This window comes from Trichogramma pretiosum, unplaced genomic scaffold (assembly GCF_000599845.2).
Source record: "Trichogramma pretiosum strain Unisexual culture from Peru unplaced genomic scaffold, Tpre_2.0 scaffold56, whole genome shotgun sequence".
Taxonomy (NCBI): domain Eukaryota; kingdom Metazoa; phylum Arthropoda; class Insecta; order Hymenoptera; family Trichogrammatidae; genus Trichogramma; species Trichogramma pretiosum.
The window spans coordinates 995,920-1,263,585 of record NW_019641680.1 but is presented as its reverse complement, the minus strand read 5'-3'; the positions used below and the strand labels follow the sequence as shown (position 1 = coordinate 1,263,585).

Sequence of the window (267,666 nt, the reverse complement as noted above, 5' to 3'; positions counted from 1 at the left end):
TATATATATATATATATATATATATATATATATATGTACGCCCGCGTACACGTTAATATGGAAATTGACTTTGAAGCTTTGGACTTGGGCGCGCGCGTTACACATACAGTAAATGTCTATGTGTGTATAATACGAGGCCTCGGGACAATGTTCGTTACTCGCTCGCCCCGATGGCGACGACGTATTACGTATATTATACGTACAGACATCCAACTAGTCTTCGCTGGAGCTTGAATAAATTAAACTTTCTCTCTCTCTGTCTCTCTCGACAATCGTGTGTGTGTCTCTCTCTGAGCTTTAAACGAGTGGTTAAATCGAAACGATTACCGCGCGGAGCAGCGCGTACGGGTGTCCCGAGATCCCTCCCGTATATATACACAAAGAACGTGTGTAATAAGTGGATACGTACTTCGTGGCACGTCGTGACGAGCTAAAAAGCTCGAAGGGAACCTTGACCGTATATATATAATATATGCGTGTAGAAAACCAGCCGCTAATGCGGGGGAGATCAAGCGCTTTGTGTATCGTATAAAGCTCGCAGCTTTGTACTTACTTTTATACGACGGGAACAGCTGTCGGATTCACCCGTGTATGTATGTATTATATATCTCCCCGCGGGGGGAACTGGATTTCAAGGATCGCAGAGCTTTTTCCGTCTACTTTTAACTGGAAGAGCTTTTTTAGTGGTCCTTCGTACGCACACACACTTCTATATGTAACAAAAGCACTGAAAACCGTTTGGACTATAGTATGGAACTATATTTTGTATTTACACTGCACTCGCTTGCGTTTATGTATGCATAGTTAGAAAAACACCGCGATACCATAAATAGCAGTAGCTCTCGTGAGAATCGCTAATTTGCGGGTTGAGAAGCAGCCACTTACTGCTCTCTCTAGTAACGCTTCGTATACTTCGTCATATGCTTCGTGTGTGTGTGTGTGTGTCAACGAGAGCTATATATGTAATAAAATTCATACGTACTCTCTCGTACACTTTCTCACTCACTCGCTCGCTCACTCACTCACTCGGTGTGAGCTGTGTATGCGTTATCTCGGTGACATTTGCACATTATCTTTTTCTTTGTCCATTAATAAACGTCGATACGCGACGCTGCACGTATATACATGTATTTATTATTTGCATGGCAACATCTTACACGGCACGTCGTCGACTGTCGTTACTATATATAATATATCATAGATCATATTATATGCGAACGAGACGATCAATCACACCAGGCGCAGCAGCAGCAGCAACGGCTTATATGATATATCACGCGTGAGAACTAATAACGTGATCATTTTATATCTGCGACGTTGTTGTTGTTGTTGTTGTTGTTTTTTCTTCATCTCGTCATTCTTATACGAGGGGACAGCTCCCCCGAAAAGTAAAGCCGTGTATAAACGCGAGGCTTTCAGCTGGATCCTTTCGCGCAGTTACGATCCATCATCATCGTCATCGCTCGTGCGGTAATATAAACCCATGAAAATCGGAAAATTGAGAGCAGCTACGTTGGTATATTACCACGCGGTTGGCTCCTTGTCGTTTCGACGTTACACTCCGTGCTCTTCGAGTTCCTTCTCTCTCGTCCAAACTGTTATCGCGATCTATATAATAACGCCCGAGGACATGTACGAAGTCGTGTCGAATTCGACAGTTGTTGCAGCGCGCACGCGAGAGAGAGAGCTTGCGGAATTTGAAATTCAAAATACGTGCGATTTCGCGCGTGAAGGAATCAGCGCTGCGTTCATTAAAAAGAGAGAAAAAGAAATAATAATAAATATTCGCGAGATGTATACGATGTACACACGCGGTATAATCGTTTCTCGTTTGACCTGGATGCGGAGGTGTATTAAAGCTCTCTCTCGCGAGCGCTGGAGCGCGTACGCAGAGACAATCGATATATACATATATATACCCATCTCCCCACGTGCATGATTTAACTGGGCGTGAGAACAATTTGGAAGAGTATCAAAACCACAGCAGCGGCAGCAGCGGTGGCGGTATATACATAGCAGTACAGCGGTGGTGGTGGTGCAAACGCTGCTGCAACAGTGTCATAACGCTGCTGTATATAGCGGCAACAACAGCAGCTAAAATAAAAGAGGGCGCAAAAATTGAAACATCCGGAAATATTGGAGTCTGCTGCGGGCTGCAAGTCGTCGAATATATATATACGGCGGCAGCCTCGAGTGTATTTGATAGTAATGAACACATCGAAGCGAATCGAATGTCTCGTTCGGATAGAAACAAGAGAATACAATATAGAGAGAGAGAGAGAGAGCAATGTTGTACATATCGGCGCGCGAATTTTTTTTTTTTGTCTCACCACTCGTGCAGCAGCAGCAGCACTACCATACGCTGCCGAATAGAGAGCACCAACTGCTGCTGCTGCTGCTGCTTTCTCTCTTTCGCGCACTCAAGTTTATATACACTGCTACTAGCGAGACATAGAGAGAGAGTCTCTCTGGCCAAGTGCCAAAATGTTTTCTCTCTCTCTCTCGCCTATTCACTCCCTGTATCGGAAGAGAGAAACGAGCGAAAAACAATGGGGTACAGCAGCAGCAGCAGGCGAGTCCGGATGAGGCTCTATAGTGTATAGCCACTGGAAAAAGTTGTAATAAGCCGGCTCGAGCTTGCGCCACACGGCTCGAGCTGTATATATATATGGGTCAAAATAATACTTTTTTACAAAACCGTGCGCACGTATGTCACCGATCTTGACGCGCTTTTGGTATGTTATAGTACATGGTAAAAAGGTCCCAAAAAAAAATTTTTAGACCCCCTCCCCCCTCCTACCCCCCACTTCCGGTATAAACGTCCATTTTCGATCTATATTTTTTCTGAGGACATGAAGCAAGTAAAAAATCTGAAAAAATTCATAAAAATACTTTTCCACAATCCAAACAACCTTGAATTTTTTCAGATTTTTTGAGTGCTTCAGGCCTTCAGATAAAATCATTGAAAATTTCAAAAATCGAGATACGGCGGTATGAGCCGATGTAGTACTCGGAAATTTTTTCAGTTATTTTTCGCATTAAAAAACATAACCTCAATTTTTTTCAGATTTTTTCAGATTACCTAACGCACCTTTTGAAGCCAAAAACCGATTTTTTTGACGAAAATAATTTTTTTAGGACAGTACGGAGCCTCGAAAAATCTGAAAAAAATTTTTTCTTGTTTTTTTCATCAAAATACGTAATCTCAAATTTTTTCAGATTTTTTAATTGAAGGCGATAGCTTCTAGGGCCGAAAAATGCTATTTTTAACAAAAAATGGTTCCTAGAACCCGATGGTTCCGGTGAAAAAATTTGAAAATATTTTTTTTGAATTCCTTGTCAAATTTTAATAAATTTTGACCGTTTCAAAAGTTCGATTGAAGCTTCCTAGCTCATTTTAGAGCATCAAACGAGTTTTATCATTCCTTAATGTCTTCAGAAACGTCTTCAGATATTTTGCACTAATCTTTGTCCTGCTCTAAAATGAGCTAGGAAGCTTCAATCGAACTTTTGAAACGGTCAAAATTTATTAAAATTTGACAAGGAATTCAAAAAAAATATTTTCAAATTTTTTCACCGGAACCATCGGGTTCTAGGAACCATTTTTTGTTAAAAATAGCATTTTTCGGCCCTAGAAGCTATCGCCTTCAATTAAAAAATCTGAAAAAATTTGAGATTACGTATTTTGATGAAAAAAACAAGAAAAAATTTTTTTCAGATTTTTCGAGGCTCCGTACTGTCCTAAAAAAATTATTTTCGTCAAAAAAATCGGTTTTTGGCTTCAAAAGGTGCGTTAGGTAATCTGAAAAAATCTGAAAAAAATTGAGGTTATGTTTTTTAATGCGAAAAATAACTGAAAAAATTTCCGAGTACTACATCGGCTCATACCGCCGTATCTCGATTTTTGAAATTTTCAATGATTTTATCTGAAGGCCTGAAGCACTCAAAAAATCTGAAAAAATTCAAGGTTGTTTGGATTGTGGAAAAGTATTTTTATGAATTTTTTCAGATTTTTTACTTGCTTCATGTCCTCAGAAAAAATATAGATCGAAAATGGACGTTTATACCGGAAGTGGGGGGTAGGAGGGGGGAGGGGGTCTAAAAATTTTTTTTTGGGACCTTTTTACCATGTACTATAACATACCAAAAGCGCGTCAAGATCGGTGACATACGTGCGCACGGTTTTGTAAAAAAGTATTATTTTGACCCATATATATATATATATAAGCCGAGTATAGAGAGGTGCACGTTAGAAGCCCGGGGACGAGCCAAAAGACAAGGAGAGAGAGACGCGGGTGGCAGACGCGTGTCTTATTCCTTGTTGCTTACTGCGCGTAGAGTGGTAGTAGATATAGGAGATATATATATAGCATAAAGCGCGCGCGTGGCCGAGCAAGTTTGCAGCAAAGAGAGAGAGAGACAGAGAGAGAGAAGCTCGTCCGAACTTCGAGCGGAGCCAGCAGCAGGATGTTGATAGGAATTTCATGGAGCTTTTCGTCTGGATACTCGCGTCGACACATCTATCGCGAGGAGCTTTATGTACGTGGGCGGTTGCGTCCGACAAGTGAATTAGTGGCACGAGGGGGATGGTGGTAGTGGTGATGGTGGCAATCGATCGAGCTCTCCATCGTCGTTGCTTCTCGAGCTTTTAATATATTTCGGGCGAGCTTGCAGCCCTAGCCCATACCGAACACACACGCACGCACACGATTTCTCTATTATTGCATGGGGCGGGCGATTGTCGTGTGTAATGACTCGACGTATATACTCGCGATGATCATTATCGGTTAATGCTGCTGCAGGTGCGTGAAAATTATTCAAGCCGATTTCTCACGCATGGTCGCGTGCGCGCAGTACGCGAGAGATTTTCATCGCTTCCTACATACATATATTACGTTAAATTATGTTGACCGCGCGCTGGCAGACAGCTGCAGTGAGGGTGCCTCGTGACGCGCCGTGGAATTTTCATTGTCCAATTTTATTGCCGCGCACATATTATAGAGCTTTAGGTATAAGAGGGACGTTTGTGCGGCGGGGCGACGTTGTATATATCGCCACTGTTGGTCGTAAGCGTCACTTTAACGTGTATGATTTTTATAAATATTTAAATGGAATGTAAATAACGTCACTTTAAAGTCATATACATATTGTCTAGATTGACTTCACTTAATCTTTAAACTTCGCCTTTTCTCTTGTGATTTTCAAGAATTCGAGCTCGCGCCCTCTAGCGGTAAGTTAGGTACTATTTAATGTTGTACAGTAAAGCGTATTTATTAGGATGATTCAAAATAAAATAATAGTGTTTAATTCCGCCTAACTTTTAATTATTCGCATAAAGTAAGAACGGCAGCTCCTGGAATTCTCAGCTCTTAATATTAATGCTGAAACGCCACTCAACAATAAAATACGATAAAAAAACGTGGGAAAATGTTAAATCATAAAAATGCACTCGAACTTTTGTAAACCATAGTAATTCATCGTCTACACTGGTGACCATGATTTCTACAAAACTGTACATAGCATATCAACGATATTCAGTCGATATACAGTAATTTCAAGTCCGTATATAAGGTCTATATAAATTTATCTATTAGATTTTTATTCTCAGCGTTTTTCACTGTGTTTTTTTTCATAACGACCGGTGATATGAGTATCGTAAAATTTATACGCGGCAATTGCCGCGCGAAATTGCGTTCCATTATTATATATGCACGCCGCGCCGAAGCCGATAATTGCCCGATTGTTTGTCTAGTTTGTGCGCGCGTGTACACATATAACGATCAATCGCACCCGACGACGACGGCTTGTCCAGAGTAAGTGGAGCGCGTATGTGAGCACGTGATATGTTACACTCTGCGGCCTGTATACTGTGCATCGTACACAGAATTTCTATAGACTCGATGCGAGAGATAAGACGAGCTGGACCGCTATACGTATGACCGATTCACGATTATTATAGGGGCCTGTACTACACGTGCCTAGGAAAATTGTATAATAGTATCGCCATAATTACCATGCTCAGAAAACAATTGTAATATCAAACGTACGCTTAACTAACGAAAGAAATAGTCGTTGAGTTGCAACCGTCTTTGTATCTATACGTGCTTTTTTACGCTGTGCATGAATTCGTAGGTTTAGAGAGTTTAAATCCAGTCAAGTAGGGGCTACACCTATTACTTTTTATGTAATATAAACAATTTGCGATTTTCTCATTGATAAACACAAGATCATTTGAAGTAAAATATCTGAAAATTGTGTATTCCGCAGAGGTAAAAAGAATCGTCATTTCGCTCAGTGCGTCACTCGTGTGTACTTTGCAAACTAATAATGTCTGTGAGTCTTTGTCTGTCTCTCTCTCTCTCACACACTGTGCGTGTCCGCGCAGGTTCAGCTCGGCTGTCGATGGGTCATGCCGTGTTTGTGCGTGATCTTCAAGTCCACAGTACACGTTACGACGCCGCAGAGCGAACAACGAAGAAAAATCGCATCGACCGCAGCTAAGTCATTCAAAAGTAAAAAGTATTTCATATTGTGATCGACTGTGTGTGTTGTGTTAAAAATGGCTCGACTCGACCAAGACAAATTAGTCATAATGAAGAACCTACGAGAAAGGCTCAACGACGATATCACAAACGAGCGGCGCCAACTTCTCGATCGACTCAACGACTTGTTCAGGGAATGGAAGGGTCATCGAATTCCGAATCTCCGAGGCATTTTTCGGCCGCGCGAAATAGATCGGCTGCTCGCGGAGGACATAAATCGGAAAACGATCAGCTCCTATTACGACTACCAACGAAGGTCGTTCGTCGACGTCGTGACGAACGACGGCTTGTACAAAGACGAGCCCGAGCTCGACGAGGCCACGGGCGGCAAGCCACTGCTGCGTCGCACCACCGCACTGCTTCGCGTAGCCAGAGGCGGCCGCGTCGACAAGGATACCTGGGTCCGTCGCCTCTTCGAGATATACGGCCGATTCGACGTGAATTACGTCGACGAGTCTGGCTTCACGCATTTCCACGCCGCCTGCCAGTCCGGTTGCGACGAGGTGGTAGCGAAATTTCTCGAGCTCGGACAGGATCCCAATTGCCTCGTGGCGAAAACGGGCTGCACACCGCTACACTTGGCTCTGGCCACAGGACGCAGCACGAAGGTGGTCCGGCTGCTGCTGCGAGCCGGTGCCGATCCACGCTTGGCCAATGCAGATGGACGGACGGCTCTGCACGTGCTTTGCAATAGATACCACGAGGACAAGAGCTTGCCGCAGCTATTCTTCAGAATCACCGAAGAAAAGCAACTGCGGTTACAGATCGACGCTCGGGATAACTCGGATAATACACCGTTGCACCTGGCCGTGGACAAAGCCGGTATCGAGGTGGTCGAGTTGTTGCTGAGACGGGGCGCCAATCCAAATTTGGCCAACGAGGACGGATTGACTCCTTTGCACGTTATATGCAAGAGTGGCCACGATTGCCACGAATGGGTGGAGTCGCTCTTCCACCTCTGTGACGTCGAGCATCGTCCGGTGCGGGTCGATGCCCGAGACAATTCAGGTAACACACCGTTGCACTTGATTCTGAGCACGTCCCGTGACCAGTTCAAGACGATGAAGATGCTGCTGAGAAACGGCGCCAGTCCAAATTTGGCCAACGCCGAAGGATCGACTCCTCTGCACTTGATTTGCAAGAATTGCCACGAAGTCCATAAATGGATGAAATCGTTCTTCGAGATCTGCGAGGAAAAGAATCAGCCGGTGCAGGTAGACGCGAAGGACAATGTGGGCCGGACGACGCTGCAATGGGCCGTAGCGAGCCTCTTGCCAGACGTGGTGGATCTACTCTTCGATCGTGGCGCCGATGCGTTCAGCTTCGTTTTCCCCGACGAGAGTCACTTTATGGAGATATTAAAATCGCGTCGACGCTTTGGACTCGAATTGGAACTAGCGTCCGGTGTTCTGGTCGTCGTCGAGCGCCTCGAGAAAAGAGGATACCAACTTGACCGAAGCGACGCCCTGACGATCATCAAATTATTCGGCAAGTACGAATTGTTCAGCAAGTTGGCAGCTCTCGATCAATGTTTGTACATGGTAGAATATTACAGTGAGGATGAGGAGCGTGAGGATTACTCAAAAATGATCTTTATCAAGCCGCATCTGTCGCTCTTCGACTTCATTCGGTTGCCATACGATGAGGCTGCAAAATTATTGACGTTATCGGACTGCTTCGAGTTCGCGTGTTCCCAAGAATTAGTGAGGAATTTCTGCACGGAGTCATACAAGGATTTCTTTCCGTATCTGTGCGAGATCATGTGCAGACGATTTTTACGACGATGGGCCCCGATTCTCTGCTGCGAAATGATCATCGACGACTCATTCACGAACCGAGACTTGTATAACGTTTGTTTGGCGGCTGAAGGTCAAAGTCGTTAGGACCTCGAGAAAAGGAAACAATCAGATGAAACCGAATGTGAAATGAAAATATCTAAGAGGGCTTGAAAAGCTCCATTAATACTACGGCGGATTTAATGGCGAAGATTAATATGATTCTTCTTTATTTTTGTTATCAAAATTTTTGACAAAAGAAAAAACTTAATGATAAGCTTGTGCGACGAAAATAAGCAGAATCGCAGAATTTCCATACTATTGGAATAAATAAGTTTAATAAAATAAGTTCATTATATTGCTTAACTTTCGATATTCTTACGTTTTTATTTTATTTCCAATTTTTTTTTATGTACAAAAGTAAATATTTACGATCCTAAATAATTTAAAGCAATCCCCAATAAAGAAAAGTAAAAACTCGTTGATATAAATTTATCGGATTCAATTTTTTCTTACCATATATTTATTTTGATTTATTCCTTCTGTTTTTTATGATACTAACTTTCTTTCATTCCACAACAAACAATTAACGCCGGGAAATTATTCCGATCTAAATTTTCTCAATTTTATGTAATCTACGTAATATTACGAACGATAAAATGTTGCTCGTCGCGCGTGCAACTCTCCCCCCGGGGATATACATTTTTTATTTCGACGAATGCGTGCGCTCGCGCGAGCGTGTATATGATCCGAAAGCACCGTACATACATCCTTGCCACGCGAGCCGCTGCTTATGGCCTTTAGAATATGTATATAATATATATACGTCTCGCTTTATTTATTCCTTTTGTCCGTTTCTTTGATCGTCGCTCTTTCACCCGACAAAAGTCGTCGTCGTCGTCGCCGTTAGACGTCGTCGACGTCGAGTGAAAAAGTTGGCCCCGCTACGTATACCTATATATACTATAACGTCGAGGCTGAAATTCCGTAGCTCCGTCGGTCGGTGTGTGTGTGTGTGTGTGTGCTTGCGCTGCTGCTTGTGCAGTGACGGGCCAAAGCGACGAGCTTCTTTGTCGGTGCAAGAGGGGGGGTTAGGGAAAAGCCAGTCGCGCGTGTATAATATCGAGCTTTGCTCAGCTACATACAGCGAGGCACACACACACACACGAGCTATACAGACGTCGTTGACGGCGGCGGCCCTGTGTACAACTATAACATATGCGCTACACAGAGAGAGCGAGCGAGCGAGCGAAGAAAACCCGTTGCCATGCAAATACATCTGTATACCCAGAGAGCTATACATCTGCGTCGTCGTCGTCGTCGTACGCAGTCAGCTCGTAAGTCGTATCGCGGATGCATGTGCGTATTATATATAGCAGCGACCGCCGCCGCACGGCGCAACATTGTATGCTCGCGAACGCGCGGATGGATATGTGTAGCGCGCATAAAATGTGCAACTCGCTAGCGCATGCATACGACGACGACAGCTACATGTATGTGCATTCGCGGAAATTTCGATAGCAGCATTTCTCTCTCTCGGTTCTCGGGGAACTGACACTCGATCGGCGTTTCCGTTTTGGCGGCACACGAGCCCGCGCGCGCGCGTCATCCATATATATATAATATGACTGCGCCGTTGGAGTGTGCACTGCAGTGTGCACTGCACCGGGTCTATACGCGGGCTGTTCGCGCGCGGCAATCTCCGTTTGCCGACTACTACTACTACTACTACTATACGCGTGGGCGTTTATGGACCGAGAACACACACACACACCATCATGCAATGTGCGCGCCTGTATACGCGTTTAATATGCCTTTTCCGAAACGGGAGCTCGCACAGCGCCCGATTGAAGTTTCCTATATATACCGTATATCGTATGGCTTGGCTTTTTTTTTTGGCTGGTATATAATAATACTGCCACTCGCGAGCTCGAAATTTTAATCACATATACGTACGTACGCTCGAGCTGTATTCGATATAAAGGGTGCGTATAGAGTAGATTCCCAGGGCATATTGCATTCTGCTGAAAGTACGCGAACGGAGAGAAACAATTAATAACTCCGAATGTAATGGAAGCCTTAGAAAAACAGTTACGCGCGATATATGGAGAACGTCGAGTTACAGATGCTTTTTCTACCCGCGTATATATAATAATAATTTCGCCTCGCAGCAGTTAGCTAGCGATATAGCTAGTCTTTGTTTCCGTGCGTGCGTGCAGCCACGCGTGCACCTGCATCATCATCGTGCGCGCACACACATATACACGTAAAACGCGGGCGGACTTCAACTCGAGCTGCGCTATATATACACGAACTTTAACTCTCGCGAGCTTGCGACGGCCAAATTTTGAGGATAGCAAAGCTATACAGGTATATAATATCGTCGTCCTGTGCCGTATGCACCACGTAGTAGTAGTGTGTACGCACGATCTCGGTTTATAGCGCGCGCGATGTAGCAGTAGTGGTAGTAGTAACGCAGCAAAGCACGTCGATCTCTCTCTCTCTCTCTCTCTCTCTCTCTCTCTCTCTCTCTCTGCGTGTGCATTCGGAGCGAGCAGCAGGTATTATAGCTCGGCCGCGCCGCGTCGAGCTTTCACCGTGTATAAATACGTGGCGCGGGCTCGCGAAACTTTACTCGTTATACCCGCGCGCGTGCTGTGTACAGCCCTTACCCCCCTGCTGAATACGACGACGTGAAATTCTCCAAGCCGTTTTGCGCGAAAACGAAATACAGTAGCAGCAGCAGCTGCTGCTGCTGTTGCTGTTGCTCTCGTTATCGCGTTTGCTTTGCACACACACATACACATATGCCGAAATACATAAATGTACCCTAACATCAACGCGTATATGTAGACACGAGCGAGAGTCGAGATTGCTTGGACTTTGATACGATGCCGTGTATACATATACCTACGTCGTGAATGCGAAGATGTAGATGATGCTGCTGCAGCTGACCTATAAACCCCCGTCGCTTTAGCCGAGAGTCCTGCGAGCTTCGGATTCGAGCGACTGTGACTATACATGTCGCTCGCTTATCCGTTTGAGCTCCGCTATACGTATATATAGGTATGTATGTAAACAGGCGCCCGTATAACTCGATAGCTAAAATATGAGGGACAATGCGCGATGTTTGTGTTCTGCACTCGACACAATTGTCAACCGTTGCGTACTATATAATATGTTTGATCTCTCTCGTATACAGCGAGTCGAGCTTGCGCGAGCTTTTTCACATTACACACCAGAAATAAAACCGACGCTTCGGATCGCGTCCCTGTTTGCCAGAAGAAAAGAAGAAGAAGAAGAAATTAAGCAGTGTAGCATTACGAGCAGCTAGCTATATATACGTACCCTCGAAAGGATGTAGAACGAAGCCAGCGCGATATATATAGTACATATATATATATATACGCGCGTACATGCGATCGTGCGCTCGAGAGCACGGAAGATAAGAGAGAGAGAGAGAGAGAGAGAGAGAGCTCGTAATGCTTTGCACGATATGTCGTCCTCGCGTAGAGCGCAGCTGTATATATACGAGGTCAGCGAGGATACGGATCAACGGATTTATGCGCTCCTCGTAGAAACTCTCCATGTGCCGCTGCTGCTGGTATATGCACACAAAGATATTTACGTGTCCGTGCGCGTTGCAAGCTCGAATCGACGCCCGCAATCGACGCCGCTCGAGGGCTTTTTCGAGAGAGTCCGAGATGCGATTTCCATATTGTACTTGCTGCACTGCTTCCAACTCTTTGTCCTACAGCAGCAGCAGCAAAACGCATCGCAGTCCGAGTGTGTGTAACGCGTATACATAATAGAAACCACGCGAGAGCTACATGTATATAGGTCGGGTAGGTTAGCAAAGGGAGATGCGCTTTTAATGCACCAAGGAACAAACGGGATCGATATCGATGTGTGTTATACTGCGGCGTAGTATAGCTGCGGTTCGCGCGGTGAAATTGATGCGAGGAGTACTTTGAGCGATCGACTCACTTTGCTTGATGAATTACATTTCGACATTTTTTTTGCCATGAGCTCGGATTTACATTTTTATATAATTTTGCTTTTAAAGTTTTATGCTTGGAATTTTACGACGCGATCGGGCGCGCTGCTGGAGAGCTAAACTCCTCGATACATTATATATGAAAAAAAAAAAAAAAAAACTGAAATTTAACTCTGCATGTGTGCGGTTGTATACGTTACTAGCGACGAAATGCGGTGAATTAACAATTTTTATGAGTTACGATTTACGGCGCTTCTTAACCCGTCTATCTATATATATAAAGCGAAGATGGTGTCTGTTTGTCCTTTATGATCTCAAAAACTATTTGTCCAATCGGCTTGAAATTTTTACCACGTATTCATTGTACCACTGCGCAGGTTTCTATCATTTTAAAACCATTATTTGCTTATTTATTTTTGAGTTCAGAATTTTTTTCGTATTTTACCACTTTGCGCGCTCGCTCGCCCCTTGCCCGGTTAATGGTTATAAAAAAAAACCGAAAGCAGTTGTTTTTTTTACACGCGGTGAATCGGAATACATTGTATTTGATGTGTACATGTGTTATTATCGCTATTCGAGTTTTACAAGTGTGTGGACTCAACTTATACATTTCCTACTACGCACTTCACGTGGCCTGTTTAAGATCTTTTAAGCAGTCGAATTTGTTGAAAAAATTGAACGTGGGCGAAGCCACGACGGGGTCGCTAGTATTATATAGGGTAAACAGTGTGTGTACGTATACGACGCATAAAAATGACAGATTCAGAAAAAAAAATCAAACGACCATAAAAAAAAATGTAAAGGAGACAGAAGTTTCGTCTCTGCGAGTATATATCCCGCGAACGGCTACCCTTGATGTATTTTGCGATTTATTCGCGTAACGACATAAATTTCAACTCGTTTCGAGGTAATCTATCTTTTTAACCAAAGTTAAAGCTGTTTACCCGAGCTAAACGTTTTTTTTTTTTAATACACAGTATACAGCTGTACATGAAAAGTCCGCGGGTTTAATTTTACTTTGAAAATCGCAAACGAATAATAATACGAAGCTCTCTCGCGAAAAAAAGTAACTTTTTTTTTTTTTTAAAGCATTAAAACCCGAGACCGAAAAAGCCGATAAACACCGCGAGCGAGTAGTTTGACCGTGTAAGCAGCAGCAGCGGCATAAAACTCTTACATCGCGCTTTTTTCGACCCGCGCACTAATTTGAAAACTTTTATTATACATGCGCCGCCGCCGCCGCCGCCGTGGGTTCGAGAAAACGTTGATGAATGTTGATGAACAATTGCGCGCGGTTAAAAACTGAAAGACAGCTGCAGTAGCAGCTCTCGAGCAACAATCGAGAGGCGAAAAGATAAGATTAAAACTTTTTTTTCTGCTACTGCTGCTACTACTGTTTGTGTGTGTGTGCATTGTATAGCCGACCTCGTTTAATCGCGACCGACTATATATATAATAACGATACTTTTTTGTTTTCTAATGTACATAATAGAGGTATACGCTTATTGAAAAAACGTTTCGTTTTATCTTCATGCATTTTCTTCTTCTTTTTTTTACGCTCGTTTAAGATACGGATCGCGCATCGGACGATTTTAATCCCGACGCGAGAACGCGCATTATACCTATCACGAGCGAATCGATACATCGCGTATATTATATAAAATTTTAAACTTCTACGAACAAGTATATGTACGAGCTTTAATAGATTAAAGCAGCGATTGGCGCAGGAATTCAAGCGCTTATACGTATACGATACTCGCGGTATTATATATTTTAAATATTCTCATCATAATTTTCATGCGCGGAACACGGTGTGTGTATATTTTTCGGGATCGTTAAAAGGAAATCGATACTTATTCAATTTTACGGCGATAAAACGCCGCTGGTTCACCTGACTTCTGCCGCGAATTTTTTTTTTTTTGCTCTCTCTCTCTCTTTCTTTTTTTTTTTGTCGAACGAGTGTACCATAATCGTACGCGCTCGAGAGTTTTTTTTTTGTTATTAAAATATAATTACACCGAAGCCTTTGGCTCTCCGCTGGGTTATAAAAAATACTTCGACGACGAAGTTTTCGTGATACAAATGTGTACACACATGCACACGAAAGCGAGCAGTCGCGAGCTCATTAATTTTCCATCTCTATAAGCTCGCAAAAAATATGCGAAACACATTATATTATATATACGCGAAAGCGACGTTATGCACAATCGCGAAAGGAAACGAAGCGAAATGGCGTATATCCGAAACGCGTCAGCGTCAGAAATTTTGCTCTCTCTCACTCCGCCTCCTCCTCCCCCCGAAAAACAAACGTCGCGTTCAATTTTCATATTGCATGTGAGCGAAACGCTTATAATACTGTCGCGCGAGCGCTGTGCTTTTAATAAATTTTAACGTGCACGCGAGTCACGCAGTCACCCCCCATGTGCTGTCGGCTCGTGCCTTTTTGCGCGATATACGCATTATACCTTTCCGAGTGTACCGTATATGCTATAATGGTTTTTGCAAAAAAAAAAAAATGCACAAAAATAAAATAACGCTGAAGTTGACACGTCGGAGAGAGAGAGAGAATACTCGACTCGCTCGCGTCAAACACGCTGCTTGACAATTGGTTTGTTTATCTTTTGCCGAGAGACATATACACGCTCGTCGTCGCGTGCATCAAGGCGAGAGGGGAAAAAAGAACGAGAGAGCTTATTCAGCGACTCGTTGCGATTTAATTTCGAGCTCACTAGCCAAGTAGAACAATCGCTCCGTGGATTAGAATAATGTTGACGCTATTCTGCGATCTAGCTTCGAGTCCAGAGACGCGCGATCGTAATCGTTTTTTTTTGTTGCTTTTCTCTTTTTTTCTGCTTTCTTTTGTTAAATTACGCTCTAGCTCGCCGATATACGCGCGAAAGCATCGCTACAAAGTCGAGCTTTTATTTATTTATCTTTCGAAAGTTGATAATTTGCTTCTAACGCGTTTCTGATACTTCGGTCGCGCCGAAAGGCGAGTAATTTCGCAGTCCTAACTTGGACGCGCGATAGCAGCGAGCGCCCTGCGCGACGTCTCCCTAAACTCGAACAAAGTCGGAAATGGAAATGTAGACTCTTGGTGGAGAGCAATTTAAAGTGAATTATGACCAGTGCGAGACAGCTCCAAGAGTCCGGAGCTCAAGTGAGAGAGAGAGAGAGATAATCTTTTCTTAATCTGTCCGAGGAAGGAAAAATAGACGCTCGAGCCACGCTATCTCTCTCTCTCTCTCGCCTAGATATATATATATAATATGAAAAAGTAAAAACAATGGACTTTTCAATCGAACGGCACTTATGCTCCATGCCAAGATAGCGAGAGAGAGAGAGAGAGAGCTGAGATAGAAGGTAATTTCTGCTCTGTAGTATATAGCTTCGTTTTTGTCGAGACAATGGGATCCGATATATAGACAGCGTTGAATCGATGCCAGTCTATCGTGAACTTGAAATAAGAACTCGAATTACCTCGATGGCAGCATATTGCGGAACGACGACGACGACGGTGGGCCAATGGAACGAGCAAAAAAAAAACAGGAAGGAAGAAGAAAGCAAAAATAAAAGAAAGGAAGAAGAAGTGACGCGCGGCCTAGACCACTGTGTGTGTGTGAAAGTCATCAACAATGAAAACCAAAAATGCGACTTTCAGTCCAGAAACCACTTCGGCGAATGCACGAAATTCATGGAAAAAAAAAGACGACGACCGTATCGCCGGTGTAGGTCCACTGTAACGTAAGGACGAATTTCATGGAAAAAGACTCTAGCTATACCGCTACTGCAAAGGGCAACAATGGATTTTTCTACCTCGTCAAAGAAGCAGAAAGATGGAAAATATGAAAAAAAAAAAGAGAGAGAAGGAAAAAGTATAAACATCGAGAGCCGCTCGCGCGCGATGTCTCTTTCACGTGTGCGCGGCGCAGTCTAGAGATTAGTTATTTTGGCAATGGATAAAAAGAGAGCTGCTGCTGCTCGTCGACGTTGTCGTTGGCCATATAGAAAAGAAAAAATGTCGAGATATTACGCGGTGATGTTGCTGGTGGTGGTTGGTGGTTGGTGGCGTGTGCCACCAGAACAGCAGCTCCGGAGAGTCTGGCGAAAAAAAAAAAAAAAAAGATGGAGTCTGGAAATCCGGTTCTCATATACAGCTTATACACACATACCTACACTACTGTCGATACTCAATGACCTGCACGATATTTTTGTTTGTTTGTTTTTTTTTTCGATGCAATCCTCTCTCGCTCGCTTCGCAGTCAGTCAAGTCTGGTGGAAATAGCTCGACAACCGTTCCGAGTGGGATTGCAAAAAAATTTATATATATCGCGACAATTACCGCGGGGACCATTATTTTTCGTATTTTAATTGAGATTTCGAGCGAGATCGCATGCAGCGCAACACATCCGATCGCGCGCACACGCCTCGCGTTTCCATTAAAGCGATAAGAAATGGAATAGAGAGAGAGAGAGAGAAAAGTCAATGGGCCGTCGACTGAATAAATATTTCTCTACGCGCCCTGGGTGTGCAAAAAAAAAGGGCGTATATATATAAAAATCATTACTCGCGAGTATTTCGTATAATGATTTTCGCTCCTCGGAAAAGCGCTCTCGAATGTTTTCGGTATTGCAGTAGCAGCAGCAGTAGTAACAGAACCTAACGATAATGCTATATGGCGCGAGCTCGATCGACCCAATTGATATATACACACACACACACACACTCGAGCTCTTTGTTCGAGCTCGTATATATGAAGTATTTTAAAGACGATGGATGCGTAAACTGCGCGAAACGATAATCGCGCCGGTAATTTTTATTTTTTCGCGCGCAAAAAAAAATGCGCGTTATAAATTGCACAGCTTTTAGAGATGTTACTTGGCGCGCGATGTAATCGCCGGCCGCTCGCCGCGGCTCCTTTAAGAGTTCCACGCGGCCGCAGCGCTGCAGACCTTGCAATAAACACAATCATTCATATGTGCTGCCGCAGAGAATACCGAGAATCTCGAGATATACATACATTGTTCGCATGCCGCTGCAATAAAAGCGAGTACGATGTGCAGTGTATCGGCGATCTAGCGCTTGGTTTTTAGTTTTTCTTAGCAATTCGCAATATAGTTCGGTATACGAAACGCACACACGCGTGTAAGGGTATATAATAGCTCGAAAGAGATTTTGTTTAGACGAGCGATGCTTTTAGTCTTTTGGCGCGCTTAGAGTTTGCTGCTGCTGCTGCTGCTTTAGCTTCCTCTTTTCAATGGAGCAAATAGCCGCTGCTGCTCACCTGCACGCGGATGAAAAACTATACACGCATATATACAGGCACGGGATGATAATTACAGCTGGCGTTGCGGCCGTAACCCGCGTAGCACAGCGGCATAAAAGGAGCTTTTTCCCTGCAGAGCTCTATACGCTCTCTCCCCGCGGTATAATAATCCAAAGCGTTGCCCGTACTAACAGCTCGAGCGTCGGAAGCTCTTTAAAAGCTTTTCTCTCGTGCGCGTTTAAACGAATGATTATTGTACACCGGGATAGAGAGAAAAAAAATAAATAAATGCGCTCCGCGCGGCCCGAGGAATATATACAAGAGTGTTTATCCTGCTGCATAGGGTCAGTGAAAAAACTTTGGCCGGGCGCGCGCCACTACTATACTTGCAACGCGAAATCATTCCCCAGCCAACGCCGTGCGAATATATACAGCAGTCGTGAAGAAAGAAAGGGGGAAAAATGCGATAATGCAGTCGTATACGTATATATACAAGTGCAATTGACAGTTTCGATTCGCCGCAATATCGCCGCGATACAAACACAATAATAATAACAATAACAATAATATAATATTTGCAATCTTTCCCCCGCGCGCTCGTCAAACAATGCACTCGCGCGCGCTCGAATTGCGTTATACACACCGCTGCTACACAACCGATAACGCGTGATTTTTTGACTATTATATGTGTATATAAACACGCAAATAGAGGCTGCGCGAGAAATGTTTCCATGCGTGTCGGCGGCTGCTGGCTCATAGCCACACGCACGATGTGTTGCACCCGCGCGTTATCAGCAGCTCTCATACACACACACAGACACAAACGGCAGGCTCGAGTTTTACGCTCGCTGCAGCAGAGAGCTATATCCGCCTTTTGATATTAAAGCAAATAAAAGCACAGCAGCAGCAGAGAGATGATGCGGGTGCTTTCGATCTCTCTCTCTCTCTCTCTCTCTCTCTCTCTCTCTCGGTATATGTATGCACGCGACTAGTGTATGTTATGTTATACGTATATAGTGTCGAGAGAGAGAGAGAGAGAGCTCCAAAGAGATATACTGCAGAGATCGCGAATCTATATCGCAGGCCATAATAACGTGTAAACGCCTCGTTTATATTTCATATACATCCTCTCGTCAACTTGCCGCTTATATACTGCCATGACTATATCGAACGCTCTGTAATAATAACGTAACAACGGTAGCTGAGCTGCGTATATTATATATAAGAATGGAGCGCTGAAATGTTTGTTTTTTCGATCCTTGAGTCGTGAGAAACTACTATAGGAGCAGCGGCGGCTGCTGCTTTTTATGGAAAATTTCGTAGAGTTAGCAGCAGCAGCAGGCAGCCTTGAGATGGAAAACGATGCTCGATTATTATTGCCACTTTGTTATGCGTTCGCACTGCTATCCAACTATTACTTTTATATGAATATATATATATGCCAACACTACTGGCCTGGCCTGCGCGACGTGAGCTAGAGGATAGATCCCCGTCTCTCTCCCTCTCTCTCACTTTATCAGCCTCCCGGTAGCAGCAATAAGTTGAAGAATTGCTAAAACTTGGCGCTGGGTCGTCGCTGCTGCTACTGCTGCTGCATATAACGGCGAAGTTTGCGCTATGCATAAAGTCGAGCTACTACGAGAGATATATACGCGCGCGCCTCGTGGATGGAGGAACTTTGGGAGCCTCGAATGAATACTTTTCGTGCCCCGCGCGCGCGCGTCTTTCCTTAGGATTTCATAATGAGTTGCAGGCAGGCAGGCCGAGGCAGGCTGAGGCACAGAGACTCGGATCCATGCTGCAGCAGCGACGGCAGGCGAGCGAGCGAAGAGAATAAAAAACTTGGATAAAAAGTCTACTCTTCTCTCTAGCTGTGCAATAGGGAGGAAAGTTCGGGGCTACTCGAGCGCGAGCGAGTATACGTGTGTATGCATATAGTGCTGGTGTGCTATACAGTGCTAAATGTAAGCCTCGCGTATACTCATCTCTGCTGCAGTAGCTGCAGTTCTGCTGCTCTTTCTCTCTCTGTGCAAGTATTTATGTACGGTATATATGGAGTTGTATAGTTGGACGAGAGAGAGAGAGAGAGAGAGAGAGATAGTTTCAAGACAAACAATAACTCGCTCGACGTTGCCTACGATTATTATTATTATTATTAAGGGAGATGAAAATGGAAAAGGTACTTTAATTATCTGGCGATCGAGAATGAATTTGGATTTCGACCCGTTGTTTGGACGAAAGGGCAACGCAAGACGTTGGAGGACGCGACGAAGAACGTCGCACGCTGCTCGGGTCCGGCTTATAATATATATGGGTCAAAATAATACTTTCTTACAAAACCGTGCGCACGTATGTCACCGATCTTGACGCGCTTTTGGTATGTTATAGTACATGGTAAAAAGGTCCCAAAAAAAAATTTTTAGACCCCCTCCCCCCTCCTACCCCCCACTTCCGGTATAAACGTCCATTTTCGATCTATATTTTTTCTGAGGACATGAAGCAAGTAAAAAATCTGAAAAAATTCATAAAAATACTTTTCCACAATCCAAACAACCTTGAATTTTTTCAGATTTTTTGAGTGCTTCAGGCCTTCAGATAAAATCATTGAAAATTTCAAAAATCGAGATACGGCGGTATGAGCCGATGTAGTACTCGGAAATTTTTTCAGTTATTTTTCGCATTAAAAAACATAACCTCAATTTTTTTCAGATTTTTTCAGATTACCTAACGCACCTTTTGAAGCCAAAAACCGATTTTTTTGACGAAAATAATTTTTTTAGGACAGTACGGAGCCTCGAAAAATCTGAAAAAAATTTTTTCTTGTTTTTTTCATCAAAATACGTAATCTCAAATTTTTTCAGATTTTTTAATTGAAGGCGATAGCTTCTAGGGCCGAAAAATGCTATTTTTAACAAAAAATGGTTCCTAGAACCCGATGGTTCCGGTGAAAAAATTTGAAAATATTTTTTTTGAATTCCTTGTCAAATTTTAATAAATTTTGACCGTTTCAAAAGTTCGATTGAAGCTTCCTAGCTCATTTTAGAGCAGGACAAAGATTAGTGCAAAATATCTGAAGACGTTTCTGAAGACATTAAGGAATGATAAAACTCGTTTGATGCTCTAAAATGAGCTAGGAAGCTTCAATCGAACTTTTGAAACGGTCAAAATTTATTAAAATTTGACAAGGAATTCAAAAAAAATATTTTCAAATTTTTTCACCGGAACCATCGGGTTCTAGGAACCATTTTTTGTTAAAAATAGCATTTTTCGGCCCTAGAAGCTATCGCCTTCAATTAAAAAATCTGAAAAAATTTGAGATTACGTATTTTGATGAAAAAAACAAGAAAAAATTTTTTTCAGATTTTTCGAGGCTCCGTACTGTCCTAAAAAAATTATTTTCGTCAAAAAAATCGGTTTTTGGCTTCAAAAGGTGCGTTAGGTAATCTGAAAAAATCTGAAAAAAATTGAGGTTATGTTTTTTAATGCGAAAAATAACTGAAAAAATTTCCGAGTACTACATCGGCTCATACCGCCGTATCTCGATTTTTGAAATTTTCAATAATTTTTTCTGAAGGCCTGAAGCACTCAAAAAATCTGAAAAAATTCAAGGTTGTTTGGATTGTGGAAAAGTATTTTTATGAATTTTTTCAGATTTTTTACTTGCTTCATGTCCTCAGAAAAAATATAGATCGAAAATGGACGTTTATACCGGAAGTGGGGGGTAGGAGGGGGGAGGGGGTCTAAAAATTTTTTTTTGGGACCTTTTTACCATGTACTATAACATACCAAAAGCGCGTCAAGATCGGTGACATACGTGCGCACGGTTTTGTAAAAAAGTATTATTTTGACCCATATATAATACGTGGAGAGCTCTAGTCTCGAGAGCAGCGAATAAACTCTCGGGGCTCTCTCTCTCTCTCTCTCTCTCTGACGCAGTTTACATAGCCGTATTATATATATATAACAACGTTCGCTGACGGTGGAGAGCGAGAGAGAGAGAGAGACGAGCTGCGAGCGCAACGCACCAACGTCGACGCACATCGCAGAGAGCTCCCTGCTACAGAGCGAGAGAGCGAGAAGAAAATCGATGAAAAGCACACACACGCGTATATAGAAGCCGCCGCTTGCCATCGTTGCAGCGCGTATATAATAGAACTTGCAGTACGCGCGATCCAAAAGAGATGAGAGAGCTCCGTCGTACTGCTGCGGGCTTGAAAAACGCGCGCGTATGGCATTTAAGCTGGCAGCTATTTGGAGCTGCTGCAATTGTGTATCTATGCAGCACGAGAGAGCCATTGGCCCTTGCTTATAAAGCCACTGCTGATGCTGCGGGTCGCGTATAGTAAGCAGCTGTAATAAACACGGAGCTTAACGACAATAGAAAAAAAAAAAAAGAACAAGTAAAGAGGTTTCCCTTCGAGAACGAAATAAAAGGACTTGAGAAAAAAAAAGGACATTCTCGTCGTAGTAGTAGCGTTGGGTCCGTCGGTGCTGCAGTTACGATCCCCCACGGCACGCGGACACACGCGCGACTCGAGCCGGGAATCTCGAGAAAGCACACGAGATGTTTGCAAGAGCCATATGAGTGCGTGTGTATTTTTGCTCCCCGTATACGCGCGTACTTATACGCACAGGATCGCAGAGGACTCGCGGATATTGCACGCACATACGCGATATACGAGAGCTACTATATGCACTGTATGCGAAATAGGGAATCAGCTGAACGTTATAAGCAGTGTGCGTCAAAGCACAGCGCACGCGATTCGCAAGGGGTCACCAATATGGTATAAATATCACGTATAGGAGAATGGTTGAGAAAAATAGAGAAAGATGAAAAAAAAAACTTACCCTGTTGCGCGAGAGCTGCTACTCTGAGATACTTCTACTCGCTCGACGCGCGCACAATATAATATCCTTTTGCCCCTGAGCTTATTATTAAAATACGACAGCGACGACGCGCGTGCTTTTATTTATATTTATCCGTCAAACGACTCGTGTACAATACTCGTCGCAATTTTTGGAGTCGGCGCGAGTTCTGGACCACGCAACGGATTTTACAGTACGGAGAGCTACACAATGCACATGTATAGTACTTGATGCGACGCGTACGTACTCCTGACTGACGAGAGTCCAATGTGTGCGATGTGCGATGGCTACTACTGTACGCGAGAAGAGCGAGAGCGTATGACGCCAATTCTCCTTTTCTCTCTTTCTCTCTCTCTCTCACTCACTCACATGTACATAAAAGAGACGACTTGTTCGTTCTTCGGTATTATTATATTCTGCAGTGGTGGATATAAACATACACACATACGCGATTCAGAGCGGCGGCCAAGTATATAGAGAAGCGAGAAAGATAGAGACAGAGAGAAAGAAAGAAGTGCGTTATATATTATGCTGTGCTGTGTTGCTGTGTTGTGCTCTCTGGACGAGAACTAGCTATATATATACGAGCGAGTATAGCGAGGGAGAGTGCGAGCGAGAGAGAGGAAGACGAATATTATTATTAGTAAGAGAGGGAGACACGGTGGTCTCGCTTCACGCGCTCTTCACGGACTGATCGCATCGGGCTGCTGCTACGCTCGCAGGCTGTGTAAGGCTGGCTGGCTGCTGCTGCTTTTGCAGACTGCGCGCGATCCAGCCATACACATGCACAGCACACCATCGACACAAACGTATATCCCATGTGTGTGTGTGTGTGTGTATGTGTGTAGAGTACCTATATAGGTATATCAAGTAGCAGAGAGAGAGCTGCGCGGGCGGCGGGTTGAAGCGCGGGGGGCTGTACTCTCGGATGCTGCGTTTCGCGCACACTATAACACATCTCCCTCTCTGCCTGTATATACATATATATACAGTCGTACATTTCCACGCTTGCATCCGGCGAGATGTGCTTACATACGATGCTAGGTAATTCCGTCGAAAAAAAGTCGCAAGAGTTGACCGATACAACGCGGCTAATGTCGACCGCAAAAAAAAAAACATTAAATAGCCCGAGCTGCAGGAAGATGAAGAAGAAAGAAGAGATTGAAAGAATGGAAAAAGGAGCTTTTTGACGCGAAGGTGTGGAAATGTTTCGTGTGAAGCGTAGCTTTTAATTTGAACGACGATCGAGCTTTCTTATCGAACGAAAATTAAGACGCAAAATAAGTTTGAGTGTATTCAAAACACGAAATATTCTTCTTTTTTATTTTCAAGCAAAGCTCGTAGCTGAAAATAAGTACGCTATTAAGATGTAGAAAAAAGCTCTTGAAATCGGTGGATTTTCTGCAAGCTCTCACGCTCTCTCGTGGGAAGAATTTCTCCTGCTCTTCCTCCTATGTATCTCCGTATCTTTTGTCGGGCCCGCGTTTGTATGTGTGTGTGTGTGCTTGCAGCCGCCGCCGCCGCCACAGCAGCAGCAGTTTTCGCCACTTTAAGTGCGCACGAGAGCGGCATATATCATGGATAATAGCTGCGTAAGTCACTGCAGTAAATAGGCATATGAGAGATGGAGAATACAAAGCTCCGCTGCACTGCGCCGCGCTCCGTTATTTCGAGGAACTGCTGCGCTGTCGCTGCTGCACCAACGGATAAAAGAGATGCGATGTATAATTTTACCGACGCGTTTTCGAGCTTTACGTACCGCAGGCAGTGCGCCTCTGTCATTATTTTATGGGAGCCTAGATGCAAGGCTCCAACTTTCGACGCCCGTAGCAGCAGCTCTAATTCTCCGTTTCCCCCGTGACGTACGCCGAAGTATAGTAGTAAGACCCAAAAACTCGCGGAAGTTGTAACCAGTCTCCGTAAGCCGGCTGAGCTTGCATTTACAAATAGCAGCTTATGATTTCAGCACCCGCAGAGCATGGCCATTTTAACAACAACAATAACAACAACTGAGCTTGCGCTGCAAGCTCCTATGCAGTGTTTCAAGAACGTGCAAATAATGCATCGAGTTATGCTTTCAAAATTTTGTTTTTTTTTATACCTTTCCAAGTGAATACCGTAACTCAATAATATTGAAAGTTTTTGCATTGGATTATCGTGGAAAATTGCTCGGCGCGAGCTGGTGAGCTGAAATCGGCCAACTCCAGCGAAATTCTCAAAAATAAACTGAAATACCGATGGTAATTTCTGCACGTACGCGCGCACACGCGTATATATACAGAATTCACTCAAATAGCCGCAAAACGTTCATCCTCGTTAGACATACTAAAATGTTACATAGCTGACCGCATTTTGTCAAAATTTTTCCCGATACCGAAATACCAACGATGCTTTCGTGCATCGTACGAATGATGCTCACTTGGCACGTGTCTAGTTCAACGAAATTACCTTGAATATTTAGATTATTTCAATACGGTACCGATGTACGTTAATATCGCGTGAAAAGCTCTCTATATTATCAATCAATTTAATTTCCTATGTGTGGACGAAAAAAAAAATACAATACAAGTTTTATTATTAGCAAAATATGCTTTAATGCTAAAAGGACAACATAAAAAAAAATCATCATTTACATAAATTTTCGAAATAAATATAATAAATATATATACAAATCAATATAGCCATTAAATAGTTGAAAATACAATAGTACGCAACTAAATGAACTAATTTTAGAAAAATAATTTTGTATCTTCATTGGATTTTTTAATACTTGAAGGTTATCATTTCGTAAACTAACAAATTAATAAAAACTAAATACTTATACTTTTCTCGCAGCGATATTTCATTTTTTGTTTAAAAATTCAAAATAAGAATAATAATGATTTCATGCAATAAATATAGCCTCGAAAATCAGAAGAAATTATCATATCAAAAACTATTTTTAAGATATATGCCACCTACAGTTGTTAGCTAGGCCACAAGTATGGTACTCATGTTCTCGAATTATAATCAAATATAATCCAATTAAGTACTAACACTTGTTCGCGTCTCCCGTTTTGTGTCTTTCATTTTTAACATAAAGAGTCGTCAAACAGATTTGATCCTTTGCACACAAGCTCGCAGCCAATAAAATCGAACGTACACCAATGATTCACCATTCATGAGTAGAAATATGTAAATATTGAAAATACCAGTTTTTTAAGATTGCATTCAAAAATAAATATTTATTTCAAAATTAATGCTTACGAGCCATACCTAAAACCTAACACAATTACTACTCTATACACTGCTTGTTGTATTTAGATTTTCAACATCTTTTCATTACATATATGTATTTCATGGTACTGTATTCTTTATTTTGTGTACAAAATCATTCATAATGTTCATAATTTTATAACGAATTTAATTTTTTCACATTTAGTACATTCCATCCGATGGCCTGTTAAATTTACATTTCCAAACGAAGTTTTATTTGCACTTACGTTAATATTTTTACAATACTTTTATTAGCTTTAACTCTTCACTGTAAAACAAAAAGAAATCCAAACGCACACATTTATATACACGCATGTATTTGTCATATGCATTTACATTGACATATACATAAACATGCATACATATGTACAACATACTTATGAGTATGATAGTTGTGTGCGCGCAAGTTAAGAATCCAACAATTTTCGCGTATTATGGATCGATCGCATAACTCATACATTCTCAGTTCGCTTTTTGATATTTTCCCAAAAACTGGGAAATCAAATTTTTCTTTTTCCAATTCTCGTTAATGAAAAAATTATTTGTACATTTATTTATAATTATATGTATAGTAATAGCAATTCTCGTTTGTTTTAATATCCTATAACATATTTATACACCAACATTTGTTTTTCGCTTCAGTTAAGAAATTTTTTTTTCAGTGCCTTAGTTGTTAATATCACATTCACACTGTCATAAAATGTTTGAGTTTTCAACTACTTTATACTATAACTTTATTTTTTCAGAAACTTATTCTTTAGCAGATTCTAGAAGAAGTCCCTCAAATGCATTGTCCATGCATTGTTTGAGTTCCGCATATGTTACAATCAATACAGTTTTTTCGTCTCGAGACATAAGACAGATCTGCAGATTAAAAAATGTTCAATTGTCACGCATATTTTTTCAAATTGTTAAAATAGTCAAAAAGAAGTGTTATGAAATTACGGTTGAATATTTTTTAAAGTCTTACCTGTTCTGTAGAGCCAGCATCAAGCTTATTCAAGCATGATACAATATGGGCAAGATCCAACCACGGCCGACCATTAGGATCAACCTGATGAAAAACGTAGTCTCTGAAAAGTTTAATCATATATCGATCACCAGTTTCGGACCACTGGGGATCCATACCAAATTGAGGCCTTTCATTGATGCTAGCAATTTTCGATATCAGTTTGAATAAACGCCCATTATCTAATTCTTTGGATAATTCATTTTCAATTACATCAGACTGTAGTTGGATAGCATCCAATTGAGTATAAAATCTTGCTCCAATCATGGGCATTAAATCTGTCACTGATTTGGCTGCTGAGTTTGATAATAAATACCTAAAACAAGTAATAAATTAATTAATTTATTGAAAAACTAAATTTAATCTAAGGAAAATTTTGACGTACACTATAAGATTTCGCAAATCTTTAGAATAAGTACTCGAAATTAACTCGAGAGATCCTTGCATGTCGGTACGATGTACAGCAAGTAAACTGCGAGAAGCTAGAGCAAGAACAAGCTTTCCAAGAGTTACTAAATCTTCTCCTTGAAATTGACATGTATCATCTTTATAATCCACTACATCTGGAACTCCGACGCAACTCAAGCGTATTCTTGAATTAGATGTCAATAAAACTTTAGATGGATCAAGACACCGGTAAGACAAACCTTCAATCAAATCATAAAAATGAGTGAAAAAATAGAAAATATTTTATAAAATTTTTATAACATTTAGATAACATTTTCATTAATTAAATTGAAGTATTTTGCAAAAATATGTACCAGCAGCATGAATAACGCGAATCGCCGCTGTGAGTTGTATAACATAGTTCCAAATCAGACTTTCAGGCAACATATTATTGTGTTGATGTCGCAACATAGTATTTTTTGTATGACTGTACGGTCTAGGTGCAGTTGGATCTGCTGAAAATGGATCAACATATCCATTCACATCTTTAGGAGCAAAATGTTTTGATAACATAGTTTCACTTCCTGGGAAGTAGTCATAAACAAAAACCGTAGCTGCAAAATAAGTCACAGTGAATTATTTATCATTGGACACAATAATATTAGAATTTTATAAAAAAGTTCAAATTTTTACATTCATCTCCAAATGCTTTGGTAAAAAATACTTCTTTGAGTCCCACAATGTTGGAATGCAATAATTTTTTCCATGTTTCGATGACGGCAAGGCTTTTTTTATTTAATAATTTGCAGCCTATTTGATTTTTAATTTAATAAAAATATTCATTTGGTGTTAGTCATGTTCATGTTATTGTATAAACTAATTAAGTAAAGGAAAATTACGTACCATGAACTCTACGAAGACAATAATTGTTACCATTTTTGATATTAGTTGCTCTGAATGTTGATGTTACAGGTCCAGGTCCAGTTTGTGGTTCTTCAAGCAGCATTAGTTCTTGATAATTTTGTACTTCTGCAGGTATATTAGGATCATCTGGTCTATTATGTTCAGCTAAAGCTATGGCATTTTTGTCCAAAACGTCTTGTCGTATATCACTGCCCATGAAATATAATGGATGAGAGTTGTTTATCTGTAGCTAAATCAAAATTATGATTATATTGGTAAAGATAAATAAATATTATTCAAATTAATCAAACATGATTTACAGTGAAATTTTTCAAAATTATTAATACTTACAGGTACTTCCTCTATCAATGGTTCTACGACTGGAGTATAGAAGTAGGTTGTACCATTAACGTTTCCTTTTGGTGTATATTCAGGGCTGAAGACATTTAGCTGAGAATTTTTGCTTGGACTTACAGCTCCTTGTAAAGTGTCTACATATTCCTGAGGTGCATTCATCTTCTGACCAACATTGATTGTCATATTGGACATATTTTCCATTATATTATCTACTGAAGAAGGCATCATAGTTGATGAAATAGTAGGTGGCATACCCGGTTTGTTGTGAGTCTGAAAAAATCATATTTATCAGAAAAAAATATCATCAGTTTCAAGTACAGTGATAATTACTTAAAATTGTTATTTCTATTACATATTGAATTACAAAGAAAGCTTCTAAAAGCTACTAAAAGTCCATAAAAATAAATATTTATAAATTGATATATATCTCAAAATAAAATTAAAAAAACATTATTTATCAAACTGATAATTTCAAAGCATCCCTAGTCTTATCTTACATTTTGTTTTTCATAACATCTGTTGATGTTCATATTATAAACATAATTTTTAAAAACTGTTTTTTATTGTATTCTATATATTTTAACATTATTAAGCCAAAAAGTTACTGCATGAAAAAATTATTACTCGCCACAGATAATATTCAGATTTGTCTTTCTTTATAGTAATGACAGTTTAATAAGGTAGTTTATTAAAATTAATAAGAGTAATAAATGATCAACAAACCATGTAAGTAACAAGCTTAGACTCTAGAGGTAACCCTTGAAACCGGGGTATGTGAGTCAAAATAAGCGATGGATCCATAATGGAGATTCTAAATAAACAAAAAACATTCATGTTATTTTGGAGTAATTCACAGAGCTATAAAGGAAACTAGAGTAAGAATATGATTATTTACATTTCTCGATCCAGATAACGTGTTCAATTATCCTCAATTTATTTATGTAGCAGTCCACCAAATCTTTATCCTCAAAAGCTTATCAGAACTTTATAGTTGTAAATATGATCAGTAGTCGATACTATATTTTAAATACAGTGTTTGACAGAAGCATTAACATTGATAAACAGATGCTCATCATCATCTTTTCCTAGAAATCATTAATTAATTATTACTTTATAGTTTTTCTCCTAATACATATAGCCAAAGAAAATATATTTCTTACCTCATGTTTAAAAACGAGTTTCATTCGATTAAAACCAGTAAAAGTGCTCTTTCTTCAACCTCTCCATAAGTAATGGCATTGCCTATTAAAAAAAAAAAAAAAAATAATCATTACACCTTTACTTACTAATGCACCAAACTTTTCGATTAGATTAAATTCAATACAATAAAAAAATCGACTAATAAAAGTAAGAATAATGAAAAGTTCGAAGCCTAAATTTTTGCACGACTCGCACAATGCTCATTAACTATGTAAATGTGACGTCGATTACCTGCGTGTCTGTCTGTCTGTGTATATGTTGTGTGTAGAAAGGTAGCGATCGAGCGGCGATGGATTTTCTTCGGCGTCTCTCTCTCACTCACCGTATATACTCGCTCGCGCAAAGTCGTAACCCTTATCTAATACGGCAATTGTTGTGGTGGTGCAGCACACTACAACACCACAATGGCCATAAGAGAGAGAGAGAGAGAGAGAGAGAGTGCGAGAGAGACGAGACTGACTGCTGCTGCTGCTTGGCTATTGTGCGTAACGCTTCGGCTCGTTGTGTTGTTGATGTATATGTATCTATCTATAACTTATTCCGTCGACGACGACGAGATCCGGAGCTTAGGGAATATAAGTACTGACCGCTGCTCCAAAGCGAGTCGAAAATATCCTCTGTACACAAGGCCTGCGGTAGACACAAAAATCGTACATAGGGTGAAAATTCATTACGCGGGCAAAGAAAACGAACAAATATATCTATCTATATATGGTATATATATATTACGATGGCTAAGTGCGTTTGTGTATTATTACGCGCGATCAGGCATGCAGTATTATCGTGGCTATGTAACGTATGATCGCCGAACTCCCACATCCTCGATAGGAGCAAAGAGAGCCTCTGATACACTAACACAACAACGAGAGATTGTAAACATAATCGAAACTATAGTAGACGCGCACAACAGCGACACTCGAGCAGTCATTTTATATTTATCATTATTATTTTGTATTTAAAAGCCCGAGAGATCGGAAATGAGACGAGCAAAACCTGATGAGACTCTCGTCGCTCGCGGGGATGCTGCTGCTACTGCTGCTGCTAACTCTACACTCAGCCGTACCTGTTAACCTTGGTCTTTGTTTCGAGACGTTGGTGTTTTTTTGTCAGTTCTTATGTACGTGTATGTTGTGTGTGTGTGTTATGTGTGTGCTGCACGCACCAAGTCCACTACACAGAGTCCTTTTTTTTTTATAATACAAAATATAACGACGGCGTCACTTCACTAGCACACAGTATCTATATCAACGCACAGACCCGAGAGCGAGAGAAAGAGCAAATACTTCCTGTTTGCTAATATTTAGGCTTGTAAGCAGCAACGCACTGAGAGAAGCGAGGCATACAGAGCAGCAGCGCACAGCAGAGGCACAGAGCAGAGCTCAGTCACACACAGAGGCAGTCCTTTAACGATATACCCCCACTCTAGGGGGGGTCAGGTATATATTATATTATTGTGTGTATATGTCTATATGTAGCAGGGGGCAGTTGAGGCTTCCTCTGCGTCAAAACGTCGAGTCTCCGCGATCATCACAGAGCGCGACAGAGAGAGAGAGAGAGAGAGAGAGAGAGAAACAACACCGACTTTGAGAGTTCAAAACAAACCGAACGCACCGCTGCTGCTGCTGCTCCTGTCGTTGATGCTGCTACTGCTGCTGCCGCTGCATCGAAGCCTCTTCAGCGAGTCTAAGAAAATCGACATGACCAAGGGCGAAAGATCGCCATTTTCCAGCTAGTCGTACGACGACGACGACGAATATATAGGCATGCAAAAACACTAGATATATATATATATATGCGCGATATACTTGCCGTTGCCTCTGCTGTGTGCATCTGTCTGTTTCGCATTGTGTTGACTCTCGAGCGCGGCGCATAGATGGCACTGCACTCCGGCGACTGCTGCTCAGCAGCTGCTGCGCGCATTTATTATTAAAATATATGCGTGCGTATGTAACAGTGCAAAAGTCTGCGCGATTACCGACTTGATATTTTTACCGTAATTTTCCCCCCGCGCGATACGTAGGTATAGGTGCAATTGCACATTCGATCGCGCAGACAAGCTGCTGCGCTAAGGAGATTGTTGCCCGATATTTCGGTTTCGATCGGGTTTTCCCGTGGATCGTCGCTTTTTTTTCATCTTTCCTTTTGCCTGTGGCCCACGCGCGAAAACCGGTAAAACTCAACCTCGTGCGTGGGTAATTGATGAAATTCGAGTAAAAGTACTTTGAAAGTAAACTGCATACTTTGTGCATGAATACATTATGCGAAATACTCTCCGTGGAACTTGATATGGCAATTAGAACTTTAACAACAATTGGACGTCTTTAAAAACAAGAGCTGCGTCAAAAATAACGTAAAAACTATTCCGATCTTCTAAAATTGATTCTCAAAAATATTTCTGATTGAATGACAAGCTGTAATTTAATGTTTATTATTATTTTGATTTTTAAAAATAACTACTGTTGTATAGAACGTTTGTAAAATAAAAAAAAAACAACAATTCAGTTAGTACTAAAAAAATCAACGTGTTCTATAACCTCATCCACAGAACAAAAAAACGAAGAATGTCTATTTTACCCGGGAAATAATTATTAACAATTTTGATGGTGATATTTTCCCTTTATTACTTTTCAAAGATAATTAATTTCTCGTTCGAGTGCAAGAGAGGGCGCGAGTAGTTCCTTCGGCCGTCGACGCTGCGGCGGTCAGCTCGGCGCTGCTGGTGCTCAACTCAAGTCTGCCAGTTAGTAGCAATTCACGTGTTGCGTTCGTACACAGTTCAGTCGTTGTTCCGAACATAAACAACTTGATTTTTACACCTTAAGCGAGTGTTAATTTATTTAAAAACAAAGTCAAAATGATCATTCCGATTCGTTGCTTTACCTGCGGCAAAGTCATTGGAAACAAGTGGGAGGCCTACATCGGTTTGCTGCAAGCCGAGTACACCGAAGGGTAAGCTAACCTGAACTCTTTCAATTTACACTGTGTAAACTGTATTTTTGTCTCACGTGCATTTAAAGGGATTTGCTTTTCTGCTACTGTTTTACATCGTTGCATTATTACGTTTGGTAGTTTTGATTGTTGGAAAACTTGTTTTAATGATTACTTATCTATTTCAATAATGAGTTGGTTTAATTACCTTGTACATCTATTCAAAACATGTAGCAGTATCAATTGACGCTTAATATTATAGTTTTCATTATGAAGGTCATGAAGAATTTGTTTAATGTGTATGAGTATAACTATTTCAAGACAATAATTTCAAACATCATTATCTTAAACTGTTTTATCTGTAGAAAATGAAGGATTGTTCAAGTATACAGTATACTGAGACAATACTTTGTATTGAAGTTATCTTTATTTTGGTTTTTCTTATTTTGCATTGAATATTATATTTATCTTTATTTCATTTCAGTGACGCACTTGATTCTTTGGGGCTCAAAAGATATTGCTGCAGAAGAATGCTTCTTGGACACGTCGACTTGATCGAAAAACTTTTGAATTATGCTCCACTAGAGAAGTAAATCGATGTGATGTGTATTAAAAGTATTTGAATTGCTGATTATAATGCTGATGCTGTTCAATATCTCATGTACGATGCTATTGATATGAAATATGAATAATTAGCGATTCAAATTATAGGACAATATATAATTTTAATTATAAAATGTGTATTTGATGAAGAATATCTTTATTATTGTTTTCAACGCCATCAAACAATATGAATTGTTGCATCAGCATTAATAATGAAAATATTTGAATCAAATTTGTGAGAATTAAATAATGTAGAAATAAATTGATAAGTTTGTACAAAAATTTTATTTTTCCAACTATGTTTTTCTAAAATGTATTTACAAAATGTAGTACTTCAATAAATAAACAAATATATGTAAAAAAATTGTTTTATGCAGTAGTAGTAGCATTTGCTGCACTTGGACCAAAGTCTTTCGCAATGTCCAGAAGTGCACTTCTCGAGCCGAATACTAAAGCCAACAGGCCTATAATGCATATGACGATGTTTTTCAAAGCTACCCAGTGGAATCTACCGAACCCAATATCCCAGAATGTGACGGTTTCGATGAACACCGGGAAGAGCAGGCCCAGAATTGAAAAACAAAATGCACCGATGAGCCCAATGAAGGGACCTATCTTTGGCACCGCTATTGCGAGTAGAACTGAAATAGATGATTGATTTTTAGTAAATTTGTTGAATTGTCTATTAACGATATTTCGTTGAAAATAATCATATTGTTTACCTGCACCAATGACCAACAAAGTTCTCATAACGTAATTGGCAAGAAGTGGCTTCTTTTGGAACTTATCTTTAATGCCATCCCAGGCAATGTCGAGGCACACGTAGAACTGCAAACCGAAAGTGCAGTAAACTGCCAGTCCAATGACAACTAGCACTATTTGCGCAGGTCTGAAATTAAGAAATAACGGTTCAGTGTAAATTTTTGGTCGATAATTACCATGCGATCCGTATGTCTCGAAATGGAAAAGCAAACTCACAATTCCCGAGGATTCAAACTCAAGGTAATAGATTCCTCAGTATTGCTCCCATAACTAAGGTATCCCAAGAATCCAAGGATAATGTAAACGAAAGTGACACCGAACATGCCCTTATTGAGCACACCGAAGATCCCGATGAAGTTCTTGGGCGTCTTCATGCTGTTCTCCAGGGGCATCACGACGCCGATGGCCTCCATGGCGAAGATCGTGATGCTGAAGAAATTCGGGAACTCCGAGAGCGGACCCACCAGGTCGACACTGCTGATCGGCTTGATGTCCCTGATGAGATAGTAGAAGGTGATGCCGAGGCCGGTGCCCATGAAGACGTTGGCCACCATCGAGACGGGCGCGAGGTACTTGAGATCGGGCAGCCAACTCAGCAGAATCATCGGTATCATGAGGGTGGCGATGATGACGCGCACGTCCACTTCAGTGCCGAAGCGATGCAGCAACACCGGCTGAAAGTTCCGGGCGACGATGACCGCGTAGACGCTGCAGGTGCCGAAGTACGTGACGAACAGACTGCTCTGTATGAGGTAGCGCGACCAGGTGGCGAAGGGCCGCGCCCACTTGGGGCCTTGCGTGAAGGCCGCCTCGGCGACCTCGGCGAAGCCCATCTGCGTCTTGCGGGTCTTGTAGTAGAGCACGTGGGCGCATTTTACCTTTATAATATATGTAGAAAAAATCGGTAAGAGATTGAGTTTTGATGTATAAGTAAGCGTTGATAAAAAAAAAATGTATACTCACGAGAATATAGGCACAGTGGGTGCAGACAAAGGCCACGAGTATCGTGGCGAAGATTCCTACGATGAGACCCGAGCTCTTGAAGGCGTAGGGCATGGCCAGAATGCCGGTACCCAGCGAGGCTTTCAGCAAATGCGTCAGTGTATCGCAATCTCTGCAGAGAGAGAGAGAGAAAAATAAATAACGGCGATTGACTATTTTTTGGTCCGATCGCGATCGGTAATTTGAAATGTGAATACTTACGTCGTTGGATTGGCCACTTGGCGCTCCGTGAACGGGTCGAAGGATTTTCCATCGTCCTTCGCCGACTCCACGTCGTTCGGTGTTACTTTGTACCTATCGACAAAATGGAGTTTTTACAATCAAAAAACAATATTTACTTCATTCACATATATGCTTAATCGGATAAAATTTAATTGATTTTATCTATGTACGAAACTGTCCGAGATCCTTTTTAACGATTTATTGATTTTTTTATTCACTCAGTTCAAAAGTCCCACTGCACGATGATCAAAATTATTTATGTTTTTGCTTTCGTTCAATTGGTCGATGAATAATGCCGCGCGCAGCGTTTCACTTTTTTTTTTCACGAACTCATTAACGCTCGCGTAGGCACAACATTTTTCACGCGCGTATTATTTTTCGTACGTTGGTTTATTAAAAAAAAAAAAATGAAAAATACGCATGTATCACGATGAACCCCGGTGGTGTCTCGCAATGCACACATTTTTCTACCGCGCGCGCGCTCTTCAACTGACTCGACTTGTTTTTGTTTTGTCTACATACTACAGAAAAATTACTCACAGTTTACTCATTTCGATGATTCGAATAAGCAAAAAGACTTCGATGTTATTAACTTTGATGTTAAAATTTGTTAAAAACAATTTTAAAACGATTTAAAAAAAAAAAAAAATCCTATTGGTAATTGTCGGTGGGTCGGCTCAGTCCGAACAGCGCTTGGGCGATGGAACGCCGCAGCACGTTCCTACGACTAGCTGAGGCACGATGTCACTGCCCCGCAGCCGCGAGCCGCGATTATTTTTATATCGTAATAGAGAGGCGGCGATCGGAGAGCGCCACGAAAGAAGAAGTAGAAAAAAGAAAAAAAAAAGAGATCGCACACGTCGTTCAATAACTTGTGCGATGAATATAATAAAAAATGCGCGGCGGTGGTGGTGTGGCGATGGCGTGGCTCGCGCGCGCGCCCGCGCGTGCCTGCAATTACGCAGGTACCGAAGCCATTATAATAATACGCGTCTGGCGATAGTTTTCGTAACGCCTCTCTCTCTTTCTCTCTCGATGTCATATGACTTTGTGATAAGCACCAGTCTCTAATCGCTTCGAATCAATTTTCGTTAATTACCATTGACCGCGCGACGCTGCCGCCGCTGCTGCTTTAATTCGTATACGAGCTTTGAGCTTTTTTTACGTCACCCTCGCGCATCGTAAGTGTCAATGCGATTGATATATATATATATATATATACGCACGCGTCGCCTTTTTTTTCATTGCGATGATTCATGTATACCGATTTTTATGTGTCGGGCTACTCGTGACTCGATCAAATAAATTGAATAAATTAGGTACGATTTTACTGTATGTGTGTGTGTAATTCTTTTTTTATGTACGCTACACCATTAGGACGTTAAACTTTTATCTCTTAATTATAATTGTTTTATTTACTTTACGGTACTCTTAACAACCGTGATGCAATATTTGTATCTGATTTTTGTTTTATTCAAATATGTGGCGATGTATATGAAGCTCTGGCACGCGTAGATTATCGACGATTTCTCGTTCAACTTTATAATATCAATAAAACCCATTGTTTTGACGACGATGAATCTCATTTTCGGGTTCACTGGTGCATACTGCTTATTTAATCATCAAAATTTGACTAAGTACCTCGGATTAGGACCTCGTTAATTCGTGATACATTTCATTACCGTATCTTTCACTCTTTGTTTCTATCTTTATCTCATTTTCTTGAAATCTCGCGTACCTATACCCAATTTTCTTCTTTTTTTCATCATCCTTTAGGCATATCACATTAAGATCTTTATTTTACATTATATTCGCATAAAACATGCAATTTATTCCACGACACAGTTGATAATAAACATATTTTCACTTTATTCAACAAAGCAACAAATGTTAATTCGAAACGTCAAGAAGGACATCATTAAAAGAGCATAATTAAACGAACGATACGAGGAGCAGTTTGTACATAGCTGGATACATAAACAATGATCAACTAATTGATCATTGACACGCCGACTCACTTGCTTGGTAAAATACCGGGACTCTGATTGGACCCGTCTCGCGGGAGAAAAGTATCCAATTCAGTGGTGTCTTTATGACTGATTTCAACCTGAAATTGAATGAAATTTTGATTGAAGACAACTCATGAAAAGTAATTGTTTTTTTTTTTTTTAACAACTCGATGTAATACGACTTACCATTTTGCTATTTTTTGTTACTTTTTAGAAGCCTTTGAATTGTCTGAAACAAAAATGACACGAATGAAAATAGTTGTTTCATGAAAAAATAGGCTTATTATTTTTTTTTTCTATCAACTATTAAAGCGATCACGCCGACGAGAATCCTGATAAGGTTTATTACAGTAGCAAAACATCGAGTAAATATTTGCCATATCTACTAATATTATTTTCAATGCGTAGTTCGTTTTTTCTCAAGGCGCAAAAAGTAACGCAACGTCTCTAATACGTAAATGTTTAGAACCAAAGTATCAGCAAGCCAGTATCAGTGTATACAAACTAAATAGATACACGAGGAATCTAAATATTATGATAACGGCATTATAGTCACGCCTGAATGACAAGAGAAACGTGTAATCATTTTTTTTTTATTTTTATTTTGGGTTTGATAAAAATAAAAAAAAATTATCAATCACTACGCGTCGCTTCCGATAAAGCGCGTGGATTACCGTAAACTTTGACAACAACTTTACAAGTTCTCTTGTAGTAACGGTCTCAATTAACACGTTTTACGTCCCGAATTACGCGGTGCTTGTCGTCAGCCGAGCCGACGCGTGGCCTCTTTTTAACTAAATAAACATAATTAGCGTACTATTTTTAAATATTTTCAATATCCCGATATCATAATATCAATAAGCTGCAAGTGTAGTTTTCTTTTTTTTTTTTTCATTCTATTTTATAAATCAAAAGAGAAGCGAGAAGCGATCGAACTCGAGCGACCTTGGACTAGAGCTCGTGTAATCGTTTTTACCGTTGAGATAAATGCTAATCACGCATCATCGTTCGAATGCGTAATTAATGTGAATTATATCGCGTATTTGCTCAGAAAAGCACGTGTGTTTGTTTTACGGAGATTCGTGATTTTTTAAAGACAATTTTCGCGCAAGTCAAAGAAGTTCTTAAATCGAATTCAAATATCCATCCATACGTAGTTCGGCTACTTTATATTCAATTCGGGAATTTGCATGTTAGTATATTTAGAGAGGAATGCTTAAATATTGTAATAAATTTCGAGGCACGATAAACGTTAAAGATTAACTTGTCGCTTTGCATTCGAAACCAGTTGACCATTGTGTGCGTGTGTCGACGACAGAGTCGTTGTCGGTCGACTGTACGCGATAAAGCCACATCTATCTTCGGGTTCCTTTCAAGTATCCTCAGGCGCGCGGCGAAATCTATGCGCGCGAATACTCATTATCGTCTACTCTAAAAGCAACGATATACGCGCGTCGTATTTTGGCGTTTCGAAATAGAGACCGCACATAAAGCTTCGTTATTGTAAAGATTTTACATAACTTCGGATAGAAAATTTACGTCCGATTATTCAATTGATAATGTAAATTTGTCAAAATTTGGTTATTAATTACTTCTCGATTTTCACTTATACACACCGAACAGCGAACTGTTAGGTAATTAGTCGAGATCGTTGCAGAAATTTCCGAACGAATGTCGCAATACTTTCTTTCAAAATTGCACACGCCAACCGAGCGTGATAAAATGCGCGAATGACATTACAAACCTATATACGTATAGATTTACTTTTACTGGTAAAAAAAAAAAGCTCTCGGCACCCGCACGACCCGCTGATCAGTCGTGGAATTCGATCAACGAGCAAATTTATGCGAAAGTCCGCTTTTGTTCGACACATCCACTACTTCATCTTCTTTCTTTCTTTTTTTCCTTATTTACTTTTGTCAAATGAAAACTGAAATACGACACTCTCTCTCTACTGCTGCTGGCGTCGGCGGCGCGCCACTGAATGTGGGGGTAAACAATGCGCGAGACTGCAGAAGTGTCGCGAGCTCGCGCGAATATATAAATATAGCCGTCGTGCAAAAACGTGTCGTCGTCGTCGGTAAGCAGCGAGAGAGTCAATGTCCATTAACGGCGCGCGCTGCTGACGACGAGACATTAAAAATTCTTATTTATATGAATCACGACGCAGCCAAGAAGCTCGCGAAATGCAGCGATTTTTCGTGCATACGCCATTTAATAATATTGACTTATGTCAATACTAAGGTGAACCGGCAAAAAAAGACTCGTAAAAAATGTATCAGCTCTGTTGTACGAGTGCACCCGCCGATCGATACGTAATTTTTTTTTTTTTTCATTTTCTACTATGTATATGCAATACCGCTCGGACCGCGAGCTTTTTGACACATTTGCCAAAATATAAAGCTCGCGCGCATACGAGGAGCTGACTCACGAGCACGTGTACGCGCGACTGAAACGAAAATTAAATGAATCTTCGAGCATGGGTGTTCTAGCTCGCGTATCGCATCGGTCTGTTGTCCGATTTCTCGCGAAAAAATCCTGTACCGGTCTTAATTCGATTCGAATGCTATGCATGCATGTGATACGCGATATTACGTGCGTCGATGGTAGTCGTTTTTAGTATTTTTTTCGGATAAAGGATTCATGCTCGTTATTGGCACAATAATAGGATACGATACACAAAAATAGGAGAATGATCTTTGCCAATGAGCCGGCAGAGGTTTTTACTTTTTACAACATTAAATTCATTTTTAGAAAAATTGATAAATAGCTAAGAAATAATGTGATCCTTTATTATATTCAAGTAACTCGTTAGAACGATGAACAATCGAATATTTAAACTCTGTTTAAATTAATCGAATCGTTTTCACGAAAAAACGTTTTTGTACATGTTTTTGTTGCGCATTCAGCTCGTGCTATAATCCCTCGTTTTGCTAAGAAAACCATGACTTTGCACCCATTGAGAAATATACTACTTGGACTCATTTAAAATAAAATATTTTTTACCTAGGATATTTTGGGGTTTTATAAATATTGTAAAAACATTTATGAAGTCATTTCGAAATTCCTTCAATATTTAAAATGAGATATATTGCAAATATTTTTAGAATGTGCTTTTGTTCTTAGAGACTTGAGGTGGATGTAGCAAGGAAATTAATAATTTCATTTTTTTTAAATATATTTATTTGAATAATTTGAAAATTATGTGACACTAGATAGCACCAGACATTATAGAAAGCTGTAATTGTGCCTCATTTTCATCACGAGTTTTGGCCTGCAGCCGCCAAGCAAATATTATATAAATCTTCGTTCATAAATGATCTATCGATGATCATTTCACAGCACTCGATTGGCAATCGATAGCCAATCAGCTCCCAAAAAGAATCCAGTGCCCATTTCCGAAAAAATCTTCTCGACACTATCTCCAACAGATGTACTATACAAGGCTGCCTGAGTCTATCGGGGAAGAAAATAAATTCGTCCGAGTTCGAGAACTCGAAGACGTTCGCACACGTTATTTGTTTTTCTGCCTCTTCGGGTCGTAACCGAATCAGATCGTGGAGCGACAGGCTCGGTTTTATCATAATTTCTTTCTCTCCGTCGGTGAACTCTTCGTTTTCATACCAACACTCGTCAGAAATTACGGTTTTCTTGAAAAATTCATACTCGGCAAATAATGTCATGGTCTTTAGAGCATCACTTTGGTCCAGCTCGTATCCTCTTTTCTTAAGACTTTCGATGATGGCTAGAGCACTGGACACTTGTGTGAATTTTGAATCAACGCAATAATAATCGTTAATTTCAGTGGGAATAACGAAATCGGATGGATCAGCGCCACGATCCAAGAGCATATCGACTATATTCGGTAAATAATTTTCCGCAGCTTCTTGCATCGGTGTCCGTCCCCCATTGTCCTTCGCATCGATCAGCCCCGGCTGATTTTTTTCGTCGTTGATCGCGAAGTACATCTTCGCCAACGCATCGGCATCGCTCTGGCTTTTCTCACAAATGAAGTGCAGAGGCGTCGATCCTTGCCCGTCGGCCAGATTTGGATCACGCCTCTTCGGAGCAGTACGTATATTCGTAGCAGTCTCTCGCATCGACAAATTGATTAACTTATCCATAAATTTATTTCTCCTATACTGGACGAGCAACGCAGTCCGTACCTTCTAAGCTCGCATCGCATCGAGCCATCAATGAATCGTTCGTAAATCTTAGCTACGAATCCAGCAAAAAAAAGCTCTGAAGAATCCAGCTGGATCTGGCTGTGTTTGGTTTGCGAAGTTTGCAAAATATCTTAGCTGTCTACACCTTTGCTGGATTTATCCGTGACGTTTTTGTTCAGTGCGTGTCAATTAAAAAGCTCCCCGCACTTTCAATGGATAAATTTAAAAATGTTCGCAACGCTTTTCAGTGTAGGGTTTACGAATTACTCTTTTGAATCCTATTAAGCACGGCATCAAAAAGAATTTTTGGCAAACATTTCTCGGGAATAACTTTTTAAAGGTACCGATGTTAACTCTTTCGGGTTTAAAGCGTGTTCAGTTTTAAAATGTCTTCATTGAATGCGCTCTTTTTTTTCATTAAATGGATGGTCTAAGTAGGATTTTGCTGAATCGAGTTCTATCCTTCTTAACCCACAGTAGCATCATTTTACTAGGAGACATAGATATATTATATTTATGAATGATTTTACCAACGGCCCGCAAGAAACTATTTTCCTTCGCCTGCGCAGAGAGGGAAATGCTATTGTAGGACCACTGAATATGAAATATCGTATGTAGTCTAAGCCGCCAAAAAAGAAATCCCTTATGCACTTTTTTTCTGGGGTTATGTGCTATTTAATTTTTATTCTGACTGATCAGGTTGACGAATTATTTATTAACAACTTTTAATCTGCTCTGTTCCGATTATACATTTCGATTTTGATTCGATATCGATACTTCAATTCATAGAGACATTCAGCGCGCTTCGCGCGACTCATCATTCGATATTCGATAACTCCATGATTCGATAATCGCATCCTCAAATTTATTATTAGATTATTAGATTTGCTTGGCGGCTACAGGTCAAAGCTCGTCATGAAAATAAGGCATAATTACAGCTTTCTGTAATTATCCAAAATTCGAATGTAGCGTGCATTACAATATATATTTATTTTATTTTATTTTACATTTAACATTTGAAAAAAATCATATTAATCAAAAGTTGTTTGATTAAAAAGAGGATTGGAAAAAATGGATATGAAAGAAGAGAAGGAGGATATATTGGAAGATTCTAACCTAGAAAATTGCCACGCCAAAATCGCGGATCTCATTAAAGAAATCAAAATTGCATCAGAAGATATAACTACATTATTAAATCAAAAAATAAAAAAAGAAGCTGAGCTGGCACGAGAATTTGTGAAATTGACGCATATTATAAATGCTACAAAAGCGGTCGATGACGAGGAAAAGTTGAAAAGTACGTCAGAGGAAAAGAATTTGAATTACCCTTCCCAAGACCATCGTGACATTCAAATGGATTTCAGCGATGAAAAATATATTTTATTACCAATAGAACCGGTATTCATTGAAGTTCCAAACAATCCTGTGGAACTTCCAATGGAAAAAAAAGACGATGGGGAGCATGCCGTGGATACTTTAGCTTTAAACTCGCAGGAGATGGGAACCACGTTTCGATATATTGTATGAGAAAAATTGCAAGAATAATTCGACTTATCTTAGAACGAGTCCCCTTCTTAAGCCCTTAGCGCGACATGTCACTTGTGGAGAGTGACTATTGCGGTCGAGGCCACCTAGCGGCCGAAGCGGTAGGTAGAAGAGAAACGAAGGGAAAATGAGAAGAAGTGGTTCAAAAAAGTATCGAAAATTTGTCCGTCCCGGACTTAATGGGTTAACTTAAATACACACACGATGTTTAGCATGCAAGTATTTTTCAACGATCGAGGCTGCTGCTGCTCCTCACTTTATGTTTGGCAAATAAAACGAGTCAAAGTCACTCGCTCGCTGTACACATTATTATTTACATACATCATATATTTTTAGCGAACTTTTTGCCGACTCGACGAGAGGTCGCGAGACTTTTTCTCGCGAGTATACAGGAACCTTGCCGCGATCTTGTTCGGCGATAATCGATCTTATAACGTGTACTCACTGCGCCGCTGTTGCAGCCAAACTTTATCGCATTCGTAAAATATTTTCGCGCGCGAGATTCAACACTTTGTCGCGCGACGCGGAGGATATAATATTTTGCAATTACGAGCTAGTGAACGAGTTTTTTCATGCCGACGCCGCCGACGACGATGAGACACGATCGATGTTTTGAAAACAATAGCCAGGCTATATTGCGAGACGATACAGATATACGTATATCTTTTCTCTGTTTCAAAGGCCGATCGCGCGCGATGCACCTCGCCCCCCGAGAAATTACCGTCAATTAAGTCTACTCGGGGGCGCTCTAATTGTGCCAAGCTCGCGGCTCGCTTTCTGGTTCATGTCTGTGTATGAATATATAGCATGTGTGTTGCTGCTGCTGCTGCTGCTTGCGTGCGCGCACAACGACGATACGCAGCCGGTGCCCGATGGTCTCTGCGCTATCGTGTATTTACCGCGCGATTTTACTCGTTGCGTAATGTAATTATTAAAAGGATTTTTCCTGCATCGAAACTATACGAATTCGATTGACTAAGAAATCGTTAAAAATGAAATCCGATTATTTTCTTAGGCTCGTGGATCGTTTCATTGAACTTTTTCAAAATTCACCGATGCAGTCTGGTGTCGATAATTTTCAATAATAATGGTAACATTGACAGAAGAGATGCGGCTGAAACCTCAATGTTTAATCTTGTGTCTTGTACAATAGCTAAACTAACTTGCAGTCGCATACAGACTCGATCCCATTTTCTTTATCAATTTGCACCGAGTGTGTATACACCATACCGTTATCGTTTCGAACGAAAATAAACAAGATATAAATTTCGAGACGCGAATTATTAGCCATATAGAATTTTGTAAAGATTCGCAAATAGATCTTTCATTAATCCGCCTCGACGACTTAAATCGTCGTATGCGAAGGGTGGAGACATTTATATACGAATTTTTCTTTCGTTACCTATATGATAGCGTTGACAAGGGATGACTAAAAAAGGAAAGAATTACGATTTCATTTGCAAATCGTATACTTGGCTCGACGAGTCGAGCTACATACGCTCGTCACGCAGCTATGTCGCCGGAAACATCTGCTTTGGAAGAGCTGCTGTGTTTCTATTTCGAAGCGTTATTATACGCGAAAATATGTATATAATTAATATAGCCCGCCGCTCGCGCGTTAGTATGACTCATCCCGCGATGTCAACAATATTACGATCGAGTTGCAGCCAAAAGAGTCGATACTAATATAATTTCGCATCTTCTCTGTTGCAGCTCGATGTGAAAATAATAATATATAAACGCGCAATTATTCGAGTACTTTGGACGCTCGCGAGAACGTATACAATATGTGCGCAGAGAGAGCCACAGCGGCGCCGTTATCGACCTTTTCATACACATAGTTTATCGGCGAGGGACGCGAAAAAATCGCGTTTGCGCGAGATCGGCGATAAAAGAGCGAGAGAGACGATCGTACATATACATACGAAGTTGTGCGAGGGAGAGAAATCGGCGCGGCGTCGATTGCATTGAGAGACGACGACGACGACGCGATCGTTACACATCATTGTGTACGAACGTATCGCGATTATTAACAAAAAAAAAAACGTAACGAGGATACTTGATAATAACGAGACACGTAACTCGTTTGCGCGCGCACGTGTGCATCTAGTACATTTTATCATGTATGTATACTGGACTAGGAGGTGTGTCAGTAACCCGAGGAAATGATATAGATTTCTGAAAATCACTCGAAGCTTATTTGCTCCTTTTTTTTTAATTAATCCGCTATTTACGAAGGTGTAGCATTCGTAGCGAGGCATTGCATCAAGCTAATTTTTAAATGTTGTACTAGAAACAATAAAATACGTTTCTAATGATTTCATGATAAATGCGAGTTATACAAGATTAAATGACCGAAAATTAGCGCGAATTAAGAGAAGTAGGGGCTAAATCGTCTTCCTACCACTACTCTGAGTTTCCGATATCTGCTCTACCTCTGTGTCTCTTAGACAGATCGCGATACACGTATACGGTCGGTACAAGTTAGAAGATCGCGTCGATCGCTGCCAGTGATCTTCGTGAAAAACTCCAAAAATATCTGGAATCGCAAGAGATCGCGCGTCGTTCGATCATCGACGAATCCGCCGCTGGCCTGCTGGAGAACATCACAAAGCTTAGCCCAGAGGGAGAAGAATGCATCCTCGAACGAAGAGACGCCAATGACGATCGTGTCGCTGTTCGCCAGGTATCGATGGTTCGAGACCAGGGTGGATCGCGAGAGTCGTTGGTACGACGTGGAAACGTTTCGGCAAGAATTGAGGAGGCTAAGCGAGATAGGATTGTTATCGAGGATCTTTATCAATGACGAGACGAGTCTGTAGCTCTACGACCTGATTCTGGGCCCTTCTTAAGCCCTGACAGCGACATGTCACTTGTGGAGAGTGACTATTGCGGTCGAGGCCACCTAGCGGCCGAAGCGGGAGGTAGGAGAGAAGCGAAGGGAAAATGAGAAGAAGTTGTTTAGTGGAGAAACAAAGTTAATTTTTTATCGAAGTACTTTGTCCCTATCCAGCCAACAACCTTGAAAACTCGTCGAGTTGTAGAATCTCTATAGAAGTCCGAGAGATTTGTGCACTCTCCGGTGATCCGGGAGAGAGCACGTCGCTTGGGTCTCGGTGACTCTGGTATAACGAGAGTGTCATACTGCTCCGGAGGTCCGGGAGCAGTATGATCGCAATAGAGGAGCTTTGAGGTCTAAATTAGAAAAGCTCCGAAATGTTTAGAAATCGTATTCCTAAGATTGTAGACGAGGATTTTGTTTAATTTGGTTATAAAATTTATAACAAGAACCGAGAAAGATGATGATGATTTGTGGCTACATTAGCTTGTATTATATTCTTGTAATATATTTTTGTAATATATATTTTTGCATAATTTCCACATCATTTTTATGAATAAAATTTAACAAATGACTTTCGATCTTTCCATCTCGATAATCACACTCGTGTACTCGATTTTTCGAATCTGTTTTTAAGCGGCGTTGGCTCAGTACGTCAGCCTAGCTAATTCATTGGGCCAACAAAGGAGGATGCCGAGTCGGGCGCGAAAAGTTCAATGGCGTCTTCGTTGCATTATACATGTAACATGCGAGCGAGTATCGGTCGGCCGTGAAACGAATTATATATGTGTCACGGTAAACGTATATATACGAGAATGTCTTTTGGACATCTGGAATTGTGCTATGTATATGTACGATCAAAAGCACGACAAGTCCCGTAGCAAGCCTCGGAGATAGATCGGAACGAGGGAGAAAGAGAGAGAGAGAGAGAGTGAAACACATCGGGGGCGTCCATCGATCGTTTCGCAGAGAAAGAAAGAAAGAAAGAAAAAGAGGCAATGCGCGTCGAGGTTACATCATCGCGGCGTCGGTGGCAACGCTCGCTAATAATCTCGAGATGCCAATTCTTGCAATTTATTAACATACATAATACACAGCGAAAAATCCAGCAAAATGATTCAGTCGCGCAATCGGTATCGCGTACAATACAGCACGTGTACCGCGCCAGCAGATGCTCCTTTTCTTTTTCATTTTTTTTTTTTTTTTTCTGCAATAGTCTTACACACATCTTTATCGCTCTTTATTATAACATATGATGATTTTGTCTCTCGTGCCTCGTCGGACGTCGGACAAGAAATACGATACAGCGTCGAGCGAATGCCGACGAGCTTCTTCTATCTGTTCCATGGCATAAGAAAGTGATACTCGACTCGAGTGGCGAGGAGAAGCACGTGGAGCAGTACGTTATAACCCTAATCGCTCGGTGCGAATTGAAAGGTACAATGGGACTGACTGCTCGATATTACAATCGAAAGTATATAAAACTCGAGTACGGAGCGAAATAATTACATGCGCAACAACGGTGGCCGCAACACTGCTAAATAAGATACGATTCTTGTGGGCCGCGGCTATCGCGGCTAGTCTTGCTTTTTATTTTAGCCGGCCGCAAAATAGGAAGTGGATATATACCAATATCAATGCGCGGCGTTGGTGAGACGATATAATCCAACGCAATAACGAGCGACTCTTGCGTGTGTATCTCTCTCGCTTGTTTATGAAAATTGCGTTATGGTATTTTTTGTATCATGGGCGCGGAGCAACGAACAAACAAACAATTAGCTATCGCATTCGTGCCATCGCCATCGCCGCCACTGCTTCCGAGCGATATCTAGGTCGATCTACGCATCGCGATGGGGCTTCGTTTTTGCGCGTCTCTCTGGTTAATTTAGACGTATTTTTTGTTTTATCATTGGGACCGAAGTGATAATTTATAGCGATAAAGAGCAATAATTACGGACAACCTTGACTATTCACATCGCATACATTCGAGATGTCGACCAACAGTCGCAGTCTCTCGTCATCGTCGAGGCAATATTTATAGTTTATACGTCTTATATATATGGGGGAAGGGATGATGATGGCGCAGAACATGTGTGTGCTGCTGCTGCTGCTCGACGACGACGACGACGACGACGAGCTATATATACGTCAGCGCGCACTACGACGTCGACGACGACGACGATCCGTGGCTTACTTCCGACTTTCGTCGCGAGGCTTCCACGGCACGACGAATAAATTCTCATCCATATACGCATACGCACACGCATGCACGCGATGTAGGACTGACACAATAACTGTATATATAGTCGAGCGCAGGTCAGTCGTTTATATTGTTCGCGACTGCATCGTGTGTATATCGGTATAATGTAATTTGGTCATTTCCGCAAACGTCGACGGACTCATCAACGGCACGCGTGCCTATATACTTTATTATATACACACGAGGAGCTTATGGAGTAGACGACGACGACGACGATGGTAAAAATACACGCACGCGGCCGATATTTAAATTTAGCCAAAGACGGCCCGAGACGAAGATGTTCGCAAACGGAGGCAGAAGAAGAAGAAGGAGGTAAAAGAGGAGAGGAGGAGGAGGAGAGTCGTGTCGCAAGTTAGGCTGCACACGCACACGCGAATTCCGTATTATAATAATATAATACACGAAGAAAGCACGACAACGCGCACACCGGAAATGAGCTTATGTCATTTGTTGCCCTGTATACCCACATTATATACATATATACACGTTATCTCTCGTATATAGGCATGTATGTATATATCTCGGTTACGTTATGTCTATCGCGAATATCCGTATATATGTATACTCGGCAGCTAAGCAAAAGTAAAGCTTCGTCGTCCGGTGCGTGTGTATTAGATAATATATATATACGAGGCGTTATCGATCGAATTCTATACCGGCCGGACTGAGAGACCGAGACTGAGACGACACCAACGAGCCGCGCGTTCAACGCTGCGGATATTTTTACGCTTATTTAGACTACGACGAGAGCACCACTTCCAACCGTATAATCGTTATGTACTATTATGATACAACACGAGGCACAAGCCGATATTATAAAATGCTACGCACGTATAATTGGGCGCGCGCGCGCGAATGGATCGGTAGTATATTATTTCGGGCTCTCGCATGCCGCACATTATATAGGAAGCGGGAAGAAAAGGGATATCTGCGCGAACGAAGATGATGCAAAAACTGCCGCCGACTTCGTGTCGTTCGTAGATGCCAAAATGGCTCTATACGCAGCCCGCAGCCTAAATTATCTTCTCTTTCACGGTGTTGGTGCTGGTGCACCAGTGTGCGTCACGCACATATTTCGTCAGACCGTGCGGTATATATATAATATTCAACCAGTGTACGCGTCCCCGACCTTTTCGTCGCTACTCGTTCGCCCGTTAATCATCGTATACATGAAAATATAATAAAATAATTATTACATGCGCGTATAAGAGGCGTAGGAGGAAAAAAAAAAAGAAATCGACGGCCGCGCGGAGTCCTCGACTGCAGCTCTACAGCTCTTATCGACTCGAGCGCACACATGTACGTCTCTATATCGCACAATCCGCGCCTATTCATAATTCACGTACGAGAAGGTGGTGGGCCGCGTGTCTAAACTGCAGCTGTGCACTTATATTATAACGTACAAACGAGCAGCGGTATAAAGTAAGCACCGACGACATCGACGACGAATCAGTCGTAAAAGCGAAATGTTAATGCGTATGCTGCACTACCGCACACGTGTGCGCGCCTCTCTGTGTACACAGCAATAGCCAAGTATATCGCTCATAAATAAGAAATAAAGTAGCGTACATAGAAGAAGAAGAAAAATTGGCGCCGTGTTTTATATACATACATACTGCATGCACCGCTGCTACTGCCGCATGGCACACACGCTCGAGCATGTGGCATTTTCCTTCGCCGCGCTCGCGATTCGCGAATCTAATGTCATGATAATTTCATGCGGCAACAGCATCGACGCGTACGTAAACAAAATCCAAGTCGACTTTTCGTTGATACATATATATCGTGTAAATGCACGGTTCAATGAAAGAAGGAAAGAAAGAGAGGTAGAGTGCGGCGCTCCGAGCGAGAGAGCACGCGGTTGCATCATCCAAAGCCCAACCACGCGAGCCGAGACTGTGTACCTTCGGAGGGACAGAGGTAGAAAGAACGAAGGGTACGGTGAGAGATCGACGAATAAACAATTGTAACAATCAATGTGAACACTAACCTTTTATCGCAATTCGGCGACGATATCTAGTCGAAAGCTCTCTTCTCTATCAGTAGTAGTAGATTCCAACAAAAAAAAAAATTTAACAAAAAAGAACAGAAAAAAACCCCAAAAAAAAAAGAGAAAAAAGCACACGGATCGGGGGGGCTGCTAATCTTTTATCTCATGGCCCCGGAACTTGCTGCTGCTGCTGCTGCTGCGCCGATCGCGTATATCGCTATACAGCGCGTCACACTCGTGTCACCGAAACAACAACAACTGCCGAACCACCCCGTGCCGCTGCCGATCGCCAACTGAACTCTCGATTGTATGCTCCTCCGGCGGGCCGAAACCGCCGCACCACCACGGATAAATTTGCCGTATTGTAGTAGTATGTGTGTGTGTGTGTGTGTGTGTGTGCGTCGCGCCGGCGACGAGTGGCGAGCGAGCGAGCGAGCGAAATTCTGCACACACGCAGACACCGGCGCAGCGCACTGCCTCTGCTCCAACGCAGAAAAAGAGAGACTATCCCCGCCAACTATAATACCGACTCTCCTACGCGTTCTTCCCTTCCCTATACGCGCGCGAAACTCGCGTCTTCTTTCGGTCGGCTATATTTATATATGTGTGTGTATATAATACACAGGCGTCGTCGTCTCGTGCAACACACTCGACCGGTTGCCTCGATGCTTTTTTGCACGCCTCTATGATATTAGCTCTAGCTAATGGATTTCGCTCGGGGCTATAACGATACGAGGTGCGAATTCGTTACATCTTGGAGACCATTGACTAAAAAAGCTCTCTCGTGTACACGCGTGCTTGCACACATCTTTACCGATCTTCGACTCGACGATTGGCATTCCTAATATCGATCTATATTAACTTCCTCTTCCTACGATCTGAATTCAAATCGATGCAAGCTCGATGAAAACAAGACTGAATAAAGAAAAGAGCAGCAGCAGCAGCAGCAAAGCTCGTTTCTCTGCCACTTTGACGTTTTCGGAATATAATCGCTCGTAGCTGCTGCTGCTGCTGTTACGTGCTTTTCGCGCTTTGCATAACAACAACCGGGGGTCAAGAGCGATATCTCCTCCGCGCGCGCGTAGCAGACAAGCGCCGTCGTTGTTTTCTTTATTCAACGCCGATTTTTCTTTAAACATTCCGATCGTTCCCGAGTAGACGATTTCCGCGTCTATGAATGCGCATCCACGTGCACGTTCACGTGTCGTGCAGCACCCGTCTGCCTTTTTCGAATTTTACCGACCGAGTACCAAAAAAAGCGAAAAAATCATAAGCGGATTAGTAAAGAGAACCGGATCGACCGGTCTCGCAGCGAGAAGTGCACACAGGCACAAAAAGCAAAAAAAGCTCGGATTTGTAATTGTGACTCGCGTGACGCACAATAATGTAATAACGCCTCGGAGCCGTTGCATGGAAAACGAAGATAATTCGCGCTGATTTTTCCATCAATAACGAGAGCGATATTACATTATTGAGCAAGATCGGCGAAGCGAGGAACTTCCCGCGCTCCTTCGATGTATAATAATAATAATAATAAATTTGCTCAATCTCGCGATTCTCTCTCTCCCTCCCCTCGACAATATACGAGATAAGGTTCACACAGCCTCGTACGAGTCGAGATGCAGTTCTAATACTTGTATTTGACTCTCGATTTTGTTTGCTCTTGTGCGTAAAATGGCCTTGAGATAGAGAGACAGCCGCGTGTTCAAACACACAAGTTGAGAATAAAAATCAATAAAATGCCCCGCGTTGGCAGTTTTTGACGATAAGCGGGGACTCGCGAAGCTCGGCAGCTGCGAAATTTTTCGAGACGTTTAAACGAGCCATAAGATTGATCAATTTGTAATTGACCGAGGCGTCGTCGAAAGAAAGGGAATTCAGAAGCGTCTGGCCGAAATTCTAAAGCTTCGATATCAATTGAGCTGGATTAGAGATCGCGTGAGAAAGATCTTAGTAGACAATTTCGTTCAATTTAGGTCCTCTCGCGCGACGACGAAAATTCCCCCCGCGCGTATAAAATACTCCGTCGAATCGCGCGTCGCGTTCGACGTTCTCGAGACTCTTCAGCCGCGCGGAGAGCGCAGAAGAAAAACGAGGCCGTCGTCGCGCGTCCGGAAATTGCGACTTTGTTACAATTAGTGTCAATACACATATACGACACGTTATTTCATATCGTTCGTCTCATATGCACGCGAGCCGTCCGATCGTTACCTTTTTCCTTCTTCTTGCCTTTGCCCTTCTTGTCGTCGTCCGTCTGTATCTCTCTGGTCTCGAGTCTGACCGGTGGCCGCCTCTCCGGACCCTTGGGCGTGCGCATCTCCAGCTGTATGTCGGACTTCTCGCCGCAGCCCACCAGGCCCTTCTTGCCGATTCGCAGTATGAAGACGTCGTGCTCGGGATCGGCCTCGAGGTCGGCCTTGGTCGCGGCGTCCTTCTCGCTGGCGACCGTCACCCTGGGCTCGATCCTCGGCTGCGGATTACCATTGTCATCGTTGTTGACGGCAAGCAGACCCGACACCTGGGGGAAAAATTCGATTCGTCAAATTATTATTTCAGCCAGATCGAACCGTCCCGCGTACTTTGAGCACCACGGCCTTGCCGCAAGATTCCTTGGGGCCGCGGCTGGTCTGTATGGGGGCGTTGTCCGGGGCCGAGCAGCGCGTCGCGGGCGCCGGCTCACCTTTGCCTCCTTTGTTGTTGTTGTTGCACTTGCTCGTACGGGCGCTGGCGTGCTCCCTGCACGGGGCGCACGGCATCCTCTCCTCCTCCTGGCCTTTGTTACATTTTCCATCATCTTCCCCACCGTTGACGAGAATCTCCGAGATATCGCAGCCCCGCGGGTCGAGCTTCTTGCACTTGTAGCTGAGCGCGCCGCAGTCGTCGCAGGTCAGCGTCTCGGCGGCCTTGAACACGAAGCTGGAGATGCTCGCCGCGTCCTGAGACTCGGCCGACTCGGCGACGACGCCGGGGGTGGCGATCTCCGTGACGATGACCTGGCCGTGGGCCGAGATCCGCGCGTACACGTTCATCGTGCCCACGGGACAGCGCTCGTCCGGATAGTAGATCTCCACGTCGTCGTCGAACACCTTGGACGGGTTCTGAGAAAAAAATATAATCAAGATTTAATAATCTATATATGGGCTACCCAAAAGAGGAAATATATTTTATACCGTACCGGCAAGTCGGTGTTGCCGTACTTGGTCGCGTCGATCAACTCCTTGCACAGCGCCAAAAAGTGCTTGCTCATGTCGATCACGGCCTTGCCCACTACCACCGAGTCCGGCCTTATGTCCGGCGGCATGAGCTTCTTCACGGCCACCTTGATCTTGAAGCTCTGGCACTTGTCGCTCACCGCGTCCTGGTCCAGGGCGAACAGCACCGATTTGCCGTCGTAGAACGTCTCGACCTTGTCGACGCCACCCGGCGCCAGTGGCTCGAACAGAGTATCCACGGGCGTGAATTGCAGGTCGTCGTCCTGCGCGCGGATGAGACAATTTTTTTTTTTTTTGTAATTCGACGCAGGTCGAGAGCGTAATAGACACGAGTGTGTACGTACGGCTTTGAAGTCGAGAAATCGAAAGGCGATGGTGGTGGGCACGCAGAAGACCTGATTGAGCTTGATGAGGCGGCAGCAGTCGACGTGGCGCACGTAGAACTCGAGGAGAAAGAGATACTGCTCGCGGCAGGGATTCGGGCAGCCGAGGTTGCTCGGATCAGCGGTGCCGACTCCCTTTACCGATGTCATGTTTTGGGCCTTTGTGTTTATTTTTTTTTTACTTTACTTTACTTTAAACGAATGTACGAAATAATGAAGGAATTTTATAGTGCAATGGGATTATATTGGAAAATTTTGGAAAATGAATTGTTAAAGCACTCGGAATTTTGAAAGGGGTGTGTGTTGATTTTGCGTTAACCTCGCCGCGACAGATGGAATTCACCGACGTCGAATCATCGTTCAATAAATAAACAAAAAGCGACGGCTGACGTTTGCCGGCTCAAAGCCGACTTTACGGCTGTTTGATTTTGTTCTCTCTCTCCATCTCTCGGATTTCGAAAATTTTTAGTGGTTAAAATTGCAACAACGTGCAAAATTACATAAACTCTCGGCCTCCCTCCCCAAATTGAAAATTCAATACTGTTTCGGTCGAATCGTTTCGACTTTTATAATAATAGAGAAAAAAAAAATGGAAAAAAACGCCCAAGAGCTGTTCCTCGCGGAATTCATGGTGGACCGCGTGAAAATCCCGTCGGTCCAGGCGCAGGTGGGCAACGACGAGACGAGCACCCAGCCCAAGACCTGCATCGAGTTCAAGGTAAACTCGGCTCTTTTTTTTTTTTTTTGTAAATCCGTGTAAAATAACGTACGTACGTATAGATCCTCAGTCTACCGCCGATCTTCATCTGCCAAGAGCCGACCTCAGGTAGCAACTGCACCTGCCTCGGCGACGAGCCGCTCGTCTTTCGCAAGGGCAAGTCCTGCCTGTTCGCCCTGCCCAGCCACCTGCTCGCCAAGCCCGTCTGCAGTTTCCCGGTGCTCATGACGGCCTACAAGATATTTCCGCCCGACACGCTGCCGGACGTGATGACGTTAGGCCAGTGTCAGATCGACGTGCGCGACATCGTCAACGACCTGATGCAGGAGTCGGCCTGCAAGGCCGAGCGCACCAGCCCCTGCAAGGCCATGAAGAACAACTTCAGGATACAGACGCCGACGGGTCAGTGCGTCGGCGAGGTGTGCGCCTTCGTGCGCATGTCGAGACTGGGCAAGAAGGTGGTGACGCAGTTCCAGACGCCGCACAACAAGAAGCCCTACCTGTTCAAGGGTAGGGACAGGAGCTCGGTGTTTCAGTGCAGGAAGGTGGAGGAGAACGCGGACGACTGCTGTCCCAAGCCCAAGTGTCCCATGGAGAAACCGTCCAAGTCTTGCGGAGGAGGAGGTGGACAGAAGAGTCAGAAGTCCTGCGGAAAGAAGAAGAGCTCGTGTGGACAGTCGGCCGAAACGGATCGTAAGGGATCGTTATTTTTACTTTAATGATTCGTCGTATTTTTCATGTATTTTTTTTGTTCGTTACAGATTGCGGGAGCAATTTCAATGCCGAGGAAAAAACGAGAAAGTGCGGATGTAAAATAAAAGATGGCAAAGGCTGCGGCGGATGCTAGTTAAAACGAGAAAAATATCAAATTATTCAAGCCAGCTCGAGCAAGTTTTGTCGCATCATCCATGAGGTAATTGTAAAAAAAAAATTCCATCGTCGCCGAGCTGTACAACAACCCTCGACAATACGCTCATCTTTTGTTTTCAGTTTTCGGTTATCATCGATCCATCATAACCCCCCCAATAAGCCAGTCGCGATACTCGCAACACGCAGTTTAGGCCCACACACACGACTTCAAAATTTTCAGTGTCGACAAATATTTCCCGATCGTATAATACTTCGCTACCCACACACAACACACACGCAAACAAACTTTTAACAAGAGAATAAAAAAAAAACAAACCTGTCAATAATAAACAAGACTATTTCAACAAACAAAAAAAAAATAAATCATGAATCAAGAAAAATCCAGTGACCAACGGACGGACGCTTGCGAACGAGGCAAGACTCGCGAACGAGGAGGAGACGAGCAGCAGCGGGATCAGGAGGCGGATTGCGACAATAGTACCGAGGCCGCCGCCGCCGCCGCCTCCGATCCGTGCGATTCCGATCCGAAATTTCAAACCAACGTCTGGGTGAACGTACAGTTCGAGAGGAATACCCAGCAAGTCCAGCTGTCTTTCAAGTAAATATACATTTTTATACGCGCTTGATAGTATGATTTTGTAGTTATTTAATTTTTGAATTTTTTTTTTTTTTTTCGCGCTTAAAGGAATCTGCCGATTACCAAACCGTAACTGACGCCCCACGGCCGATCGTCGTCGGGAAAGAAAGCACAGAGAGAGAGAGGACGAAGCACGAGCCCCGCGACAAAGTCGTCGACCCAAAAATACCACATAACATATTTTAGTTTATGTAATAGCTAATTTATATACTGCAAGCTCAAGCGAACCAAGTTAATTTTTCATAAGTTTTATACACCGAAGTATTTTATATAATATATTATTTATATATTCTGTATATAAAAAATTAGAATAGTCAAATAGCGAGTAATTATAACCATTTCGTTGATGAAAAAAAAAGCAGGAAAAAAATGGGAAAATTGACCCCTTCACCTACGAAATTGAAAAAAAAATACAATTGTCATGGCTAAATAATCATTTGGTTTTATATTGAAAAAATAAAGCATCATGATTAAAACGGAAAAAAATCGATTTTTAATCGTCAAAGTCATGGGGCTGAAAAAAAAAACAAAGCTCGATGTAAGCCGCGCGCAGTCGCCCCAACGGCAGCAGCGGAACACGCCTGCGCTCGAGCTTTCCGATGTCAATGCTGCTGAACGCTGTATACATATAATATACACAGCAGCCACTGGTGTATTACAGCAGCAGCAGCAGAGAAAGAGTCTCAGTCAGCAGTCCAACTCAAAGCCCAGAGCCACGAGGGATGAGGCAGTATCAACCCCCCACGGTTTGACGCTAGCGGGTTAGCTCAGTCGTCGTCGTCGTCGTCGTCATGAACGACTCGCCGAAGCAACAACAACAAAAGCAGCAACGCCAGTCGTCGACGAGTCAGGATGAGTCAGTTCAGCAGCAGCAGGCGAGCAGCAACGCCGAAGCCTCGACGAGTGGCTGCCAGCAGCAGAGTAACAGCGGCAACGTCCGCAACAGCGGCGGAATCGAGCTGAGCGACGACGAGGAGTGGAATAACCTCGTCGAAAGGGTGCGTGGCGTTAATACGACGAAGCTCTTCTTCTTTCCCATTATTATATACGCGTGTATAAGCGGATCTATGCGCGTAAAACTTGCAGCAGCAGCAACGCGCCGAGACACATATAGGGGAGCTTTACGTGCATAGATGTAAGCGGCCGGTGGTGGTGAGCGCGGCGCGCTACGCGTGCATTCGTTACAGTGAGTCATATGCCAGGCTGCAGTGTGTTGCGTGTTAGCGGTGCCTCGCACCACTGTGTTATACATACACATACACGCTCGGCCGAATCGATAGTTTTATCTTCGCGCGGCGTGTGCGGGCTTTTCCCTTCTGCTCCGTGCCGTGTGCTGTGCTGTGTCGCGCGTTAATGTACTCCATGATGCACTCGAAAGTACTCGATATATAGTCCGTAAGCCATGAGGGGGTAAGAATATTTATGCAATTATTTATTTATTTTTTTTAATTTTTAACTCGAATCGCGAACGTTTCCTCGTTTTCGATTTAAAAGCTCAATGCCGACAAAAGCGTAATCGATGACTCTCCGTACGAAAAAGGCCTCAATTGTTATTTCATAGATAACGTTCGTTCATTCTATTCAATCGAGCAAGAGATCTATACATATTTGATTTTCAAATTCTTATCTATATTTCTTTGCAGATTCTGTATAATTATTAAACGAAATTTCGAAAAACAAAAAAAAAAACACACAACACATGTATACCAGACGACGATACTCCGAAGGACAGGTATACGCATTTTTGAGAACGAGTTTTGTAATACACTCCGCAGAGTTGTGTTTCGTACAATTGTGTGTTGTTGTTGTTCCTTGTGTGTGATGTCTCGTCTATTAATTTGCAATAATAACAAGTACGACTACTACCTGCACCCCCCGGTTCGTTCACCAGTTTTTTTTTTTATACCTCTCGATGCGTCACGAAAAAGTACTACTTTTTTTTCTTCAAATAATCGTCGTACCAACTCTTCAGCCAGATCCAATGTAACACTCTACTCGCACCATGTAACGCACGCTTGAAATTTTATAACAAACACACCACGTAATAACCCGTATATCCGAAAAATCGTTAGGTGATTTTATTTTCATTTTTTGGTCGAGATCGAATTTTTCAATAAAGGCGAAAATACACGCGAGTTTCAAGGACCGATAAATTAATCGGAATTCGAGTCAACGTGTGCGCGCGTGCTACATAGATGCCACATTATCAATCCCCGATGATTTGCTCGACTTAATCGGTTGGATCCGTAAGCGATGCACGTCCGAATCGTGTATATCCTACTACCCTGCTGTACCTCATGTTAACACGACACGTTGTTACGTGTTGCTTTTTCACTTGTAACGCCACTTGGTAAATTGAAATTTCCCATATTTGACGTACATATCATCAGCTGTTATTTTGGTATTTTGTAGTTTGACTTTTATACCAGAGAAGCGATGCTTTCTTCACTATAAAATTATGTGTACACATCTAATTCACACACTGAAAGTAAAATGTTTGCGTTTACTCACACACGCACACGATGTAACAATAGTTCGAGGCTCACTACTTTTTCACAGTAATAATGTATACCTTTGAACCGACACTAAGAAACCTTATTTGCAAAAGGCATAAATAAAAAAAAAGAAAATAAATAATTTTTTCTAACGAATCGCTAACGTTATTAACAATTTATCATCGTCGTCAGGCCGTGCTCGAGCGCTCGAAATCGGACCGTTCGGTGCGCAGCGGCGACGACGAGCACCGACGCAGGACCATCATCGTCGAGAAGAAGAATGGCTCCTACGGTTTCACCTTACAAGTAAGCTTACATAACTCGAATAAAATTTAAACCTTTTCTTACGTGAATAAAAAAATGTTCCCCCCTCTCTCTCTATAGAGCTACGGCATCCACTACAAGCGCGAGCAGGAGATCGAGATGGTCACCTACGTGGACTACGTCGAGTCGGACGGGCCGGCCTATCGGGCGGGTATGCGCGAGGGCGACGTCATCCTGTCGATCAACGGCCAGGACGTCGACAAGGCCGACCACAAGAGCCTCGTGAATCTCATCAAGAACTGCGACGGCCGCATGCGCATGGTCGTCAGCTTCGAGAACTGCGTGCGCAAAGTGGAGCTGCACATGCGCTACATCGAGCTCCAGCGGGGTCTGCAGTCGAGGCTGGCCGAGCTCGAGCGACTGTGCGAGAGGGAGAGGGCCATACTGGTGGGCAGGTGGAAGACGCACTCGTTGCCGGCGCGCAAGAGGGCCCAGGCGAGCCTGACACCGGCCATCGTCAACGTGAACAGTCATCACGCCTGCGGCGACGTGGGATTGCCGGCCGATGCTCACCAGCAGCAGCAGCAGCAGCAGATGACTTGTCTGGAGGCGTCGAATTCCGTTTCTAGTCTGACTGCGGCTGCGGCCCAGTCCTGCTGTCGATCGGCCTCCTCGACCGAGCACCTGCTGCTCTACAACGTCGTCGGTTTCATTCTAATTTACTTACAAGGAGACCATTTCAGCTTCGGGTCATGGATTTGCTCCAAAAATTTTTTTGGAGTCTCCTGGTACCCAATACTGAAGCTCCCTGGGATTAGTTTGATCCAATGGGCCTTAGAGCCCATTTTTTACATGATTTTTCATATTATGAAAAAATCTTTGTTATTTTCTATATCGATTTAGAAGTACTAAAACGAAAAAATACAACGATCAAAAGTTTTTTAATTTTTCAAAGAATCTGCTTGAATTTTTTCAGAATTTTTGGGATTATCTACCACTCTCTTTACGAAGTCCTAAAATATACTAAAAAAAGCGTCAAATTTGGGCCTCTTGACTTAAGTGATAGATGGTCCCAAAAATTCTAAAAAAATTCAAGCAGATTCTTTTAAAAGTTTTAAAACTTTTGATCTTTGCATTTTTTCGTTCAAGTACTTCTATTTCGATATAGAAAATAACAAAGATTATAATGTGGAAAATCCCCTAAGCACAGGGAGCTTCAGTATTGGGTACCAGGAGACTCCAAAAAAATTTTGAAGCAAATCCATGACCTCGAAGCTGGAATGGTCTCCATGTTAGCTTTATTTTTTAATCGAACCCTCGACTTATCTAAAAAATTTTCGCAGTACTCGGACGGCCAGAACTTCCTGATCCCGCGCAACGCGGCCTGCCTCGTCGCTGTGGCTCCACCGGGCATCCGGGGTGGTGGCGGCGGCGGCCCCCGCACCGATCACCATCATCACTTCCTGTCGAGCGTCTCGGTCGCCTCCTCGGCCGGCGGAACGTCCAACGCTTCGTCCACTCTGCGCCACAGCTATCATCAGGCCGGCGGCGGCGGCGGCAGCAGCAGCAACGGCAGCCTCTCGCTCGTCGGGGGCGGCGGCACCCCGTCGCCCAAGCAGCAGCAGCAGCTACAGAGCAAGGACAGGGCGTCCCAGTGCAGCGTCGGCAGCGCCAAGTCCAACCAGTCGACCCAGGTCCAGGACGGCCAGACGCAGACGACTAATTCGCAACCGGCAACGACTAGCGCTGCCTCGAAGCAGCTGCAGAGCGCCCGCAATCTCTGCGTCGCGTGCATATCGAGCGCCAGGAGGCAGCGCGAGCGACGTCAGCACAGAGCCGATCAGGCGGCGGCGGCGGCAATCTCGTGCAGTGCCAATAACGACTCGGGCAGCCTGGACGCCTACGACCTGGCCGGCAGCCCGTGCTGCGAGCCCAACTGCGTGCCGGGCCGCAGGCGCAGCGCCAAGGACAAGCACCACGGCCGTAGCAGCGGCGGCGGCAAAGCTCAGCGACACGAGCAGGGCTCCCAGACGCATCAGCACCAGGTCTGGCATCATCATCTCGAGCAGGTGGCGGCTCAGCAGCAGCAGCAGCAGCAGCAGCAGCAGCAGCAGAGTCAGCAGGTGCAGACTCAGCGAGAGCAGCGAGACGCCCAGCAGCAGACCACGGGATCGAGACAGCCCCGGAGTCTGGAGGCCAGTCAGGCCGAGCTGTCGAACGGTCTGGAGTCGGCTCCATCGTGCAGCACCTCCCTCAGCACCGACACCCTCTACTGGGAGGGAGGAGGCGGTCGCGGGGGTCTGCAGCACGCCAAGCCCAAGTCCTGGGACAATCTGGCCTGCACCAAGGCCTTCGGTGGCTACGGCTTCGGTGGCTACGGCTACATCGACGCCGGCTCCAAACACCAACAGCAGCATCAGCAGCATCAGCAGTGCATCCAAAGCAAGAACAACAACGGCGGTGGCAGCGTTCAGTACGCCCGCCTCAAAAGCAGCGCCAGCGTGTGCAGCTCCACCTCGACCAAGCGACGCAGCTACTTCCAGCCGACCAAGTCGACCGAGAGTCTGCTGCAGCCCACCGGTACTTGTCCGGCCGACGTCAACAGTCTCAGCTGCGAGTGCCTCGACGGTGGTGGCGGTGGATCGCAACAGAGCCAACAACAACACCACAATCCGCGCTTCATCGCCGTCCAGCTGGAGAAGCACGTGGTGAAGCGGCAGGGCTCGGCCAGGCATCGACGCTCCAGCCACTCGGACAAGCAGCGGGCCAGTTGTAACGGAGGCACGGGAGAGGTCACCAGAGTTTAGCGAGCGGGACTCTACGGGACGATTGGATATTATTATGTATTGTAATACGTGTAAACACACACACACACACACTTGTCGGGCTCTCGATTTGTATATCGGGAGAGGGACGCGATTCGCCGATTCGTAAACGTGATATGACATTTACATATGCCTAGAGAATATTTAATTATAAATACTGTACATTGAATATATTATACGAGCATTTTAATTAAATTTGCTTTGATATAATTATCATTCTTGTTTCGTTATTTATTTCACTGTCAAGACTATAGAATTCTTATCTAGTTACCAGATGCAACAACTGCAACGAAATATTTCAAATATTTCAACAACGTGACTAGACACTTTTTCGCGTGCCGAAATATTATTAACGGCAAGACGATAATATGTTATGCCCTATTGTTTACTTTAGTTAGCCTGAACTTTCACGACTCGATTTGTCAATATTATTAAATTTTAGTTAGACGTGTCGAGAAAGATCAATCGTTGTCGAATTTCCAAGCGAGAAACATGGAATCGAGTGAAATATTTAACTGTGATATGAGGTAATTTTTATTTTATTAAGTCAAAGTACTTTTATAACGTAATACTCAATCGTATTTTAAATACATCAGAGTGAAACAAGAGCCAATCGACGTGTTGCTCGGTGAAAATGATTACATCGTAATCAACCAGACAGCCGATGTCAACAATTTTCAATTCCTCAGGCATCCACGAGAAAATCGAGTAAGTAATGATAATTGCATGCTAGATCATTTATTTAGAAACAACTTCACATAAATTATACTTGAGTCAGATTCGCGTGCTTCGAAAATCTGACGATAATCACGAAAGTGAACTTGACGACTTGGCAATCGAGTTGGAATGTAAAGACATGAAGCCGAGCTTGGATTTATTAGCGGTTATGAAAATTGAAAATTGTTCTGAAGATCACTTGTCGGTTGGTGAAAATAGTAATGAATATCAACTTCAAAAAATAATTAAAAAAGAAAACGTCACGAATGTGAAAAAAGAATTTTTCGACGACGTTCCGAAAGAATTTGATATGAATTCCAACCGCGGAGTCAGTGAGCCAAATAAAAGAAAAGCAGTTGTAAAAAAGTTGAACTATAATCATAAACTGAAAAGACGCTCTGGTACGGGACGTGGTAATATTACCCTTTCTTGTGAAACATGTGGAAAGGCATTCAGATATAAGAGCACTCTTAAAAATCACATCGACGCGGTGCATCATAAAATCACTCATGACTGTGCAGTATGTGGAAAGTCATTCCAACTTAAAGATTCTCTCAAAAAACATATTGAAGCGATACATAATGGTAAAACTCCGACATGCGATATCTGCGGAAAGACGTTCTCGCAAAAGGGCCATCTCCAAATCCACATCAACTCGGTACATAATGGTACAATCACCCATTCTTGTGATACATGTGGAAAGTCATTTAGACGTAAGAGCAATCTTAAAATGCACATCGAATCGGTGCACCATAAAATCACTTATGCCTGTGATATATGTGAAAAGTCATTCTCATTTAAAGATTCTCTCAAAAAACATATTGAAGCGTTACATAATGGTAAAACTCCCACATGCGATATCTGCAAAAAGACGTTCTTTCAAATGAGTAATCTTCGCATCCACATCAACTCAGTACATAATAAGATCACTCGTGCCTGTGCTATATGTGGAAAGGCATTCAGATATAAGAGCACTCTTAAAATACACATCGAATCGGTGCACCATAAAATTACTCATGCCTGTGATACATGTGGAAAGTCATTCTCATGTAAAATTTATCTGAAAAAACACATTGAAGCAATACATAATGGTAAAGCTCCCACATGTCATATCTGCAAAAAGACGTTCTCTCAAATGAGTAATCTTCGCACCCACATCGATTCGGTTCATAATAAAACAAAAAGTTACGAATGTGACGTGTGTGGCAAGAAGTTCTCGCAAAAGGATCGTTTGAAACATCATACCGATTCGATGCATAAAAGCATCATCAAAAAGTCATTTTCTCAAAAAAGTAATTTGAAAACTCATATCGATTCGGCTCATAACAGTATCAAACATAAATGTGATACTTGTGAAAAGTCATTCTCATTCAAAAGTTATCTAAAAAATCATATTGAAACGATACATAATGGTAAAACTTCCACATGTGATATCTGTGGAAAGACGTTCTCTCAAAAGGGTAACCTCCAAAACCACATTGATTCGATACATAATGGTAAAACCTATGCATGCGATATCTGCGCAAAGACATTTACTCAAAAGAGTAGTCTCCGAACCCACATCAACTCGGTTCATTATGGTGAAAAAAGTTACGAATGTGACGTATGTGGCAAGAAGTTTTCGCGAAAGGATAATCTGAAAGTTCATATCCATTCAAGGCATAATGGTATCATATACCCGTGCGATTTTTGCAGAAAGACGTTTTCCTATAAAATAAATTTAAAAACTCACATCAATTCGGTACATAATAGTGAAAAAAGTTACGAATGTGACGTGTGTGGAAAGAAGTTCTCGCGAAAGGATGTTCTGAAAAGTCATATCGATTCGGTGCATCTTAAAGTCACCCATAGTTGTGACAAATGTGGAAAGGCATTCGCACATAAGAGAAATCTCAAAGTTCACATCGAATCGGTGCACCATAAAATCACTCATGCCTGTGATACATGTGGAAAGTCATTCTCATGTAAAATTTATCTGAAAAAACACATTGAAGCAATACATAATGGTAAAGCTCCCACATGTCATATCTGCAAAAAGACGTTCTCGCAAAAGGGTAATCTCCAAATCCACATCAACTCGGTTCATAATAGTCAAAAAAGTAACGAATGTGACGTATGTGGCAAGAAGTTTTCGCGAAAGGATAATCTGAAAGTTCATATCCATTCAAGGCATAATGGTATCACATACCCGTGCGATTTTTGCAGAAAGACGTTTTCCTATAAAATGAATTTAAAAACTCACATCAATTCGGTACATAATAGTGAAAAAAGTTACGAATGTGACGTGTGTGGCAAGAAGTTCTCGCGAAAGGATGTTCTGAAAAGTCATATCGATTCGGTGCATAATAACATCACTTATCCATGCGATGTATGCGGAAAGGCATTCATACGCAAACCCTCTCTGAGAGCTCACATTGATGAGGTGCATAATGGTAAAAAACCTTACAAATGTGACACGTGTGGCAGGAAATTCTCACGGAAGTATGTCCTCAAAACTCATACGGAAATAATGCATAATGGCATCACCTACTCACGTGATTATGTGGAAAGAAATTAACACAAAATTGACATCTCAAAACCCATATTGTTATTTTTACAAAAGAATAATCTTAAAATGCACATCGATGTGCCGCACCGTTGATGTATTATACTCTAATAATGAATGTAACGAACTTATTATAATGTATCCAAAAACGACGACGTATGAGTTAGTATATTTGTTCATTAGATTAATTGAGACACTTTTTTATTTATTATACTTTGAAAAAAATTTAGTTAATATTGTTCGAGAGAATTTACTGTCAGAGGCATTATTTACGAGTTTGAATGCGATGAGCTTTCGTACTTATGTCGCAGGCAGCCGCCACAGTGTCACTAGTGTTCGTGTTTACGTGCTTTAGCTTCGTAGGTAAAACAGCTCAGTGTTTACGTTTTTGTATTAAACTTGTGCCGTGCTACAAAAGCAGTCTGTGAAGCTCTTAGGTTACCTCTTCTGCTGAAGGCAGTTCATCGTTTCGTTTAATTTTGTAAAGTTCACTTTCAAAACACGTCACGATGAATTCAAGAAAGAAGCACAATGTCAACTTCACCAAACCAGCAGAACCTGCCTTCATAACGCGAATGAAAAAAGAGGCTGGCTATGTGGAAGGACCCAGTGTTGAAACCAAAGTAATCATTTCATTTATTATATTTTAAAAGGTACATGAAAAATTAGCATTGAACCTTTATGTTTACACTTTGTGAATTTTTTCTAGAAAGAACAACTACCTGAATTCAACGAAGATGATTTCCAAGTGAAAGATGACGAAAAGCCAGTTGTTGTTGTTATGAACGAAGGTGATTTAACAGCTGAAGAAGCAGAGTCAATTGAAAAAGTTCAAAAACAAAGTATGCTGCACTTGTACAAGATATTATTCCAACTGAAAACCATATATTTATTAACGTTTTAATTCATAAATTTATGTTAGTTGCAGCAAAGGAAGAAAAAGCAGACTTGTCACAGAAAATTGTGTTTAAAAGAAAAAAAGAGAGCAGTGATAAAAACAAGGAGGAACAATCTAAATCTGCAGAAGAATCAAAGGAATCAAAAAGAAAAAAACAGAAAACTAAAGTAACAAAAAGTGTTTTATCGTTCAATGAAGAGGATGAAGAAGTGTAACATAACTCGCCAAAACAAAATATGAAATTATGTAAATTTATCTATTTCAAAATGAAATGTGATATACGATGATTTTGAATGCTCCAATTTTAGTGGAGCAATTGTAAAAATTGATGACTGTATAATAGTGTAATTTTTAGTTAACTTTATTAAGCTTTTAATAATTGTTTAAATATGGATTGAATTATTAAGAAGAAGCCTTGACTGTACAATATAACATTGTCATTTACTGCTTACTACTAAAATCATGTTTTTAAATCTGAAAAAATTTCTATTGTTCTATCAAATCTATTCATATAACTGTAAAATTTTGTTTGAAAAAATTTAAAATAGTAATAGAATTTGTAATAGAGTATTTTGATAACTTTTTGTAAACTAATTATTTTTTAAGCCTTATTAAACATTAACCAGCAATGATTTAATCAGTGTAGCGTCTTAAAAGGCAAGAAGTATAATTTCATTGAAGACAGAGATTTCCACGCATAAATAAATAAAATTTCCAAGTAAGGTATCTTCATGACATAAAACTTTGAGATCAAATTTCGAAATACATTGAAATGTCGAGTTACTCGGTTGAATTTTTTTTAATGTCGTGAATAAATTCGGCTCGGGTATATTTTGAAACGTTATTTTTTTTTCAATGCTAAAACAAGAAAGTTGCAAGGTAGGGGTCAATGCTTTTGACGGATCAGATAAATGCCGCAATTAAAATATTGCATACTTCTGCGTTTTCGCATGCAAATTATTATACCGCGAGGTAAAAATGCGCCAGAGAAACATCGAGGAGACGGCGAAGGATCACCGACTGCGATCCACTATGTCGTACACACGTATACGGTAGGATATACGCGTATGATATAATTCGCTGATCGGTGAGCATGCAGGTATAATACATACATATAATCCTTATACCTATATATATGATATATGCTCGCGCGGCAGACTTGACACAGTTTCGGTGCTGCCGCCGCTCGGCCGTACTTGCAAGTTGCAGGCAGGCAGCATTGCACGCGTTGCGCTTGCAGCAGCGTCCGCGTGACGCATCCATCGCGCAGCAGCAGCAGCACATCGTTGCCTCGCTTCGCGCTCGCAACTCGCATGCATTTTAGCCGTTATCGTTCGGTTCGTTTTGCGCGGACTGCTGCCTACATAATAATATACATATGTATATACGCTTATGTGTGTGTGTGTGTGTGTGCAGCTGCGCGCGCACTCATGACCAGCTGTGAGCAGTTGCTCTGGCCTGCAGCAGCAGCGCGCGCGCCCCTCGAAGCGCGAGAAAGAGAGACCGTATATACTGCAGTCTTAGCCTATGCGAATTCTATATATATGTTTCTGCCGAGCGAGAGATTAACACTACTACCACTACACGCCACGGCACACGGTGCAGCGATCTCGGTTTTGCTCTCCGCCTTGGGTCGGCGCTTTCGACGTCGAGCGATCTCTCTCTATATACATCCGATCATACGGCACATCGGAGTCTCGTTGTCATAATAATCTTTGGCGTATACTACGCGTACCGACACGTTCGAAATTCAAAATAGTCGGTCGCCCCCGCAGTGCAGAACACACCTATTAAAAAGCCGGGCAACGAACGACAACGTGTTGTGTTATTGTACGGTATATATAGCGATCTACACAAATCCGTGCCGAAGCGGCTTTAATAACGCATATATACAAGACAGTGCTCCAGAGCGCAGACGGTCTTATATACGCTGCACACACAACGCAGTGACGTGTGTGCGCGTCTTAGATACCGTACTATATAGTGCTGCACAGTGTTAGGAGTTTAGGACTCTCCTTGTGCGGGTAAGACTCGGTGCTGCTGCTGCTCTCCGTCGTGACGACGACGAACGACCGTAGAGAGTCTCGTATACACGTATATGTATCGGTGTGCGCGTGCGTCACTGTCTGTGTTAGTGAGTGCTGCGCGCCTATAATATAGTGTGTGTCCGTGTGTGTGTGTGTGCCTGTATAATTGTAACTCACACGAGACTCAGAGGTTGTGAGTCGCGCAGCGTGGCTCTCTCGTTGTCAGTGTTGTATATGTGTGCGTGCGTGCGTTAATATTACCTGGTGTGTGAACCTCTCTCGCGTCGCGTTGACTCTCTGCGTATATGATCGAGCTGTGTTGTGCCGTCTATAGTAGTGGTGAGTCGTGATTTGTGCACCTTTTTTTTTCTCTCAAAAAAAGCACACGAACCACCGCTTCTGCTGCCGTACTCGTAGTGTCGTAGTAGAATCAAGTGTCAATATTACACACGATATATATATATAGCCCGAGCATTCGCCGAGACGAGAGAGAGATTGACCCCGAGAAGATTGTGTCGGCCGTTTAAAACTCCGTATCGTTTTTAAAGTGCGCTGTGTGCTGTGCTGCTGCTGCTGCTGCTGCTGCTGCTGCTGCTGGTTGCATGCCTCGAGCGCGCACGAGGCAAACAAACTCTTCCTCCAGTTATTGTACATAATAATATACAAGTGAGAGAGAGAGAGAGAGAGCAACGACAACGATCATCGTGTCATCCGCGTCCACAGCTGTAAGTTTTTCATTTTTTGGATTTTGTCATTCTACTACTGCTCTGTCTAACTACTGTTTATTTTTTTATAACCGCCGACGCTTCGCGTTTGAATGGTAAACGCGACGTTCGAGTCGGCGCTCGTTCGTCTTAGCCGATGCTCGTTGTTTCCTTTTTCATTAAATCGTGTGCGGTGCACCTCGTGGAAACTTCGTACGCCACTCGTGCAACCTCGTCCTAATCCCACTCGGACGGACCCAGCTCGGTTATAGGTTATAAAATATTCTAACTTCCGTTTGCAATGCACGAGTATGTGTGTGTGCGTGTATGCGTGCGTGTGTGTGCATGTGTACGTGTGTACGCGTAAGCACCAACGGTCTATGTATTGGTGTGGCTCTCTCGTGCGTACATGTATGCGTGCGTGTGTGTGTGCCACTGTGCAAGTGTGTGAGATATGATTCGTTTAATACATCGTCGTCGTCGATACCACGAAATATGTTTATACATCGCCCCATCATGGGGCAGGTAGCATTCGACTACGCTCGTGTCCTTTTTTTTTGTCCATATAACAGAGACACGCTCGTGTAAACTTGCGAACGGATTCCCGCGCGTGCAAATCTCGCGTCGTTGTGTACAGGCCGCCGAGTGCATCTCTCGTTTTAGCAGCAGCACGTTGTGCGATGTGCGTTTCGGGAGATGCGTATAACATTATTATATGGGCACCCACCGCTGCACGCAACGCAACGTTTTACACGCATGGAGAGCAGCAGCAGCTTTTGGCTTTTAAGCATTAGAAGTTTCAATGGCAATGTGACCTCAAGCTTTTGTGCTGCTGCTGCTGCTGCTGCGGCGCGTCGTATTGCATATAGCTGCTCTGTTGCACGAGAGAGAGAGAGAGAGAGAGCAGAAACGGTACATAATTATTATTATAGATATAGGTATAGATGTATGTAGAGCGCACACCCGTAGATTTCTTCCATGTCGCCGATCGATTGGGGATTTTTGTTGAAATTTCGTAGGCGCGGATGGCAGGATGGACGAGCGCCATCTATACGTTGCCTCGATCTTTGGTTTTGCTACCGAAGATACTTGTAAAATCACGGTGTAAAATGTCACTCGTCTATTATCGCCCGATCCAAGAGGGTGCCGAGGCTTTAAAAGCTGTAAGGCATTAAAAAAAAATTCATTCATGTCCAAAGTCACTGAAAGCTGTACCAATGCACTCTACTCGTGGCAGCTTTTACGCTGCTCCTTTTGCTCCAGCTTTAACGATATCATCTCCGCACATACTTTGCATCGTGCAACGCGATTTTTCCATTCACTTGAAAATGCGTCGATCGCAAGTGACATAAAGCAGCAGTGCCCAAAGTGACACTTTTCCGCACGCGATGGGGAAAAACTGTGCGTTGCGCGTCGCGATTCCTGATTTTCTCCCCCATCCCGACGAGAAACGTACCATCGTACGACGATTCGCGATCGGGCAAAGTCCCGAGTACGGATATTTTTATCATAGATCGATCGAACGAGTATCCATTTTATGTTAATGATGAACTCACCACCACCACCAGCCGTGCATACGATCCCCGCTCGTGCTGCCCCCTCGTGCACTCCAAAATATTGCATGCGCTGTACTGTTCGTCGATTAACGCAAGACGACGCGCGATAAACAATAATCAGTATAGGCAATGAACAAATTGTCGCGTAATCGTAATGGCTTGGATTGGGCTTTTACAAGAAAAAAATAAAGAGAAAATAATAAGATGTTTGTGTAGCCGAATTGACGATTTGCCGTTTGTTGATGATAACCCATGCAAGATCTTACACGTTGGGGCGTGCTGCGTGAATGACGATGATATTCGAGCTAGTAACTTCATAATATCCTTTAGTTCATACTTAGGGCACGAAACAAAATCTCATGGTAGTCGTGCAGTTTAAAAAAAGACTGAAAGCTTTCGTAAAATCTTCATCTCTTTTGGAGAGCAATGTAAAACTCGTGCGCTCGATGAAATAAGCTCCAGGATTCGAGGAGTGTGCTTTGAATGGCACAAGGGTTGATTCTTTAACTTTGGAAGTTATTCGCACTTATTTTATGAAAGAACGTGCACTATAACTAGTCCCAGAAAAGATCTCGGCTTCGCGCAATGTTGCATTCCTATTTTGAAGTAAAGCTTAAAAAAAGTGCGCAACTCGAGCTTTTTCATTTAATCTTTCAAAACGAAGTGGTTTTCTACCACAAGACACTATGTACTATGTAATAATAGCTCGATATAAACTTAAATAATCCTCGTTTTCCATCGTCAATTTTGCAGTGGTATACGAGAGCGATACAAATTGACCGAGCGTTGGAAGCTCGCGCGCGCTGCATCGAGCATTCGATCATAATCGTTCGTATAATCCCGCACTTTTAATTAATATAAATCGAAAAAATAAAACCCGCGATCGACTCGGATAACGAATTCATCGCACCTTTCCACGAATCGGCACTTACACACGCGTTTCTCACGCTTCGACATGTATATAAGGCTCGTTGGTCGGCCTCGAATCTCTCTTGCACGCACACGAGGCGAGACACACATGCAAATTGAGAAAGGCGCGCTTTTGCTCCGGCGCGCGAAATTCAAACTTCTCGTATACTCGTTTCGACGCACTGCTCGTGCGGACGCTTGCAAATTTTTCGCTCGAATGTATCTCTCTTTCGGCTGCGGCTTTCCGCGTTTCTTTCCTTTCTTTTTTTCTTTTGGTCGAGCGCGGATTTAAGGGGGGCTCGTGCATCTCGTATACGTTACCGCGAGAAATCGATTCAACTCGATCGAAAGCTCAGGATCGAATAACTTGAAAGCTCTGCGATTTCATGGTCGATTCGAATGTTTCCGATCTACAGTTCGTTGAGAATCTCCTAACGGTACCGGTCGTAGCTCCATCCGTTAAGATGTAGTTCCACGGACGCTGCTCCTCGCGATCTCAACGGAGAATAGACTACCCGGCGAACTCTATATCTTTTTCTTTTGCCTCCTCTCGCCTCTGCGGCCCCGAACAAAAAAAAAGGAAAGAAGAAAGGCCGCGACTCGATAACTATCGACTCGGACTCACTCGAATCGTCAATGGTGTGACGCAAGAAGCAGCAGCAGCAGCGGCAGCGTCGAGGTTCGCGCGCAATGTCAAAAGACGCTAACGTAGGCACTTTTTTTTGCTTGGTTTTTGCCAAGCTCGGAGCCGCGCGAGGATATCGCGTAGCGCGCGCGATCGGCGGTCTCGACGACGACGACGAACATCGTGTGCCCCGAAAACTACCTCCGCGCCTCGCTCTGCAGCCATGATAATTCACGAGTGACCCTCTTTTTGTGCACTCACACCGCGACACGCATTAGCGTGTGTAGGTGCGTGCTTGCGCACACAGACACACGCACACTTCGATACAAAGTCTCTAACGCAGCCTCGGTTATACAAAACCACCCAACGCGTCGACGATGCAAGTCGCATTTTTCGAAAGAGTCGCGATCGCTTTTTTATACGGTTTGTGCTTGCTTCGTTCTCCTTTGGTCGTTGTAGCAAGCTTTTGCTCCGAACTGCAACAACGAGAGAGTCAAAGTGTATAAAAAATGTAAGAAATTCGAGAATAACGAGGACAACATTGCAACTCGTCGCGCGCGCGGTATATAGTTGGAAAATATAATATTTGGGTTGGTAGAGATATACACGCACGCGTGTGTGTGTGTGTGTGTGTGTGTGTGTGTGTGTGTGTGTGTGTGTGTGCAGTATTTCTTCGAGCTTGTGTGCGTGCGTGTAAGTGCACACATGCACACGTGTATGTGTGTGTGCGCGCGCTGTTGGATGATGCATGCGTGTTTATGATTTTATATACACAATACATGCATATAAATGTGTATGCGTGCGCGTGTGTGTGTGTGTGTGATCGTGCGCTGTGCGGGTGTGCGTCGATAAATTACACATATACGCAATAACACACACACACACATACACTTCTACAAGTGAGTATATACGTATATGGACAAGTCTTAGTGTTAGTTCTTACAGTTTACACTTACAGTTGAAGTAATAAAACCATACTTCTAAACCAGAGAGAGAGAAAGATAGTATACTTTATAAGAGGGGAGAGAGAGAGAGAGAGAAATTAGGGGCGGGAGAGATTCTCTGTATGTATTAGTGAAGAGAGAGAGAGAAAGAAGGAAGAGAGAGAGAGAGAGAGAGAGAGAAAAAGAGAAAGAGGATGTGTCCGTGTGTGCTTGTATCGGTGAGATTAAGCTTGTGAGCGCGTCGTTGTATGTATGTGTGTGTGTGTGTGTGTGTGCTAGCTCATGTTCGAGCATGTGTGCGTGAGCCATTGCGTCTGTGTGTGTGTGTATGCGAAATACGTGCGCGTGCACGACGAAGAGAGAGAGAGAGAGAGAGAGAGCGGGTAAAAAGGAACACACACACACACACACACACACATACAGCAGCAGCAGCACAGTGTAAAAGCGAGTTAGACGAAGAGAGCCGACAGTGCCGACTGTGCGCCGAGTGTATGTTGCCTGAGAGAGCGCGTTGAGCGATCAGTCAGCGCGTGCTCGTGTCCGTGTGCGGTACACGCGCGCGTTTCTCTCTCTCTCTCTCTCTCTAGCTCGTATTATATATACTTTTCTTGTGTGCTCTTGTGTGTGCTTCTGCTGCTGCTGCTGCTGCTACGTTAGTATCTGTGTGTGCGTGTCAGTGTGTGTGTATATGTGTTAATGTGTGTGTGTGCGCGCATACACATAGAGAGCAACTCGAGAGGGAAAACATCTCGCGCGTCCTCCGCGATCAACAACGTCATCCGCTGCGAGTCCATCAGGTGTGTAAGAAAACATGTCTCTCGTTATAATCCATAACGATTCGTACGTATATCTCTCGGAGACGATGTCGTTGTTGTTATTTTTTTCATGTAATAAAGACGCGCGCGCGTGTACGGTGTGATTGCATCGGCAGCGTGTGTATATATATATTTGCCGCGAGTGAACCGCGTGCTTGACAGCGTGCGTATACATTCGATATAAAATAGAGAGAGAGAATCAGGGTGGCCTCAGGGCGCAGCGCAGCGATATACGGATCGAGGGGCATCGATCGGGCTGACGACGACGACGCCTGTTCTATAATAACGGACTAGGCCATAGAGAGAGAGACACATGTGTCTCGTGTGCACTCGACTCTCCTGGGGCCGTCCGCCCGCGCCTCGAAGGATGTCTTCTCTCTCTCCTCTCTTCTCGACCCCCTGCACCCGCCCGCGCGTTCACCTTGCCCGCAGTCGCCAACACAGACAGTAGTATATATAAGTAGGCAGCCGTGCAGCAGTGACTCTCCAAAGCTCTATCTCTCGTCGTCGTCGTCGTCGTCGTCGTCGTCGTCGTCGTGTCCCCTCTCCCGCCGCTGCTGCTGCTTCTACTGCTGCTGCTGCTGCCGCGCGCGCGAGGACGCAACGTTTTGCTGCTGCTGCTGCTGTACCGGTTACGGACGCGCGCCTCTGATCGCTCGTCGTCGAGGTGCGACTGCTCCGATGCCTGCTGCTGCTGCTGTATAATATTATGCATGATGATGTATACGACGATGACCGAGTGTGCCGTTGTGGCTGTTGCTGTTGCAGCGGCTGCTGCTGCTGCTGCCTCATGCTCACTACTACCACTACCACTACTACTATAACTGCTACAACTACAACCGAGTGCTTAGAGCCATGCTAGTATATAACGCGCACCAGTGTGTGCGTGTATACGTACACTCCGCTCGGAGAGAGAGGCGCCATTTTGAAAAATTTCTAGGTCTCCCCCCGGAGATGATATTTCTTCACTAGGTGTACAAGCCATAACCCCTAGCGTCGATTCTTTTTCTCGCGGTTATACGGCACGCTCCGTATATACGTGCGTGTGCATAGTAGTTTCGCGGGCGAGCAACGTGTACACGCGCGTGCATCATTCATCGTTAATATACTACTTGTCGATCTGTTTCGCTGCTGGTGGTGATGATGTGGTGGGCCTTTTAATCGCGATTCTTCGTTTTCGCATCGAAAATGACATTCGAGACGAGTGGTAGTAGTACTACTGTGTGCTTACGATAACGCGATGTGACACTGCTGCTCTGTTGCAGCGATTCAAGCTCTCTCTCTCTCTCTCTCTCTGCTGCTGCTGCTGCTGCTACCTTAGCGGTATATTTTACTTTTTGCGACAAAAAAAGGATGCTGCTGCTGCTGCCTTTTTTTGTCAGTCACCTCGCGCCTGTACAGTAGTAGTAGTAGTAGTAGTAGTAGTTATAGTCTCAGAACCCTAGACCACGATGATTCCTTGTGGGTCACGAGTATAGTATACAGTCGCGCGCTCGCGGGACCCGACAATATGATTTTCCTCGGTACCGTTATCGGACTGTGTGTACGTGTATGTGTGTTGTTAAACTCTCCGCGACCATGCTTCGCCTCTCTCTATCTCGTCCTCGCGTACGAAACAGATTTTCTCCGCTTTTTCGCCACACTTTTCCGCGCGCCGATCTCGAGGGCGACTTGATTTTTCTCGCGATCGCAAGCTCTCTTTGAATCGCTTTTCATCATGATTCGAAAACAAAACGATCTGCTCGTTCTGATGATGTGTTTTCTTACTTTTTTTATTTTTGTCATTTTAGGTGGATAGACAACTGTGAGCGTGTAATTGTATATCAGTGAAACATATACTTAAACATCGGCTGTGATGGACTCTAGCGTTGAAGGGCACCAGACGCTAGTCAAAGAATCCGACCAGGATGTTGTTATGTCCGAAGGTAATTTCATCGAATTTTTTTTTTTCGATAGATTCAAAATTTAAAATAATCATTTTGTCAGACCAAAAAAAAAAAAACAATCAAATTCTACTCTACTGATGATTGTGTCATATTTTTTTTTATACGGGGTTCGAAAATGAATGTTCACATCATCTCATACAGACACCAAAAATTAAAACTAAAAATTAGCCACAGTCTCAAATAAATCGTAAATTATACTTTAATTATTGCTACAGAACCTATGATATCAAATGGGCTGAATGGTGACTGTGACTTGGAAGGCGATGCAGTCTCTCCAAGTGCTGATAAGCACCAGGACAAAAATGAGGGCTTAAAACAAATCAATGTTAGCAAAAGTGCGTCTGACAAAAAGTCATGTAGTGACGAGGGTGAATCCAATGTTGACTCTATGGAAGTTGATGAAATAGTGGACGATAGTGGTGTTCAAACTTCTGACAATAGTGCTAAAAAATTATCAAACAACAGTGACAATCAATCTAATATTGATAAAAAACAAGCTGCTGTAATTGAGTTATTGAGCAATAGTGCTTCTTCTATTGAATCTGTGGAGGAGCCAAAAAAAGCTGACCAGACAGATGCCAGCCTTCACATATCCGATGCTGTAATGCAGGAGGAAAATGGCAGTGGTAGCGGTTCGGATATTGAAGAAATATCTTCTGGGGGTAAGAGTAATGGTCATGATGATAAAAATGGTGCTGCTGTGCTGGAAGCAGATACTTCCCTAAAAAAGAAAAATAAGAAGCCCATCGTGGATCTGAGTATCACACCACGTAGGAGTTCGCGTAACGTCAATCGCAAGAGCTATTTGGAGCGCGACATGGGTAATTTACCCATTTTACTTGTGTTGTGACTCTCCTAGTATACAGCATTTACTGTCAAATACTCTTTATTTACTGCTATTTACTTGTATCGATAGTTTTTTTTACCTGTGATTATTTTGTCAATTAGTTGTTTTTACCCTCTGCTCATTAGTTTAGTTAAGTATAGACTTAATTTTTTTATGGTGACTGAAGTGGTGGAAAAATATCACTGAATCTTTGTATGTAAAATATTGACAGTAACATCAAGCCATCATTTGAAAATTAATAGCTATAAAAAATGTATAAACTGCTATGAATTCAAGGGTTTTGTAGTAATAATTAAATTTTATGCCATTAATATTAGTTTGATTGTAACAGTAACTGCTCAATCAATAGAATATACGAACTGCTTTATACTTCTTGATTAAATGGTAAAATTATTATCATTAACGAGTGCAATTTTTTGTTTCATGTTTGAATAGAAGAAGAAGGAGCATTGACTATTGACAATAATTCAGATGTTGAAGAAATTAAACCTGAAGATCCTTTGGCTGAAACAGATCGTAGTAAAGACAAAGAAAACTCCAAGTTTAAATCATCAACAACATCAATTATGAAAGGCTTAATACCAAACAGTAAAAACACAATTGTAGTTAACGATGCCAAACGTCTTGTTGAAATAGCAGCTGGGAGTAAAAATATGAAAGGAAACAAAAAAGAACCCACTCTGGTCATCATTGACACAAATTCTATATTATCGGGAAAAGGTGGTGTTCCTGTATCAAAATCCTATCACTCGTCACCTCTAAATTCATCAGGTAGCTCCTTGTCAGTTACGCCAATTGGTGTGCCACAACAAATTTATGGCAATTCAAGGACCACTATTACACCTGTGCCAATACCACATCAATTGGGCTCTAACAAATCTACCACTATTACCCCTGTCATCAATCCTATGATACAAGCACAGTTGCAGCAACAACATCAAGAGATGCAACGACAGTTGCAACAACAACAACAACGACAACAAGAAGAAGAAATGCAGAGACGGCATCGAGAGCAAGAGTTACGTCAGCAGCAAGAGTTGCAGCGACAGCAACAACTTATTTTACCCACTCTTACAGATGACATGTTTGTTGTTGAAGCACCGTCCTTCATTGTACCTTATGTATATGAAAAACCTCCAGTCAAGCCGCTCAAACAGTTTATCAGTAAACTTGGTGAGTAATATTGTTTAAATGAACTTGTTAAACTAGTTATAAAAAAACGAACTAATATCAATTGATAATCATTGATTGTGACATTTCAGATAAAAGTATTAAAGAATTTACAAAAGCAGAGAAAAAAGAAAGAAAAGAAGCACGTGAAAAAGCCAAAGCAGAGGGTAAAACTCTACCAGATGATTCGGATGATGATTCAGATGACGGTGATAAACCAGAAATAATAACTGAAGTACCTGCTGATGCTGACAAAAATAAATTGCAAACTTATTTTGACCTACCAATCGGAAAGTTCTTTACGACGATTGGTATGAATCTCGTACAGGAATATGTACAAACAGATTTACTGAGAACTCAGAAAAGAAAACAGAAAAGTGGCGGTACTACAGCTGAAACACAAATGGCAATTAATTCATTGATGAGGAACCTTGAGTACAGTAAAGAAAATAACGAACCGTTCCACTTAGAAATGAAAAAATGCGAGTTTTGTAACTTCAAAACCGAATCTGCTTTGGTCATGCAACATCATTTGGAAACTCCACACATGCGTAATTATGCATACAAATGTAATTATTGTTCTGTTGAGCAACGCAGTCCTCACGATATATTATATCACATGGAAGCAGAGCATAATATTCGCGGTAGATTAGAACGTGGACCAGCTTTCCATCAGTGCCCGAATTGTCCATTTGAAGATAATCAGAAGGGAAAACTTAGTCGTCACATAATCGCTTGTGCAAAGAAATTTAGGCCTGAAAGAAACTTGGAGCCAGCAATGGATTGGGAACCAGCAGCCAAAATACCTAGATCACACCGACCGAGAAATATGGGACCTCAAATGACTGCTACTAATCTAGCAGCTATGCAAAATGCAGCGAAAAATTCTCAATTACCGAAATTGTTGCCTGCACCAGTTACCGGAAGAGGTAGAGGAAGACCTCCCATGCAACCGAGATTCCCTGACATGAAAGCCATGTCTAGACCTTCTGTTGGCTCACCGGGTGGTTTAAGACCTGGTATGTTTAATTTTATTTAATAATTCCGAGTCTATCTGGATTTTCCAAAAGTGTTTTCATTTATTAATTGAATTTATTTTAGATCAATATGCCGCTGCTGCGAGTATGATGTATCGTCAGGGTACTTCTGGTATGATGGGACCAAACTCGTTCCCTATGAACAGTGGAAACCAGCTATTCCACCAGGTAACACTTGATTATAGTATATTATATTATACAGTAAATTTTCATCGCTGATCACTGAATCTACTAAACCAACCGCGTATTGTTCTTGAATATTATTTATTTTGTAGTGTAGGTTTTAATATTTTCTACTTTGTTTTATTTGATTCGTAAAATAATACAATATTTTGAATTTAAATTATTAAATTTTATGAATAAAAGAGTAATGTTTTTTATTTTATTTTTTTAATAGGTGACGGGTAGTTCGGGTGGCGTCATGTCTAACTTGAGTAGTGGCTCCGGCAGAAGCTCCGGACCAATGGTTCTGCCAATGCCTAATATTAATGATGCCCAGTCTAGGTTACTTTCATCTCAGGTAAAAGATGTTCTGAAGTCATTCATTTATTGCGAGACTAACGTGATTTTTATATTGCACTAACAAAATGTTTTTACTTTTAATCGTGAAATTGGTACATTACTATGAAATGAATGTTAATTGTACCATGAAGTAAATTGGTAACATTTTCTTCATAGTTGCTGTTGTCTGTTTTATAAAAATCAAAAAGTTCCAATTTATGTAATTGCATGAAAACTAAAATTTTAGATAAGAACTCATTTTAATCAAACTTTATTGAATTTCCAGAATACCTCGATTAATAATGCTAATCGCAATCCAGCGGCTAAGCTGATGAACCAGCCCAGTATATCGATAACTCCTTTACCACGGGCTGCTGCAACGTCGTCAGGCTCAGCGTCAGGTAGTAACCAATTCAAAGCAGGCGGAAAGAGCACTTTTGTTATCTGCGAAATTTGCGATGGCTATATCAAGGTAAAATTTTTGTTCTATTAAATGTTCCATCTAATGTTAATATTTGTAACTAAAATTCACGTTAAATATGTAAATATTTTTAGGATTTGGAACAACTCAGAAACCATATGCAATGGATTCATAAAGTGAAAATCCACCCCAAGATGATTTACAACCGACCACCTTTGAATTGTCAAAAGTGTCAATTCAGATTCTTCACAGACCAGGTAAATAATTTACGAAATCGAATCAGAGTGATTCTGAAGAAAGTTGTGGAAATTTTTTTGAACGCATTCTTTAAGTCTACTGAATACACTCTGCTTAGATAGCTCTTCAAATTACATAGTTTTATTTTTGTGAACATTTTATGAAATTAATTTCTATGAACAGGGTTTGGAGAGGCATCTACTAGGTTCTCATGGTTTAGTTACATCAAGTATGCAAGAAGCAGCTAACAAAGGCAAAGATGCTGGTCGTTGTCCATCATGTGGCAAAGTAAGTATCATTCAAGCAATTCTCACAGTAACTCGGAACAATACAATTTTATAGAACGGCGCTTATTAATATTACGTTTTTACTTTCTAAGGTTTATCAATGGAAATTGCTGAATCACGTTGCTCGCGACCACGGGTTGACATTGAAACCTGCTCATCTATCTTACAAATGTACAGTGTGCACAGCGACGTTTGGCATGTATAAACAATTTGAAACTCACGTGTATACGGCTCATAGTGCAGTGAACAAACGTGCTGCTGACAAAAAGAGTAGCACTCTGACATCGCCATCTACAAAGGCGAATGATTCACTATTGAAACCACTAAAAATTAACGACGAAATCACGATTATTGCTCAACCAGCTAAACCAGCAAACAGTAGATCGTCGATAGGCCCACAGCACTCAAGGCAAAAATAATGATAAAATAATGTATATTATGATCTCGATGAAAAGTGTTTGAGAATGAAATTTAATTCTTTAGCGCGATTTCAAGAGTGTCTCCGTGCGTTCAAAAACGTGCGGAAATCAGTAATGCTCCTTTAAATATAAATAGTTTATGGAGTCACGAGACGCCTTTATTAAAGCAGAATTGAAATTCATAGTTGTAGTTTAAAACATCAATATTCGTTTTTCAACATTATTTAAAAGAAATGTATGATAATTTTTCAAAGGGGCATATTATTGTAAAAATAAGGCTCACATAGACACTTGACGACGAAAGGAGTATTGGGATTTATTATGATTACGTAATGATACTACTAAGTTGGAATCAATATTATAAAACGTATATTTATTTAAGAATTTTTATTGTTGTTATCGAAGACACACGATAATAGACTGTGAAAAAAATTATAAAGTTGAAATGAACATTTACGGATAAAAAAAATCATTAAGTCACAAAAAAGAGGGTGGCCTTCAATACGATTTCTTGGTTGATTGATGATACATCGAGTTGCATCGTTTTTTGTTCTATTGTAACAATATCAGACTACGAATTCACATTATTCAAAATTTCAGTCGTAGATTAGGTAATGTTGAATCTATTATTGAATAAATATTAAAATTTATCTTTAACATGATTCGTTGTATATCACCTAACATATGAAGTGCTACAAGTCATTTAGATGTAAAAATGATCTTTTCATACCTACTTATGACAAAAAATAAATATATCTTGTGTCTTTCTATATATTTTCTTGGTTTGACGTATGTGTAATGAGATGTGAAAGACACTGTCACTGTGTATAATTGGTAAGCGATATAAATATAAATTGAAAAAAGTCTATAAGTATAAGTAAAATACTTGGACTGTTTTATTCCTTATTTACTCGCTTTCGCGACAATTTTACTATTCGTACTAACGATGATTGATTATGCTCATCGACACTTACCATGAGTATTTTATATGTTATAAATTTTGCTGCTTTTTTTTGTTTTTGCTTATTTGAACGTACGCATTAAAATTCAACACAATCATGTAAAAAAATTAAATAAATACTTTATTTTTATTTCGATTTCGAAATAAATCTAACTATTTATTGACCGTAGTTACATTATGAAACTCCCAATTGTTGTATAGAAGTTTTTTACGAAAAAATGATCGATCTTTACAGACCGGATTTGATATTAATAGTATATGATAATTTTAGGTAGGTAAAGTGAAGAATATTTAGAATCACATGTAAATTGTTAACAACAGATTCTAAACTATTCTTTATTGCTTCCTGAAGTTAATACAATTTTCCGTTATTTCTTCAGCAGAAAGTATCAATTGAAGCTGGCTACTTGCGATTAGAGTAACACGAAAAGAATATTTAATTGAAACATAAACCTGTAAGTTCTCTGATTTCTTTTACCTGACAGTTGAGAAATGTTTACGATGCTAATTAAGTACCTATGATGAAATCTCGTGAACAATTTTTGTACTTGTTAAATTTTCATTAATTGTTGTTAATATAATTTACTTCAATTTTTTTCAGAAAAATTTAATTTTGCCTTTTCAAAGCCTACTTTTCATTTGAGTAGCTCTTATAGTGAATCTGTAAATGGGAATAATTAAAATTATACGTGATTAAAAAGCATCATAAAAATTGTAAAGTGTACCTATTACTTCTATTGTAACTATAAGTCGGATCTAAAACCAAAAATGATCCATCGTTACGATAAAATATTCGATTTTATTTTTTGCTTATCTACAGTAAGAATATGAGAAAATGTACTATAATTTTAGAGTAAAATAAAGTGAAAACATATAAAAGAAAATAAGACAAAAATGGCATATTGCTTCATCATTTAATTATTTGTTTTTACGCGCAAGACAAATTTCAGATAAGTTATCTTCATTTACAATCCTAGTTGTTACTAATGTTTTTAATAACCTTCGTATATTTCACAAACATTACGAGCGACTGAGCAAAAATGAATTTTAATTGTTGGCGGCCGAACAAATCGGGATTTAGTTTCAAAATAAAAGTACTCAGTAGATAGGCTTCAAAAAATTTTAATTTTAAGAAGATCATTGCAAATGATATTTTTTACTAAGAAAAAAGAACATTAAGACTTTATAAAAGCATTTCTTCACCCAGACGTGCAATACAACATAACATGTTCTAATTGACATCAAAATATAGCTTACTAATATTACTACCTAGAAAATTTGTGGGGTGTAATAATTATTAGAAATCTTAATAAATTCATGACTAAAATTTTATACTTGATTAAACATTTTTCTTTAAAATCGTCAGCCTGCTGAAACAAATGAGAGATTTGCTTGTGTGTTTGAGGATTATCTTCAAAATTCTTTACAATCATTGATGGATAATTTAGAATATAGTACTTTGAGATTTTTAAAAAAAATCCATAAAATATGAATTGTACCCACGTGCAATTCAGTCTGGTCTTGTTGATAGAGCAGAGATTAAAAAGCAAAGGATGACGCCCTAATATAATTAATTTGACACTGGTTATGATTTTTATAATTGTGAAAATGTAATGTTTAATATTTTTTTTCTAATCTCTTTTACTATGCATTTAATATATTTATTCTATCTATTCATCAGTGTACGAATGATACCTTGCTATTTCCTGCATGACATCTGCAAAAACTTGTGTAACTAAGGTGTCCCTTATCCCGAATTTAAGAAAATCGATTTCCCTGGACTTTTTTTGTTAGGTAGCCATGAAAAAATAAGTTTCCAATAGTTTTGGGCCATATACAATACTTCTATATAGTGCCTGTAATCGCATTTATGATTTTTAGATTTATACTTTTTTTTATTATTGAAAAATCATCGAGGCACTCGAAAAAAAATACTTTTTTACAGTAAAATAATGCAAAATAATGCCCCGAAAAGACTTTCTGTGTCGGAAATATACATTTTAAAAATTTCAAAATAATTACAGAAAAGCTAGGAAAATCTAGCAAAAAACAAATAAAAATATTTTCGATTTTTCGCCTGATGAAGCTATTATTTATCATCTTTTTTTAATTTATAATAAATCATTTTTGGCATTATATCCAATCGAAAAGCAATTTTTAATCAGCTATTTTTGTATAATTTTTCAAATCTCTACGAGGATAAGTTTAATGAAAGCTTAAACAATTTAAGGTAAAATTAACAAAATAATTTATTCGAATCAATCGTAAACATTTTACTTTTTTTGTTTAGCATGCTTCAACTTTTCTACCGTATCATTTTTTTTCTCAATTCTTTTACTACTGTTTTTTTTTGTTGAATCTTTATAGCTTTTGTTATAATCTTCAACAATTCGTAGTGAATACTGTTTTTCTTCCTCATCTTTGGTAAGAGAATTTGCATATTCTTCCATCAATTTAACCCCTCTCTCTGCACGATCGTTAATAACTGGCACCTCCTTTAATTTATCTCTGTTTTTAATGTATTGGGGGTTTTTTCCCATGTGCCACAATCACTACTTGAAAAAGTTACACTTAAGCGGAATCTTTCAAAAAATTTTTAGCTCTGACAGTTAAAAAACCGCTGCCAATTTATTGGCAAAGAGCTTCCTCATAAAAAATAATATTCATAAAAGGCATCGGTTATTAACGTGAAAATTCGTATCGTTAAATTTTGATTCACTGTCTTGAGTCCTAACTATCGGATGATCATCATTTCTATGTTAGCCAAAAAGCCGAGAAAACAAAAACTTGTACAGACATTTGTTCGTAAGTCAATGTAATTTTCAAGGCTTAAAACGTTTAAAAAACGTTTATCTCGTACGAAGATGAAAATTTTCATTTTTTCCTTGTAAATTTTGTTCACTAAGTTTCTAAACGCTCTCCCAAATCGAATGCCGAAAACCACATTTCGGAGATTTCGACATTATCGGTGCTATATTTCCTCGTCTATGACTTAATATTGTTCTTCATAAAATAATTAACAGTTTTCTTAACGATTTTTACGTTATATGTTAGCTATGTACGTTTTATACATTTAATTTTTTCGATATTTATATTTACCAAATGGGTAATATACTTAATTATTTCATTATTGTTATTACAACTTTTTGTTTGTATAGCGTAATGTATAATTGTATAGAAAAAAAACTATCAAAATAAAAATTACGCTAAATACAGTTTGCCCATTAAATATTTTATAATAAAAATATTTATCTTTTAACAGACTTTTTAACTACTTGCTGGATCCTAAAATAAGTTTTTGACACTTCTTACGACACATGAATCCTTCAAAACTAGCCGAACTACGTCTCGCTAAGTGCCTCCGTTCAAAAGTTACACTGGTTCCAGACCACCAGACGTACATACACACACACACACACACATACATACAGACATTTGTTCAGAATTCAATGACAATTCCGAATATTTAACCAAAATTATCCTAGGACTTCTAAAACAAAAAGTAGTTTTGACGCCTATCACAAAGCTTCCTCTATGAGGAAGCAAAATGAAAAATAATTAAGCCTCCTGTTGGCTCGGACAAATGGAAACTCGTTTTATTAAATGTATTTTTTTATTCATTGAAGATACATAAAAAACCGCTGCCAATGTATTGGCAAGTAGCTTCCTCATACTTTTTTTTTAATTTAAAAATAATTTGAAAATATTAATATCATCTTTCTAATTACGAAAGCGAAACGAAAGCGCCTCTCAGCTTTATCGGGTATCTCAAACAAACAATGCAAAAAAAAAAAATTTTTTTCTTAAATAGAAAAAAAAACGTTACGTTTATCGATAAATGAATTTTTCTGGCTTCGTCCCTATGTCATAACGAAAAAAATAAGCCCTCCCCCGTCACGATACGTGCTACCGTTATCGAGAAATCGCTCTACACAGCCATACAGCCGCATACACCCACATACATTCCAAAATGTGTCAAAAATTCGATCTAGTATATAGAAATATCATTAAATATATCCTACGATAATTATATACGAAAGCCTAAATGTATCCCATCACAAAACTTCCTCTATGAGGAAGCAAAAAATTATTCCAAGTATGATTATTGTCATCATCACGAGTTTTGACCCGCAGCCGGCCAAGCAAATATCCGACATAAATCATCATCTTTTTCACTCCTTTTACATTTTATATTATCATATTAACATTCAATTTTTAGCCTTTTTGGAGCTTTTTCAGCTCCAACGGGTCTTTCGTTGTTACGTTTTATTACATTTTCTATTACATTTATATTTTATCTTGCTTATCAGTTTGACCTTTAGCCGCCAAGCAAATATTATACAAATCTTTGTTCGTTAGCTGGTCTATAATCATGTCACAACAGGGAATTGGCAGCCGATAGTGTATCAATGCCATAAAGCAATCCAGGGCCCATTCGCGAAAAAATTTCCTCGTTACTTTCTCGCACAAACGCAAATCACAAGCCTCCTTAGACTTGTAGTCGAGGTTTAACAACGTGTACGAGCTCGCGAACTTGAAGTAATCCATATACGTGGAATTTTCCACCATCTCTTCGAATATTGAATCTACCAAATCGTCGACATCCTTAGTGGTCGAAAAAGTCGCACTTTCGTACAATTCGTACTTGTCGAAAAATCCCATGACCTTCAGGGTGTCATCGAGGTCCAGTTCCTGACCTACATTTGTCTCGAGCAGTTCGACGATGGCCAGCAGACCAGTCGCCTCGGCCAGTCTAATTACAGAACAATTCTCGACAGGGAAAGATCTTAAATAATCGTACGGTTGATATTTCCTGTAGTCGTCAAAGTCTGCCGCGGTCGGAAAAACGAATCCGGACACGTCGGCGCCGTGTTCCAGAAGACTCTCGACGGCCGGCGGACAGCAACTCGCCACGGCCCATTCCAGCGCTGTTCGACCCGAATTGTCCCGGGCGTCGATCCGCACCGTCTGCTTCATGTCTCCGATTACATTGAAAAATAGATCCACTCCGCGGCCGTGCTTGGCAACGAGGTGCAGAGGAGTCTCTCCTTTTTCGTTGACTAGAGACAGATCGGCGCCTCTCCTCAGCATCAAATCGACTGATTCTTTCTGGATTTTCGGTACCAAGTGTAGCGGTGTATTACCCGACTTGTCACGGGCGTTGATCTGCACCAGCTGATTCAATTCGTCGTTGATTTGGAAAAATAGCTCTACTATCTCACATGCACCGTATTGTTGGGCTATACTATGCAAAGGTGTCTCTCCTTTATCGTTGACCCAATTCGGATCGGAGCCACGTCTTAGCAGCAACTCGACCACCTGCGCGTTTCTGTACCAAGTAGCCAAGTGCAATGGTGTGTTGCCCTCATTGTCCGGGGCGTCGATTTTTACTGACAGATGTTTTTCGTCGCAGATCTCCAACAACATCTTCATCATATAGTAACCATCGGTGTTTAGATTACTCATGACGTGCAAAGCAGTCCATCCGAGCCAGTTGGCAAGATTCGGATCGGCGCCGTGTTTCAACAATAATACGGCGACTTCCTCGTGACCGGAGGTGAGAGCCAAGTGCAGCGGCGGATCGACAGCGCCACGAACCGGAAGGCAATTGGGATCCTGGCCGAGCTCGAGGAACTTCTCCGCAACGTCGGCCAGTCCGTACTTGCAGGCCACGTGGAAATGAGTGTAGCCCGACTCGTCCATATAATTTACGTCAAATTTGTCGTAAATTTTGAATAGATTTTTCAACACTTCACTTTTCATACAGTCCAGGCGAAAGCTGGAGTTATCTATCTGGTTTACTGCTGTGGCGCGACGCAGCAGTGGCTTACCGTTCTCGTCCAAGTCGGGCTCGTCTTTGTAGCCGCAACTAATGAAGAAATCAACTATTTCTCGATGCTGGTCAAACGGATCGATGCTCGCCTCGAGAAGCCAATCCATCTCTTGCCTTGTAAAGATGTCGCGCAGATTTGGAAGTTGTTCCCTCCAATCTCTTATCAAAGGTCCAAATTCCCCGACAAATAGCCTTCGATGGCTTTTTATCTTCAAGAAGTAAATTTCTCGTAACTTCTTCAATTCGTTCAATTTTGGATGCTCCACGCGTTGTTCGTCGGATCTGACACTTGACGAAGACATTATAAATTTTGAACACTGTAACACGCGACACGCAAACAGCGATTATTTAAAAAATATATTAGTTTTTTCCTTCCAAAATCAACGAGACAATATTGCTGCTTACACCGCGACGTTGTAGTTTGTACTGACTGTATAGACGTGCACTTTGATCTATGCAGAGAGTAAAAGAACACGTGGTCGAAGCTGCAAGAGCTGTGCGCAGAGGCGAAAGTGAAAGCTGTGTAATCGGACACTGGAAGCACATATAGGCAACGCCTCCATACTACGCTGGACTTTCTAAAGTTTGAGAGTTTGACGCCGCTGAGTGTACATCCCTGCTTTCTCCCGCGCGGTCCCGTGTAACACAGTAATTTTGTAAAATACAGTAAAATTGGTATCTTCGAGTCAACTTTTCACGAAAGCTGTACCAACGGGTGTTTCCAGTTCATACTGAACAATTATCTCCTCATTTTTGAAAAGATTCTTTCGGAGCGATATATCAAAAGCATTGCCAATAATATTAATATCCTTCCTTAAAATATAGAGCAGTCAGTGCAACCACTGATACAGCCACCGATATCGCCCGAATCGTCGAGCGTGCTTATGTCAACCGAATTGTCGCGTATGGAAGTACAACGGCGGCATATGTACTACCTGCACCAAGACAAACTTTCGGTTTCATTTTTGATTTTTGATTTTGGCTGAGAACGTTCAAGAATTTTTAACTCGATAACCATCAAATTTACGAGAAAAAATTATAGAACAAAAAGGGTTTAGAATTGATCAAAGAACACGCCTGATTTTTTTCAGAATTTTTCGGAACGATTTTTGGATTTTTGAAAAAATGGTGTTATCCAGAAATCCAAAAATCGCTCCGAAAATTCTGAAAAAATTCAGGCATGTTCTTTGATCAATTCTAAACACTTTTTATTCCACAACTTTTTCTTGTAAAGTTGATGGTTATCGAGTTAAAAATTGTCGAAATCATTTTATGACATACAGGTCTTCGAGAGCCGAATTGATGATCGCCATTTTGAATTTCGTCATATAACTATTTTACAATAAAGTATACATGCCATTGACCAAATTTATATGCGTGAGACCCACGAGCGAACCTTCTTTCCGTGTTGAAATTTGAGTTGAACGAGATTTTTTTCTCGAAATTTCATGTTTTTTTTTTACAAAATTGTTTATAACTTTTTATTGAATGATTTTTTTTAATTCTGACCCCGGATTCGAAAAGTACATTAAATTTTACGTGAGAAATCATGTCTGAAAAATTTTTTAAACAATTTTTAGTCGGTGTAATTCATCGCGATAAATGTTGTCCAAAAATGGTCACTTCGAGCGTTAAAGGGTTAATCACAATTTTTATCACCAAAAGTAATTTTCAATAATGAAGCAAACAGGGTTTGGAATACTGTAACTGATGATCAGTAGGCATCTAAGTATTTGGTAGCAAAGTAAAGAGTAGCGATACAATCAATTATTTAATTTTACAATTTGCATTGTAGTATGATGGTCGCTATATTGAAAACAAAGATTGGTTCGATTTTATAGATAACTTCAGTAAGCTCCTTCTATCTTGTAAAAGGTTTTCTCGACTACGTTCTAAACTGCCCACAATTATATCAAGATTATTTATAGAAAATTACTTAGTTTTAAGATAGATGCCATGTCTGATAAGTACATAAAGGTAAGTTTACATTAAGAGTTTTTCTGTTTTTTTTTTTCAAAATTTATCAATAGATTCCTTACTGGTCTGAAATTGATGGTCAAAGCTTCTACATAATATAGATTCTATGGAAGAAGTCAGTGATACTAGGAAAATTAACATGTGATTCAAAAGTTTTATCTGTAACATTTTTAATTTTTATTGAAAGTTTTGTTTATAAATTAATTCGACCTCTACATGTGCAATTTACTACATAAATGATATACATTTCATTACATTTTATGATTCTCAATGATAAAATTCAACAAGTTTTTACTTAACGTATAACTCGTATACTTTTGCACAACTCGTGGTCTACGGTGCATGCTAAATGGTCGACAACGGCAACTTGAGTTCCGCATCCGCGGCATCTACGCGATATTGAACCCCGCTCGTAGGCCTTTTTGATGGCGACTATGTCATTGATTCCATTGCACTTCGGGCACGTGTAGTCCAATTCTATAACCTCGTAAATTTTTTTTAACCTTTCATCATCCTCCACAACTTCGGGTGACTTGGGCCCAGTTCTCCACGGGGATGCCTTTCGTGACTCGTTCGCCACGCTTTTATCGACGGAGAGAACAGGAGACGGCAGACTTTGTACACTCCTCGCATTTTCTCTCAACTGTGGCAGGGTCGTTCGAAGGCCCACACTTAATAATCTTCTCACTGTAAACATTTTGATTCCGCTGAACACAATCTAAACCTTCCGACTAAAATAACTAATTGTAAGTAAGAATAACAGACTTGCTTTGGTTTTCCAAAAGAATTTGGTTTAAAATTACCTCGTTACACGGAAAGACCGAGATGTACTGGTGTGCTGCTGCACGCGTGTTCAATATTAAATGGAAACCTGCGCCGAAGGCGCAAGTTTTTCCTGTGCGTGCACGGGGTTCAGCTCTGACAACGCCAGCGAGCACGGAAAGAACTCGCGCTAACGTAATAGTTTAATTGGCCGTTTTTCGTGAAAAAAATGTCCGATCTTTCTGAAATTCTATATTCAAAAAAATTATTAACATTGTTTGGACTACCAATTTAAGTAGTATTTAAAATACGGCAGTTTAATGAAGTGGGTAAAGGTTTCACTGTAAATATCAACAAACAACTCAAAAAATAATCTTCGAGTTTATCGTTTCATTAATCTATGATCATAAAAATACATATATTCACAATTTTTGAATTTTTCAACGATTGATACGTTAGTTTTTGCAGTATTTTGACGAGACATGTAGTGATCCACGCAATCGATCCCGGCTGAAAATAATTATGTTGTATATACTTGGCCCGCTGTCATAATTTTTACAGTAACGCGTAAAAAAACCCTCACGGGCATAAGATGACGCTGCGCCGTTGCATCTGTACACAACGGAAATTTATAATCATAATAATTTTTATATTATAATGTCGGAGCCGCAGGCATAATTATACTCATTCAACAGATCGTACTTATTTACCACCATCGGTAAAGAAGCGCGAAACGCTCCATCTATCGACGCCTCGCACTGACGCAACGCAACGCACCTCTCGGTCTAGCCGGCTTCGAATTAGAGCCCATGTGCGATAGTTTCAGTTTTTGTACGAGTTGTCAGTCGACTGCAGTGGTCGGATCATTCGAGTAATTCACTCCACGTGTAAGATCGATCGATAGAAAAACAACGTCAACGAACGCATAATTTCATCATTAAATTACTCGAGCTAGTTATTGATAAATAGCTCGCTTTTTTCGAAATATACTTTAAATCATATAAAGAGGTACGTTCAATTTTCCATTCAAAATACAAATCTAACTTTAAAGACTTTCAGTATCTAATTAACCTTATCGTTTTTATCTCTTTCTTTATTTTCATCCAATAGGAAGATGGATTCGTCGACCACAACAAAAACAGACAGCACGAGCGCACCGAAATCCATGGTTTACATTTGCGGAGAGTGCCATCATGACAATGATATCAAACCCAAAGATCCAATTCGTTGTCGCGAGTGCGGTTACAGAATCATGTACAAGAAACGCACCAAGCGTCTCGTTGTGTTCGACGCACGCTAATTTTAGACTGCGCAAAATCAATCATAGAACTAAGAAATGTATTATTTTAAATTCTTAACGCTTAATGTAACTCACATAGATCAATAAATTTTCTTTTTTATCTATCTCACAAATTCGTGTGTCCAGTGATATTTTTTTGTGCATTCAAGTTTGACAGATAATATAATTATATTCTATCTTAATCAGGAATTGGTTAACTTTCAGTAAAAACAACTTAATAATATTGTATGCAATTTGTGATAAGATAACGTTCTCTGTATGAAAATCTTGCAAGAAGTTAAAAACTGGTGACACAGAAATTGCCAGTGCTATATGATGGCTCTTAAACTGGTTTTCTTGTGCTACATTGCATTATGTGCAGTTGCAAGTGGAATTCATATAATCAACGCTCATGATTTACAAGTGAAATACGAGCCTAATTGGAATAGTTTAGATTCTAGACCTTTGCCGTCTTGGTTTGATGATGCTAAGTTTGGAATTTTTATTCATTGGGGTGTTTTTAGCGTTCCTAGTTTTGGTTCAGAATGGTTTTGGATTAACTGGAAAAGTAAGCTTAACTTTTTAGTTGTATCTATAAAGTACGAGTAAAAATTTATAATTAAGAAACATGATGCTTATATTAAATGTAGGTTTTGTTCCAAAGTATGTACAATTTATGCACAAACATTTCGAGCCAGGTTTTACTTATCAAGAATTTGCCAAAGATTTCACTGCAGAATTTTATAATGCCTCCCAGTGGGCTGAAATTTTTGAAGCTTCTGGTGCAAAATACATAGTTTTGACCAGTAAACATCATGAAGGCTACACTCTTTGGCCTTCTAAATATTCATTTAGTTGGAATAGTATGGATGTGGGACCTCACAAAGACTTGATTGGTTATTGCTTTGATCATTTTATTAAAATTTACTATTAACACCCCACACTATTTAAAATATATAATTATTTGCAGGTGAATTAGCTACAGCCGTGAGAAAAAATACTAATTTAAGATTTGGTCTATATCACTCATTATTTGAGTGGTTCAATCCATTGTATCTTCATGATAAAAAAAATAACTTTACAACTAATGTGTTTGTCAAAAATAAAATTATCCCAGAAATGAAAGAATTAATTGAAACCTATAAGCCTGAGGTTTTGTGGTCAGATGGAGATTGGGAAGCATCGGAAAATTACTGGGAATCTAAAGAATTTTTATCTTGGCTTTATAATGATAGCCCTGTAAAAAGTACCATAGTTACAAATGATCGTTGGGGTGTTAATACATCTTGTAGACATGGTGATTTTTATAATTGTCAAGATCGTTTTAGTCCAGGTAATATTAAGAAAAATTAATTTTAGTAAAATTTTAAGTAATATTTTGGTATTCAAAAGGTACTTTACAAAAGCATAAATGGGAAAATGCTATGACTATTGATAAACAGTCCTGGGGCTTTCGTAGGAATGCCAAGTTAGAAGATTATTTTACTCTTAAAGATCTTGTCAAAGAATTAGTTATTACAGTCAGTACTGGAGGAAATTTATTAATGAATGTAGGTCCAACAAAAGATGGTATGATACCAGCTATATTTGAAGAAAGATTAAGAGGAGTAGGCAAGTAATAATCTTTGTAAAATTTTATGAAATAATGAAGAAATTTATAATAAGTGCATTAATTTGTATCAGGTCAATGGTTATCTGTAAATGGTGAAGCTATTTACAAAACCAAACCATGGAAAATTCAAAATGATACTTTATCAGGAGATGTTTGGTATACACAAGGTGCAGATGGCAATCTCTATGCTACAACATTATCATGGCCCTCAGATAACACCCTTAGATTGAGTAATGCTGTTAAACTTACCCCTGAGTCAAAAATATTATTATTAGGAAACAAGGAAAATATAAAAGTAGGTTAAATTTTTAATTTCATAGTGGATAAATTCTGTAACTTGTGATTATTTCCAGTGGCAAGTAAAATCAAATCATATTGAAGTTTTTCTACCTTCCACTGCTCATAAAGGAGAGCCTGCTTGGGTCTTGAAGATTAATCATTATCAAGATTAGAATATAAAAAATGTTTAAAAATATCTTATTGAAACATTTTAATTTATGTGATACTTTTTAAAAATTATGGATATAAAAATACAGGTATAAAATTTTTCTGATAAAATTACAACATATGTATTTATTTATTAGATAAATAAATGTTTGATCACCTTAATGACTCATTTAAAAATACATAAATGCTTTACTTTAAAGTATAGTTGACCACAGATGATCACTTTATGTCTGTGAGACCTCATACAGGTATGCCCCCAAAAGTTTAGTCTGAAATATAAAAAATTCTCATTGTAAAATTTAAAAAATTGTAATAATTTAAAGAAGCAATACACTTACACCCTCGATATAATTGCGAACATTTAATTTTTCATTTTGTGAATGAGCACCATCATCACCACTTCCAACAGGTAGTAAGAGAACATTCTTTCCAGTTACTTCCTGGAAAGTCAATGTTACAGGAATAGATCCACCATCACGAGTGAGATCAGGATCCACTTGATATACATGTTTTGTAGCTATGCGAGCAGCTACATAATGCGGATGATTTGGATCTGACACCCAGCATCTACCACCATGGCTCATGTTAATAGTCATGCTATTTGGACTACCACGAAGTTTCCACATTTTTTCGACGTATGCTTTGACTTTCTTTTCAACTTCTTCTGGAGTCATATCTGGCACGATTCGCAATGAAAATTTACCAATGACGGTACCAGGGATCACAGTTTTTTCTCCAGGTTCATAAAATGCACCTTCAATTCCATGCAGAGATAGAGTAGGGTTGCGCCAGCGATGCATCAGTAATTGAGCCTGCAGAATTTATCATTTAATTGCAATTACTTGTAAACTATTCAAACTTATTTAAATATTTCATACCTTATCTTCATTATGAGGCAATTTTGTGGCACCACAGCTACCTTTATATTCATTAACATCAAATTCAATATTGTCATAAATTTTTAATTCTTCTGGAGTAATTTTAGCTACATTATCATATATTCCTTCAACTTGAACTTTTCCATTAACATCAACAAGGGTATTCATCATCCAAATTAAATCAGACATAGCCTCATGAACAGTTCCTCCAAAAACTCCACTGTGAAGATCTTTCTTGGCACAAGATACTTTCAATTGGAAATAGCAAACACCTCTCAAGCCATAAGTAATGCAAGGCTTAGTTGTTCCCATCCAGTAGTTGTCAGATATACAAACATAATCAACTCCTTTGAGGAAAGAGTCTTTACGGGACCAGAGTAATTCATCTAAACCCTCGCTGCCACTTTCTTCCATTCCCTCAAATATAAACTGGGAGAAACAATTTATTAATTATGATTTATTGGATAAAAGTATATATTTAACTTACTTTAACATTGACAGGAATTTCTTCTCCAAGATCTTGATAAGCTTGTAAGGCATGAAGCCAGCACAATACAGGACCTTTATCATCGGTACTGCCTCTTCCGTAAAGTTTGTCATCCTTTTCAGTCAAAACGAATGGATCAGTGTCCCATCCATCTTCTTTCAGGGCAGGCTGAACATCCAAATGACCATAAATGAGTACAGTCTTCTTCTTGGGGTCGTTTCCAAGGGTTCCCAAAAGAGCGGGTGGAAGAGGCAGTTCTCGGCCCGAGACCAACTTTTGTGTGCCCAGATCAGCGAGTTCAGTAGTGGCGCCCAGTTTTTTGAACTCATTTTCGGCCCAATGCATCATCTTGACAATTTCTCCTCGGCTTTCAGGCCATGCCGATACAGATTTGATGGCCACAGCTTGCGCCAGGTTCTCGATGTATTTGACTTTGTTGCAGTCGATGTGCCTATTTTTTGTCAAAGAAAAATTGTTCAATCGTCTTCAATCGGTATACGCTATCAATTAAAATTCATCAAAGTGAATGAAAACCCTTACTTGAAAAGCTTAGTCAACACCGAAGGGAGTGCCATGTTCAATATACGCGTTTGCAAGGCTCTCGTAGTTGAAACTCTGATTATGTTGATTCTCTCGCCAAAATGTTCACCGTCTTCTTGAAAGTATAACTTTTTTTATCTAATCGGAGCGCATTCCTTTCTTCCACAGCTGGGGCAAAAAAGGCGAGCGATGCTCGAGTGTCAGCGAAATAATAATACCACAAATTGAATCACAATTTTATGTACGAGACGTGCAACAGTGTGTGCAGATTTCACGTGAAAGTGTATATAGTCGTTAGAGGAGGGGATGGACAGAAGTAGAAAGCCGGCTTTGTGTATATTATAAAATATAACACACCCAAGTCATTGCTTGCCAACTCATCGAAACAACAAAAAACTCTTTCATTCCCAATTCCCATCCATTTTTTTCTCATCAAAACAGTTCAGTTTTGACGATGACAATTATGAAAATTTAGAGCTTTTTTACAATATTATTAAAAATAAAGTATTTCTTTTACAGTATTGTTACTTTGAACAATAATTATAGATTTCGGTATTACCATGCCCGAATAATACTCTCTCAAAGACCGGTGCAGTTTTGTCCTTTACCAACAGTACGATGCTAACACACAAGTATAACTATGCCTAAGAAATTAAAGGTCCGCTGCAAAACATTGCAGCAGAAAATTCATCGACCGCTAGAATGATCATCGTTCGCTATTTAATCATTAAAGTCCAAAAAGCAGCGCGACTACGATTCTCATAATGCAGGCGTCTCGCTTGTTTACTATAAGCATTCAAAATCTTCGATGAAAAAATGCGTAATAAAAACAGTGGATCGCTGACTGTCTAAAATATATACACAAGCCGCCGGCTGCAGCGAGTTGGCCCGTGGACATGAAATTTGTATACGTCAACAATCGGCGTTTGCTCCCAGATAACATCAAATACGTGATTCTGTGATTTGCTTATTGAACCGAAAGATTGTTCGTTCGCATCGATTGACAACCGAGTCATTTTTTTTCTCCAAAAAAATTCGATATTCTGGTGCGTTTGTTTACTAAAAAATAACCAAACATCTCGTTCAGAAATACGGTATTTTATTGATCTGCAATGTATGTTTTTGTTTAGGTGTGCTTGCAATATGCCTGGAAAATTGAGTGCAAAGGACATCAAAGACAAATTGTTTGATGATAATTTGGATCTGAGCCTGTGTGAACTAGAGGATGTGCCCGTTAGAGAAATCGTGAGTATTTTCAACTAAAAATATTTAATACAAAAATTAATTCGAATGAACATCATTTTTAGGCTATCGCTAGAAGATTTTCCATTTTGGATCTCTCCAACAATTATCTCACAACTCTACCCGTAATTATGAGACTTTTTATACTTACTTCATATACATTTTAATATTATCCAACTAAGATATGACCATAATTTTTTAGCCAAATTTTGCAACCCTTGCTCAAATAGTCAAATTGGATTTAAGCAAAAATCAGCTCACAGAGTTACCAGAAAATTTTGGTGATTTGAAACAGTTGAGGCACCTAGATCTTTACGGTAATCAAATCAGTAGGTTACCGTTGAGTTTGGGTCAGCTGAAAAAATTAAAATGGTTGGATTTAAAGGAAAATCCTTTGACCCCATCTGTCGCTAGCATTGCCGGTCCATGCAATAATCCTAAAGAGTGTCAAGATTGTGCTCGAAATGTAGTCAAATACCTGGCCAATGTTGCAGTAACCATAGAAGAAGAGAAATTGAGACGCTTGACTGCTGCTCAAGGTAAAATTATAGCATTTTTCATTGGTTTTGATGAGGCATTATATATTAATAAATATAAATTTTTCCAGAAAGCGAAAAAGTAGTAGTAACAACTGAAAAGAAACATAAAAAGAAGAAACACAAAAAAAAGAATGCGGACAAAGACAAAATAATCAATGAAGGTGATGAAGTATCTGCACAAGATGATAAGGACAATGGTTTAGTAAAAGAAACATCCTTGAATGAATTCCATAACAACAATAATTTTTCTATTGGTATGAAATACTTTTCATTATGATTTTTTCATAGTAACAGAATTGGGAAATTTCATTGATTGCATATGTTTTTTAGGTGGAACTTGTTATTCCTTATGTCAGATATTTTACCAAGCAGTACTACTGAGCATTGTCATCATGTTACTGGCTGTATTATTTGTAGCAGTTTTTCCTGTGTACAATTATGAAAAATCTGAGGAATTTTTCACATACGTTGAAAAACACTTTGATTTTCCATTGAAGGGAATACGTCATGAAATTATAAAATTGGCCAAAGCATTTCCTGTTATAATGGAAGATTGGATAAACACTGCAATATTATATTTAAAAGAACTCTATAACAGATATTTTAATCATACAGGAAAACTCTTGCCAGACGGATATAAGTTAGTTTGAAAAAATTGTTCAAAATTTTCATTTTTATTCATTAAGATTTTAACACTCGAATGTGACGAAATATGTCACACATTTTAACTGTGTAAAGAATTGCCGCAATATTAATTTTTTAATTGATTTTTTTTTACAAATTGTTGAAGATGTAATTAATTATGTGAATGTAAATTGATTTAATAGTCTTGATTTATAAAATAGTTGGTTAAGTTAAGACGTGGTATTTAATACTCATAAATTTATAAATAAAATTTAATGAAATGCGCTCAAAGAAACTTGTATTAAATTTTCGTACTTATGTTAAATACACCTACTACTAAACAGTTAAACCATGATATTTATTTAAGGACAATCAATACTTTTTGATTCCATTAACGATTCTTAATGAAAATTAATCGACACCAGTCACGCGCAATTTGAATATTATAGCAAATAATATCCGACCTTTTTTTTTCATTTTCAAAATGAACCATAGTTTCGTTGAAACGAAAGTAAATTAAAATAAATGTTAAGCGCGTTCGGTATCTTTCCATCGGCATAAATACTTAGCCCGTGTACATTATCAATTTCTTCGGAAACCGCTCGCTATGGGTATAGAGATGCATTTGGTAAAAAAAAGATCGAAAGTTGTTGTCAGTTTACTCGCACGCGCTACAGCTGACAAGGTAATAAGTTTCTGATTGAAAAAGGCAAAACTAGGTGTATGCGCCGCATTTGAGTCACAAGCTGCATCGCCGGTTCTCAACGAGTTTCACTTTTTCTTCGTGCAGCAGCTCGTTATGTGCGTGTACAGTACGAAACTGTTTCGTCAATTATACCAGAAGCTGTGTGAATGATTTATCCATTCGATCTGGGTTCAGTGAACATTTTGGAATACAATTAGGAGATACACACGTTTTCCATGAGTCAATCGTTTGACATTTACATGAAAAAAAAAATCTTATTTTAGTAAATTCGCACAGGCCATCAACAAGCACGAAGTCAAGCTCCGTTTTTAGAATTCATCGCGACGATCGTTTGGAAAACGTAGGTGTGTCTATTTCGATCGCAGCTCTAATGTAGCGAACTCGATACTTTCAGAAGATATCAAGAACTATTTAAGCGTCGATTGCTGATTTACAGTATGAAATACTTTACGCGGTGGTAATATATCGTAATTGATACAATCCAACACACTCGTAATCTATCAATTCGAATCAAATCATCAGATTACGAAGATCGTCTATATAAGAATGTCGTTCCAAAATTCGAAAATGAATCGAATCATGTCTGAAACTAAAAAAGCCGTTTCTCAAACATCAATACAAGAGACAAAGATACGCGTAACAAGCTCCCAACTACCAAACGCAATTGCATCGTCGGGTGTGCGTCAAATCAAAAGAGATCACATCCGCAAGGTGCAGCTGTTTCAAAACGCTCTTTCTGGACTTTTTCTGAACAGGGACAAGTGTTTTGAATTAGAAAAAGTATTTTTGCAGCTCTGAATCTGTGGAGAGTGCTTTATACTTCGTATGCCTCGAGCCACTAGTACAGCCAAACTTAGAAACTGCTTACTTGATTGTATTTATTTATTGATTGTATTTACTTTGTCACTTGTGGGATTACGGACTTAAAGGTACTTGACATCTAGCGGCAGACGCTCAAAATAGTCTTATAGTATTTAAAAACTGGTCTAATTTAAAAAAAAAAAAACAGCTAAACTGTCATTTTCAGTTCATTTAAAACGCGCTTAATAAGTTGTAGACGTAATATAGTGCAATCCGTCTTGTGATTATATCGTTTCAAAACATTTTAAATAATCATTTTTTGGTCATCGGGTCATTATTACCGTAGAGCATATCTACCAGGAGCTATGTAATTCATTAATTGAATTTAACTACGGTACGTTCGATAATATAAAAAAAAGTTGCGAAGTTTACTATTAAAATAAAAGGCACTTGACGTACAAGAGCCGTGTGATTGTTAATAAATCGTATCAAATAAATTAAATTCCGGCCATAATTCAAAAAATATCGTGCATTCGTTCGCTCATTTGAGTAACTAGAAAAATGTGCAAAATGAGTAAAAAATAAAAATACTTCTCTATTGAATTATTTGCGGTAAGAGTCAAAAAAGCCACAGAACAAAAAGTTGGTTGATTAATGATACTTTTATTAGTTTTTTATGCATGCACGTCACTTCACGGTCTTACCGCCAAGCAAATATCGTACAGATCTACGTTCCTCGGATTCTCCAAGATCATATCGCAGCAGAGAATCGGCAGACTCGAAAAATCTCCTCGACATCTTCTCGGCCAGGTTCCCGGTCACTGATCCCGAGAGTCCTCGTCCAAGTCGGGCTCGTCTCTGTAGCCCACCACCGCCATCTTTTCGACCAATCTGGCCGATCGTCTGTTCTTCAGCAGATCGTCCGCGAGAAGCCGATCGATCTCGCGGGCTCGAAAAATTTTCCGCAGGCTCGGAAGTACTTTCCGATCGCCCGTCGACGCAGTCGGCGTCGTTCCTCCTCGATTTCCCAATCGACGCTCTCTCTCGAGCTCTTCAACCTCTCCAGGATGACTTTGTGTTTGTCATCATCCTGGGCTCTCGTGATATAATAATTTTCCACTTTTATCGCCAAATTCACTTAATTGCTGCGCGACCTTCGCAGCTCTGAGTTTTGTATGCGCTGCGACGTCGTTGACACGTGCTCGCTACTGATCTGTACCGCACTTTGTACACCAGAGTCTATACAAAGTAACAAAAGTATAGAAAGTAAAAGAAAAAAAAAACACGTAGGCCGAGTATACAATGCGCTCGAGCGAGCGAGACAGAATTTAATATGCATACGTATAGGCATTCGATCTAGTTTACAAATGTGTAAATCAAATTTTCCTACTTCATCTATGAGGAAGCAATTTTGACGCGATGTTCTGCAGCAGCCTCACCGCATTCGTGCGAAGTAGCATATGATACGATCCAACGCGCTCGTATAATCTATATCCATTATATACGGATCGGTATACAATGAGAAAATCTCATAATAATTCCTATGTGAGAATCGTAAAATGGCATATCTATATTAGTCTTGCGAAAATAAAAAATTAACTACGATACATATTTTTTCGTTATTAAAAATGAAAAGTTGCATCGAAATCGTCACCGAGATATATATATTCCACACTCGTACACAATATTTTATAAGGCGCTTTAATCTCACGTAAACAAAAAAAAAACACATCACTCGTTACAAACCCACAACGAGATATACAACGACGACGACGTCTTTCATTGAAAGTGAAAGTCATATAGTATTAAGTTTACAAGAACATAAAGCGAGCGAGACGATGAAGTAGTAGGCGCCTGCAGGCGTGTACCGCTGTATCGCTCATCAACGCTCGATTTTATATGTATAATGTAATGCTAAACGAAAGGGTCAAAGTGCGCGTTAAATGCACGAGGCACTCGAGATGGAATTCGAGCTCGTGACTTGGTGAATTATACCAAGGGCTTATATATATGGTATACGAGCTTGAATATTCTTGATAAGTGGATCCTTTCTCGGACGCGTATACGGATAATTAAGAGCGACTGCGTCTGCTCATGAATACAAGTGGCTCGTTGTTTTACACGCTTCGTCTTTTTTTTTTATTTCTCGCTGTTCTCTGCGTACAACATTTTTTAATGCTCGAATTAAAAGTATCTCGATTAACGAATTGTTCACGAACATCTCAAGTTCGTTTTTTCGAAGGTGAAAGTACCGCACGATGCGGTGTGCAGTTATTAAACGTGCTATTTTGTATGTGTACGAAGATGAACGTACTTACGGCTCTTATATGTTACTTTGTAAAAAAGACACCTCGACTGCGTAAAAAAAAAAAAATTTCAACGCCCGACCGGTTTCGCGGTGTGTGTACACACGCGCGCATACGCATATGTCTCGAGGCGCAAATTTCGTTGCATTGCGGCTGTATTGTGCTATATACCGGTCGTGTATGTGCAGTCGCGTCAAGTTTATTCGAAATCTCGATCGTGGTTTATTATTTAATATATGTATATTAAAATGAAACGAAACGGCTTTATTGCCGGGTAATGATAATTTTATGTTATTAATTTTATGTGTATACTTCAGCCCGGTTATTGCGTATTTTATATGTAAATACGATTTATGGAATAAATGCTATTATTACCATTAAATATTATAACTGTCATCTAGTGTCATTAAACTAGTCGGTAAACTGTATTTTGTAATGGATAAATTGTTAGATCGCGGCATAAGCAGATACGAAATTTCAACGATGAAAAGGCATGTCAAAGTCAGAATTGGAATGGAAATTCTCGAGCGTATACTTATATTAAGATTCTGCGGGCCTCTCTTCAAATTTCAAAGAATCAAAATTGCACCCACACATTAAACATTTTCAAGCGAATATTCCGTAGAGCAGTGTACGATATCATTGAATGCAAAAATGAAACGTGTCAAAATGCGTGTCAACGATGATCTATATACTAAATAACGAGTCAAAGAAAAGTCGAAAAAACCCATCGCACTGAAACGCGATAGATGTGTTGCGTAAATAAGTAAGTGCTCGCATACCTTCGGTTGCTACATATACACTGCTTAAACTGCATGCTGCACGTCGCGATGCCCGAATAACAAACGTTTTACGTTATGCGCGCGTGGCGCGAGAGATACCGCACGTCCGCGCGCGAGCCGATGTATTATATATACAGAAAGAGAAACGGACTTTTCGGAATTTTCTTTCGCTGCGCGGCAGCTGGCTAGTGTTTGCGATGAAAAAAAAAAAGTTCGGATGACATAACGCACCTCGTTTCGTTCAAATGATAAAATTTGAAGAAAAAAAAAACTATAATAAAAATAATAAAAAAAGCCGTCGTCGTCGTCGTCGTTGGGGGAAACATTCCTCCGAGCGATACGTAAGCTTCGGTGTGCATATACTCGCGCGGAATTTCTATCAACTCGATGTTAAATACACTCGAGGCTCATACATGCACGCGGTATATTATGTTTCCTTCTCGTCCTTGTTCTCGAAAAATTCGGGGGTAGAGAGAGCCCGAACTCGAGCTCCTATATTTGTACATAGTACAATACGCTTGTACACCTTGCACGCTGTGTATACAGCCGCGAGAGGATGCGCCTTTTGTGTGATTCCCCTCTGCGCGGGGGGCATAAGTGTCGGCGGCGCTCCGAGAAAAATCTGCGCGCGACACAATATACGGCGGCGGCGGTCAGTCAGTCAGTGTACCCATGAAGGAGGAAGTAAAGAAGAAAGGAGAGAATAGGGCCGAAAAATTCGAGAATTGGATGAAAGGAGCGAATCCGCTACTTGGTAAAGGCTGTGTGTCTGTGTGTCGTACCGCTGCATATACATGATGTCACGCCCGCGATCGGCAGCACAGAGAAACACCATCGCGCGCATTTCGAGAGGCTCGAGAGAGCAAAAGACGTGTATACGCCGTCGCGGGGGGAAAAGCCGTCGTCAGCCGCTCGCGCGAGTCTCAATACCGGAGGCAGCAGCGGCAATCGGCAGTGCTCCGCAGTCGGCATGCGAGCAGCTCGCTCGGCGGGAGTCGTCGTCGTCGTCGTTGTAAATATCAGCAGCAGCGACCGCACGCACAGCCGCAACACAACAAGAAAAAACAACGCTCTCTCGGCAAATTTTTTGGCTGCCTGTAACAACACGACCTCGCGGGGAGAGGAGCTGGTTAATAATTATATACATCGCGGCTAATTTATTTTCGTGCGCTGGGATTTCTCGGCCTCTCCCTCGTCCGGGCGAGATCGTTCGCGGCTCGATTCCAATCGGTATAATACTAGTGTCATAGTATAAGCGGTGCACGCAGTGTCGAGTGCGCGACGACGACGACGATGTTGTGTTGTCGTTGATGTTGTTGTGTATCGTGTACGTGCGTGCAGGTGATGTAAGCTGTGAATGGTTAAAAAATATATATATCTCGACAGGTGCAAAACTACAACGTATATACAGAAGCTGGTTGTATACACGGTAAGGATGTGCAATATATAAACTGCGGTAGCGAATCGTCGCATCTCTCGGTGTGGCTTTTATACACCGCGCGACGCTCTAACGGAGAGAGATCTGTCACCGATATATAATGCACATACCGTGCACATTGCGCGACGACAAACACAAACACGCACACACACACAATATATATAATGATGAGCTAGCTCGTCGTTGTCTCTTTTTCTCTCTCTCTCACTATCTTATATTCTCGTACACATAACGAGGTGTGGACGAGACATCTTAATAGGCGCGTAACACAATACATGTCGTACATAGCACCTTGCCAACATCACGTGTGTGCGTCAACGCGTGTGCTGATTTTTTTTGCCGCCGCTTCTTCTTCGTAGAGAATTGTCTTCTTATCGCGAAACGCGCGCGCGGCTTTACGCTGTAATGTATGAAATATATCGCGTCGATCGCTGCGCGCGGCCCACCATTGTTATCGGTGGTACACCGGCGATTCGCGAAATCGTACGTAAAGAATCTTCTTCACTTCAGAGTACTTTAATTTAATTAACGAATAGAACGACAGCTGATGTAAAGATCTCCTCTTTTCCTCTCTCTCTCTCTCTCTCTCTAATTGCACGGCAGCGTTAAAAGCCTCGAGCTAAGCTTCCTTGATCGCGAAGATAATATTTAATACGAAACTCTCTCGCGGGTCGAGTTTTTCTGCGCGGGCACTAATGAATGAAAATATAATTTATAAAACATAGAGCACTCGGGTGAGTATTCTTTCTTTTATATTTTTAATTTTTTGCTACATTCGCGAAACCGGCCGTCATCGGCCGATGGCCGCGATTTGGCAATAACACACGAATACGCGCGCGCGCCTGTCGTTCAACTCTTTCGAGACTTTCGAGAGAGAGAATGCGCGCACGAAGCGAGTTCTTCTTTTCTTTTTTTTTCAATTTTGTATACGCTAGCGCGACCTTCGACTCATCCATAAAAAAAGCTATATAACATACACAAACGACCTGTGCAAATATCGCATTGATTTGTTTCGGGCGCTTGTAATGTACGACGCAGCCTTCGCACGTGCGCGACTCGCTCGACTCTTTTTCGTACATACATTACGATGCCGCAGGTATGATGTATAGATCGCATCTTTCGAATGTATACGGTATAAAGAGTCTAATTTACGAATCGTCGCTATACGTGCGACGAAGCGACGAGTCATTGTACAAGGCTTTAATACATAAGGCAATTGAGAAGATACTCGACGGCGACGACTCGAATTCACAAAACTGCACTGCGCACCCATCGTCGCGCTCGAGAGAGCTTCAAATACCCCCATCAAAATATCGAGTCAATTTGCCATATAGCACACGTACACGTCTTATATATATATTGAATGATCGCGCGGCAGCTCGCGAGTGGGCGGGCGCGGAATGCGCGCAGTTTATACACGGAGGGCCACTTGAGGTCCATTATTCGAAATTGACGCGAACAAATTTGTCTCCTTCTCGTTGTCCGACTTTCTTCTATATCATCGAGCTTTTTGGGGTACGAAAAAAAAGCTCGTAATCGCATCGCTGTCGAAGGAGACAGAAGAATGTTGGGCAAAAAAAAAGCCAACGATCGAGGAGCGTCGCCTGTAATTTCACGGTACAATGAGGTGTACACACTTATATATACGTAAGGCGCGAACGCGATCTCCCGCCGTAACTTACGGTTCAAAGGCGCATTCCTCGCGATATGAGCAATATCGGAGGCAGCAATGCAACAGTAATACGAATATGAATTTCAAATGATGGATGCGGCAGCAGCAGCCGCGAGAGAGAGAGAGAGACAAGCAATAATTGCCGCATCCACTGGCGCGGAGCGAGTTATTAAACTTTAAATAAATTGCCGCTTCATTGTATATCGACGCGAGTAGCATATAGTGAATCATCGCGGATCGGTCGAATTATGATTTTCGACGATGTATATGCCGCATGTCATTGTATCTCGGATTGTTTTTTATTTTTAATTTCCTTTCGTTCGTACAGTACATACGGACCAGATATTGGCTGCGCCTCATCGACGACGAACGATCCTGCGCTATGCATCGGTTCTTCGAGTGAGAATTAAACTTCGCCGCGCATAGATCGTCTAGATAATGCAACGCATAGAGGAAAAAAATCGGATATAGAGTGAAAAAGAAGAAGAAGAAGAAGAAGCAACTGTGTCAACGCTGCGACGACGATATGTGTTTTATGACGACAGCGACGATGACGACGACGACGACGATGAGCATGTGTCGTTGTTGCAGTTACAGTTTAGTCTAATTAAAAAAGATAAATAACGTCCATTCATCGCATCGTCGCGTCATTGTTATCATTATCATCGTCATGCACCAGTCGGACGCGCTCGGACTCTTGCGAGGTGAGTACAGATATATATATAGATGTTTACGATAAATATATTTGTAAACTCGTGTGTCTCTCTGCCAACGGATAAGCGCGAGTGATTCGCGATGTCAAAGTAGATATACATATAGTTAAGGCCTTTTATTATGCGAGTGTGGGCCCCCGCGCGCCGCCTCGATGCAGTTATACTTGTACACTACTCCGAATCACTCGCGCGCGCGTGATTGAAATTTTTAAAATAAAAACACGTCGTTTCTCCTTTATTTTTTGGTCTAGACGTGGCGACGTTTCTGTCGAGTCTCGGCGACGAGCTCGAGCTCGGCGAGGCCCTGGAGAGCCGCCGAGCGGAACTGCTGGCCAAGTCTCGCGAGCTACTGAGTCGCGAACCCGCCGCCACCTCGGGCGATTCCCCGGAGCCCTACCTCGACATGAGCATCGGCAAGAGCAGCTGCGCGTCGTCCTCGATCGTCCTCGGCGGCGGCGGCGGCGGCGGGGATGACGGCGAACCTACCTCGACGATCGGCAGCAACCAGGAGTACGTGAACGCCGACGTCGCGGCGGAAGTACAGGTGAGCTGATTTATATTTTAGTAAAATAATTTTACTTTTGATAAATAGTCTCATATACGTGTATAAGATTATTATAATTAATGATATTTTTCGCTCTCTAGACAGGCGAATTAACTGATAATAAAATTGTTAAAACTAACGCGTGATTAATCTCGCAACGCCACACCTATACGTATCGCGTGTCTGTTTTATTTCTCTATATCGTGCGCAGTATTAATTTATATACCTTACAGCTCGAAGTGTGTTTAACATTACTAACTTATATCTAGAGAGAGAGAGAGAGAGAAATTTATTCGATCGAAATTATTAAATTCAGCAGAAACGACAGCAGCAGCAGCAGCAGCAGCAGCAGCGTAGCTCCCTTCAGCACTACTACGAGACCTTCCAAGATCTCAGCGGCATGTTCAAGAGCATAAGCAACAACAACAACAACAACAATAACAACGAGAAAGAAGTCGCGAAGAAGAACAGCATCGGTTCGGTTCGGCATTCGGACGAGCTCGACGACGAGGTGTCGCTCTACGCCGGCTACACGGCAGCCCAGGCCAGGGACAAGGCCTCCAAGTGCGGCCCGCTGCTGCACCTGCGCAGGGAGCGCAACATGTTCGCGCCGTTCAACGTTTTCTGGCTCAACAGGTCCTGCTGGGTAAGTCGAGAGATTCATGCCAATAATGATAATACATTCGTGCTCTGGTTAAAGAGAGTTTACTTTCGTCTATACACAGGTATGCCTCTGCGGCACTCATCTGCTGCTGTTCGCCAACGAGCGGGGCTCCACGCGCCCCTACCTGGTGGCCCCTCTGCGCGGCTACAAGAGCCGAGCCGCGCCGGACGCGATACCGCGCGATCCCCGCCGCAGCGAGGCCGCCTTCGAGCTCTACTGTCCGGGCGATCGCACCTTTCGCTTCAGCGCCAAGAGCGTCGCGGAGATGCGCGACTGGGTCGAGACCATATCCGCCTGTCTCGATACCAATGGTGACGACGAGTCGGATAGTCAAGGAAGAAGCGGCTTCAGATCGAGGGCGGCGACCTTCGGCGAGCTGCTGGAGCTCGACGCCACGGAGCGCGCCTGCATGGAGACGGTCAAGGAGGAGAAGGAGAAGTACCAGGACGTGAACTTGCCGATGCAGCTCGTCAGGTCCAGGAGCAAGGACGATTCCGTTCCAGAGGCTGCCGCTGGGGCACCTCCGCTTCCGGCGCGTAGTCAGGTGCGTCGACTGCCCTCGCTACCGTCGAGCCCGCTACCTCGAGAGGACGACGACGATCGAGAAGATGGTCCGTCCGAGGAGCTCTACGACGACGAGGGTCTGTATCATCGGATCGAGGACATTCGCGGCCGGGACTATCAGAACGTCCAGCCGGTCCAGAGATTGACCAAGATCAAGGTGAGGAGAGCGGCGGGAGCCAGCGCCGACGAGGCCAATAACAAGGCTGCCGTTGGCGAGACTTACGACGACGTGCACGGCTCGATCCCGTACGACGATGTCAAGGTAATTGCGCGATGTTAGTTCGCTCGATCGATAATCTCGAAGTCAGAATTTTGAAATTCAAACGAGTAACAGTACTGATTTATGTTTTTTTTTTTTTTTTTACAAAAAAAAGGCATATTAAAAAATTGCGCAAATATGCAATCGAACGAATTATTTATTAAGCAATAAAGACGAATAAAAAGATTCTGACTGCAAAGTAACTTTGTAAATACCGATTTACTTTTTACGTACGTATAATTGCTTCGAGATGTATACGATACAAAATAGCTGAATCATAATTAAACCCAGCTTTCGCCGCTAGATGGCGAGAACCTTTATCTGTGTAAATCTGCAAGTGGTTAAGTCGAAATAATTGTATATAAGTCGAAGCTCTTTCTAATAATCTGCAACTTGTAAAGCTGAACTGTCGCAAGCATTTTTCCAAATTTTTGCACTGTGTGCGAAGAAAAATACTTTTTCTTAAACCGGTAAAAAATGATACATACGAAGTGGCGCATAATTAGATCAGCGATTTATTATCAAATCTATCTATACCTCTGCCTCTCCGCAGTCCCCGAGCGCCAAAGAATCATCGTCCAAAGCCAACTCGTCCCCCAAGCCGAGATCTCCGCTCAAGCGTTTCTTCAGCGATCGAATGATCATCGGCACGATCGGCCGCAAGGACACGACGAAGCGCGACGTCGCCACAAAGAGCTCCAACTCCTCGACGAAATCTTCGACGTCGATGCCACCTTCGCCTACGTCCCGACCAACACCACCCACGTGTTTCGAGCTGCCGTCCTACGACGACGTGTCGTCCGTCCTTTTGCCGAGCCAGGTGGTGGACCTGGACGTAGGGAACGGCACCGCCGCCGCCGTCGACGAGGAGAATTATTTGTGCCCACCGCCGCCGAGGCCGATCTACTCGAGGCCCGCGACCATCGTCAAGTGCACGACTCGCGACGACGACGACGACGACGACGACGACGAGGAGATTTACGACGACATCGGCTGCGCCCAAGTCGTTATTAATAACGACTCCGCGTGTGTCGATCTCTTGAGGCAGTATCCGAGTAAGTTTAGCCAAATGTTCGCACTGCTTTCGAATCGTTTTTATATATAAAAATAACTCTTTGCAGAGAACAGCTCGTTTCTGTCGGACCTCCAGCCGAGCCTGTGCGATCAAGAGCACTACCAAGTACCAAAGTCACACAATCGTAGAATAATAGACGTCGTCGAGCAGCAGCAGCAGCAGCGACAAGAGGAGCTCTACGACGACGTGAGCTTGTCGGAGAATTTCAAGAATCGACCACGCGATACTCCGCCAAAGCCACCGACGACAGCGACGACGACAACGACTACTACTACCTCCGCCTGGAGTACCTTCAGCAGCGGCAAAAGGGCTCGGGTCTTCGAGCGAGACGACGGCAATGTCGCGACGACGATCGGCGGCGACGTTGCCGATTCCGCGGCTGGTGCGCCACCGATCGCCAAAGTCAAACCTTTACAGAAGTTCATCAACAAGATGGAAAATACACTGAGCAAAGTTAACAAGACTAGCGGTTACGCATGATTACCCTAACCGATTTTATTTATAAACTAATTGTGTATAATAGAACTGTAAACGTATTGTCTTTTTTTTGGAAAACTGTTTAGTATAAGTTTTCAAGTATTACGATATTTACGAATTTCGATTAAACTAATTTTTTAACTTGAAAAATACATCATTATCGTCTCTAAGCAAGTACAGTTGTTTCGTGTGGACACTTGACAACTCGAGTCATTTATTAAATGCGTTGAAATGCAAGTTGTGTAAATAAAGCGTATCGGAGATGCAGAATAGATTTTGTTGCTTTCGTCCTTTTTAATAAGAAAGCATTATTATAATATTGTTATTGGATGTCTAATAAAAAAAACATGTGTTTTTTCAATTATTATAATTTTATTTTATTAATTTTTTAAAAATGATTTTCACACTCGAAGGGTTACCTACGATTATGTAGCAAACGTATTTACGTATCTACATCGAGAATACTCTTTTGTCCATACGATTTGTGACAATTATCACATTCAAAGGGTTTGCTTCGAAGATGTACATGTAATTTCAATCGGGAATTTACTTGAAATTGAGTAATTTTGATAATTGAATTTTTGTGTCAAAATTGTCAGATCTTTACCATTCAAGTAGTTCTTCTGAATGTAGTGATTTTCAATTTTCGCCATGGGTAGACAACTTTGATACTCATTTTTGCAGATATGTAATTATTTTTTATCTAATTTTTCGTCTGTCAAACAGAATTTTCAGATGCGTCAGCAGTAACTAGATGATTTAACTTCACTAGTGGTCATGGAAAACCATTAATGCCCAAAGCACACGTAAAAGTAAAGTACATTTGTTGAAGCTGTAATGTAAGAAGTGAATATATATATTCAAAGTTTCGAGGTAAATTACTAGAATTGCTTGGGTGTGTTTTCATTACTTTTCAATTATTTATTTTTGAAAATTCATTTTTCAACTTAATTAATGTTTATCCAAGTCAAGCTTGGATTTTTACAGATGATACATGTTAATCATGTATTATTTACAATTGATTGTCATTAGTTTTCAAACGAAACTTGTAACTTAATTATCATACAATTTTTACGATAAAACTGATCAAAGATAAACGCCTCAAAACTGACTATAATCGTTGTTTTTTACATTCGTTTCAATGTATACGCGGAGCAAAAGAAGATTAAGAAGACGGTATTATCGGATCAGTATCGTTCCGCTCGCAAGCCGCCGCGCAGATATTCATCAGATCTTTGTTCGTCAAATTATCCATGATCATCTCGCAGCAATTAGCCGGCAGCCGATAATGCGTCACCTCCACGAGAGCATCCAGCGCCCAGTCCCAAAAAAATCCACGACAAAATATCTCGCACAGTCGCCGGGCGCACACCCCTTGACTGGCCCAGGGCAAGAAGCGGAATCTGTACGTAGTCCAGAACTCGTAGTAGTCCCGATGCGTGAATCTGTTCGACGCCTCTTCGATCGGCAATCGGAGCAGGTCGTGCAGCGTCAGACTCGGCTGCACGATCGTCACCTCCTTGGCTCTGTCGGCGAACTCAGGCTCGTTCAACCAATGGTTGATATCGAGCTCCTCCCGTCTCGGCCTCCGGTCGAGAATTCTGTGCCTGTCGAAAAATTTCATGATCGTCAGCGCCTCGCTTCGTACGAACTCGTAGCCTCTCTTTTCCAGAAAGTCCACGAGGTCCAGTGCGCGAGCCGCTATTGCGAATTTATACAAATGACTCATCCAGAGCAAATGACCGTCGCCGAAGTAACTCTCGGTCGGGAAAACGAGGCTGGATAAATCGGCGCCGCGTTCGAGCAGTCTCTCGATCGTGCGCAGCCTCATGTTCGCCACGGCCCACTGCAGCGGCGTCCGCCCCGCGCTGTCCTCGGCGTCGATCCGCACCTGGTGTTCTCTCTCGTCGCACAACTTGAAGAACGTATCCAGCAAGCCTATCTCCTCGTTGCCTAGCATGCAGATCAAGTGAAGGGGAGGCGATCCTCGGCCGTCGACCAGACTCAGACTGGCGCCTTTGCGCAGCAGCAGTACGACCGTCTCGCGCACACCGACGTTCATGCTCATGTCTCGCAGTGCCAGGTGCAACGGCGTGTCGCCCCCCTCGTCCCGGACGTCGATCCTGATCCTCGGCGCTCGGCCTCTCAGGTCGCAGATCTCGAAGAGCGATTGCGCGTAGCGCGGATGCAGACTTCTCCTGGCGATGACGTGCAGAGCCGTCTCGCCGCGGCGCAGATTGGCCAGATTCGGATCGGCGCCCATGCGCAGCAGCGCCTCGAACGCGCTCCTGTTTTCGCGCTCCAGGGCCCGGTGCAGCGCCGCCTCGCCGCTCGGCAGCTCGTCCCTGACGTCGAGCCGCAGCAAGCTCCGCCGCGGCCACATCTCGTCGACGATCGCGAAGAACGTGTGGACCCAGGCTGCCACATGAACGCGTTCGTGGCGATGATTACTCATGCCGCATCTCAGCTGGCAGATATAGTGAAAGGCTGTTTGTCCCTCGCGATCGGCTATATTCGGACTGGCGCCACGACACAGCAGCCATCTGACCCCCTCCTCGCTGACGCGCTCCAGAGCCAGATGCAGCGCCGTCTTGCCCTTCCACTGGGCGTCGATGCGCGACGTCTGACGGCGCTGCTGCCGTTCCGGCAGCTCCTCGATCGCATCGAGCAACAGCATCCTCCTCCTCGTGTCCAGCTGATCGTTGTCGTCGCTCCTCCTCAGGAAGATCCAGTGCAGAGGCGACACTCGACTCTTGTCGGGTATTGTGGGGTCGGCGCCGTGCCTGAGCAGCAATCGTAGCGTCGCCGCGTGGTGCCGCTGCAGCGCCCAAAACAACGCCGTGTGACCCAACTCGTCCCGAGCGTTGACGACCCGCCGCATCATTCCCTGCCTCCGCCGCTTGTCCTTCTTGTTGATCTCGAACAGCAGCGACTCGATCAGGTCGTAATTTTCTTCGTCGTTATTCAGGTCCCGGCACAGAACGAGGAGAGGCGTCTCTCTCCGCCTGTTGGCCAGAGCCACGTTGGCGCCGCGTTCGAGCAGCAATCGGACCACCTCCTTGCTGAGATCGTGCCGCGCCTGGAGAGCCACGAGCAGCGGCGTATTTTTATACTGATCGCGGCAATTTATTATATCCTTCTGTCTCGAGTCGAGGAACTTCCGGACGACGTCGACCAAGCCGAGCTCGCAGGCCACGTGGAGATGCGTTCGGCCCATCGGACCGATGTAATTTACCGCGAAATCGTCGTATATTTCGAAGAGCGCACGGATTATCTCTGAACCCTTGTCGACGAGACCCAACCTGTACAAAGCTGACATCAAATGCAGCGGTGTGCAGCGATTCGGCAATGGCCTGTTGTTCTTATCCAAGTCCGCCTCGACTTTGTAACCGGTGCGGGCCACGATGGTAACGATCGTCGATACGTCGCTTTTGTTCCCGAATAGTTCTCCCACGACGTGGATGAGAAGCTGGTTCATTTCCCTTGGCTGAAAAACGTCGCGCAGATCCGGAAGTTCGCCCTTCCAATCTCTGATCAAAGTGGCAAGTTGACGGACGAATTCGTGTCCCTTATTCGCATCGCTCCAATCGACCTCTTCCCCTTGTCTCTTCATCTCGATCAATTGCTCGAACGAGGACATCTTGTGTGTGACGACGAAATATTTTTTACTTTTTTTTTTTCACGAGAATCGCTCCGGCTGTGCGGTCCGAACGACGTTCGCGGTGAGACACTGCGAAATAGACTGCGCGATATTTCTCAACCGTCGAACGCTCGAAATTGCGAGGAGCGATGTAAACACACGCGAGAAGTTTCGAATCGACCGATTTGTCGAAGCTTGATTATTGATTTGAGCTAAACGTGAACTAAATATTCGAGTCGGATGTGTTTGATTCATATTTTCGATGAAACAATAGCGCGTGAAATGTAAAAAGTAACGATTGAGTTTCGTTGATTTTCACGAAAATTATTTTTTCCAATTGACTCCTGTTTCATTTCAGCGTGTTGATAAAATAAATGTTTGGATTCAATTTTCTTTGTTTCTGGGTGAAATTATTCCCAGGTGAAAATAGTATGTAAGATCTGACATTAGATCTGATACCAGATCTTGTATTCGATAATTCGACATTAGAACTTATATCAGATTTGAAGTGACTGTATTGCCTCTAATTAATTAAACAATAAGTTTGCTAATAATTAAAATTTTATAATAAATCTTAATATTAAAAGTTGTTGAATCAATTTAAATTCACATTATCAGAAACCTAAATATTGTAGGAATTTTTCTTAAGGATATCATCGATGTGATTATTAAGATATAACTAAATTTGTTATATAATTTTAATTATTAATAAACTTATTGTTTAATTAATTAAAGGCAATACAGTCACTTCAGAACTGGAGTCAGATCTTACATACTATTTTCACCTGGGTTTGTCTTTCCGAGATTTTACGGCTCAACGACTACGTTCGCGTTGCAAACTCGATAAATTTCGAACAAAAAATCGATACATCGAATATCGCACGAATCCACTCAAGTCAATCGCGCAAACGATACAGTTGTTTTTCGGCAAATTTCACGCGCCTATTGCTCTCGGTAAAAACGTGTAAATTTTCCGTGACAGCCGATCTCGATTTTCGGTTAAAAAAAAAAAGGGACTCTCCAAGGTCCCCCCGCAAATCACAAATTTCGATCGAAATCGATTGGTGACATCGAAAAAAATTCGGCGCGGCGTAATGCAGGAAACCAAATCGTCGAAATCGCACGGCGGCGACGACGACGACGACGACAACGAAATCGAGAAGTGTCGTCAGGAGCGGCAGCCGTTTTCACAGTGGCAAGTTCCGCGAATCAAAACGATCGTCCCGAAGAGCGACATCGTCGAGATTCGAGTCAACGACGAGGAAACCAAGTACATCAGCAAAAGCGAGTCAGGTAGGGAGTGTCTTTGAAAATTGAAATTAAAAAAAATCTATGGAAAAGCGTGACGAGTTCGTTGCTTTGCAGAGTTGTGCAGTACCAACAACAACAACAACGACAGTAATAAAGATTCCCCGATCAACGCGTCGATTCCGAAGGTAGCCAAGCTCAGCTTGGATCTGTCCAGCGATTCCAATGGAAAATGCAGCAGCACCGGCACGAAGACGAGTCCGTCGTACGTTGGGAGCAGCTGTCGAAGGTCGGAAGACGACAGTACGGAAGAGAGCGTCGGTGTCAAATCGACGAGCGCGTCGAGAAGTGTCCCCCAGAAGCGAGCCTGCGCGAAAAGAGGCAAAGAGCAGCTGAACCAGAGCTTCTGCGGCGAGTTTTTACAGGTAAATTTTTTTTTTTTTGGGGCTTGTTGCTATCGAACGAAAAGTTGACTACGATTCCAATCGTCGAATATGTTTCATGCGCCCGAAGTAGTCATGGGTAGTGTATGTACGATTCAAGTAGTCGACGCAATTTTTTTTTTTTTTTTGACCTTATACAGTTAGATTATTATTCAATATCATTGTGTTTTTCACTGAGAATTTTTAAAAGGATGGTATCGGGTTAAATTTATGTAGATAACGTACACAAGAGCTTGATTATTACAGGTTGAGTTTATTGAATAATTAAAAGTCAAGGTAATGCTTTGATACACTGCATTAGCTGAATTTTACACGTATTTTATTATCAGTCAACACTCCGCACAAAAAATAGATCCAGAATAACAAAATAACAATAGATACGACGGTATAACAATAGAAATGAATGAAGGAATGACAAGTTGAATTTCGCCTTTTGGGTGGTCTCATCTTCCTTGTTAATGGTTTCTGAATCCAACGAAGATTCATATATTTTCAAAATTTCTAATTCACATTGAATAGTGACAGTATTCTTGGCAGAAATTAATTTGTCAATATTTTGAACCTAAAAAAAATTCAAACAACCCCATGGGGTTGTCACCCGCAGGTAAAATCTTCATGAATCGTGACTTTTTGAGCAACTTCTTGAGTAAATAAAAAATAAAGAAATGTATAAATGCAACTTATACTGGTAAAGTATCAAATAATTATTTATAAGATGTAATCCATGCATTGAACCGTTTATGAATTTTTATAATTTCATAAATCATAACTTTGTAATCATAGAGTTACGAAAAATCAAATTTCTCAGTTAGATCTCAAATGTCTAAATTTATATAACGGAGATCAACTTTAAGGGTTTTAAGGTTATAATTATGATTTTTGATAAAAAATTTGAATTCCTCGTCAAATTTTACATTTAAAATAATGTTTCAAAAATATTTTCATATTCACCTAGGAAATCAGAATAAAACTGGAATGAGGGTTCCGTGACGGTTTTGTGATTATAAACATGGTTTTTGAAACAAATTTGAATTCCTTATGAAAGCTTTAAGTTAAAATTGTGACATGTTTGGGTTAAAATTTTTTGTGGGACTTTATTAAAGTTTTACTTCTAACTTTTCTCAAGAGTCGACAATAAATAATAACTATCATTGGTATCACTCAGGGGCAGAATTTCAAATAAAAAACATGCACGGTGTAGTTAAAGACGCTTTTTTATTATGCATTAAAATATTAACCAACTTAAATGACCTGACAATTAACTCCATCATTGTCACACGTAAGATTAATGATTAAACAGTAATGAAATGATCATATTCAAACCAGATTTAAAAATATGTACTAATACATTTCATTCATACGAAAAATTTATGATTTAATTAAAAATTAGTTCATAAACATGTATTAAAGTCAATACACTAAGGAATTATTAAATAAATATATATAGTTTTCTTAAAATTTATTGAATCAAATTTTTGGAATGATAAAGTTCTAAGAAGTGGAATTAATCAGTTACATCATAATTAATTATCCGTTTTCGGGATTTTTCTTCCTACTTTAATTATATTAAGCAGGCTAGTGTCAACCAAGTCATTTACTTTTTCTAAATCAATGAGCGATTCTATGTGAACTTCAAAAAACTTCACAACCTCATCTCCCAAATACTTTACATTATATTTAAGCGCAGCTTCCAGAATGTCCAGTGCATTTTCAGTGGACAATTCAGCACACAATATTTTTTCACACTTGATTTTCAAATTATCAATTTGATACTTGTCTGCTGCGGCTAAAAGTTTCAGAACTATATCTGTTTTGGTGCTTACAATGTCTCCCGTATAGATGTATCTCAACATTTCAATTAGAATATTGTAAGGTATATCTGGTATCTCAATGGAATTATTTTTCCTTTCTAACATATCATGGGTAAACATGGCTTTGAATACTGGACTGGACATAGCGAGTACAATTCTGTGTGCTGGAATGGAATTTTTATCAGAAGTTATCAACTTAACATCACTGAATTCTTCATTTAGAAATGCAGAGTCAAGTTTTATTCCATGAATTGTTTCATCTACATTGTCAGTGATTTTTGAATTAATTGAAGATTCCAATTTCTTGAAAACTTCGAAGTCACATTTAAAGGTGATAGTATTTTTGGAAGAAATTAATTCGTCAATATTTTTTAGGTCCCAAAATTTATTCCATCCCCAGCATCGCTTTGCATAATCATGATGCGATATACCTTGTAAAACAAGTTTTTCATCATTAATAACTGAAACTGTCCCTCTACATATGACTTGGTCTGGTTTTTTTTCTGCATCAGTTCCTAAATACTTAAGATATATAGTGTAACGTCCAGAAGGGACTTAGTGTTGCAAACCGAAGGTTCGCGTGGCCTCGGATAACGATTTTAGCCTTTTCTCGTGCCACGTCCACGAGGAGACGGGGCACAAGGGGTCGGCTGAGGACCGGCGGCTTGCGAGCGACGTGTATTTGTAAGGAGGAGGAACACGTTCGACCCGGCGAAACGATTGCTCGTTCATCGCCAGGTCGGCAGTGAATGTATTAGGTTTATTATTTACTTATTTAGCGTAGCATGTTTGTAGGTGGATAGCAAGAATTTAGAGAGTAATTTTATATAGAGAAAATAGAGAGTTTATTTATGAAATTATACGTAGACTTACATTTTCGTTGATTGGTTGTACAAGCGAACTGGATGGCGGCTTGGAAGTTGGGGCCGGACAGTGAGCTCTATACTATAAGTTGTTAAGAGCACTTCACTTTTACTCGCGGAGCGCGATTTTAGTGTACATCTGTACTGTTAGAATGCTGGAGCACGAATAGTCAGAGTCGACTGAAGCTTTTGGTGACTTAGTCGACGCTGGCTTTCGGCGGCTGAGATTTTTATTGCTCTTTGAGAGCTTTGATAGGCCCAATCTGTCGTATGACGACGTTGCGCCGAAGGTTTTGTCTGTCTGTCTTTTTCTAATTTCCAAGCCGACCATCGAATGTTCTCGAACATTGTACTTACAAGTGATGTTGTAATTATGTTTATTTAGTTGCAAATGATTGTTATTAATTGTTCTTTTTTAATTGGTTTGTTACATCATAGGGTAAATGTTATACTTAGCTGTTCGTTGCTATTTCGGTTGTCCCGCTGTTTCTCACGTTAACATTGGCTGTTTATTGTAACTTAAATTGTTTATGGACTTATTGTTTATTGCGGGAGGCAGGGAGAGGTTTTATGAAAGAAAAGAGAGTCTGTAGAAATCGAGGTGTATCGGTCTCAATCTGAGGCTGATTCGGAGTGAATATTAGTTATTAAATAATTTGGGCGTTTTACATATCGGTTAGAAATATTTGCCATGTGTTTTCATATTCTCGAACGTTCGTTTTCTCGATCGTTCGATGTGGCCTTTTTCTTTGTCGAAAAATGTAACCGTTGAGTGTTATGGCGGTCGTAAATAAAGGCGTTAGACTTCTTACAGCTGGGCGCCGGGGCGTTCGGAAAGTCCCGAGTAGCTCGCGGAGCTGCATGTAAGACGGGCTGCCTATGGGCAGGCGTTTTGGAGGTTTTCGAAGTTTTGAATTTTTGTGGCCTATTCGGAGGCGACGTTACAATAGAAATGAATCCCGCCGATTCCTCACTATCGCCTGCAGGATATAATATTAGTTGGAAGTATTTTTTACCATCACTTTCAACACTAAATTCAGGGGATAATATGGATTCTCCAACTTTGGTTTTTATCACACGATAATTCTCGATCGTCCACGTACAAATGAACTTAATTGTAATAGCTGTAGTGGTGGCTTGTATTCGTTGGGTTGATTCCATGTTGACCTAAATGGTGAAGTTGAGAAACATTTTACTTGAGTACGTGAAACTTTTATCGATCTTTAACAAATTAAAAAACGAAGGCAAGAATACTTGGAGAAAATATTGTTCCTAAAAATTTTTCCCGGGAAATGTTTGTTGGTCCGCGCAGAAATGTGAATCGCATTGTTTTGGGTTGCAAGGAGCCACAGCTTACTTCTATATACGAAAGTATTTTACTCGTTTCATTGCCTTAATCGCTTATGTTTCTTATAGATAGAAATTACGCACAATATATAATCCAAACTATAGTCGACGTGATGTATGCCAAAAATGTGAAGGGAAACAAAGTAATTTGAAATGAACAAACAGATTGAAACAACTTTTACATTGAAAGAGTACATTAAAAACATCAAATGAAAATTAAATGTTCAGTCTTGTAGGTCTGTCTTTCATGTATCCGCAATTTGGATTTATATTTTCTAATTGTCATTTTACTTTTATGGAGTGAATATAAAAATATTCGAATAATTATTGATATAAAATTTGATCAGGTGTTCAAATTTGTTTTCAATAATCTTGTTTATTGCTAAGGAAGCTGTAGCGAAAATGAAAAAAAAATTAGATCGAAGTGAAATTTTAACCAATGATAGTTAATGAAATTACAAAAATTTGGGGATTCCATGCAAACTTGGGAAATAATGAGATTCTAAGTTTTGGCCATTTTACACTAAATGATATAGGAAGTGACAGTTTTTCGTGTACTGCGAGCTCAAATCACTTTACAAGTTAATGAAATTAATATATGTTATAGGAAATCTTATTTGCTTTTGAATGATATAATTATGAATGGGTGTTTTCGACCAGTCTAACACATTTCCCCCATATTCTGTCATGCTAACGCTGTGCGCTGCGCGCAAATAGCGTTTTAAAACATATGGGCTAAGCCATAATTAGCGTGATGGTCAAAAATGTACTCTTCAAAAGTACATAATTTGAAAAAAAATCAGCTGTTTATGAACAGCTGCAAGATGTGAAACATCTTACTATTAATTTAAGAAAATTAAAGAATTCAAAAGTAATCGAACAAGTAAAAGTCGAAACAAAAAAAGTAAAAAATTAAAAACGAATTAAAACTCGAAAAATCAAGAAAAAATCAATTTAATACAAAAATCTAAAATCTAGAATCAAAAAAGTAAAAAGTAAGAAAACAAAAAAACAAAAAACATGAATCAAAAAAACGAGAAAATCAAGAAAAAGAAAAGTCAGAAAATCCCAACACAAGCATCGATGTTTCACATCTGGTGCATTATCAATGCGTGCTTACTCTTCAAATCGTTCCCTCTCATTGAGTTAAGTAATCAGAGTAGTTTCTCGAGCTTTAGCGCACCAGATGTGAAACATCGATGCTTGTGTTAGGATTTTCTGACTTTTCTTTTTCTTGATTTTCTCGTTTTTTTGATTCATGTTTTTTGTTTTTTTGTTTTCTTACTTTTTACTTTTTTGATTCTAGATTTTAGATTTTTGTATTAAATTGATTTTTTCTTGATTTTTCGAGTTTTAATTCGTTTTTAATTTTTTACTTTTTTTGTTTCGACTTTTACTTGTTCGATTACTTTTGAATTCTTTAATTTTCTTAAATTAATAGTAAGATGTTTCACATCTTGCAGCTGTTCATAAACAGCTGATTTTTTTAAATTTTTTCTATTTTCAATTTGATTTTTTTTACTTGTTTTTTACTTATTTTTTTGTTTCGACTTTTACTTGTTCGATTACTTTTAAATTCTCCAATTTTCTTTAATAAATTGATAAAGATGTTTCCCATCTTGCAGCTGTTCATGAACAGCTGATTTTTTTTAATTTTTTCAATTTTCAATTTGTTTTATTAATCAAATTAGTGCATTGAGCTATTATCGTTCGTTGTATCTTAATATAACATGATCAAAATTTCGACTTCCCTTAAGAAGACACACACTCATAGACACGTATACATACATGCAGTAATAAGTATCAGATTTGACAACGTGCATGATAGTGCTTAGTCTCGCGACGTACATGCATAGACAACACATACGTATTATATGTATTAGCGATACGCATAAACAAGAGAGAGAAAGATATCTCAACGCAGTCAATCCCGTGAGCTGAGCCGACTGCTGTTGCTTATGCTGTTACGTTGCCTCGTGCGTATACGTAAACACAGGCATACGCGCGTCGAGTCTCGGCAGCGGGCAGCAGCAGAAAGCAGTTCTGTAGCTGGCGCGGCAGCCAATCACAGCGCGTAGCGCAAACCGACGCTGTATAGGCAGTTCTACTACCAAAGTTGCGCTCGCTCGGACGGACGGACGGACGGACGGACGGACGGACGGACGCTCGGTTTTTACGGGTTTACCCCTGACACCAAACGCGAATATAGATGTTTCACATCAAAAAATTTTTTTTGACCATCACGCTAATTATAGCTTAGCCCGTATATATATAACTACCGTGCATCGCTACAGCTTCCTCAAATCACCGCCACGTGAAGCATGTTTCTATATAAACTTGAGTATACTCGAAGTTGAAGTTTTTAATAATAAGATCTATCACACTGAAGAAAGAGATGAGAGAATTTCAAGATTTTCAACTTGAAACAAATCACTCGTATTTTACAGAAAACTTCATAAACAAATTATTGAATGTAAAATAAATGTACTTACTCGTAGGAAACAAATCAACTATATGACTTCACAAATGAACTAAATGAAAAAAACGAGAAAAATGCTTGAATGCAAAATTTAGAAGGAATGTTCAAACACTCTAAACGTTGAGCGTCTGGCTGCTTTACAAAGTCAGTACTGACGTGAGCTGTGAGAGAGACGACAGATGATTTTCGAACGATGAAGGCTGCTGCGGCATCACGTGCACGTGCGTGCGGTTATCGCCGCGCGCATCGCGCATTAGAACAGCCCTGACAGGTGGCGATCATATGAACGTATGAAAGCTTTGTGGGTTTTTTAAAATTATTCAACTTAAGAAGATATAGAATCGCTGTGTTTATGAATAAGCCAGCCTCCCACTTAGGTTTAACGGTAAATGTTCATAGTGAACGTTAATTATATTGACATGCATTGAACTTAATTATATTATACTTACACATAAAATCATTGGTTTGAAACGGTCATTTGAGTATGTGTACTGATGCACTTTATTTACTCGATAAGTTACAGATAAGTTTATAGATTTCAATATTATGTTATAAACTTACACTGCTAGCATTATACAAAATTCTTTATCAAATGTTATACTTGCATTTAATCATTTATTAAATGATAAAGAACAAACAATTAGTGTGAATCAATTTGATTGATTATACTTGCAATCAAGCTAACGGAACAGTTTGAAAATATTTTCAAGAATGTAATTAGGAACTATTAAATCTATATAGTTATCTTATGATTACATAAAACATACTTCTGAAATAATAAAGTTTTAAAATAAAAAATTAATTAGTTATAACTGAAATTTTTAAATTTATATAACACAGATTGATTTCATTTTGATTTCTTTAGAGAAATTGAAATTGATTGTATTACATCATGTAGTACTCCAGGATCAACTATATTTTTAAATTTTTCAGTATTAACGAACAATTGTATGTGAGCTGTGACAAAGTTCTTTGCTTCATTTGCCAAATTCTTTATATTATATTTAAGTGCAGCTTCCAGAATGTCAAGTGCATTTTCAGTGGACAATTCAGCACATAATATTTTTTCACATTTGACTTTTAAGTTATCAATTTGATACTTGTCTGCCACTGCTAAAATTTCCAGAACTTTATCTGGTTTAGTACTTGAAATTTCCCCTGTGTAGATGTATCGCAACATCTCAATTAGAATATTGTAAGGAGTATCGATTATCTCAACAGAATTATTTTTACGTTCTAACATATCATGAGTTAACATTGCTTTGAATACTGGACTGGCCATAGCGAGTATAATTCTGTGTGCTGAAATGGAGTTTTCGTCAGAAGTTATCAACTCAACATCACTGAATTCTTTACTTAGAAATGCGGAGTCGAATTTTACTTGATCAATTGTCTCACTTTCATTGTTAATGATTCTTGAATCCAATGAAGATTCATATTCTTTGAAAACTTCCAATTCACACTGAATGGTGACAGTATTCTTGGAAGAAATTAATTTTTCAATATTTTTTAGGTCATAAAATTTACTCCATCCCCAGGTAGTTTTCTCTGCATAATCTTCATGTGCCGAACATGTTTCAACGACTTTTTCATTATTGATAGCTGAAATCTTTAGTCTAATTATGAGTTTGTCCAGTTTCTTTGTTAAATCAGTTTTTAAGTAATAAAGAAATATAGAATTGAATCCCGCACTATCCTCACGATTGCCTGCAGGGTATAATTTCAGTTGGAAGTATTTTTTACTATCACTTCCAACACTAAATTCTGGTGATTCTATCGACTCTCCATTTTCTGCCCTTATCATACGATAATTCTCGATCGTCCACGTATAAAGGCACTTGTCTGTAACAATTCTAGTAGTGGCCTTCATTCGTTGAGTTGATGCCATATTGATAATAGGGTGAAGCAACTAATTACTTGATCAAGCGAAACTTTTAAAGATGTTAACGAATTAAACAATGAAGATAAATACCAAGCGGCAATATATGGTTTGAACAGGTTTTCTCCGTAGACAGTTACCGTTGGTTTGCGCGGGTATGTGAATTGCATTTGTTTATGCTTGTGAGTTGTGAGCCGATGATGACAGTTTGGTTCGCGAAAGTAGCGACACTTATCGGTGTAAACATATTCAAGTCACGGCACCTTTCGCATATGTGTTAAAATTAAAATGTAAAATCATATTACTTAAATTTCATACTTCCGCTCTATAGTTGATTAGGATATTTAAAAATTACTTACTATATCAAGACAATCACTCTTTCGAGAAAACGTGATATAAATAATCAATCATTCTCGTTATTATCACGCCGTATTAAGACTGCAATTTGAACGTTTGTAAACCTATACCCGATTTGCAACAGCGTCGAGAGAGCCGACCGATTTAGAAAGTTAGAACGAGTCTGAATAATTTAGTATAAAGCACAGAAAAAGAAAATCGAGAAATCGACCTCATGGATGTAAAAATGACGATTTTACGATAACGTTTTATGCACCCGAAGTAGTGATGAGTTGTTTATAAATATGAGTATAAAGGTCACAATTATTATTTCTTTGATATAGCTCAAATCCACGTTTAAAACTGAAAAATTTTCTGGGTTTGTAAAAATGATTCTTTGTGTATGTACTAAACTATTAACCATAGAAAGTATTAACAGCACAAGAAACTTTATTGAGCCACTGCTTTTGTATGCATAATCAATCTTTTGTAATTCAACAATGAACAATGTAGATATATGTGAATTCATGGAGTTTGCAGAAATTATTTAACTAGAGAACGAATAGTGAAAATTACCCCAATTAAAAAAGCCAGCTATCCACTCAGATTTAACAGTGAATTTTTATAGTGACATATAAAGCCTGAAAATTTATTGTTTTTTCTCTTAAGTTAAATAATTGAATGAACCAGAATGGAATGATGAACCAAACAGAATCAAACTTCAACAGTCATTTGAGAATATGTTCGAATGCACTTTATTTGTATGACAATTTTATATACAATGCATTCAAAATTATTTTAAAAAATTATACTACTAGCGTTACTAAACATTCTTTATCAAATTCTTTCCATGCATTTGACAATTTATAATTATGAAGCATTAACAATTAGTGCTAATAAATTTTTTAAATTATACTTGCAATCAAGCTCGGGCAACAGCTTAATAATACTTTTGGTTTAACATTTGACAAAACAATAAGGAACTATTAAATAAACTTAATTTTACTTTTTACCATTGATTAATTATTGGAAATTTAATAGTCTTCTAATCATTTTGTAAACCATATCTTTATAATAATCTTTTTAATAATAAAGTAGCAAAAAATAAAATCCATCAATTGCACCTTGAATTTCAAGGTTTATATTACTCAGATCAATTTTACTTTTGTTTACTGCAAGGAATTTGTCATTGATTGAATTACATTTAATAGTTTATCAGAATTAAGGAATGATTGTTTATGAGCTGTGACAAACTTTAACACTTCATTTTCTAAATGCTTTACATTACATTTATGGGCAGCTATAAGAATTTTAATTGCATTTTCAGTAGACAATGCAGCGCTTAATATATTTCCACATTTGACTTTTAAATTATTAATCTCATACTTGTTTGCAACTCCTAAAATTTCCAGAACTACATCTGTTTTAGTGCTTACAATATTACCAGTATATATGTACCTCAACATCTCAATTAAAATATTGTAAGGAGTGTCCGTCATCTCAATAGTATTTTGCTTCCTTGCAGAGTTGTGTTTTTTACTTTGCAACATTTCAGAAGTAAACATGGTCCTAAATACAGGGCTTGCTGTAGCGAGTATAATTTTGTGTGCTGGGATGGAATTGTCATCAGAAGTTATTAACTTAATATCACTGAGTTCTTCACATAGAAATGCAGAGTTGAATTTCATTCCATAGATTGCCTCGTCTTCATTGTTCGTGGTTTTTGAATCCAATGAAGATTCATATTCCTTGAAAACTTCCAATTCACATTGAATGGTGACAGTATTCTTGGAAGAAATTAATTTGTCAATATTTTTTAGGTCATAAAATTTACTCCATCCCCAGGATGACTCTGCATAATCTTCATGTATCGTAATTTTTTTAACAACTTTTTCATTATTGATAGCTGAGATCTCGGTTTTACATACGAGTTTGTCCAGTTTCTTTGTTGAATCAGTTTTTAAGTAATGAAGAAATATAGAATTGAATCCCGCACTTTCCTCAAGATCGCCTGCAGGGTATAATTTCAGTTGGAAGTATTTTTTACTATCACTTCCAACACTAAATTTTGGGGATAATATGAATTCTCCAACTTTGGTTTTTATAACATGATAATTCTCGATCGTCCACGTATAAATGCACTTATCCATAACAGCTGTTGTGGTGGCGTTTATTCGTTGTGTTGATGCCATTTTGTTACCAGGATAAAGAAACTAATTACTTGATGAAGTGAAATTCTTTGCGATCTTCAACCGATTAAACAGTGAGGAGAAATCCCAAGAGACAAGTTTTGAACAGGTTTTCACAGAAAACACTGACGGATGATTTGCGCGGGTACCTATGTGAATTGCATTTATTTCCGGTTGTGACCCGACGACCGACAGTTTAGTTCGATTCGCGTAAGTAGCGACACTTGTCGGTATAGTAATGAAACTTTAACTCACGGCGCGCTTAGCACGCTCCTTGAAATTTGATTTCGAAGCGCATCTCCAAATGCGCAATATAGATATATAGTTAAAAGACTAAAACATGATAAATTACGCAGTTACTTCAATTGTTCACAATATTAAACCAATCACTTTTTTAGGAGAAGATATGAATAATTACTCATTCTCGTTGGTATCATTCAGAGAAAAAATGCAATTTGAGCATTTACAAAGTATGTTATCGGTTTGCAGCAGCGCCTAGAGAAAAGATCAATCGGCACCGAAAAAGAAAAAATGAGCAAGCGAGCTTATGAATATAAAAACGACGATTTAACAATAAATAAATTCTTATATGCACCCGAAATATTGATGAGTAGTGTATAAATATAATTTATAATAGTCACATTTTTTTCCCCCTTAACGTAGTTCATTTATAATTTAAATTACCAAACATGAAAATTATTAACAGTACAATCCATTTTATAGATGCCCTATTTCTGTATACGTTAAAATTTCATATTATAATAAATTCAATAATAAAATCTTTTGTAGCTTCAATAATAAGCAATCTAAGTATCAGAGTAATCACTTGAACTATAAGTAGTGATCTTTTATGTTTTTTTTTTGAATTATTTAACTTGAGAATGTGTAGGGAAAATAACAGTGTTTATGAATAAAGTCAGCTTTTTACTCAGATCTAACAGTAAATTTTTGTAGCGACACTTAGCGGCCTGGAAATTAATAGTATTATTCTTGCACATAAGATCACTGATCGAATAAGAAAAAAATGATGCATCAAACCAAAAAATAAGTTTATATGGTTATTTAAGAATATATGCTGAAGAATTAGCACTTTATTTACATAATGATCAAAAATATTACATTTCAAATTATTTTTAAACTTATACCAGTAGAGTTACAAATGATTATTTATAAAATGTAGTCCATGTATTCAACCGTTAATCAATTTTTAAAGTGCTAATTGATTCGCAAAATTATACCTGCGATTGAGCTAAGCTTGCAGATGTTCTTATTCTAATTTTCAATAATACATTTAGGAATAATTAACTATAATTTTATCAACCATTTCTCCATTTTATTTAGATTCTTATTTTTAAATTAAACAATTTTTTATGACTTCAAAAATCTTAACTTAGGAATAATAGAGTTACAAAGATTCCAATTTATCAGTTGCACCTAAATTGTCAAAGTTTATATAACATAGATCAATTTTATTAATGTTCACTTTGGGAAATTTGTTATTGTTTGAATAACATTGAATAGTAATTCAGGCTCAGATATTTTCTTCAGTTCTTCAGTTTCAACAAATGATCGTATGTGAGTTTTGACAAATTCCAATGCTTCATGTTTCAAATACTTTTCATCATATTTATGAGCAGCTTCCAAAATCTCAATTGCATTTTCAGTGGTCAATTCAGCCTGTAATATTTTTCCACACTTGATTTTCAAATTATCTATTTGATACTTATCAGCTACTGTTAAAAGGTTCAAAATCACATCTACCTTGGTATTTGCAATTTTACCTGTGTAGATAAATCTCAACATCTCAACTAGAATATCGTAAGGTGTATCCATTATCTCAACAGAATTATTTTTACTTTCTAACATATCATGAGTAAACATGGCCTTAAATACTGGGCTGGCCATAGCGAGTACAATTTTGTGAGCTCGAATGGCACTTTCATCAGAACTTATCAACTCAACATCACTGAGTTCTTCACTTAGAAATGCAGAGTCAAATTTTACTCCATTAATTGTTTCATCTGTACTATCAATGTTTTTTGAATCTAATGAAGATTCATATTCCTTGAAAACTTCCAATTCACATTGAATGGTGACAGTATTCTTGGAAGAAATTAATTTGTCAATATCTTCTAGCTCATAAAATTTTGACCAACCCCAGGATTTTTGCCGCGATTGCATAAAATCTTCATGTAATGTAGATTGCGTAACAACTTTCTCGTCATTAATAACTGAAACCTTGCTTCTACATACGAGTTTGTCCAGATTCTTTGTTGAATCAGTTTTTAAGTAGTAAAGAAATATAGAAATGAATCCCGCAGCTTTCTCTCTTTCGCCTTCAGGGTATAATTTCAGTTTGAAGTATTTCTTATCATCACTTCCAACACTAAATTCTGGTGATTCTATCGACTCTCCATTTTCTGCTTTTATCATACTATAATTCTTGATCGTCCACGTATAACTGCCTCTTTCTGTTACAGCTTTAGTAGTGAGCTTCATTCTTTTGGTTGATTCCATGTTGGCCTAAATAATAGAGTTGAGAAACGTATTTATTCGTGAAACTTTTAGCGATCTTCAATCTTCAACAAATTAAACAATGAAGAGAAGTCCCGAGAGACAAGTTTTGAACAGGTTTTCACAGCAGTCACTGACAGTTGGTTTACGCGGATACTTATGTGAATTGCATTTGTTTCCGCTTGTGAGCCGACAGTTTAGTTCGATTCGCGTAAGTAGCGACACTTATCGGTGCGTTTATGAAACTTGAATTAACGGCGGTTTTTACAACGCGGTGCACAACATATAGTCAAAAGACTAAAACAGTATTACTTCCGCAGTTACTTCAAATGCTCACAATACTAGGTCAATTTTTTGAAGAAGAAGATATGAATAAATAATCATTCTCATTGGTATCATTCAGTGCAAAAAATGCAATTTGAGCATTTGCAAAATGTGTCCGGCCTGCAACAGCGCCGAGAGAGCCGATCGACCCAGAGCCAGCCTGAACAATTACAAGCGCAGAAGAAGAAACCCGAGCAAACGAACTCACGGGTACAAAAACGACGATTTGACGATAACGTCGGATTCGGACGCCACCTACTCGACCTGCGAACGAAAAAAAATCATCAGATCGAACAAATTGTAAGCGAGAATTCTCTTACACTATGTGCGTAAATTAACACGATTTATTTATTTATCAACTTCTGAAAATTGCAGAAGAAGCTGCCACAGATGCAAGAAGGTAATTCTCGACAAGGAGTACGACGACGAGGACGAATCGTTGAGCAGCAGCACGAGCGATCAGACTTTATGCAGCGAGAGATCCAAGTACACGTGCTACTGCAGCAAAAATCATTCGCACGAGGACTTGACCTTCGGATCGAGTAAATATCACACGAATTATTGTCGAGCGAAGACGAATTTTTAGCGAATCCGAAATTTCAGGAACGAAAGACAAGAGGACGGTCGAGGACAGCGAGCTCGAGCGATTTCGCGGCGGCAACGACGAGTGGAACACGCTGGGCTCCTCCGCCTTCGGACAAAAGTCGACGTCGATCGGCGACGAGACTCGCTCGTCTCTCGTAGCGGCTGATTTCATCGAAAATTTCAAGGTTCCCTATAAAATTAATAAACATCTTACAAATTTGATGCTAACATTTTGAAAATCGCCTCGACCAAGCAGCACTTGAAAATCGAGAAGCTGCGCGACGGCCTCGAGCGCCTGAAGATCCGCAATCGCGATCTCCAAGGCTTCCTGCGCAATCTCCAGCAGCCCATCGACGACGACGACGACGAAGCCGCCTCCACTGCCGTCTGCACTCGATCGGTGTCGTCCAGCAACACGAGCAACGCCACCACGACCGTCGAAGCGCGCCGAACGACGACGACGCGCAGCAGTTCGCAGCTGTTGTCGAGCGTCAGGGCCCTCGAGACGGACTGCCGTAACAAGGACGCGATAATCGCGGCTCTGGCCGAGGAGCTCAAGAGGGACGTCGTTGCCAAGGAGTCGAAACTTCGAGGATTTCAGGTGGTGGCCAATGGAGGCAAGGGAGCAGCGAGATTCAGCAAGATGGACTCGGCGGTGGGCTTCTTCGTCATCGCTCTCATACTGGTGTCGCACGTGCAAAAGTCCGAGCTCGCCCTGTACCTGAGGCAGTCGAGGACGATACTGCAGTCGTCGCTCGACGGCTCGGTTCGATTATCGGCTGCTCTCTGGGAGCTGCTGCAAGAGAAATCGACGGAACTCTACGAACGTTACGCGCTCGGAGCAGCGATGTTATCCAACGAGATACTGTCGTCGAGCGAAAAATTATTCGCGGCTTCGCGAGTCGCTAGACTCTGGCGATTCTTGGAGCCCAAGACCGATCTCATATTCTGCATGTACGCATTGGCGAGCTTGGCGCTGGCGATCGTCGTCGTAGGCAGGAGGAGACGACGATTTCTCTGCAATTACACCAGCAGCAGCAGCATGCCTCGCTGCAAATTACTGCTGACCCTCTATCAGTTCTTCTGCGCCCTGCTGAAGATCGTCGAGGAGCGCATCTACTCGTCCAAGCTGTTCTGGCTGCTGGTGGGTTTCTGCACTCACGCGCTCCTCTTCAATTTGCTCTACTTCAAGGAGGACCTGAGGCAGCTCGTGCACGGCTTCGGTCTCCATTGTCAGAGAGATCATCAGCATCATCACAAGCAGAGAATTGTGCTGAGCAAGGATCGAGTGCAGAGCGGTATCGGCAACGAATCGTCGTATTATTCGTCCCTCTGGTCTTTGGCCTGTTTTTACCTTTCCAAGTTCAACGACGAGTTGCAGCCTCTTGTTAATTATGTATCTCGCGGCTTCAAGCGATATTTTTAAGTGAACGATAAGTTGTGCGTTTTGGTATTGTTTTTTTGCTATTTACTCGTTGACTTATAATGTGGAGAATAAAGTTCTTACGTCACAGACAAAGACAGACTCCGATGGTATATATAATATAATTTATTTACAATACTTTATCCAACAATTACAAAATAAACGTAAATAAATTATTCGAGTGCAAAATATACTTGAAAGTACGTATAAAGTATAAATTAAAATACTGAAAATAGTGTGATTCAGTGGATTAACACAGCTCTCAATTTTTTTAATTGGTACAAAAAATAATGCAATTACGTTGCTAAGTAACAATGCTTTTTTTATAAGATTGAAAAATGGAATCAACGAGTTTTTGCTGCGAACTCGCAACAGCCACTTAAGTTTAAATAGAAAAATTTTCGGAATGATACTTGTATTTACATCGCAGTAATATTATGAAAATACTTCTTCACTCCCGCTTGGATATATATATCTCATAAAAGAATCGATATGTACACCTTTACTATATGAATAGAAATCTATATTCGACGCTTTTTTAAAGGTCGAAATAAACGCACTACTTCACTATCAGTGGTAACTATTCCACTTTTAAGAAAATTCAACTGGCTCTTTAAATTCGCTAAAGATAAATGAAAAAGGTGGGCTCAAAAGGTAGCATCGATCTGGGTCTGCTTGAGCGACAAATCGAACAATTGATTCTGAAGCGTCTCGTCGTCGGCCAATGGATTTATGGGCGAATCTTGACAATTGCTTATGTACATGCCGGACTTCTTCTCGATGGTCGGATTCACCGCCGCGTAGACTATGGGCGTGGCGCCTTCCACGGGAGTCTGAAATACATTCGTACGTGATGAATTTATGATTTATATTCAATATTAAAAATCACAATCAATGATATATCTTTTACCTTGAAAAATATCTTGCTCAGGGGCTTGAAGTAATAGAGATACGAGTAGTCGAACAGATCGGTAGCCACGACTCCCGGATGGACAGCGTTCACCTGTATCGGCAGTCGCTTCTCGCTGAACAGCTTGGCGAGTTTTTTCGTGAACAGCAGCTGAGCCAGTTTACTCTGGGCGTAAGCTTCGCCGGTAATGAAGTTTTTCCTGACAAAAAAAATAATGTATACTTTTCCCATTTAATGCGTAATAATTTCGTGTGAATTTAGAAAGTCTCCGCCGTTTCACGAGGCACACAGGTGTACATGCGAGAATTATAATCCGAATTTGTTCTCACCGATTCTAATGTCGTCACACGGATTTTGCAACACACGCACACGCGTGTCAATGACTCCCAATCGATCGATATACATTAAATTAAAGATGATACTCACTTGTGATTGATGTCGTCGAATCGAATGTCGCCCAAGAGGTGGGCGCACGACGACACGTTGACGACGCGCGAGTATCGCTCGTCGGTGCCGGCCTTGCTCAGCAGCGGCACGAGCAGCAGCGTCAGCAGGAAGTGCGACAGGTAGTTAACGCCGTATTGATTCTCGAAGCCGTCCTCGGTCTCGCCGTAAGGCGTGAACATGATGCCGGCTGAATAATTCGTGATCTCGTTAATCGTAATGAAAAATATTTGTATAATTTTGAGAAACTTACCATTGTTGATCAAGATGTCTAATTTTGAGTAGTGCTTCTTGAATTCCGCGACGAATTTCCTCACCGAGTCCAAGTTCGCGTTGTCGATCTTGATGACTCTTGTCTTTCCGCCAGTGACGCCGGATTTTCTGATGCTGGCTATGGTTTTCTCCGCGGCTGACTCGTTACGGCAAGCTTTGTTATAAACATTAAAAAAAGATAATTAGTAAATTATTAATTAATTTAAAGCAAAAAAAATAGTTTTTACTTACCTATCACAACTTCGACGTCGCATTGCAATAGCATGCGAACTATTTCGACGCCGATTCCTCGAGCTCCGCCTGTGACCACGGCCACCTTGCCAGTCAATTTGGGCAACTCTGCGAGAGAGAGAGAGAGACAAGATCGAATTCATTATAATTTATTGAAATGACCAAACATTGTATAATACTTGAGAGGTAATATGGCATGTATCAATAAACGTGTAACGATTGCGATCGATTTCAGGAATATTATTCTCTATGTAGCTCGGCTGTTTCGTGATTCTTTGAAAATTTTAATATAACAAGTTGAAAGTAGAAGAAGAGGCCAATTATTAAAATTCTAATTATGATTGTGCTCTCGCACGTAGCGTATTTTTTTGTAAATAAAAAAATATAAACCAGGATTCTAGTGTCGTTATTTCACTCATTAAAACACAAGGTTACGAACGAAAAAATACCTCGATCTTTGTCAACTTTCTCGTTTACTTTTTGTTCTTCGATATTTATGATTTATCGAATCGACGTTATACGAATATAATTAGATTTTAAATCTAAAAATGACAACGACAGGTACAAAAAACTGAACGTGGCTCGATACGTTACGAGAAAAATGCCGACGAAGTTGTTTTATTGGGTAATAATTTCGATGACACACACGCGCACGCGAACGCGACGAAATAATATGTGCTCTCAGCGCGATTTCCAAACAGCGTCGCGCGCGCTGGTGTTTACTTTTTTCAATCCTGCGATGGCCTTTGCCTTGCATTTTGATAAAAATAAAATATGCGATATTTTAAACGACAACAATTGAATTTTTTTTTACTTATAGGAGCATTGAAAATAATTGAAGCAAACAAGAAAAAAAGAGAGAAGGTAAAACAAGCTCGAAATTAGGCACCAGCTCGAAGGTAATTTGAATGCTCTCAATTTTCCGTTCTCCGTGCGAGTTGGTGTATACACACGGCTGTTGTGTACAAGGATACGTGTGTACATATTTCGCGTTCTCACTTTTACATCCTCACGCCACATCGAGCCAAAACTATTAGAGCCTCGACTTCTCCACTTATTATCTTTTTTTTTTCGTTTGTTCGTACTTCTCGCAATGACATTTAAGCTCACGCAACAAGAAAAAAAGGAAAGCAAAAAAAAAGGAGCAACTCGTATACCCGTCTTATTGTTTCTCGCCTGTAGCCGATCCTCCACGATATTCCTGATGGCCACGTAATTGTAATTCAAATGGTTGCGGCAAAAGTCGTAGACGAATCTGAGCTTGAAGGGGCGCAGGGCCGAGTAGCCGACGACGGCGACCATGATGGTGGAGCAAAATATCACTGGCAAGGCAAACAACATGCCCACTGCTGCTGGTCGACTGCGCGGACGACTGGCGTTGTTGTTGCAGGCGGCCTGCTCGACTGCGGCGATTACACTGCTGCTTTGGCTGCTTTGGCTGCTTTGGCTGTGGCGTCGGGCATGGAAGCCTGACCGTGGCATAGAGTAGGTACAGCGGCGCGCTCGACTGTGTGTGTGTGTGTGTGCGCGCCGAGCGAAAGAAGAGAGCTGAGAAAAGTGTACAGTATATACATACAGAGTAATTGCGATGGTGTTTTTTGAGCTCGGCGCAAACTTTTACTTCATATTATACTGTGTATGTATGTTCTGCTGTGTGTATTCATATAGCGAGACTTGACATTTGGAAACTCGGCGTGTGAAGTTAAAGGGCATTACTTCTTGGCTCTTTAATTTTATGAATCAATTTTAAATGAAAGAATTTTAAAATATTTTAAAAACTTTTGGAAGCTTCTATTTTAACTATTAATTTTTTTTGTTTTATCAAAATTACACTTGATTATGATTGAAAATTCAAAGCTTCGTATATTGAGTTATTTCTTACCTGATACACACCAGTAACAAAAATACTTTAAAATCAAAACTCGCTCATTTTTTTTACGATACTACGACTCCAAAGCAATTATTTTTAATTGTCATCGAGTAGAAGAAAAGTGTCATGAATATCCTCTCATTTACGACACATCGTTACGCGACAAATACTACTAGCGGAGATTTCGTACAAAATTTAGTTAAATACTGAGCGGAATAGTCACCGTGATAATTATTTACCGCAGCCCTAAATAAAAATACGCATGCGTGCGTTTCTTTGGCTTCCACAGGCACATAAAAAGGGTAAATTTCTGCCCTGTAAGAGCGTGTGTTGATATCGAGAGATTGAATTTTATGGCCGTAGTAAAGTTGAAAAGTAGATAATTGAATTAATGAGTTTGGTAATTATGTCAAAACGATTGTACCGATTCAGTAATATTCCAAGATTTAACAGATTTTTACTAGGCTCGAAAAAACTCGTGTAAAAATCGATATTACACTCGTAAGTAGGAAAATTCGGGCGACAAATAAATACATCGGTGCAAAATAGTTTTGTATCGGCATTATAGGCGCGTGCATTTATTATTATTCGAAGAAAGCCATAACGGTGAAAACTTTCTCTCCGTGCAGATGCACGAAATTTATATGCACGCTAAGTCTCACTCGATGGGTCTTAGAAATGTTCGATGATGATGATTGCGATAAATACAATTGCACCATTTCCGTTTAACAGTTTAAATTTGTCAACAATTTTTATTTGAACATTCCAAATATACATAGAATATTGATTTTCAGGATCCTAAAAATGTATGCTAGTGAATGATTCAATCAACTATTTTTATTTAAGTCTAACAGATTGAATTATCAATTTTAACCCTTATCAGCCCTCACACACTAAGATACTTTGAAGGTTAATTAACCGGAATCATGCTGGAAAAAATAAGTACATACCTTTTATTCTGTTTGATTGTCAATAAATAATCGACAAATCTTAATGTATCTTTTCCTTCACAATTTTCATCAAAACTAATAACTAAAAAGAATCAGTAGTTTATAAATATAATTGCAGACTTTAATTATTACACCTTTTTTTCAATTTTATTTACATACAAGCAGAAACCTCGTGACCTAATATCAGCTTATCATGTTAAACATACAGTGCAAATATAATATTTTAGAATTAGCTTCAACTTCGGCTTTCTTTTACGGACAAAATTTTAGTTTTTTTTTATCAAAACATTATTCAAAGGTTCAATATGAATTCATGAAAACGTAATTTTATTCAGTTTTAATACAAAAATTTTTTTTAATCATAAAACTTGAATGTCAAATCCTACTAGACCTTCTAAAACATATTCCAAAATACGAACGATCGAAAAAAATAAAGAAAGAAATTTCTTTTTGTAAGTTTATTAAATACAAGAAATGTCAAAATACTTTAAAATGTTCTATAGTTTTTTAAAATGTTCTGAGATCAATGGAAGATTGAAGTTTGAGTCTGATTTTGTAGCAGGCGAAATGTTTTTCACCTTGAGCGGTCCGCCGCTGCGTACATACGTCAACTCCGAATAATGACAACATCAGCATATGTGTATACATGTAAACTTCGACTCTAACCTCACTCGTATAGTTTAGTCAAAATTTTGTTATCTTTAATCAAGCATCAGTGAAACAAATGAAAAATCAGCAAAAAAATTATTTGCCTATTTAGAAAAAATCATCAATCGTCAGAGAGAGCTGTCAACTTTAAAAATGAAGGATATCTTTTTGGGTGCTCTTCTTCTGCTCGTAGCGGTAAGTTTTCCAAATTTACGTTAGTCGAAAGCAAAAGCTAATTACAGTACACTTAAATAAATTTTTTTTCTGCAAAAGAATGTCGTACGTTCGGAGTACACTGCGGAAGATTGCAAAAGTCTTGGATTCAACAAAGCAGTGCTATTATGCTCGACGTGTGACAAATTTGACAAGTTCGAGCTTCAAGAGATTTCGTATGTACCGAATTTTAATACATAAATTTTGAAATATTTACGATTGTAAAACATTCAGCATTGAATTCATTTTGTAGGAGCCAATGTAAAGAATGCTGCTTGAAAGATGAAGATGACAGTTCGACCTCTAAGAGATATCCAAAAGCTGTGTTGGAAGTGTGCACTTGTAAATTTGGAGCTTATCCACAAATTCAAGGTAAGATTTGTGATGATGAAGTACATTTCCATGATTAGCTTGATGTAACGTAAACAAAATTTCATATTTTACAGCTTTTATCAAGAGTGACAAACCTAACAAGTATAAAAATCTGCAAATTCGATATGTGAGAGGTTTAGATCCAATTATTAAACTTTATGACAGTGAAAATAAGTTAGAAGACGTTCTGGACATTCATAAATGGGACACAGACTCTGTGGATGAGTTCCTGTCAACCCATTTAATAATGGATTAGAAAATATGTCATTGTTTTGTTTCAACGTGATCAGAGTGATATTTTCTAAGAAACTGTACACTAGAAAGATAAACTAAAAAATTCAAGTGAAAAATTTATAACTTAATAAAAATATACATTACACAATAAATGTAAGTAAATAAAATTTTTTGATAAAAAAATTCGTTCATTCAATTTTTTTATTGCAGTACATGAATTTAATTGGAATGAAGATTTTACAATTATACATGATCAGTAATTGTAATAGAATACATATAATAGTACATTGAAGAATGACATTTTAGAAGTATATACCAATTATTCTATATATACTACAAAGATTGACTAAAAGTAACATACAAATTAATTTTTTTTTCTGTCAAACTATCAAATTTTAGATTGAATTAATATTATGTCAATATTAAAATATTGCATTTCTCATGTTTACATGCACAAATAAATCTAGTTACATGAAAAATAAAAATTGGTGATACTTTATCGCCTGGAACGTCGAGCACGGTTTCCCCGAGCACGGCCAGCACCACCTCCACGCGCAGGACTTTTTGAAACCACTGGAGAACTCTTTGGTGGTTCTTTTTCTTCCTCCTCTTCTTCCTCATGATCGTTACTTTCTTCTAAAATAGTATCCTCGGGCTCATTCAGTGTAATAACATTTGATTCATCTGGTTTCTCTTCTTCCTTTTGTTCCTCCTCCTCTTCTTCTTCTTTTTTCTCGTTTTCAACAGTCTCTTCTTCAGATTCATCATTAACTTCAGCAGGATCATATTTATCATCGTCTAAATCTTCATCCTCGTCTTCGTCATCATCATCGTCTCCATGTTTTCTTTTTCTATCTATTTTAGTAGATTCTGATTCGTTTTCTGTTTTTATATGGTTGTCAAGTTTTTCTTCAGAATCATTTTTCGAGTCATCAGGATCCTTTAAAAATCACGATCGATAATTAATTTTAGTAATTAAAAATAATGATGTATGATTTATGTAAAATAAGATAGTTACCTGTTTTTTGGCTTCTTTAGCTGCTTTTTCAGCTTCTGCTTGCAATGTTTTAATTTCTTGAATGAAACTACGATAATGAGTGGCTGAACGTAAATGAGCAATCATATCTTCTTCGGTAAGCATGAATCGCCGACATTTGTCACAATTGAATCCAACAACTTCTTTTACCAAAGATCTGCCAATTGACATCTGCCTAGACTTAACATGTCGGTAGGTGGGAATTTTAAGTTTAGTGCCAATCTCGCCTTCTGGAATATCTAGAACGAAATCACTGCTATCTGCTAAATCATCAATTTTATCACTCTTAGAATCGCTTCCGACATCTTTTTCTTCATCTTCGGCCGATCGAACTTCCGATTCTCCTTTGCCAAGTTTATCTAAAGATAAAAAGTATCAGGTAAATAAAAGTGCATATAATTATTCATCAAATTTAAACATTCATTATTTGTACTAACCTTTCTTATTCGACTTCTTTTTTTCTTCTTGTTCACAAGCATTTTTCATGTGAGCTGGAGTCAAACAATGCTCATCATATTCAATACGAGAAGGAAATTCTTTTGAGCATGATAAGCAGCGTGGATGTAAAAACGTCTTGAGTTGTTGATGCTTTTCACCCTTCCTGTGACTTGATAACGTTCCAAAGAAGTTCAAATCGCACATGGTACAATACTCACGCACATTCAAATCAACATTTAACTAAATAAAAAAAAAAAGTTAATGAACCACATGAACTAAGTCTATATAAATAATTAAATGATGTTTATATAAGTCTCATTTACGTACTTTTTTACCACGTCTTTTAGAATTATTAAGCGACAGCTCTCGTTGTTCTTCAGCAACTCGTAACTCATGACGCATCAATTCGACTTTAAGTTTGTATGATTCATCGAGTTTATCCATCATTAGTTGATGAGCACGTCCTCGGAGATGGTTTTCAAAGGACTAAAACCATAATAAATATATTTAATACATTGACTCAAATGACATTCATGGGTCTTTTTGAGAAATTATAAAAACTTACAGCCCCATCCCACATGTGTTTTTTACACACGTGACAGAACATGCTTGACATTGGAACATCAGCATAACGACTTTCTGCATGTCTAGCGGCAGACCTCTTGTTACCTGACTTTTCATCTTCTTTGTTAGCTGTTTCATCTTCACTTTTCATTGGTTCATCTTTTTTGTTATCATGGAAAACTTCTTTTTTCTCATCCTTCCATTCACGCTTCTTAGATTCTTCGGAATCATCATTTTCCTCGCTATTATTATTAAAAAGTTAATAGTAAGTTTAAAAGTCATTCATAAAAAATTCTTATGTAGTACCCAAGTATTGTCTCAGTTGTTATTTTATTATATATTGTTTTCTATTAAATTTAAATGTTAGAAAATTTCTTTAAGAATGTTTTAATTCTGATGTTTTAATTCTGAGTTATGAAAAAGTTATGGCTGATGTAATATTTTAGTCATTCGCACATTTAGTAAAGAATTTATGCACTGCCAAATAAACTACTTTTTAATATTAAATTAAAATATGAAAACTTGATAATTATTTAGCTCTTTGAAGAAATATATAAAAGATAACAAGGAGCATTGTGCAAGAATTAAAACTTATGTACTAGTGCTGAATGGCATAATTGTAGTATACAACTTCTGAGATCCATTGAACTCTTAAGATGAATATATCTTGTCTCCCAATAGAAGATAAATTAAATCAAGGTGTCACTCAATCCTTTGTGGATAGAGTTTTGAAAGAAAGATCAATTTTCTATTATGATCAATTGTCAATAAAATATAGTACATAAGTGCATCAAATAAAAACATGGTTTGATTTACACACATTTTACCTGTTGGTGAAAACCTGCAGATAAACTTTTAGATACCATACCAAATATAAGTATTTTTTCTATCAAGTCATATAATTTTTGAAAGAAGTGTAAAAATGTTATATTGAGATAATTATTTGAAATGTTAAAGTAAAATTTCCTGAAATGTTTTGGTTTACTCTTAGAAATAGAAAAATCAAATATTGATATAGCACAAAACTGATAATCTTATGAATAAAGGAATAATTTTTTGAATGCCATAACTGGTTTTGCTATCAATCTTTTGAGAGACTCAAGAGAAGATGTGAAACAATTCTTCGGAATTTGAAGGAAACCATTGGCACTCTGAAAAAAGCTTACCTTAAAGCAACAGATGCTTCTGCTTTTTCATTGGTCTTATCAGAGGTCTTTTCCTGGGGTTCCTTTTTGATGTTCAGATTTTGCTTAGAGGGTGAATTAGCTTTAGAAGATCTATCATTCCGTTGATTTTGGTTGCCATTCTGTCGCTGGTTACCGGACTGGTTACGATTTTGTTGAGGGCGTCGCCCAACAACTCCATCTCGGGCTCGATTGCCCATCTATGAGTGAAGATCGGAATGACCAAGCCATTAAATGAAAAGTTCCAGATAATAAATGGACTTGTTTGCAATGAAACAAACTTGAGTCACTTAAAAACTAATAGTCAAAGGATATTTTATAGGAAAAAATAAAAATGGTTTAAAACCATTCAGATTTTATTTTATGGATAAGGGAATCATAAAATAATTAGAGGTAACTTTATTGGCTATGTAGTCATAATTTGAATATTATGACTTCAACTTTTCAAGCTTGGAAAGATTGATAAGCCAACAAATAGTATGTAAGAAATCTTCTTGATTCCACCATAAAGTTTTCTTTTCAAAGTACTAATGAAAAGCTTTTAAGAAATTATCATCAGCTGTTAAAGTAAAATATTCTGTCACCTATACATATTTGTCACTTAACACAAGAAAATAGAGGCTATGAATGATAAAATGAAAAAATTCTTGTGACAGATTACCATTTATGAATTGCCATTTATGTTTCATGAACTTGGGTTGTGATAAAAATTAGAGTAGCAATATTCATATTTGAAAATTCAAATCTCATTGAACATTATATCAAAAATGATAAGACCTCTTACAAGTACATCAAACTTATAATAGTTTGAGTTGAGATTGAAAATGAACTTTAAACTTCACTAGAGGAAAACCGTATTGCAATAGAATATTTGTTCTTAAAAACATGTAAATTAACAATCAAAATATAAAGATCAATGTGTAAAGTACTCATACAAATTATGTTATTTTACTTGGCCAACTATGATAATGAATATGAAAAACATCTTCCCTCAGAAGTCTTTTGCAAAACTGTGGATGGATGGATGTTTTTTGTCAAATGGTTAAATAAATTTTGTGGATACCCTGATTGAGTGGCTTCAAATTAATAATTCAAATATCAATACAAATCACAACAGAAAAAAATCTAACAAGAATGAACCGAAGAAGATATTAATTTAGTATTTAAGAACATTTGTTACAAAATGATCAAGTATTTAAAATTCTAAAATAATTATTTTTTAATTTATAACGAGCTTAGTTATGTTCTACTTAAACTATTAACATACCTTGTTGTAGGGTTGAGGACGTTGATTTTTCATGTTTTGACGACCAATGCGATCAAAACGACCTTGGTTGTAATTTTGCTGGTTATTGTAATTTGAATTGGGGGCATTGAAGTTATTACCCAAACTCAACAACGATGGCACCTATCATGTCAAATTCGTTTAAAGTTGAAGATATTGACTAAATAAACATAAGGAGAAATAGTAATGTCGATGATCAATCAAACTCACTTGTGTTTGAGTATCTTGTTGATTGCGCAGAAGGTTGGATATCAAATTGCTGGCAATGGCAAGTTGGGCTTGGGGTGATGCCAAACTGATGTTGTTGTTTGGAGTAGGCAGAATACCTCTGCCACCGGGCATCATGCCACCCTCCCATGGATTGACATTACCGACACCCACACCACCTCCGACGCCGCCACCGCCACCGCCGCCTCCACCGCCCACGATGTTTCCGAGTCTCGAGGCGATGTTGTTGCCGCCGCCGCCACCCATGTTACGGTTGTTGCCGAAATTGTTACGGTTGTTACCGTAGTCTCTCTTCATTCCGCGATTGAACGACATTATGATTCTGGAAAATGAAAATAACAGCCGATATTACTCATGGGCGCACGATAACGTGTACGTACGAGATGTCGTTAATGGTTAAGCGTGGAGTAGCAGCATAGAGTTGGCGCACCGATTAGAGGATCACACCTTATCGTATAAAAAAAAAGGACCAATGGATTACTCTGCGAATCCAGCCGAGATGAAAATTCGAAACACCAACTACAGCTTGTCTAATAGCAGCAGAAATAATTCAGCCTCGTCGGTGTTTGACGCGTATTTATAGCAAAACGTTGCGGAAGAAACAGAAATATACAAGCAAACACTTTGCCGGCTTGGCAGGACGAGCGAGCGAGAGCCACGAATACGCGATATATTATATATGGTTTTGATATAACACCGAAGCTCGAGAGCGCAATCGATACTCCGTGCGGGCCAAAGGCAGCAAAGGCAACGCGCGACTCACCAATTGTCAACAGAGAGGATGATCCAATGATTGTTGAAGACGCTGACGGGTCCCGAACGATGCGAGTCGAGAGTTCGGAGGAGCGCGTTTGCTTTTCCGTGTGTGTTAATGTGTGTGCGAGATGTCCCAAGGCTGCCTCTCGAGGGCTCGGGAATATATATCAAAGATTTTACACAGCAGCAGCACAAGCAACGAGTAAAATAGAAATGGAGGCGAGTGCGACGCGTCGTTACAGACGTGTGACGCTACCTATCCGCATATACAGGAGGGAGGGAGAGGGGATTATACTTTTAATTGCGACATGTAGGCGCGCGAGCGCTCCTCAATACCGACCGAAGCACGGCAGGAGAGAGAATTTTGCCGCCGGTGCGCAGCGCTAGTAGTCGCGTGCTGAGTTACTCGAGCATTCAAATGTGCATTCATTCTGGAGTTTGGGACAATAGACACATCAGTTTCTTAATGTCACAGCCGAGATTTCATCCATTAGAAAGAATAATCGGAATTCATTAAATACGAATTAGAGAACTTTCAAACGCCCACTGACCACTGTAGCAGGTGCTATGTAAACTTGATTAGATCAAGAGAAATCAGTGAAAGTAGTACACAGATAAACAGATACTTTCTGTCACTGATCTAATTGCATGTAATTAATTATTATCCAATATTATAAAAATGATGTATTTTATATTCACTAAACGATACTTGCTCCAATTTAAAAACAATCCTGCAACAATTTAAAGGATTTAGATAAAACTAAAGCAAATCGCTTCTTTATCTAAAAACTATTTGGAAATTAGGAATTATTATATTTTCGTAATAATCGTCAATGATGATTAATTCTATTTTCACGCCTTCTTATTTAACGGAAAAATGTTAAATGTTAAGATTATTACCGAAACACTAGTGTTATCGCTCGGCACTTGTTTTATCACTGTACAAAATATCCAAACTTTTGCTGATTGATAAAAGGATTCGCACATCGTCACGTTCAATTCCATTTTATACCCCTTCAAACAACTAACAAGTTTCGAAGGTAACCAGAAACAATAATTATTATAAAAAGACATCTTCGACAAATACGTCGTTCTACACTTTTATCTAATCGATTACGTTTCAATAGTTATGTAGTCTCTAAAACAATAAAACTATCATCTCTCCGCACCGAAAAAAATCTAAACACAATTGACCGCAGGACCTTCAAGACTGAAATATATGACCCGCAACAAGTGGCGATAATACCAACAATAACTATAAGTAAAGGCACTTGCCGAGAAATAGTTGGAGCTCGCCAATACAAGTTGGAGTTCGGAGCGCGCGCGCCTGTTCAGCGCAAACGTAAATACGGCGTGTTGCAGAAATTGTCTATCTCGTTTCATACAAACGTGACCGGCATTTGTTCATTGTGATTCGGAATTGGAACTTCATTGTTATTAACAAGTGTCAGTGCGAGATCGCTGCATTGGATTTTCGTTTGGATTACCGTAAACCGTTGAAGGTACCGAAAATTGTTTTACACTTCTGTGTACTTGTTGCGATTTGAAATCGTTCGTGGATCAACTTAACCTGCCGTGTTGAGAACTTGCGCGAGTAACCTCCCGTGATTGTATCGTTCGAATTTATTGAAACAGAAAGACTAATCAAGTAAAAGCTTGTCTCACGATTATCGCAAAAATTTATAAAAACATTTTCAGAAAAAAAGCCAAATATGTCAATTAACCAATTTAAAAGCAGTTACTGCTGTTGATGTTTGTTTTCAATTTTTCAACATTTTTACAGGAGAAAAATGAGTGCCTTTAAAACTGCTTCGTGCGGTTTAGATTTTGCTGCCGTTCCTGATATTCAGGAAGGTTTACATGTAGCCACTGCATCAAAGTATGTATTTATTTGCATTTTGTGTTAGCCAGAAAATATTCTCAATTATGTTTTCGTTTTTTAGGTATCATTTTGTAACTTTTCCAATAACACATCCTAATTTCAAAAGAGAATTTATAAAAGGAAAAGCCAAGAATCGACCTGGACCAGTTACTCGTTCAGACATGATACTTTGCAGTTCAGGTAAAATGACTTTATGCTTTGATTTATACAGACCCATAAGCTAGAACTAGTGTCTATTTATGTATTTAACTATGTTTCAGATTGGAGCCAATACATTGTTGGAAAATTATCTCCTTACATTGATGTGGATTCAACGGTACCATTTATAGCTAAAAATAGTAGAGAAACAATAAATCAAGAATTATCATTTGCTACTCATTTGGGATTAATAGCTATTACTATAAAACTGAAAGGAAATTTGGAAAAAACTATGAATCTTGCCCAAATAGTATATAATAAAATAGCTGCTGAACCTCATTTCCAGGTAAATAACTGAGTTAATCTTGTAATTAAATTTTTAATTTACCAATTTGTAATTTTGTTCTAGATAATTTTAATGAATAAAATAAAAATTACCTTTTACTTTTAGGCTTTTATTTGGGTTCAAGTACCAATGGAAAACCCAATCAAACAAGTATACTCTCATAGAGTGGATAAAAATGTAGATGAAATGGAGGTTGAGAATACGTGGAACTGGTGGAATGCTTTTAGAATAGTCTGTAATTATCATAAAAAGCTAATTGTAGCTTTAATTGTCAGCAATGATGTCCCAGACAAGGAAGAGGTAATGACTTTTTTTTCTTACCTACAAGTTTTAATTTTTTTACTGATTTTGTATTGCTTAAACTAGATTTTAAGGTGGATCGGAGAACCTGTTAAATGTTTAATTATTCCTACATCTGTATTTATTACAAATAAAAAAGGATATCCAGTACTAAGCAAAGGACATCAAGACTTGATAAAAGCATTTGTTCCTCTTGATGTGCAATACATCATAACTGGATCTAATCGCCATCAAAATATAGCTTACTACTATCACTACCTTGATCATTTGTGGAAGGTAATATTGGAAATCTTACTGAATTAATGAAAAGAATTTCATGCTTAATTGAAATTTTTCTTTAGAATTGGCAGCCTGATGGAACAATTGAAAGGTTTGCTCGTGGATTTGAAGATTATCTTCAAAATCCTTTACAACCATTGATGGATAATTTAGAATCTAGTACTTACGAGATTTTTGAAAAAGATCCTATAAAATATGAATTATACCAACGTGCAATTCAGTCTGCTCTTGTTGATAGAGCAGAGCTAAAGAAAAAAGAAAAGGATGAAACACCAATGTAATTAATTTGGCACTATTTAATATTCTAAAAATTTAGAAAATGTAATGTTCAATATTTTTGTTTACATGTTTTTTGCAGAGTTGTTATGGTTGTAGGAGCAGGTCGTGGCCCTTTAGTTAGAGCAGCTCTCAATGCTTCTATTAGTACAAGAACTACAATTAAATTATATGCAGTAGAAAAAAATCCGAATGCCATTATAACGTCAGTAATTTTATTTATGTTATACTTTATTTTAACAGTATTAAAATTAATTTGTAAAATATTACAGATTACAAGCTTTAAAGAAAGAGATGTGGGGTGATCAAGTTACAATAGTCAGTAGTGATATGCGAGAATGGAAAGCTCCAGAGAAGTGTGATATTTTGGTTTCAGAATTATTAGGCTCATTTGGAGATAATGAGTTGTCTCCAGAATGCTTAGACGGGGCCCAAAAATTCTTGAAAGGTAAAAGTTGCTTAAACAAATTAATTTTTTAATTTTTGAGTTGATGTAAAATAAAAATGTTTTATTTCAGATGATGGAATAAGTATTCCTCAAGCTTATTCATCTTATGTAGCTCCTGTTCAAGCTAACAAATTATACAATGAAGTGAGAGCAGCAAAATCAACGAATGAGCATGAAAGTAACTTTGAAATGCCTTATGTTGTACAATTCCAAAATAAATATGACATTGATGAACCACAAATTCTTTTTACTTTTGTTCATCCTAACAAAGGTTTGTGATCATATCATAAGAACAATAATTATATTAGTAAAATGAACTAATATTCATTGAAATTAAATTATATACTAATAATTTTTCAGATGATCCAATTGATAATTCAAGATATGGAAAAAATACCTTTAAAGCTAGTCAAGACTGTATCCTCCATGGATTTTCTGGATATTTTGATTGTCAACTGTACAAAGACGTTATGATGAGCATTGAACCACGAACTCATAGTCCAAAAATGTTTAGTTGGTTCCCTATATTTTTCCCGATAAAGGTATCATCGCATAATTTAAAAATTGCAAAATATGTTTTAACTGAAATTGTATCTGTGTATTTTTCATTAATCAAAAATTGTTTAAACGCCTTTTAGACTCCAGTCCATTTGAAAGCCGGAGACGAGATCGTCAGTCACTTTTGGCGTTGTGGAAATACCAAAAACGTTTGGTATGAATGGTCAGTTGAAAAGCCAATCCCTGTAGCGATTCACAATCCAAACGGCAGGTCCTCAAAAATTGGATTGTAAAGAATACGCAGCGAATCGTTTCACTGCCCAACACATCTAGAAAATTTAGTAAATAGTCTAACTTAATTAGGCTGTATTTTTCCGTCTCATAATCAACTATAATTTATTTTTCTTTTTTCAAGGAACTACATTTTCATTGATTTATTTTATTTTCGAATTTTTGTAAGCTAGTGACGAGCTCTTTGCAATTTGTTATTACTTATTTAATAGCTTTATTTTTAGTAGTATTGATAGTCATTTAAATTGCAGTTAAACTTGAGTTTTTAATACTATTGATGTTTTATAATTTATAAGGTAGTGTCCTGAAAACTATCTTAGCAAATGACTCACGGGTTCCTCGTAATTTTTAAAAATTTAGGAACTCGATTGTTTTGTTTAGTTATGAATAATTAATAATAATTTTTATTTTAAGTTATACGAAAAAATAAGAAATTAAACTCAAGTGCACTTGTAAGATACTTTTTATACACAAATAGAATAGACTAGAAATACTAGATGACATGAATAAAGATCATTTTAATTTGCAACTAGCGATTCTCATTCATCTGCAAAAATTATCCTTATTTGGTTGGCGTATTCTCATTGTTCTTAAAAAAAAAAAAACAACAGTTGATCAAAAGTAATGCAAGTAAAAAAAAAGTACAAAGACGCGATTGTTGATGAGAGACAGAGAGAGAGAGAGAGAGAGAGAGGGTAAAAAGTTAAATCCGTCAATAAGCTCTTCGGCCGATCTGCGAAAGCGAAAGTTCATATACGCGATGTTTGGCAGAGGCGAAATCGGACGATGCATGCAATAATGTAATTGTACACACCAGCTCGCGCTCGCGATAAAATGTACTTCCTAATACGCATATCTGAAATAATCATTTGCTCTCCCAGTCAGCGTTCGCCACTTGCCGAGCACACCGAGCGAGCGAGATTTTTGCGTGTGCATGAGAGGCAGAGAGAGTCGCGCGCGCCTCGCGAGCCAGCCCCGCATTTAATAATTGTGTTTCTGCCGTTGCCGCTGCATCTGCTGCGAAGTCTGATATAAGCTTGAAATATACACGCACGGGAGAGGCCTGCAGGCGCGGATTACGCAGCCGCGACACACCGAAACACGCCAGTTCGAGCAGACGACGCGGTGTTGTACCACCGACAGAAAAAAGGTTAAACGTCCCACGCGTCGACGGAGAACTGATCGAAGGATCGCAAAAGGAAGAGTAACAGATAATAAGAATGGCACACTTGGTGAGGCAGATGGCCCGCTGCGGCGCGAGGTCGATCGTCCTTCTGGAGACGTCGTTCCTGTCGGCGCCCAAAGCATCGAGCTTCGTCAGAAACCTCGCCACCACACACAAATGCCTCGCGGGTAAGTTGCTATGTATACGATAGTTTTGATACATCAAGTGCTCGCTGTTGGCAGTTTCAAGCTCGACGTGAAGCCTCTCGCGAGCTTCCTCGATTGCCTCGGTTTTTTTCTTACATTTTAATGCAATTTAAAATTGCACATTGATACGATATCTTCTGCTCGGGCTGGGAATAATCTGCCCACCAGTCGGCGCATTCGGCTCCTCTGCACGTGTTCAGCTCGATGCCTTTTTTTTTTATTTACTCGCGGATCTTGCGTTACTTACTGTTTATCGTTTGAATACCGTCGCTCCTTGCGCAACTCGCATTTCGGTTACGTTGCTTCCTAACTTTTCCGGTGTTTTGATACCGACGATCCGCTCTCGATCGAATGGCTTTTGACGAATAGCGAAGCACGCGCGAAATTCGTGGCACACATTTGTTGTGCTCATCGCGCTGCTCCGAACTGCATTGATATTTATCTCGAGTTCGCGCGCGGCGGCGCGTGTGGGACACATATGTTCGCCGATAAATCGAACTCGGTCGAATTATCTATTTCTTTGAGAATGGACGCGATCGAAAAATTTTGACATCTGGAGCGAGGATCCGAGCGCGCTTCGATGTTATTGGAGAGAAGCTATATAATCGAGAAAAACACGTTCGCCCTTGCCTTGACTGAAAAATCGGTTTCGTTGCAACTGTGTTAAAAAAAAAAAAGAGTACAAAAATCGTAAACTAGACGCTCCGCAGTTCGTTGCGAAATCTCATCGTCGTCAGCATCGTGGTGGAAGAAAAAAAAATTCTGTCAAGATGATCGCATATATTGCAATATCGCTGGCGCGCCGATTCGAGCTGGGTCGATCGGTTATGTAATTCCACGATGATGACCGCACACGCGGTTACGCGTGTCAAGCTAAAACATCTATGCCCTCGCGATAACGAGATTTTCATTTTTTCCAAAATTGTATTTATATCATACATATGATTAATTTTCCAGAGAGAAGGTATACCGATAAACACGAGTGGGTCTCGTTGGATGGAAAAATCGGCACAGTCGGTATATCCGATTACGCGCAGGATGCACTCGGCGACGTTGTTTACACTCAGTTACCGGATATCGGTCAAGAGATCAAAAAAGAAGGTGAGTACTTGTGGTCAACTCGTACATCGATTCATCGGGGCTGTCTAACTCCAAATTCAATTCAAATTTTCATCTTTTTAACAGAGGAATGCGGCGCTTTGGAATCGGTAAAGGCCGCCTCGGAGATCATGAGTCCGTGCAGCGGCAAGGTCGTCGAGAAGAACGAAGCCGTCGAGAACAAACCTGCTCTGATAAACACCTCCTGCTACGACGAGGGATGGTTATTCAAAGTCGAAGTCAGCAATCCCGAAGAGATCAAAAATCTCATGGACGAGGACGCTTACAACGAGTTTCTCAAGTCCGACCCGCATTAATCGCGTGCGTGCACTGCTTATCGCGACTTTATAAGCAGCGATTAATAAATATAATGCAATATACCCGTGTCAGAGTGTGACGTTCAAAGTAAGCGAGGTTCAAAGAAAAGAGCTGAGAACATGTAGAAACACAAAAATACAACAAAAAAAAAAACATAAAAATTGCAACGAGCGAATGTGCGGTAACCGGTGTTACGTAGCTTTTCAATAATACACATAAACTTTTGCAAAATAAACAATTGATAATAAGCCAAATTTTCGCCGGAAAAAAAACCATGATAATGACTTGTTGCTTACACATCTTTATTCATAGTAAAACATGTTATCGTTTTCAAAACAGGCTTCCTGAAATTTGATGCTGTAATATTCTTTTCTTTTTTTTTTTTTTTAAGCAGTAAGATTTATTTTATGGACGTATGTTGAATGATTTAACAAAATTATGTACAAAACTCGATTTTCCGCTCGAATTCACCGGTCGATCAAATTTTTTTTCTCATATTTCGGCGTATTTTCAGCCATATGTTTCCACATGCTCTTACAAGTATTTTCATACTACCTTTGAACAGTCAAGTCTGAAAGTCACATTATATGCACGATGCTTTTTGCTTTGAAAATGAATAATCAGCACAGACGCAGATTAACTATCGAATTCTTTAAACTGTACATATTTGTAACTAAATTTTATAATCGACGAGGCTCGCATAATACATGTAGATTGTTGAAATTTCGTTATAGGATCCCGATTTCTTTGTTATTGTTATGTTCGACTGTTATCGTTGGAGTCACAATTCCAATTATAAATATACTCATCGTTTGTGCACTCATTGTACAGCTGACATATGGTTAATCAACAAATTATGGTCACCCGAGCGGTAATCTATCAATACTAAGTAGTTGTAAGCAACGTCGACGTACTTTTAAGCACGTACAGATTTTGTAACAAACATTAAACAATAAATCATGGATTTTTTGAACCATTTCGGTATTTTTTCTTTCATGTTATATCGAAAGTGACAGTGCAAGATTTTACTTCTTAATGAAATTGGAACGTAGTCAATGACATAATCCAAAATTTAATTCATACACTTTGATTATTAGAAAAATCTAATTCATGCGTTCAATGTAAGTTTTATCTTAAAAAAGTAATATATCATGTCTGTTATGGTAAGTTGTACTGAGTTATTGCACTTCTTATATTTTGATTTTTTTTTAGTTCATTGACACTTGAAATGTATTACGTGGTTTATGCACTTGATAAAATATTTTCCAAGACACATTTTCTAGCTGGTATTACTATATTATGAAAAAATATTGAGCAGATGTGAAAAGCACATCTGAGACATCTAGAGTAAATTTGGAATATTTGTGATTAAGGCGCAATTTGCACCGCGTGGTTAACACACAGCGACGTTTGAATTTGAGAAGGAACAATAGTTATTCATGTTAATAATAAAGATATATTTACATTCATTAAGTTTCTCTTTCTACATAATTTACAATTGCCAGCATCTAAATGGCAGTGTCAACAACGTTTAAGTTATACAGTGTCATTTTTCGCCATATTATTTTCATCATACCACTCAACCTTGGTTCTTTTCAATGCGGGCCCCTAAACTTTTTTACAATTATATTTGCCGATCAAGGAAACGAATGTGACATTTATATTTTTTTCTTCGAATAATTAATTTGGTAACTGTACATTAATATCAAACATAATGTACATAACACGGTAATTACATTATTCACTAGTTATAATTATTGTTAATAAACATATTCATTAACGGAATTCAACGAATGATTGAACATGATGGGCATATACAGAGACGATGAATTTTTTTTCTGTTTTGGGCTACATGACATAAACATAAAACATGTTTGAATATTTTGTATTTTTTTTTTGTTTTAGAAAAGAATAATCGTAAAAATAATAAGAACTGTCAAATCGAACAATGTGTGTTAGTACTCACAAGAAAAATCTAATTGCAAATGATGCAACTCATTATTTTTTGTTTTTTTTTTGAAAATGACGAAGTTATTGAAACGATCAACGACAAGTGATTCGAGAGAGTTAGTGAACGGCTTAAAAATGAATCACGATCGGAGTAACATTACATTGACACGTTATGACAATGATAATTGTGTAGTAAAATTGGTGGGATACATCGTTTTCTTGAAAATGAAACGAACTTAGAAAACAGGTAACATATAACCAAGATAAAAAGCCGTTCGGTTGGGCTTAATTTTTTTCATTTACTGATATGCTGTACCTAAAAATGTAAAAATACAAAAAATAAATTTAATACGTTAACGGAAAGGCTATCTCGCTTGTGTCGTGTTACAATTTAAATGATGCAAACTTTGGTAACCAGGCCAATTCCGATATGTAACGTGATTATTTAAATAAAAGTGATCGATTGAGCAACTACTAAATTTCAAATTACAAGCAACTTATGCATTGTAAATCGTATCTGTAAAACTTTTGAAACTATTTTTTCGATCATTTGTTAAATAGCAATTTTATCATAATTACGCAAGGAAGCACACGCTTTTAAGTAATAATATTCGTTCATAAATACTTCAATCTATGCGTTATCTATCTTTTTTTCTTACAACTTCTTCCAGACATACACTAGTAGTTCATTAAATACAACATTGTAAAATGTGCTGGTAAAGTGGATATAATAAAATAGTGTTTTTTTCTTTTATACATTTACATTACATTTTCAGGTACGTTGACTTTATAAATTGAAATAAATTGGTACATTAGCGCATTCAAAATCCTTACTATCTGTACAAATATGAAGTAACTTATAAGTGTGAGCTTCCTTTATAACCAGCGACTGGTTCAATCCTTTCAGACAAGATTTGGTTTTCAGGTTTCAAAACCCGTACAATTTTGAATAAAATTCAATAATTAATCATCCTTTTGGGTACAACAGTTCGTTTTTTTTTTGACAGTTAACCGAGCATATAACGCTCAGAATAAAGCACGAAATAAGTAGTTTCATGCAAATAGATTTACTCTTATTCTGATTCAGTATCCAGTCTGAGAGGATTGGCGCAATTTATCATTTGATACAAAGTTTTCCTTGAATCTCCTGCATTTTTTGTAACGATTAACCCTCAAAATTCACCGTTTGTCAGTAATAAAACCGATGGCTTAGGTACCACAGGTGCGTCACAAAAAGACGCCCTTCACAGCACTGAAAATTTCTGACTAATACCTAAACAATAATATTTACTATAAGTGAAAAATAATTATGATCGATGTAATAATAACTATGATTAACGTACATTAAATATTTTTCATTTAGAATTAACAATTATAAGACAATATCGATCTTATACATATATTTATAATTAATATATAGACGTATTTTATAATCATTAATAATTACTCGTAACGCTAGACAATATATAGGACCACATAAACCTTGCTCCAATGATTCGTTTTTCTATTTTACATGAATAGAATCTGTATTCAAGTTAAAATGTACAATAATTATCATATAATTTGTAAAATACTCCATGCACTGTTTTACCGTCACCTAAGTTTGAACAAATTTAATGGAACGGATATTAAAAACAAAGAGCAAAAATGAATAATACACAAATGTCAGGAGATAGATTGAGACGCAAATTAAGTAGCTAATTAAATTGTTCAATTTAGTGTTTAAATAATATCAGTATATTTATGACATATTTCAAGTAAAACTATACAAAAAATAGTTTTGAATTATACATTTAATATGAGACATTATTAACTATACAACGTAAATTGGAATGTGTTAACTAGTATTTACATTTTTTGCCATTAATAATGTAGCTCTGCTGAGTGCAAGCGTGTTAAAAATGCAGATTTCTAAAATCGTTATTTTATAATCGTTTTACGTGTAGGAAGAATGGTTTATAAAATGAACTTGAAATGATGCCCACGTGGCCACTAGCGGCAAGTTTTTTGCAATAACATAATTTGCATTTATGTACTGTTTTTAATACCAATACACGGGGTATAGAACTCAGCAATTAAAATTATTAATAAATATGTGTTGTTTATACATATATCACATTATTTTCCTTTGTTTAAATCTGTTGCTCACAAAGTATGCCCATTTAATCCCTGGTAAAAGCACGATTTGTCGTGGTTTATTTGCATGTGTCCTAATTTTTTTTTTCAAACGTGTGCAAGTTTATGTGCAACTCTGAACACACAATAGGATATTTTGTTGTTTTAAGTGAGAGCAAGGCTTCAGTGGTGTACGCTTAAAGATACATTTTTGCATTTCCTAAGTATTAGAAAAATAGCTTCACTTATTTTAGACAAAAGTTGCCAGCCCTTTGACCAATAATTGTCTATAATAACCACCCTTTGTACTGTTTTCAAGGCATGCCACTTTTTTCTTCCAACACTAAGAACTTGTAAGTTCTGCTTTCACCAGTGTCGAGTTCAACTCTGGCACATTTTTTAATTATAATTAAACATTTTTGCTTTTCTCTTAAAACTAGAATCGTAAGACTTATGAAGCCACGCAGACTTAGTAGCATTAAACACAATTGAAACTTTTGTTTGCTCATGCCCGCGGATTTAAAAGTTCAACATCAATTATAGAAAATATATATATTTATATATAGACGCTATGCTTTCTTTTTCATAATCATTACATTAAATGTGATAAATGTACAATATATAGTTTAATTAATATATGTATACGTAAGTTACGTATATAACCGCTTTCATTAGAACTTTTCAAATAACTCTGAACTTTCAATAACGTTCATAATTTGATTATCGAAAATCGTAACTTTTCCTTTCCTTTTCGACCACACATTTTTACAGTCCCGACGTCTTGATTATTTCGTCTCTTTCTCGATCATAGAGCAGAGCAAATAACCCAAGAAGCAAGGCGCCAAATTCCCTACAATTCACAAAACAATCTTCTGCCCATCCGTTGGCCCGAACCGAAGCACGATCGGCTTTCCAATTGTATGCCAATACGACGCGCGGCGGTGCAGCGCTTCAACGAGATCATCATCACTGTACGGTAAGCAGCGGGCGGTCAACCCTTCGCCTCGTGAGCACACAACGTTGGTCACGAAACGTTTGCTTTTTTCATCATCGACGCAACGGGTGTCAATCCCTTGCGCGTACCGTAACGCGATTAGCTGCTTGGACGATGCGACGGTCCATGGGCGCAACAAAATCACAGCTGCAATGGTTCGCCCCGTGCCAGAACACGGCGTCGGCGATACGACAACTTATAATCACGATAATCTGACGTTCGAGTTCTCGATGTCTCTGCTTCGTTTTTCTTCATTTTCGTTTGGCGTGCAGCATTTCCATGAGTAAGGTTTGCGTGGGCGCGCCACCGTTGCAGTGCTTTTGATAGAGATGCTCCTCGCCCCTAGCCGCGACCACGTGAATCTCCGGTAATACTGACATCAGTTTGTTGAATTTGTCCTGAAATGGGGAAAAAAAACATTTAGACGGATCGGTACGCGCGCAGATTGCCTAAGTTAGGTAGTGAACGCTTACAGGTACGGTCGGGTAGGTTGTCAACGTGTAATCCAGCAGCGCTCGTTGAACCTGCTCGTGTCCTTCCTGAACGTGCTTTCTGTTGGCTAATCCACGAACATCTGCAAAAAAAAAACAACACTCGATGTAACTTCAACTCAAAACTAGGCCGCGTGAGTTGTGAAGCAATGAAAAAAAAAAAACCTACCGTGGTTGAGAAGCATGAGGAATTTCATGCATATGTAATCGTGAAAGTCGAACTTGAGCTCTTGCAACGTCGAGGATAGACCGTGGAAGAGATCCGCGAGCGACGGCACCCCCAGTAGGCCGAGACACAGTAGGTCGAACTTTTGGCCATTGGTGAGCGTTATCTCGTCGGGCAGGCTGTTGTGCATCCTCTGGTGCAGGTGATCCAGCACGAGCATGTCCGACCACGAGTGCTGTAGCAGCTTCATTTGATCGTCGACCTACGCAGCGAAAATTGAGAATCGTTAATATGATAATTATTATTTTATTCACATGTATTCCTATATATAAATCGCGCTGCATATAAACGCAGATGCACGGATTAACGACGCGACGAGCGACCAACGACGACGTCTTTGGTCTCTCGAAATGCTGCCACACCGCTATCTTACGAAACACAGGCGCGTTAATTTCTTAAAAACACTCGCGCCGAGAAGCAGGCCTAACATACATCACACACCGAGAGCGCCAGGTAGCATTAATTCGTTACAAAATCGCCGTAATACTTACAACGTGCGCGAGCGAGCGAGCGACAACGTTGAAATAACATTTAAATGTCGCGTACGTACCATACGTATACAGCGCAGAAATGTGCACGACGCGTGAAATGTGCAATAAGCATCGGATTGTACGTGTCAAGTACCGCGAGGCTAGAAGAGAGTCTTTAAAGGAGTCGAGCTGCGTGAACAAAAAAAAGAAAAATAAGGCTGAAGTAAAAAAAAAAAAAAAAAGACGCAATGCTCGTGCCCGCGCGTAGTAGAGAAAATACGTGTGTAACGAGCAGCAATCGAGTTATACCGGGCTTTATAACACACAAAAATATAACGATTCGCTCAGTTTTTGCACGTCGCGTAGGTAGCATAGGTGTACCTGGCAGTCGATCGTTAGTTAAAACGTAGCCTATATACAGTCGTCGCGCCGATCGTACGTGCGGATAGCCCCGCGAGCGATAGATATAGGACATCGTATATAGTAGGTTTAAGGCGCGCGCGCGCGCGCATAAGGATAAGTGCGCGCGAAAATTGGCGAGAGAAGAAGAGGGCTTTTCTCGTATAGGTACGTGCATTACTCGTATGAATATTCGAGCGCGACGTGTAGGTGTATAATGCACACTGGTGGATGATACGTTCGGTGCGCCTTATTATTATAATAATAAACTGCAGCCGAGTGCATTTTCAGCGACGAGCTTGAGCTTGGTACACAGCGTTAATACATATAGCATCGCAGCAGCAGCAGCAGCCTATATAGATCGCGCATATTTCGGAGCAGCTAGTGCTAGTAGTAGTAGTAGTAGCAGTAGTTATATAGTAGTCGTCGTCACTACTGCTGCTGCTGTGCTTCAGGGTAACAGCCGTAACCTAGAAATGTATCTCTTTATGACCCAGATATGAGGCGATGCTTGAAATCATTCGCGCGCGAGCGAGAGAGAGAGAGAGAGCGGGCGATTGTGCAATGCTCCACTGGCGCTCCACGGCAGCAGAGAAAACGCGCGGTGTTACCTCACCGACGAGGAGAGCTCGAGCAGCAGCAGCCAGAGACTCACTCGCTCGCTCGCTCACTCTCGCTTGCGAATCCACTCTTACATGCATGCATATACAAAGTAGTGGTAGTAGTGGCACACAACCGCAACCGACACATATACACACATAGAGAGAGGAGAGCAATGTTGCTGGCTTACGATGTATATGTATATATAGTAACGCGCCTCGTGCTGCAAACAGCCAAGTATTAGCACACTGACACAGAGAGCCAAAGTAGAGAGAGAATTACTCCGCTGCAACTTTCTGCTGCGCACTATAGCTGTTGCCTTACATATATACAATATACACGCGGAGTGCACTAATGCACTTACTCTCGCTCTCGACGCGCTGCTGCACACACACACACACACACACACACACACACACACACAAACAAGCGATATTGAGCGCGCGCGGTTTGTTGTATATACCGGCGAGCCGGAATTATATTGTACTCGTTGCTACTACTGCTACCGACTCGCTGCGTTCGACACAAGGACTTTCGATTTTTGTCGATACCAAGTAGCGACGACGATTCCCTCGTTCGAATCTCCCGCGCGCGTATGTGTTATACGAATCTATCTCTCTGTCGCATAGCGAACGCGATTCGTACGAAAATCGGTATGCGAAAAAAAAGCAACATTTTTTTACGCGTTCAGAACTGCAGCGGCGGCTCTATATCGCAATTGGATGCTGGCCTGCGGCTGCCTCTGGCAGTCATGCTCCTATATATCGTGTACTATATACACGTAGTGTATACGACTTGCGAACGGCGCGCGCGCGAGTTAGCTAGCTAGCTAGCGAGCTCCGACTCTTGCGCGAAGCAGCAGCAGCAGCAGCAACAGCAGCAGCTTTAGGTATATATGGATAGAGTTGCTAAACGTTAATGGGGTCAGCGCTGTATAATGACACACTCTTTTGCGTTGCTGCTGCTGCTGCTGCTGCGCCGTGGCCGCCGCGCGCTCGCACACACACACAGACACTGACACACAGACACACTATATATCGAGGCAGCTCGCATGTGCACTGCGGCATGCATATAATACATATAATACATACATACGATACACACAGAGACAGGCAGACACACACGGACAAACAGTTGCTGCTGCAGCTCGCAAGTCGCCGCTGCACACGAGCAAAGCGCAGCAGCTTAGTGTACACCTCCGTATGTATGTATACTACTGTCGCGCGGCGCTTGCGGCATCGAGATAGAAAACCAACACGAATTTCAAGAATGTCAATTTATCGAATTAGCTTATATGTGCAGCTCTCCTATATACATGCACGCTCACATGCAGTTGGTTAGTCGCGCGAGCGCAAGAACGAGCGTTCATCAATTCATTGATGTAATTTAGCTCTCGTAGCAGGCCTAGAGGAGCTCTATAGCCTCTAGCCTCTCTCGGACCTGCCGCGCGCGGCTTATTATACAAGCCTCTAGTATTTATAGCCCCCGTTATTTATTCATCGACGCGGCGACGGCGACGGCGGCGGCGGCGTGCGAATTATTCCATTTGCCACGGCACATGCATTATATTTTTGCCCCACGCCATGCGCTACCCGATACTTTGGAGATTCCGCGGGTCAAAGCTTACGACGATTACCGATTTCGATCGGCGCCGAATCGGTGCGTAATAATGCGGCGTGTATAGGCAGTCAGACAGTGCAGTAGCTCCTCTCTCGCGTATAATACAATCTTCGTGCCTGCATATATACGCGCGTTGGACTACACACCCTTTCGATTCGCTCGTATTATATATATAGCTGCACTGCTGCGCTCTGCTCCGTGCCCCGCGCCATTGCTCGCGATCCGTAATCGATCGCGCGCGCAGTTTTGCAATGTGAAATTCTTTTACTGCACTCGCGAATGCATTAACATACATTACTCGCGCGCTCGCGCACACACACACACACACACACACACACACACACACACACACACACACACACACACACACAGACAAATGCATATAACGTACACGTATTATATTATGAACGTATAAGCGGCGGCGCACAGCTCGCGTTCTGCATAAGTAAGTAATCAGAAGACGTCGACAAAGTCTTGACCTAGTTTTGCGCCCGCCGCGAAAGAGAGCGTGTGTGTGTGTGTAAATAAAGTTTGCCGATGCGATCGCGATGCGATCGAGCTCTCGTTATACTAGGCGCTACCCTAGGGGCTCCTCTGCTTTTACCGATTTTTCATGTACGCGTATTTTATTTTATTTCAAACGATCTATATGGAGCCGAATACGCACTTTTCTGTGTCTGTCTGTCTCTCTCTTTTGCTCCTCGCTTACACGCAGCACAGTGGGCCAATTGTGCGTCGCTCGGTATAATATACACGCACAAACGAAGTACTGTACTCTACCCACGCTTTTGCGCGTGTCTAATAGTTCTGCGCCGATCGTAAATCGGCCATATATATACCGCGGGGCCGCACACAAAGCTCATCGGTCAAGAATAAATGATCTCGTTTCGATATACACACACCGAATCGCGCGACTAGTCTTTGACGAATTTTCCATACACGCGCAGAGAGAAGCTTTAAAATTGCGCGTACATAGCAGTGTGTGTGTGTGTGTGCTAATCGATGACGTCGATCGAGTCGATGATCCGTTCGCTTTATCCATCGCGTTTCTACATAGGCACACACGCACGCGGACACTCGGCCGTTGTGTGTGTCCGACAGTTTGCATTAGAACGGGGCAACCTCAATTTCTCGCGTTCATATGCGTGTGTCTATTTATAAGTTTTCTCAAAAGTCGGAATCTCGTCGTCGTCGTAGCGACGCGCGGCCCGCGGCATCGATCACGGATTATATAAAATCAAAAGCTCTCGCGAGAGCTTGCGCGCCACTACAGCCTGTACAAAGTAAATTGTTTGGGGCATACTGACCTTGAGATCTTTGAAGAAACAGGAATTGCGAGCCCAGTCGACCTGCGAGAAGAGGTTCTGGTCCAGCACCTTGCACATGAGCTCGAACAGGTCGACCTCGCACTGATTGTAGGTCTGGCTCTGCAGCAGCGAGAACAGGGCCGTCTGCCACTCGTTGTCGTCGACCGTCTGCACGAAGTCGCGTATCAGCGGACTAGATTTGGCCGTACCGCCGGCCTGTGGATGGCCGCTCACCGTCTGGACGCCGGCGCCCTGGTGATGCTGCGCCACCGACGGGTGCATGCCACCGTGCGTCTGCTGCTGCTGCTGAGACTGGGACTGCTGCTGTTGCTGTTGCTGGGAGCCGGCACCCCCGTGCTGTTGCTGCTGCTGGTCGGCTCCCCCGCTAAAGGCCCCGTTGTTGCCGGCCCCCGTGGCGAAGCCCTTGGGCGACGAGGACGTCGTGGAGTTGGCGGCCCAGTGCTTGTCGAGGCCCGCCGCCGAGCCGGCCCCGTTGAGGTGGTGCATGCCGCCGCCCGCCGAGCCGGCCGACGACATGGCCTGCGTCGAGGGCGCGATCAGGCCGTGCTGGCCGCTCTGTAACGTCAATAACAAAGGCTTTCCTGAGCTACTGCTACTATGATTATCGTCGCTACCACGGTAATAATGCGGATCGCAGGTGGGGGTGGTGGTCGTCGCGGGCTGGCCGCGCTGAGCACGAGCCATTATACTACTACTACTAGTGGGAGGGCTCCGGGTGGTAGCAGTGGTAGTAGTGTGACGATGATGATGAGCGATACCGACCCCCGAGACGCCGCCGCTGCCCGCGGGATTGTTGCCGTTGCCGTTGCCGCCCACGAGGCCCGCCGCCACCGCCGCCGGCGACGGCGACGAGTCCGGCGACGACGTGAGCGACGACACCTGCGGTATCTGGATCTCCTGCTTGATGTGGAACAGTGGCGCCACGGTGTTCGGGTAGCTCGCGGTGTCGACGCGGCCCAGCGTCTGCAGGGCGAGCTGGCGCTGGCGTATCATCTGCAGCTTGCGCGCCCGGTCGCGCTTGTACATCGGGCCGAATTTGTTTCTACCTCCTCGCATCCTGTCGGCTCGCACGGCTGCAAAACGGCAAAAAAAATTACGAGATCAATCGTTGGTCATTGATAAATGTTTTTTTTTTTATTAATCTTTACGAATATTTCTATCCTCGTTTGTTGCGATAATCGAAAAAAGAGAAATAAAGAGGGAGAGAGAGAGAAACAGATGAGAATCCGTGACACCAACAGTATTGTGTAGAAGCAAAAACTTTGAAGGGCACATTAGTATGCATCCTTGATCCGAGATCATTGCCTCCGACAAGGTCAAAGGTGAACTATAGTATAACTAGAACCCATGATACCGGAGCAATCGGTGTGCTCCTTTTTCGTCATCCGGACGAAAATCTATATCCGTATCTGATACCTTTGTTTTTCGTCGCTTCGTTGCTGTACAAAAGTTTTATAAACTTGATTGTACAATTTTGTACCAAAATTGCCTTGCTTATACAATTTTTTTCACTTTACTACTTGCAGATTGGACGATTTTAGATAATGGTTTTCGCCATCTAACGGTAAAGACTGACTTAAATTATGATCGAATTATTATACGTTCTATAAGCAATTAACGCAAAAGAATAATCCATGAACTTTAATTTTCCATCAAAATAATCAAGTTTGAGTTGTTTTTGTATTTTCATGCTTTTTTTGCAGTTTATGTAAAAATAATATATCAGTATTGATACATTAATTCCCAACGAATATTTTATGAAAGCGTACCTTAAATGAAATTTGGGGTCGATTTTTTAAATTTTTATGTTTGAATTTTTATTCAATGGACAATAATACATTTAGAATTTTTCAACAGGGTAATTCGTCTTATCGCGATGAAAGTCCAATATAATTTATTCGTATAAATATGCCCAAATTATAATAGTGTTACATTAATCTTCTAACGAGCTTAGACAAAAGTTACATTATTTTCATAATGCGCTATTGGGGGCATCGCGTACGATTATTACTTATCCACCAGCAAAAATTCAAGCCTCGGTAAAAAAAAAAAAAATAAAAAAAAAAGAAAAAGAGAAATGCGCAAGAAAAGGCGTGTGTATGGTCTCGGAGCACGAGTCAATCTACGTAGGCAATTTACGNGTGTGTGTGTGTGTGTGTGTGTGTGTGTGTGTGTGTGTGTGTGTGTGTGTGTGTGTGTGTGTGTGTGTGTGTGTGTGTGCAACAAGGCGCATATATATATACTCGACTGCGAAATCTACGACTACTACTACATCGGAGACACGAAACACGTAGTCGTCGTGTATATATATAATTCCGAGTGTGTTGTTGCAGTGTGTGTGTGTGTGTGCACGCCGAGTTTGTGCGGTTGAGCTTATGCCCGAAAGTGAAAGGAATCTGCAAAACTGCGAGCGAGCGCGACTGACTTTGTCCAATGCGGCGCGCGCGCCCTACTCGACTTTTGACTCTCGACTCTGCGGCTCCTTCGACTTTATTATAGCTTGCCCAGACATATGTACGAAATATATATAAGTTTGAGCTAAACTCAAGAGTTCGCAGAGCTATATTGTATGTATGAGAGATGCGTCCACACGTGTGTGTGTGCGAGTTACGTGCACACAATTCGGAGTGACGCACACACGGCATGAGACAAGAGAGGAGAGGCCCCAAATCGACAACTGGCAAAAACTCAGACCATAAAACCTGTCTCTCTCTCTCTCTCTAAATCTGCAGATAACGGTAAAAGCTCGATCTTATGCGCGCGCGCGCGCGGCTATAAAAATTTTGGTCGAGCTCTCGTCGTGAATACAGGACGATATCGAGATCTTGCTCCGTTTATTTTTCAAGGTGCGTCTCGGGATCGAAAGAGATTTTACCTGCAACGAAATCGAAATCAACAGCTATATAGCTCTGCGCACACGTTGGCGTACATAGTTGGCGGAAAATTTTTTGCTCGTGCGTCGATATACGTACGTACTCCTGCGCGAATATATGTATATTCGTGCGCTCGACTATACGGCGAATAGCACACATCATACATATTTGAAAGGTATCGATTCTTACGTACTATATACTACTGTACTCCGAAGGTGTATCGAAGCCGTAAAACGGCCAGCAAGCAGCAGCAGCAGCTCGGCCGCTTTATCTATGTGTGTGTGTGTCTGTGTATAGGACACATTAAGCAGCAGCTGCTATCGATCTGCACGAGGCGCTGCTGCTCTCGACATGCTGCGAGAGCCTCGTATAGATATAGATAGAAAATTGCCGGTCAAGAATCTTCGACCATAATCGAGACACGCGCATATTCGTAGGTGTATACACATAACGCAACACGCGTATACCATAACATTCGCGCGTTCGTGATATTATGCGTATAGAAATAATAACGTACAGATATGCTCGATGTAATACGCTCGGATAATGCGATTTATATATTGGTATAGGATTGTGTATGGAATCGGGCGTGCATAGTTCGAGGGCCCGGGCTGGCGCTGCTGCTAACTGCTGCACACATGCGCGAGGCTTATTTCTCTCTCTCTGTCTCTGTGACTAGATATCTCCGTGCGCGCACCACGTATGTATACACGTGTATGCTAATAATCGTAATAGACAATAAGAGTCGTGGCATATAGTATAGTATTTGTGTGTGGGTACTTTAACGCGCGAGTCATAATTTCGCTCGTTAAAAGCGCGCCTTGATTTTTCCCCACGACGACGCGGTGTTTTCTCAATCGCGAGATCGCGGCACGCCATACCTACATACTCACTGTACCTAACGAATATGTGTACAACTTTAATCGATCGGCTGGATCTACTTAACGCGCGTACACGCGTTTTTCGTTTAATTATATTGCATCCTATGCGAGATATATCGGCGGCGGCTGCGTGTCTGCCTCCTAAGTTTTGCCCGCGCAATACCTGCTGCACTTCCGCTCAGACGCGGAGTGACGGGGCTCGTTATCGTTTAAAATACTTCTGTGTACACCTGCCTCGCGCTGGTCAAAGATTTTTCAAGCTTGCGACCGCGACTAGTGCATTTTTTGTAAACTTTCTGGAACGCGTGATTGTCCTCTCGACGCTTACGTGTCACGATTTAGAGCAATGCGTTGGAAATTGGGACTGATAGATCGCAACGGTACGAGCGTATTGTAGAGATTTCTAATTTACGATTACATTCGATCCGTTAATGCCACTTATTTGATTGTTAATGTTGATTATTCTTCGACTCAAGTGTGGTAATGGAGCGAATTCGAAACACAATTATTTCGGTACGCTTATAAAAAAACCTCAAATTCAAAGCAAATTTATTTTTAAGTTAGAAAATAAAATTAATGTAACCTATAGAAAAATGACAATCGTAAACATTATTTTTAATGCAAAATCAACACAAAATATTCAATTCTATACTGAATTTGATTATTTTGATTTAAAATTAAGTTTTAAATACTAATCGAAAAATTTACAAAAATTCAATGATGCGTTTGAAGCCAGTCTCCACCGCCAGATGGCGAGTTTCTTTATACGTGAAATCTGCAAGTGGCAAAGTGAAAATAATTGTATAAGAGCAGTTTTCTAAGTCAGTTTTGACAACTTCGCGTAAATTTTTAATGATGAAAAAAGTTCAGAAACACACACTCAGTGCATCAGTAGTATAATAATTAGTTAACAAGGTACACGGAAAATTTTCCGCCTTACGTAATGTACGCACACAAACACGCAGCAGCCACGCGACATCTCTCTAACTCACACGATTGTTGTATATATTCCTAATCAATGGTCTATGGCCCTCGAACACGTGTGCGTATCCTCGCATACACCACATTCGTGTGTAGGCCACACCACGCATGCCGTGTATCGTGTCCCGGTGCACGCGTTCTCGTTAAAAACACCGTTCGGTACGTTAAAGTCACGTGCTGCGTCGCGATTCTAGTATATAATGTGTATACAGGCTTATCGTGCATAATATAGATGCTACATAAGTATGGTGTCATGGAGACGGAATAAGATCGAAAGTATTATAAACACATAGACACACATGTGCGCGTGGAAAAGAAAGGGAAAGGCTCGTATTCGTCGAACGACGCCGCATGCGAGAAGCGAGAGCGAGTGCGAAATATATCTATATGCGGCAATTGCCGTGGTGCGCTGCGCCGCCGGCTGCGACGACGACGACGACGATGCGCTTATATATTATGCGGCCAAAGGAGGAAAGGAGGAGAGAAGCAGGTCGAGGAGAGAGGAGTGTAGAGTAGTAGTGTGCAGCACACAACCAGGAGAAAGGTCTCTCTCTCTCTCTCTCTATATATATATTGCGTCACGATTCAAGTTGGCAATAAGTAAACTTGACTCTCTGCTCTTCCTCTCGCTCTCGGGCTCTCTTTCTCCCTCTTTCGCTCGTGCTATATATATAAACGCACACCGCATAATACGACGGCCGTGCCGCGCTCGAGACACACATATAATACATGTAACGCGGCGGCTGCCTCGTGCTATCCGAGCGCAAAAAGGACCTCGTCGCGCGTGAAAAGCGAGAGTACGTTTATACGTGCGCGGTGTGGTGTATACTAGTATAGCATGGATGCGCGAGCGCCGACTGTCGGCTCTCCAACAAAACCTGTTGCATGCCGTTGCTGCCCCCGTGGTGTATACCCACCCAGCAAGCAATATAGCACGCTTTCGTCGTCGATTTCGTGCTGCACTTGTGTGCCTGACAAATGCCCCCCGTGTTCGATGGATTACAATGCTGCATCGTCGTCGTGGTCGGGGGGGGTTACGCAAGCTCTCGTATAGTTATATAGAGAGGCGCAGGTGCGGCCATGAAAATAGCCCACTCGTCTTCCTCGTCGCGCGATTCAGCGCAGGCGATAAATAGAGAAAATCGTGAGTCGAAAAATTATGCATACGTGGTCTCGCCCCCCCGGGGGGCTCGAAACAACAACAGCACGTCGCGATCGATCAAGCTGTGTTTTAGCCGAGACGCAATTATTCCGAGCTTGCACCTCTATACAGAGGCCTAGAGAGCCGCGCGATTATACGTATATACGAATCGAACGATCCAAATGCGCGGCTTCGACGAGTCGAGCTTTAAATCGCGTCTCGATGAGCTTTGTGCTCCCGACTCTCGTTTACACACAGAGAGCAGCTGCTGCTCGTGCAATATATGTATATAGGTATATAATACATATATAGCTATAGAAGCACAGCGCGGCAATCGCTGCTGCTGGGGGGTTGCGCGGCGCTTCCACACCACGGCAGTGCCAGCCCAGGCTAGCTAGCTCTGTGAGCTTTTCTCCAATGCGGCCACCTCGTTTTTCGCGATTCACGAGAGCTAAGCGAGAGAGAGAGAGAGAGAGAGAGCAGCAAGTGGGTCAACGACACAGATTACGCCGACACACACACACACACACGTACATGCATGTACGGCGGTGTACGTATAGCAGCAACGGTGGTGGTAGTAGCAGCAGAGGCAAGAAACTTTGGCCTCGTCGGCCTAGTCCGAATGCACCCAAATTGACGTAATTCGACAGGCGCTTTAGCATCGCTCGAGCAAGTGCTAGATATCGATTACACTCACACCAGCGCAGCTGAGCTGCTCCAAAATTTTACATTTACGATCGAGTCGAGATGATCCCCAGGAGCGAAGACGATGGCATCTTCGATGTAGTGTATACGTGTATAACAGCACGTCCACGAGGATGTGTGACGTATATTTTTTTTACTTCCTCTCCGACCCGATGCACAGAAAGCTTTCCCCGCGCGCTCGAGTCAACGAGAGTCTGGTGCGTGCGAATCGGGAATTCCAAGTTTCGCCAGAAATCACGAGCAGCAGGAAGTGTATACAGGGGTTTGTCCTTAATTTAAGGGGCTCTCGTTTACCGCGTGATTGCGTCCGCGTCGATCGAAAGTGATAATTATTCGCGTAACTCGGGCGAATTTCGATCGATACAGCTCATACACACACACTCATTAAGGCCTGCGGGGCTGCTTTTAATCGATCTCTCTCTCTCTCGCTGTTTATGCATGGAAAGACGCGCCCAATCGAGTTCCATCAGGAATCGCAGATTTCAAGACACAACGTATACGACTCACGGTAGCTGCCTGCTCCGACAGCGAAATTCGCGCGTAGGTGTAGGTGTGCGCGCGCTGTGCATCATGCATGCATGGCCACCTTTAACTTTTTTGCGAGGCCGGTTATTAAGCAGCCTCGAGCTGCGCCTGCATCGGCATTATATATATACGAGCAGCAGCAGCAGTCGCCGCCAGCGTCGTCGTTGCCGTACGGATGACGAAATCAGCGGAGAATCTCGTCTCTCCTCCATTGAGGCGGATGTTAGGCTCCGTATAGAGAGAAAGAGAGGAAAGATGACGATCGGCCTGCGAGTGTGTATATATGCATGAATCGTAGAAAACGGCCGCTGAATATAAAAACATAGAGAGATATAGTCGCGTCGAGCCGTGCGAGGGCGCAGAAAAGTTAAATTTGCCCGTTGGCGCCAATTGCCGCGCGAATTCTCTCGATCTTCCGTCTAGTATACACACACACATACACCTTTCGTTACTTTTTTTTTGTGCGTATATATATATAAAACAAGAAGATAGGAGCTGGCGCGTGGTAAAGCCCCGATATTCCGTGCAACAGAGTTAACGCACGAGAGCTGATGATCTCGTTCACTCGACGATTTTGGCATTCGCTATGCAGGATCGTGGCTAGCTATACAGCTAGAGCCTAGGCATTCGTCGTTGAGAGTAGAGAGACTCGAAAGAGAGTCGTGTATGTATAAACACATTATAGGAGTCGAAAAAGAGCTCTGCGCGAGAGCGAAAAATAAAAAAAAACGAACAAAAAAAAGGGGCAGCAGCAGCGAGAGAGAAGGAGCTAAGAAAAAAAGGAGTAAAAAAAAGCGCGCGCGCACGCCTGTGAGTCTCTCTCTCGGTTTCTTTTACTCCGAGCTAAAGCACACACAGAACTCGACGCTGTATTCGCGTGAAATTCGGCGTTCTCGCTCGAGGCTCGTTCTCTCACACATATGCACAGGCGCATACAAAACCCACCCACACACGTAGGAGCAGCAGCAGCAGCAGCAGCACGGAGTAAACACACGGATTCGACGCGCTCGCACATAGAGAGGAGGCGAGCGTTATTATGATTTCCGGCGTCATAGCTCCGTGACGCGAACGACGGAGTCAGCGGCGGCGGTGTTCGTTCGTTCGCTGCCCCTCGAGTCGAGCTGACTCTTTTTTTTTTGCAGTCCCTGCGTATTATACCGCCATGAGTATTTTTCGTTATATTTACAACTCTCTACACGGCTACTTCGGAGCAGCAGCGGTCTTTTTGCCTGATTTTTTCGAATACGGAAGAGCTATCGCTGCTACTGCCCCCGCAAATAGACCGCGAGGAATGTGTGATTTTTTTAATCGACGCATATAATACGCGCAAGTATACCGGCATGATGTCTGTATTCGCGAGCGCGCGCGAGCTCCGAAATGCGACACACGTTCACGGATAAGGCAAGTATTTAGGCGGCCTCTCGGTATCGAGCGAAGAAATGTGCGTATATCTCATATATATGACACTTTATCGTCGCGTATACAACGTACCATTGAATTGGTGTCGGCGATTAGCGCTTCATCTAAGCGAAAAATCGCAATAGGATATTTGCACGATAAACGAAATATGCTATATATACACGCATTTCTCGAGTCACTGGGCCACGTATAATTCCCATCTTCGTTTTTTTTAACTTTTCGTCGTAATTGTACCGAATAGCGCGATTACTTACTATATATATATTATTTCGAACGTATCGTCGTTCGTTCGTTATTACGTTTTTTTTTTTGCGAGAAGCTATAATACACATCGCGTCGATGAAGAGAGAGAGAGAGAGAGAGACTTACTTACGAGAAATATACTTATAGCTCCGAATGTCGCGCGAGCACTCGCTCAACGTGCTAATTGCCCTATACACTTAAGTACTTGCACATACACATATATACACATACATATAGAGAGCATACATAGGCGAGCGCGTTATAATGGAAAGTCGACTGATAAAAAAAAGTCTTGCGGCGAGTTGCGCAGTTTCGATACCGAGAAACATAATGCCTTCATTGTTTTTTCTTTTACCTTTTTTTTTCTTTCGACTAAAAAAAATAATATTATAACACGCAGGATCGCGAAAAAATGGCACGAGCACGAAGCTCGGAGATATATCTTACGAACGCGAACGTTGCCGAAAAAATATTATACATTGGGAAATGAGATTACGATTTGCTACTCCTATATTCTGTGCCGTATATACCAATCTCGTTTCCCAATATACGCATCGAAAACCGGATGAAATCGGGAACCGCGCGGATGATCGTGGATACGAAAGTTTTGACACTGCGCTTCGCTTTTTTCTCTATATCTACCTAATATGTATACCTATATATAGCCAAATGCGAATAGAATCTGATTTCGGTGGGACGAGCTTATGCGCGCGCGCAAAAAAAAAAAGGTAAAATCGGTGAACGAGCTCAGGCCATTAGCGACAGGTATTAAAGGCAGAAAATACGGAAGCGAATTTTACTGCCATCAAAAGTTCTCTTGGCGTACGTGTGTGGTTCCTCGTCAATCCGATCGCCAGCTGGAAACTGCCGTACACGCTTATACCACTGCTGCCGCTGCCGCTGCTGCTGTTGCGGGAGTCGCGAGTTTTAGCATATAAAAATATCAAGGGATCGTCCGGCCGAGATCTCGCATTTCACGAATTTTCGTATATATAATATAACGAGCTCTGCACACCGCACGGCTCGAGAGAGAGAGAGAGAGAGACGGAGCCTGCGACTCCTTCTCCTTCGACGCCGCAGCATATACACTCGATTTTGCCATCGCCACTGTGTCGCTGCGTGGAGAGTCATTGTGAGTGTGTTGGTGAGGTAGTGGGCCAAAAAGTGAAAACACACCGCTGCTCCGTCTGCCGAAATTTTATCTTACGCAACGCGCGCTATACTCACATATACACGGATATATTATGGCTCTTATATATATATACCTGCCGAGAATTTTGTACGCTGGCCCGCGCGCAGCGCTCGATTACGTCAACTGGTTTTTTTTTCTGCGCTCGCGCGGACGTACGTGTACGTAGCCGTCTGTAATATACAGTATAATATCGACGTGCGTGCGCGACATTCGCGTATATGCATGTACGTATGCGTGGTACTCGATGCAGTATTATAGTACGGTATATAGAGAGGTATGCTTCGCTCGCGCACGTAATAACGCGCGCCTTCGTCACCACTGTCTTCGGAATTAATTGCGCTCGCACGTTTGTGTGTGTACCTCGAATACGAACGAGCCTGAATATGTCCCATTTTTGCATAACGATACACAATATCGTGACGATTTTGTGTGTACGGAGCGCAATCGATTTCAACGGACGATATACACTTCCAAATTCGATATTTATTCTTAAACATAATTTTTCAAACGTAAATTACGCCAAAGCTGCATCTTCGGTCAGTCATGTAGACTCTTAGTAAATAGAAATGTAAAGAGCAAATCGCTCGGCTACAAGAATTTTTGTCGTACGCAAGACGAAGCGAAAAATTTTCTCGTATAAAATATAGAGCGCGCGACGCATGCGGCACACACATGGATTTCGTATATTAAACCAAAACCAGAACGCAGAGAGAGAGAGAGAGAAAGAACAAAGGACCGGAGCTAGAAAAGACAGACGCGGAGTCACGTTACCGCGGAGTTTATACTTTCCGACTCCGAAGCTATTAAATTAGCACACACACACAGACACACATGCCGCACAGATTGGATGGATTGGATGTATAATTTTTTTGGAGCATTTTGTGAGACAACTCGAGCGTAGTCGGAAAAATTAATACTACCAATGTTCGTGTATAATCTATTAAACTGTGCCGGTAATGTCAGATAGTCAAAAAAAGCTGCACGCGGGAAGAAAAGCTCAGCGCGTACATTTAATGAAACGACAATTATATTTTGGCCGCAAGTCTATGCGTCAAAAATTTATATCGAAAATTTCAAACTGCCGAAATTCGGATACAGCAGACCTCAGCGCTGTGCGGATACATGTGGTCTCGAGATACGAGATAAGCTCGCGCGGTAAAAATACGTGCGTGCGTGCGTGTGCTTGCGAGAAATCGAAATCCGGTAAGTTTGTAACGGCATAGACAATATTTGCTCTCTGCGACACACGTTATACACGTTCTCAGTTCGTTATACTTATAGTCGTTTAAGCTTTATAACGCTCGGTACAGTGTCCGTCGTCGTCGTGCTAACAGCAGCAGCTCCGAGCAGGCGCAGAAAAACTGAATAGAAGACAAAAAAAATATATTGATGACCTAATTTCGCACGTAGCTCGCCTCGCAGCAGCAGCAGCAGCAGCAGCATACGAGCAAAACTCGTATAGCACATGTGTGCGCGCCTCTGTCGTACATATATCTGTCTTAATATATATAGGTGGCCGTGCTGTGTACATGTGTGTAATGCCAAACGCCGAACCGAAGCCGAGAGAGCCATACAGACCGAGAAACGAGAGACAAAGTGCCTATACGTACGCGGCTACTCGCTCGGTTAGAGGTAGATAGATATATAGATTTTAACGAAATTACCCTTGCTCGTTAAGGCTCCGTTGTGTTTGTGTGTCGCACACACACACACACGCACACAGACGTAGAACACACGTGTGCGTGCGCCCGCTCCTGCACCGCTGTGCATATACACGCGTATATACGTAGTATATAATGCAGCGCGCGCGAAGAAAAAGGGCGTGTTCGCCGTCGCCGTCGCCGTTGCTGCTGCACAATGCACGTGAATAAACGATTCAGCTGTGTGTACGGTGTATGTGTGCGCGCGCGTTATACGTGTATGTAAGACAAGAGCACGAGCTAAGCGGCGAGGCGAGAGTGACTCTGACAGAGAGAAGGGGAGGGGGAGAAAATATTGAGGGCAGCGATACACACGCACACACAGACTGCAGTCAGACACGTCTATACGTATACGTACTACTACTTACACTACTACTACTACTAATACTAATACTAATACTGCTGCTATACTAGTCGTCGGCGGCGGCGGCCCACACAGAGCAGAGAACTGCACGAGGCGCGCACATATTATATAGAACCTGCAGACGTTGAGTCTCTCTCGCGTATATGCACATACGTATGTACTGCGGCGCATTGCATCGTACGTACATATGTGCACAGACCACGCGTTCGTACAGCCACTATACTACTGGCCTGGCCGAGCTTACGCACACTACTCGAATTGCACACATGCTTTTTTGTCTCTGTGTGCTTTATATTATATGTGAGTGTAAGCTCGCGCGCCAGTCAGAACGCGCGGGCTATATGACGTATGTAATAATAATGCGATTCGAGACGCGGCAACTGCGCTCGAAGCGTCAGCGCTAGCAGCAACATTAGTACATTACAACTGTATGTATACAACCTCGTATACGTGGGGTCGTGCGCGTAAGTACGAGTAAGTTTCGCGAGTCGACGTCGAGTCGATCGGTCCGCGGCCGCGGACTCACACGCGCGCGAGCTTGAATATTATTCGACCCACGGTAGCAACGGCAGCAGAAGTTTTTTATCTGGTCGCTGAGAGGTCCAGATTTATAATATAATACTTTATATATATCGACATCCGATCTCGATTTTTCGATGCAGCCCACTGCAGTTTATATAGGCGCTGCTCCTAATGTATATAGGCACGCGCGCGCGCGAGATTGGCGCAGTGTACAGCTGCAGCAACTCTCTGCATAGGCCCGACTGCCGACACACACACACACACACACACACACATACAGACAGCAGAGAGCTATGTCGCTTACAAGTATAATACAGCCACTACTCTCGTTCTCATTAACTCATTACCTCGGCTTGACTTGGCACACAAGTTACACAACTTCGCTATATATACGGACACGTAAATGTATTACAAAGTCGCTGATATCGCGGCTGTCTAAAAGCACCGATACATTCATGACTCGATCGGTTTTATGATCTTTCCTGTTCTCTTGCCGCGATCAGATACCTGCGGTCTTCTGCGTGAATTTCGTGCGCAGATATATTCGCACATACATGGACACACACGTACACACACAGAACGAACCCCTCCACCGGAGCACGATATGTAGAAAGAGAGAGAGAGAAGTTATGCCGTACTATATATAATACCGAGTCGAATCAGTGACACACTGACACGCATACATAATACAAGCGCACACAAGAGCCGAGTTCGCTCGTCTGCCGAGCTTATAAACGAGTAACGCGCTATACTGCTGCGCTCGTTGTTGTTGTGTATATGCAGTTATAATTATTATTGTAAAACGTTGTAAAGAGGTGTACTACTATACGAGCTCGGGCATATAGTAGTATAAAGAGACGGCGGCTACCGCGCTGAAATCGAGCGAGAAAAGTTGCCGCTGCGCTGCCGAATAAAGGAGCTGCTGCACGCGGTTGAGCAACGAACGTAATAGAGAACTACAATTATGAAATTTCGTGAGTTTCTAAAGAGAAACAAACTGCGCACGCCAATGAGAGCGCATTATGCGGCTCCCCGTGCTTTGCTCCTACGACTGTTGCTGCTGCTGCAGCGCTATTATAAATGCTTAATTTTTTAGGTATAACATTTATAGGAAACGAGCGTACTCTCGGCTGTGCTGCGCTGCGCGGGAACAACAGCGACATCGAGACGAGAAAAAAAAATGTACAACACGCGCCTGAGACACATACATTTTCTATTTATTATATTATGTTATTTTTTTCATCAAAGAGAGCATTTTGCTCGGTACAAAGGCGGTCCGATTTTTCTTTTTTTTTTTTTGCGCGACGAAGCTTCGAATAAAATGCGATAATATACGTGTACTTCGGTAAACTCACACGGGGCCCCGGAAAGTCCGACTTTGAAAGCACACAGTGACACACAAGTACATCGTAATAATACAGCGAGCTCGAGTCCGAGTGATCATATGAGCGCGAATATTTACATATGTCAGAAAAAGATACGCGCGCTGCGCTCCTCTTCTAGCCTAGTATCTATCTATAGAAAATCGTCGCTCCGTCGAACTCGGTCAAGGCTACGCGGCTTGCGTCGTCGGCTGTGTGTTTACGCGCGACGATCGCCGCTGCGAAGAACGTATTATGCTACTCCTATATAGCGATTTGCACGAGCGAGCCGCTCGTCGTCTCTCGTACATTCGTATTATATAGTATTATATAGCCGAGCACAATTGTATGCCGCAAAAAAAAATCGTAATACGATTCGAATCACGATTCGCGATATATCGCTCTCGAATATATAAAAATATGTACTCGATACGCACTTTGTACTCGTAGCGATGTATGTATACTTTTGATATTATTATTCTCGTAGGCCATCTAACGTTATTAATTCGCTGATAATCTAACGCACGTCGAAAAGAAGATTCGCATGTGAAAAAAAATCGATAATGTATCATTACCAAAAAGCTCTATAAAGCTTCGCGAGGGATCATTGCATATTATAGAATTATAATAACGATCACGCTTGAATTATTCATAAATTGCGTTGCGTTCGCTTCTCGCTTACCGTGTGCCCGATTTGTAAAATTCGGTCGCACACGCGCACGCATTAGACCAAACGCGGAGATGGAATAATGCGTAGAAAAAAATAAAATAAAGCAGAAGTGAACGAGCAGCAGCAGTAGCAGTGTCGACGACGACAGCGAGTGTGTATAATACTGCACAGAAACAGGAAGGATACTTCCGACCACACCCGCGAGGCGGGCAACAATACGAATTGAGCAATATATTTTCAAAATCAATCTGGCAAAGTCGTCCATTTGTTGCTGTCACTCGCAACGCGCAGTCGGCAATGCCGATTTTTTTTTATTTTTCATTTACTTGTATATGCCTTTTTCGCGGCCTGCAACTCGCGTTCGCCTATAGCAGCAGCTGTTAAACTTGCATACACATTTTCCCTTCGAAAAAACAGGCGATCGGCCTACGCTATTATAATACAAGAAGCAAGTGCAGACTTTTTTCTCTCTGTTTTATTATTGGTTCTAAAAGGCGTATCTAGAAGTTTGGTACAGTTCCGTTGCAATATTCTTTCATCGTGTATCATTACGAGAACGGAAAAAAATTTTTTAAGAAATCGCACAAAATTATCAAAAGCGTGCACAGACCGAAAAAAAATAGGTACACACACTTTCGATTGTTTCAGCTATTTGAAAAACCGATACGAAGCAATGTTTAACTGTTTTCACGGTTATGTAGAAAAAAGTAAAAGTTCGGGTGGGAAACGCACGGTGTGCGCAAATAATTATGTACATATATGCGTGCGTTAATAAATATTTACACATACATATGTATAGATACACGAATATTCGTGGACAATAAGAAATTTATTATTAGCGCGTATTGCAGCTGTCGATAAGATAAGGTCGATCTTTTAGAAATCTAAAATGCGATCGCTTTCTCTCTCACGATAAAAAATAACGATTAAAGAAAAAAAAAATTAGAATCAATAAAAATGATTTTTTGTACAGTTGTATACAATACACAGAAAAATTATCGCAACAAAAAATGTTATCAAATTTTTATCAACTTTCTAATGTTATATCTTTCGCCTATTATTATTGTAATGAGACACGTTTTTTTTTTTGATATCTTGGAAATTTTGTCTTCTATTAATTAATCCGATTTCTTAAACCCACCGAGTGCAGGGGTACTCGAACCTCGAAAAGTTGAGATCGATTTGTTTTTCTTCGCCATTTGTAAACAACAGCGTGTGACAACAGTTTTTTCATAATTCTAGCGATTTTTTTTGTCTTAAAGATAATGTATTTTTTGACGCTGCATGCTTTGATGCATTTTTGCTACACGTATTTATCGCGTAAAACAAGGATCGTCTACAGAACAATAATACAGAAATAATCGCGCGTCGGCAACAGAAACTCGTAGCAGCGGTGCTATGCACATTTTACGAATGGACAGCAGCAGCAACGCGCTTACGTTCTGAAGGTAGGTAGGTAGGTAAAGGTAGTTTTGTGGGTGACTGAATAGATATAGGTTGATACGTAGGTAGGCATGCGCTATACAGAGGCTAGGCGCGCAGGTATACATGTATATCGAAATGGAATAGCAAACACCAGCGTGTCGAGTGTTGCACTGCAATGGTGGTGTTCGCCGCGCGGGCCTCTCTACAGGCCGTATAGGAGAGCCCAAGACGGCGTGTATAGTGCACAGGCTTGATCGATAAATTATCGCTTGGGTTCGCGCGACTCGGGCTTAATTTATGCCGGCCGTGTGGTGGCTCATATCTCTGTGTACGTGTGCAGTTGTATTTATGTATACATGCACGATATAGCTCGTACACACACACACACACACACACACACATGCACGAGCTCGCGACTTTAGTATTGTACATAAGGCTTCGATGCGCACCAATTTCGTCGCGCGAGGCTGCAGCTGCAGATTCGATCGATCCACTCCGGGATGCTTTTATTTTATCGTGCACATGCGTATAATAATATACAGCATCATCCAGCCGGTGCAAGAGACAAAGATTAACACATCGAAAAGAACGAGCGAGATATGCACATCGGAAAATAGCCAAACAGAAGAATGACCAGGCTGATATTGCGTAATTTGCGATCAACCGCTCGCTCGCTCGCTCGCCCAGAGAGAGAGAGACGTTGTGCGTGTATAATATATAAGTTTCGACAGATCCACGTTATAAGCGCGTATGTGTGCGCCTCGCGCACAGTCGAGAGCTCTGTGCTCGTTCTTCTCTCTTTTTGCACAGCGGGTTATCTTTTTCAACAACCGGAGGAACGACATTTGCAAAACCGTCTTTTTCTCTTTCCTCGTCCTCTTTTTTCTTATTTTTTGCTTCTCGTGGAAGTTGTCGCCAAAGTCGACATTTCATAAGGATCCGAACTCGATTGAGAAAGATCGCGCGCTCGAAATAGTGAAAAGCTCGCGCATAAAGCTGCATCGAAAAAAAGGCTACGTCGATCGTTAAAACGATCGACGTTCTCTATATTAGGCGATTTTCGTGGTATGGCCAGCGATGAAGCTGTAATGCCGATACAGCAGATCGAGTTGACACAGTATATTATATGTTATAAGGTATTCGTACGCACGAAAAGCCTACGAGCTTCACGACTCATTATATACTTTCGCTCGGTCGCGTCTCGTAATAATGCACGCACGCACGCAGAAACGAAGAGACATACATACATACGTATACGCACAAGCACACATCAGTTATAATAGTCGCTCGCTCGGCGGCCGCGAATGTGTATGAGCGATTGTGCAACGGCGACGACGAGAAGTCGGGCACCGCACACGAGAGAGCTCGGCTCTCGCGCGCGCGGAGAGAAGTCTTTTTTTTTTCTGCGGAGAGAGAAGTGGCAGCAGCAGGAGGTTTTTGTGTTATAAAAGCGAGGAAGGGGGAAAGAGCAGCAGCAGCAGCGGCGGCAAGGATTGCGTAAGGGGCCGCCGTGTGTTTCGAGATTCGCTTTAATCGGCGCGGGCCTTGGGGGCCTAGACCCACTTATGACTCGCTCTCTGCTATATTGCAGAATGCCTCGGCTAAGCCAAGCCAACTATACGAGCAGCCGCGTATCGTGACTCGTGTGCGAAGCAGTAACCCTTCTCTTCGCGATCGAGCGCACCGTATGTACTCGCGCTCCTTCACTTTCTCTCTCTCTCTCTCTCTCTCTTTCTGTCGCGATCGTTGTCGGGAGGCTTTATGGCGTATATATAATGCAGCAACTACTGACTTTGACTCTCTTTCTTTCCTTTTGATTCTCTCTCTCTCTCTCTCTGCTGCTGCATGGCAAGTGTTGGTTTAAATGCGCGTACGATAATGTATGTATGTATACGGAAAACACGTTTGATATCTGACCATACGACTCGTTGCCGCTGCTATTCAACACGCGACTATACGTCCTTTGTAATCGACTGCACACGCGATTGCGTCACACCATATTATTACAAGATCGAAAATTCGAAAGAATAGAGCTTGCACGAGACTTGGCTGTTGAAGTGCTCGCGGTGCTCAAAGCTCCAACTCGGTAAACCTTATATCTCTTGGCGAATGTGTGTAAATATATGTGTGTGATCGAGCGAGCACGACTGATCTACCACTGCTCATCGACCTTTGTAATGCTTCCATTAGCTTTTAATGCGCGCCCATGATGTCGTGTTGTTTGCCAGAGAGCCGGACAGTGAGAGAGCTTGGCATCGAAAGTCCGGAATTGGTGCGCGCCGACTAGGCTACCGCTAGTTTATCTCTGTACGTCTCTCGCTTCTTCTTTTTTCTCTCTCTCTCCAGTTCTGTTGATAAAAGCTCTGGCGCGTACTTTTTTCATACGGTAGGGCTTATTCCCCCTCCTACACGTCGTGCGTATAATACGCAGTACATGCGTGTGCGCGCGGCGTCTCGCAGTGGTATCGAAGCTCTCCGAATATAATAAAAAAAGCTCGAAGAAAAAAGCGACATCACAGGCAGGCAGCAGCAGCTTCTTTGTCGATGACCTCAAACTCGGAGCTGTATATCGCCCCGCACGCAACGGTCAGAGAGAAAGATATCATATGCCACTGATTCTTTTGCAAGCTCTGCGCTTGCGTGAACTTGCGCGCGCGCGACTTTTCTATTTTTGAAACGCCTAGTTTTCCGACTGACAGTTCAACGACGACGACGACGACGTTCAACTTACTATCTCTCTATCTTGCTATACTCTTGGGTACGTATGTGGGTGCGCGCTTGCGCGCGAGTGTGTATATACGTACGTATCCTCGTGGGGAATCTTGGCTCGTGTGTTTTCCTTTTCTGCAAATGGAGCAGCTAGCTAGCTCACTGGCACACAAATACTCTCTCGCATACCTATGTACATTCAGACGAACGAGCTTTGTACTTGCGCGTATATACACGAGCTCGGAGCTCGTTGAACCGCGCGCGCCGCGCTCTTATATACGAGCTTTATAGCCGAGCGCGCGCTCGACTTCTGTGCCGCTGCTATACACGTCGTACTCGACCAACAGCTTGCGCCGAGCCGGAGAGTAGGTGGCTGTGTGCTGGTGACCGCCTATATATATATACATTTGCCGATCGATAAGTCGTCGTTGTCGGTGTGCGACTCTGTATCTGTGTTTGCGCTGCTGCTGCTGCTGCTGCTTCTGCTGTTCACTTGGCACTATTCGCGACGCTTCAAGAGAGCGACCTGTGCCCGATGTAGCTTCTACCGCTGCAGAGGATGGGTCAAAACGATGTGACGCTTTATACATACGTATAACCGACGCATGAATAATTTTTACAAACGTTGCTGCTGCTGCTGCCGGCCCCAGATTTGGCCAGAAGCGCGCTTGCGACACGATCGTTATCTCGGTTCGTACAGGCCTACTACTCCATTTATCCGAGATACTACTGGCGTGTGAGCTTTTTCGAGCTGAGTTACGTATATATTCGAGTTGTTGAAAAATGAAATCGATCGAGAAAATCGACTCTTTAATGAGGATGATAATATTACTGCTCGCATTGAGCGCATTCCATGACATATAAACTGCCATTTCTACTGCAAGCGGCACATTGGTAATATACTGAATTTTTTCCACGGGGGCCCCCAGTATATAGCACACTCGATTACAAAATTTTTATATTCGATTCCGCTCTGCATGCAGCGCGCTGCGTTGAGAAATAAAACGAAAGTTTTAATGCGTAAAGTAAGCAATATCGAAGTTCATATGGAAACTCAAGCCCTTTGTGTTGCTGCTGCCGCACTACCGGAGCTTTTGTACATTTATCCTCTGCGTAACGATTGCCCACCGCCTGTTCCTCCAGCTTATGTGAACATCGAACGTAAGGCCCATAACGATTCGTACATAACTGGTGGTAATAATGTATACGTATACGCCAACGCTCGCGCGCGCTCGTGCGAACGAGATCCTCCCTCTCTCCATCTCTTGCTGTGCGATTCTGCTTCTCGATCTGCCGTGTCCGCGTGTGTGTTTGTGTGTGTATATCACGTTCTCGTTCACGGTCTCTTCGTGCGGCGCTTTCGCTTTCGTCGTCGTCGTCGTCCGCGGCGAGTCCCTCCTCTCTCTTTCTCCCGTACACACATAAGCAAAAGAGAGGAGAGGAACTACTCTCCCCATGTGTGTGCGGCGCACCGAGCAGCGGTGTGCCGGTGAAATCGAAAGTAATCGTACTCGTACTACTACTACATGTACTTTGCAGAGGCGTGTATGCAACTGCGAAACGGCCGTCGGGATCGTTTTAATTGCGGGCGCGGTCTCTCCATCGCCGATGCTGCTGCCACAACGTGTATTCAACGATGAAGTATAAGAAAAAAAAAAAAAAAAGAAAGGAGCGCGTCCACGTAATCGGGCACTTTTTTCGGCTGCCAAACTTTTATTTTCTCCTCCTCCTTCTCCGTCTCTCTCTCGCGTGCCTATTGCGTAACTACGTATAAACGTCTCCGACGTACTTATAATACATGCGTGTACGCGTGCGCGTGTGTGTATATGAGCAATTCTCTAAATGAAACGCATTTTTGGAGGTAGAATCGCGACAAATTTTTTTTTCAAGCTACGCGGATACGGACCCCCGGGAAATGTTTTTGGGGGTCCTAGGAACATGTAACCACGTAGGAACCATTGAAATTTCAATAGTGCTTACTTTTATAGCTACTTTTGTGATTTAGAGGACGAAAAATCATGTTTTCTTGCAAAAGCGGCTAATTACTCAATTTCTAAGTCGCTGAAAAAGTATCAAAACTCATCTAAAAAAAATAACTGACTACTGTGTTCGATAGGAAATTTTCTCAGCTTTCCAATGGTGGTATCAGATTTTCCGATAAATTGCACATTCACCGAGAAAATCACCATCACACATTGAGGGCTAAATATGTCGAAAAATTCAGTACGGAAAAAGTGAACTTTTTGGATAATTGTTGATTTTTCCTTGTGAAAATGAAATTTATCGAAAAATCTGACTACACCATGAGAAAGCCAAAGAAATTTCCTATCGAAAGCATATCTTTATTTATTTTTTCGGTGGAATTACAATGTTATACATGGGAATTTCTTTCACGTTGTTCGCTGTTTTCTGTTTCCGAGCTGATTCAGCGCGGTCGCGAGGTTTTCGGCTCGGTACAATCAAAACTAGCTCGTAAATTCCACTGAAAAAATAAATGAATATATGATTTCGATAGGAAATTTCCTCGGCTTTCTCATGGTGTAGTCAGATTTTTCGATAAATTTCATTTTCACAAGGAAAAATCAACAATTATCCAAAAAGTTCACTTTTTCCGCACTGAATTTTTCGACATATTTAGCCCTCAATGTGTGATGGCGATTTTCGCGGTAAAAATTGGATATTTCGAAAAATCAAATAGTACCATCGGAAAGCTGAGGAAATTTCCTATCGATTACAGTAGTCAGTTAAATTTTTCAGATGAGTTTTGATACTTTTTCAATGACTTGGAAATCGAGTAACTAGCCGCATTTACGAGAAAACATGATTTTTCGTCCTCTAAATCACAAAAGTAGCTATAAAAGTAAGCACTATTGAAATTTCAATGGTTCCTACGTGGTTACATGTTCCTGGGACCCCCAAAAACATTTTCCGGGGGTCCGTATCCGCGTAGCTTGAAAAAAAAATTTGTCGCGATTCTACCTCCAAAAATGCGTTTCATTTAGAGAATTGCTCATATAGCCGCCGCCGCCGCCGACGACAACTGGCTGCGTTTGCAACGTGCAGCGACTCGTATATATATTTATTTTTCGCTGCGATCCTACGCAATTATCGGTCTCTCTCGAGTTCGGTAAAACGTTAAAGCGCGCCGTGCGAGTAAATTTTTCTTCCGTTCGTTTTGTGCGACCAGCCGATATACATATATCGAGAGTGCGTGAGCGGAGGAAAAAAGAAACGATAACGTTTCCCAGAGCGCGCAGACAGCCGCTGCCACCGACACTTTGCGAATTCGATCGTACTATATATAATAATACTACCGTCGTGTGCTCGCCTTTCGATTTCCATCGAGATTCAGGCGGTGCGCGCGCACTCGCACGCGTTATATCCTATATAGATGTATAATACATGACACATATATTACGCGCGAATAAAATATACGCGCACGATTATATGTCAGTGTGTGTGTTTTCGTGCTCCCACATATTCTACTGACACCTACTACTACCACTGTATATACTGTAAGGCATGTGGTACGGCGGCTTTTGACAGTGGTGTCGGTGGTGGTGGCGATGCTGCTGCTGCTGCTGCGTGTATATAAAGCAGAGGCAGTAAGCGAACGCTTTTGATCCACTTTTGTCGTTCGACCTAAATACTCGTCGTCGACTGCTGCTGCTACTGCTGCACAGACAGACAGACGCAAGCATGTAAGCACGGCACAGCAGGCCGTGACAGACGTTTTCCATGCTGCTCTATACCCCCTATATACATACGATAAACCCCCACCCACGCGCAGCACCGAGAGAAAGAGATGTATATAGACACTTGGACTTTGACAACGACCAAGACGCCACACACACACACGGACAGACCACGACGACGTTCGTGTGTCTTATATCATGTTTTGTGTATTAAGCGCGACGCGTCATGCCGAGCCGAGCCGAGCTTTATCAAATTCCTTCTCTTTGGCCGGTGTGTCGCTCTTATCAGATTCTTACGTCACCCCGGCATCGTCGTCGTCGTCGTCGTTTTCTTCTCTGACTTTTGCCGGACAATTCGTTATTACATCTATATACGCTCCGACCGTATAATACGAAGTACGTCTGTATCGTGTATCGTCTGCTATATATGTAGAGCGTATTACAAAATCGACAATCGCACGCCGCCGGAGTTAAATGACTGTTACATTTAAATGCCTCGTATACCGAGTACATTTCGCTTTCTCCATACAATGTATTGCGAATGCTCGAAGCGGCGTAATGAATTATAACGAGAGCTTGAGCTGCTGCTACCGCCTCGTGCTTAAATAGGCATACACAACAACACACATTTATTCTCTCTCGGTTGTTGTTGTTTTTCGCTTCTGCTCGCTGTTTTTTTGTTTTTTTTAAAGCTCGCTCGCTGCCGCGACCGAGACTCTTCTCTCTCTCTCGCCTCGATAACAAAGTAACAACGATAGCTCGGGAGAAAGCGTCGATTTAATGAGCTTTGGGCGCTCGAGCTTGCGACCCAAGCGATCGCGTCAGCAGCGCACGATTGATTTTCTTTCTTTTACATTTTGATAATGATCCGTGTATGAATCGCAATGGGGGGAGCGAGCTCTCTTTCCACGCGTAATGAGTGCGACATTTTTGGCATTTCTCTTTCTCTCTCTCGCTGTCTCTTGGGAAAATTGCTCAACTTTTATTGGCTTTTTGCGGTCGTACTCTGTTGACCAAATTCGAATATAAATGTGATTCGCAATGAATGTATGTTTAAGCCAGCACGACGACGGAATTCCGAGTCTCTCTCTCTCTCTCTCTCTCGCTCGAATTTTTCGCCCGAAAATCGCCCGCTCACTTCGTGTTTATTATGTATGCGCGTATATTTATGAGCCATCCAATGCGCGCGGGAGAGCACGTGCTTATAGTCGTCGCTGTCGTCGGGGGGCTTTTGGAAAAACAACGCGCAAAAAGTATAATATTGCATTTTTCTGCGCGTAAATAACGAGCTGTGCTGCTATCGCGTCATTTATTTTGTATTTTTTTAATCTTTTTTTTTTTGTCAATGATTTATACGCGCAGTGTGTTGTGCGTATGCGCATGTGTGCAAGATGTACATTTCGATTCATTTCCAGAAACGAGCGCAATTTTTACGATTATGTCATGTATTACTTTCCTTTTCCGTACATAAATTTTACACGCGAGATATATACTTGAGTATACAATGTGTATTGACAGAAAAACATTGAATCACTCTCGATTATTGCCTCTCATAACTGTGTACATACAGAATTACTTCGTAATTCTTGCGACATCCCTCGCGCGTTCAAAGATATATATTCCGGTTTCCCTGTATACATATAGAGCGTGCCAAGCGCCTCGATTTACACTTTCCCTTTTTTTTTCAATTTGTCTATTCACAGCGTGTATGTGTGTTAATAAGCATCGAGAGGCACGTTAGAGTTTTTTAAGTATATAAGTACGCGTGGCTACTGACTTGACAGTTCGTTTGTTACGGTATCGAAAAAAATAAATGCTCGTGTGAAATCAGTCATTCCGTATACCTACACACACGGGGCTCGAGCCATATTTTGGTATTTATAAATAAACATAATAAAAAAAGCTCGACTCGCGAGCTTCTCTCGTAATAACAGATCGTATTATACAGTCGTTTGGCGCGCCGCGAAAATTAATATTAATAATGACAAACGAGCCGATGCGAATTGTACCGATCTCTCTCGAAGCACCAGTCACACAGCATAGCCAGCCACACGGCGCGCGCGACGCGTCCTTGCGTGCTCTCTCTCTCTCTCTCGCCTACGATATATAGATATAGATATACGTATAGTGGCATACACAAGCTTTACTTTTCGCGACCTTGAGACTGCGCGTCCTTGGCCCATAAAGTTCGCATGGGTATTATGTGTGTGTGTACACGATGAGAGATAGATGCAGCACACGCGTTTTAGCCCGAGATAACATCGAGGACGAGGAAATTTATTCGCTATCGCTATTTCTGCCGACTTTTATCGCTCGCCGATGTATTTTTCATAATTTTTTTGCGGATTCACGCGCGAAGACCGACACCTTCGAGTCCATGAGATAAAACGATTTTCGCGCGTAATATCGAAGGGTATGATGAGATTAGTCTCGTCGCGGCCTCGACGGGGGGGATTTTTTTGCAATTTTAATGGGACGTTTGTGCTCGCGGAGCAAGGACGAGATACGCACCTGTCTTTGCAGACGCGGTAAGCTTGAAAAATCCACAAATTGCCCTCTAAGCGATTGGACGAGCTTGACGGAAATTTTTCGCATTTAACGAACGATTTACTTTACCACGGAGCTTTTATGCACGTTTACTCCGTTCTGCTGTATTACACGTGTGATCTACGCGATGCGCGCGTGTGTCATAGACAGAGACGTGACTTTGACACGCAATCGAGTTTGTGGAGCAAACAATAATTAGAACAATTAAATGCGTTAAATACCGAAAGATAATTGAACTCGTCATGTTCTTTCCTTTTTTTTGCGTATACGATAACGAGTATTATATACATGAGAAAACGAGCGCGTAAGTGTGTGTACGTCTCCGCTGACGCTCGTGTGTGCAGTGGTATACGAGAGTAAGCTAACTCGATCGACAGCTGAGCCGCTGTGTGCACGCAGTATAAACTGGTCACGAGCAATCGCGTTGCATTATTATTATCATGATTGTTTGCCGCAGCGTTTCCGAGCATGTCACACGACTATACGACTACGACGACTACTATATATAGGCCTCGTGCTCCACAATGCCGAGAGTTCGACTTACGAGCTTTAAAAAAAAAAAAAAGCGTAGCCATTGGACTCGAGCTTGCAAGTATTGATATTTTGCTAAAACTCCTCGCTACTACTCCGCGTGCTATAACCGCGCGTACACACGTATCGCTAGCTGTACTACTGGATTCTGAACTTGAATGTGCTGCGTATGACGCGCGCGAAGCTTTTTTCAGCAGCTTTTATACGTCCGAGCTTTTATGTATGTTTTTAAGAGTATATTCGACACAGGTTCATTCAAGACACGATTTTCAACGTTAAAATAAAGGCTCGACAAGCTTTCAACACTGTTAAATGTCACAGATTCGCGCGGATTCTCGTTTCAACTCTACATACAACGCGCTTACAGAACTAAAATTATAGAAAAAATAATGTCGATAAAGCATTGTGTACTCACCCTCGAGCTTCATGCCGACCTCGAGGCACTTCTGGAAGCGGCAGTAGGGACACCGCTTGCGCTGGGTCTTGTCGATGTGGCAGGTGCGCTCGGCCACGCAGGTGTACACCTTCTTGTTTTGCACGGTGCGCTTGAAGAAGCCCTTGCACGACTCGCACGTGAGCAGGCCGTAATGATAGCCCGACACCTTGTCGCCGCACACGGGGCAGAGCTCCTCGATGCTGTCCTTCGTGTCGCTGAAGTCCGCGGAGGAGCCCGCCGCGACGACGCTCACGCCGAGGCCAGCCGCGGCCGCGCTCACGCTCAGCGAGGGATGGCACAGGCCCGCGGCGAGCACCGACGCGCTGCCGTTGTTATTATTATTGTTGCTGCTACTGTTGTTATTGTTATTGTTCGTCGTGCTATTGGTGGTCGGACTACTGTTATTACTGCTGTTGCTGCTCGTGCCGTGATGCTGCTGGTGCAGCTGCTGTTGACTGGGATTCGTCGAGTGTCCGTTGCTGTTGCTACTGTTATTGTTATTGTTGCTGCTGCTGTTGTTGTTGTTGCCAGCGCCAGTGTGACTGGGCGAGGCCGTCATATAGCTGGTGGAAGCCGAGGATTGGCCGTCGACGAGGCTGCCGAGCGACGTGGCGGCGTTGGAATTTCCGCCGCCACCCCCGGCCGCGTTGCCGCCACCGCCACCGCCGGGACCTGTGGGCGAGTACATAACTGTGTAGACCTTTTTAGAGTTGCACGGCGTCGTGGATTGCTTAAAGTAGTTTTTACAGGTATTACAAGTGAGGACGTGATAGGGATAGGTGCCGGACATTTTGTCGCCGCACATGGGGCAGCGCTCCTCGAGGCTGGTCGACTCGTAAAAGGCCGACTCGAAGCTCGTCATGGGGCTTTGGGCGCTTTGGGCCTGCTGTTGTTGGCCGTTGTGCTGCGAGCCCATCTGAGCGCTACGCGGCTGGCCGAAACTACCGGTGGGACTCTGGGCGCAGTACGACGACGAGCCGTACTGCTGATGGGTCTGGGACTGTTGCTGTTGCTGCTGTTGCTGCTGCTGTTGGGACTGACCGGGCGCGTTGTTGCCCGCGCCGCCCTGAGGACTGTTCTGGGGGCTCATTTGGAACGGAGACATATTGAGGGACATGAGGCCCGAGTGCTGCTCCATCTCTAATAACATAGCAGCCGCCTGCTAGCGGGGTGGCTTCCGAGATACTACTAGTAGCTAGCAGCTAGCTGCGATCGTCGTTGTTGTTGTTGTTTTTGCGGGTCGGCAGCAGCACGCGGCAACGAGCCACGCTTATAGCTGGCAGCATGCGCGTAAACACACACACACAACAGCACTGACACGCTCGGGATTTTGGTCGAACAACACTGACGTATAGAGAGAGAGTTGGAAGAGCGATAGAGAGTGATAGAGAGAGAGTCGAGCTTTTGCACACAGAGACACACTGAGAGAGAGAGAGAGACACAGTCCACTAACAAAATTTTTCTTTTTTTTTACGTCAGAGACTGTATTATATAGTCACGCGCGACAAACGACACACAGAGATATTGAGAAATAGCCTCTCGTGCGAGGTTTATTCTCACTTTTTTTTCGAAACGGCACCCACTTAATTTTTTTTTGATTAATTCAATTTTAGAACAAAAACACACTTTTTTTTTCATCAGAACTTGTAAATCCAGAGGCGCAGGATTCGATCGCACAATAGATACACCGGCGTCCGAAGCATATTCGAAGTTTGATCGATTTTACTCGAGTCGCACCCACTGTGTATTATACTAATTTTTCTGTTTTGCAATTTTTCAACCGTGTCTCGTCGTTTCTCGCTGGGCCTACTACGTGTATATTGTACGTGTCTTGGGTCGATGAATTCTTTCTTTTTCTTTTCTATTACTTCTGTGCACACTCGCGAGGCATCATTATAATCACAAAAACAAACAAGTAAAACACCACTGGTTATACACACGGCTATTACGATATCGTATGATAATACGGAGCTGCTTGCTGCTTGCTCTCTTGGCGGGGCGCGCGCGCGCGCTGTCACTGGTTTTTAGAGTCGGGCTCTAGCACTTTTTTATTATTATTTTTTTTTCTTTCTTTCGAGCTGAGCTACCGACCGACTACACTGCTACTATATCGCGCACGGATCAATGCTTTAAGTAGAGGAGTCGAGGAGAGCTAGCCGAGGTACACACACACACACGAATGTACGTAACTTTATTTTTTTTATTTTTTATTTAATTTTTTTATTTCGTACGCGGGCGAACGCGCGCGCGCACGAATTTTAACCACTACTTTGATACTTTCGATGTTTGTTCGTCGTCGCTTTGCTCGGATTCTCGCGGCTCTGGCTCAAAGCTCGATCATTTTTGCAAATTTTATTGAAATCCGCGCAACATCGAGCGTGTCATACGAATTGAAACGAGGCGCGTAGGAAGAGAATCGGCGCGTCGAACGAGAGAGATAGAGATTCCCGACAGCGATAAAAAGCCCACGCCGCGCGCGTGTCTCGGCGCGTCGAAGCTTCGTATCACACTGACCGAGCGACCGACTATATAATTTGCACTCCTCGGCTCGCTCGCTCTCTGCTGCTCCGCGTGCATGTGTTCGCGCGTACGTGTATGTGTGTCAGTGTGTTGGTTGGTTGGTTGTGTTTCCCGAAGGGCTGTTGGCGGCGCTTCGGGCGAACGCCTCCCTCTCTCGGTCTCTCTGTCTCTCTCCGCTCACTCTCGGCTTCACTTTTCGTGTGCGCGCTCCCCTTCTCCTTTTTCGTCGTCGCGGCTTCTATACACTGTGTTTCTCTCTCTCTCTCTCTCTCACTCGCTCGATTCGCGCGCAGCAGCAGCGGCGGCAACTTCCTTCCGTCCTTATCTGCTCCTCCTTTTCGCTCTCGTTTTTCGCAACTCGAGAGCTTTAACGCTATACACTAGCTACTATAAGCTACGATAGATCGTTATAAGTGTGTCGAATCGTAATAGAAGTACGGGCCCCGCAGTACTAAAAATCGAGAGTCGCTAATGCTTTTTGCCCTCTCGCATAATATATATGGAAAATCGCGTGGAGTAAGAGAACACAAAAAGAGAGAGGGAGCGCAGGAGGGAGGGAAGTCAGCCACGGCGGCGAATCTGCGAGCGAAAAACGACGACGGCGGCACAGGCACATAAGTGAAAGTGATTCGGCAGCCAGCAGCGGTGCATGCCTCGCGTAGAGCCGCACCAGAGCCGATGATGCCGAGAGTACGTTTATATACAGGCCCAGGTGTGCTCGGAGTTGCCGCACGAAGCGGCGAGGAGACGACTCGAATAATATAATATTCGCGAATCATATGCACGACGTGCTGCTGCTAGAAGGGAATATCGCATGCCGCGTTTTTCCAACGAGACAGAGACAGAGAGAGAGAGAGACAAGCTCGAGACTCTGCGAGCGAAAAAGTTGCGAAGGTGTTTTTTTTTTTTGCGGGAGGGGAAACGTATATATGTACACCGAAGCTGAGGAGGGGAAAACGCACACGAGCAGCAGCAGCAGCAGCAGCACGTAATATTACACACGACGCCGTCGCGAAAAACGAAGGAGGGTCGTGTACTGTACGTGCATGCACTCCATATAGCGTGCACAACGTAAATATTACATACACACACGCGCGCGAGCGCGCGCACCTACATAATACATGCATGCACACAGAGATGCAAGCTTGAGTGTGTGTGTGTGTGTGTGTGTCTGTGTACGTGTGTGCAGTCATTCCATAGAGAGATATAACGTAAGAGCGAGAGAGAGAGAGAGAGAGAGAGAGACAAGTTTTTGCACGAGTGGGAGGGAGACTTCGCACACACACACACCAACACACGTATGTATGCAAGAGAAGCCGAGAGAGCCGATCGCGGGCACACACCACTGCTGCTGCTACTGCCGAGGTATAGAGTAGTAGTAGTAGAGTCGAGTCGAGAGAGAGAGAAGGGATGACCTACTTACGGAACCAGGTCTATGTCGGCCGGAGAAATATTGTCCAAAGCGCGACGGCGGCGCGCGCGCACTCTCGCTCTCGATTGTATTTATACTGTGTGTGTATACGTATAGAAACACGATTCATTGTGTCACTGTGTGCGTGTGTGTGTATATCGGACTGCTCGCGAGCTTTGTGTGTACCCTGCTGTTTGTGTGCTTATACTTATAACGCACACACACACGCGGGGCGCGATTACTTAATACGGAGAGCGCGAAACGTACATAATGCGATACACGCACACATATGCTTTAATATACGTTGATATATGTATTCGTGCGCGATACAAACTCGATATCCGCGTGTGTGCACCTTAGATACGAAATAGGTAATATCGAGCCTAGATTCATTTTATCTAAATATTCATCTATTTGTGTACACACACGCCTCTTTTTTTTTCTTTCTTTTAATTTTTTTATCAAATCTTCTATATAAAGAGTTTGACACTTGCTGCGGGCTACCGTCTTTACTCAGGCACACAATTGTATACGCGTAATTATATGCGTACCTATTATTATTACGTACCGCATAGACTGTATGTCGACGCCGTTATTGCCCTGCCTACACATAACACGCGTGTGCTCGGTACTCGGGTATATATATACGTACGTGTCTCTAATTGCTTTATAAAGTCGATCGCGCGAATTGCGAGAATGCCTAAGGGCAGCAGAGGCTATCTGTCGTCTACGTCATTTTTACCGGCCTATATTTCTCGCATATGGAGCAGCACACCGGCATATACGACCAGCGCGCGCCTTTTGTCCCAAACGCTTACGCGATTAAGTTATTAATTCCTTATATACCGCTCGCATGGCTCTGTGTGTATATAATAGTTGTATAGTCTGCAGAACGTCTGATGTGCGTGATGTACGTATGTTATGTGGGACTCGGTATATATACATATGGACCCTTCGGCTACGTGAGCTAATTCGTGGTACAGCCAGAACTACGGCGATGGGGCTATTGTGTAGCGCGACCAAGTATAAGACCCGGTACACAAAAACAAAGACCAATAGCAGAAGCTCAAAACTGTCCATACACGCGCCTAGATTTTTAATATCATAAATGTTTATCTGTACATGACGCGTTGAGCCAAGTCGCGAGCTTGCACGCGACCAACTGTACTAACTCCGATGGTGGTGTTGGGGATCGTCGAGGTATAGTCGTATAGCGGCACGAGCAACACGTTGCACTTTTACAACAATCAATTCGAAATTTAACTGTAATATCGAATTTCGCAATTGCCGTATACAATACATATACACATACGTATTCGGCGCTTTTGTGAAACTACACTCCGCGTGACACATCATGCATACGAACAAAAGACTTTTGGCGTAACATGTATTACGTGGTATATACATATACACGACATGTATATATATAACGATACGATACGATGAATGTGTATGTATGTACGTATGTGCGAGAGCTGTGTGTCAGTGTGTCAGTATGTGCGCGCGCGCGGCAATATTATATATTGGCCGACTGGCCGATATTTGCCTTTGCGGTTTATTTTGGAGTTCTCTCTCTCTCTATACACAGGCGAACCTCATCTATTTTCGAGTGAACGATAATAGCCCGACGACAACGTCTAACGCTATATCTATCGCTAGCGAGCGAGCAAAGCCTTATATCTATATTACGTGTGTGTGTGTGTGTATGATCGTGCGAGCCGAGAGCAAATTCGCAAAGGCCGTGTGTGTGTGTGTGTGTGTGTGTCCAACGAGCGCCGAGTGTGGTATTTTTAAAGAAAAAAATTCAGCCACTTACGCAAATAAACAAAAAAAAATGTGTGTGTATAAATATAAAACGCGGCTCTGTACGCACACGCGTCGTACTCTTGCGCCCCGCGGCCGAGAGAGATAGAGATAGATACAGTATAGAGCGATTTTTATATAGGTACATATTCGAATGAATGCCGCCCTGTCATAAGCGCGAGTAATACGCTACTATGACTTTTATACGATCTTTTGAAATTTCGTTTCGACAAAAAGTTTCGCGGGTATAATAGCGCGATTTGTTAATTCCGGCCGTTTATGCGTACAATACAATATCAAACGAGTATATTTAATATTTCACGGACGAGGTGATAAAAAAGTAAAAAAAAGCGTCACTCGATCATAATAGTCACTCTCTTGGCGAGCGAGCGTACGTATACGTACGAACGAACGAACGAGGCGTACGTTACATTAATGTTGTATAAGGAGCCCCGAGAGCGCTGATATCCATTATTAATTTTTATCTGACCTAATTTTTCGCTTTTGCTTTATTTATGCTTTTATTGGTAATTGTTGGCTTCGAGTGTCGTTCCCCGCGCGCGCGCGCGCGAACGTACTTCGCCATGCGTGTAGTAAGAAATTTTCCGGTTTGTTAAACGGGCGCTGTGCAGGCTGCTTATCGTCGTGTTAATGTATACATTACATCGAATATGTGTGCGCGCCTTGGACTGCATTATTACAAACAAATAATTCGACGACGACGATGCGGCTCGAAACGAAAAAGAAAAATCGTCCGAAGCGCACGAGTTACTTTTTAAAGCGATTATGTACGAAGTATATTAACCGATCGATAAACTCATTTTACATGTATGCGCGCGAAACGTGTCTATATAGGCGAGAATTTCCATCGATCGATTTTTACCGATAAATTATTGAAAAAATGTGCCGCTCGTTGTAAAAAGCTCCAACGCTTGCGAAGGATCAGCCGCGCGCGCGCGCGGATCATAAATTAGTAAAATTTACGGATTACGTTAAAACGAGATAGCTTATCGCGAGTTTAATATTTGACAGACAGCTGGTGGTTAACGTCGATGAAATTTTTTGCGCCACGATGAGCAAATTTTTTTTCTTTTACAATACATTCGAAAGTTTTGAACGATAATGCGGTCCATCTCGACAAGCACGTGAGCTTTTTTCGCGTTCGTAATTTCTCCTGATTATTATTTAACTGCAAGGACTCGGGTGCTGTTACATAGAGTCGCACGTGACTCGATCTCGAGAAACACACATTCTAAACCCATGGTAGAAAGTGCGAGTCAAAAATTCGCAACTCGATCGATCCGATCGCGATAAAAGTTCACGCCGCGATTTTGTATTATCATAATAGATAGATAAGTGCGCGCATTTTTCGCGCCTATACGTCATCTCTATACAACATAAAAAAAAAAAATCGAAGAATTCAGGCTTTTAAAAATGGAGTTCGCGGAAGGTGATACGCTTTTTCGGTACGCGCGCTATCTTCTATACGATGATATAATAATACGTCATTCGAAAGCCAGTAGTGGAATAATCGAACGAATCGCGCGCGGATCTCGGCAAGTTTCTTGCACCCACGTATTTTTTGGCGTGCGTCAAACGAGCGACGACGCGCGCTCTATAGCCATGGCCTTTGATTAATGCCCTTGCGTCTGGCTACACGGGTTAATATTAACGAAAAAAATCGAGTCTATCCGTCATTTGCACGAGTATATAATAATAGGAAAAACTGATCGAGCTGTCGGAACGTGCGGTCGAGATATTATAACTCTCGTTTTCACGGTGGAGATAGATAGCAAAAAAAAAAAAAAAAAAATACGCAGCACTCTGGTCGTGGACGAGCTTTTTGCGAGAGTATTGACCTCTTTTTTGTCGTCAGCTGTATAGTATATATAGACGTAAGTTTGTTCACCCCGAAAGAGGATGTGTTGTGCTCGCGCGGGCGATAATCAATATTTTCCGAATATCAACCCCGATTAAAATAAATCGCCGGCCACTGCCGCACGCGCGCTATACCGACACAAACTGAACTCAATTATGTATATGGATTGAAACACTCTCTCGTGCGGGTAAATGATTCGTAATTACGAGTGACGCTTTTGAAAAACACACATAAAAAATGGGTCTCTCTACCCTTTTCGATCTCGTGACCGTAACGTCGAGAGCCGAATCCGCCGACGATTGATCATCGTCCAATTTCAAAAAAAATGTTTTTCAGTCTCGTGGTCGTCATCCCTCGATCACGTGTAAAAAGCTTCTCTGCTCGTTGTGAAATCGAGCCGCGAACGGACAAAATTGCAGCGAATTTATTTTCCTCTCAATAATATGGATCTATATGATGTCTCGCGCTACTATATAGCTCACGTCCGTCTGGGCGAGATATTATGCGAGCTCTCTTCCGTAACTACAGTGGGCGCGCACATCGTTTAATTTCGCTTGCGATACGCTAAATTTATAATATCAATTTCGGTAAAGAATTAAAACTAAACATAGCCGCGCGCTCGCGGCCAACGAGCACTGGCCTGACTGCCTGCCGAGAGATCAATTGCGAAGTGTGTCAATTCGCCTATACGCACACACACACACCTAGTATAATATACGAAATGAATAATACAGGATTACACGAAATAAATCTTGTTGCGAGCGCGCTACACGCGGAGGAGAATTAAATTTCATCTAGATTATAAAAATAAAGTATAATTATTATGCGTACGAGTTACAAAATTTATGTGCCAAGTTATATGTGTTATGTGTTATGTGCTGTGTGGTGCGCGAGAGGAGAAAGATAAAATTCGCTTGTGTGCGCGCGCGCGTGATCGAGTTATTTTTAAGCGTGATCGGTGGGCACAAGCAGTCTCTCTCGGTCAGCAGCAGCAGCAGCAGCAAGAGGACGAGATGAAGAAGTACCTGTTAGGCAAACGCGTCGAATAATCTTTGCCATATTCTTCTGCCTCATACGTATAATACGTGTTATATATATTACGTAAGCTTTGGTACACTCGTGAGCTCGCTTCGAGATCCGAGTCCGAGTCCGAGTAGGAGGGATAGACACCGGATTACCATAATCCGAAACGTTCGCTGCTGCTGCTGTTGGAACGAAAAGAGAGAGAGAGAGACGGAGAAAAAGTCGAGTAAATCGACGCGCGTCGAAGCGAGCTGGGCGCGCAGCGCAAAATATCCGATACACGCGCGCGAGGAAGCCCGCGCCGTATACAACAACAACGAAAAAAAGGTGCAAACGAAAGAGAAAGGACTCGCGGACCTGACTCGTATATATATATATACCACTACTGCTGCTACTACCACACCGATCGCCCCTTCTGCCTTTATGTGTATGTATCTTGGGTGCTCGCTTGGTGCGAGCCTCTGCTTTCGCGAACAAAGAAAAAATTCGCTCGGCAGCTCCGAAAACAAAGACGATTATCTCTCTCTCTCTCTTTCCACGAGCTTTCGATTCTCGTAAAAGAGCTTTTCACTTTTTTTTTCATGCTGCTGCTGCTGCTGCTGCTGCTGACGAGCAACGAGCTCTGCGGAAAAAATGTATCCAGCGAGTTGTAGCTTTTATAGCATATATATTCGCGTTTATAAGCCTGGCTTTTATACACACATACACAAGCTGCGCAATTATAAGTACATGTACCAATGCGTGAACGCATGGTGAGTGTCGCAATAACCCATGCGCGTGTGTGTAACACATAACTCGTTGCACTGCTCGCTACAGGCAAAGACGCCCAGAAATCAGATTTTTTCGACGTAGCGAATTTTATCGCACTTAAACGCAGAAAGAAACACGCCTGATTTTTTTCAGAATTTTTTGGAACGATTTTTGGATTTTTGAAAAAATGGTGTTATCCAGAAATCCAAAAATCGCTCCAAAAGTTCTGAAAAAATTCAGTCATGTTCTTCGATCAATTCTAAACACTTTTTATTCTTTAACTTTTTCTTGAAAAGTTGATGGTTATCGAGTTAAAAATTGTCGAAATCATTTTATGACATACAGGTCTTCGAGAGCCGAATTTATGATCGCCATTTTGAATTTTGTCATTATAACTATTTTACAATAAAGTATACATGCCATTGACCAAATTTATATGCGTCAGATCCACGAGCGAACCTTCTTTCCGTGTTGAAATTTGAGTTGAACGAGATTTTTTTCTCGAAATTTCATGTTTTTTTTTACAAAATTGTTTATAACTTTTTATCGAATAATTTTTTTTAAATTCTGACACCGGATTCGAAAAGTACATTAAATTTTACGTAAGAAATTATGTCTGAAAAATTTTTCAAACAATTTTTAATCGGTGTAATTCATCGCTATAAATGTTGTCCAAAAATGGTCACTTCGGGCGTTAAAGGGTTAAGGGCTTGAAAAAATCTTTTTTCCATTTTTTCAACTTTTACAATATTTTTTTTTATACATTTTGTTACATTTCTTTTTACATTTTTTTTTTATACATTTTGTTTCGTTTGTTTTTACACTATTTTCATATTTTTTATAACTTGGGCCGTTAGCTGCTAAACAAATATTATATAAATCTTTGTTCCTCAGATGTTGTATCATCATTTCACAACACTCGATTGGCAACCGATAAGGTATCAGCTCCCAGAAAGGATTCAATGCGCAACCGCAGAAAAATCCTCTCGATAGCTTCTCGCAAAGATGAAGGGCACAAGCCTTTTTGTGCTTTACAGGCAGAGAAAGATAACGATCCGAGCCCGCGAACTCCATGTAGTCGGTGCTAGTGACTAGTTTCGCCGCTGTTTTGGGTCGCCATCCAATTTCCATATTTTGCGAACGAATCCATAATCGTCAAAATGTCCGTTATGTTCAGTTCGTGTCCTGCTTCCTCTAGGAGTTGAACGACGCACATGGTCCTCGACGCTAGTGTCAATTTGAAAACGTCCGAGTGACTAAAATCTTTCGGATCCAGTGTCGAAGAGGGAAAAACGAAAGTAGACAGATCATCAGCGCCATGATTCAAGAGCTGATCGACCGCTTTCGGCAAGAGATTCGCCACGGCCAGTTGCAGCGGTGTCCGGCCCTTCTTGTCTCGGACGTCGACCCGTATGGTTTGATGCCTTTTGTTGCCGAACTTGAAGAGTATCTCTGCTAATCCATTATCTTGATGTTTCTGGCAAATAATATGCAGCTCTCCTTTCGCATTGGTCAGATTCGGATTGGCTCCTTTTCTCAGCAACAACTTGACCTATTTCCCTTCGCTGTAGCGCAGAGCCCAGTGCAATGGCGTCATTCCGAATTTGTCCTGGGCGTTGACCTGTGCCTGACGACGATTTTGGGTAATCCTGAAGAATTCTTCCGACATGGTATTGTCGTAGTAACACTGACAAATAACATGCAATGGAGTCGACCCTTCGTTATTGGCTACATTAGGATCGGCTCTTCTTGACAACAAACACTGGGCTGCCTTCGTATTGTTGCAGTGCAATGCGTAATGTAGAGGAGTATTACCCAACTTGTCCCGCAAATTGAGCTGCACCCCCTGACCTGTTTCGGCGATGATACCGAAGAATAGTCCGACCCCGTCGTCCTTCTCGTTATTATGAAAATTTAGTTCCTGGCAAATCAGATGCAGAGCTGACAAGCCCTTCGAATCGACAGCGTTTGGATCAGCGCCGTTACGCAGCAACAATTCGAGCGAATATTTACGTCCAAATTTCAGTGCCAAATGTAACGGTGAATCAGTCGATGGTTGCTCGAGACAATTGGGATCCTGTCCGAGCTCAATAAATTTTTGGACAACGTCGTCAAAGCCGTACCGGCAGGCCAAGTGAAAGTGCGACGTACCCCGCTCGTCGACGTAATTCAAGTCATATCTATTGTATATTTGAAAAAGTTCATATACGACGGCGTTCAAACGAATCCCGTCGTGTCTAGCTGAGATGTGAATTGGTGTAGTGCGACGCAACGATGGCTTTCCGGTTTCGTCAACTTTGGGCTCGTCCTTGTAGCCGGCGCGAAACACGAATCCAATGATTCGTTATCCTTCATGACCATGTAAATCTTCGCACACGTGGTCGATTGAACCCCTGAGAAGACGTTCAATTTCTTCAGAACCTCGTAAAATGCATTTTTACTTTTCAAAATGTCAGTGTAAAATCGTTCACATTATCGAAAAATTCATGTACAGTGGTCTACCGCACAGCGCCCGTTGTGAGGCAAACACGGCCGATGGTTAACTAATTTTTCGATATTGTGAACGATTTTACATAGAAACACATTCAAAATTTTTAATGTGTCAATGGCTAGCCACGGGCGCTATGCGGTGGACCGCTGTACATGAAATTTTCGATATTGTGAACGATTTTACAATGACATTTTGAAAAGTAAAAGTGCATTTCTACATAAAATTTTACGTAAAATTTTCACCCTGATGTCAGGGATTGAGATAAAAAAAATTTTTTCGCTCTTTAACATAATTATTAATGGGAAAACACGATTTATAATGCTTAAAATTTTTATCTTTTCGATACATATGCTACAAATATGAAAATGAACATAGAAGTCTCAAAGATCAGTCTTCAAGAGTCTCGTGACGCTACAATGTATAATTAACGATCGCCTACTGCAAGCTCGTAGCACGATGCAAAGCAATGCGTGTGCGGGCCTTTTTTGATGTAAAAAAATTATAGAATAACAAAAATTACGGACGATAACAGAGCCGTGCCTCGCAGTACACGTCTCTCGTAAATAATTCGCGCTAAATGATACACTTGGCCTGCATGTGTGCGCATGCATAGCAGCTTTAACACACATACGCGCACACATTCGTGCTGTATAGGTGCTAACAGAGGCGTGCGAGTATTACCTATACACACACACATACACACACACTCGTATTATAGGCATATGCGCGCATGTTACGTACACGTTCGTAAGCAGCGAGCGGCGAGCCTATATACGGAGTGGCCGCCGCGTGTGTATGAGTAGATGTATGTAAGAGCGATTTGTGCAGCGCGAGTAAGCGAGTGACTCGCGAAACTGCGCGAGCGACTCGATCGCGCCTCTGTGTGTGTGTGTGTGTGTGTGTGTGTGTGTATGTAAGCGTACGCCTGAAAGCGAGCGCGCGGCGAGTGAGCGGCTGCGCCAGCAGCAGCAGCAGCAGCAGCAGCAGCGGCAGCGTTTCGAACAGGGGTAGGGAGTCCCACTGACCTACTTTAGACTTAACTGCTGCTGCTCGATGCTCGAGAGCATGACGCACACCAGCACCTCTGCGAGCGTATAGCAGCCGAGGCACGCTGAGCAGCAGTACCGACGGTACTGTGTTTTGTATATGAGGCGTTTCATCCCAAGTGTCCCAACACGGCGACTGCATGGCACTTTTAGGCGAAATTTCTATCTCGCTTGAGAGACCCCTTATCGCACTTTGAAAAAATTAGAGATACATGATTTCGATTGGAATGTTCCTCAGCTTTTCGATGGTGGAAAAATAAAAATTTCGATTACGCTGAATAGTTGTCAGAATATTATCGATTTCATTCATATCATAGCTATGAAATTAAACAATAGTGGCTTGAGATAAAATAATAAGCTTTTTGTTAATTTGAAATGTATTAAATGAGATTTAGATCCATGCGATGAACAGTTTTCATTTTTCAACAAAAAGTTAACTTTTTGTCGTACAGGTAATTAATGAGATTTTTTGGTTCAAAGTTGAAAACGAGAATTTTGAAGCTATTATAATGAAATTATATTATATATTCCAACTAACTATTTTAAACAAGCTAGAAAGATTTTAGATTAATACGATGAATAGTTTTGATTTTTCAACTTTCCATTTCTTTTCGTAGAGTTAATTAATGAAATTTTTCTTGTTCAAAGTGCCAATCCATCTCGATGAAAAAAATTTCTTTTCTTAAATTATTTATTTTGGAAGAGTACATTGAAAAGTGAAATTTTTGAAAGTTTCAGGCCTCTAGGTCCAACCCTATTAAATTTTCAGGGTCTTAAGGGCTAACAGGGGGCTTAATTATTTATCATTTTTCAATTACAGTACTAGGCTATAAAAGTGAAAAAAAAAGGTTTTTTTTCAATAACACAAATGATAACCCTTTTCAATAGCCTATTTGAAAGTATTTTGTCAAGTTAGATACTTAGAAACAATTGAGTACAATAATAATGAGGGTATTGGTGCTCAACACAAGCTATACGCATATCTAAGCTACCTGTCGTAGAAATCCAAGATCAAGGCTATCATCTTATGGCTAGCTTTTGGTTGCGACCATGGCCAATTGGCTATCGAACAAAATGAAACTACATAGGCTTCTTTAGCTGAATGCTTGATCCCAGATTTCTACGACAGGTAGCTTAGATATGCGTATAGCTTGCGTTGAGCACCAATACCCTCATTATTATTGTACTCAATTGTTTCTAAGTATCTAACTTGACAAAATACTTTCAAATAGGCTATTGAAAAGGGTTATCATTTGTGTTATTGAAAAAAAAACATTTTTTTTCACTTTTATAGCCTATTACTGTAATTGAAAAATGATAAATAATTAAGCCCCCTGTTAGACCTTAATCATATAACTGTACTAAAATAAATGTGTGCATATCCTTTGACTAGGCCCATATTGTAATATGTTCATCGATATATCAAAATACAATTTCTGATAAATTTTGGTTATCGGCAGACAAACAGAATTTATTAGCTTAATATGAGTCAAGAAACAAAGAAAATGAGAGAAAAACCATATTTTTGACTCGTATTAAGCTCAATAATGTAGATTTGTTTGACTGATAAATAGCATAAGTTGTATTTTGATATATCGATCGATAAACACATTACAATATGGGCCTAATCGAAAGATGCAAACACATTTATTTTAGTACAGTAATATGATTAATGCAGGAAAATATCATTTTTATGGGTTTTGAAGTTGTATATATGATTTTTAAGTTGAAACTTTCAGAATTTTTACTTTTCAACGCACTCTTCCAAAGTACATAATTTGAGAAAAAAAATTTTTTTGACAATCACACTATCGTTTAGCCAATAGATCTACTATATTATAGTATATATAATACACTTATCGCAGTACGAGCCCATATGTATAGAGGCGTCCATATCGTTTGTTTGTTTTATTGTGTTTTCTCATACATAGATTACACGTATTTAAATGAGTACTTTAAGTGTACCTGCACTCAATCATGTGTTATGTCAAGAAAAACGATCTTATCTATTACATATATCTATGTGACGTTCTTATTGAATTTTGTTTTTTGTTTTCGTCCGTGCGATGCTTCGCCATGGAATAATTTTATTGATCTACCTACTATATACAAGTGTTCAAACAAAAAAAAAACATCCGCTATGCTTTATTAGGAAATTAATTTCCATAAATTCTTTTGAAATGCAGCTTGAAATCATTCGGCGACTTTTTATCGTTTTTTCAACGAATGATAAAAGTCGACTTATGTATCATTATTGTAACGACGATTAGAGTAATTGTGCGCAGCTCTCCAAAAAACGTAATCACACAAATTCAATATTGCATACTTTTATCTAATCATAAATTATACATTCATTGTAATTTTTTCTAACCGCGATAAAAAAATAAATGAAAATTATTTTCAACATCATATTGATATTATATTTACAGAACGATTAAAAAACAAATATGATTTCGATACGCGAGATGACGAGCAAAAGCTGGTTGCGCGAGCATGGGAAAATAAATTTTTTCAAAGCTTTTGTACCTATCACGCGTACAGAGAATGTATCGATTTAAAAAGTATCGATACGATACTAATCGACTCGCAGAGCATCAAATATAAAAATTAGCATGTATCCATCGCACCAACAATTTTGATCGACATTATTATTAAGCATGTGCTTGTACAGACTCGATCACGAGTATAGTCGGCAGGATTTTCTCTTCACCAACAGTTGTCAATATATATAATGGGTTATATCAGAAATGAGTTGATAGGTCCAAAAATGACCTATCAACTAAATGCATTTCTTAAAAGTACATGAAAAAACAAAACTTTTCATGTGTTTAAAAAGTGCCATGGTTCCTTCCTTCAAAATCTACAGCTGCTCAAAGTTAGAATCTGAAAACTAACTTTTTTCTCCATAGGCCCAATGTAGCTCTGAAAAATAAATCAAGCATAGTATTTTTATGTATTTTTTGATTAGGAATTTATTGGTGATATGTAAAAAGTGATTCAGATACTCTTACACCATTAAAAATCAAAAAAATGCATTTTAGGCCCAAAATAGATGTGTTCGTCCTCTTGGATTTGCCTGAAATTAATAGAGTATCATTACAACATCAAATTAAAGCCCTCTACCAGGTGGCATTATCGGTTGGCCAATATCGAGAAAGATATACTATGAAATGTGGCCATCTTTCACTTTTACATCATGATAGACTGAATGTTGACTATCGATACTGCCTAGAGCAATGAACTGCATTAAAAGCAAGCTAGGAACACTAATTTATCTTTTTAAAGTTCAATCACAAGTACTTTCTGCACAGAGTTCATATTCAATACCACTATGAATAAAACAAACACCTTATTCATATGTAATCAATTAATAACTTTATTTATGCTAGATAAGTAATACTAGTATGCACTGTTTGGATTGAATATTACTTTAGCGTTTGTTTCATTCACAGTGGTATTGAATATGAACTCTGTGCACAAAGTACTTATGATTGAACTGTAAAAAGATAAATTAGTGTTTCTAGCTTGCTTTTAATGCAGTTCATTGCTCTAGGCAGTATCGATAGTCGACATTCAGTCTATCATGATGTAAAAGTGAAAGATGACCGCATTTAATAGTATATCTTCCTCGATATTGGCCAACCGATAATGTCACTTGGTAGAGGACTTTAATTTGATGTTGTAATGATACTCTATTAATTTCAGGCAAACCCAAGAGGACGAACACATCTATTTTGGGCCTAAAATGCATTTTTTTGATTTTTAATGGTGTAAGAGTATCTGAATCACTTTTTACATATCACCAATAAATTCCTAATCAAAAAATACATAAAAATACTATGTTTGATGTATTTTTCAGAGCTACATTGGGCCTATGGAGAAAAAAGTTAGTTTTCAGATTCTAACTTTGAGCAGCTGTAGATTTTGAAGGAAGGAACCATGGCACTTTTTAAACACATGAAAAGTTTTGTTTTTTCATGTACTTTTATGAAATGCATTTAGTTGATAGGTCATTTTTGGACCTATCAACTCATTTTTGATATGACCCAATATAAATGTAAAAAAAACCACACGAGAGAGAGTGCATGGGCGTGGACCTGTTCGCATCGAAATATGAAAGGGCATTCACAAAAGAAAGAGTGACAAAAATCGATTACGAGAACACGGTGAAATTTTTCGACGGGTGATTTTTTATTTATTTTTTTTTTTCTAGGTACGGAAAGCCTAATGGTCAGAATTGCTACACGCGCAGCTGATTAAGGTCCGAAAAAGGGGGAGAAGGATAGGCAACCGAGCTATGGAGAATCGCGCGCACACACACACTCATACAGCAACAAATAGTGTGGAAAAGCAGATGCATATGAGCTGTGTTTCTCACTTGCACGCACGATGTAACAAGCTTTGTGTATGTACGTCTGTGTTGGCTCATAGCTGCTGTGTCTCTCTTATGAATGTGTGTGTGTGTGCGAGTGCATACGCATCGTAGTAGCTTTACGAGCCTGGAAAGCAGAGAAAAAGAAAGAGAATCGAATTAAGAACGCGACCATGGCATCGAAAGGCCTGCATACATACACACATTCGAGTCTCTCTCTCTCTCGCAGCGGATATGTAGGTACGTACACGTACACACATACGTATGAATTGTTCGCAAGCGAGTCAAGCGAGCGCGAGCTGTGTGCACTTGTGTTATATGCTGTATCGTAATGCACGAGCCGCGCGCGGCGAAGCTTCGTTCGCGGTGGTGTGTGCATGTGTGCGCAACCGAGCACTGCTGGGACGTCCTGTCTTCGTTATAAATGCATTTATTACATGTACGTATATACACCTGAGTGCATACTCGAGTACGTGCATATACGCGTTCGTTACACGCCGGCCGGCGTATATGCACGCGTGAATTATGCGCAGCGCGCCGCAATTCGCTGCTCGTCGATATACGGGAGACGCGCGACATCGACAAAAAAGCTGAGAGAACACCTTGCACGAACGAATTTTCGATCGATTTGTAGAGAGATGAGCTTCAACCTGTCTCATATCCCCGATTCCTTTACGGTGTATTATAATAGCCGCATCGTGCGTATATGCAGAGAAAGAGAGCGCGGTTTTATTGAAATTAGCCGTGGGAATGAGCGTCCTCGATTATTTCCTCGGCTTCGTCTCATCGTGGGCCTAATCTCTGTAGTGCCAATAGGCGATCGATCGGATGACGATGATCGAGAGGGCGGAAATCGAGCACATCCTTTCTCTTCTGGAAAAAGTATACCCTCTCTCGAACCGTATACGCGTAGGCGAGCTCGAGAGCATTTATAGCCTTTTTTTTTAACCGCTGCTGCTCTCGCTCTTATAATGTTATATATAACGCGGTTCAGACTTTTCAGACTGCACTACAGAGCACAGAGAGAGAGAGAGAGAGAACGACGCACAGACAAAGAAAAAGAGAGAGTGGGCTCGAGCTCTTTTACCCTTTCTCGCTCTTTGTGCGCTTTGCTGTAGTAGGTACTTTGTGTCTGTATGCGTATGTGTGTGTGTCTGCTGTGCGCTCGCCACCGCCGCAGCCGCATGAATTGAAATCACGATTATCTCGGTAGCTCTCGCTGCTACTGCTACCAGTGTGTATAGCTGTGTCGATCGTAATACATAACACAGACGCGAAAGCGACAGAAAAAAAAACAAAAGGCAAAACACAAAAAAAAGGGACTCGGTAAAGCAGGTACCACTACTACTGCGCACTGTGTGTATACGGTCTGGGTTCACGGGGAGAGAAAGAGAGAGAGAAAAAAGGAATGTTTCAGAGTTTTGAGTTTCAGCGAGTGCTCTTTTTTTTTGTTTTTTTTTCGTCGTCATTGTCGATAGATAAGGGGTTGCGCGCCCAAGTTTACCTTACGGTAACCCTGCCGGCTACTCTCCCTATCGCGAATCCGACTACGGCTTGCAACAACGATACGCGATAGTAATATACGAATATCGAGAACTTATTCCGACCTCAGATTTCGGAGTCATTACTATTCGCTCGGTAGTCATGAATGAAAATTATCTCTCTCTCTCCCTCTCGAAACTGTGGGAGAAATAGATTCTTTTTTTTCTTCTTCTTCGTTTTTTTTTTATTTTAATTGACTGTTTTGAAGCTATTTCAAAGCTATACTTACACAGCCTTGAACTACTTTGCGCGAACGTTACAAACTACTCATCTATATTCCTTTACTATTTATCAATGCTAATATGTATATAGGCAGGTGTTTTGTGTATTTATGTGTGTGTGTGTGTGTGTGTGTGTGTGTGTGTGTATGTCAGTGTGTCAATGTACGTATATGCACATTACGTTTAAATATAGCCGCGCGCTCTACTGCTGTGCCGCTCGGCGGCGCACAGAATTTCTGAATATTTTGAAATTCTGCGAGTTCCGAATATCTCTTTCTTGTAAAAGAATACGCAGCTTTGGACCGGGTCTCTCTCTCGTCTTGGCCTCTCCCTCATTTTGGCGTTTTCTTTGCGCTTTGGTCTTATGTGCGCCCGACGACGACCATGATGACGATGATGATGCGTGTGCGAGTGTGTGTACATAATGAGTCGTTACTTGAACTCTCGTTTTCGGGTCGTAGAAAAAAAAAGAGGTGTATGGGTACGGTGGTGAGTAACCTGATCGTGTATAACCCACTACACGCACACACACACTCACAAGGGGCCCAACGAAATCGAGCATCGAGCCAGATAACGCACAAAAGCTATATACACCTGTTCTTGTTCTATTCTCCCCCTCGCCCGCGCGCCTGCCTCTGTGTTCCGAATCAGCGCAGCGGCAGCGGCAGCAGCGATTCAGCCCGTAATTATCTTTTCACAATAGCACAAGAGCTTCCGAGAAAAATGTAGCTTTTCGAGGAATCCGCACGGGGCCTCTTTTCGTGTACACCTACTACTACTACTACTAGACCAGGTTTTTACCGATACATTATGTATACCGCGTTGTAAATTAATATTTCGCCGCATTAAATCATCGGCATGATTGCAGCTCTCTCGCACGTGAATCGTGGCTGTTGCCGCTCTGCTGTTGCTGCTCGTCGCTTCTCGAAAAAACGCTCCTAAAAAAGCAATAAATGCTTTTTGGAGTAATTCGCTCGCGCAAAGTGAGTGCAAAAATACCTCTCTTACACGCATGCAAAGAGAGTAGTTTTGGCGCCAAATTAAAAAAACCGGGAGAGAGAGAGGAAGACAAAAAAACCCCGAAGCTAAGACGTAAGTCGATGAGAATTACGGTCGAGAATTTTTTAATCGCGTCAGTCGCAGTTTCGGGTATATAAACCTCTCACGCGCGCACACCCATATTGATACGCAGAGGAAAACGCCGTGCGCGCGAGAATTAGCCCGGCGATTCCAGTTTGATTGGCATTCGTTTATTTTTTTTTTTTCATAATTTTATCCACGTACGTACGTACGTCGAGCGCTCGTGTGCGCGGTGTTAATTATATCGTGAAATTTTTCAAGCGACACTTTGCACAACGTTAATTTTTCGGGAGGGATTGATAAGCGTCTCGAAATACAAGTTTACGATATTGGCCGTGCGTGGGCACGTCGATATATATATATACCAACACATAACTATTGCAGCACTGGCGTACAGTCTCGTGCGCGCGATAATAAATCAGAGTGTGCCGCCGCCGCCGTCGGTTACATCGTCGGCCGAATTTCGTGCGCGCCCGCGATGACCATAAGAAGCAGCAGCGACAAACGCATTTTCGACAGTATGTTGTAATTGTGCTGTGCACGTGAAAAAAAAAAAAGAGAGGAACCCCCTTCTCGACATATATATATAATGCGCGCGCCGTTCGGCGCATACATCCGATGACTATCTCTACATTATTTATGACCATCTGTATTATAAATTATGCATGCCGTGGAGGCGCGCGCATAATATTGCATAAGGCGACGTTTCGTTCGGCGCAGTGTCGTGTCCAAGTGGATCGACAACGACGATGACCGCGCGGATACATATCGAACGAGGTGTGTGTGTGTGCAAGCTACACGATTAAACCATCCTGGCCGCGGGCCCAAACCAGAGAGAGATCCGCGGAATGGGAGAAATTAAATTTTTAATCCACTATCGACAAAATTGAGCAACTCTTCGTTTAACGTATCAAAAATAGAAGTGTCGCTTCTCTGCTAAAAAAAAAAAAAACTAAATTATACCGCGCGTAGTTGCAAACAAAGAGGAGGCCCCGCAGCACAGATCACGTACGGTATTTTCGATTCCGTTACAATATTGATATTTTTTTATATATAATATTATGTATTAAAAAACGCACGCACGTAGACGCCCCTAGGGAAAACGTTTCAAAAATCGTACGAATTATCGTAAAATATATGCGTATACGATATATAATACATTCGCTCGCAGTGTCTCTCTCGACGATCCGAGAGCTGAGCTACTGCCGCCGCACACAGCACACAGTGCTTTTCTCGGCGCGTCGTTATAACGTATGAGAAAAAATAAAGTAAAATAAAAATATATACGTAAGCTGAATTTTTATTACCGCGCGGGCTTGACTGACTGACTGACTCTGGCGCGTCCCCGCATTTGCATGAGCGAAATAATTAAAGAGCCTCGTCGCGGCGGCGACGGCGATTCTGCGTGCGCGAAAAACGCAGACGGAGAGAAGAGAGCAGCTTATAAGCAGAATTATACATTTTCTCTCATTGCACTCTAATATTGCTGCGTGTGTGTGTATACGCGAGCGCATGAAAGAGTAGTAATGCGTGCGCGCGAAAGGAACGGAAACAAAGGAGAGTACTGAAGCAAAAGAAAAAGGGCGCGAGGGAGATACGAGAAACGCAGAGAGACAGTTTCAAGAAAGGGTCGACGAGTGAAAGCTTTGACCCAGAATAGCGACGACGAAGACGCGCGCGTATTATTTTTAAGTCCTTCTTGGGATCTCTAACGATCGTATGCGTACATAGTTCGCGGTTCAAATTCCCTATGTGCGTGATTTTTACGCACTGAAAATGATGAAAATTTGACATTCTTTTCTTTCATACGTAATACGTCATTTACATCGGCGTTTCGGGCTCGCATGATAAACGGCTGCCAAGTTACAACTCGAGAGAGAAAAAAGAAACGACGTTAACAAAAGCACGCAGAGCTGCGCGCCGATCGTCGATGCACACACACATTCACGTATATACTTACGCCGCAGTGCAGAGGCGCGCGCGCGCGCGGCGCACAGTGCAAAAGAGCAGCAGCCACACACACGACGAGAGAGGTGAAAGGAAACTCGTGATACCACTTGTGAAAGTCTCCCTCTGCGCACACAAACACACAAACACACATGTACAGACGCAAACGTGTATCATAATGGGCCGTGCAAGCTGGGCCCAGAGCACAACAGCGCAAGCGATTATGCAGGAGGCATGTGATATAAGCCTCTCGCGCGCAGGACGCATATAATTGTTTACGAGTGCAGCAGCACACCGACGAATGTCGCAAGGTCGAGAGCGGCCCCAGAGAGAGAGAGAGCCACGCCATGTATGCTGCGACGTCGTCGTCGTCGTCGTTGATGTTGTTGTTGCGGCGCAGCTAACGAACTGCATTCATCCATTACGCATTACTTTTTTTTTTTTTGTTGTGTGTACCCTCCGCACGCATAAATACACTGGAGCGCGCAGCACGGACGCAGCACATGCGCTATTTTTCACTCGTCGATTATTACGGGCGATTGCTCTCGAGCGTTGGCATTATTATTATTATCATTCGATATAAATGCTGTATGGAGTCGCGACGCCCCATATGATATATAACGAGCGACGATCGGTAAATAATAAAAATGGTCAATTGGCGTGTCCGCGAGACCCGAATTACATAATTAGTATGTTAGCGCGTATATTACTTGGCCGCGAGAGAAAAGAAACGCGAAAACGAAAACAGCTGCCGCGGCTGAGACGATCGAGTATAATACATATAAAAACATCGAGACTACATAATACAAATTCTTGAGTCGATCGATCGATCGATCAGTGAAATCTCGATGCGCTGGCTTTTCTCTCTCTCGGGCGCACGACGTCGCGATCGCGCTCGTCTTTAGCGAAGAATTTTCCAAACTATATAATGCACCGGTGCACCAGCTACTACTACTACTACTACTGCCTCGTTATGGGCCGGCCTTGCGCGATCGAGCTATACAAGCGTGTGTGTGTGTGTGTGTCTGTGTGTGTGCTTGCAACGACAAAGTATATATAAGCGCGACGCACAATATAATACATTGTGCCGTGCGCTACGTACATGCGTGCGCGCGCGGCGAATGCAGGTACATTATGCAACGTCTCTTTCGACTTTTTCGTCGATGTATACCATATACACACGATTGCGCATGGAAATACGAGCGAGAGAGCCGAGCAAATAATCGTATGTGGCACTCGCGCGCGCGCACACACGACGACGCGTCGCGCGATGCGATCCTTATGCTTATACACTTGCGATCGCGAGACCCCACGAGAGTAATGCAGCAGCTAATGTAATTTGTTGAAATAGAGAGGGGAAGGCAGCATGCGTGATATCAACATTATTTAAATACGGAGCTTCGTCTAAAATTATTTTAAAACTGTGTCTCACTTATACGATTATTATTATTTTTCCACTTGCAGATTGACGTACGAAGCTACTCGCCCTCTAGTGGCAGAGGTTGGATTTAATTGCGTTTGAGTTTTCGTGAATCAACCCAAAAAAGTTGAATGGTATTGAAACATTGATTTTCGATTAAAATGTTTAAATTCGAGCGTAGGATGAAATATTTCTGTTTTAATTGTCCTTTTGTATATACATTTTTGTAAAGTTTATGTAAAAATAAATCAGTCCCCTATGTAGTAAAATAATTTTCAACACGAACTTTTTCATGTAAAATTACTTTCAATACAATTCAATATCATTTTTTTTAAATTTGAATATTTGATTCGACATAAAATCTGCATCAAATTTCAGGATTCTTTCAACAGCGCTATCGAAATTTTACTGCATCCGGCCGAATCAACCATCGATCCGAATCGATTCGTCGAGTGCGAAATAAATAAATATATATAGGTCGAAAAAATCGCGCGCGAGAGCAGCGATCCAATTTTTCATTACCCAATCTCGCATCCACGTAATATTATAATCCCGCGAAATAATGGTTCATACATCGAGAGCGATGATACGCGCGTACCTATATATGTATAAATAATAAAAATATATAAAATGTGTGTACGTGTATATACGCGCGATCGGCAAAGCCAGCCAGTCTGTGCCTGCCTGCCGCTCGCGGCAATCGTTTCGCGCGCCCTACCAGCCGATCGACGACTACCCAAGTAACTCTCACTTTTACCAATGAGCATAAAATACAAATGTGTAAAGCCTGGCCAGAGAACTACTACTACTACTCCTATAGGCTTTCGAGCTTCGAGCGTGTATACGTATATACATAAAAGTACATTATATATTTTTGCGCAAACACACAACGAGCCGCCGCTGCCACCGCCGCCGCCGCGAAGTCCACTCTCGCTCTCGGGTCTTTTTGCGGCGGCGGCGGCGGTGACGGCGATCTTTCTTGAACGATCGGCGCTGCTGCTGCCGCTGCACACCGATCGAGAAGTGTGCCAAGGCCTTTTTACCCCTACTAACTAACTCGCTCGCGCGCCTCGTATTATATTATACATGAGTGTGTGTGTGTGTGCGGTGTATGTTCGCGCGCGGCTTCTCTCGACTAAAAAGCGCGGCTCCGTATATACGACTGCTGCACTCGCGCGTTCGTACAATATGTGCTCGCGTTCGCCGATATATGCAGCTTGGTATATTATACCAACTATATTTACGTATGTGCCCCGCGTTATACGTAGAGGCTCTCTTATTTTTGTTGAAACAAAAAGTAAAATCAGCGGCACGAGCGAGCGAGACTATATATATACCAACTCGTGTGGCTGCTGCTGCTGCTGCTGCCGATCGTGGCCGCCAACGACGGCGTTGTGTATATAAAAAATACATGTACGTACCCACCACCTCTGCGAGCTCGTTTCTTTTCTTTTTTTTTTTTAGTATCATAAGACGCGTACTTCTTTTGGCGCTCGCGAAACGAGAAGTTTCATTCTCGGCTGAAGATTAGGAGCGATCGTTGTAACGAAGCTCGAAAAATTTTGAACGCGAAAAAATGTATACTCGAACTACTCGATAGTTTGCGCGTCGATTCATTCGACGCTGCTTTAATACTTCTCCAGGAGGCGTTACACCGTTGGCCTTTTTTGAAAGTTGATCGAACTACTTCGCAATGTACACACACGCACATTATATATAGTAATACCTACGTAAATATTAACGCAATTCGACATTAATACCTTGGCGAAAAATTAGACATCGACTTTTGGCTACGTGTATTCGAGAGAAGAGATATATCGATGCTGCTGCTGCATACGAGTATACCGTAAAGCGTAACGCGCGCGTATTTGTCCATTGCATCGCCGCCGCCACCGAGCACCTATATACACACACACACACACACAGACATACATACATACAGGCGGCCAGTTGACGTGTTGCAACGTACTTTGCGCGATTGCGTGTGCGGGCACACTTACATACGCGAGCTTTTATATACATTTATTATACTTCCCATAGGCACACATACACACACGAGTTGGAGTCCCATGAGAATGGGAAACAGCGCGGAGACACGATATTAAAATCCGCACGCAACTTGTGTACATGTATATAAATGGGATCGTGACAATCGAGCAGCAGACAGGCAGTGCTCCGCACGAATAGTACCTTACAACAAATCGGCTAATTAATGCTTATGTGCGCGCGCGCGGTGAGCAACAAGAAATTCTTTCTCGACTCGTATGCAAATCTTTTTTTCTTTTCCATTTTTCTCTTTTTCCGAGACACGCGAGAGCACGGCGCGGATCTGTTCAAAAGAGACGACGACGACAACGACGGTGCGTGCATGTTTCGATAGCGATGAATTTATGCTTTGGCAATGCACGTCGTCGACGACGCGCAGAACGATTGCCACAAGACTCCGAGTAGGTAACGGGTCGAAAAGCAGAAAAAAAAATGAATAAAAAATAAAATGGCTCGCTCGAGGATTTTCGAGCGAGCCAATGCGTAGTTGGGTGCACGCGTGTGCTCGGCGAGTCTCGCGTTCGAACGTAATTACCGATGGACCTCGAAATCTAGTTTTAAAATCGGCAGCAGCGCAACGAGTTTGCGGGAAAATGAAAGACAGAGAGAGAGAGAGAGAGAGAGAGAGACTAGAAAAAAAATGCAACAATGTGTGCCAGCTGACACGCTGTTGCAGCCCCGATGGCTAATCGAATGGAACGTATAGTGTATACGTACGCGCAGCCACTCGGATACATCGACTGGTCGATTCTTATGTAAGCTCTATACGCGCGAGTATTATAAATTTATAAAAAGGCACGATTACGAACTAAATTCTTCAGGCAAAGCTATGCACAGCGGATAGAAAGATTCTTGTATAGGAGCTTTAAGTGGACGAAAAGCTCATGCTCGGTGTACAAAAGCTCGAGTCGCTGCGAGTCGCAGTACATACGCACTCGCAATCGTTTATGTAGTTTCTGGGTTTATGATATTTGCGGCACATTAGCCGCGAGCACTGCAATGCCTAGAATCAGCAGCATCAGCGGCAACGATATCAAGACACCGTTGAAATTATTCGCTATTAATCCACGCGATCTCGCGAGACGTATAATAGTTGTATCGTTTCAGCCGCATATAAGCAGTATACGTAATTCGCCGAAACGATAAAAATCCGCGACTCTCGCGGGTAAGAGCGAGAGAGAGAGAGAGAGCAAGCGATCATCCCGATAGTGGCCAATTGTTTGTCTGTATATAAGAATGTGTATGTGCTGTATATATAAAGAGAGAGAAAACTCGCGCGTGTAGCAGCTAGCTAGCAGGGCAGCGAGCGGACCTTGTACTACATCCAACGCAAGCTCAAGGCTGCCGAGCTCGGCGGCTTAGCAAAGTCGCGCGGCTCGCGTACACAGTACTATACAGGCGGTATATAATACTATACTCGCTCGCTCGGGTCGGTTCGCGCACGTGTCGGAACTGCGAAATCGTGACTATACGTAGACTCTCGCGGCACATATATGTGCCACCGCCTCCTGCGAATATCTCGTATGCAACGCTCTTTGCATCCGCACTTATATATGTGTACAGGCTACGAATTCAATCGGTCATCGTAGATACGAACGAAGCGACGCGCGATCGGTGTTGTCGAAGCGCCAAACATTTGCTGCCGCTGCTGGGCATTACAGCGCGGGCGTGGCAGCTTACAGATCTAGCCAGCAGCAATACCGATCTCTCGTCGACGGGGTGTACGATTCGACGGTATGATACGCGTCGCGTCGTTCGGCACGATCGTGATCGTCGTCGTCGTCCGCACACGTTTCATGTTGCCGTCGTCGTCGTCAACGTCGACCCAGTTCGCACGTCCTTGACACCCTTACCCACATAATATCGGCGCGGTGACTACATCTATACATACAGTGAGAGCATATGGAGGCACGCGCGCGACCGACCGACCGACTCTTCGCGTTCGTATTATATACATTTTTATTTTTTGTTGCGATCGCATGCGTGTACCGCGTGTAATAATGCGCCTTGCACGCAGCAGGTATGATGACACGGCGAAAGAGAGAAGCTATACGGACACTTGTCGTGTTCGCGCAGTAGTAGAGCTTGCGGCATATACGATATCGAGTATTTGTCCATGTAACACGCACGACGAGTGTTTAAGCGGTAACCGGATAGTTCGAGATAATAACGATTTTTTCGCCAATCTCACCTTTTCCAGCTTTTTCCATTTACTCTTTGTTCTTCGCGTTTCGTCGTTTGCTCTACTTTTTACGTGTGTCGAGCTGATGCTGCTGCTGCTGCGGCTTTTCCCACCATTTTTACGTTTTCTGCGCGATTCGAGAAACAGAGCCAAAGACTCGGGTGTGCGTTTGATTTTTTATTTTATTTTACAGTGGCCTCGACTTTTATTGACAACGGGAGAGCAGCAGCAGCTCGTTGATCCTTGGGCGAGAATTTTATCACCAGTTATGATGGGAGACCCGACCTTCGGCGCGTCGGTACAAAAAAAAAAAGAAAAAATAAAACTCAACTTTTTTAATGGTGCACGCTCGCGACCTTGCATCAACTTTTCTCTTAAATCCCCTCGCGAAACGGAGCTTTAGCTCGCAGATGCGTATTCGTGAACAAAATACTCTGGCGATCGCTCCGAAACGATGATTTCAACGAAATTAAACGTTTGTTGATAGTTTATTCTGTCTGTTTGAAATACAGTCAACAGAATTGTTACTTTATGCGACAGTTTTCATGAATAATATCGGTAACGAAAGATGTAATGAATCTGTATGTGATCGATAATGCTGTGGCTATGAAAAATTCGATGCAATCTTCGATGCTTATTAAATGAATAGTTAATGTTTGCGGAAGCTTTCGTACGAAGATTATTTCATTCCAAATGATGTAATTGAGCTTAATTCGAATATTTGCTGGTTTCGAAAAAAAGGAAAGAAACTATAGTATAAATAAAGAATAGTGGTTTAAAAAACATTTCATCAAAATTATTAAAAAGTCTGAAAGTATTCTTTTCTAAAATTATATATTCCTTGGCGATGAGTTATAAAATCGGATATCGGATATCGTAATAGTGATATTACAAAATTAATATTATTATGTAATTAAATCAGTAAATCAAGATCAGCTTTCAGTTTTAACTTTTAAAAGAAAGCTGTTTGTAAAGTTTCAATTTCGCATTCGTTATCGAAAAATAAATTAACAATGCCTATATCAAGTTATGGCAATTCGCGCAAAATATCATTGCATTCATTATGAGTGTTAAATTTGGATAATGAAATACAAGCAGAAAACGCTTATTCCCAACTTTTATCCTCAAAAAGTGGCTTGCCATTTGCAGGAGCGACTTTCGCATGACATGCCACCTTGCGGTCGATCGTGAAGCAAGAAGTAGAAAAATGAATTGTCGAAAAAATGACAAGCCCAGGGAGTTTTAGATGATCGAAATCTTTTTTGATCCTGGGCTTTGTTCTCGAAGATTTACACTAGTAGAAATCTGGGAGACGCATTTTCAGTTTTCTCCAGTGGAATTTCGGGGGTCAACTAAAGTTCCTCGCTTATATTGGTATCTTGCACCTATATGCTGAATAGCGCACTGGTGGTTTAAAAAAATTACACGTATTGTTCAACCAATTCAGAGCTTTGTTTATCCCATAAAATTTTTTTCAAGAGCGACTCGTTAATTTCACTTTGCTAACCATTCAACGACTCGGTATAGACATGTGTGATAAACATTATTTAAATTTTAAGATACGATCAACTATTCATTATTTTGCAACGAAAATTCATAAATTAGAACACTACTAAAAACCATGAGCATTTCAATTATCGGAAAATCATGTAATTTTTGGGACAGTACATAAGAACCTCTCTTTCACCCATTCGATCACATTGAGATTGACCCTAATATAGCGTGTAACACTGTAGTTTGTAAATGTCTGTACAGTTACGAAAAATAATATACATCTTTTAAAAGAAAATAATAGAGGAATTTATGAAGTAGCTTAATTGCAGATTTAACGAGATAACTATGAGAAGAGCAGAATTATATCCGAAGATTTATCTTATCGATAGAGTTATTAAAACGTCAATTCCACCTGTGAAGTGACACCTACGAGGAAAGGTGTTAATCTGTAGTGTCGATAGTGAGATTAGCCAAGCAGAGCGTGTACGGAGAGTCTTTCTCTATGATCTTACTATTATCTCAGAGTTTTTACTTTCAATGGCAATTTAAACGTAACTTGACTTTCTCGACACTGACTCGGTTACGTCTATTACGAGCGCTAAACAGTTTGATTACACGAGTCATGAAGTAAGTGCCGCGCGCTCGGTGCCGGTACACGCTTTCTTTCGAGTGCCTCGTTCTTCTTTGTGTGGACTTTCCCTTATTATGGCAAGGTGAAAGCCTTTGAGAAAACATTGAAAGGCTAATTTCAATGCCGTTTTTAAAAAGTACCGTCGAACTCGAGAAAATGCAGAAAATTTGCAGTAACGCCTGGCGTATTGTGAATAATATTATTACGTCAATAAATCTTCGTACGGACCGAACGCGAGAAGTTAAGGATCTGAAGCGCGTTCAATGAAAAAGAAAACAGTCATTCATGTGCAATCGTTTTATTCGAAGTAAAAGAGAAAGAACTTCGAAGTTACAAGCATGACGAGAAATAGCGCAAGTCACAAGAGAGCATTTTTGTAATCCAGATGATAACAAATTAATTTCAATTATTATTATTATTTTTTTTTTTCAAAATGGGCGGAAATAGGTGGGGCAACTCTCGAACTTCGTTGTGGCTGCCTTTACTTCAATACTGACTCGTTTCTCATTACTGAATATACTTGGTACGGTATTAATTGTTTATAGGAGTCCGAAGTAAGTTTTTAAAAGTAAGAGGACATTTTTCATACCTATACCATATCTGTGGATGAATTGTAATTAAAGTTTTAATGAGCGTTACTTCTTTTATTACCAAAAAGAATTAGGTATCACCTTTTTTTGTCATAATTTATGCAATCATCCAAAGAATTATTATAATTCAAAAACCGCAAATTTTTTTTCATCAAAATATTTTTTTTTAAGCATCATGATATTTACTGTTTTTCATTCTAATTGCAATTTATTTATTTGTTCAAATATCCAGCTTTAAAGTCCAGTCAGCTCGATGTTTACCGCTTGAAATTATTCAAATCTTAGCATTATAATCGTTCAATTGTACATAGGTAGGAAAGTCTGATATTCAAAGTAGTAAGGCGAGTGATCACGTACGTGTACCGATTTGCTGATAAGAAAATACACTTTATGCAACATTTGTGGCAATCAAATAATGCAATATCTGGTAATATAAGCAACTCTTTATCTTAATGAAGCCACACAACGCATTAATTTCTTCTTTTTTTTTTTTTTTATTTATAAGATGAAGCTGACTTTTTTTTTCAGCGATCCCCTCAATGGTCCCCCTTCATACTCGCAGTGAGAGTGCGAATGATGATTTTAATCCACGTATTAGACGAAAGCAACAATGGACTCATTGTTTTCCAAATTGAATTCGCAACGAAAGAGCGCGAGCTTCGTGTCTCTCTCTCTCTCTATCGCGCAAAAAAAAAAAACTCGGCTCGCATATTCCAGGCGAAATTTTTATCGGCATCCATACGCGAGTTTCATTTGCGTGTATTACACATAGACTTTATCAAAGCTTGACAATATATATACGCGCAGACTGATAAGAGGCGCTTTGCACTGTGTATGCGGGTCAACTTGATACCGAGCGACCTAATTATTATACTCATATACGCTCGCGTAAGATATACATGTATATTAGAGCGCACACACATACGTTGGATCATCGATGAGCACAGCACAATGTGCGCCTTTTATGTAAATTGCACCGACAGCCGACACGACTTAGCCGTAACGCCACTTCAGAAACTAGCAACAAATATTCGCAAAATCGATTTGCAACTTCAGCTTTGCATGAACCAATAATTTATACCTTCTTTGCAAGTTTTGCATCGCGTAAACATTAGCTCGGTTTTCACGAGATGATTATCATAAACGAGTTCCATTAATTTCAGAGTTTCATAATTTATTTGTAACAAATTATGTCGTTGAATTGATGTATATTAATCTGCGATTTTTGATTAATTCGTAGATGTGCCATTGATAAATTATTTTGATAGCGCTTAAAAAAATGTGATTTTATTTGGATAAATCTGATTGCTTTATGAGTTTTCGTTAAAAAGTTTGATAAATTCATTAGTACATTGACCTAAAAATGCTATAATATTTTGTATAATATGAACATCGAAAGCTAATGAACTTAATTTGTACAAAAAATGACGTCCAAACGACTAAGTATTACGAGAAATGAACGTTTTGAGGGATTTTATAATTCATGCGTAAGAGTTACGTCATTATTTTATTACTTTATTGTTCGAAGCTCGAGAATTGAGAGTAAATATATTTTGTTTGTTGTTTCATAGAATATGACACACTTTGTGTTTATTATATTTTTTTTCAATGTCCATTGTTTTCATCGATAGTAAAATCTGTTCACACGACTCCGATTGTAATGGCTTTTTGTTTCTCGCAGCTCAAGTCTTTACGTCTACTTAACCTGGTTTTGCATATCATTTCTAATATTGCCAATTTTTATCGTTTCGAGGGTACTTTTTTTCAAAATTAAAAGCAGCCAAGAGAGACTAATTGATTTAAAAAATCGAGCGGAATTCAATTAAAAACGTTATTAAAATGTAATGCAATTCTGTGGTTACAGGTGATGCCTTTGATCTCGCAAGGCACGCAATATAGATTCGGCGTTGGCGACAGGTGCGTCATCCGGATCTTCGGGCGGAAGTCGAAGAGCTATATAATACCGGCGCTGGTGTTTCCTCGTGACCTAGTTTATTGTTGGCGCCTTACTCGCATGCGAGGCTCGCAACAATACGTCTTCGATTGAATATTATAGGCTATCGAGAATATAATGTATGTATTGCAGCGAATCGGAAGGGAACGTTGCGGAGTTTCGACAAAGGGTAGACAAATGAAAGGGCCGTCGTTCCTGTGAAATAGACCGATAGGCCGGTGCGGAAAATCACCTGCACTGCTTCGAAAAAAAAAATAAATAAATGAAAGCATCAACGATTTCACCTTGCACCAGTAGAGGATGAGGGATGGGTAGAATCGGCAACATTCGAAACACCAAAACAGTCCCACACTGATAAGATAAAAAGAGGATAAAATTTGTAGCACCATCGGTAAAAAAGTTGGCCAATCTGCGCTTATGCAAACTGGATTTTAAGCTCTAATTATTTTTAAGAGATGCGCACGCTAAAAAAACTCGTTTTTCTATGATTCGCAATGCGCACATGTGGTCGTACTCGAGTGTCAATTTGGCAGAGGTGAAATCGAGCGACATTTAGAGGGTACTCAAGCGATGAACTCTGACATGGTTTCGATATCGATACACAGCTTATATAGCAACGATGGCCTGGTAAATAATTTTTTTATTGTTGACGATTTAGATCGGCTTTGCAGGCCACACTCGATCCGATCATGTCACTGACACACCATTGAGTTATATACGCTGCTGCTGTTTCTGTGTAAAACGAGTAGATCGCAATATCGAAAAACATATTTTTTTCAAGTTGAAACGGTCTACTTGGAAGCATTTAAATCTGTTCCGTACCGTATCAAAACAAAAGCGCCCCGTCCAATATCTTCTCTCCCAGCATTTTTGTATTTATAGTTCATATAGGCGTTGTTTCAATTAGGTCGTAGTCGAGCATTTAATTTCCTCCGACCGAAACTCGAACCAGCGGCGAAATTAAAATACTCGTTGAGTAAACATTGTATTAACAACAAGAGCGAGTAGCTGTCCCGAGCAACGAGCATAATGCCAGAATTATGCAAGTAAATTAGCGTTGAGACACACAAGCCGCGCCAAGGTTTGATGCAATATAGGCGCTCTGGCTGCTGCTGCTGCACGGGGGTATATACCGACCAAATGGTATATTATAATATACGGTGTACGATAATACGGTCACCAGCTGCACACACAAGATCTCGGGCTTCCACAAGGCGCTTGACCGGACGGTGTATATGCACGATGCATATAATTTCATATATATCAAAGGAAAGGGAGAGCGCTGCAGAGCCGCAGCGCTGACACGCATACGTCAGCAAGAAGGAACACGGATAGAGTAATACCAGTCCATTATATATATAATACAGCAGCGAGAGGGTAAAGGGCGGATACTGCTACTACGTGTGCGCTCTCCTACGTGAATTTGTAAATATCACGCACGAGGACACCGGTGTAAGAGCATGACCCACTTAGCTTCTCTCTCTCTCTGTCCCTAACCCCGTGTGCATTCTCCGCTGCTGCTGCTGCTGCATCATCGCCGCCGACACGTGTACGACCGATCGACCCTTATACCTCGGCACTCGCGTGCGCGTTCTATATATTATGTATTAAACCCATCTCTCGCCTCTCTGTCTTTTACCTGTGCTCGACGCTGCTTGACTAATTCTTGCGTCGATATACCTCTCGGCGTTGCTTAGTTGCGTTCCTATTAGCCGGTATATCCATCCACGCGCTAATGTATTAATTAGATCTGCTCCACAATTATTTATCATTATGAAACGCTATATATTTCCATGTACACGACGCTGCTCGAGTCTCTATCCATTCTAATTTATTTTCCAACAATTATTCATCAACTTGGTCTGTACATAAAATCTGACTCCAGACTCGGCGGGGTTGAACTAACTCCAAGGCCGAAATAAAGTTCATCCCGAGTTCTCAACTTGTGCGGCTCGCATTTTTCAAGGTTAATCAAATGCGTTCTCGCAGTGAAACCTATATGCTTCGGTAATAATTAGATAATTGCTTTAAATCCTCTCGGTTCTACCCACTTCGTTCGTTCGGAGCTTTTCGACGAGGCTATTCAATTTTTAAAATTTACATTTCATCGTCGAATTATGGCATTATACATAAATGCAGCCACGCGCACGAAGCACTCCTATTCTATTTCGGGAGTTGATTCATCGGCGATTCATATACCTCGGTATACACACGCACTGAATAATTATTCGCGTAGGCCTCGAGAGAAAAGTTTATCTCATTTGTCTAATTTTCATGGAATAAATTGCATCTCCAAGTTGGACGTCTGGCTAAACGCTCTCGTCGACGACTCGCTCGAAAATGACATTGGTACGATGCAAAAATAAAAAAAAAATAGAAGAAGAAAAAAAAACAATGCGCAGAAATTCTAATCAAGCCGATGAAGGTCGATACTTGTGTGTGTGTGTGTGTGCGAGTGTCTGTGGCTACCGCGGCGGGCTGCGGGGGGAGAGGAGCAAAAAAAAAAAGCACACATTATACTGCAAGCTAATTCAATTGTGTCCTTTGAATAGTCCGTGCGCGATGTGTCGCGCGAATTAGCCGCAGCAGCAGCAGCAGCAGCGGCTCGTATCTCTCGCGCCCGCGAGCTAAGCCACCAGAACTGACTAATCTCCTTGGCTAAATATATATATGCTGCTGCTGCTGCTATTACGAATTGGGTCAAGTCCGCGCATCGTTCGGATTCCAGCAACACACACACACACACACACATACACAGTAACAACGCGGAGTATAGCGCGAGGAAAATCTTTTCGAGTATCGCGTATTATATATCATTATGAATGCGGCGCGTATTATAGTCGGACATCGGATGCTATACCTCGGATTTTATCCGCGTTATTAAACGCGCAGATGTTTGCTTTGCGTTCGATGAGTATTCGATTGTATTCGATCGCTAAACGATTGATAAACGCGCGCAATGTATTATAGCCAGCAGCTACGTATATAATATAAAAGCTCTCGAGAGAAGAAATTTTGCGCAGTCCTCGCACGTTTTTTCGCTGAAGGGCAATTCGAGCACGAGCAACGAATGAGAATAATTGTCGGTTTAGCCTTTTTTTTCTCTCTCTCTCTCTCTCTGTCGGATGATGATATAGACCAACGAAAGAACGGAAATAAGAAAAAAAAAATCGACGATCGTACACCGAGCTTTTTGAGGAAGAATCAAGAGAAGCGAGTTTAAAATGAATCATCGAGCCAGAATCTTCGAACAGGTTGGTGTATACACGGTATTTAACTCTCTTATCGAACAAATTGACACGAAAACGCGCGAGATAGGGACACGAATCTCTAACTAGCGCATTACGAGCGATCGAGCAGCTAGAGAGAGAGAGAGAAGCTGCTTTACAAAAGATAATAACGAGGCATCGATAATAACGAGAGAGAGAGCATAATCCCGAGTACATGCAGCCGAGAAATTCACATCTATCGTCATTTATTATGTGCCTTGGCTACGTGCTGACGTAATAAAATACACCACGCTACGGTATATAATATCTATACGCTATTTTATCCACGCGCTGCTGCTGCTGCTGCTGCTATCCGTCTTATAATATACGCGCGGCGATGGCTGCTGCTGCAGTATATATATAACGCGACTCGTCGTCGTCGTCGTCGTCTCTTATGTACTCTGCTTCACTCTCGCTTTTTCGCATCGACCTAGTTACCTAGTGCACTTGACCGAGAGCTCTCGTTTGAGCACGGCGACGCGTGCAGCAGCAGCAGCAGCAGTGGCGGCAGCAGCGCAGCGTTCTGTACTACTACTACTACTACTACTACTGTATCTATACGCGCGATGAAAATGTCTCTCCGGCGTAGTAGTAGTAGTAGTAGTAGACGCGCACGTGGCTGCTGCATCCTCCTCGCGCGTAAAGGACCTTCGACGAGTTTTCGATATGTGTGCGCGCGGTGCATGCGTGAATGTGTGACGTACGTAAGAGTCGGTCTCTCTCTCTCTCTCTCTTTCTGTATTCTGTATAAATGCGACGATGCTGATCAGCCCCAACAACAATAATAACGCGTAGCTACTTACCACGAGTACTACTAGTTTGTGCTTTTTTTTTTATTTATGAATGATCTTCGTGGGTTAGAGAGCGTGGCCTTGCTAGAGAATTGTGGGTTACGTGTGCTGCAGCTTGCAGTCGACGCCGCAAGCTCTGTGCTGCTATTATAAAACGTCACTACCCATAACTTTTCAGCGGAAGATAAATGATAATATCGTCTCGGGGCTCTCTCTCTCTCTGGCTGTCCTTGCACACGCGCGGAGCTTTAAAAGATTTACCCAAACGCAGATGCATTTTATTAGTCCCACGCGTTTTTGCGAGTTTGCAAGATTGATTAATTTACCGCGGCTTCCAATATGAAATGTTTATTATTCCGTAAGTGCTATCCAGCCGATAACGAGCCGAATCGAAAGTTCACAGTGCATACCTCATATTACGTTTTATTGAATCGCTCTCGAAGCTATATGCATGTGTATCTGATAGCGATACGGGTCTGCTCTCGCTCATTAGGCTGTGTTTCGCGGAGTTTCTGCGACTGGACTCGTGTGTAAAATAACACGTAGTACACCGCATCGACATTTATAAGTATGCGCGCACGGCGTGTAATACACGTAATGAATCTTACGCGAGCGCGCTGCGGGTGTGAAAACCGAGAAATAGGTATATGAGCAAATAAAACAATACTAACTAAGATCAGACAGTTGCATGTTGTGTTGCTATACGTGCTATGTAGTATGTATCTCAGTCAACAAGCTGCTGCTGCTGCTGCTCATTGTCGGCCGCGCGCACGGATTCGAAATGATTTTTTTTTTCTTCTCGTTTCGTTACTTTTGCTCCGCTTGCGAATCGACGCGCTCGATCTTTAATAGTTGTGGGGTCTCTCTCTCGCAACGCGCGAATTGTACGCCCAAGTGCAAAAAGGAACGAAATAAAAAAAATTAATTTTCTATATATCGCGAATTTCTCGTTTAGGTGTGCAGAGATATCATGGCCTGCGGGCATGTAATCATATACACACAGCGCGGCGCGAGCATTATGTATCGAGCTCTCTCTCTCTCTCTCTCGTAGGACGCGTCAGACGTACGCGAGTTATAACGATCAGATAATGAGGCACAGCAGCAGCGAGCATTTGAATTTCAGCGCTATGTGTTTCTCTCTCTCTCTCTCTCCCAATAAATCGAATAAATCGTTAAGCAATTATACACGCGAGCTGCCGAAGTGGCAATATCGTATACATATAATACGTTTGTGTGTGTGTGTGTGCAGTGTGTGTGTGTGTGTGCAAGCCGAGGATCGTATCGCCACGCGCCTCGTGTTGCCACTGCGCGAAATGATCAGAAAAGTGAAAAATGCCATTATTCAAGCATTATCGGTTCGGTCAGGCGTGTGCTGCTGCGCTGTGTATATATGTACGAGCGATTTTCACGCAAACGCGGGCCCCGCCGCGCGAGCGATACATACCGTGTGAAGGTTCCGCCTTTGGTGCTGTATGAACGCCATACAAATCTCACACCGAAGCCTATGAGCTCCGTGTTTGTACGTATACTAGCTGAGATTTAACTATGCACGATATGCGTGTATAAGTATTTGTATCATTGAGCTTTCAACGGATGTTGAACTATTTTCAAAGTATCTACTTATATAAATGATGAGTTTATGCTTGATAGAAAAAGTACCATTATTATTATTTGGATAAAATGAGAAAAGTTAAAAGTAATTCTAATTGTGAATCAATAAGTAATAGAAGCTACTGAAAACCAAATTGAAATAATTGATATCGTTGACACGTTTAAAATGTTTCATTGATTAGTTTTCAGGCAAATCAGCTGTTAGCGACTGTCAGCTTTGCGGATCGATTCGGAGAGCTTTCGATTTGACGATCGTAGAACGATCAAAGCTCGCTCGTTGACAGCACATTATCTTACAAGATCTCTCTTTGCTAGGAAAATATAACGTGTATTCGCGTTCGAATTCCAGCCAAGATATGTACTCTTGAATTGATCGAGCTTGCACGCAATGCCGTCACAGTTAAATAATCGTGTGTTTATGAATAAAAAAATCGGAGCTCTTTTTTTTTAATTTATTTATTTGAACGATCGATGATGGATAAATATACAACGTTGAATAACTGCAAATATGCTTATTGCCATCACGAGCTTTGTAGAGCATCCGCCAAACAAATACGATGGTAGTCTTCGTTCTTCAGATTCTCGATGATTTTTTCACAGCAGAGAATTGGAAAGTTGCAGCGTGTCAGGTCCAAGAAAGATATCGTTGCCCAACTCCGGAAAAACGTTCTCGACATCATTTCACAAAGATGCAAAACACAAGCTTCACTAAGCTTTTTGGAGAGCTTACAAAATTTGCCATAGCGCGCAAAGTAGTGCAAGTCCTTCAACGTGAGTAGTTTTGCCAGCTCTTCGGGTTGTAAACGTATTAGGTCGTAGAGCGACAGATACCGTGTCTTCAGCTTTATATTCTTCGCTTTTCTCGCTTTTTTCACCAATTTTCCGCCGTCGCGGTCATAACGACATTTTTCGAAATTCGCCGACTTCTCGAACAGTTCATAGTCGGCGAAAACTTTCATGACCGTCAGGGCGTTACTTCGGTTTAGTTCGTATCCTCTGTTCTCAAGACACTCGACAACGGCCATAGCACGAGATGCAATTCTCAATTTAAAATTAGGCGTCTTTTCACGTCTCCCATAGATTTCCAATTGTTCTAATTTTTCAGCGAAGTAATCCTCGGTGGGGAAAACGAAGCTGGACAGATCAGCGCCATTATCCAATAGGATAGAAAATGAAAAAAATGAGTACAAAATACACGAATTAGTTACCGACTACAGTGTATATAGAGAAGCCTTAAGTCGGCTCGCGTCGGGTGTCGTCGTCATTGTCAGCCAATCAGAGGCCGTTTTACGCGGTAAAACTAGTAGAAATGTTCGACAAATTTTAATAATGGCATAATTAACGAAGAACGTAATGCAATATTTTCAAAATATTTAGACGAATTTTCATCCGGTGTAAATGTAATAAATTTCGAGCTATCACCACTAGATGGCGAGTACCTTCATCCGTTAATCTGCAAGCGACTAAGTGAAAATAATTGTATAAGTTAAAGCACGGTTTTTAATAAGTATCTGTCCCCGCCTTATGTTTTTGAGGTTCATGGGCGAATACAGAGACCCGATAAAAAAAGGAGGCACACATTAGAAATAAAATAAAAAAAATTTGTGCGATTCACGCCACACCCGATGTCCATGTAAAAAAAATACAATATTTTAATATTGTCAGGCATCAAGCTCGTTTAAAAGTCAGTCCTTAAAAGTTGAAATATCGCTTCAATTTCATTTTCAGATCCTAATTGACTTTACGTCAAAAGTATAAATATCTTTCGAGTCCAGCAATGCTGTTGTTGCGGCAGGTATACAACACATAAGTGCATATAATAAAGCGAGCAACCTCGGCCGCATCGAGAGACTCCGCGAGAGCGCGAGGAGTAAACTGTAATGTCATGTTGTACTGCACACAGGAGCAGCAACACTGCAGCCGGGGGCTTTGTGTGCGCTTCACAAAAGTGCTGCACCACACTATACACAGGAGCGTCGCGCGGCTTTGTGACTCAACGCCCGTTCTGTTAAAAAAAAATAAACATATCTCTCTCTCTCTCTCTCTGTACATCGTCGGTTCAGCCACTGGTAATAAGCTCCTTTTCGACGGAGCTGCAAAATTCACTTCTCCGACGTCGATGACTTGCACGAAACTCATTACCATAAAGTTTTTTTTTTCATGCGCGCACCTACACCACTGCCTCGAAGCACTTGTTTCTCTCCGTGCGCCATACTATGAGACTGCGCTTAACAGATTCGAATTAATTTCATTGATTCATCCGGTCATTTTCCATACAAAACAAAAGCGAATCGTGCGTAAAGCTTATATTGCTCACAGATTTCGACCCCGTCTGCTTCACAAGTTCTGAATCAACGAGAAAAACAATCTTATTTACGACATTCTTTTCCGTTTTATAATATCGCTTCTCGTTCGATACTCGGCATCGCAGCGAGAATCGTATACAGTCTAGCGTTGCAAAAAAAAAATCCTCCCGCGAGTTTTTTATTCGTTTCGTTTGTAATTAAAAAAGGTTCGGCATCGAGCGTGAGTGAAATAACAATGGCGCGCATGCAAACTGGCACACAGACACACACATACATAGAGACACGTGACACGCCTGAGCGATCATCCGTCAAAGACCGAGACTGGAATAATAAGACGCTTATGGGCTTTTTGAATTTCACTGCTGCGCGAAGAACAACAGGGACTACGATGTATTATTTACACTTGCAGTTCCTCCGTCCTTCGGCGTGACTCACTCGCGATGTTTATTTAAAAACGACGATTTTTTTCGACAACGAAAAGTACACGATCGGCGCAAGATCGACTATTGTCGCGTCAACAGGTGTATACATTGTCGGCCGGCGAAACATTGTCTTTGGAAGTAAAGAGCTCGTTTCAGGATCTATACCAGCGAAAGTCTCGAGGGGATGACACACAGATGATCGACTGGTAATTGTCGCGAAAGGTGGTACATAATGCTCGATGTCTATCTATCTCTCTTGAGTAAAAACGTGTGTAATACGAGTAGCTCTCGCGCATAGCGTATGTATATTGTGGCTCGTTACACTCGAGTTTGTTGCGCGCGCCATTGCACCGTTGCAGCCTTGAGCCTATTCCACGCACGAAAGAGCCCACAGAGCTCCACGCCTGGCTGCTCTCTGTGAGCAGCAGCAGCATATACGTGTTACATAGACAACGCGAGACACACGGCGAGCTTAACGGATGCAAATAAAAAATCCTCCGCTCGTGTGTGTACGTGTGTGTGTGTATATAGCGCAGTGCACACGCGATTACTGCTGCAACCGATGCAGACGTCTCTCGTCGTTGTTCGTCGTCGTGCAGACAAAACAGCGACGAAAATATCGCCCGTATATGTAGTGTAAAGTACATCGCGAGGCATATTTATACCGCGCGCATTATTTATACGTCGAGTAGTAGTTGGAGTAACGCACGCGCACGATTTCTCAAATGCAATCCCTCAACTTTGACAAGCTTCGGCTGCAATCTCGCCTTTTAATTATAGAAATCGCATTTCGCGTTACGAGTCGGTGATGGTTAAAAAGTATTAATACATCCCTGGTAGAGATTCTCGACATCAATAATGATTCAATGACCAGATGATCAGTTAAAATGCTTTTGGAAAAATATTATCATTAATTGACTTGTTTTTAATGATGTTGCGCAAATGAGCCATAAATGACAATTTGACTGTTTCGAAAAAATTTAGATCAGTTTCCAACGCAATTAAAACATTTTATGTCTCCCTCGCTAGATGGCGAGTACCTATATCTGAAAATCTGCAAGTGGCAAAATGAAAATAATTATATATAAGTCAAAGTCAGTCAGTTCTGTTTGGATAGAATATAGCAAAACTTAATGCGCCATTTCAAAAAGGGGTAAAAAAGAGACCACGAAATGAATACAGACTTAATTTGAAAAGCAAGACTGGATGATATTCTCTAAACCCGAGCGAATAATAGCTCCATGAAAATTGATTGTCAAGCATGAATAATAAGTAAATAACGCTCGTGTGCATATTATCCCCCTCCCACACACACACATATACACAGACAGTCACGGCACAAGGTGTTGAGAAAAGCAAGAGACACAAGCGCTGGCGTGTCCGTTTGTGTGTTGCGCGCACATGCAATAAGTGCGAAAGTATTAGATGAAGTTTATGGAGCGCATTAAATTTGATCGGTCATCCGTGGAGACTGTTTCCACGTGCGACGGCGGCGCGCTTATGAGTTTCCATATGCACACACACACACACGATACACGCGTATTAATATATGTGCACCGACCGTAAGCCAATAATCCATAATATTGCGCGCACACGTATAACGCTCGTGTTCATATACGTAATACTTTGGCCCGATTTTCCGATCGCAAAGTAGATGTCAAGACGCAATCGGCGAGAGATTGCGGAGGGAAGAGGGGCGGGTGACGATCATATAGCTTCCTTAATAGATTAACTGGAAAAAAGTTGCTGAATTCTAATGCGCATCATTCCGTCCTATAAAGTTTACTGATTTTTTTTCTTTTTACGAAACGCAAAAAGGCGAAGTACCAAAATATCTTTATTGGGGTACGCAAATTAAAAATCCGGTACTTCACAGCGGATCTCGGAGTCGAGAGAGTTGCAACACACACCACCGGCTATTTGGTACATAGAGGGCCATTATTTTTTCAGTGAAGCGCGTCTCGCATTATATACGTATGTATACGCTTTGACGCTTTGCCTCGCGACACATATTTTTATTTTTTCCCATCGTCGTCATGTGGCATGTAAACGCGTATACGTTGTGCGTATAGCTTGCGCAAATGTGCGTCGTCTCTCTGAATACGTGGGAATGATTTCTTAATAATCATAAACAAGTACAAATGCGCGTATGTCCAACTCCATCGCATCAAAATTGCGAGGCATAAGTCGTTAATAATCGTGTTTAAGGCGCGAGACACTTTTCGTGCGAAAATCTTAACCAACGCCTAGCGCGCGTAACTTTATTTCTATACAGCTTAATCTTATTACGTTTTGCGCGTTATTGAATAACGTATAGACGCGGACATTCGTGAGATCGTTTCTCTGCGGCGATTATAACCGAGCTTTCGATCGCTCCGCAGGAATAGAAATTTACGACCACCCGCTTGCAAGCTCGCGACGCGTCGCCCGACACATAGGAGAACTTTGTGTGAGCTGCGTATCGCGCGAAATGCTAAAAATATTCCTTTCGGGGGGGTTCCGTGATACGTATACGTGTATACACGCGGGGAGGAGCAGCGTAACGAACAACGAGCCCGACGAGCGAGAAAAATAATTGCCTTGAGCTTGAGTATATACATGCAGTTGACACAGAAGGGCCTAAAAAGCAGAGCGCGTGTGTACAGTACCCGGAATATGCACGCGGCGACCTAGATATATATCGCGGAGCAACGAAAGAAAGAAAGCACGTCGTCCGAACGCGCACGGAGGAGAAGAGAGGAAGAGAAAAATGAAAGTGCTGAAAAAGGGCTTGACAATCTAAATTCGGAACGACTTTATAGTCTCTCTCTCTCTCTCTCTCTCGGGGCACTCAAGTGCGCAATGTATTACAGCAGGCGCGCGGCGCACTTCCTCTCTTTGTGTGCTATAATTGAGATTTCGGCGCTGTGTATATAGTGTATACGACATCTGCTACTGATTCTCCCGGCCGCGCTTGTTCCCTTGCGTATGAGGCGAGCTTGCACACGTTATTGTGGCTTGGAAAAAAAAATGCCCGTGTGTGGCTACTTACGAGAATATATTAATATTGTATGGTCAACTTTGATGCGCGATATTTTAATTTCGCGAATCTGTAATGAAGTCTCGAAGCTGTGCAAGCTCTTCTGGCATGAAATTGCCTAAATAAAGAGGTAAAAATATTTCGCAGCCTTTTCCCAGCGCAATTTTCATCGTTCGTGTTCAACATTAACAATAACATAACGAACAAAGAACGACAGTTTCGAATGTTTCAGGATACAGTAATAAAATATTTTCAATTAAATATTAATTAAGACGAATTGTAAATGTAATGAACTTCGAGCTATCGCCACTAGATGGCGAGTACCTTCATCTGTAAATCTGCAAGTGACTTAGTGAAAATAAATGTATAAGTTATATAATGAAGTCTCGAATCTCTACATCCACTTGAACACAACCCTTGTACCCAGCGCAATTGTCATCGCGGGCTATTCTTGCTTATTATCATAAGAATTTCGAAGTAAGTGTCGCGTTCTCGTACTAAAAAAAAAAATCGAAGTTCGCGCGGCAATATCTGTTTATTCAGCCTTAAAAAGAAAGAGAGAAAAATGAGAACCGCGTGGCGAGACGAAGTAACGACGCCGCGCGCGCCAGAAATAAAGAAGAAGAAAAAAATTTCGGTCTTTGCTTTTTAGCTCTCGACATCAAACCCACTGTGAAGTAGGTCATAAATAATTACTTCGAGGAAACTCGCGCGCGCGCGCGCGTTGCAAGTGCTAATGCGTTGCGTTTTGCAGCCGCGCGAGAATCCTGGTCGATTCCATCAAAAAAGGCGTAAGCGCGCGCGCGCGCTGATAGAAATCATCGTTCGGGCGTACTACGGTGCGCGCGGAATATAAAGGAAAACGCGTCAAAACGAGCCCGCGTGTATGTATATAATAATATCGGTTTCGTAAGCCACGTGTACAATGAGCGTACGGGTCATATTGCCATCTCGAGAGAGAGAGAGAGAGAGATATGTTAAAATGATGTAAACTAGGCGCGTGGCAATCTTAACAATGAACGTAGCGGTGTATTGAAGTGCTGGTGTATATATACGCACGCGGACCCGCCGCCGCGTGCTGCAACCGCACTCGCGGATGGCTCTCTCTCTCTATATTCGTGCCATTGTCTTTGCGCGCGAAATGGCAATTTTGCTTTCGAGATTCAAAAGCCAGCAGCAACAGCAGGAACGCCTGCGGTCCATCTCTTCGACTGCTGCTGCTGCAGCGACGCGCCAACCAACGAACAATGAAGCGTGGCTGAAGAAGAAGACGATCCAGTGATTTTTATCTGTAGATCAGCGTGAGGCACACACGCCTATAATAACTATACGCCTTTGGGTCAGAGAGAGAGAGAGAGAGACAAAATCGCAAGTTTGCACCAGCCCTGTGATTGCTCGTGTATTACCGTGTAGTAAAAGTCAATAAATAGCTGTTTGAGTCATGATTACAGTGAATGCAATGTAAAGATATACGGAATATTACTTTATACTCATTTTATTAATTAAGTATCTCATTTACAGACCTAAAATGTTTTACAGTGTTCAGAAAAGTAAGTTTGAGACCTTCAGGTCAAGAAGGGCCACGAAGTTGAAACTTCGGGATTTGATAGTTAAAAACCGTTTCGTTTGTCAAATTAAATTTGGTACATTTTAATTTCAAACGTACACTTTTTAACATGGCTACCATAGGAGCGCGCAAGATATTTCACACGATTTTAAGAATAACTTGTGATAAAGATGCAAGATCGTGACCAAATTTCACCTAAATAACTTTGATTTCTTCCACGATTAAGATTATCAAAAGAGTCTCCTGAAATATCTTTCTTTTCCGCGGATCAGTACGAGTCGTTCCCAAAGCAGCGACAGCAGCAGCAGCAGAAAAGCAAGCGGGGGAGCGATTCAAGTGTATCGGCAAAAAAAAAAAAAAACAACAGATTCCACGAGCTGCAACTGTGACGAATGCAAGCATCCGGTGTTGTTACACACGCCGCTGCTACTACTGTGCTCGCCCGCGAAGAGAAAGAGAAAAGGAACGAGGTGCTAACGCCCATGCGAATATAACCCAACTACTGCAGCCACCAGACCTTGAATATTTTTTTTTCTTTTTTTTACATTATATATAATGCGTGTGTGCACGACGCGCGCAATTAAATGACTGCACCGGCAGCGCACATTAGTCGCGGAGCCCCGGAGTAGCAGCAGCATCGTCGTCGTCCTCGATCCCCCTGCGTGTGCGTGTACTTGCTTACGGCAAGTTTATATTCAACGCGCTCGAACGGCGCGGTGAGCTTCGTTGCTGTCAAATTTGCACGAAAAAAAAAACAACGTTTGTAATGAACAACGCAATGTATGGTATATAAGACGCGGCCTTATTGCATTGTTTTATTGTTTTCTGTTCTGTATCTTTACCCCCATTGGTCATTCGTGCACGTTTACAAGTTGATACGCGTTGCTAAAGAACAAACAAATGATCTCCAACGTCTATCGATTCGAGAAGGAAAAATTTGTTTAAAATAAATGTTTGTATAAAAAGGGGTTGCTGATCATGGACCAGTTTTTACATGCAAAAAATGAATGGCATGATTTTAGAACGAGTGTCGTCGACTCGGAATTATTTCGTACATTACTCACTGCATCGAGATCATTGAATGAATTGGAGAACAGGAACTAAGCCTCTAATACTCGAGTCTCGCCCATTATGTATATCGCGGTTTAAAAGCGCAAGCTTTTATCTAACATTATTGTCAGAAAGTAACAAGCCAAACGAATCTCAATTACACGTACGTAACACACACACGTGGCAATTGAAAGGTACACACATTATACACGACTCCGTGTGTGATTACAATAGTCGGGCTTAAGAAAAAAAAAGTAGCAAATAGGGCCCCGCGCGTATGCGAGTATAGCTAGTAGTAGCAGTAGTATACAGTATTGTTCGGTAGCGGTGTGCATTATAATCATAGCCGGGGATCGTGGCTCGGGATCTTAGCTCGATTAAACAACGCTGCTAAACACTTAGAATCGCGCGAGCAAGCGAGCGAACGAGCGAGTAGTGTGTGTGTGTGCGCGCGCGAGCCTTGGCATAATTCGCTCTCGCGGATCATTATTATTTGTTTAGCATTAGCGCGCGCGCGCGAGCTGCAGTCGGACACACATACACACGTATATACGTAGATTGAAATAAAAGAAAAAAAAAATAGTAACTCTTGCGCGCTGCAAAACACTTATATGATACGTACCACTCGGTAACAGATAAGTACATTAATTTAGAGACCGAAATTTTCTTCTAACACCGTTATCGTATATATCCTTCCATCGGTAGCGGCAGCAGCAGTAGTTGTGGATCTGGAAGGGGACTTTCGCAATTATCCGATCGCGACCGGATTATTTCAGAAAATTCAATCGACTTTCGAGTTCTTTTGTTACGCTCGCCCGATGATTGTTGTGCTGTGTGTGTGTGTGTGTGTGCCTTGAGCTTATGATCGGCAATTGATCTTTTTAAAATTGAATATTCAATTCTGAGCGATTGGATTCGATCGCGCACAACAACAACAACAACAAAAAATCGTTACGGAAAAAAGTTTTCAAGTCACAAAAAAGCAAAGAGAGAAATGCGAGAGGTGTAAAAGGAAGCGAAAACTTTCGACTTCTGTTGGTCCGCGAAGCTTTACATAAAAGCCCCAGATAAGATCGAATATGTATAATACACGTTGGTGTGAAAGTGCTTGCGAAAGTTTCGCCGGTACATTATAATATACACACGAAGCTCGTTTGCGATGCCAAAGAGAAGTACATACATATTGTATATATTGTATACGGACCGATGATTACGATGATCGGCGCGCCCCTTGCAGCAGTATTTTTTAAGGGCCGAAAGGTATACGGACACTCGCTCGCACACTCAACTGCATTAATTGTCCGCGAGTGACTGCATACACGTATAGATATATGTGTATATGCACACGTAAGAGTTGCGCGGCGAGCCGTGAGTGAGTGTATAACGCAACCGTTCCCTTTTTTTTTCTTCTTTCTCTCTCTCTCTCTCTCTCTCTCTCTTTTTGTACAGAGACGTGTCGTGGCGATAACGGCCCGTCGTCGTCGTCGTCGTCGTCGTCGTCGAGGGCCAGCCGCAACCATCGAGCGCAGAGTAGCGCCCGTGAAACTCATGCAGCGTATATCCGACTTCGATCCGGGCCTACCGCACGAATGCATAAAACATATCCTTAATATTGAAGAGAGAACGTGCGCAGGTCGCATTGTGTATACGTACAGGTAGAGCTTCGTCGTGGAGAGCTCGTTAATTTTTTTTTTTACCCCGAAAAACGGATCTCTGCTGCCGAGTGTATACTAATCAAGACTCGTATTTAATTTATTTAACGATGTAATTACGAACTTTGCCAAAAAAATTAGAGAGTCATGCTAATGGATATTTTAGTATTTCAAATTTTTCTTTAATTTACTCGAGTCTTTTTGATAAATTAATTCGTCTGTTTTCGAGTAAGCCAATTTATGGAAAATGACGTTCATATGTATCCGACTTCGCTCCGCAGGTGCGATAGCGAACGAAATAAACATTGAATTTTCCACAATAACTAAAAATTATTATAGTTTACGAAGACTCGCTTGAAAAACGGCAAAAGTTTTTGTGAATTATTTCGAGTGATAATCATTGTATCATTATCATGATACACGAGCGCATAAAACACGCTACTAGATGAGGAATGATTCAGTGGTTACATTATGCACGAGATAATAACGTCGATAAAAGAAGAAAAAACAGTAAATTATCGAGAGAGAAAAAAACCTTCTAGGTATTTTCCGGTCTCGCGATATCGTTATGGGCAAAAATATATCAAAGTTAAAACAAGGGTTCGAAAGTTCGATCACACACATCGACGTTTTTTTCTTCTGCTTTGCTGTTCTTTTTTTTTTCGTTATTATATATTCGCTCTTACAATACCCGTCGAGCTATAACTTATACGCTCTTTTTTTTTCTTTGTCACGTCGGCTGCAGTCGCGCTACAACGACGCCAACAACGCGTCGACGACGACGACGACGACGACGACGACGGCGGCGGCGGCTCTGCCCTTGACACACTTGAGCACTGCTGCTGCTGCCGCTGCTGCATGCGCGCGCGTGCTAAAAAATGACAATGATGGCCATAAGCTATATACCGCCTGATGCATATCAATAGTCATTCGAAAAAAAGCGTCTAATTCGATTTTCGAGAAATTCGAGCTTCGACCTTGCTCGCAAAAAAAAGGTTTGTATATCTCTCTCTCTCTCTCTCTCTCTCTGTTTGTGTGTGCGTTATCGAGACCGAAAAAGAGGGTGATTGACAGGGGAAGAAAGAATTCGAGGAAAAAATCGAACAAATGTCAATTCTACCTCAAAACTATATCCAAAAACGATTTAAACGCAATCACGATGATAAATTTGATTGAAAAAGAATCGAAGATTATTATTAGAAGTGATCATAAAGATTTATAAATAGTTTTTAGAGTAATTCAATTCCATAATTAACTTGGGTAAATTTCTTGTACAAATTGAAGTATTTATTTGTCTTACAAGCCATTCTAGATACACACATGTAAAGTTGGTTAAATATGAGGTTTTCACGTTAATTCGGTTAATGGATTTTGACGGCAGAGTACCGAAAAATAAATTTAAAAATTATGTCGGACATTGTGTAATTCCCATAATTAGTATTAATTTACAGTGCTGGATAATGGTTACGTAAAGTATAGGCCTTGCGGATGGTGTGCAATCATCTAAAGGGAGTCGACATAAAAAAAGGGAAAGTAAGGCATACCGAAATTGTTTTCACATTAAGCTTCAAAATAACACGAGACTCGATCGGTAGTGTGGCTTTCAGAAAAGAAAAAAAAATGTAATTATTGTGTTTTAAGGTTTCTTCTTGTCCATTTATTCTTTAAAATTAGAGCTTAACGATATGATGTTCTTACGTGAGTTGGTAATTGATTGAAAGCCTACGTTCAAGCTTAAGATTTATTGATTTTTTATTATTTTAACACCAATTTTTATACGAATAATATTCTATACAATTCACAACTGTTTAGTTTAGAACATTTAAAATATAACGAGAAACGTTTCAATCATCATTGGGAACGATATTACTAATGCGAGAATCGAACGATAGAAAATTAAAAGTGAAACATCGATTGATAAATAATTATAAAAAGAAGGAAATTATTCTCAAGAAAAATAGATAGTGTTAGGTCACGAGGACTGAGATATTGTTAATCGCAAATCAGTTAAGCTCCATTCGAGTAAAGCACTTCACACGATCGCGCACGATCTGGAGTAAAACATTCGGAACAGGTGCTGCATTGAAAAAGCTTCAGGACTCTAATTCGATAAATTAAAAGATACACAAAACAATCGTTTAAATAGCAGTTAGTGGAATTCGATGAGAAAAAAAGCAGCGTTTACGTCAGCGGCGAAAAGGACTGCGCGAGTTATGTATAGTAAGCGAGAGCCTCGGCTCTTACGCGCGCGCGAGAGAGAATTGAAAAATTGGTCAAATATGGATCAGTATCGCACTGGGGCAAACACGCGCAGCCCCACGAGCGAGAAAAAAGGTTGAGGTGAACAGCAACTAGTGCAGGACGACGCGTCTGGTGGGGTCGGGTGGATGGGTGGGTGAAAGAGGGTGGAAAACGATCCTAAGCAGGAGATAAAAAGCGTCGCACGTGTGCGAGAAACTCTCTCGCGTATACATCCGAGCTATAGGCTAATGGAACAAAACAGAGAGAGAAGCGAGAGCACAAGGAGTAAACGAGCTGAGAGTAGAGTCTCGCTCGTGTGGGGGGATGGAAAAATAGTGTCAAGAGTGCATACACAAGCACGAGCGTCAGTTGCGGACGATAAGTATATAATAATAATAACGTAAGTGTGTGTGTGTGTGTGTACGCGCGATGACGGCGCCGAGTGCGCGACGATAACTAAAAACGAGGTCAGCCGCGGAAAACTAGGCCAGGTTTACTCGGTAAGTGTGTCAGAAGAACGAAAGTGATATCGATCGCGGGCAACCCTCCACGCGCCGCCGACACACACACACACACACATCACCATCACCACCTACTGGTATTTGTGCGTACGTACGTGTCGTTATTATTATTATTATATGTGTGCAGCAGCAGCAGCAGAGTCCGAATCTACGCGCTGCAGCTGTGGCGGCGGCGTACGCGACGACCTATGCAGTCGATCGAGGAGAAAACAGCGCCACGTGCAAGCGCACCGCCGCCGCTGACGCCGCCACCGACACAACTGTTGCTTCTCGCGGGTGAGCTTGCAAGCTCCGCTTAACCGATGCACGAATTCAGCCCTAGAGCTCGCGGTTCGTTCTAAAAAAGCTCGCTCGACGTTGATCGCGAATTATAATCGCGACAAAAAAAAAAAAGTACGCGGTCGAGGTATACGCTATATATACTCCGGTGCGCTTAATCTCGACGCGCGTTCATTTGCACATGCAAATTATGCAAACCGCGAGCAAATAACAAAACGAAAGAATAAGTAGAAAAAAATGGAGAGAGAGAAATATAAGTATATAGCACACACACGCGTCGTCGAGGCGCGCGATTCAAGCTGCTGCGTGATTTTAAATTTCAAAAATGTATCTGTTGCGCGTTTTCTGTGCAAAAGGCCGAGCGCGCGCGAGCGCGTCTGAAAGTCGGTCAGGGTCAATGCAAAACGAACGCCCCGACTATACTACGCTGCTACTACGACTGCTGCTGTTACTACTACTACGCGGAGCGAACGTTGATTTTATTTTTGCTGAACGAATATTAAGCAAAGGTATTATAACTCGACAAACGCTCAAAGTCAAAAGCGCGCGCGAGAGCGAGAAAAAAAAGCAATCAGAGAGATGGTTTATTACGTACGCATGGCGTGTGGATTGACGCGATAGCATGATCATCGGTATTACATCCAAAGCTCCGAAAAAATCTTTAAGCGAACGCATTTTTGGTCGGAAAATATATGACGACAGCAGGCAGTCGTGTGTGCGCTCGCGTGCGTGCGTGTGCATGTTTACGCGCGTAAGTATACGATATGACACAATTTCAGGTATATTTTCGCTCTATACGCACGATCGCGCAAATAGGGGGGGGGGGTCAAGGTGGTCTTCTTCGTCTTCGTGCGCCCGCGAGAGCTGCAGCAGCAAAAGACGAGACTCGTTGCAGAGCCCCGAGAGTCATTAAAATTTACCTCGCGTTTAATCTGGCTCGAGAGCATAATCTTGAACTTAAACGGCACGAATGCTCGCGAAGAGCGCAACGAGCAGGGGCAGCAGCGAATCGTGCGTGCGTGCGTACGTACGTATAATATTGCGAGTCGCAGCGTGGTGTGGCCCCGCGAGCTCTTTTTTATCCTCCTTCCCCCCCCCCCCCCCCCCCNCCCCCCCCCCCCCCTGAGCAGCGATGTATGTATGTATGAGCTGCAAACGCAGTAGCAGCAGCGCTCGAGAGTCAAATAATAACGATTAATTAACGAATATTAAAATCGTCGTGACGCGACGCTTCGTATGCGATGTATACAATGTTATTGTTGTTGCTGTCTGCATTTTATAGCGAGCACAAAGAGCAACCACATCGAGGCTTTAATTTTTTGCCTCGATTTTCTGAATTGTGAGCTACTGCTGCTGCTCATCGATGCACCGCTGCTGTACTGCTTCTTGCTCTCTCTCTCTCTCAGCCGCCACTGCGGGCAGCGCAAGAAGTTCATTGCGTCACTCGCATAATGTAATTTTGCATATGGATATACGGTATAGCGTACACGAGCTTTTTTACGGGCCGCTCGAGCTAGTCCGCGAGATCGTATTACGATTTTCAGGTGAATACTGGCTTTAGGCAGATTTTGCTTTTTTTTTGCAATACACGCGAGTAGTGTGAAAAAAAAGAGAAACAACCTATACAGGAGGACGCCTATTTGACTTTTTTTCAAGCTGCTTCTGCAAGCTTAGTCATCCGATGGAAGGAATTACATAAATGCAACATTTTGTGGCGTAGATCATCGATACGACTTTCGTATTTGCTAAAGCGTCGAGTGGAATGCGTGTATTATATGCCGCGTGCACACTCGAAGCAGCAGCAGCAGCAGGCAGAGTGCGAGAGCGACGAGAGAGACTGGGACAAGGCAAACGAGTGGAGCACCTTGGCCGCAACCGAGGCAATCGCAAAAGACGATCATTCGAAAACGTTAGAGAAGAGAGGGAGAGTTAAAAGAGAGAGACAGAGAGAAAAAAATGCAAGGGGAAAACATGAGCTTTTGCAAGGCCAACGATAATTCAGTTTCGCTTGGTCATGCGCCTGCATCCGATATAATTTATATGTATTTCTCTGCGCGGCCGGCAGCGAACAAGAGCGCGCAAATATGTTTGCTCCAAATATCGTGTCTTGGTCTTCTCTTGGGGCGCGCGAGAGGCGCAGCGTAGCGAAGAGGAAAAAAATTTCTTTTTCAGTAAAAAAGGGTATTGCGGCTCACTCGTTGCGGGCATTTTCAATATACGCGTATACGCGCGCGCGCGGCCGAAAGCGATGACTTTTGAAGAGCTCTTTTGTTTCAACCCAGTAACAACAACACAACGATATTCCGTTCTCAGTGACTTCTCTCTCTCTCTCTCTCTCGCCGCGCGCAGTTTCTCTTGTGCAATTTTGCGCCCTCCTCCCGAAAAATAATTGCGCGATATTGCATCGTGCTCGCGGCTTCGAGCCGCTAATTTTCCGCGGAACTTTGGATGAAATTTCGTTCGACAAAGGTATAAAGTTGAGGAGGCAAAAAAAAAAGTTACCCATCGTATATCCGTTGGAACAAAAGGACCGTGTCCGTGTGTATATATACCCACAACCAAAGTGTTTTACGTAACGAAATAAAAAAAAATGATTTGAGTTACTGCACGAGCTTATGCATGCGCCTCTCGAATAAAAGCGAGGTCAGCGACGTCGCAGACAATCATAATACACAGACACACACGTTCGTATGGACAGAAGAGAGCCAAAGAAAAGGCAGAGCAGCAAAAGTAGCCCGAACAATGCAAGCGTGTTGTCTGCGGCTGTGTATATATAATACACACATACGTGCATATACATATATACATACGTGTCGTACATACGTACGCGCCCGAGTACAAACATTAAACTGTCTGTCTATAATAAGCCTGGCCAAAAAGGAAGAAAGAAAGAGAGTATATTGCAATGGGGAAAGCGCCTCTGGTGCACTGCATGCGTGTGTATGTATGTATGCACTCACGGAGGGGACTGAATAATCGTACAATATTTTTCGCTTCAAAAAAAAAAAAAAAAAAAAAAAAAACAGACCCGAGCGAGAGAGAAAAAAGAGAGAGTAATGCAGCAGCAACAGCAACGGAGAAAAAGGAGGAACCGATACTCGTCGGCGTTGTGAGAGAGCGAGACAGCGAGAGAGAAGGCTTTCGTTTTCACCCAGCCTACTTGTTATAATACGGTGAGTCAATAATTGTATAACACAACTGAAACTGCACTGCGTAAGTTCCACACTGCGCGCGGGGCGCTCTGTGCATAAGCTCTCGTTTTCTCTTTCGCTCGCTTGCGCGAGCGAACGAGCTCGACGTGACCTACTTGCCCACTACACTAGACATACATTTTCATTTTCTGGCGAAACAACATTTGCAAACGCCAGATATTTGCTCGGCGATTGCAAAGGGTTCTTTTTTTTTTCTTCTTTTCTTTGCTGCGCTTCTGTGGGTAGATCAATTTTTTACTCGTTTTGCGAGTTCTCTCGATGTCGTTCCACGGATACGATGTAATTGAGACTCGTTGAAAGTCGCATTAAAAATTGCCGATGGAAATTTGGTAATGCCAAAATGGGCATCGAGTCTAAAATTTTCTCTCGAGCGGCCAGCTATAGTATTCTTAAGCTGCGAGTATTATACGTACGGACTGCAACTGAGCGTCCTCGAAAACCCAGACGGTGAAGTCACGTTTACACGACTGCGTACCCGAGTATCATCTCGATGACTCGCTCTAATAACGTGAAAATTCATAGCCACCACGGTAGCTCGGAGACGCTGTGAGAGCATCGAACAGTCCTGGACCGACCACGAAATGAACCGTGAATTAATTCCGTAAGAGTATTCGTAAAAGGTGTTGTAATTTTTGGGTTATTGCTTAATTTAACGATGAATTTAACGTGCAATAACAATGATCCACCGACATTATCTACTTCATTTTGATGTTTTTAATTTTCCCATAGAACATTGTAGAAAAATATGCAGTATAAGTGTCAAAACACTGGGTTAAAAATTCGCCTTTTCTGCTGTGGTACAGATCGGCTCATATATGAAATGTTTTTTATGAAAGTTTATGAAACGGTTTAAAATTGTTTCAAGTTATTTTCATAGATTCACTGAAATAACCCGTGTAACCCAAGTAATTGAATAGATTACAGTCAAGATACGGTAAGTCACACTTTTTAATGTACTTTACTTATACAATTACTTTGACTTTGCCACTAGCAGATTATCGAATAAAGGTATTCGCCATCTAGCGGTGAATGTTGGCTTCAATAATGATTGAATTCTCATGAATGTTTTGAGCAACTTCAATCGAGATGTTCAAATTTAAGTACATAATTAAATCTTTTTAGCTCATTTATACTTTACAAACAACGTATATTAATGCATTTTCATGCATTTTTTGAGGTCCATAAAGTTAGTACCCAGATTTAAAAAAAGTGCGTTTTTACCATTATCTTCGGTGAATAATGTACATAAATTGATCGAAAGTATATTAATTACGCTCATCTCACGAAATTCTGGTACTTGAAACGATTTCGAAAAACATTTGAAAAAATTTAATTCCTAAATTTATTTATTGTGTTGTTCTACGTGTTTACAATATCGCCTAACACGCGTACGGAATGTGACAGTTGACAGAACGGTTTTCGTTCGCAAATCTCGTGCCGCGTGTCGTTCGTTTCAGTACGCGTTACGGGCCCGCAGAGAGTAAACAACGAGGCAAGTTGATTCTCGAGCAGACAATACTTTTTGAGCTTAACGATGTCGATCGTCGAAACTGATCCCGGTACGTCTAGTAGTCAAGATTCCGACGATGAAAATTTTGCGATCCCATACACCGTTTCACGGACGGGCGACGAAAAACTAAAAAAATTGGAAAGAATGCGAGAAGAGGTCGATTGGAATAATATAGAGGAGCGACGATCATTTTTCGCACAATTTAGACAGCTGTCGGTCGGATGGGAACACCATCTTCCCGATCTTCGGGAGTTCTTCTCTCAAGATCAAATGGATTGGATGCTCATGCGGTGCGCACCGGGCGAAAACCTGGAGAATGCAGTCACATTCGTCTGCTTCGTGGTGCGCACCGGCTACAAGGACGAGCCCCCGCTGGACGAAAGCGGCATGCCAATCGTACGTCGCAACACACCGGTGCATCGCACCATTTCGCACGGCAAGGAAGACGAGAAGTTGACCCGCGAGCTTTTTAAAATATACGACAGTTATTACGTGAACTACGTGAGCGATATCGGCGTCACGCATTTTCATATGGCCTGCCTAATGGGCTTCTACGACGTGGTTCAGGAGTTCCTCACGTATGGTCAGAATCCCGATAGCAAAATGAAAATGAACTTGCTCGGTAAGAAGATTGAATATACGCCGCTTTATTTTGCGACGATGAACAGAGACGGCGGCAAGGAGGTGATGAAACTGCTGCTGAAGTACGGCGCCTGTCCGTATTTGGAATCCGACGGGGGAAAAACACCGCTGCACGTTATTTGCAGCGATAATTTCAGCGACGAAAATCGCGTCGAGATGTTGGAGATTCTACTCGAGAAATGGGACTTGAAAGGTTTCCCGGAAAGTGAACGCGGGACACCGCTGAAGCTGGCCCTCCTGAAACGCTCGCCGATTCTGATCGATCGACTCGTGGATCATGGCGCCCTGTCTAATTTCGTTTTCCCAAGTGAAAAGGAATTCAAGAAGAGCGTTAATAGCATAAAAGAACTCGAGGTGTGGGATAGATTGGAAATAGCGTCTAGCACACTGGCGAACGTCGAACGCCTCGAAAATAGAGGATACAATCTGGATCAAAGTGACGCCACGACGGTCATGAAATTTTTAATAAATTGCTTAGGCTTCAAGTCGAACGCGGAGAGGGAACGTAATTACGAATCTTGGCGTTACAATGCCCGCTTCGTGACCTGGTCACGAAAAATAAAAATAAGAGACGATGAACCGAGTCTGAGGCTCTACGACCTGACCCGATCACCACCCAGCGAACCGAGAAACCCGCTCACATACGAGGATTACTTGAAGTTATCGCGCTCCCGCAGATTGCGGTCAAAATTATTATCCTCAAAAATTTCCAAAGCTTGCGCGGCGTACCTGTTCGAGAAAATGTCGGCAGGGTTTTTCCGACAGTGGCTGATGGGTCCTTTCATGATCAAGACGGGCCATCGGTACTCGAAACTCGACTGCATGAACGTGTTCAGGGCATTGAAGTGCCAGGATTTGTTGCAAAGATATGGCGTTTAATACTTTGCATCAGAATTTTGAGGAATTTTAAATTTACGTATATTCGTTTTAAAATACGTATTATCGTACTGACGTAATTAATTTAATTCTTTAGACTTACATTAAGTGTATAAATTGTAGATATAATCACATGAAAATGTAACTAATAAAATTAATCATATATACTCAAGTATATAGCGATAAATCAATAGATAAGATTCACGTCATTTTAAACATACTCAACCTAACTTATTTATGTGATTTAGACAGTTGCAAAAAATTAAAGCATAATCGATATGGATTAAAAAAAATGTTTCATTCAAAAATTTACCAAGCAATTCGAAAAGTACGCTCAAAGCTCACTGGTGAAATGCTCGATCGAGGCAGAACAAAGTAAAAGTGCATCGTGCGCGCTCGCAAGAAACGACAATTAAGCTGTACGAGAGATCGCAGGTATACGTCGCGTAACGAGATCCATAAGAAATAAAAGTGCTTCGGAACGACGATGATGCGTGTTCAAAGTTAGACATAAGATACACTGAAAAAAAAATTGAATCCATTAAAATGGAATTAGGTAAGCTTGCGATGAATCAATTGCGAGGTGTCCGATCGATCCAAAGCCATACACTAGCACGACGAAAGCTCTACTGAAACCAAAGTCGGAGTATCGACATTTGTACTAAATTGAGATGAACTAAAATTGAAGAAATGCGTAAGCTAAATGGAGCTCGATAAAATTTATTACGACCTAAAAATACTTTTTATAGTTGACGTTAAAATGTTCCGATAACGGCGTTGTATTTAGATCCTGCATGTTTAATACGTGATGAGGTAGCAATATTACTTGTTAAAATAATTGGTGAGTATTTTAATACACATGTACATTTTGAAACGACACCGTGGCATAATAACCGAGTGATCCAAACGTATAAGCGACTAGATCATACTTTTAAATATAGAATTGACTGTGGGTTTAGTATTCATATGTAGTGGGTATAATGTTATTAAATTGTTTACAGGTAATATTTTGAAATTAAATATTATAAATAAACTTACGAAACAAATAAATCAGCGAGCTTGCTTCTAACAAATTGTCTTGAGCAGAAATCAGATCAGTCATAGGAAAAAATTGATTTCATAACCGATTATTTCAATGAAGTTATTTATAGTCTTAAACGATTAAATCAACCTTTTTGTTGGAATGCTAGTTTATGAGGAAATCTAGCAGCAGAAATTATTTAAAGATATTTTTTTATTAAAGAAATTTTTTAATTCGATGTTAAAATTATCTGCTAGACTATGCTTATCTCGTTTTCTGGTAAATTGTTAAGTAAAACTAATAAAAATAAAACAGACAATGCAGAGAAATCGAAGGTCTTTCAATTTTAAATCGATTTTTTTACTAGAAAAAATATCGTAAAGTTTTTTTATAGGAATAAAGAGTATTATTCTAGCGATCATGCTTGACTGAATAATGTTATCAGACATAAAAAAGTCGAAAAAAAGTTTGAATACAAGCTGATATCCAAAAAATTCTTATAAATCAAGTGACCAAAAATTATTATTTTAAATGATTTTTACGTTATTTTTCAATCGGAATGATTTCTATTTTGAAGAAATCAACTAGTCGATCAACATATAATGAATTGAATAACAAATTTTAGCTATAATTAGTATAATACAAATATTGACTCATTTTGAGCTCTTTACAATTTATTTTATAAAGAAATCCATCGTTGACTTAAGGTTGTGCATATTGGCTGTGTTGCATGAACTTCATGCACCAACGTTTTAAAAAGAGAAAGTTTTTCTTAATACGAAGTTGCGCAGCCTCCAGTCCTTGAAACGTCAATAGAAATGCACAGGGAAATAATCAGGGTAGACACGAAGTCTGAAGCAGAAAATATCGAACTCTGTGGTCATTTGTGGGAAAAAATTACGAGAAAAAATCTTTGACAGAAATTTTTTATGTTTCCAAGTAGAACAGGACAGAATGAGGAAAAAAAATCGGAAATCCCACAATAATCACTTCGAAAAGCTACATACTCAAAAAGATAAGAAAACACATGAAAGAATCTGCAACTATCGTATTACTGGCGATGTGATTTATGTTTCAGCTTTTAAGACAAGCGGCTGAGCCACTTTATTGCTCACTAAAGAAGAGAGAAGCTAAATTAGGGATGTTGGGCTTTAATAAAATTGAATGGTCAGTTTTCGCACTACTTTAGTATTGAAAAAAAAGCTCTAATATTATTAAAGTCTTCTATTTACAGAAAAATATCATTATAAGTAATAAACTATAAAAAATATGACCAACAATAAACATAAATGATGTGTCGATTTTTAATATTCATTAAAGACTGAAAAAATGACCGTAGAGCTAAATTTTGAGGAAAATAATATATTCGTCAATTTGTCCAAAGAGATATGAACCTGTGCGAATACCGCGACCTTGCGAGCGCCGAGAGGCACAAATCGAAACCTCGACCTCGAGAGGCGAAGTCTAAGCGCATATAGCATGGCGCGCGGGTGCAATCTGTTAACGTGTGTACGCGCACAGAAACATAAAACCTACATAGATATAAAGTACTACGAGCCGCACGACTCGTTCGTGCGCGCAACAGATAATGCCATAAATATGTATCTCTGTTATAATTTTTCGAGCTAATTATTTTACGCGACCTTAGAGAGGCCATGTGAACAACATCTCGCGTAGTAAAATCAAGACGACGTGACCTTTTATTTTTAATATCAAATTATCGCTTATTATCTAGATTATTTGCAGGAATTTTCCTCAGAAGTAAAAAAAAAGTACGCGTAAAATATCAAAACGGAATTCACAATTATGAATAATTAAAAATGGGTAGAACCCAATAAACTAAATTCATTCCAATATTTCATTATTCTCGGCATACCCACCCACACCTTTCTTATGTTCCGTATTAATAACAAAAAGAACGAGTATATTAATATTGAAACAGATAATTAGGATTCGATGGAAATTGTAAAATGCGAATATTAGTAATAACATTAATCAGAAAATCATATCGCCAACAGCGAGATAATTTTATACACCTATTTTGCTATCATTAAATGTATATTTTAAATGTATAGACTCGGATAAATTAACTATAATTTTGAAATACCGCATGAAAACTCTAAAAGTGCAGTTTATTAAAATTCAATCGCACACATCGAGGCACTTAACATTTTTTTAATAGTGCGCATTTGGCGTAGAGAGAAACATTCAAGAAATCAATTTGCGTAAACCTTTTTCTAAATAAAAGAGCTGAATTCTTTGGCAGTTATAACAGGTAAGAACCTGTATCGTAACTGCAGAGAAATTTTATCTAGCCTACGCAACAAGTATAAACATTTAGTCCGATTATTAGCAACTAGACGACGACGTGTGTAATAAGTGTGTGTGTGTGTGTGTATTATGCGTGCGTGCGTGTAATTCTGGGATTACGCACCTACGGGCAATAGAGCCGCACCGGATAAGGCTCAAATAGAAAAAAATCGCGCGCACACAGAGGGTAATGGGGTTAGTAGGCCAGTGGAACGCGACAAGCGCCGCCATCGCTGTACGCCGCTCGCTCGTACAATTACTTTCCATTTCAAGATTTCAACTCGCGCGCCAGGCTCTTTCGCGTGCTGCACTTTCCATAATATACCTATATAATACCTTATGTACCAGCGCGCGCGAGCGGCGTTGAAAGTGAAAACAAACTGCACCCGTAAACTGTTCGGGTCTCATCGCGGTGCTTGTGTGTACGTATACGCACACTCACACAAGTATAAACACACGTACACTCGTGCGGCCGACTGCATCGTTTTACGACCTCACAGTCGCTATCTCGCGGTGCAGTGGGTGTACTACTAAGAACGAGACGCTGCGTGCATAATATGGCTCGACACTTTTTCAAAATTGTTCTAATACGTTATTATTATTATTTTTTTTTTTGCAATAATCGGAAAATAAAGAAAATATTTTTCAAATTTTTAAATTTTACTTTCTTCAACTGGTCCAATCGAGTTTTACATTAATTATGAACATGAACAAAGTATCATTCATCAAGGAGATGGTAAGCCACTGTCACCAAGCAACGTTATTGTTTATGAAATTTTTTATCAAAATAAATTGAAACAGCTGTCGCGATTATTTAACTGTATGTCTTGCTATCATTTGAGGAATTTCATCGACTCGGGTCTATGATAAATAATTTATTTTCAAATATTTGGAATCATGTAATGCAGAATTCGAGGTATAACAATGCATCGCCCACATTTGTGCATACCGACATAAAAACCTTTATAAATTATATTGAAATACCAAACAAGATGAAAAATATTCAATAATGTTTCATAATTATCAGTTGAATAAGAAATATAAGGCAGAAATCTCTGGATGTTAACTATAAAACTTTGAAAAAGATATAGCGAAAAATTAAAAGTAAATAAAATCTCTCCTGTCTGGTATCTTATACTGGAAGAATTTTTTAGTTCAGAATTTATACAATTTAAAAGATCTGAAAAAGTTTATAAACCTTTTTTTCATCCGATGTAAGGATGAATTAGGAAAAATCAAATGCACACACATTTGCAGATTAACAGTTATGCGCCAGCAGTCGGACGTTTGCGGAACTTACTCAATTGCTATCATAAGAGGCATCTTGGCTAATTCAATTTTGTGCTCGCTCTAAGGTGGAATTGACATTATTTATTAGGGCTGAGAATCAATCTACAATTGAAAAACGATAAAAATGTCAAGGTGGTGGCAAATGTGTGAGATAATTGTAGAAAAGCAAATGGATTTTGGAAAATTGAATTGAAGAAATCTGACCATTTTAAATGCGCTTTCATTTTTATTTTCGCGTGGTCACTTTTTCATTTTCGCAATTCATATCGATATTTCAGATTTTAAAATAATTTACTTTTTTATTCATTCAAAAAAGGTGGCCTGTGCCAAAGTTCTACTATTATCAACAATCGTAAGCATTTATTTTTTTTTCAGGCAAAGAAATCAAAATATAGCAAACGGAGGGTGTAAGCGTCGAAAAAGCAGCGTTCATCGTTATCCGCTTTGATTTGTAATCAACTAAAAGATTGTGCGAAAAACATTTTTTTTTATATATATGCCGACTCGATTTTCGAACGCTACAATTTACATAACGAAGTGACGAGTGACGTCTGACGACTGTTTGTATATATGCTCCTCAAAGTTTGTACCACGTGACTGTGCCCGTAGAAGGGGAATAAGTATTACCCCTGCATTTGTGTATGTGCAACACAGACTGTAGAGCCATGCAACAAATAACCTATATTTTAACTCTCTCTCACTCGCTATCCACTCGTTGACATTATAATGTAATAAATGTAATGTAATAAGACAACAAAAGCAGCTGAGGCGAGCGTCGATTGACACAGACGCGGGCTGGAACGATGTCAGTGGTGGTCGGATAAAATTTTTTATCATAATTTGTATGAAAATCTACGTATTCTCTCATTTAAATAATGCTTGATATTAAATATTTTTTTACATTATCGAGGCTATCGTTGTTACCTGAAAACGAAGTGGTACTGTTGGCCGGTGCAGCTATCCCTTCGAGCACCAGGCTGACGTCCGATGAGTCATGCTTTTCCGACGATGACAGTTTCGAGCTGTCGCTGCTGTCCGGACCCATTTCGCAGATCGTGCTGCTGGTCGCTGCCACTGCCGTTCCGTCCTCGCTGATTTCCGAGTCCTGCAGCTGCAGGCGGCACTTTGGCTTCGAAATTTCTGCCTCGATCGAACTGCTGCAGCTCGATAGGCTTGCCATTTTCGCGAATATATACAATATTGTATGTATAGTTCGGAGAGCTCGTGTCCGCGCGATAAGATTGCGAATCCTCAAAACATCGAGAAAACGTTACACACGCCACAGTCTTTGTGTTCGAAATTTCGTATATATATATTCGTACGCACTGTGTCGGATCACTCGAGACTATGCATTAGTCATAAAACTAAAACACGAGCACGAAAACTCGAAGATCGAACGCGCGAAACATATTTCTTTTTTTTTCCCCTCTGTTTTTATCCGTTCAGCCGTGTTCGAAACAAAGATCTCTTTACGAACGAAACGATTTTCGTGACGAAATTCTGCAGCTTTCAACGTTAATTGCATCCATCCGTACGTAGTAGCGTTGTCGAGTCGTCATAAAAAATTCATAAAAAAAAAAAAGAACGAAGAAGAAGAAGAAGAAACATCATTGCGTCCCCAGACGTGGAAGTTCTGTGGCCGCTGCAGCAGCGGGCGAGGTGGTACAGGCGTAGTAGGCATTAAGTAAGGGCATTTTGCATCATTACCGCGCGCTCGAAATGAACTTTCACTTTCACTGCACAGACAGAGAGCGAGAGTTACATATACACACAACGAGAGCCGCGAGCGAAACGACGACGACCAAGAGTATTATATTGGCGCAACAACCGGCACTTTAACCTTCTCGCGATACGTGTATATATAAAATGCACACTGTATTATATACATATATATGCACGTCTCTCACCCGGCGGCGAAAGTACACGATGCAGCGGCAGGCAGCACTACCACCACACAACAGCACGGTGCACTTCACTGGTATAGTATCGCGCAGCAAGGCAAAATATAGGTCTGTAGGCCACTCTCTTTTTCACTTGCATGCCGTTGTGTCGTCGTCGTGTGCAGCAGTACAGTACATACATATACACATGAGCGCGAGAGAAAGAGAGAGAGAGAGAGAGAGATACGGCCGCGCGAGCGATGGCAGCACAACAGCAGAAATTCGCGCACTCGCAGAAAAACCGCACCACAACGCATTGGCTGCAGACACACTCGTCGCGAGTCGTCGTTTTATTTTTTTTTCGTCTCTCTCATTCTTTCGTCGGTAGCAGCGGCGGCAGCGCAGGCGGTGACGACGACGACGGTGTTGTACTGCTCTTGTTGTTGTCGTCGTATATATATATATAACGCTGACAATTTGCGAATAACAAGCTGCCCCGTTGCACACAGCTTGAATAAAATTATATGAATTTAGAGATGGCAGACGTTATGGAAAAAAAAGGAACTAATGAGCCAATGCCGAGTATAGAATAACAACAAAACGGCAACAATCGGAGTGCGAAAAACAAAACGCTGCGGAATCGCGCATCGATCGCGGATATATATGCACGCACACTATCAAGTCCCCGCACGGGCGTTTTTTTTCTTCCTCGGATATTACACTTGCGATTCTTAATAAGTACACAAGCGCACGTAATACCGCGAGTGAGAGAGAGAGAAAGAAAGAGATCGATCGACTTGTTATGTTATATTATTATGTGCGCTTACGATCGAAGCGTCTGGTCGTCGTCGGTGCGCGAATTCGTTCGTCGTCTCGCTGCGCGTTTGTCCTTGAAATCTAGCGGACGCATACGGCGTTATATATATATAAAGCGACGATGCCGCTCTATAGGCTAAAATATACATCTATATATGTTATGCATCTATGTGTAGCGCAGCCTGTGCTCGCCTGTTGCATTTATATAGCGCATTGTATGTGTTTGTACGTGTTATACACACGTTGCCGGGCTTGATTCTCGCACACACGCGTACGATTTTGCGGAGACGAAGACTCGCATCTTCGTCTTTGTCTCTCGCGAAAGCCCTATAATGTGTCGTAGTACACAGCCGCCGACGCACTTGTTCAGGCAAGTTGCAACCTTTGAACCGGCATCGTTTGGGTTAGGTAATATACGTTACGGAGACCCCCGGCTTTAACGGAATGTCTGCTGGTGGTCACGAGCCCTTGCCCTTGTTGCTCGAAGTACACCGAGTCGCACATGATCTTGTGCTGCACATATGTCATGCACGTAAAAGACCGTTATGTTATGGAGCTGCGGCTCGCGCTGACACAGTGACACGGAGCCGAGGATCTCGTAGCCGCGGCCGACCTTCTTTGTCCCTGACCGGTCGAGCTGCAGCTATAGGCGACGAGCAGAGTCGGAGTCAAGTTTGCCAATCTTTTCGACGATGCGCGAAACGCAGCGAGCGTGAAGGATATTATCATCGCGTGCCTCCCTATAGAGTATTACTCAAGATTTAATTGTCTATGTAATTATACTTTCTCCGATAACGACTAAATATCTATGAATGAGCTTTGGTTACCATTGTGTCTGTAATTTTGTTTTTTCTTCTAATTGCTCGAGCCTCCGATGATCGTTCTCTATTTTGTTTCTTATCGGTACGTTTAGTACATGACTGATGATTCATCTTTCTCTGCTGCGAGATTCACAATGGAATCAAAATACTTGTTAAGTACTTGGGATAACGTTCTTGAATTTTGATGGCTCTATCCGGTGCCTACTCGCTGCCGCTTATCACGCCTATAGAGAATAGAGATGATTGTTGGCTTACGAACGTTTTGAATTTACTCACTACAATGGGTAACGCAAACGGAATTAGTTCTCTTATCTTTTGCCACTTTACTTCGCGTATTCATCTTCCGAAATCCCTCGATTTTACTTTCTATTGTATTCTCTATCGATTTATTTGCACTCGGACTCTTGAATGGACTGTGTCTGAACGACTCGATTCGACGCTCGGCACTAGTAGCCGTTAGAAAACAAATGCAGTCGAATTTGAATTGTGTTCGAATTTGGAATTGTTCTTTTCCAAACTGTGGAAGCGAATATTATCTAATGTGGAATGATAACTTTATTGAATTAATCTCTTTTATACACTTAAAGTTTGGCACAACCACTGCCGATTAAATAAACTATAATAGAAATTTTCAACCGTTTTGTTTGAGAACTTTCTTCTAAAAACTTTTTTAGTAAGGAATGCCGTCTTTGCAAATAAATCGTATTTCTCTATCCTCCAGTCGCGACAGAAACATCATTCACGAGTAAAATGAGCTTTTGAATTCCATGTTCGATTATAGACAAGGAGATCGATGATTTTTAAATAATATTATAACAGATATTATAATGGACTTGATAGCTAAAAAATACTAGACTATGAAATACCCACATTCAAATTTTTCGAGTAATTTTTGAATAAATAACTTTAATAAAGATTCAGTCAATTTATAACGTTTTCAAAACTACCTTTGAATAATTTTATTTATAAAAATGTTAATAACAATACATTTTGTTCACAGATTTTTAAGCCTACTGTGATCTGAATTTTATACATGTAAAAAATGTTCAACTCAAATCTAATTTAAGTGTAAAAATATTTTATTGTATAAAACATGCGTAAAATTATATTTTTTTCTAAGAAAAGCGATAAAATATTAACATATTACATGATTGATCATAAAAGGTTTACATTCGTTTATGTAAAGGATATAAAAATAATTAATATCTTCAATTTTAATCTTATATACATCTTGGCATTTCGTACCATTAATTTCGAATGGTATAGATAATTTGATTGAAATTTAATCAAAATTTACGCGAATACAATAGTAATCTCGTAAAAATCGTGTGCATTTTTTTATAAATTTGATCTCTCAAACATATAATTATGCTATACTTTAGTATAAAAAGTTTCATTTTTAACCCAGTAAATAATAGTTGTAGAAATAAAGTTCTTGAAAAAAAAAACACTATTATACAAGATCTAGATCGATCAGTTTTACCAATTAAGCACTTAGTTTCCACCTTTCAGTGCATTGGCAAAAAGTTGACGAGATATAATCAGCCTTTGAATTTGAGCTGTTCCTTCATAAATTTGATAAATTTTAGCATCTCTCATTAATTTTTCAACTGGATAGTCTGTATTAAATCCAGCTCCACCAAAGATCTACAATTTGATAAAATTTAATAAAATATACTTTCTATGATGGATTATTTTCAACTGAATTTAATTTTTACCTGAACAGCATCGGTTGCACATTTGTTCGCTATGTCTGCAGCATAGCACTTAGCAACACTGGCAAGCATGGAACCATTTGGTTTTTTATTATCCAAAGCCCATGCAGATTTCATCCATGCAAGTCTTGCAGTTTCAACTGATATTGCCATATCAGCAAGCATGAAAGCTACTGCTTGATGTTCAGCAATAGGTTTATTGAAAGCTTTGCGTTCTAAAGAATACTTAGTAGCTTCATCCAAAGCCCTTTGTGCTAATCCAACAGCACCACAAGCTACCTGAAATAGTACAACTATTTAGTTACTCTGGTCTAATTTAGTTATAGATTCAGTAAAAGAAGTTATGAAATATTACCGCTGGTCTAGTTTTATCAAATGTACCCATGGCAACTTTGAATCCAGCACCTTCTCCTAACAAAACATTTTCTTCTGGTACTCTAACATCTTCAAAAGTGACCATACGAGTATCTGATGCCCTTTGTCCCATATTGATTTCCTAATAAATTATAAAATCTATAATAACATATTCTAATTTAAATATCTTCTTTCTTACCTTTCTTCCAGGATGGACACCTTCCCATTCACGTTCAACAATAAATGCAGTAAAAGCTTTTCCTGCAGGGGCTTTAGGATCCGGGTTAGTTCTTGCCAAAACAAAATACCAATTTGCTACACCTCCATTGGTAATCCACATCTTTGTTCCATTTAAAATCCATTCCTTGCCTTTTTTGACGGCTTTTGTTTTAACTCCGTTCACATCAGATCCTGCTCCTGGCTCAGTTACGCAGTATGCCTGTAAATACCAAAAATAATTCATTATTTACTCACAACGTATAATTATACCTTCTATAGAATGTAATTAACTTACAGCCACCAAAGGTTCTTCAAGCAATCTTCCTAAATACTTCTTATGTTGTTCGTGGTTTCCAGCCATGATGACAGGAGTTTGCTGTTTAAATTAATTTTATTAAATAATTTATTTAAATAAAAAAATTATTCAAATAAGTAAAAATGTAATACATACACCTAATCCTGATGCTTCCAAAGCAGTTTTAATTCCAGTGCATCCATAGGCAATTTCTTCACTGACAATACAGCCATCAAAAATATTGAATTCCAATCCACCTAGAAGAAAAAGAAGTTAAAATTATTTTAGTTATTAAATTTTAGGGTCAATAAATACATAATAAATTTGATTATAACATTTACGTACCAACACTAGCTGGAATATGATGATTCAAAAGACCCAAATTCCAAGCTTTTTTCACAATGTCCCATGGATAATTTCCTGTGCGATCATACTCTGCTGCGACTGGTATAATTTCATCTCTGGTAAACTTACGAGCAGTTTCCTGCATTTCCCTTTGAGTATCAGTGAGTTCTACATTACAATAAAAAGTGTTATTTATTTTAGATATAATATACTAGATGATTATTGATAATAAATATCCTTTTACATGGTATCAAGTACGTTTATTTTGCACTTCAAAATTTCATAAGCTTGACTCATTATCATTATTTTCGTGGTAAAAAATTAGATTGAACATCAATTCGAAAATATCATCAATTTCACTCATAGCTTTTATCTTATGATTATGATATGAATGTTATAAATATGTCACACTCGAGCTATATACACTCTTGAGTATTTTTTTTCTATTTGCAACTATTTGAACCAAAATAACTTATAAAACATGAAGAAGCAACGTAAAATTGGACAAATTTAAATGAAAACATATTGGAAAACTCACCAAAACTGACGTTTTTGACACTCGAAGTTGTTGAGAAAGGTTTTGCAACATTTTTCAAGAAGGCTGGGTTGATGGCCTGATAAGCAAATATAATTCAATTACCAGCAGTTCTTACTTATTGTAAAAAAGTAACTACGATTAGATTAGAAATATCTCTAAAATAGTTACCTTTCGTAGCATCATTGTTGCAAACAATTAGAACACTACAGTACGAAGCAGACAAACAAATGCACGTCAAACGGGTTCTACGAGTCGAGCCCCACAAGTCTCGATATGTAACTTTTGCGATGTTTCACGATGACGAAGCAGATCGTAGATGATAAAGATTGTTTTGATGCGAAGAACAAGAAGCGTTCGCGGCCAGGAGCTGAATGAGCGATTCGCGACGATTACAGCAGCTGTATAAAATTCGCACTGAATAGGTTATTGAGAAGCCAGCATTTCTTATAAAAAAACATGTTTATATCGTTGACGGACTCGGTTGATGGTGGAGCCACCGTATTGCAAATATTTTGCAGACTGAGCGGACGAGTTGACGGGAACTTGGATCGGTTGCTTCTTTTTGAAATTGACTTTTTTGAAGTGGACTAGTAAAACTACTTCACCAATTTTTTTGAAGTTGAAAATAAGTCAAAATTTAAAACTTTTTTTAATTTAAATGGAACAGAAATCCGAGATATCGATGAAAGCTCAATAAAATAATTGATTGTCAAAAAAGGAAAATTCGCGTGTGAAGTGAAATATTTCATAAAATTGAGTAGCAGTTTCCATTCTCAATTTGGTTTAATTTGCTCGGTAAACAAGAAAATAGCAATTTTGGAAAGCAGGTTCCAATATGTTTAACTATTTCATAATTAATATCTAAAGGTTATTATTAGTTGTGCAGACAGTTAATGAAAAATAATATTTCTGGTGTGTTTGTGTTTATTGTACTAAAATAAAGCTATCAATTTTTTCGTGAATTAAATTTTGAGTAAATTATAAAAAAAAGTTATCCTTAGACAAATAGTCGCAATCTTACACAAATACGAGATTTACAATAAGTAGATAGTTCATGTACAAATAGTGTTGAGTTATGTGTTGGCGAAACTCATTAACAATAATTATTTCTCGTGCTTATAAAATACATCGCACAGTTAATGCATAAATGATAAAATAACTTAAGTCAAAAATTTTAATGTATAATACAAAAAATACAGAAATTATCATCATTTGCATTTATCAATTAATAATTCATTGTTCTGTAATTTCATAACTATAAAAAAAAGACCATTTTCAACGTTCTATAAAGTAGTTAACCGTTGATCGTGCAAAAATCCCTCATTGAAATCACTATGATACATTTTTTGTCCTTGCTATCATGTGAAGCCTACGCTCAATAAACTACGAAAAAATAGTCTATTCATTTCAATGGTTCTAAAACTAGAAAAAGAGCTATACCATTCATTTTTAATGAAGATAACATTCGATTTCATATTTTCAACGAAAACGATGTCAACTATTAAAATTGTCAATTAAATAGTCACTAATAATAATTGGATTGCTACAAGTGCTGGCCATCATTCAAAATAGTATATATTTGTATTATTTTTTTAAAATTTCATAGTTTTCCTTACAATTTGAATTAATTTATTATATGTTTCAGAGCGAAATCATGAAAAAATTAGTTCATCGTTTCGAAATATCTTTCAAAAAAACACAAACAAAATCTATACATCATCATCATCTTATAATGGAATTATTTAAAAAATTATAAATATATTTTTTGAAAACATCTGTCAAGTTAACAGTTATCATTTTTCATCATACGATTAGTCAAGTTTTCAAGAAGAAAAAAAAAAAGAAAAAAAAGGACTTTTTTTGTATACCTAATGTTCCGTCGTTTTCACATCAGTCATCTTTTGAAAAAAAGCAGTTAATCTCTAGAGGATCGGCTAGTTGGAATTCTTAAATTGTTTCAAAAAAGTCATAAAAAGTTTGTTTTCCGGTCCTCCAGAGATCAATCCAAGTTACAGATCATTTTAATTCGATAAGTTGCAAGTGATGTAACTATTTACGTCCCATCGAAACGAGCTTTCAGTACGTATCGAAAATACGTAAATGTTTTTTGTTTTTTTTAGAATTTACAGTCTTAATAAGGGACGTTGGAGAACAAGTAGGAGACGGATTCTCCGTTGTGAGTCCTTCGGACAGCCTCGGCGAACATCATGGAAATGTCGATGCACTGTGGAGAAAAGAAAAACGAAATTCGATTAAAAAAAACATCGTCCAAGTTTGTCAAAGCACAACTCGGTGAAAAGCAAGAAAAAAAAATGCATACCTTAATTTTGGAGCACTCCTTCATGTGCTCGTCCTGGGGAATGGTGTTCGTGACGACGACGGCCTCGAAGCACGCGTTGTTTATCCGGCTGATGGCGGGCCCGCTGAAGATGCCGTGCGTCAGGATGGCGTAGACTTTGACGGCCCCGGCCTCGACGAGTTTGTCGGCGGCGTGTACGATTGTGCCACAGGTGTCTGCCATATCATCAACGAGGATGGCTACTCGGTCTTTTACGTCTCCGACTAATACCATACTAGCGACTTCGTTGGCCTTCTTCCTTTCTTTGTGTATCAGAGCGAAATCCACGTTTAATCTGTCGGCAATGGACGTAACTCTGCGAGAAAAAAATAATAATAATCACGTTAATGAGGATTTTCAGAAAAAACAATATGCATAAATTATCGGCATTTTAATTCGAGTGGCAAAAATTTGGATTCTCGTTATCTTAAAACGTGCGAAATTCACCTGATTCTAGATAAACGCTTAACAAATTTCTACGAGATTGTGTGAGTACATCGAAAATAATTGTGCAACTTCGTCAAAAGTGTTTCGTGCTCGACCAACAGCAACATTATCGATCTTCTCCACTTTTCTCCGTCAAAAGTTCACGGCAATGACTATAAAATTCAGGCGAAAGTTTGATCGATATGCGCGCCCGATGTAAATGCCTATCTTACACGATAAATTTAGAGAAGGACGTTTTAACCGATCTCGCGTCGATAGAACGAAACATTACTCGAAGGTAAAGAGAGACCGACTATTTTTATCCCCGCGGAATGTTAAACGATTACCTTCGATGCGACGGAATTAATAGTAAATAATAACATGCAATCGACAATTGAATTATCGCTTCTCTCTCTCTGTCTCTTTCGAATTGAAAAAATTTCCCGAATATCTAAAAATATAAATCGCCGCGGAGGTTTTTCTAACGATATTCTATAATGTTCTCTTTTTTTTTCATGGCATGTAAGAGATAATTATGTAAGTGGATCGAACGAGATACGTTGATGTTGCAATAACCATCTTAAATTTCACAACGTAATTATATACGAGAGGCAAATTTTCCAAGAAAATATACAATAAATCGAGATGGAGTTATTTTTTTCTTCAACTCGTTGAAGAAAAAAATGGGTTGCAAAAATATATACACACCTCTTGGCACCGCCGGCGTCGGGCGAGACGATGGTGCTGTTTCGCCACTCGGCGATGTTCTCTTTGATCCACTTGAGCACGGCTGGCTCGGCGAACAGATTGTCCACGGGAATATCGAAGAATCCTTGGATCTGGCTAGCGTGGAGGTCCATGGTGATGATATGGTCAGCACCCGCGACCGACAACATGTTGGCCACCAACTTGGCCGAGATTGGCGCTCGACTCTGGAAAAAAATTCGAACGAAATGGACGATTAGACGACTTCGTGATGTGCCCTCCGCAGGCTCATTATCTTATGATAACCCCGCGTGTTTGTGTGTCTCTTGCTCGTCATCAGCCTGCACGCTTCGTTTTTTTTTTTAAATAATTATTTTTTATAAAAATAGTATATGGTCTATTTGGTTCAATGTGTTTACCTAATTTATTAGGTATAGTACCCTAATATATTAGATAATTGTTATATCGATAGAAAGTGCATGAAGGCCAATCGAAGTCCATTTGCAACTACCCACTGGAAGAGCTGAAAATTTGCTTTGTTAAAAAAAAATAAAATTGATAAAAAAATTACACAAAAATTGTTCAGTAGCTCTTGCGTAAATTTCACAACGGGAGGGGACAAAATATGAATATAATAATTTTTTTTTTTTTTTTGCTCGCAAATCAGTAGAGAAGTATTTTTTCTTTTTTATATGCAACAAAAAAAAATAGATCGAAAAAACAAACTCGTATCACAACAAAAAGACATAGAGAGAAGAAAAAGATATGTTGTTGCAAATGCACCCCACAGATACAAAACTCGAGACAGTATTTTTGCATAGGCATCAATTTTCCTACTTTAATTGAATAATAAAGGCAAACAAGCTAATTAAAATACACTCATAAGCCATTGCTAGTATGCTTTATGCATTCCAAGTTCAAGTGTTATTATTTTGAATAGTTTTTCATCTAATCTTCACAAATTTCGAAACTGAAAGTAATTTTTAATTTCAAGATTGAATCTTTCGATCTTTGATGATTTAACTTGAAATAAAATGATTGAACAGAAATGAAAAATATTTTTCAATCAATCAATCTAATAATTGAAGTGAAGGGTACAATGAGTGTATTTTCCAAATTACGTATCTGACCCCATTTCGTGCATTTAACGAATTTGTATCATTAAACTGCTTTGTTAATAATAATTTCTCAATATCCCAAGTTTGAGAGTGAGATAAGTTTTATCAAGCATTAAAAGAATGCCAGTGACAAAATAAAAATATCGAAAAATATATTTTGCCATTTTTAATGGTTTTCTTCATAATAAGCTTTTTTCGATCATGGCTCAACGAAACATTCACTAAAAATGCCAAAAAATATATTAAATTTTTTTTACTTCCACACTGTTATTGCAATTTTTATAATTAGAGCGGTAAAGCTTCTTTAAAACGATCGAGGAAAAATGTTATCAATTTAAGAATTATGACTGTTGAGAAGCCAATTTTATAACTTTTCCTCTCGTTGTTTTTTTTTTATTTATAGTTAAGCATCTAAAAAAGCAAGCAAACTATTCACAAGTAAAAGTGACATATCCCACATGGAAAAGCCTGAAAAAATGTCCAATACGTTATTTACACTATTATATAAATATTTTGCCCTCTCAATCGTCAACTGTAATCAGTGTACATCTTTATTGAATATTACGCATCAATTCACGAGGGTGCATACATTTTTCAGTGTAAAATATGTATTTTTTTTTATTCTAATTCAAATCTGATTAAATGGGATTAAGTTGTTAGTCCTATAAAAAAATAATAGTATTCTTTTCAATGTAACGGAATAAATGCTAAAAACATTATATTATTTCAGAAAACTGCATTATAAGTTGGTCATCGAGTTTTAATTTTTTCAGTAAGTATCAAACGCTTCACTCGAAAATATCGTTCTTTTTTGGCGAATTTCAATTTTTTATACTCACTGTTGATAGGATGGTCACAAAGTCCTGCAAACACCAAATTATTCAGAACTTTGTTGAAAGATCATATTTTTTTAATCTATAATTCAGTTTCTCCTGATACTTTGAGTTGAATTTAAATTTAGAAACTAGGACTAGAAATCGTCATCATCAATTCAATTTTGATTTTCTAATTTGTGATTTCTAAAAGAAATCGTGTAGGAATTTTATTATTCCAAAAAAAAATTTCCGTCGATATTTGTGAGACGTTTAGGGCTTTTTTAAATTTCAAAAATAAGCGTATGAAACAAAATCCCAGAATAAATTCATATGTATGAAAGAACCAAATAAATACAATGATGAAGTTGTATTTCTGCTATAGGAATTGGTTAAACATAGTTATGTATGGATTTACAGTTTCCTATGATGTACTGTTGAATAATATGTTTAAATTTAATGATCATTTGATAAAATGCAGTCAACATTTGAATAAAAACGTTGAAATATGCATTAAAAAATTATTTTGTCTAAAAAAAAGAATGGCTATTATTTGAATATGTGATTATAAGGCTGTTTGATTTGAATGTTGATAGTGAGTGTAGTGATATCTACATTCCATTTGTGAATTATTGCATTACTTCCATTGAACCAAGCTATTTGATTTTAATTTAATCTATTTGAGAAAAAATAGCACCACAAGTTACCCTGAATTTCCATTCGTTTGACTTCATTGTAACAATTTGACTCTTAGACGAGTCTGACTTGTCCCCACCTTCACCTCCCTGTGAATTCATCAGTAATAGAAATACTTTTATGTTATAAAAAATATATTTTTTACAGGTGTCTGGCTGTATTAAACCTAAAACCATCGCCTTGTTAAAAACTGTAACTTTGCTGTAAATTTAAGACAAAGAGTAATATTTTCTCAAGCATTAGAGACTAAAAAATTAAGATTATCATACAGCTATAATGACAGTAAACAAACAATAAATATATAAACTCGAAGAAGTCACAAAAAATAATTTAGTAAAATTAAGGATCCAATTTAAACATAAAATTGTCAGCAATGTGTATGCACATGTAACTTTTATAAAATTTAATGAAACTTGTAGTGTGGTTATTGAATGGAAAATAGTAATGTTAATTATATAATAGTATATAGCTACTCATAACATACATTGAGCAACAGTAATGATACACTACTGATAGCTGAACTTCATAAAAAATAGACTAAGTAAATAACAAGGCACATCTACATCAAGTCTCTGTTCAAAAACTAATTACTATATATCATTGAAATATTTTCAAGAAAACATTCAAGGACATTGAATAATCTCATTTGTCTTGAGGTACAATATTCAAATCTTTTGATAATTTTTTCCTAAAACTGTTCAAAATAATTTCGAACTCTTTGAACTGTGAAAGATTAAATATTGATAAACTATCTTTATATTCATTTCATAATTCAAAATGGAAATTTTCAATATCTCCATAAATGCATTTTTAAGTAGAATAATCCTATGACAATAGAAATTCCTTAAAACACTAAGTTTTACCTTGTCTTTCTTATCCTGCCTGGCATATGGGAAGCAAGGGATAACAGCAGTTACCCGGGAGGCAGATGCAATCTTGCAAGCGTTGATCATAATAAGTAATTCCATAAGATTATCATTGACTTCCCCACTGCCGCTCTGGATGATGTAGACATCTTCTCCTCTAACTGACTCACCGATCTCCACGCTGTAATATAAAATGCAGTGATTAACAACACTTTTCCAAATAGTTTAATTGACTTGTATTAGTTTTATTTTTTTAACTGAAACTTTGAAAGGCATCAAAGCTGTAGAAACAATTTTACATTCAGAATAAAATGATTCACGCAAGAAATGGCTCTCACAGATCTCTCAGATTTACGATAAAATCCTCGTCAATTAAGCTGACAGAACTCGAGCAGATAAGGGGAGAAAAAAATACTTAAAATTGCATCGCGGCACAAATGAACAATCTTCGATATATTCAACTCGCGAGGAGAGCAGCGTAAATCGATCGAAGATTCCGATTCAGAAAGAAACCGGGTGAGAAAATTGAGATTTTTCGTGCGATCAAAGAAATCGTCGTGGTACACGATTTTACGGCCTTTCATAAATCGAGACGCGTAGAAGAGGAACATCGGTGTCAATTGCATGTCATTGGCGCAAATCCGATCGTCGCCGTCGGAAAAGCGTTAAAGGGCAATCGCCGTATACGGCTTTAAATTGTACAATAACAAAAACATAGTTTCGGAAGCGGAGTAATGACCAGTGCGTAACAACGCCGAGCAGCGACGGCGCAGAATCGATGGCCATTCAAACTTGGTTACCGCGTTCGAACACGTGGTTACCAAGAGGCGCTTCTGCCATTCTCCTCTCATCATTATCATCTCGCATCTTCCTTCTCTCTCTCTCGCGCACAAATCTCTTTCTCTCTCTCGTCGAATCCGCGAAATCGCCCGTGCGCCGCCGTCTCCGATTCCGAACGAGCTCCAAAAAGCTGAATAGCACAAAAGAGATGAGAAAAAAAAATCTCCGCGCGTGTATGCAAAAAAAAAAAAAAAAAATGCGCCGAGGGAATGGTGGTACAAAGGAGCCAAATGAAGACGCGTGTCGTGCACCGTGCGAGTCGTAACGGTTGACATTGAGCGCCGATTAAATAAATGCATGTAACGAACGACGACGAGAAAGAAAAAAACAACACTGAATTCGCCCGGTTTTTCGCACAGTATATCCAGCAAAACAGAGTCATCAGCGGCAGCAGCAACACAACGCACAGAGAGAGCAGCAGCAGCAGCCAAAAACTCACCAAGTTTCGAGGTTACTGAATTTCTTAGTGACGACTTTGCCGATGTCGATGCCCAGCCTGTCGACGATGCGCTGGGCAAGGTCCGGATGGGACGTACCGCTGAATACTTTGATGTTCGGCATCCTGCTTTGCAGACTCGAGCTGGACCTCGGCTTTTCCAGGTTTGCTCTCAACAAGCTCCGGGCACGCACTGGCTGTGAGACGGGCATCACTGTGTCAGCTTACCGCGACGCAGCAGCACCACGGCAGGCGGGCACAGAGGCAGGCAGCCAAGCCAGTAGGCAGTACGGTCGCCAGTAGGCAGCAGCGGCAGCAGCCATCATCATAGTATTAGTATAGTATGTAATGTATACGCCGACGCAACAAGCGCGCGACGGCCCCAAAGTAGCAGTTTTGTGTATTATTATAGGATTATTATATTATAGAATACACATATAGTGGAAGAGGAGGAAGAAACATAGAGAGAGAGAAAGCAGCCGTTGGCAGCCGTGTGTGTGTATGTGCGAGAGCGAAGGAGATAGACGAGAGAAAAGAGCGCACAAGCCCCCAACAGCCGCAGCAGCAGCTCCGCGCGTTATATTATCGGAGTTGACGCAAGCGCAGGCCAGCAGCAAAATACAATTCGGAGCCAACGACACACAGCAGCAACAGCAGCAGAAGCACGACGATTTTGATTGCCAGTCGGAATCAGTCGTTATCAGTCGAGGTGGTGTATCGGTCCATTCCGCGGGGGTCATCGTCGTCAGCGAGAGACAGAGAGAGAAAAAATCGGTTGGCAACCGATTTTTGTTGTTTTAAAACGATGAATGTGTCCATTCCACGCAGTTGTAGGTGACCGGTACGGAGAGATGCCATGGATGCCATGAAACAAAAAAAAGAAAGACACACGCGAACGCAATTATTACTCTGCACTGCATGATTCATTCTTCATGGTGTAATATTACATTTTAGCAATGTTTACGTTACTGTAAAGAGCATAAAGAAGGGAATATCGTCGAACGTTTTCACGATCGTTCGAAAATGTCCATACCCCTGAACGTGTTCCGTGCAATGCTATAGCTACGTGGGAGAGTCGTTGAAAGATCGCCGATTCGTTCGATGGAAAAAAAAAAAAAAATAAAAACAAATTCCAAAGTATTCCAGCGAAAAGTCGGCATTATGTAACGCGAAAATAGAGTCGGTCTCTCGTGCACGAGATGCAACATATACACATACGTATATGTGCTGATTATATTATATATACATCGACGGGTCTATCTGTTACATGTTATAAACCTCCTTCTGTGTACACAAAACGATATCAGCTTCTACTTTTTTTCTTCTTCCTCTTCTTCGTCGGTACACGTGTTATAGCCGCACGAGCTTCATATACGAGTCTATATAATTCGTCGCTCTCGAATCTTTATACGCGCACGGATGAATCGATGATGTTATGCGGGCTTAATCGAGAGTGTATTATTATAGATTTAAAAGTCCGGCATTCGTAACGAGATGGAGAAGTTTTTGAAGTTTCTCTTAGAGATCGATCTAATACAGGTCTCCCGCAGGCCTTATCTCGGGCATCTTCCAAGTGCCGATCTTATAACGTACATAAAATTCGAACGATATGCAGCTATGCGCGCATTTGAATCGAGAAAAGAAGGGAAATTTTCATTTTTCGTGGGAACAAGAAGAAGGAGAAAATGTAGAATTATACGTTGGCGAAGAAAAGCACGAGATTTTGTTTTTTTTTTTTCATAGGCGTGCAAAGCTTTCATATATAGTGGGTATTATTATCATATACGAACCGTCCACCGGCATGTCTCGTTCCGCCATTTGAATCTCTCGTTCCATCTCTCGAAAATCTACGATGGAATTATATATATACTTTGGATTTGAATTTATAAGTATATTAAGAGGGAGATATACGACGAATCCGCCTATATAGTAAAAGAGAAGAGAGAGATGAGGCGGCGCGCATATACATACACGCGTATATAAAATCTTTCCGCGACGCGATCACTGCGCGTATAGAGCAAAAGGCAATAATATATATGAGTCTTCTTTCTGTCGTCGTCTCTCGGTGCGGTGTGCTCCAGTTGTTTATTATATATGTATACGATAAAGCGCGAAGAGGAGATTGTGCTGCGAGCTGAGCTCTGAGCTCCGAGCTGCTCGAGAGACTCTTTTTTTCTCTCTACATACACACTCTTAGCCGCGGATGCCATTGAAAAATATGTTTGCGCGACTATATAAACAAAATAACTCCGCGGAATATTCGATATTATGTGTACGTACTACTCGGCAATTTTCCTTTTCGATGTGTGGAAAAGTAACAAAAAAGAAAAAAAAATGTATCTATATACTTGCTTGTCGAGCTATATGTACGCATGCGAGCGACGACGAGACAGTGTGTAATTACATCCATGCTCTCGCTCCATGCGACTTTGTGCAATTCGTTAAAAAAAAAAAACAGTGCCATCATCCGGTCGCGCACGACTCGATCCACGTGTTGGGCATTACATATTATATGGACGATGTAACGATGCAACGCCGAGGGAATATATTCATTTATAAAACATTTATTTTCCGAAATGACTGGTCAACGCGTGAATTAAGAAAATTTAATATAAAATCGCTAACGTGATTTGCATTCGTGCGCGTTCGTTCGTGCGGTTTTTCTCCGCCTCGATCGGAGGAGAGAGAGACGCCGCACCGCGGCCGCGGCGCGCTCGTTATCGCATCGGTTGTGCTTCGTACACATTTTATAAAAGAAAAGATACGCGACGCGGCGATCGAGTTCTTCGCGACCACCACGAAGACGCGCGCGGCGTATAAGAGAGAGAGGAAGATTCTTGCGGCAGAAAACTTTGTCGAGTGCAGCGAATAATACTATATAAATAATATTACAATCTATGTACATTGAATCGAATACGATAAAAAATATATCATTCTTCGCTTTTACGCTCGAATTTGTGCACTCACAAGTTCATTACATTTTTATTGCGCTCGCACGATCGAGCGATTACGATCTCTCGCGCGTCGCGTGCGAGACGATCTCTGCCTTTTTCTACGCACACACGATCGATTGACATAAGCTGATTAAAAAATTAGAGTAGCTCGTGTGGGTGTTTTTCGACGACGCTCGACTTGACGCACGCGTAAACGTGCATACACACATACATCATGTATATTTGCGAATAGATATTGTGTAATTCATCGGAGAGACAAACGCGAATTATTTTAGTAGCTGTTATTCCGCATTCCGTGCGCGTCTTTTTTTTCATGTTAGGCTTCGATAATACAAGTTCCAAGCTCCGCATAGATAAAAATCGATTAAAAAAAAAATACGCGCGCCTCTCACTTTCAAAATACACACCCATGTGGGACTACTATACGTACGGCCTTCGACGTATAATATGTAATAAAAAAAGAAAGAAAAAGAGATACAAAGTCAGAGAGAGAAAGAGAGAGCCGGTTGTCGCCCCTATACGAGAGATGGAAGTTTTGCCTACGAAGTCTTCGAAGTTCCAAACCGATTTCTAGCCTGCTTATGTATTATGGGATAGGATAAATATAGATGAGAAATAATGCAAAAAAAAACAGAGTCATCCTTTAAATTCCAAAACAAACTGCGAAGAAATGCCGTGATTTTAGCATAAGTGGGTATGCCGATGCCGCCACGTGGGTTCGCAGCTGTCTCTCTCTATCTCTCTCGCGAATTTATAAACGACGCCTGGAGCCAGGGCAATTCTCGATGCGCGTTACAAAATGTATCTGTATGCGCCCGATTGCACGTAAGCATCTCTCTGAGCGATGACTCGAGAGTTTGAGAATGGCGAAAATTACGGAATTTCTTATTTATTTATTGTTTAACGTTAATCATTTTTAAACAGTTGAAATCATTGGATGATGAAAATTTGATTTTTGGAGTTGTAAAAGATATATTTATTTATTCGACGATCTTATATTTTCTTTGCTTATCTAGGAGTCTCGCGCGAGATGGCCCAAGAGGCGATAGAAAGAAAACAACGTTTAACGGCCATTGACGGATCAAAAGATACACGGACATGATACTGTATAATCATGCTAAGAGTTCAATCGCGTGTGCGTAACGCAGGAATCATCTCGCTTTTCATTTATATTTATTTCTGGATTTCGTTTTTATACTTCCATCGAGATCTCGGGATAATTTCCAGTTTCTTCTTTTCTAATTGTCACGCGATAATAGTTAAAATAGCCGTTGGTCAAAAAAATTTCTCTTTTTATTTTATCCATCGAAAGTTCATCTTTTCCAACGAAATCGACTCTCATTGTATCGGCGAGACATTTAATCTATGTATGTATGTGTGTTTTTTTGCGCGCGACAGCTTCGCGGGGAGTCGCGAAAAATCATCAAAATAAACATCTTCTGCGAAGCTCCGATAACAGATAATGACGGAGTCTATATTGTGCAAGTGTAATTTTTTTTTGCACGAAAAATAACTCACAACAACGATCGCTTTTATACATCGACAGTAATGAAAGACACAGCGTAGGGTACTTATACCAGTGATTGACCGCTTTCGACCAGTAAATGACCACTTTTCGATGTGCAATAATTATCGTTTTTCCTTGTTAAATTACGATCGAACATAGAAAACAAGATGCATCATTCACTAAAGAATTGAATAACGTCCATACAAATGTATTTTTAATTGTTTTTCATATGATATATTCCAAAATGGTCATTCACTGGTACTCGGTCATTGATTGGTCTGACTACCCTATGTAATTAAAAACAAAACGAGAAAAAAAATGCATACTGCGTTCGCACTAACCTATTCGGATTACAGGTGCGCACTGGGGAGACCCAAAAGAGAGAAAGACAACTGTTTTTTGCGAAACGTTAAATAAACGCGTGCGTACTCGTGGATTTTATTAGGCTTTCAGCGATCGACACGATATTTATTTATTTATTCTCATTTAATTAACACTCAACCGCGAGTATCATTATCGAAAACAATCGTTTCTCACGTGTCTCGGCGAGTAGTCTTGGAACTAATATACGGCGCGAATCGTCACGTGATCGTCGTCGTCATTACGAAAATTGCGGAGAGCCGCATAAGCTTCGAAAAGGATGAAAGTTTGAATACTCGATAAAAAATAATAAAACACGTTTGACGTCTTTGAGAGAGAGAGAGAGAGATGCACGCAAAGCAAGCGCGCCATCGGATTAGAATGACGTTCTTTCGGGGGAGGGAACTTTCTATACATTTTGAAAGGCGTGGAAAAAAATGATCCATTAGGACAAATTAGTTGGGACTTTCTAATTGATTGTGACC

General features: G+C 40.9%; 30 protein-coding genes across 46 annotated transcripts in view; 15 read left to right on the top strand and 15 right to left on the bottom strand.

Annotated features, from left to right (window-relative positions):
* Positions 1-25,640: 25,640 nt before the first annotated feature.
* Positions 25,641-30,934, bottom strand: LOC106654971 (PAN2-PAN3 deadenylation complex subunit pan3). Of its 3 annotated transcripts, none has more exons than XM_014375145.2 (12): positions 30,621-30,934; positions 29,789-30,187; positions 29,518-29,599; positions 29,253-29,442; positions 29,081-29,168; positions 28,352-28,627; positions 28,001-28,250; positions 27,791-27,907; positions 27,472-27,711; positions 27,096-27,357; positions 26,672-27,026; positions 25,641-26,565 (listed from the first exon to the last, which is right to left on the bottom strand). In XM_014375145.2, exons 5-12 carry the CDS (start codon positions 29,156-29,158, stop codon positions 26,452-26,454), a joined length of 1,692 nt encoding a protein of 563 aa, XP_014230631.1. In that variant the 5' UTR covers positions 29,159-29,168; positions 29,253-29,442; positions 29,518-29,599; positions 29,789-30,187; positions 30,621-30,934; the 3' UTR covers positions 25,641-26,451. The 3 variants fall into 3 exon arrangements, with proteins under 3 accessions (XP_014230631.1, XP_014230633.1, XP_014230632.1); XM_014375147.2 differs by lacking the exon at positions 30,621-30,934 and adding an exon at positions 30,551-30,570; XM_014375146.2 differs by lacking the exon at positions 30,621-30,934 and adding an exon at positions 30,287-30,538.
* A 1,329-nt stretch (positions 30,935-32,263) lies between these two features.
* LOC106654738 (DNA-directed RNA polymerases I, II, and III subunit RPABC5) lies at positions 32,264-33,294 on the top strand. Its single transcript, XM_014374738.2, has 2 exons — positions 32,264-32,506; positions 32,970-33,294. Exons 1-2 carry the CDS (start codon positions 32,412-32,414, stop codon positions 33,076-33,078), a joined length of 204 nt encoding a protein of 67 aa, XP_014230224.1. The 5' UTR covers positions 32,264-32,411; the 3' UTR covers positions 33,079-33,294.
* A 116-nt stretch (positions 33,295-33,410) lies between these two features.
* Positions 33,411-50,267, bottom strand: LOC106654925 (proton-coupled amino acid transporter-like protein pathetic). Its single transcript, XM_014375072.2, has 8 exons — positions 49,884-50,267; positions 37,270-37,312; positions 37,093-37,181; positions 35,054-35,146; positions 34,814-34,964; positions 34,067-34,728; positions 33,811-33,977; positions 33,411-33,729 (listed from the first exon to the last, which is right to left on the bottom strand). Exons 2-8 carry the CDS (start codon positions 37,270-37,272, stop codon positions 33,458-33,460), a joined length of 1,437 nt encoding a protein of 478 aa, XP_014230558.1. The 5' UTR covers positions 37,273-37,312; positions 49,884-50,267; the 3' UTR covers positions 33,411-33,457.
* LOC106654586 lies at positions 46,821-53,803 on the bottom strand. Its single transcript, XM_014374510.2, has 5 exons — positions 53,440-53,803; positions 53,059-53,358; positions 52,463-52,981; positions 52,095-52,401; positions 46,821-46,840 (listed from the first exon to the last, which is right to left on the bottom strand). Exons 1-5 carry the CDS (start codon positions 53,626-53,628, stop codon positions 46,821-46,823), a joined length of 1,335 nt encoding a protein of 444 aa, XP_014229996.1. The 5' UTR covers positions 53,629-53,803.
* A 91-nt stretch (positions 53,804-53,894) lies between these two features.
* Positions 53,895-55,100, top strand: LOC111694115 (microtubule-associated protein 10-like). Its single transcript, XM_023460921.1, has 3 exons — positions 53,895-54,196; positions 54,259-54,889; positions 54,958-55,100. Exons 1-3 carry the CDS (start codon positions 54,068-54,070, stop codon positions 55,041-55,043), a joined length of 846 nt encoding a protein of 281 aa, XP_023316689.1. The 5' UTR covers positions 53,895-54,067; the 3' UTR covers positions 55,044-55,100.
* Positions 55,101-56,411: 1,311 nt separating this feature from the next.
* Positions 56,412-61,481, top strand: LOC106654924 (AF4/FMR2 family member 4). Of its 3 annotated transcripts, XM_014375071.2 has the most exons (5): positions 56,621-56,701; positions 57,347-57,435; positions 58,391-58,504; positions 58,583-59,164; positions 59,806-61,481. In XM_014375071.2, the coding sequence occupies exons 2-5, from the start codon at positions 57,403-57,405 to the stop codon at positions 61,267-61,269; spliced, it is 2,193 nt and encodes a 730-aa protein (XP_014230557.1). In that variant the 5' UTR covers positions 56,621-56,701; positions 57,347-57,402; the 3' UTR covers positions 61,270-61,481. The 3 variants fall into 3 exon arrangements, with proteins under 3 accessions (XP_014230556.1, XP_014230557.1, XP_023316688.1); XM_014375070.2 differs by lacking the exon at positions 57,347-57,435 and having other exon boundaries at positions 56,412-56,701; XM_023460920.1 differs by lacking the exon at positions 56,621-56,701 and having other exon boundaries at positions 57,228-57,435.
* A 265-nt stretch (positions 61,482-61,746) lies between these two features.
* On the top strand, positions 61,747-64,574 carry LOC106654658 (zinc finger protein 62 homolog). The gene is made up of 3 exons (XM_014374620.2): positions 61,747-61,814; positions 61,884-61,995; positions 62,066-64,574. Exons 1-3 carry the CDS (start codon positions 61,780-61,782, stop codon positions 64,559-64,561), a joined length of 2,643 nt encoding a protein of 880 aa, XP_014230106.2. The 5' UTR covers positions 61,747-61,779; the 3' UTR covers positions 64,562-64,574.
* Positions 64,575-65,044: 470 nt separating this feature from the next.
* LOC106654659 (uncharacterized protein KIAA1143 homolog) lies at positions 65,045-66,079 on the top strand. Its single transcript, XM_014374622.2, has 3 exons — positions 65,045-65,172; positions 65,259-65,391; positions 65,472-66,079. Exons 1-3 carry the CDS (start codon positions 65,059-65,061, stop codon positions 65,660-65,662), a joined length of 438 nt encoding a protein of 145 aa, XP_014230108.1. The 5' UTR covers positions 65,045-65,058; the 3' UTR covers positions 65,663-66,079.
* A 1,009-nt stretch (positions 66,080-67,088) lies between these two features.
* On the top strand, positions 67,089-81,737 carry LOC106654933 (MOG interacting and ectopic P-granules protein 1). 4 transcript variants are annotated; one of them, XM_014375086.2, is made up of 11 exons: positions 67,089-68,199; positions 74,818-74,952; positions 75,189-75,794; positions 76,256-76,993; positions 77,083-78,009; positions 78,092-78,195; positions 78,425-78,547; positions 78,815-79,000; positions 79,084-79,206; positions 79,370-79,474; positions 79,566-81,737. In XM_014375086.2, the coding sequence occupies exons 2-11, from the start codon at positions 74,883-74,885 to the stop codon at positions 79,890-79,892; spliced, it is 3,309 nt and encodes a 1,102-aa protein (XP_014230572.1). In that variant the 5' UTR covers positions 67,089-68,199; positions 74,818-74,882; the 3' UTR covers positions 79,893-81,737. The 4 variants fall into 4 exon arrangements, with proteins under 4 accessions (XP_014230572.1, XP_023316684.1, XP_023316685.1 ...); XM_023460916.1 differs by having other exon boundaries at positions 67,092-68,199; positions 75,189-75,635; XM_014375085.1 differs by lacking the exon at positions 67,089-68,199 and adding an exon at positions 72,859-73,009.
* Positions 81,738-90,223: 8,486 nt separating this feature from the next.
* LOC106654919 (DNA-directed RNA polymerases I, II, and III subunit RPABC4) lies at positions 90,224-90,838 on the top strand. The gene is made up of 2 exons (XM_014375060.2): positions 90,224-90,433; positions 90,536-90,838. The coding sequence occupies exon 2, from the start codon at positions 90,540-90,542 to the stop codon at positions 90,723-90,725; it is 186 nt and encodes a 61-aa protein (XP_014230546.1). The 5' UTR covers positions 90,224-90,433; positions 90,536-90,539; the 3' UTR covers positions 90,726-90,838.
* Positions 90,839-90,845: 7 nt separating this feature from the next.
* LOC106654917 (alpha-L-fucosidase) lies at positions 90,846-92,839 on the top strand. Of its 2 annotated transcripts, XM_023460939.1 has the most exons (7): positions 90,846-90,928; positions 90,999-91,272; positions 91,355-91,600; positions 91,675-92,037; positions 92,097-92,315; positions 92,388-92,611; positions 92,670-92,839. In XM_023460939.1, the coding sequence occupies exons 2-7, from the start codon at positions 91,038-91,040 to the stop codon at positions 92,766-92,768; spliced, it is 1,386 nt and encodes a 461-aa protein (XP_023316707.1). In that variant the 5' UTR covers positions 90,846-90,928; positions 90,999-91,037; the 3' UTR covers positions 92,769-92,839. The 2 variants fall into 2 exon arrangements, with proteins under 2 accessions (XP_023316707.1, XP_014230544.1); XM_014375058.1 differs by having other exon boundaries at positions 90,914-91,272.
* A 35-nt stretch (positions 92,840-92,874) lies between these two features.
* LOC106654916 (cytosolic non-specific dipeptidase) lies at positions 92,875-94,939 on the bottom strand. The gene is made up of 5 exons (XM_014375056.2): positions 94,669-94,939; positions 94,129-94,579; positions 93,642-94,070; positions 93,102-93,575; positions 92,875-93,032 (listed from the first exon to the last, which is right to left on the bottom strand). The coding sequence occupies exons 1-5, from the start codon at positions 94,701-94,703 to the stop codon at positions 92,988-92,990; spliced, it is 1,434 nt and encodes a 477-aa protein (XP_014230542.1). The 5' UTR covers positions 94,704-94,939; the 3' UTR covers positions 92,875-92,987.
* A 495-nt stretch (positions 94,940-95,434) lies between these two features.
* Positions 95,435-97,362, top strand: LOC106654918 (leucine-rich repeat-containing protein 59). Its single transcript, XM_014375059.2, has 6 exons — positions 95,435-95,714; positions 95,799-95,913; positions 95,976-96,035; positions 96,113-96,449; positions 96,518-96,703; positions 96,780-97,362. The coding sequence occupies exons 2-6, from the start codon at positions 95,812-95,814 to the stop codon at positions 97,097-97,099; spliced, it is 1,005 nt and encodes a 334-aa protein (XP_014230545.1). The 5' UTR covers positions 95,435-95,714; positions 95,799-95,811; the 3' UTR covers positions 97,100-97,362.
* Positions 97,363-102,654: 5,292 nt separating this feature from the next.
* LOC106654984 lies at positions 102,655-109,413 on the top strand. Of its 2 annotated transcripts, none has more exons than XM_014375168.2 (7): positions 102,655-103,097; positions 105,107-105,482; positions 105,743-106,035; positions 106,355-106,681; positions 106,761-107,525; positions 108,076-108,577; positions 108,644-109,413. In XM_014375168.2, the coding sequence occupies exons 2-7, from the start codon at positions 105,449-105,451 to the stop codon at positions 109,075-109,077; spliced, it is 2,355 nt and encodes a 784-aa protein (XP_014230654.1). In that variant the 5' UTR covers positions 102,655-103,097; positions 105,107-105,448; the 3' UTR covers positions 109,078-109,413. The 2 variants fall into 2 exon arrangements, with proteins under 2 accessions (XP_014230654.1, XP_014230653.1); XM_014375167.2 differs by having other exon boundaries at positions 106,352-106,681.
* A 559-nt stretch (positions 109,414-109,972) lies between these two features.
* LOC106654983 (serine/threonine-protein phosphatase 6 regulatory ankyrin repeat subunit C-like) lies at positions 109,973-112,834 on the bottom strand. The gene has a single exon (XM_014375166.2). It carries the CDS (start codon positions 112,712-112,714, stop codon positions 110,240-110,242), a length of 2,475 nt encoding a protein of 824 aa, XP_014230652.1. The 5' UTR covers positions 112,715-112,834; the 3' UTR covers positions 109,973-110,239.
* A 779-nt stretch (positions 112,835-113,613) lies between these two features.
* LOC111694120 lies at positions 113,614-114,669 on the top strand. The gene is made up of 3 exons (XM_023460932.1): positions 113,614-114,007; positions 114,080-114,387; positions 114,652-114,669. Exons 1-3 carry the CDS (start codon positions 113,809-113,811, stop codon positions 114,667-114,669), a joined length of 525 nt encoding a protein of 174 aa, XP_023316700.1. The 5' UTR covers positions 113,614-113,808.
* A 1,259-nt stretch (positions 114,670-115,928) lies between these two features.
* On the bottom strand, positions 115,929-118,240 carry LOC106654587 (speckle-type POZ protein A-like). The gene is made up of 2 exons (XM_023460931.1): positions 118,096-118,240; positions 115,929-116,647 (listed from the first exon to the last, which is right to left on the bottom strand). The coding sequence occupies exons 1-2, from the start codon at positions 118,238-118,240 to the stop codon at positions 115,929-115,931; spliced, it is 864 nt and encodes a 287-aa protein (XP_023316699.1).
* A 3,545-nt stretch (positions 118,241-121,785) lies between these two features.
* Positions 121,786-122,949, bottom strand: LOC111694123 (speckle-type POZ protein B-like; the record flags this gene model as incomplete). Its single annotated transcript, XM_023460936.1, has 1 exon — positions 121,786-122,949. A coding segment is annotated over exon 1 (1,008 nt), but the record flags the coding sequence as incomplete, so codon positions are not given.
* A 1,340-nt stretch (positions 122,950-124,289) lies between these two features.
* LOC106654589 (speckle-type POZ protein-like A) lies at positions 124,290-125,312 on the bottom strand. The gene has a single exon (XM_014374513.2). The coding sequence runs from the start codon at positions 125,310-125,312 to the stop codon at positions 124,290-124,292; it is 1,023 nt and encodes a 340-aa protein (XP_014229999.2).
* A 1,476-nt stretch (positions 125,313-126,788) lies between these two features.
* Positions 126,789-127,929, bottom strand: LOC106654588 (speckle-type POZ protein B-like). The gene has a single exon (XM_014374512.2). It carries the CDS (start codon positions 127,824-127,826, stop codon positions 126,789-126,791), a length of 1,038 nt encoding a protein of 345 aa, XP_014229998.1. The 5' UTR covers positions 127,827-127,929.
* Positions 127,930-128,225: 296 nt separating this feature from the next.
* Positions 128,226-130,158, top strand: LOC106654590. Its single transcript, XM_023460930.1, has 4 exons — positions 128,226-128,447; positions 128,523-128,689; positions 128,751-128,917; positions 128,989-130,158. Exons 1-4 carry the CDS (start codon positions 128,257-128,259, stop codon positions 130,156-130,158), a joined length of 1,695 nt encoding a protein of 564 aa, XP_023316698.1. The 5' UTR covers positions 128,226-128,256.
* A 158-nt stretch (positions 130,159-130,316) lies between these two features.
* On the bottom strand, positions 130,317-135,002 carry LOC106654723 (retinol dehydrogenase 14-like). 2 transcript variants are annotated; one of them, XM_014374721.2, is made up of 7 exons: positions 134,834-135,002; positions 133,171-133,561; positions 132,014-132,121; positions 131,763-131,936; positions 131,492-131,699; positions 131,066-131,264; positions 130,317-130,988 (listed from the first exon to the last, which is right to left on the bottom strand). In XM_014374721.2, exons 2-7 carry the CDS (start codon positions 133,493-133,495, stop codon positions 130,803-130,805), a joined length of 1,200 nt encoding a protein of 399 aa, XP_014230207.1. In that variant the 5' UTR covers positions 133,496-133,561; positions 134,834-135,002; the 3' UTR covers positions 130,317-130,802. The 2 variants fall into 2 exon arrangements, with proteins under 2 accessions (XP_014230207.1, XP_023316703.1); XM_023460935.1 differs by lacking the exon at positions 134,834-135,002 and adding an exon at positions 133,896-134,009.
* A 375-nt stretch (positions 135,003-135,377) lies between these two features.
* On the top strand, positions 135,378-136,436 carry LOC106654966 (selenoprotein F). Its single transcript, XM_014375141.2, has 4 exons — positions 135,378-135,676; positions 135,755-135,870; positions 135,948-136,066; positions 136,141-136,436. The coding sequence occupies exons 1-4, from the start codon at positions 135,635-135,637 to the stop codon at positions 136,320-136,322; spliced, it is 459 nt and encodes a 152-aa protein (XP_014230627.1). The 5' UTR covers positions 135,378-135,634; the 3' UTR covers positions 136,323-136,436.
* Positions 136,437-136,483: 47 nt separating this feature from the next.
* LOC106654965 (zinc finger protein on ecdysone puffs-like) lies at positions 136,484-142,032 on the bottom strand. 3 transcript variants are annotated; one of them, XM_014375136.2, is made up of 9 exons: positions 141,799-142,032; positions 141,018-141,357; positions 140,790-140,930; positions 139,505-139,722; positions 138,340-138,580; positions 138,102-138,260; positions 137,774-138,014; positions 137,319-137,695; positions 136,484-137,240 (listed from the first exon to the last, which is right to left on the bottom strand). In XM_014375136.2, exons 2-9 carry the CDS (start codon positions 141,348-141,350, stop codon positions 136,797-136,799), a joined length of 2,154 nt encoding a protein of 717 aa, XP_014230622.1. In that variant the 5' UTR covers positions 141,351-141,357; positions 141,799-142,032; the 3' UTR covers positions 136,484-136,796. The 3 variants fall into 3 exon arrangements, with proteins under 3 accessions (XP_014230622.1, XP_014230624.1, XP_014230623.1); XM_014375138.2 differs by lacking the exon at positions 141,799-142,032 and adding an exon at positions 141,466-141,697; XM_014375137.2 differs by lacking the exon at positions 141,799-142,032 and adding an exon at positions 141,483-141,697.
* Positions 142,033-143,088: 1,056 nt separating this feature from the next.
* On the top strand, positions 143,089-146,251 carry LOC106654631 (protein arginine N-methyltransferase 5). Its single transcript, XM_014374584.2, has 12 exons — positions 143,089-143,293; positions 143,575-143,670; positions 143,735-143,853; positions 143,934-144,157; positions 144,263-144,457; positions 144,524-144,733; positions 144,799-145,013; positions 145,095-145,217; positions 145,285-145,460; positions 145,531-145,731; positions 145,821-146,002; positions 146,099-146,251. The coding sequence occupies exons 2-12, from the start codon at positions 143,582-143,584 to the stop codon at positions 146,249-146,251; spliced, it is 1,887 nt and encodes a 628-aa protein (XP_014230070.1). The 5' UTR covers positions 143,089-143,293; positions 143,575-143,581.
* Positions 146,252-147,094: 843 nt separating this feature from the next.
* On the top strand, positions 147,095-150,012 carry LOC106654818 (glycine cleavage system H protein). The gene is made up of 3 exons (XM_014374851.2): positions 147,095-147,602; positions 148,578-148,721; positions 148,806-150,012. The coding sequence occupies exons 1-3, from the start codon at positions 147,470-147,472 to the stop codon at positions 149,033-149,035; spliced, it is 507 nt and encodes a 168-aa protein (XP_014230337.1). The 5' UTR covers positions 147,095-147,469; the 3' UTR covers positions 149,036-150,012.
* Positions 150,013-150,472: 460 nt separating this feature from the next.
* LOC106654817 (nuclear hormone receptor FTZ-F1) lies at positions 150,473-188,770 on the bottom strand. 2 transcript variants are annotated; one of them, XM_014374850.2, is made up of 6 exons: positions 185,129-188,768; positions 159,992-160,302; positions 159,209-159,784; positions 154,756-155,014; positions 154,569-154,669; positions 150,473-154,493 (listed from the first exon to the last, which is right to left on the bottom strand). In XM_014374850.2, exons 1-6 carry the CDS (start codon positions 186,297-186,299, stop codon positions 154,347-154,349), a joined length of 2,565 nt encoding a protein of 854 aa, XP_014230336.1. In that variant the 5' UTR covers positions 186,300-188,768; the 3' UTR covers positions 150,473-154,346. The 2 variants fall into 2 exon arrangements, with proteins under 2 accessions (XP_014230336.1, XP_023316723.1); XM_023460955.1 differs by having other exon boundaries at positions 159,209-160,302; positions 185,129-188,770.
* A 6,849-nt stretch (positions 188,771-195,619) lies between these two features.
* On the bottom strand, positions 195,620-198,093 carry LOC106654591 (ankyrin-2-like). Its single transcript, XM_014374515.1, has 3 exons — positions 198,056-198,093; positions 196,102-196,715; positions 195,620-196,035 (listed from the first exon to the last, which is right to left on the bottom strand). The coding sequence occupies exons 1-3, from the start codon at positions 198,091-198,093 to the stop codon at positions 195,620-195,622; spliced, it is 1,068 nt and encodes a 355-aa protein (XP_014230001.1).
* A 53,489-nt stretch (positions 198,094-251,582) lies between these two features.
* LOC106654639 (probable medium-chain specific acyl-CoA dehydrogenase, mitochondrial) lies at positions 251,583-254,840 on the bottom strand. Its single transcript, XM_014374596.2, has 9 exons — positions 254,292-254,840; positions 254,124-254,199; positions 253,586-253,753; positions 253,397-253,497; positions 253,241-253,321; positions 252,926-253,165; positions 252,728-252,868; positions 252,376-252,651; positions 251,583-252,304 (listed from the first exon to the last, which is right to left on the bottom strand). Exons 1-9 carry the CDS (start codon positions 254,304-254,306, stop codon positions 252,152-252,154), a joined length of 1,251 nt encoding a protein of 416 aa, XP_014230082.1. The 5' UTR covers positions 254,307-254,840; the 3' UTR covers positions 251,583-252,151.
* Positions 254,841-256,233: 1,393 nt separating this feature from the next.
* LOC106654835 (ribose-phosphate pyrophosphokinase 1) overlaps positions 256,234-267,666 on the bottom strand; it is a 13,357-nt gene continuing 1,924 nt past the window's right edge. Inside the window, exons 1-7 of one of the 4 annotated variants that reach the window (XM_014374902.2) lie at positions 267,163-267,342; positions 262,364-262,574; positions 261,082-261,265; positions 260,230-260,307; positions 257,596-257,819; positions 256,444-256,777; positions 256,234-256,347 (exon numbers count right to left, since the gene is read on the bottom strand). In XM_014374902.2, coding sequence (XP_014230388.1) covers positions 256,255-256,347; positions 256,444-256,777; positions 257,596-257,819; positions 260,230-260,307; positions 261,082-261,265; positions 262,364-262,572 — 1,122 coding nt within the window. In that variant the 5' untranslated portion in view covers positions 262,573-262,574; positions 267,163-267,342 and the 3' untranslated portion in view covers positions 256,234-256,254. Of the gene's footprint in view, positions 256,348-256,443; positions 256,778-257,595; positions 257,820-260,229; positions 260,308-261,081; positions 261,266-262,363; positions 262,637-267,162; positions 267,343-267,666 lie in introns of those variants that run through there. The other 3 variants (XM_014374900.2, XM_023460972.1, XM_014374903.1) reach the window with 3 other exon arrangements.

Excerpts from the sequence above, each read along its gene's own strand:
- LOC106654971 (XM_014375145.2), bottom strand. The coding sequence starts at position 29,158 with ATGGATCCATCGCTTATTTTGACTCACATACCCCGGTTTCAAGGGTTA. Across the intron at positions 28,251-28,351 it reads CATTGATAGAGGAAGTACCT|CTACAGATAAACAACTCTCA; the intron begins GTAAGTATTAAT and ends ATTTTGATTTAG. Across the intron at positions 27,027-27,095 it reads GATTTGCGAAATCTTATAGT|GTATTTATTATCAAACTCAG; the intron begins GTACGTCAAAAT and ends TACTTGTTTTAG.
- LOC106654738 (XM_014374738.2), top strand. The coding sequence starts at position 32,412 with ATGATCATTCCGATTCGTTGCTTTACCTGCGGCAAAGTCATTGGAAAC. Across the intron at positions 32,507-32,969 it reads CAAGCCGAGTACACCGAAGG|TGACGCACTTGATTCTTTGG; the intron begins GTAAGCTAACCT and ends ATTTCATTTCAG.
- LOC106654925 (XM_014375072.2), bottom strand. Across the intron at positions 34,729-34,813 it reads CCCACTGTGCCTATATTCTC|GTAAAATGCGCCCACGTGCT; the intron begins GTGAGTATACAT and ends TATATTATAAAG. Across the intron at positions 33,978-34,066 it reads AGTTTGAATCCTCGGGAATT|ACCTGCGCAAATAGTGCTAG; the intron begins GTGAGTTTGCTT and ends TCTTAATTTCAG.
- LOC106654586 (XM_014374510.2), bottom strand. The coding sequence starts at position 53,628 with ATGACATCGGTAAAGGGAGTCGGCACCGCTGATCCGAGCAACCTCGGC. Across the intron at positions 53,359-53,439 it reads GATTTCTCGACTTCAAAGCC|GACGACGACCTGCAATTCAC; the intron begins GTACGTACACAC and ends ATCCGCGCGCAG. Across the intron at positions 46,841-52,094 it reads AGGCAAGAAGAAGGAAAAAG|AAAAAAAAAAAAAAAAATGA; the intron begins GTAACGATCGGA and ends AGACTATTGCAG.
- LOC111694115 (XM_023460921.1), top strand. The coding sequence starts at position 54,068 with ATGGAAAAAAACGCCCAAGAGCTGTTCCTCGCGGAATTCATGGTGGAC. Across the intron at positions 54,197-54,258 it reads AGACCTGCATCGAGTTCAAG|ATCCTCAGTCTACCGCCGAT; the intron begins GTAAACTCGGCT and ends ACGTACGTATAG. Across the intron at positions 54,890-54,957 it reads ACAGTCGGCCGAAACGGATC|ATTGCGGGAGCAATTTCAAT; the intron begins GTAAGGGATCGT and ends TGTTCGTTACAG.
- LOC106654924 (XM_014375070.2), top strand. The coding sequence starts at position 56,495 with ATGAACGACTCGCCGAAGCAACAACAACAAAAGCAGCAACGCCAGTCG. Across the intron at positions 56,702-58,390 it reads GGAATAACCTCGTCGAAAGG|GCCGTGCTCGAGCGCTCGAA; the intron begins GTGCGTGGCGTT and ends CATCGTCGTCAG. Across the intron at positions 59,165-59,805 it reads ACCTGCTGCTCTACAACGTC|TACTCGGACGGCCAGAACTT; the intron begins GTCGGTTTCATT and ends AAATTTTCGCAG.
- LOC106654658 (XM_014374620.2), top strand. The coding sequence starts at position 61,780 with ATGGAATCGAGTGAAATATTTAACTGTGATATGAG. Across the intron at positions 61,815-61,883 it reads ATATTTAACTGTGATATGAG|AGTGAAACAAGAGCCAATCG; the intron begins GTAATTTTTATT and ends TAAATACATCAG. Across the intron at positions 61,996-62,065 it reads GGCATCCACGAGAAAATCGA|ATTCGCGTGCTTCGAAAATC; the intron begins GTAAGTAATGAT and ends TACTTGAGTCAG.
- LOC106654659 (XM_014374622.2), top strand. The coding sequence starts at position 65,059 with ATGAATTCAAGAAAGAAGCACAATGTCAACTTCACCAAACCAGCAGAA. Across the intron at positions 65,173-65,258 it reads GACCCAGTGTTGAAACCAAA|AAAGAACAACTACCTGAATT; the intron begins GTAATCATTTCA and ends AATTTTTTCTAG. Across the intron at positions 65,392-65,471 it reads TGAAAAAGTTCAAAAACAAA|TTGCAGCAAAGGAAGAAAAA; the intron begins GTATGCTGCACT and ends AATTTATGTTAG.
- LOC106654933 (XM_014375086.2), top strand. The coding sequence starts at position 74,883 with ATGGACTCTAGCGTTGAAGGGCACCAGACGCTAGTCAAAGAATCCGAC. Across the intron at positions 75,795-76,255 it reads CTATTTGGAGCGCGACATGG|AAGAAGAAGGAGCATTGACT; the intron begins GTAATTTACCCA and ends ATGTTTGAATAG. Across the intron at positions 78,196-78,424 it reads GAAACCAGCTATTCCACCAG|GTGACGGGTAGTTCGGGTGG; the intron begins GTAACACTTGAT and ends TTTTTTTAATAG.
- LOC106654919 (XM_014375060.2), top strand. The coding sequence starts at position 90,540 with ATGGATTCGTCGACCACAACAAAAACAGACAGCACGAGCGCACCGAAA.
- LOC106654917 (XM_023460939.1), top strand. The coding sequence starts at position 91,038 with ATGATGGCTCTTAAACTGGTTTTCTTGTGCTACATTGCATTATGTGCA. Across the intron at positions 91,601-91,674 it reads ACCTCACAAAGACTTGATTG|GTGAATTAGCTACAGCCGTG; the intron begins GTTATTGCTTTG and ends AATTATTTGCAG. Across the intron at positions 92,038-92,096 it reads TCAAGATCGTTTTAGTCCAG|GTACTTTACAAAAGCATAAA; the intron begins GTAATATTAAGA and ends GGTATTCAAAAG.
- LOC106654916 (XM_014375056.2), bottom strand. The coding sequence starts at position 94,703 with ATGGCACTCCCTTCGGTGTTGACTAAGCTTTTCAA. Across the intron at positions 94,580-94,668 it reads GTGTTGACTAAGCTTTTCAA|GCACATCGACTGCAACAAAG; the intron begins GTAAGGGTTTTC and ends GACAAAAAATAG. Across the intron at positions 94,071-94,128 it reads AAATTCCTGTCAATGTTAAA|TTTATATTTGAGGGAATGGA; the intron begins GTAAGTTAAATA and ends TGTTTCTCCCAG.
- LOC106654918 (XM_014375059.2), top strand. The coding sequence starts at position 95,812 with ATGCCTGGAAAATTGAGTGCAAAGGACATCAAAGACAAATTGTTTGAT. Across the intron at positions 96,450-96,517 it reads ACGCTTGACTGCTGCTCAAG|AAAGCGAAAAAGTAGTAGTA; the intron begins GTAAAATTATAG and ends AAATTTTTCCAG. Across the intron at positions 96,704-96,779 it reads CAACAATAATTTTTCTATTG|GTGGAACTTGTTATTCCTTA; the intron begins GTATGAAATACT and ends TATGTTTTTTAG.
- LOC106654984 (XM_014375167.2), top strand. The coding sequence starts at position 105,449 with ATGCACCAGTCGGACGCGCTCGGACTCTTGCGAG. Across the intron at positions 106,036-106,351 it reads ACGTCGCGGCGGAAGTACAG|CAGAAACGACAGCAGCAGCA; the intron begins GTGAGCTGATTT and ends TATTAAATTCAG. Across the intron at positions 107,526-108,075 it reads TCCCGTACGACGATGTCAAG|TCCCCGAGCGCCAAAGAATC; the intron begins GTAATTGCGCGA and ends GCCTCTCCGCAG.
- LOC106654983 (XM_014375166.2), bottom strand. The coding sequence starts at position 112,714 with ATGTCCTCGTTCGAGCAATTGATCGAGATGAAGAGACAAGGGGAAGAG.
- LOC111694120 (XM_023460932.1), top strand. The coding sequence starts at position 113,809 with ATGCAGGAAACCAAATCGTCGAAATCGCACGGCGGCGACGACGACGAC. Across the intron at positions 114,008-114,079 it reads CATCAGCAAAAGCGAGTCAG|AGTTGTGCAGTACCAACAAC; the intron begins GTAGGGAGTGTC and ends GTTGCTTTGCAG.
- LOC106654587 (XM_023460931.1), bottom strand. The coding sequence starts at position 118,240 with ATGGAATCAACCCAACGAATACAAGCCACCACTACAGCTATTACAATT. Across the intron at positions 116,648-118,095 it reads ATTTAGTGTTGAAAGTGATG|GTATATCGCATCATGATTAT; the intron begins GTAAAAAATACT and ends TTGTTTTACAAG.
- LOC106654589 (XM_014374513.2), bottom strand. The coding sequence starts at position 125,312 with ATGGCATCAACACAACGAATAAACGCCACCACAACAGCTGTTATGGAT.
- LOC106654588 (XM_014374512.2), bottom strand. The coding sequence starts at position 127,826 with ATGGAATCAACCAAAAGAATGAAGCTCACTACTAAAGCTGTAACAGAA.
- LOC106654590 (XM_023460930.1), top strand. The coding sequence starts at position 128,257 with ATGTGTCCGGCCTGCAACAGCGCCGAGAGAGCCGATCGACCCAGAGCC. Across the intron at positions 128,690-128,750 it reads GGACTTGACCTTCGGATCGA|GAACGAAAGACAAGAGGACG; the intron begins GTAAATATCACA and ends CCGAAATTTCAG. Across the intron at positions 128,918-128,988 it reads ATTTCATCGAAAATTTCAAG|CACTTGAAAATCGAGAAGCT; the intron begins GTTCCCTATAAA and ends TCGACCAAGCAG.
- LOC106654723 (XM_014374721.2), bottom strand. The coding sequence starts at position 133,495 with ATGCCACGGTCAGGCTTCCATGCCCGACGCCACAGCCAAAGCAGCCAA. Across the intron at positions 131,700-131,762 it reads AGACATCTTGATCAACAATG|CCGGCATCATGTTCACGCCT; the intron begins GTAAGTTTCTCA and ends CGAATTATTCAG. Across the intron at positions 131,265-131,491 it reads TTCGACGACATCAATCACAA|GAAAAACTTCATTACCGGCG; the intron begins GTGAGTATCATC and ends TTTTTTTGTCAG.
- LOC106654966 (XM_014375141.2), top strand. The coding sequence starts at position 135,635 with ATGAAGGATATCTTTTTGGGTGCTCTTCTTCTGCTCGTAGCG. Across the intron at positions 135,677-135,754 it reads CTCTTCTTCTGCTCGTAGCG|AATGTCGTACGTTCGGAGTA; the intron begins GTAAGTTTTCCA and ends TTTCTGCAAAAG. Across the intron at positions 136,067-136,140 it reads AGCTTATCCACAAATTCAAG|CTTTTATCAAGAGTGACAAA; the intron begins GTAAGATTTGTG and ends CATATTTTACAG.
- LOC106654965 (XM_014375136.2), bottom strand. The coding sequence starts at position 141,350 with ATGTCGTTCAATCGCGGAATGAAGAGAGACTACGGTAACAACCGTAAC. Across the intron at positions 139,723-140,789 it reads GTCCTCAACCCTACAACAAG|ATGGGCAATCGAGCCCGAGA; the intron begins GTATGTTAATAG and ends CTTCACTCATAG. Across the intron at positions 138,581-139,504 it reads GAAGCATCTGTTGCTTTAAG|CGAGGAAAATGATGATTCCG; the intron begins GTAAGCTTTTTT and ends TAATAATAATAG.
- LOC106654631 (XM_014374584.2), top strand. The coding sequence starts at position 143,582 with ATGAGTGCCTTTAAAACTGCTTCGTGCGGTTTAGATTTTGCTGCCGTT. Across the intron at positions 143,671-143,734 it reads CATGTAGCCACTGCATCAAA|GTATCATTTTGTAACTTTTC; the intron begins GTATGTATTTAT and ends TTCGTTTTTTAG. Across the intron at positions 145,732-145,820 it reads TTTTGTTCATCCTAACAAAG|ATGATCCAATTGATAATTCA; the intron begins GTTTGTGATCAT and ends ATAATTTTTCAG.
- LOC106654818 (XM_014374851.2), top strand. The coding sequence starts at position 147,470 with ATGGCACACTTGGTGAGGCAGATGGCCCGCTGCGGCGCGAGGTCGATC. Across the intron at positions 147,603-148,577 it reads CACACACAAATGCCTCGCGG|AGAGAAGGTATACCGATAAA; the intron begins GTAAGTTGCTAT and ends TTAATTTTCCAG. Across the intron at positions 148,722-148,805 it reads TCAAGAGATCAAAAAAGAAG|AGGAATGCGGCGCTTTGGAA; the intron begins GTGAGTACTTGT and ends TCTTTTTAACAG.
- LOC106654817 (XM_023460955.1), bottom strand. The coding sequence starts at position 186,299 with ATGTTATTAGAGATGGAGCAGCACTCGGGCCTCATGTCCCTCAATATG. Across the intron at positions 154,670-154,755 it reads CCTCATGCTTCTCAACCACG|ATGTTCGTGGATTAGCCAAC; the intron begins GTAGGTTTTTTT and ends TTTTTTTTGCAG. Across the intron at positions 154,494-154,568 it reads CAACCTACCCGACCGTACCT|GACAAATTCAACAAACTGAT; the intron begins GTAAGCGTTCAC and ends TCCCCATTTCAG.
- LOC106654591 (XM_014374515.1), bottom strand. The coding sequence starts at position 198,093 with ATGCTCTCGAGCATCGAGCAGCAGCAGTTAAGTCTAAA. Across the intron at positions 196,716-198,055 it reads CAGCAGCAGTTAAGTCTAAA|ATATGACTTGAATTACGTCG; the intron begins GTAGGTCAGTGG and ends AATATACAATAG. Across the intron at positions 196,036-196,101 it reads GCACTGGGCTCTGCGCTACA|GAGAGCTGCATATTATTTGC; the intron begins GCGAAGGGAAAT and ends CCAATGCGAAAG.
- LOC106654639 (XM_014374596.2), bottom strand. Across the intron at positions 252,869-252,925 it reads GTGTCCATCCTGGAAGAAAG|GAAATCAATATGGGACAAAG; the intron begins GTAAGAAAGAAG and ends ATAATTTATTAG. Across the intron at positions 252,652-252,727 it reads TTGATAAAACTAGACCAGCG|GTAGCTTGTGGTGCTGTTGG; the intron begins GTAATATTTCAT and ends GTACTATTTCAG.